The 276,330-nt window shown below is 45.6% G+C and overlaps 3 protein-coding genes across 5 annotated transcripts; 2 read left to right on the forward strand and 1 right to left on the reverse strand.

Annotated features, from left to right (window-relative positions):
* The first annotated feature begins 124,524 nt into the window (after window positions 1-124,524).
* Window positions 124,525-185,987, forward strand: DRD4 (dopamine receptor D4). The gene is made up of 4 exons (XM_073659545.1): window positions 124,525-125,411; window positions 128,512-128,624; window positions 132,380-132,954; window positions 185,175-185,987. Exons 1-4 carry the CDS (start codon window positions 125,166-125,168, stop codon window positions 185,375-185,377), a joined length of 1,137 nt encoding a protein of 378 aa, XP_073515646.1. The 5' UTR covers window positions 124,525-125,165; the 3' UTR covers window positions 185,378-185,987.
* Window positions 185,988-187,853: 1,866 nt separating this feature from the next.
* DEAF1 (DEAF1 transcription factor) lies at window positions 187,854-237,649 on the reverse strand. Of its 2 annotated transcripts, none has more exons than XM_073658664.1 (12): window positions 237,248-237,649; window positions 235,095-235,183; window positions 234,373-234,502; window positions 213,224-213,364; window positions 212,898-213,037; window positions 211,467-211,532; window positions 207,726-207,852; window positions 205,048-205,176; window positions 197,831-198,045; window positions 195,036-195,098; window positions 192,819-192,905; window positions 187,854-189,855 (listed from the first exon to the last, which is right to left on the reverse strand). In XM_073658664.1, the coding sequence occupies exons 1-12, from the start codon at window positions 237,399-237,401 to the stop codon at window positions 189,763-189,765; spliced, it is 1,434 nt and encodes a 477-aa protein (XP_073514765.1). In that variant the 5' UTR covers window positions 237,402-237,649; the 3' UTR covers window positions 187,854-189,762. The 2 variants fall into 2 exon arrangements, with proteins under 2 accessions (XP_073514765.1, XP_073514764.1); XM_073658663.1 differs by having other exon boundaries at window positions 192,819-192,908.
* A 9-nt stretch (window positions 237,650-237,658) lies between these two features.
* TMEM80 (transmembrane protein 80) lies at window positions 237,659-243,199 on the forward strand. Of its 2 annotated transcripts, XM_073658665.1 has the most exons (6): window positions 237,659-237,750; window positions 237,836-237,969; window positions 239,191-239,207; window positions 240,638-240,731; window positions 242,185-242,277; window positions 242,513-243,199. In XM_073658665.1, the coding sequence occupies exons 2-6, from the start codon at window positions 237,951-237,953 to the stop codon at window positions 242,716-242,718; spliced, it is 429 nt and encodes a 142-aa protein (XP_073514766.1). In that variant the 5' UTR covers window positions 237,659-237,750; window positions 237,836-237,950; the 3' UTR covers window positions 242,719-243,199. The 2 variants fall into 2 exon arrangements, with proteins under 2 accessions (XP_073514766.1, XP_073514767.1); XM_073658666.1 differs by lacking the exon at window positions 237,659-237,750 and having other exon boundaries at window positions 237,817-237,969.
* The last annotated feature ends 33,131 nt before the right edge of the window (window positions 243,200-276,330 follow it).

The raw sequence follows: 276,330 nt of genomic DNA on the forward strand, positions 1-276,330 counted from the left end.
CCAAACCCTCTACCTCATCACAGCTGGAAGGAGACCCAGGACAGTGACCCGGTTGTCAGCCTCATCAAAAGACTGATAACCCAAGAAGGTTCTCACCTGGAGAAGAATGCTCCCCCCACAAGCCAAACACCTGTGGAATGAGAGAAGCCGGCTGTTCATCTACAGAGAGAAGCTGTGCAGAAGGTATGTCAACCCCAAGACCCATGAAATGGTGTGGCAGATTGTTGTACCTAGGACAGATATCCAGATGGTGTTAGAGGCCTACCACGACCAAGCTGGTCACTTTGGCTGGAAGAAGCTGGAAACCCTGCTGAAGGACCAGTTCTATTGGGTTGGAATGCGGAGCTCCATAGAAAGGTAGTGCCGGAATTGTGGACCCTGTCGCCTCAGAAGGAAAGACTACGGCAGCCAGAAAGCACCCTTGCAGTCCATCAAAACAACCCAACCCCTGGAGATTGTCGCTCTGGATCACGTCAAACTGTCACCCAGCAGATCAGGCTACTCCTATGCCCTGACAATGGTGGATCACTATTCCCAGCTCCTGGTGGTAGCCCCTGTCAAGGACCTGACAGCAGAAACTGCAGCAAGAACGTTCCAAGCCTACTTCTGCAGACCCCATGGATATCCGGAAAAGGTGCTCACAGATCAAGGCCCTGCTTTCGAAGTTGAGCTATTCAAGGAATTCTGCCACCTGTATGGATGCAAGAAGATCCGGACTACGCCATATCATCCGCAAACCAAAGGTATGTGCGAGAAAATGAACAACATCGTTATAGACCTGTTGAAAACCCTACTCTTGGAAGAAAGGAACCAGTGGCCAGAAAAGCTACCTGACCTAGTGGACCTGTATAACCACATACCCATGAGTTCTACAAATTGTACCCCAGCATACCTCATGAGAGCAAGACCTGGAAAATTGCCCAAGGACCTGGAACTCGGAGTGGTAGAACCTGCTGCAGATACTTCCACTGAAGATTGAGACACAAGTCGGCAAGAGCAGTACAGGAAGGTAAAGGCCTGTGTCGAAGACAGTCTAAACAAGGTGAGGGAAAGACAGGAAGAGCAGTACAATAAACATGCACCAGCAGAACCCTTGGCACCTGGAGAGATAGTGCTAAAGCGGAAAAGAAGATGTCACAAGCTCGATGACCAGTGGGAAAGAGAGCCCTACACTGTGTTAAACTCTAGATTTTACAACAGTAAAACCTGCCTGATTAGTAAGGATGGAGGTAAGACAACCGCAACAGTTTCAAGAGACCACTTGAAAGTGTGCCCAGGTCTACTGAAGACAACGGAGGAAGAAGTACCTCCTATAGCACCGGAAGAACCCAAGGAAGATGTGCTTCACACAGTTCTAGAAGATTTCCCTGCGGACTGGCCTCAACTTGATGGAGCAGTTATTATACCAGTAATACACTTCTATCAACCACAAGAAGAACCTGTGAGCGCCCTAGAGGAACCTGCTCAGGAACAGGAAGAGTCCCCAGTCAGAGGAGGATCACCCGTTGAAGCAGAGCCTGAAGGCCCAGTAGTCAGTGCACTTGCCAGTCCCATAGAGAGATTGAGGCAGTTTTATAATCTACCAGCACGTACACCTGATAGGTTAACAGAAAGTGCATGCACAGACACCAGTATCACCCCAGTGCTACGAAGGTCCACACGCAGCACACAAGGACAAATCCCTGCCAGGTTTAGGGAATAGGCACAAAGTGCCTACATTATAAATAGTAACCCAGTTGGGTATTGCCTATTGTTTATTGTGTAAACTGAAATTAATGTGTGCATTTAGTTACCCATCAGGGTACAGAGACTTGTAGGCTGAGGACTGTGAGCAGCCAAAAACTGTTCTTGTAAATAGTTGCACTCATCAAAAGTGCCCCCCTTAATTTGATCACAGAACAAAAACCTGTTTGGCGTGGCCAAAGACGTGGTCTAGCACCTGGATCACTTATGCCCTGTAGCCACGCCCAGGGCCTACGTTGAGGGTTTTCAGGCGGGTCCCTCATGTTACCCTTGTTACACTTTCTTCGGTGAAATGAACACCAGGTTACAGAACTTACTGTAACATTATTATTATAATTGTTATTGTTATTATTGTTATTGTTGTAACCTGTTTTTTAAAAAAAATGCTTCAGTCCAGGAGTACTGAATTGTACTAGGGGGGAATGTGGCACCCTGCTGTTCACAGGTACCACAGGACCCAAAAGGGTGCATGGATGGACTTCTCCACAAGAGGCCCTCATTACATGCAGACACCTCCACCCTTCCACCTCATACCACCAGAGGGAGCCCTGATAGGGATAGATATATAGAGGGTGGAGCCAGGCAGTTCAGTCAGTACGTCAGAGAGAGTGTGCTGCCACTGAGAGCAGTGAAGACGCAGCACGTCTGCTGCTGTATTGAGGGCCTCGAGTGTGGCGGGAGGCAAGGAAGAGAGGAGAGAGGAGTTGAGGGGGCACATGAGCATCATAGGCTCACCCCAAGACACAAACTGGACACCGGGTCCGCGCCTACAGGGTCCTTTATACCCAGTAGGGATCACCGGCATACCAGGAGGACTACAAGTCCCTGGTCGACCTGAAGCTAAACCCTTGACAGGACTAGGAACCACGAAGGCCCCGGCGTCCAGGGATAGTGGTTGCCAGAAAAAGGTCCTACTACCAAGCGACAGGTGAAGGAACAGCACGACACAGAAGCTAGGCCCAGTTGCAGGCTGGCCAGGAGCTTAGAGAGAGGGAGACACGGACCAGGAGGCCTTATACCCGCTCACTGGGGAGAAGTCCTGAAGTGCACCCTTCTTACTGAGTACCCTGGACCGTACCTGACATCCACACCAGTAAAGGTACTGAAGTGAATCCCCTGTCTCTGTCAGTTACTCCTGCTGCGCCATCTCGCCTGCACTACAAGCCCCAGCATCACCACCATCTGCACCTACACTGCCCCGGGGGCCCGCTCCGACTGTGGGGAGCAGAAACATCCCAGATACCATCCCATCACCCCCCGGAGGTCTGCAGCAGCGCCGGTAACAGGTGGCGTCACGAAACAAACTGTACACTAAAACCCCTTTTTAAAGAGAGACCCAGAGTACGGGCCCGGGAGCCGACTGCCGTGACCTCCTAAACAAGGTAAAAGGCCTGGGTACTAAGTCCCCTATATTCCCCCTGGGTGACACAGTAACAAGGTACGACATGTTCCCATTAGAAAGGAGAGTGTCTGCTATACAGTTATAGGGTATGTGTGACACCCCAGGGGTCTGGTTGCCACAGTAATAGAGATATTATGTCTGAGAGCAAGTGGGAGGTTTCTCTGGTCAGGAGCCCTAAGCATGCAACACGGTCCACCCAGACCTGGGAGGGGAGGAATCTGCCCTTATAAACTGGGTCTGGGGTGGGATTAGGTGAGACAGAGCCTGCAGAACAAGCAGAGCAGTCAGAGCCTAGAGTGAAGCTGCAGACACAGGAAAAGATACATCAGGAGCTCTGTAGGAGCAGAGGCAGAAGGCCAGGGGCTGTGAGCAGAGATATAGCTCGCCCTGGATGAAGTTACTAAAACCGGACACAGGAGTCCGAGGCTGTGGGGACTGATATATACCCAGCAGCAGAAACCAACCGGCAGGGGATTCCAGGTCCTCTGGCCATAGAAGCCCGGAGGCTCAGTCACAAAGAAGGGACCAGCGCCGCCATCCAGGAGCGGAGGCTAACAGAAGGCCCCAAGTCACCAGCCATACGGGTGAGCACCACACGGTATACTCAGGGACGTGGGCTACTTGTAACCGCTGACAGCAAGGTAGCCAGGAAGAGTGCAGATAAACGGGGAGGCCTACAACTCCACCTGGCCAGGGGAACTCCTGCTTGCTCGCAGACTGACCAGGCCCCTTATACTAGCCAGTACACCCGGGAGGGTCTGCCTTGTACCATCAGTAAAGACCCTGAACTGCACCTCACGTCTCTGTGATTCCTTGCCGCACCAGCACCATTAGCACTAGGACCCTCACACCATCACTCCCATCATCTCTCACATTAGCTGCCCTGAGGCAATACTCCTCCCGTGGGGAGTTATCCCATACTCGGCTGCGCAAACAACATCAGCCTCAGCGGTCGGCAGCGCAGCGGCGGTCCCCACTGACCGCAATCCACGGGTGGCGTAGTCGGACATTTGCTATACATTAAGACTGCCACTGGTTTGACCTCCCTGGGTCACCGCCACACGGAGACTACAACCCCCAGCATTCTACAACAGGCCCGGTTCCGGGTTCCCCTGCACAACACAGGCCCAGGGGGCGCGTCATATGCAGTGAGTCCAACGGCTGACTAATTTTAGGAAAAACCCACTAAGAATTTAAAGACACACGGAGCAGGGCCACAGTAACAAGGTACGACATGTTCCCATTAGAAAGGAGAGGGTCTGCTATACAGTTATAGGGTATGCAGTGAATCCAATGGCTGACCAATTTTAGGAAAAACCCCACTAAGAATTTAAAGACACATAGAGCAGGGCCACAAATTCCCATTAGAAAGGAGAGAGTCTCCTATAGTGTTGGCCTATGCAGTGAATGCAAGGGCTGCCAAAAATTTGGAGGCACTTCAATGCCCCTTGGAAGAGATGTGGAGGAGGGCCTCATAAAAAAATGTTCCCATTAGAAAGGAGTGGGCTGTAACGGGTCTGGGAGGTGGAACCTCTGAGCTACTATACAAAGGGGCAGTCCTTGTAAGGAAGCGGGTGGCTCCCAGGGAAGGCGGGCAGGTAGTCACGGCAAGTGACAGGAACAGTCTCTGGGTAGAAGGGCAGGAGGTCACGGCAAGTGACGGGAACAGTCTCTTGACAGGCGGGTGGTCACGGCAAGTGACAGCAGGGTAAGAGTCTCTCGGCCGGCTGGCAGGTGGTCACGGCAAGTGACGGCAGAGCCTCCAGATAGGCTAGCTGGCGGGTAGCAGGTGAGCGCTCCCAGGTGAGCGGGTAAGAGTCTCTCGGCTGGCTGGCAGGTGGTCTCAGGCAGATATCAGGCAGGTATCAGACAGGTATCAGGCAGAAGTCAGGCAGGTATCAGGCAGGTATCAGGCCGGTATCAGGCAGGTATCAGGCAGGTGCTTCCTGATCCGCAGGCGGACTGGTCCATAGACAGACTAGCGGATGCAGGTAGACAGACTGTCGGACCGCAGGAATACAAGCAGGTAGACAGAGCTGGAAAGCAGACTGGCAACGGGACCTGAGGGCTGAAGCAGAGGTGAAAGGCTTTGCAACAACTTTGCTCGGGCACCTCCATTTTGGAGGAGGTGCCTTATATATGGGAGCTCCACTGGCAATTGGCCGGGGACTCTTAAGGATGGCGCGCGCGGCCCCTTTAAGAGAGAGGGAGTGCGCCCTAAGCACAGTGCCCGGGAAGCGGCGAGCGCGGGAAGAGGACGCCGAGGACGGAGCAGGGAGGTGAGAGGAGCGGCGTCTCTGCCTAGCAGGAGGCAGGGACGCCGACACTACAGTACCCCCCCCTTTAGGCCCCCCCTTTTTTAGGCCGGAGAGAAATTTATCAAGGATGAGCGGGGCATGGATGTTCTCCCGGGGCACCCACGTTCTCTCCTCAGGACCAAACCCCTTCCAATCCACTAGAAAAAAGGTCTTTCCTCTTACCCTTTTGGTGGCCAGAATGTTCTCTACCTCAAACTCGTCTTCAGCGGAAACCGGAGCAGGAGGCGTACCTGTAGACTTGGAAAAATAGTTAAGTACCACGGGTTTGAGGAGAGATACATGGAAGGAGTTGGGGATCCGCAAGTTGGCCGGGAGTTTCAATTTATAGGCCACCGGGTTGATTTGTTTGATAACTTCCAGTGTGCCGATGAACCGAGGCCCTAACTTGTAGGAAGGAATCTTGAGCCGGACATATTTGGGCGAGAGCCAGACTTTATCTCCAGGACGGAATTGGGGCAGATCCAGACGTCTTTTGTCAGCCTGTTTCTTCATCCGCTCGGAGGACTGAAGAAGTGTGGATCTGGTACTCTCCCAAATGGAGGAGAATTCGCTAACAAGAGATTCCGTGGCCGGATTATCTACCGAGGCGGAGACGGGAAACGGAATCCGAGGATGTTGACCGTAGACAATAAAAAATGGGGATTCGGAGGAAGACTCGCTCTCGTGATTATTATAGGAAAATTCTGCCCACGGTAAAAGATCCACCCAGTCGGAATGGTGGGCATTAACAAAGTGCCGGAGGTAACTGGTTAAAGTTTGGTTGATCCGCTCTACTTGACCATTGGACTGTGGGTGATAAGCAGAGGAGAAGTCCAAGGTGACCCCCAGCAGTTTACACATGGCTCTCCAGAAGCGAGAGGTGAACTGAACTCCTCGGTCGGATACGATGTGGAGAGGGAGACCATGAAGACGGAAAATATGATGGATAAAGTCTTTAGCCAATTCAGATGCAGACGGAAGGCCCGGCAGGGGGATGAAGTGAGCCATCTTAGAGAAGCGGTCAGCGACCACCCAAATGACCGTGCAACCAGCAGAGACAGGGAGATCCGTTATAAAGTCCATGGCTATATGCCGCCATGGGGCAGCAGGTATGGAAAGAGGCAGAAGGCGGCCGGCTGGCAGATGTCTAGGAACCTTGTTGCGGGCGCAGGACGCACAGGCTGAGACAAAGTCTATTACGTCCTTGTGCAGGGTAGGCCACCAGTAATGCCGGGTAATAAGCTGGAGGGTCTTTTTCTGGCCAGCATGGCCAGCTAGCTTAGATGAATGTCCCCAGTGTAGGACTTTCTCACGATCAGGTACTGTTACGAACGTCTTACCGGGTGGAAGACGATTTAGATCCACGGGAGCCACCAGCATTACCTTGGCGGGGTCGATGATGTGCTTTGGCTCCTCCTCTAGATCGGAGAACAAAAAGGATCGGGACAAGGCATCAGCTTTGATATTTTTGTCTGCCGGGCGAAAATGAAGAATGAAATCAAAGCGGGCGAAGAACAAGGACCACCGGGCTTGGCGCGTGTTAAGTCTTTGGGCACTCTGGAGATAAGCCAAGTTTTTGTGATCCGTGTAGATTATTACCGGGTGAAGAGCCCCCTCGAGCAGGTAACGCCACTCCTCCAGTGCCAACTTAATGGCTAACAATTCTCGGTCTCCTATAGAATAATTGCGCTCAGATGAGGAGAAGAGTTTGGAGAAGAAGCCGCAGGTTACCATTCTTCCGGATGACGACTTTTGGGTGAGCACCGCTCCGGCTCCGGAGGAGGAAGCATCTACATCTAAGAAGAATTGTTTGTTGCTGTCCGGACGGTACTGCACAGGAGCGGAGGAGAAAGCTTGTTTCAAAGACAGGAAGACCTCCTCTGCCTCGGGCGGCCATTCTTTGGGATTAGCGCCCTTACGGGTGAGCGCAGAGATAGGGGCAGTCCGGGAAGAGAAGTGCGGAATGAAGAGGCGGTAGTAGTTGGCGAAGCCCAGGAACCGCTGGATAGCCTTCAACCCCTCCGGTCGGGGCCACTTCTGGATGGCAGAAAGTCTCTCAGGATCCATTCGTAGACCGGTCTCAGAGATGATGTAGCCCAGAAATGGAAGTGAGGTCTGCTCAAAGAGGCACTTCTCAAATTTTGCGTAGAGGTGGTTTTGCCTGAGCCTGAACAGGACCTGACGAACGTCCCTCCGGTGTGTGGGGAGATCCGGAGAGAAGACCAAGATGTCGTCCAGGTATACCACCACGCAGGAGTAGAGAAGGTCACGGAAGATATCATTGGCCAACTCTTGAAAGACGGCGGGAGCATTACAGAGACCGAAGGGAATTACGAGGTATTCATAGTGGCCGTCCCGGGTGTTGAATGCCGTCTTCCATTCATCCCCCTGACGGATACGAACCAGGTTATAGGCCCCACGGAGATCCAGCTTGGTGAAGACTCTAGCACCCCTCAGACGGTCAAATAATTCAGGAATGAGCGGAAGGGGGTATTTATTCTTCACCGTGATCTGGTTAAGGCCTCTATAGTCTATGCAGGGACGGAGTGAGCCGTCCTTCTTTTTAACGAAGAAGAAGCCTGCTCCCGCCGGGGAGGTAGATTTCCGGATAAACCCCCAGGCCAGGTTCTCCTCGATATATTCAGACATGGACTGGGTCTCAGCAGCGGACAAAGGGTAGATACGCCCTCGGGGCGGAGTAGCGCCAGGTACCAAGTCGATAGGGCAATCGTATGGTCTATGAGGAGGTAATGTCTCTGCTTCCTTTTTATTAAAGACATCAGCATAAGACCAATAGGGTACCGGCAGGCCGGGTAGATTGGCTGGGGGAGGAGAAGGACGGGCAGGACGAACGGGAACTAAACAAGTCTTATGGCAGTCCTGTCCCCAGCGAAGGACTTCTCCGGTCTGCCAATCAAGCACGGGTGCATGTCTCTGGAGCCAAGGTAGGCCAAGCAAAAGGGCATGAGAGAGTCCAGGTAGAACATGAAAGAAGATGCTCTCAGAGTGCAGCATTCCCACCTACAGAGTTATGGGTTCGGTGATAAGTTGGATGGGATCCGGTAAGAGACCCCCATCCACGGAGGCGACAGATAAGGGTTCGACCAGAGGTTTGGTGAGAATGCGGTATTTCTCTACCAGGGACTGAGAAATGAGATTTCCGGCAGCTCCAGAATCAAGTTGAGCTAGTTCAAAGTAACGGTTCTCCCCGCAGATGATAGAGACCGACAGCATCAGAGATGGAGAGGGTTTATTCTTGTCTAGGACGACCTCTCTGAGCGATCCTAGACACAGGCGTTTCCCGACCTCGCCGGGCAGGAACGGATCCGGTGCTCCTTACTGCCACAGTAGAAGCAGCTCCCCTCGGCATGGCGTGACTCTTGACGGGTCTTGACCATCTTGGTCTGGTCGACCTGCATAGGCTCGGGTGAGTGCGCCTGGGGAGTAACAGAGGAAGTGACGGGATTCTGGAAGGTAAGAGCAAGGCGAGAAAACCTCCTCTCACGGGTGACCTCTTTGGTACGCTCCTGGAACTGGATGTCAATCCGGGTGGCAAGTGTTATTATGTCGTCGAGAGTGGTAGGAATGTCCCGACCGGCAAGTTCATCTTTAATCCGGCCGGTTAGACCCTCCCAGAAGACGGACACCAGGGCGTCATTATCCCAAGCAAGCTCAGAAGCAAGGGTACGGAACCGTATGGCATATTGGCCCACGGTGAGACTCCCTTGACGGAGGCGTAGCAGAGATGAGGCGGATGAGGTCTTTCATCCTGGTTCGTCGAAGACTTTCCGGAAGGCCGTGAGAAAGGCTGGCAGGTTGGACACCAGGGGGTCTCCTCTCTCCCATAGAGGATTTAGCCAAGCCAGCGCCTCCCCAGTGAGATGGGACATGATGAAGGCCACTTTGGCTCGGTCGGTGGAAAACTGGTGTGCCAAAATTTCGAAGTGCAGGGTGCACAGGTTAATGAAGCCCCGTGCCTGACCGGGATCTCCACCAAAACGAGGCGGGGCGGTAAGGCGGGGATCGGGAAGGGATGCCATGGTATTGATGGGCAGCGGCGCTGCCGGGGTAGTAGTTGTGCGAGTGGAAGCAGCTCCCGACGAGGCAGTCAGTGTGTCCAGGCGGGAGTGAACACTACGCAGGTGGACCAAGATGGAGTCCTGTTGGGACCTCTGACGGGAAAGTTCATGACATAGGTCCGAGAGAGAGGGAGCTTGGGTGCCACCGGGTTCCATGGCCTGAGCAAACTGGCAGGGCCACAGTAACGACAAATTCCCATTAGAAAGGAGAGAGTCTCCCATAGTGTTGGCCTATGCATTGAATGCAAGGGCTGCCAAAAATTTGGAGGCACTTCAATGCCCCTTGGAAGAAACGTGGAGGAGGGCCTCATAAAAAAATGTTCCCATTAGAAAGGAGTGGGCTGTAATGGGTCTGGGAGGTGGAACCTCTGAGCTACTATACAAAGGGGCAGTCCTTGTAAGGAAGCGGGTGGCTCCCAGGGAAGGCGGGCAGGTAGTCACGGCAAGTGACAGGAACAGTCTCTGGGTAGAAGGGCAGGAGGTTACGGCAAGTGACGGGAACAGTCTCTTGACAGGCGGGTGGTCACGGCAAGTGACAGCAGGGTAAGAGTCTCTAGACAGGCAGGTGGTCACGGCAAGTGACGGCAGAGCCTCCAGGTAGGCTAGCAGGCGGGTAGCAGGTGAGCGGGTAAGAGTCTCTCGGCCGGCTGGCAGGTGGTCACGGCAAGTGACGGCAGAGCCTCCAGGTAGGCTAGCTGGCGGGTAGCAGGTGAGCGCTCCCAGGTGAGCGGGTAAGAGTCTCTCGGCCGGCTGGCAGGTGGTCACGGCAAGTGACGGCAGAGCGTCCAGGTAGGCTAGCTGGCGGGTAGCAGGTGAGCGCTCCCAGGTGAGCGGGTAAGAGTCTCTCGGCTGGCTGGCAGGTGGTCTCAGGCAGGTATCAGGCAGGTATCAGACAGGTATCAGGCAGGAGTCAGGCAGGTATCAGGCAGGTATCAGGCCGGTATCAGGCAGGTGCTTCCTGATCCGCAGGCGGACTGGTCCATAGACAGACTGACGGGGGCAGGTAGACAGACTGTCGGACCGCAGGAATACAAGCAGGTAGACAGAGCTGGAAAGCAGACTGGCAACGGGACCTGAGGGCTGAAGCAGAGGTGAAAGGCTTTGCAATAACTTTGCTTGGGCACCTCCATTTTGGAGGAGGTGCCTTATATATGGGAGCTCCATCGGCAATTGGCCGGGGACTCCTAAGGATGGCGCGCGCGGCCCCTTTAAGAGAGAGGGAGCACGCGCGCGCCCTAAGCACAGTGCCCGGGAAGCGGCGAGCGCTGCCAGCAGCGCGGGAAGAGGACGCCGAGGACGGAGCAGGGAGGTGAGAGGAGCTGACAAACATTTACCCCTGGGGGGTATACATGAACATACTGTATCAAAAATTTTTTTTACGGGCATCATAAACACCCTTTAAAAAAATTAAGTGGGTGTTGCATCACGGACCACGGTCACCCTGGTGATATGGTGGTGGAGGATGAGGAGAAGGAGGAGGACAAGAGCAAATAGCCAAAATCAGGAAGCGTATACCCATGTGTGGGTGTGAAAAGGTGCATGGGAATACACCTCTCAAGAAAAGACACTGGATTGGAGTTTATGTTACGCTGCTATCATTCGGTGGTGTTGAGAAGTCTGGCCCAATCCAGCCCTTGTTCATTTTTATAAGAGTCAGCCTGTCAGCATTTTCAGTTGACAGGCGGATGCGCTTATCAGTTATAATTCCACCAGCGGCACTAAAAAACCGCTCTGATACAACGCTGGCGACAGGGCAGGCCAAGAACTCCAAGGCATGGAGAGCCAGTTCATTCCACATATCCAGCTTGGATACCCAATAATTATAAGGCACAGCGGAATCATGGAGGACGTTGGTACGGTCGGCAAGGTACTCCCTCAGCATCTTCCCAAACTTTGCACTCCTTGTGAGAGTACCCCACGCCTCAGGGCCTGTCTGATAGGAGGGTCTGAGAAAACTCTCCCAGAACTTTTTCAGTGTTCCCCTGCCTCTGCTGGATTGAAGTTGTGTCTCTCTCGCCTGTATGTAAGGTGCCTCAGCGAGGTAGTTGTGGGCGAGCTGTAGCCCCTCCTCGCTCAGGCACCCTACAGACAATACGTGTCCTCTCGCTGATGTGTGGCTGTCTATGTGGTGTTCTCCACTTACTTCAAACCATCAGATGTCTCCAGGCATTTCTCTTCTGGGACCAGGGCAGCAATAAATTCAGAGGACACGAGGTTCTTAACCATAACTTGGACTTTACTTGGGGAAGAGGAGTATGTACAATATTTACAGGCAGATATAATGGATAAGGCCCGACAGTTTATTATCTCCCTCACAGGCGCTGGCAACATCTCTGTGACTCTAATCTCTAGCCCAAGAGACTCTTCTGCAATACCAACAGTGTTCCAGATCCGATATCTCCCCCACATCTTAGCCTGGAGTCCTATTTATCTTCCTCAGCTACCTGCAGACTAGAAGTGCCCCGGGTCCTCAATACCTCCGTTGAGTTTCTCCGGCCGGCTAACAGGACTCTTGCGTAGGGAGACTTTTACACTGGTGATCCCACTGTCTGACGGTATGGAGCTCCCGTCTACCCTAGCAGCCACCATATAGTCAGGCTGCCCGTACGGTTCACTGTCCTAACTCTTACTACTCACCACTTCCTGCTTCTGGAAACTAAGCAGAGATTTTCCTAATGTGCCCACCCTCTGTGGGCTGTCATCACACAGCATTAACCCCATCACTGTCTGTAACACTGCTGGCAGACTCAACCTGACATCTGCACCTGGGACAGTGGCATCTTGTGGCTGGTTACAAGTACTGCAGCCCACAAGGAATTATGCCAGGAACAAGCTCTATAAACACTCAAGGCTTGATCAGGGCACTAAGTTCCCCCTCTACTGACTGGACCACTGAAGCTAACCCCTAAGCTTGGCCTTCCGACAGTCCAGAGAGGTTTAACTACGGGAACACTTTCTTTAACTACTTCAGTGCCAAAGGAAGGCTACGTCCTTCCCCACTATTACATGTACTCCTTGGTTGTCCAATGAAGTGTGCCCTCTGCCGCCAGCGTTTTCAGATGGGAATTTTTTTAATAGTTCCGCAACAAGGGCCTTCTGGTACAGCCTCATTTTTGTAGACCTGTCCGCCTCAGGAATAAGAGATATAAAGTTCTCCTTGTAGTGTGGGTCTAGAAGTGTCACCAACCAGTAATGGCTGTCACCCAAAATTTCGAGAACGCGAGGGTCATGGGAAAGGCAGCGTAACATAAACTCAGCCATGCGTGCCAGACTACTAACAGGCAAGACTTCCGTGTCCACACCAAGAGGATGACTGAACATGCTCTCCTCCTCCTCCTCCTCTCTGTCCTCTGGCCATCCACGCTGAACAGACGGTATGACAGCTGTGCAGGTAGTACCGTCTATAGTGCATGAAACTAGCTCCTGTCCTTCCTCCTCCTCTTCCTCATTGCCAACCAATCCACGTTGGGATGAGATGAGGCTTGGCTATGTGTAATCACCCTGTATGGTTCCTTGCTCCATCTCATCATGCTCCGCCTGCAATGCATCCTCTTTGATTGTGAGCAGAGAGCGTTTCAGAAGACAGAGAAGTGGGATGGTGATGCTAATTATGGCATCATCGCCGCTCACCATCTTGATGGAGTCCTCAAAGTTTTGGAGGATGGTACATATGTCTGACATCCATGTCCACTCCTGAGGTCTTATGTGTGGAGTCTGAACTGAATACCGACGGCCTTGTTGATGCTGGTACTCAACAACTGCCCTCTTCTGCTCACAAATCCTTCCCAACATCTGCAGTGTAGAGTTCCATTCCAATGCGTGGGGACATCACACACCAGTCTGTGAGCAGGAAGCAGCTGCTGAAACACTGCAAGGGCGGCAGAAGCTGTAGCTGACTTTCTAAAATGGGCACACAGGCGGCATACTTTAACAAGCAGATCCAGCAGCTCCGGGTTGGATTTGAGAAACCGCTGAACCACGAGGTTAAGCACATGGGCCAGGCATGGTACGTGTGTGAGCTCGCCTCGCCTCAGAGCCGCCACCAGGTTCCAGCCATTGTCACACACGACCATGCCTGGCTGTAGGTTCAGCGGTGTGAGCCACAGATCTGCCTGCTCTTTCAGAGCTGTCCACAACTCTTCAGCATTGTGCGGTTTTTCACCTAAGCATATTAGCTTCAGCACAGCCTGTTGCCGCTTGGCCGAGGCAGTGCTGCAGTGCTTCCAGCTTGTGACTGATGTGGTCATTTCGGAGATGGAGGCTGAAGAGGAGGAGGAGGCTGAGGAGGATGAGGTGCAGGAGCTGTAGACCGTGGGGGCAACCCTGATTGACCTAGGGCCCGCAATCCTTGGCGTCGGGAGGACGTGTTCTGTCCCAAGGTCCGACTGGGTACCGGCTTCCACTATGATAACCCAGTGTGCTGTCAGCGAGATGTACCGTCCCTGCCCATAAGCACTTGTCCACATGTCCGTGGTTAGGTGGACTTTACCGGTAACTGCGTTGTTGAGAGCATGGCTAATGTTTTGGGACATGTGCTTGTGTAATGCGGGGACGGCACACCGGGAGAAATAGTGGCGGCTGGGGACCGAGTACCGAGGGACGGCCGCCGCCATCAGGTTGCGGAATGCTTCCGTCTCCACCACCTCGTCTTCCACTTCCGCACCCTGGTCCTCCTCCTGACTTTCTGACAATTGTGTCTCATCATCGTCCACCTCTTGTGATGCTTTCCCACCGTCGTCTTCGTGTGACCGTGGCTGCTCAAATATTTGGGCATCGCTACACGCGATCTCCTCTTGCCCCGCTTCAAGTGGACCGGGCGTGAGGCCCGAATCTATAAATGGAAAAGTGAACAGCTCTTCAGAGTGTCCAAGTGTGGGATCAGTTGTCTCTGGGTACTCGGCATGGTGGGAGGAAGGAGGATCAGGGTGAGGAATATGCGGTCCAGACTCACGGCTACTGAGACTTGACCGTGTGGAAGAAAGGGTGGTGGTGGTGGTGGCTAAGTGACTGGAAGCATTATCCGCTATCCAACCAACAACGTTTTGACACTGCTCTGGGTTCAATAGTGGTGTACTGCGGTCCCCTAGAAATTGGGACAGGAAGGTCAGGCGAGAAGATGTGGGTGTTTGTTGTGGCACAATTTCGGCTTGCCCACGGCCTTGTCCTCGGCCTCTGCATGCACCATTACCATCACGTCCAGTTCCCCGTCCCTTGCCACGTGCTTTGCCCATTTTAAATGGAGGACAGTATCTTCCACGCTCACTACAAATGACTGAGTTTGGAGCGAACTTATATGTGAGCCGTTTGACGGAGAAAACACAGTTTTAAATACCTGCCCTGTAGGTAAGTAGTTTGATCAGCAAACCAGTGTCAAAAACTTTGCTGACACACTGAAAAAATGTTTTAATGGAGGCCAGAAATGGCAGTATTTTCTGAAAACGTATATGTGATCCGTGTGACGGAGAAAACACAGTTTTAAATACCTGACCTGTAGGTAACTGTTTTGAACAGCAAACCAGTGTCACAAACTTTGCTGACACACTGAAAGAAATGTTTAATGGAGGCCAGAAATGACAGTATTTTCTGACAACGTATATGTGGTCCGTGTGACGGAGAAAACACGGTTTTAAATACCTGGCCTGTAGGTAACTATTTTGAACAGCAATCTGGTGTCAATGGCTTCACTGACACACTGAAAACATTTTTTAATGGAGGCCAGAAATGGCAGTATTTTGTGAAAACGTATATGTAATCCGTGTGACGGAGAAAACACATTTTTATATACCTGGCCTGTAGGTAACTGTTTTGAATAGCAAACCAGTGTCAAAAACTTTGCTGACACACTGAAAATTTTTTTTAATGGAGGCCAGAAATGGCAGTATTTTCAGAAAACGTATATGTGATCCGTGTGACGGAGAAAACACTGTTTTACATAGCTGGATTTCTAGCGCTGTAATATGGAAAGGACCTGGCTGTATTCTGCAGTGCCAACAAGCAAATGGCGCATAAAAACAGTGTTCTCTGGATTGCTTTTTAAGCAAATTATGAGGATTAAGATGCAAAAAAAATTATTCCTGGCCCCTGAAACCTGGGCCTATTTCTAGAAATATAACAGCAGCAGAAGACAGAACTGGAATGGAGCCTCTTGTCCTATGTGCACTGCAGTCTGTTATATACCTTGCCTGCCTATATATGACGCGCCCCCTGGGCCGTGGGGTACTCGGTGCTGGGCCGGTCATTGCTAGGGGAGATGTCACAGTGGCGGTAAACCGGTCCGTGACCCAGGGCGGTCAGTAAAAAGGGGATTTTATAGTTTTTATGTACAAAGTTCGTGACGTCACCTGTGGTATGCGGCTAAAGGGAGCCGCCGCTGCGGAGCAGGTCCTCTGGAGCTGATGTTAGTGCAGCAAAGCTGGTGTGGCTCTCCATAGGTAGAGCTTAGCTCCAGGGCAGTGTAGATGTTATAGGTGATGCTGGGCGTTGTAGTGCAGGGGTGATGGCGCAGATAATAATCACAGAGTCAGTGGGGTGCAGTCTTCTGAGTTTACTCACAGTTGTTAAGTTCCTCAGGTTACAGGTTCTGGACTACAACCTCCCACGTCGTGCTGCGTTCACCAGGCAGGGGTTCAGCAATCCCTCAGGTAGTTCAAGAGTGCCTGACAGGACCCCGTTCTGTGTGCCTTCCTCAGTCGTCTTCCTGCGCTGGTTCTCACCCTCCTGCCCTGCGCCTGACAATCAGTGTCCCAATCCGGTAGCCTCGGGTCTCGTCGGGCGACGTGCAGTCCCCTGGACCCTCTGTGGCCACCTTTTCGGCGATATAATTGTGGTTGTGGCCACTGCACCTTGAAAGTACAGCAGCCTCCGGTTTCTAGCTGAGCCTTGTAGTTCTCCACTAGTTTAGGGGCCGGTCCCCTCTGCGGCTCGATCCCTCCACCGCCTGGCAGATTCGGACGTACGGGTGGCCTCCAGCACTTCCTGTACCCCTGGGATCCCTTCCGTTCCTGGAGCCTTTCTCCTGCTCCCTCTCCTCTCTCAATCCTGGGCCTCTTGGGCTAGGCCCGCCTCCCTAGCAGAGCTCCTGCAGATGTAAGGGGGATGGACGCCACCACCCCTTTAAGAAAGACTTTTCTCTGTTATTATTCCCACGTGCAGCAGTACTTGTCCCCGTGTGAGTGTAATGTCTAATGTAATGTTGATGCTTTTATGTGTTCTCCCTGTATTGTACAGTGCAGTAGTTGCCTAGTGACAGCAGCATGGCAGAGTTGGCCAGGGCGAGGAGCGTAGCAGGGAGGAGCGAAGCAGGGAGGAGCAGAGGCAGTGAGCTTAGAGACAGGAGACAGGAAGTCAAGGGGAGTGTCTGGACGGCCATGCCCAGGACAAGGTGTCAGAGAAGAGCTCCAGAGAAAGGGAGCTTGTGTGAAGACGGGGGTGTCCCCGCAAAGAAGGAGTCGAGGCAGTGGGGGCCGTAAGCCCACGAGTGAGGACCTGCTCGTGACAGGTCGGGACCGAGGACAGGTCAAAGCAGTGGGCCGTAAGCCCATGAGTAAGGACCGATGATGGTGTAAATGCACTCAGAGAAGAGGCCAGTACACGAGACATCAAGGGTCCATGTGAGCACCAGAGAGTCCGGCAGCCAGAGACCCGAGCCAGAGTTAGAAGGTGTGCGGATCCGAGGACAGAGACTAGGCACTAAGCAGAGTCCGGCAGACATAGACCCAGGCCAGGGTTAGAAGGTGCGCGGAGGAGAGAGAGAGTGCCGACAGCCCTCAAAAGGAGCTGAGGACCGAACAGAGGCTGTGGAAAAGGGATGTACATATATATATCTATATCCAAGTAGCACAGTGAGAGAGAACAGGGACTGTGGAAAACGGGATAGGAGCCTTATCCGAGTAGCATAGCTTCCCTAGGACAAGCGGCAACCAGGACAAGGGTGTGCTGAAGGTGAAACTCTGCCTGCTGTAATAAACTGAGTCGGAAGGTAGAGAAATGGCTTATTGTCCCTGCATAAGACCTGGACCTGAGAATATCTGCTGCACCTGCCTGTACACTGCAATCTGTCAGTAAAGTTGATTTTATTTAAAAGCACTGACTCTATCCGTGTATTCATGTGCGAGGTGCCGGGGTGCTTGCTGAAGGCTGCTCAGTAGACTAGCCCACGACTACCACCCCGTGCCACCTCGTTACACTTGGCATAGTCGGCAGGATCGTATCCAAACATCCTGTGCCCACCGGACTAGTGGGGAGGACCCCTGAGGCCTGTGAGACGGCGCCCGCATGGCACATTGCTGTGGCGACCACGCTGTGGTCCAAGATGGCGCCGAACACTGGCAAGAAGATGGCGGTCAGTGGCGCGAAATCCTGGGGAGGCAGAGAAAGTGCGCAAAGAAGTGGCCCGCCCTCCGAGAGCAAGTGTGTGCTGAGGGGACGCCTGAGAGAAGGAGGCGGTCCCCAGGATTGTATCTGCAGGCCGGCAGATGGAGGAAAAAGAGGAAGAAGGCCCGCCCCAAGCAGCATGATGGGGGTAGGCGGATCCTTGTGTGGAGCAGTGCAGGTGGCCTGTCGCCATTTGCAAGTAGGAGAGTGAATCTGAGTGGAAGACCGATGTTGCCGAGCCCTCCTGATACTTCCAGTGAGGCCCGTTGAGAGTTGAAGAGAATTTTTCTTTGCTGAAAAAGAGTGTTGCCCCGCAAGTTGAGGGCGTTGAAGCCGGTCAAACTGGACCGAAATGAAGTTGCGATGGCAGTTGTTTTCTTCCTTATACCAGTTGGAGCCTCGACATCAGTGGCCTGTTATGGACTTGGACTTTGATGACCTCAGCAATTGCTACTGGGGTCCGGATCGGTGCTGCCTTGCAGGAGCAGGCACACGTGTGTGTTACCCCTTTAAATGCTTTAGTACCGTTGGAGAAGGAATCGTGTCTCTGTTGCCACAGGGGGTGTAATGGACTGTGCCCGGATGCAGTTGGGCATGCAAAGGACACTTTGCAGCAATTTTTGCATTTCTTAAAGGGACAGTACCGATTTTTTGTCCCTTAAAGGGGAAGTGATTTTTTCGCGGGGTCTTTCTTTTGTTTTGTTGCCTCGTCAAGTGAGGCTGAATTTTTCATGTTTTGGACTTCTGTGCTTCACAGCAGTGGACTTGTTGCGACTCCGCCGGAGCAGAGTGTGTGTGTGGGCTACCCCTTTAAGATGCGCACGTGGGGACTGTGTTTATGCTGTGTTTCTTTACAGGGCCCTTGCATGTCTGAGGACGGCCATGTTTAAGAAGAGGGGGAGTGTAAGGGGGATGGACGCCACCACCCCTTTAAGAAGGACTTTTCTCTGTTATTATTCCCACGTGCAGCAGTAGTTGTCCCCGTGTGAGTGTAATGTCTAATGTAATGTTGATGCTTTCGTGTTCTCCCTGTATTGTACAATGCAGTAGTTGCCTAGTGACAGCAGCATGGCAGAGCTGGCCAGGGCGAGGAGCATAGCAGGGAGGAGGAGAGGCAGTGAGCTTAGAGACAGGAGACAGGAAGTCAAGGGGAGTGTCTGGGCGGCCATGCCCAGGACAAGGTGTCAGAGAAGAGCTCCAGAGAAAGGGAGCTTGTGTGAAGACGGGGGTGTCCCCGCAAAGAAGGAGTCAAGGCAGTGGGGGCCGTAAGCCCACGAGTGAGGACCTGCTCGTGACAGGTCGGGACTGAGGACAGGTCGAAGCAGTGGGCCGTAAGCTCATGAGTAAGGACCGGTGATGGTGTAAATGCACTCAAAGAAGAGGCCAGTACACGAGACATCAAGGGTCCATGTAAGCACCAGAGAGTCTGGCAACCAGAGACCCGAGCCAGGGTTAGAAGGTGTGCGGATCCGAGGACAGAGACTAGGCACTAAGCAGAGTCCGGCAGCCATAGACCCAGGCCAGGGTTAGAAGGTGCGCGGAGGAGAGAGAGAGTGCCGACAGCCCTCAACAGGAGCTGAGGACCGAACAGAGGCTGTGGAAAAGGGATGTACATATATATATCTATATCCGAGTAGCACAGCGAGAGAGAACAGGGACTGTGGAAAAAGGGATAGGAGCCTTATCCGAGTAGCATAGCTTCCCTAGGACAAGCGGCAACCAGGACAAGGGTGTGCTGAAGGTGAAACTCTGCCTGCTGTAATAAACTGAGTCGGAAGGTAGAGAAACGGCTTATTGTCCCTGCATAAGACCTGGACCTGAGAATATCTGCTGCACCTGCCTGTACACTGCAATCTGTCAGTAAAGTTGATTTTATATAAAAGCACTGGCTCTATCCGTGTATTCATGTGCGAGGTGCCGGGGTGCTGGCTGAAGGTTGCTCAGTAGACTCGCCCACAACTACCACCCTGTGCCACCTCGTTACACAGAGCTTCTGCTCCTTTCACTTCTCTTCCTCTGACTGAGCTCACTTTCCAAGATGGTTCCCCTTTTTATACAGCTTCCTTTCTTGCTCCCCTAATCTGCTTCCTCCACCCACACCCACTACATGGTTCCCCCTTACTTGGTTCCCCTCCACTCCAGCCAGGGACCCTCCCTTAGGAGCAATCTCGCCCTGCTCTACTGAAGTGGATGTGTTGGATGCAGGTGTTAGGGTCCCGGGCAGCACTCTATCCTTACCTGAGAGTGGGATACCACACCTCTGGGTGAGATGGAGTACCTTTGTGGCGACTGAACCCGCAGGGGCGCCACATATACACTGCCTGCCTGATACCTCTGCAGATGGATTAGTCATCAGAAGGATGTTTGTTAAGATGGATATGTGTAATGTACGTTTTTTCTCCCTACACTACCTAATACACGATTAAATCTCTCCCTGACACAGCAGCAGCTCTCCCTACACTGTCTGATCCGGAGTAACTGTGACGAGCATGGCGGCGCCAGGTCTGATATAGACCTGGTGACGCTGTGCGGCCAGCCAATCACTGTAATGCCCACAACCAACATGGCTACGGCATTACAGTGCATGGCAGGCAATCCCTGCATGTTCATTGGCTCTCTAAAGAGCGCCAAGCATGCAGGGAGGGGACCCGAGTTCCCGCCCGAGCATCCCGGAAATACTCGCCGAGCTTGTCGAGCACCATGATGCTCGGGCAAGTACCAAGTAGTGGCGAGCGCGTTCGCTCATCACTACTTAAAAACAATTAGTTAGAATGAGCCAGTTCAGTTTTTTTCTGATATGTTTATCTTTGAAATTCTGCAGCGTTTCGGAGAAAACATAGTTTAAAAAGTGGGTCAGGGGCTATAGGGAGAGACCTGATTGGTCCGATGACGTCCCCAATTTGCTTCTCCCTGCCCAGCTCCAGGTGACTGGTAGATCTCTCCTATGTATGAACATGGGAGAAACCTATCAATCACCTGGAGCGGTTCGCAGAGAAGCGGGTCAGGAGAGTAATAGGAAAAGTCAGGCCTGTCCCTATAGTCCTTGGCTGGCTTGGCTGGCTTTTCAAATTATGTTTTCTCTGAAACTCTACAGAAAAAAAAAACATAAAGAGGAACATCCTCTTGTGAATAGAATAGGTAAAAAAGATCAAAATCTTACAAGTTTAAAAAGGTTAGTTAGCGAAATAGCCCAAATATCAAAAAGTGGGTGTAAGTGGGGGAACAGAGTCCCCCCCAACACCCTCCTTATTTTAAAATAAGACACTATATTTCGTGTGGCACTAATAACGTCATCTATTATGCCATGTGCGATTGCCCTTTAGTCTATATTGGACTTACATCTAGGGAACTGAGAATACGTGTGCGTAAGCACGTGCGCGACATTGGTGCGGCCAGGACGGCGACTGATGTTAATGAACTCAAAAGCATTCCCAGGCACTTCAGGGCTGTCCATAATTGCGACCCTCGCTGTTTCAAAGTGCGGGGGATAGACGTGATACATTTGGGTGCGCGGGGTGGCAACGTCAGAAAGGTTTTGGCGCAAGTGGAAGCTAAGTGGATAGTGACACTTGGGACGTTGTCGCCCCGCGGACTAAATGAGTCCCTTTCCTTCTCCTCTTTCTTATGACATTAAGATATCTATTGCTGATCCTATATCATACAATGACCCCCTCCTCTCTACCCTCACTGTGCCCGAGGGACATATATGCTTAGTTTGGGGTTTATTTTTGTTTTTAAATAATTCTTTATTTTTAATCTGTTTATATTTTTTTCAGTTTTCTTCTAGATAATGTAATAACTTCTCTCTTTGCACTTTATTGGATCAACTCTTATCCATTCAAAATGACTGTGTGATGCAGATGTCCCATATGAAATGAAGGATGGGATGATAAAACGATGGGAAAAAGATAAAGAAAAGGACCACTGATGGATAAATTGTCATGGATATTGTACTATATATGTACTCCCCTGTTTACCCCTGTTTTGTTCTCTCCTCTCTTATACGCAAACTGTAGGCGAGTACTGCTGCCCCGTGACGTGGCGCGCATGCGCCGGCCCTCCTGTTGTTGGGTGCGCCCCCAGCTGTCTATACGACGTCCACGCACGGTCGGGCACTTCCGCATTCTGTGCGGCGTGCATGCGCGTGTGCGGTGGTTCCTGACGGCTTGGGGGTGTTGCCTGACACGGGACTCGGGCGCATGCGCCATCCTGGCGTCTCTGGGACACCTGTGCACGCCCCTATTACACGTGCGACCGGTCACGTGAGCGCTCACGTGACCGGCGCTAACAGTTTAAAAGGTCTCCTTTCCCCACCATTACTACTGCCCCTTGAGAAAGCGGCCCCAGCTGCCGCGAAACGCGTGTCGGGGGACGCACGTGGTTTTCTATCTGATAAGCCTACTGACAGCCTGTTACCTTTGGTAAGACAACTATCTCCCTTATGCTAATCTAAGTGATATACTTCCCCTGGCACTAAGCCTAAGAGTAAGAAGAGGTTATTTTGTTCTCTTCACTTTTTGGGGGGGATTGTGTGTAGATGTTCTCCTACCTGCAAAACTTTATACCAGTGTAAATATGCACGCTGCACCTTATTTGACAAGTCTGGTCTGGCTGCTTTTTAGCAGTGCACTATAGAGTGCGCCACCACATGGTTGGTTCAATAATAGCCTGTTAACCTTCACATCATGTTGTACCTTATTAAATTTTAGGTCTATTACCTATATTTTTATCATCTTTATTCTATTGGTCAAGAATTTGGGGTGCAGCGTTTTTCTACTTTCATGGTAAATTCTTTTCTATCTGTAAAGTTATGTCAATTTGACTGAGTATCTAGCACTGAGGCAGGCTTTGCTTGGCTAAATCGGATATTTCGTTGTCCACCTAGCTCCTCACTTTGTTTTTGGTTTATATTTTTAATCAATGTTTCAATAAAATATGTATTCCTTTTTAAACCATGATGACTCTGTTTCCCTCTTGTTAAAAAAAAGTTTAAAAAGGTTGTGCGGACTTAAACTACAAGTCTGTAGTCAGTCTATGTGACTGTAGACTGGCGAATGCCCACATCACACACACTGTGAGGATTCTCCATTGCCAGGAACGGCAAGCGCGTGACCGTAAGTATGTGATTTGCATACATGCGGTCACATGCCGACTAGATGGGCCCGACATCGGTCAATGCAAGTGCATTGAGCAAGGTAAATAGAGTCTAGTTGAAATGTGACCGGAAGTATGCATGCACCTGGCACCGGAGAATCCTCACAGCTCGTGGTGCGTGTGATGTGAGGATCTACAAGTCTGCAGTCACCTAGAGTGACTGCAGACTTGTAGCTTAAGACCAAACAACCCCTTTAAGGTGAGATAAGTCAGCCGGCAATGTCTGCTTTCATACAATCCATCACCTTTGACAACCGTGAAGGAGATAAAGAAGACTCATGGAGCTATAATTTTTTTCTGGCTCAAGACAAGGTGCCAAAATACCAGAGGAGAGGACAGATATGAGATTCAGGCTTGTCATGTGTTCATAGAAGCTTCTAGAGTTAGGGTTATAAGTTCCTCCATCCTACGTAAATTTGAAATTTTTCCAAAACCATGAGGTTCCATCAATTTACGACCTCTCGATATACAGTTGTGCTCAAAAGTTAATTTACTTCAGCAGAATTTTTCCTTTCTTGGCCTTGTTTCAGAGAATATGAATGATAACAAATAAACGTTTTCTCCACTCATGGTTATTGGTTGGGTGAAGCCATTTATTGTCAAACTACTGTGTTTCCTCTTTTTAAATCTTAATGACAACCAAAAACATCCAAATGACCCTGATCAAAAGTTCACATACCCTGGTGATTTTGGCCTGATAACATGTACAGAATTTGACACAAATGGATTTGAATGGCTACTAAAGGTAACATCCTCACCTGTGACCTGTTTGCTTGTAATCAGTGTGTGCATAAAAGCTGAGTGAGTTTCTGGGATCCAGACAGACTCTTGCATCTTTCATCCAGGCACTGACATTTCTAGATTGTGAGTCATGGGGAAAGCAAAAGAATTGTCAACGGATCTACGGGAAAAGGTAGTTGAACTCTATAACACAGGAAAGGGATACAAAAAAATATCCAAGGAATTGATAATGCCAGTCAGCAGCATTCAAACTGTGATTAACAAATGGAAAATCAGGGGGTCTGTAAAAACCAAACCACGGTCAGGTAGACCAACAAGGATTTCGGCCACAACTGCCAGGATGCAGTTTGGGATGCAAAGAAAAACTCACAAATAACATCAGCTGAAATTCAGGACTCTCTGAAAACTAGCAGTGTGGCTGTTTCAAGATGCCCAATAAGGAGGCACTTGAAGAAAAATGGGCTGCATGGTCGAGTCGCCAGAAGAAAGCCATTACTGTGCAAATGTCACAAAGTATCTCGCCTACAATACGCCAAACAGCACAGAGACAAGCCTCAAAACTTCTGTAACAAGGTCATTTGGAGTGATGAGACCAAAATTTAACTTTTTGACCACAACCATAAACGTTACATTTGGAGAGAGGTCAACAAGGCTTATGACGAAAGGAACACCATTCCTAGAGTAAAGCACGGAGGTGGATCGCTGATGTTTTGGGGATGTGTGAGCTACAAAGGCACAGGAAACTTGGTAAAACTTGAAGGAAAGATGAATGCAGCACATTATCAGCAAATACTGGAGGCAAATTTGCACTCATCAGCCCGGAAGCTGCGCATGGGACGTACTTGGAAGTTCCAACATGTCAACGATCCAAAACACAAGGCCAAGTCAACCTGTCATTGGCTACAGCAGAACAAAGTGAAGGTTCTGGAGTGGCCATCTCAGTCTCCTGACCTCAATATCATTGAACCACTCAGAGGAGATCTCAAGCGTGCAGTTCATGCTAGATAGCCCAGGAATTTACAGGAACTGGAGGCTTTTTGCCAAGAAGAATGGGCAGCTTTACCATCTGAGAAATTAAAGAACCTCATCCACAACTACCACAAAAGACTTCAAGCTGTCATTGATGTTAGAGGGGGCAACACACAGTATTAAGAACTGGGGTATGTGAACTTTTGATCAGGGTCATTTGGATGTTTTTGGTTGTCATTAAGATTTAAAAAGAGAAAACACAGGAGTTTGACAATAAATGGCTTCACCTAACCAATAACCATGAGTAGAGATAAAGTTTTTTTTGTTATCATTCATATTCTTTGAAACAAGACCAAGAAAGCAAAAATTCTGCCAGGGTATGTAAACTTTTGAGCACAACTGTACAACCATTATATTGCCTTGAAAGGAGGTGGCATAAAGAGAAAGTTTTATAATCTTACCATTTTTGCAAAACTCTTCAGGAGTATTAGAAGTTTTGGTGCCTGCAACTTCATAAATACCCCTTAGGACCATGGTCCAAAAACTGCAAAGGCGATTGCCAACTTTTTCAGATTATCAGGCCCAGGAACTGCTTTTCAGCGCTACTTGCCAAATAACCCTGCAGAAGTTTGTGTTCCTTTAAATAAGCCGTAAGCATAAGATGTAATAAAAACAGAAATGTTTCAGACAGATTGTACCTTGTAAATCATTAGTGACCCAAGTGTTTCCCATCTGCTGCTTTACTTCAATGACTAAAAATATGCTGGTGCTCGGGGTGTTAAAAGAAGAAATACTAACCTTTATTTCTACCCTGTACTCAGCCTGATGTATAACCTGCTGTGCCCTGAATGGACTTTAAATATGGAAAATTGCCAACATATATTAAAAATCGCATTATAAATGTAGAGATTTATAGATCAACAGGGGATTTTATTTTCAGTTTGCAAGCACCTGATGCCACTAAACTTATTAACTATGTAGGACAAAGGCAAGGTAGAGGCCAAAGGAGCCAAGTAACCCTTTATGGTAGGTTTCTATATTCAGTTTTTATGTAGTTTTTGAAGCCAAAGCCAGGAATGGATCACAAATGGAAGACATCTATAAAGAAAAGACTAAAATTTCTTTTTTTTTGAAAACTATGAAAAACCTGAACATAGAAACATATCTAGAGCAGAAGCTTAGAAAATATCCCATACCCATTGAAAAGGGGATAACTTGACACCTGAGATTCCCCAGGGATCTTGAGGTCGGAGAGAAACTCTGAAAACAGGGCTTTGTAGACCCATCCTGAATAGAGTGTAGGTGGTCATGTGTGGGATTCGGGTTCAGGCACTGGCCACACATGGACTAGGGGTTCGGGTTCAGGACCTTGCTGTCGCAGAGTGCATCTTCTTACAGTCACCACTGTACTTACGAGAGCTTCAATCAGCAAGATATCTTGAGTAAACAGTATTTACTTCATACTGGATAAACATTAGATACAATTCAGTGTCACACAGTCCGTGTGCTGCTGACATAACACATTCAGGAAAAGAAAAAAAACACAAGGAAGTAAAAAACAACCAACAATTGAGAGCTTTCCTCCCCACATTACAGCAAGCATATAACTTTACACACTATCGCCATCTGCTGTCTGGTTAGTATAAAGTCCTCCTTTCACTTATAATAAGTCCTAATCTGTTGCATATGCCAACACCCTTTCTCAACAGTAAGGACTTATTCAATCAAACCCAACTTTTTTATTAGTCTCTGGTGTTTATCAGCATTCATCGCCTTCGTGAAGATGTCTGCTGTCATTTCTTCAGTAGGACAATACTCTAACTTCAAGACTCCTTGTTCCTGATGATCTCTCAAGAAATTATATTTCACATCAATATGCTTGGTTCTTGGATTGACTCTTTCCATCTGAGCAAGAATAAGACATCCTTGATTGTCCTCTTTCAGTTTTGTTGGTTCCAACTGTGGTTGTCCTAATTCTGTCAACAATTGTCTTAACCACAGTACTTCTTGACTCACATGTGCTGCGGCAACATATTCTGCTTCTGTTGAAGACAGTGTCACAATTGACTGTTTCTTACTTGTCCAACTTATTGGTCCACCTGAGAGAAAAAAAATATATCCACTGGTAGATCTTCTGTCAGTTGGATCTCCAGCCCAATCTGCATCAACATATCCTGTTAAAATGCAATTATCACTTGTGGGTAATTTCAGCTTAACATTGCTAGTTCCTTTCAAATAACGCATTATTCTCTTCACGGCATTCCAATCAGCTTTATTTGGTTTTGATACCTTTCTACTCAGGATTCCTACTGCTGCTGCGATGTCTGGTCTTGTAATGATCACTAGATACAGTAGTTTTCCTATTGCTGTTCTGTATTCTTCATTATTTGGTAGCATATTTTTTTCACTGTTCATCTCTTTGAGATAATTAGTTTCCATTGGAGACTTTACTGTTGTTGCATCCTTTAATCCAAATTTTTCTGTCATGTCTTGAATCATGTGATTTTGATTCAGTAGGAAACTTCCGTCTTCTTCTCTTTCTACCTGTATTCCTAGGTACTGTTTTACATTTCCCAAGTCTTTGATTTTGAAATGTTGCTTCAGGATTTTTAGAATGTTTTCTTTATCCCTTTCTTGTTTAAAACAAATCAAAATGTCGTCTACATATATGAGTACATAAATCCATCTATTAATCAGCCTTTTTGTGTATAAGCATGGATCAGCTTTGCTTCTTTGAAATTTTTCATTTGTAAGTACTTCCGTGATTTTGTCATTCCACGCTTTAGCTGCTTGCTATAAACCTTATATGCTTTTCTGTAGTTTGCAAACTTTGTTTGGATTTCTTTCATCTTTGAATCCTGGAGGTTGTTCCATGTAAATGTCTTCTGTTAAATCTCCATTCAGAAAAGCTGTCTTTACATCCAGATGTCTCAGTTCCATCTGTTTCATTGCTGCAACTGTAAGTAAAGTTCTTATTGTAGTGTGTTTGACAACTGGAGCAAATGTCTCATCATAGTCTTCTCCATATTTTTGAGAATACCCTTTAGCTACGAGTCTTGCTCGGTATCTTTCAGCTGTGCCATCTGTTTGGTATTTTCCTTTAAAAATCCATTTACATCCTATGGCTTTTCTTCCTTCTGGTAAATCTGTTAGTGTCCATGTATTTGAATCATGCATGGATTTAATTTCTGTTTCTGTTGCTTCTATCCATTTATTAGCTTCTTCTTCAGGAAGTTTAGATATGTCTTCCCAAGAGGTAGGCTCATAGATTTTTCTTATGCTTGTCTTGTATGAGAGACGTTTTGGTGGTTTTCCTTTGTTCTCTCTCATTGAACGTCTTGGTTCTGTGTCTGTTTGTAGTTGTGATTCTTCACTTTCAGTATTTTGTTCTTCATTAATTTCTACTTCTTTCTCATCAGATATTTCTTCAGTTATGTCACTATTGTTTTTCTCATTTTTTGTTTCAACTGAAATCATAATGTCTTCATTTAAATCTTCAATGAATGTCACACTGTTACTCACCGTAACTCTGTCTGTTTTGGGATCTAGGATTCTATATCCTTTGCAATTTTCACTATATCCAACAAATATTCCTTCCATGGATCTGTTTTGAAGTTTGGAACGTTTTTCTGTTGGAATGAATATAAAAACTTTACATCCAAAAACTTTTAAATGATTGACACTTGGTTTCATACCTTGCCACAGTTCATATGGAGTTTTCGTCAGTTTTCTGGAAAAAAGGCGGTTCTGTAGATATGTAGCTGTCATTGCTGCCTCACCCCAATATTTCTCTGGTAGTTTGGAATCCGTCAGCATACATCTTATCATTTCTGTTAGAGTTCTGTTTTTCCTTTCTGCTACTCCATTTTGTTCAGGTGTGTATGTAACAGTATTCTGGTGTTCTATTCCATTTTGTCTTAAGTAGTCTTCTATTCTGTGACCTGTAAATTCACCTCCATTATCACTTCTGATGACAATTGGCTTCCTTTGAAATTTGTTACTTGATCTTGTTACATAGTCTACAAGTTTATCAAAAACTTCACTTTTGTTTTTAATTAAGTATGTGACTGTGTATCTTGAGTAGTCGTCTATAAAAGTCAACATGTATCTATTGCCTCCTGATGTAGTCACTTTCATGGGTCCACATACGTCAGTATGCACCAAATCAAGTGGTCTTTCGGTTTTCATCTCACTTTCTTTTGGAATAGATATCCTTGTGGCTTTGGATTTTATACAACATTCACATCTTACGGTAATTGAGCAATCTGATATCTTTAAATCTTTTGTCAATTCTTTTCTCTGTAGTTCCCTTATACTGTCAGAGTGTCTATGTCCTAGACGTCTATGCCACATGTGAATACAGTTTTTGTGATCATGTGTACATACCTTCATCTGTTCCTTTGGTGTGTCAAAATGATATAATTGTTCATCTGCCTTGACTTTGGTTATCACCTTGTTTCCTGCAATAATTGCACACTCATTGTGTTTGAATTTTACTGTAAGTCCTTTTGCTGTTAAACGTTTCACAGATAATAATCCGCCTTCCAATTTTGGAACATACAACACATCCTGTACAAGTATCTTTGAATCTTGTCCGGACTTGTTTGAACAATTTAGCATACCTTGTCCGATACCTTCTGCGGTTATTTTGCTTCCATCTGCAAGATAAATGGCTTCTTTCTTATCTAAATCAAGATCAGTAAAGAAATTCTTGTCACTTGTCATATGACTCGTTGCTCCTGAATCAATAAACCAACCAAGTGATGATTTCTTGTCTGTTACTTTAATTGTGCCATTCCAATTATTCTAACATGAATCGGAAATTGGGTTTTTTACTTTCTGTGTATGCTTTTTATGTTGTAATTTTTGTTGTTCTGCTTTCCATATGGTACAGTCTTTCTTTAAATGACCTTTTTTCTTACATCTGAAGCATTCTCTTGTCTCTTTATTATAGGGTTTTTTTAAATTCTGTAGCTTTAAGAGCGTTTTCACTGTCCTTTTCAGTAGAAGAATCATTTCTTTGTTCTTTTCTTCTCTGATATTCATCTATTAGTCTTGTTTTCACAAAATCTAATGTAATGTCAGTTTCTGGTCTCGTCTCAAGGGCATTTATCAAGGCTGTATACGAATCTGGTAAACTGCACAATAATATAGCTGCTACATGACTTTCTTTAATGTCTTCACCAATAGATCTTAGCTGTGATATCACTTCCATCATTGAGAATATGTGCTTCTGCATGTTGTCATTTGCACTCAATCTCATACTGTAAAGCTTTCTTAATAAAAATAACTTGTGATTCAAGCTAGGTCTTTCATACAGTTTTCTTAATGCTTCCCACATTCCTTTCGCTGTTTCTTCATTTCTTATATGTATTAATTGAGCATCATCCACTAATAAGCTAATGGTGGCTCTCGCTTGTCTATTCTTCTTATCCCATGTCTGATTATCTTGATCTGGTCTTTCTGTAACAATTACTTCCCATAAATCATCCTTAGATAACAACATCTCTACTTTGAATTTCCATAACTGATAATTTTCACTATTCAGTTTAGCTACTGTGAATTTCAATTCTGTGTTACTCATCATCTTTATATAGTCTTACTTGTTTAGAGAGTTGTACTGAAGATATTCTCCTGTTTTTTTCTTCTTGATAGTTCCTGTATGTCCTGCCTGTGTTGAATTCTCTGTAATTATATCTAGCTCCTGAGATCATGAATTCCTCTGTCACTCTGTATCTGGATTTATTTCCTTCTGTTTACAGAGCTTATCTGTGTGCTCCGTTATCTGGGGTTATAAACCGGGATCCTGCTGTCTGGGCTTGTAGTGCGGGCCTGTAGTGTCTGGGCCCATAACCTGTCGCAGAGGGCATCTTCTTACAGTAACCACTGTACTTACGAGAGCTTCAATCAGCAAGATATCTTGAGTAAACAGTATTTACTTCATACTGGATAAACATTAGATACAATTCAGTGTCACACAGTCCGTGTGCTGCTGACATAACACATTCAGGAAAAGAAAAAAAACACAAGGAAGTAAAAAACAAGCAACAATTGAGAGCTTCTCTCCCCACATTACAGCAAGCATATAACTTTACACACTATCGCCATCTGCTGTCTGGTTAGTATAAAGTCCTCCTTTCACTTATAATAAGTCCTAATCTGTTGCATATGCCAACACTAGCCACACAAGAACCAGGGGACCTAACAACTCACTAGTACTCCACTGTACTAACTAATGAATCCATGTTGCTTAGGCACCTCCCTATTGGGGAGGGTGCCTTTTCTACAAGATGCCTTTCAGCTATTGGCTGGGGCATCTTAGCAAGTGCACGCGCTGACCCTTTAAGAGCAGGGGAGCGCGCGCTGCCGGAGGTCAGTAAACAGTGAGATGTGATGGAGAGGTGATCGCTGGCGGTGAGTGTGTTGGCATCCCTGCATGGGGGGAGAAGGGGAACCATGCAGGGGCGCCGGCAAGTGTGTTACAGTATCAAACAACATTGGTCTTTCTTAGGCAGGTCTTATCCAGAAATTGTAGAATTTTCAGTTCCACCACTCATTTGAATTAAATAATCGTAAAAATTACCTTGGTTTGAGCCGACATTGGGTCCAATACCTCAAAAATATTACAACTCTTTACACCCAATGTAAGGGCACATTCTTGAGACTACACTGTCATCAATGTTCAATTATAACAAACGGAGAGGTCAAGGTCAGATATGAGGTTCACTTTTAGGGATTTTTTCATATGTGAGTGATTCCATGTTGTATACTTAAAGGGTTTGGCCACTACTTTTTTATTGATGGCTTATCCATGGGATAGGCCATCAATATCTGATTGATGGGGGTTCGACACCTGGCCACCTTGCCAATCAGCCGTTAACAGCACAGCCGGCAGCCGGAAGTTCTCAGGTGCTGCCTGATCCTAGTAGCTCTGTCATGTCTATATTGGCCGGGGCTGTGTATTTCAGGTACAACCAAATGAATAGTGCATTATAAGTTATATATTATTGTGATCATGGTGCATAGAAAATTTATGTATCAATTTGTATCTTCTTTTGAGGAAACCAACAAAAATTGTTCTAAGTCATTGCTAAAAAACGTCAGTATTTGTTCTACACTCACCAAAAGTGGAAAAAGTTGGTATAATCACTTTGGAGGCCATGTGATCTGTATAATTCTGGAAAATGTATTAAGTAGAAATTGGCACATTTCTTGGCTTTAATCTATGCCTGCCGATATCAGAAGTGGATTTTATTACCAGTCTTAGGAATAGCCGAGGATGTGCCAAATGTATTAAGTTTTGCGACCTACTAATTTATTTGGTGCCTTTTGCTCCAACAATGAACGGTTTATGACTGGCACAGGATACACCATAATTCATAAATCTGCTCTGTGGGCCTGATTCATCATTGTATGTCCGCCATTTTTTTTTTTTGCATGAATAACTCTCATTTAGTGACTTTTTGATTAACGACAACTTCATCAAGCGATTTGCACTTTTTTAAATTTTGACTTTTATGGCTTAGCTAGTTTTCTGATTTTTATGTCAATGTGGCTTTTCCAGATATTTTAGACAAATTCATAAAATTAGACTTTTTTAAAAAGTCGTAAAATTTGGAGCAATTCTACTTCAATCTGTCCCAAGAATTATTTTATATCCACAAGTTATTTTGGTGCATCTTTTGCAACATTTTGCAAGATGTGCGACTTTTCCTGCTAAAAAGTGGTAAAACTGGTAAAAGACAAAATAAAGCACAATTTTGAGCTTTGCGAAAACTTCATGAATTGTGTTTAGATTAATTTAACGCAAAAAAAAAGTAATCGAAAACCACAAGTCAAAAAAATAAAGTGACTTAAAAAAGCAAATGTTGAATCAGGCCCTGTGTCTTTATAAGCTGTGATGTCACAAAAGCACGTGATTATTTTTAAAGGGAATCTGTGAGTAGGCTTTTGCTATGTAATCTAAGGGCAGCATGAGGTAGGGGCTGAGACACTGATTTCAGTGATGTGTCACTTATTAGGCTGTGTGATGTTGTTTAAATACAATGAGTGTTTTATCAGCAGGAGATTATCACTGCCTGGACTGGTGCCAGTGTGCATCCTTGTCCAGCCACACCCCCAGCACTGATTAGAAGCTTTCTATGTCCATTGTTTATTGACAGTAAGCAGGTAATCAGGGATGTGGGGGTTAGCTTTCTGAGCTCTGCTACATGCTATATCTAAAAACTCTGATTGTGTCACAACTGCTGCACCCAGTAAACTAAGTGATACATTGCTGAAATCAGGGTCTTTTCCTACATTATGCTGCTCTCAGATGAGGTAGCAAAAAACTGGTGACAGATTCCCTTCAAAGACTAAGCTTTTGCTATGGTGCTTGTAAGCATTTATTCCCTGTACAGTATTCTTGTGATTTCTGAATACAAGTGCATGTATATTTTTTGGCTGCTAGTATTGACGTAGCATTCATATATTGTGTATGTTTATAGGCTGTGCTCTATTATGAGGATGCCACAACAGTGTGTGTATACAGATCAATATGACATATTCAGCTAAAGAAGGTGAAGGTCTATTTCACTCCTTGGCTTCTCCATCCTGAGTGATCCCAGGAGTCATCAATAATCGTATTAACAACCCATCTGGCCACTGGTAATCAGGTTATCATCTTGTAGGTGCGTCATTTTCTAGAAAGATAAATATGTCTTTCCGGAAATGTGTCTTTTGAGTTTCTATACAAACCAAAGGAGCTCAGGGGGTATAATTTTGATATACACGTGTGTATTGTGTGTGTTAAAGGGAATCTGTCAGTTGATACATGCTGCCCATACTGTGGATATAACAACACAGCATTTACTTTTAATTAAGCCAGACATATTTTTCAGTAGATCAGGAGACATAGACCATTGTTTATATGAGCCTGAATGTTGACTCTTGTATTGATCTTTAACCTTGGGAGACAGAGACGCAGGGTATCTGAACAATTGATGTTTGCTAAAATGTTGATTACCCATTGTATCAGTCCATGCAGATTGTTGACCTGCAGGCATTGATGGACAAACTATGCAAATTGAATACTCGAACAATGAGAGTTGACCTCATCCCACCTTCCTCTTGACCTATGGATGATGGCCTGAAGGACAGATGTGAGTATAAAAAGGGACCTCTGTCCTTCTGCAGAGAGACTTTACAGAGCAACAGCCAGGGAACCATGGCTCCTACATACAGATTTGACCCTCTACAGGATGCCAGCTTAAGGAACCAGGGCCCCAGCTCGAGGGAAATAGATCTGCTCCATTGACAAACACTTAACCCATGGAGATGTTTGGAAAAGCCAGGTTGGGACAATTAGGTCACCTGGCCCCATGGAGATGCTCAGAGAAGCCAGTTTGGGACCATCCAGTCACCTGACCCCATGGAGACATTCGGAGAAACTAGGTTGGGACTATCCGGTCATCTGGCACCATGGAGTTGTTTGGAATTTCCAGGTTTGGACAATTAGGTCACCTGGTCCCATGGAGACATTCGGAGAAGCCAGGTTGGGACCATCCAGTCACCTGACTCCATGGAGACATTCGGAGAAGACAGGTTGGGACTATCCGGTCATCTGGCACCATGGAGTTGTTTGGAGAAGTCAGGTTGGGACCAGCTGGACACCTGGTCCCATGGAGGCATTCGGAGAAGCCAAGTTGGGACAATCAGGTCACCTGGCCACGTACCTGAATGGACTGTCAGCTTCCTAAGCTTGAGGTTGCCTCCTCTCTGTGGGTGCCCACCAAAACCAGGGTGCCACTGGTGGGGGGTAGTCAGTGCTGGAAGCCCCGAAGTCGCAGCTGCTCTAATCCAGGCGAGCCAGCGGAAGGGTGAGACTCTGTATCTTGAACCATCTTGTGTATTTGCTGGGACTGTTCTATATGTTATTGTCTGTTTGGTGGTTCAATAAAGTATTGTCACACTGTATTACCCTCACCCTGTGTTGTCTGAGTAGTGTTCTGCCTACGGGAAAGGAGAGCGGGCGTTCAGTGGGATGAGCCCTGGTCCTACATTTCCCACAACTGCCTTCTTCTTCTTCTGCTCTCTCGTATTCATAACCGACAATCTAGTCTGTGATCTGCTATTGGCAACAGGGGCAGAGCTGACAGGAGAAGACATCTTAATGGCAATACATATTAATTTTATTAATTCATTATTAATGTTTATGAATCGTTTTATCAATAAATGTAATTCATTTCTGTCCCCATCGCCCTACATAAAGGTTTATAATCCTCCACAATGAATTATGTATGTGTTTTAGATATACCGTATTTCCCTTATATATGCTTTCCGAGCTTTTTGTTGCCAATAGCAACCAATCACAGAACAGCTTTAATTTCACGAGTGCTATTTAAAAAATGAAAGCTGAGTTCTGATTGGTTGCTGTGGGCAACAAAGACAGTTTTTCTTTTAGGGAGTACAGATTAAGGCCTAGTTGTATTTATATTGTGTTTATGGATAGAAGGTGCCATTATTACAAATAGGGACAGACATATTCCCTCTTTTACTAAAAAAAAACACATTAGTGGCTAGTACTTTAGTGCTGGCTGCGCTGCATCTTTCCCTCCACAATCAGAGAGGAGGATAGTTGTTGCACCTTTGACATCCGCAGGCGCATATTGCCCATGTCCACCTTGTGCAGTGAGGATGGCGCAGCCATGAATGCACTCCATGCATAGGATCTTATGACTAGGGGTGCTGTTTGTGACGCGCCCCTGGGCCTGTGTCGCGCAGCGTTGCGCACGCGGGAGCTTACCCAGAGCCGGATCTGTTGAGGGTTGTAGTCTCGTGGCGGTGATCCGGTCCGTGCCCAGGGAGTCAGACTAAGTGGCGCTGTATCAGCGGTAGATGTTGGACGACTACGCCACCCGTTGAGTACAGCTAAGGAGCTGCTGCTGCAGGGCAGACCGCTGAGGCCGGTGGTAGGATTGTGCAGCGTGATAGTATAACCCCCAACGGGAGGGGTATGGCCTCAGGGCAGCCGACGTGGATGATGGGGGTAGCAGGAACCACTCGGAGACGGTACGGTGTAGTTCAGGGTCTTTACTGGTGACAAAGATAGACCCTCCCGGAGTACTGGCTAGCGATTGGGGCCTGGTCAGTCCTTGAGCAGATGGGATCTCCCCTGGCCAGGCGGAGTTGTAGGCCTCCCAAACTAACGATACTCTTCTGGCTACCTTGCTAGAGGCGGGTATAAGTAGCCCACGTCCCTGAGTGTACCGTGTGGTGCTCACCCGTATGGCCGGTGACTCAGGGCCTTCTTAGTAGCTTCCGCTCCACGACGGCGGTGCTGGTCCCACGCGTGTGACCGTGCCTTCGGGTTTCTGGGCCAGAGGACCTGCAATCCCCTGCCGGTCGGTTTCTGCTGCTGGATAGGAGTTAGTCCCCACAGCCTCGGACTCCGGGTCCGGTGATAACTTCTCAGTCAGGGCGAGCTCTGCAGCTGCCAGCCCCTGACTCCTTGTAACACTGCTCCCACAGAGCTCCTGTTGTTTCTTCCTATGCTGCTTCTCTTCTCTACTTCTTCTCTACTCACTAACCCTGCCTCAGCCCTAGGTTTATATAGGGGAAGTTCTTCCCCTCCCAGGACTGGGCAGGAGGTGTGGCATGCATAGGATCCCTGACCAAGAGACCTCCCACCTGCTCTCAGACATAACATGGCTGTTACTGTGGAAACCAGACCCCTGGGGTGCCACATTCCCCCCTAGTGAAATTTAGTACTCCGGGACTAAACATATTTTTAGAAAAACATAACAAGGTATAAACAATAATAATACAATAAGAAAAACACATAAAGATGGTTACGGCGTGTCCGCAACCGGGTGCAGTTTTTTGAAGAAAAACAAGGTGTCCATTTCACCAAAACAGGGAGACGTAACCAGGTAGGGGTCTGTCCTGCCCCGAGGCCTTAACAGTCTTTAGTCCATTCCTAGGTTACGCTCCAACCATGTACAAGGGATTCCCGGTAATTCCACCAAGGACTCCTATAAATAACTAGAAACACATAATTATACTCAAGCAACAAGAAAAACAGGTAACCACAAATAAAACAATTTATACATTTCAAATCCTCCAACGTGCGGGTAACTGGCCTCTAGTGGCCCTAGTGGACCTACGGAGCTGACTGTCTAGCCCTGAACTACAGGGTGTAGGAGCTGTCACGGGTAAACTGGGCAGCTGTCTACCGGCTCTTTGGCTCACTAGGGGTACGGCAGGCTCACTATAAGCAGAGGGTTGATCCTCCTGTTCTGCTTGTGTGGAGTCTTCTGCCTCCTGGATCGGCTGTTCTTCCAGCTCTACCTGTTGCTCCGTAGGTGCTTGGGATGCTGGTTGGAGGAAGGTGAGTACGGGTACCACAACTGCGCCATTGACTTGAGTCCAAGACCGAGGGAAGTCTCCGAGCACAGTACTAACCATGTCTTCCCTTTCCTCTACGGGTCGAGGGTCTTCTTGTTCCTCTTCAGGGTTCCGTAGCTGTTCGGGACACTTCTTCAGGTGATCCCGGGATACAATGGTTGTAGTTTCCCCTCCGTCTTTACTGATGGTACAGACCTTTGGGTTGTCGTGGCTTGAGGGCAGTACGATGTACGGGTCCTTCTCCCACTGGTCGTCCAACTTGTGGAGCCGCCTTTTCCTCTTCAAGACCTGCTCTCCGGGTACCAGGGGAACAGCGGGAGCATACTGGTTGTAAGTTTTCTCTTGTCTTTCCCTAGCTTGACAGAGACTTCGCTCCACGCTCTCCTGTACTTTCCGGTACTGCTGCTGCCTCTCTGTGTCCCAGTCTGCTTCTGGTGAAGTGTCCTCGGGTGTCAGGACTCCCATCTCCAGGTCAACAGGTAGCTTACCAGGTCTTGCCCTCATCAGGTAAGCCGGGGTACAGTTGGTGGAACCTACCGGGATGTGGTTGTATAGGTCCACCAGATCGGGCAGCTTCTCAGGCCACAGACTGCGTTCTTCCAGGGGCAGCGTTTTCAGAAGATCCATTACCACCTGGTTCATTTTCTCACAAAGTCCATTAGTTTGCGGATGATAGGGTGTCGTCCTTATCTTCCGGCAGCCATACAGATTGCAGAATTCCTGGAAGACCTCCGCTTCAAAGGCAGGTCCCTGGTCCGTCAGCACTTGGTCCGGGTACCCGTGTGGACGGCAAAAGTGCTGCTGGAAGGCTCTAGCTGCTGTTCGAGCTGTTAAGTCCTTGACGGGGACGACAACCAAGAACCGGGAGTAGTGATCCACGATGGTTAGTGCGTAAACGTAGCCACTTCTGCTTGGGGTCAGTTTTACATGATCCAAGGCTACCAGTTCCAACGGCTGCCGGGTGACGATGGACTGCAGGGGAGTCTTCTGGCTGGCACGGTCCTTCCTTCTTAGGTTGCACGGGCCACAGTCTCTGCACCACCTCTCGATGGTTCCCCTCATGCCTACCCAGTGGAACCGCCCGCGCAGCAGGAACTCCAGATTCTTCCATCCGAAGTGTCCAGCCCCGTCGTGGTATGCCTCCATCACCATGGCTGCGTCTCTCCTTGGCACCACTACTTGCCAAATTAGTTCATGCGTCCGGGAGTTAACCATTCTGCGGCACAACTTCCCCTTGTAAAGGAACAGTCGACTCTTCTCAGCCCACAGTTGTTTGGCTTCCTCCGGAGCGTCCGGGTCAAGGCGAGCCTCTGGCCGAGTCAGCATCTCCTTCACCAGCCGGACGGCAGGGTCACTGTCTTGCGTTTCCTCCCAGTTGTAGTGAGGCAAGGGGTTAAACGTAGCGACTTGCTTACTCCTTACCCGATGGGAATACTGGATAGTCCCATGACGGTGGAACGCAGGGAGTTCGACTTCTTCCAGTCCCTCTGGATCTTCTCCTACGTCCGGTAGGTTTGGCATCCTGGACAGGGCGTCCGCGTTGGTATTGGAGCGTCCTGCCCGGTATTTGATTGTGAACTCGTAGTTGGACAGACGGGCCATCCATCTCTGCTCTAAGGCACCGAGTCTTGCCGTGTCCAGGTGTGTCAACGGGTTGTTATCCGTGTACACGGTGAACCGGGAAGAAGCGAGGTAGTGCTTAAAGCGTTCGGTGACTGCCCACACCACTGCCAGGAACTCTAGCTTAAATGAGCTGTAATTCTCAGGGTTTCTCTCGGTGGGTCGCAGTTTTCGGCTGGCGTAAGCGATTACTCGTTCTTTCCCCTGCTGGATCTGGGACAGCACGGCTCCTAGCCCGATGTTACTTGCGTCGGTGTAGAGGATAAAGGGCTGGCTGTAATCAGGGTACGCCAGGATTTCATCCCCCGTGAGGGCCATCTTCAGCTGGCGGAAGGACTCTTCTTCTAACTTCTCCCATCTGAAGGGTGGCTTCTGGTTCTTGGCCTTCCGGGACTGGCCTATCAGGAGGTCCTGCATAGGAGCTGCCTTTTTGGTGAAACCGGGGATGAATCTGCGGTAATAGCCTACCAACCCGAGGAACTGCCGCACTTCCTTTACACTGGAGGGACTTGGCCATTCCTTAATTGCGGTGATCTTATCAGGGTCGGGAGCCACTCCATCAGCGCTCACCACGTGTCCCAGGTACTGCACCTTTGGTTTCAGGAGGTGACACTTGGAGGGTTTCACCTTTAGGCCGTAGCTTGCCAGAGCTTCGAACACTTCCGCCAGGTGTTTCAGGTGGTCCTCATACGTCTTGGAATATACGATGACATCGTCCAGGTACAACAAGACCGTCTCGAAGTTTCTGTGGCCCAGACAGCACTCCATTAATCGTTGGAAGGTTCCTGGTGCGTTGCAGAGTCCGAACGGCATGCAGGTAAACTCGCTAAGTCCCATCGGGGTGGTGAATGCGGTCTTCTCCCGGTCCGCCTCTGCTACAGGAACCTGCCAGTACCCACTAGTGAGATCCAAGGTAGAGAAGAAGTTAGCAGATCTTAAAGCAGCCAAAGACTCCTCTATCCTTGGTAAGGGGTACGCATCCTTGTGTGTGATACGGTTGATTTTCCGGTAATCTACACACATCCTCATGGTGTTGTCTTTCTTTTTGACTAAGACTAGTGGAGCTGCCCATGGGCTACAGCTATCCCTGATCACCCCAGCCTCCTTCATGTCTCTAAGCATCCCCTTGGCATGTTGGTAGTGTGCAGGGGGTACGGGTCGATACCTCTCTTTTATGGGAGGATGGTCTCCCGTGGGGATGTGGTGTTCTACCCCCTTGACTCGCCCGAAGTCTAACGGGTGTTTACTAAACACTCTCTCGTACTCTTGAACCACCCGATAGACTCCCTGTTTCTGGTGTGAGGGAGTGGAGTCAGTACCCAAATGTAGTTGCTGACACCAGTCCTCCATTGTTTTCTTAGAGCCGTTACCTTCCTCCAGGGAAGATGGAGGCAAGGGTTCTACGGACTGTATGGAATCTTGATTGATGGTATACAATTTAGCTAGCGTGGCATACCGGGGCAGGTACACTTCCCTCTTCCCGATATTTATTATGCGAACGGGCACCCTCCCATGGCGTACATTGACCACCCCCCATGCTGTCAAAATGGTGGGCCTACTGTCTGAGTAAACTGGTTCTACCATTGCCTGGTAATCTCTACCTCTCAGACCGATAGCTGCCCGGCACCAAATCATCATTTCACTTTTCGGGGGCATGGCAATAGGGAAAGGGTCACACATTCGCACGCTACCAATCTCACCACCGGAGAGTTCTAGCTGTTGCCGTCGCATCAGTGCCCGGATCTCTTTCTGGAGCACTCGCTGCTGGCCGGAGCTGGCGTTCTTGGCAACCTGCTGTAAAAGGAAAATCACCTCTGCAAGACAATTTTCAATTACATTAGTTCCTAGAGTTATCTTTGGGTGACTCTCGTGTTTGTCAATGTCTACAATGATCAGTCCCTGTGCTGCCAATTCGACTCTACCGATTTTAATGGTCACCTCTTTAAATCCAATCTGTGGCACGGGCTGACCATTGCTGGCGATGATACTCAAGTCGTCGTCAGGGTAGCGGGTGATATCCGAGTCATTCCAGTACTGCTTGAAGAGCACGTACGGGATGGTGGTGACCTGTGACCCGGTGTCCAGTAGGGCACTCATAGGAATGCCATCCAGTACCACGGGTAAGACTGGACGTCCTCCCACATATTTGTCGCGCCAGTTCCATGGGCCTGGTGATCTTTTTCCTGGGGGTTGGCCCTCTACCCCAGGTTGTGCCAGTTTAAAGGACAGTACCTTGCCATATGTACGGGTTGATTGCAGCGGCGGCAGATGGGTCGTCCGTCCTCGTTGTATCGGTCGCTGGGTCTTCCTCTGGCCGGTGGGGTCCTCCTTGGTCGACGCCACGGGATGTCCTCCGGTCCGGATGCCAGCTGGATCTTCCCTGGAGTGGAAACCTGTAAAGACTGCACAGTTCGGGTTAGCGCAGCAACGCTTTTAGCTAGCTCTTGGACCTGATGGTGCAGGTCTGGAGCCGGATCATTGTTCAAAGCCTGCGCATCAGCTCCCACAGGCCCTGCCGACAAGGGCGCCGCCTCCTGGTGGTAAGTGGTAGTGGGGTGTCTGTGGGTCACAACGCCACCTGGTGCCGGTTCTCGGAGCACCCGGATGGCTCTGTCCTTGAACTGTGCAAATCCCAGATGAGGGTCCTGTAAGGCCATTGCCCGCAACTGGGTTCGGTGGGCATTGCAATATAAACCCTCTATAAATTGTTCAGTCAATAGCCTGTCCTCGTCTCCCACGCCGTCAGGGTCGGTCTGCTTAATGGCTCTCAGGGCCTCTTGTAGGTTCAGGGCATAGTCCCTTATACTCTCATGTGCCCGCTGTTTGCACCCGTAGAATCTAAGCTTGATCTCGGCTGAGGTGCGGGTATCAAAGGTGTCCCTCAGCCGGGTTAGTATCCCTGCGACAGTCCTCCCCCCAGGTGGCCAGGACTTTACCTCCCTTTGGGCTGCCCCGGTTAATTGGGCCACCAGGATGCTCACTTTTTGCTCCTCTGTGAGGGGGTACACCTGGAAGAGGCTATCCAGCTTTTCTCTAAAGTCATGCAGGGTATGTGACTCCCCTGAGTACTGGGGTAGCCAGGCTGCCCCCGGGATATAGGGCATGGTGAAAGGCATGATCGCAACAGCGGTGGCGCTGGTGGGGGTTGAAGCGGTGAAGCTCTCCTCCGTATCCGACATCCTTCTCCCCCCTAGTGGACCGTGGCCTACCTTGCGATGATCCTCTTCCGTAGGCCGCGGCTCCGCAGTGGATCGTCAGGGTTGAGGACCTTCCGTCGCGCTCCTGTGACGTCGGCGTCTGCTGGGCTCCTTCCAGGACCTTACGCAACGTCCGGACGTGAGGCGGGGCTTCAGTTCTCGCGCGCTTTCGGAGTCCACGCCCCTCTTCTTCCCGCGCGGCGTCCTCAAGATGGCGTCCAATGGCGGGAAAACTCCACGTGTGGCGGGAAGAAGGCTGAAGATGGCGCCGGATGGCGGGAAAACTCCACCGATGGCGGGAAGGAAGCGGAAGATGGCGCCGGATGGCGGGAATCTTCACCACAGGTAAGTTTGAACAGTCTTTTTCAGGCACGCAGTACCCGGTGGTTGCGGGCACGAAATCCTGCCGACTACGCCAAAAGTTGACGCGCCCCTGGGCCTGTGTCGCGCAGCGTTGCGCACGCGGGAGCTTACCCGGAGCCGGATCTGTTGAGGGTTGTAGTCTCGTGGCGGTGATCCGGTCCGTGCCCAGGGAGTCAGACTAAGTGGCGCTGTATCAGCGGTAGATGTTGGACGACTACGCCACCCGTTGAGTACAGCTAAGGAGCTGCTGCTGCAGGGCAGACCGCTGAGGCCGGTGGTAGGATTGTGCAGCGTGATAGTATAACCCCCAACGGGAGGGGTATGGCCTCAGGGCAGCCGACGTGGATGATGGGGGTAGCAGGAACCACTCGGAGACGGTACGGTGTAGTTCAGGGTCTTTACTGGTGACAAAGATAGACCCTCCCGGAGTACTGGCTAGCGATTGGGGCCTGGTCAGTCCTTGAGCAGATGGGATCTCCCCTGGCCAGGCGGAGTTGTAGGCCTCCCAAACTAACAATACTCTTCTGGCTACCTTGCTAGAGGCGGGTATAAGTAGCCCACGTCCCTGAGTGTACCGTGTGGTGCTCACCCGTATGGCCGGTGACTCAGGGCCTTCTTAGTAGCTTCCGCTCCACGACGGCGGTGCTGGTCCCACGCGTGTGACCGTGCCTTCGGGTTTCTGGGCCAGAGGACCTGCAATCCCCTGTCGGTCGGTTTCTGCTGCTGGATAGGAGTTAATCCCCACAGCCTCGGACTCCGGGTCCGGTGATAACTTCTCAGTCAGGGCGAGCTCTGCAGCTGCCAGCCCCTGACTCCTTGTAACACTGCTCCCACAGAGCTCCTGTTGTTTCTTCCTATGCTGCTTCTCTTCTCTACTTCTTCTCTACTCACTAACCCTGCCTCAGCCCTAAGTTTATATAGGGGAAGTTCTTCCCCTCCCAGGACTGGGCAGGAGGTGTGGCATGCATAGGATCCCTGACCAAGAGACCTCCCACCTGCTCTCAGACATAACATGGCTGTTACTGTGGAAACCAGACCCCTGGGGTGCCACATTTGCACCATAAACACGTCAGGTTTCTCTGAGGTTTCAAGTTTTACCATCATGTTTTAATTTTTCCTCAAATAAAGTTTTATAGTTTTTACATATATCCTGGTTGGAGGTGCCGGTTCCACTTTGTCTTTCCACATTGAGTTGTCATTAATATTAAGAAAATTATCCTTTAAGCTATCAAGGTAGATACAGTATGTCTTATAGTTCCTTCTCGTGGTAATTCCATATTTGCATAATTAATAGGACATAATTTAATCTAAATAATAATCGTGTGCTTCTGCTAGAAACTTTGCATTATATGATGCAGAAGTATGTACTAAAATTCAGCAATAGCTGCATGCTCTGCTGCTTTTGCTAAGAAGGGGTCATATATGCACAATTATAACCTGTGTGTGATTTCATTTTCAATCCCCGTTTAAAGAGGACCTTTCATGAAATTTTACATGTTGAACTTGACACACAATGTAAAAGTGGCTGCAGAGGGAAATAAACCTTCCGTTGTGGAGATATTAGCAATCGAAATATTGGGCACCTAATGAGTTAACTTTAGTTACGTCCAAGTGGGTGTTATCAGATAGTTTTCATTTGGGGCGTATACTTCTTCCTTCTGTATGATCCTATGTAAGACTAAATCAAATGCTGCGCCCTCCTCAATTGGTAAAGAAACCTACCAAGAATCAGGAGTGTATAGGCCAAGTAATCAAAAAATAAATCTTTACTTTTCAAATAACACACATAATTAAAAAACAGATAAAAGGAGAATGTAATACAGATAACTATTCCACAAAGGTAACCCAGATATGGCCTAAAGAAATAAGCTCTGTAACCAGAGTGATCGTTCAAAATAGTATGGTAAATAACACTTTAAGCAAGCTAGATTAAGTCACAAAGAGGGACAAATATCCATAAACTATTTATTTTATTATTTAACAGGCTTCAACTTGATCACGACTCGAGCCATGGCAGCTTGATGGATGAACGCTCTATAGGAAGATTGGAAGCCTAGATACAGTATGTCCACCAGGGTCTTCTCCACTTTTACCTTGATAGTATCAAGCCATCGAGTTGCTGGACTTCTTCTTCACCTTGTTCCTTCTATTCTTCTGACCATGACCGTTAGAAAATATAATAATGCCCAAGAACATAACTAGTGCTAGCCAATTCGATATTGTACATATAGTATCGTAGGGTATGTTAGACAATGTCCAATTGTTAGCTTCAAAGTGCGGTCTGACAAACTGATACTGCATATTTAAACAAATAAAAGCAAATCACTGCAAAGCCACATAGCAAGGGTAAACATGAAAGGTCAAAACCTGTGTGGAGATAGGAGGCACCCCAATGCGCGTTTCACATTTAGCTTTTTCTGGGGGGATGAGTTACATTGATGGCGGTATCTCTTGATATACTTATTTACCAGTAGTTAAGGTGGTTGCAAGCAGCACTCTCACTGGCTTCACAAGCCATGGTGAGGAAGCCATGGGGTCACCAGTCCCCACCCAACCATAGGAAAAAAATGAAGGTGGGAAGAGGCAAGGCCAAGGAGATGCGTAAACAACCACATGCTGAGTGGACAGGGCTAGTGCTCACTGCTAGCAGCAGTTGTGTAAGTTCAAAGACCATGTATCATGCCTAAACCTAAAAAAAGGAGCATGTGCTAAGTGGATAGATCACAAGGACTATATTGGAGATAATGAGGGGTAGTACACAAGTGTATGCAAAGTGAAGAAAAGAAATAGAGGGGAAAAAAGAAGAAGAATAGAGTGAGAATAATGAAGGAGAAAAGAAAATCAAAGCAGAAACTATCAGGTATGAAAAAAGACAGGATGAGAGTGAACAAGAACAGCCACCAAGTAATGTGCCAATATTCGGATATTGATGACAAGTTACAGTATTCAGATGATGAATGATTCCTTCAATGTAAGCCAGCGTGGTAAACAGTGAGAGTTGTGAAGAAACTAAGGAGAAATAGTGCATATTGGGTGATGCAAAGGGTGAATAAACAGGGGGTGTAAGCTCACCTTGTTTTGTTTGCTGTAGATAGACCATTAGGAATCGGATAGTAGAAGGAGATGGACAGCTTTCCTGCACTGCTATCAATATCCCACAAAGGATATCAACTTGGTTGTTTCCTGAGGATGAGGTTGGAGTACCTCGAAATGCGTAGATCCACACCACAGAATAAACAAATGCTTTTATCTTATTGATTCTCCGTTATCCTTTGTGGGATATTGACGGCAGCGCAGGAAAGACACCAATCTCTTTCTACTATCCAAACAGTGAGAATTGACATGTGCAAAAAAGTAAAAGTCATATGCAATATTGATTGAAAAGATAGAGAAAAGAAAAAAAGTGTGAAAAGACATTTGTTCATTAAAAGGTGTGTGGTGTAACAATATTTGTCAAAAGCAACACTATTGTGCATTATTATATTTTATAATTATTAAAAAACAGTGCCAGAAGAAATAAAAAATCTGAGGTCAATAAGAAACAAGTGCATGGGTTGTGTAGTATGTGAACATATAAAGAAATGGATAGTGTCATACACATGAAGCTGTAAGGAAAATATGCAAGAGTAAATAAGCAGGTAAGTGGTGGGACACAAAATTATACGAAAATTGGTGAATTACAAAATTGCACACAGACAAATAGTAAAATTAAAAACATTAATAGAATGTGAAAAGCGTATTGGTGCACATAAAACAGGCATACATGTGTTCGGAGCAAATTAGAAAGGCATATATAATGCTAAAAGGCAATCCTTATAGTAAGTTAAAGGAGAGTCATCAATCAGAGAAAGGGCCCAAGAACATAGCAAGGCAGATTGAAGAACAATAAACGTCATGCATACAACAAAGAAGAAAGGTAAGTAAATAGATTGTTTCAATTTATGAACGGCTGGCTATAACGACAAAGGAGAGGAAAAAAAAATATGATGTCATGATTACCAGCTAGGTAAGAGTATTTCCCTATGTGACGCTGCGTCACTTCTCACGGCCAAGCCATGAGACAGGATAGTCAAGCAGTCCGAGGTCAAAAGCCAGGAGGGTACGTCATAAACAGAAGGAAGAGACAAAGGCGTAGTCAAGTAACGTTTCCAAGGTCCGAATACAAGGAGGAAAGCAGATCAAAGCAGATGGGGTTAAACAGAAGGATAGTCAGAACGAGGTCCAAGGTCCGGCAATGAAAGATCTACAAACAGAACACAAGGCTCAGAGAGACAAACCACACAGTAGCTGAATGTAAGTCTGGCAGAGGTCTGAGAGTAACAGCCTAGTTAAGTAGCCTGGCAATCAATTGGGACAATGAACACCTGGAGACAGCCAGCGCCTTCCAGTCACAGATTGGATGGACGAGCTGTCAATCAACACACCGACTGTTCAGCACGCCCCTGCACCAGACTGGATGACTGAGCTGTCAATCAAAGTTCTGACTGCTTCAGCACGCCCCTGCACAAGATTGGACGGCTGAGCTGTCAGTAACTGCATCCCAAACACAATGAGGGGTGGAACCGTGACACCCTATACCTAAAAAAAAAAGGAAAGAAAAATGGAAAAAAATGTGAATAAAAATGCAAAACCAACAGACAACACCCTAAAACACTTTAATAATTACAGAAAGGGGGACAAACTAATGACCTAATTTATTCCTTTAGTTCAGACAGAATCCACTTTCGTAATCCACTTGTCTTCCAACTGTGCCAGTTTCTTTTTCCAGTTCCCACCATGTTTATCTATTTGGACGGAATTGATACCAATAACCTTCATGAGTCCTGAATCACAACCATGGGCACTTCTGAAATGTCTTGACAAACATTTCAATTGTGATGGTCTATAACGTCTGAGGCATTTCTCGGACAGGTTTTCTGACATAAGTAGAAGTTAGACCGACATAAATAAGTTTGCAATGGCGTGTTGCATAGTTAACAACATCCTCAGTGTTGCATGTGATGTGTTGCATGATCAAAAACTCCTTCAAGCCATCACTAGACTGAAAGTTGGGTACACGTAGGCGACACAATTCTTACATGGAAAAAATCCCCATTTGCATCATCTTGAGCCAAAGACATTTTCCACCTTTGTAGTGGCTGTCAATGAGTAAGTCTCTCAAATTACGTGTTCTTCTACATGTAATGGCATAATGCTCAAATGTATACTTAAATAATGTAAGATTTATTTTCAAAATTGGCCAAATTTTCTGTAGGGCATTCCTAATATCAGCCCATTTCTCATTAAATGTGGAAATGAATCTTACCTACTGACTGCATAGAGATTTTACTCTTGGTCTCAGAAGGTCTTCTCTCTTAGAACGTGATGCTCTTTTGAATCCTCTCTTAATACTTCTTTTAAGTAAACTACTTTCATCAAATCTGGTGGCCAGATCTTCTATGTATTTGAAGAAAGAGTGATCAGTGGAGAAAATCCTGTGAGTTCTAAGAAATTGCCCCACAGTAATCCCGTTGATCAGAGAGCGCGGATGGGAAGATGGCGCATGTAATAACAAATTGACTACTGTGTTTTACCTGAACACTTCAGTATGATTGGAACCATACACCCATTTACAAATCTGATTATCCAGGAAATCAATGGTCATTTGGCTATAATGACTAGTCAGTCAAATGTTAAGATGGTTATTATTTAGATGTTGAATAAACTAAATCAACTCCTGCTCAGTTCCCTGCCAGATGATCAAGATGTCATCGATGTACCAGGCCCAAAAAATAACTTTTTCTATAAAATGCACAGGATTGGTAAAGAAAATCATTTTCTTTCATAGCCCCCCAAAAAAGGTTTGTGTATGGGAGTGTGAAAGTGGCCCAAATAGGGATACCCTGGAGCTGTAGGTAGATGGTCTTCTCAAAGATGAAGAAATTGTGTGTGTGAGGGTAAAATTCAAATGAGTTAATAAAACTTGGATCAAACCACAGTTCAAACTCATCATGGATAAAAACATTCTCACTGTTTCTATTCCATCTTGATGTTGGATAGATGTAGACAGGGATTCCACATCAAGGGTCACAAGCCACATCCCTTCCGCCATAAATATGCTCATCCTTATTCAATAGGTCCCCAGTATCCTACAAATCAGATGGTTTTGTTTACACAAGGTTTAAGGTAGAATTCCAAGTACTTGCAGACAGATTCACACAAGCTATTGTTCCCAAATACAATGGAATGACCAGGTGGGTGGGACATGTTCTTATGTACCTTGAGGAGCAGGTAGAGACACGCGGTACAGGGAAATTATGGAACTAGGCCATATTTGACATTGTTAGATATGACTCCTCCTTGACAGGCATCATCAACAATTTATGGGAGCTGGTTTAAGAAAGCAGAAGTAGGGTTAAATGTCAACCTCTTATAGCAATTGCCATCTCCAAGTTGTTGAGAAGCCTCTTTCTCATATAAATTTGGCTATATTATCTCATCAAGGTATGTTTGACTCTAAAATTCTGCAGTGTTTCAGAGAAAAACATACCGTACTTTAAATGCCGCCAGCCAGTGACTACAGGTCACAGTCTATGTGCCATGTGTAGGCAGAGACTTGTCACTCCAGGGCAGCGGGCAGGGAGAAGCCGTCGAGGACCACCTGTCCAACTAGTTTACATCATGGTCTCAGTCCCTGGTGGCATTTAAAGTTTGTTTGTCTCTGAAACGCCACCTGCAGGATTTCAGAGTCAAACATTCCTTGCAGAAAAAAATATCAGATTTATTAGTAAAGAAATTCAAAAACAGTGACGTTTCGGTCTAAAGGGCCTTATTCAGAAAGATTGCATATGGTTCACTGCATGTAACAGCACTGTGGGAAATAAGGATTCAATGCCCATAGGATTTGTAATTGTAAGGGCTCATAGAAACATCCTTGCAACATGGTACAAGCACGGACTGCAGTGCAAGGACTGGCCAGGGACTATAAGAGAGCTGTCCCTGAGTAGTAGGGCTAAGAGAGCTGCTTTTGGGTAGTATGGCTAAGAGAACTGTCCCTGGCTAGTAGGGCTAAGAGCTGTGCCAGACCTCAGCATAGGGAACAGTCCATCTTGGACTTTAAGTCCTGGATGCGTCTGCTCTGATTCAAAGATGGAACCGTACAAAAGTGTTGGCTGGCTGACTGCATTCCCTTTTTGTGCTGGCTGGTTATCTGCATTCACTTTTGTGTTGGCCGGCTAACTGTATTCTCTGCATTCATTTTTTGAGCTGGCTAACAGCGTTCACTCGGTTTCAAAGATGGCACCCGCTGTATCGACGAAGAGCGTTGCCACTACTTAGCATAGGGGGTGATGCCAGCACGGGGGTTGGGTGGAATACCAGATCTTGACCTCCGGCGCACACTTCCACACTCTCCATATGGGGAAAGTGGAGAGCCGGTCCTTCTGTGTCCTGACCTCACGGGCCACATAAAATGATGTTGTGGGCCGGATTCGGCCTATGGGCCTTGAAGTTGACATGCCTGTCTAAGGTTAGGCCTCTAACCTCTCTATAGATCCTCTAGCTGTCCTACCCTGGCACTAGGAGAAAACAGACCATTTTGTTACGATGATCCTGACAAAACAAATATATTCTATCAGGATTCCTGCCTACTATATCCCTTTTCCCCCTAAGGCTATGTTTACACGTTGCAAAAATTTTCCATTGTAAATTTAATCACAAATTCCCAGACATAATCTGCATGTGTTATGGTATGTGCACACATCTTTTTCAGGCAGATTTCACCTAGAACCCACCTGAAAAAGCACAAAAAAGGACAAAAAGTATTAACATATGCACAGCAATGTCAAAACGACTTGCTGTGCATATCTTCCATCTTTTTTAACTTCTTTTAACCTCTTCAGGCGTTGAAAGACGTGAAACGACTAAAAGGAGTTACCAGTCCATTCTTCTGGCGGTAACTATGTTTTTATTTGAAATTTAAAAAGTAAAAAGCTGTCAGCAAAGCAGCCGCAAAAGATGCCCAAAGCGACATTAGACAAGACGCTACAGGAAAAACATGCCCGGTGAAGCATCTTACTATAGCAAAGACGCCATATACACAAACCTTTACTTGCATCTACTCTACTAGGATGAAATCTGCAATGAAAATCCACAACCTTTCAAATCTGCACTATATTTTCGTTTTTGTGCTGTTTTCTTTCCGCAATGTGTGAATGAGATTTTGAAAACCAATTTACTTGCATTGTACAGTAAAATGCAGAATCCACACCACAAATATGTGATAAATCCATGACTTGTGAACTTTGCTGTCCCCTAACTTCTAGCTGGGCTGCTTTCTTTGCAGTTAGGAAGCGCTGTAATTACTATCTCTCCGATTTCTTAGACCGGCACCCTTGCACTACCACCAGTGTAGTTCCCATTAATGTACTGATCGTTAATATACAGATATGTTTTAGATGTAGAGTTAAAATGGATCTGAAATCCAGTCACAATGACCTTGTTATTCTAAAACACCAGAAAAGTGCTCAAGAGATATTCTCGGAAGAGATCAGCACACAGAGTGCGCCTGTAGCTTAATAATGCTGTATTTCAATAGAAAACCACTTATCAAGTAGGAATCAGGTCAAGCTGACACTATCCGCTGACATTAGCATCACACAGCGCTAATAGTGGAGCATTAACACCTATGTACATTAATGGTAATCACACCATAAATGATGTTGATCCATGCAAACTGTACATGTTATACATGTTGGCCTACTCCAAGCTGTATAGGCTTGAGAGCCAACTACCAATTAAGTAAATCTGGTGATGTGCATCTCTGTAATGAGGAGGGGTGTTGACTAATGACATCAACACCCTATATAAGGTGTGCTTAATTATTAGGCAACTTGCTTTCCTTTGGCAAAATGGGTCAGAAGAGAGATTTGACGGGCTCTGAAAAGTCCAAAATTGTGAGATGTCTTGCAGAGGGATGCAGCAGTCTTGAAATTTCCAAGCTTTTGAAGCGTGATCACTGAACAATCAAGAGTTTCCTAGCAAATAGCCAACAGGGTCGCAAGAAGCGTGTTGGCCAAAAAAGGCGCAAAATAACTGCCCATGAATTGAGGAAAATCAAGCGTGAAGCTGCCAAGATGCCATTCGCCACCAGTTTTGCCATATTTCAGAGCTGCAATGTTACTGGAGTATCAAAAAGCACAAAGTGTGCGATACTCAGGGACATGGCCAAGGTAAGGAAGGCTGAAAAACGACCACCTTTGAACAAGAAGCATAAGATAAAACGTCAAGAATGGGACAAGAAATATCTTAAGACTGATTTTTCAAAGGTTTTATGGACTGATGAAATGAGCGTGACTCTTGATGGGCCAGATGGATGGGCCAGAGGCTGGATCTGTAAAGGGCAGAGAGCTCCACTTCGACTCAGATGCCAGCAAGGTGGAGGTGGGGTGCTGTTTTGGGCTGATATCATCAAAGATGAACTTGTGGGACCTTTTCGGGTTGAGGATGGAGTGAAGCTCAACTCCCAGACCTACTGCCAGTTTCTGGAAGACAACTTCTTCAAGCAGTGGTACAGGAAGAAGTCGGTATCGTTCAAGAAAAACATGATTTTCATGCAGGACAATGCTCCATCACATGCATCCAACTACTCCACAGCGTGGCTGGCCAGTAAAGGTCTAAAAGAAGAAAAAATAATGACATGGCCCCCTTGTTCACCTGATCTGAACCCCATAGAGAACCTGTGGTCCATCATAAAATGTGAGATCTACAGGGAGGGAAAACAGTACACCTCTCGGAACAGTGTCTGGGAGGCTGTGGTGGCTGCTGCATGCAATGTTGATCGAAAACAGATCAAGCAACTGACAGAATCTATGGATGGAAGGCTGTTGAGTGTCATCATAAAGAAATGTGGCTATATTGATCACTAATTTTTTTTGTTTTTGTTTTTGCATGTCAGAAATGTTTATTTCTAAATTTTGTGCACTGATATTGGTTTACCTGGTGAAAATAAACAAGTGAGATGGGATTATATTTGTTTTTTATTAAGTTGCCTAATAATTCTGCACAGTAATAGTTACCTGCACAAACAGATATCCTCCTAAGATAGCCAAATCGAAAAAAAGCCTACTCCAACTTCCAAAAATATTAAGCTTGGATATTTATGAGTCTTTTGGGTTGATTGAGAACATAGTTGATGATCAATAATAAAAATAATCCTCTAAAATACAACTTGCCTAATAATTCTGCACACAGTGTATATATGTATTTTTTATGTATATGTGTATGTATAAATATATGTTTTCAAGTCCGTCAAGTCTAGGCCTAGATATTGACCTACATACTAGCTGTTGGGATTTATAAATCATGGAGATGCCAAAAGAACACATAATAGTTTGCATTGCAAATATGCATATTCATAAGACTCCCACTGTTTCCTCCTGCTTGGAAATCATTTTAACAAGATCATATTGGAGACAGTGGGAGAGGTAGTCACAGCAGGATGCTATCTCGGATAATGTTCCTCCCTCATTGATATTTATTTAGAAATAGTGTTCCTGCCATCAGCCTACTTACCGAGCAACTCGCTAACTAGGAGTGCTGTATTTCAAAATTGCAAACATATATTTGTCTTGGCAAGTAATTATAGAAGGATTAATACCTGAGTGTCTAAAATGTAAAGTATAGATGAGCAAATCGATTTTGTGTCAAATTTTTAGGAATTCGCTAAACCCGGTGAATTCGACCAATTTGCGATTTGATTTTGGATTTTGCAGAAGATTGCATCAGCCATTCAGAAAGGACTATCATAGCCTGTATAAAAGCAAAGCCTGGGAATGCAGCAGCCATTTTAGGGTGAATCTGTATAGTGAAAGGATGTCAGAGCTCACAGTTTAGCAATAGAGATATGGAGAGAAAACCATAAAACGTTTTGGGATAATTCCCCAAAGCTGGCATATTTGAATTGCAATAGATCAGCCTCATCTTAATGTAGAGCCTATTTCTTTGTACATAAAGTTGATTAACTTGTACATCTTTATATGCATCTATTCCTGCAGCTAAGATGTTCCTCATCTTGACTGATGACACACTACCAGAGGCTAATCTAGGTTTTCCTGCACCCGGGGCAAAAATTCAGTTTGGCGCCCCCTTCTATACACAGCAGTTTGAGTTGTCATTAATGAGCATCATTAATTTCTTTACTTATCTTAGCTGATATCCCAATGCTTTAAAACATCGGGGTGATTCACATATGAATCTGCAAGAATATTTTAGAACCAATATCAATCAGCCCAACTGCCACCACCAATCATTTAAGCAGACCGGCTGGACACCCATTTCTGGCAACGTACGGCCTCGCAAGGTTTCAGGGATGCAGTTTATAGAGCAAGAGGAACAAAACTATTACATTTTATATATTTAATCCCAAAAGTAGGCAGTGTTTACGAAAATATACAAAAGATGTTACTAAAGGGGACAAAACAGTACAGTATATAGAATAACATAAAATAAAAGGGGATAACAAAAGAAAATGGTTAGACTTGATGTGGTACTGGATCTTTACAGAGGGAGCGCTCCTGTTGAAATATGAAACAATCCTACAGAAAGCTGTATCTCCCAGGCCTGAACAATGATTATAATTCAGTATCTGATATTATTAGATAAAAGTCACTCCCACATACCTCCCCTTGGTGACCTCAGATGGGGCTGGTCAATGGGATGTGGTTCCAGTCCCAAAAAATTACGAGATCCCCAACCTTTAGGATATCTGCCCCCCCTGGAGGTCCCAGGCAGGAGATATTAATGCCATATTTCTCATCATGATTTTAGCTTTCTATAAATAGGAGACATGACATATCCAACTTTATCTATCTGGTCTATATTAATTTGGGGCTGATGCGCAGACCGCACAGTGATGTAGGTAAATGTGTTATGTTCGCCAAAAAAACCCTAATATTTCTAACTGGACTTTGGCACCAGAGTTGTTTGATATAATTCCTTTGAAAACCAAAAAAATTTATCTCCAGAGGTCATAAATTTGTCTCCTCCCAGCCTCTGGTATACACTGAGTCTAAACTTCTTGTCTGCTCTCCAGGAGATAACCTACTTTAATTACCTGTTCTCAGCAGAAGGTCATAACTGAACAGAGGTCAGATGTTTAAAGTACTAGCTCTTTTTCCTGTCAGGTTGTGATGAAGCCATGCTTCAATCCTCAATATGAAGGTGACACATCCCCTCTCAAGAGATGGTTTTGATATTGGTCCCATTTTAACATTAGATCTATTACACAGAGTAAAATATGCCTAACTGCAATTGCACAACTGTTCTCTAACTCATGCTGGCCGTTATTAGGCCAACATGTATCTGATGACAAATTCTCTTTAATATTAACTTTGCCTTGCTGATCACTGTATATGTGACACCCCAGGGGTCTGGTTGCCACAGTGATAGAGATGTTATGTCTGAGAGCAGGTGGGAGGTCCTTTGGTCAGGGATCCTGTGCATGCCACAACTCCTGCCCAGTCTTGGGAGGGGAAGAACTTCCCCTATATAAACCCGGGGCTGAAGCAGGGTTAGGAGTCAAGGAGAGTAGAGACAAGAAACAGTCATAGGAAGAAACAGCAGGAGCTCAGTGGGAGCAATACTACTACGAGTCAGGGGTTGGCAGCTGCAGAGCTCGCCCTGACTGAGAAGCTTTCTTACCGGACCCGGCGTCCGAGGCTGTGGGGACTAACTCTTACCCAGCAGCAGAAGCCGACCGGCAGGGGATTTCAGGTCCTCAGGCCCAGAAACCCGAAGGCACGGTCACACGTGTGGGACCAGCACCGCCATCGTGGAGCGGAAGCCAATAGAAGGCCCCGAGTCACCGGCCATACGGGTGAGCACCACACGGTACACTCAGGGACGTGGGCTACTTATATCCGCTTCTAGCAAGGTAGCCAGAAGAGTACAGTCAGTTTGGGAGGCCTACAACTCCGCCTGGCCAGGGGAGATCCCATCTGCTCAAGGACTGACCAGGCCCCGTTCGCTAGCAAGTACTCCGGGAGGGTCTATCGTTGTTACCAGTAAAGACCCTGAATTACACCGCACCGTCTCTGAGTGGTTCCTGCTACCCCCATCTTCCACGTCGGCTGCCCTGAGGCCATACCCCTCCCGTTGGGGGTTATACTATCACGCTGCACAATTCTACACCGGCCTCAGCGGTCTGCCCTGCAGCGGCAGCTCCATAGCTGCAAATCAACGGGTGGCGTAGTCAACACTCAAATAACATCTATCAAGACTGCCACACACTGAGTCTGACTCCCTGGGCACGGACCGGGTCCCCGCCACTCGGAGACTACAACCCTCATCTGATCCGGTTCCGGGTAAGCCCCCGTGCGCGAGACGCTGCGCGACACAGCAGGCCCAGGGGCGTGTCAACTTTGGCGTAGTCGGCAGGATTTCGTGCCCGCAACCACCGGGTACTGCGTGCCTGAAAAGCAAAGACTGTTCAAACTTACCAGTGGTGAGGTTTCCCGCCATCCGGCGCCATCTTCTGCCTTCTTCCCGCCATCCGCGAAGTTTTCCCGCCATCCGGCGCCATCTTCAGCCTTCTTCCCGCCTTCCGTGGAGTTTTCCCGCCGTTGGACGCCATCTTGAAGACGTCGCGCGGGAAGAAGAGGGGCGTGGACTCCGAAAGCGCGCGAGAACTGAAGCCCCGCCTCACGTCCGGACGTTGCGTAAGGTCCTGGAAGGAGCCCAGCAGACGCCGACGTCACCGGAGCGCGACGGAAGGTCCTCAACCCTGACGATCTACTGCGGAGCCGCGGCCTACGGAACAGGATCATCGCAAGGTAGGCCACGGTCCACTAGGGGGGAGGAAGATGTCGGATACGGAGGAGAGCTTCACTGCCTCAACCCCCGCCAGCGCCACCGCTGCTGCAGTTATGCCCTTCACCATGCCCTATATCCCGGGAGCAGCTTGGCTACCCCAGTACTCAGGGGAGTCACATACCCTGCATGACTTTAGAGAAAAGCTGGATAGCCTCTTCCAGGTGTACCCCCTCACAGAAGAGCAAAAAGTGAGCATCCTGGTGGCCCAACTAACCGGGGCAGCTAAAAGGGAAGTAAAATCCTGGCCACCTGGGAGGAAGACTGTCGCAGGGATACTAACCCGGCTGAAGGATACCTTTGATACCCGCACCTCAGCCGAGATTAAGCTTAGATTCTACGGGTGCAAGCAGCGAGCGCAGGAGAGTATAAGGGACTATGCACTAAACCTACAAGAGGCCCTGAGGGCCATTAAGCAGACCGACCCTGATGGAGTGGGAAACGAGGACAGGCTGTTGACTGAACAATTTATAGAGGGACTGTATTGTAATGCCCACCGAACCCAGTTGCGGGCGATGGCCTTACAGGATCCCCATCTGGGCTTTGCACAGTTCAAGGACAGAGCCATCCGGGTGCTCCGAGAACCGGCACCGGGTGGCGTTATGACCCACAGGCGCCCAGCTATTACTTACCACCAGGAGGCGGCGCCCTTGTCGGCAGGGCCTGTGGGAGCTGATGCGCAGGCTTTGGGCAATGACCCGGCTCCAGACCTACACCATCAGGTCCAAGAGCTAGCTAAGAGCGTTGCTGCGCTAACCCGAACTGTGCAGTCTTTACAGGTTTCCACCCCAGGGAAGATCCAGCTGGCATCCGGACCGGAGGACATCCCCTGGCGTCGACCAAGGAGGACCCCACCGGCCAGAGGAAAACCCAGTGACCGATACAGCGAGGACGGACGACCCATCTGCCGCCGCTGCAATCAACCCGGACATATGGCAAGGTACTGTTCTTTAAACGGGCACAACCTGGGGTAGAGGGCCAACCCCCAGGAAAAAGATCACCAGGCCCATCGAACTGGCGCGACAGATATGTGGGAGGACGTCCAGTCTTGCCTGTGGTACTGGATGGCATTCCCATGAGTGCCCTACTGGACACCGGGTCGCAGGTCACCACCATCCCGTACGTGCTCTTTAAGCAGTACTGGAATGACTCGGATATTACCCGCTACCCTGACGACGACTTGAGTATCATCGCCAGCAATGGCCAGCCCGTGCCACAGATCGGATTTAAAGAGGTGACCATCAAAATCGGTAGAGTCGAACTGGCAGCACAGGGACTGATCATTGTAGATATTGACAAACATGAGAGTCACCCAAAAATAACTCTAGGAACTAATGTAATTGAAAATTGTCTTGCAGAGGTGATTTTCCTTTTACAGCAGGTTGCCAAGAACGCCAGCTCCGGCGAGCAGCGGGTGCTCCAGAAAGAGATCCGGGCACTGATGCGACGGCAACAGGTGGAACTCTCCGGCGGTGAGATTGGTAGCGTAAGAATGTGTGACCCTTTTCCTATTGCCATGCCCCCAAAAAGTGAAATGATGATTTGGTGCCGGGCAGCTATTGGTCTGAGAGGTAGGGATTACCAGGCAATGGTAGAACCAGTTTACTCAGACAGTAGGCCCACCATTTTGACAGCACGGGGGGTGGTTGATGTACGCCATGGGAGGGTGCCCGTTCGCATAATAAATATCGGGGAGAGGGAAGTGTACCTGCCCCGGTATGCCACGCTAGCCAAATTATATACCATTAACCAAAATTCTATACAATCTGTGGAACCCTTGCCTCCATCTCACCCGGAGGAAGGTAACGGCTCTAAGAAAAACATGGAGGACTGGTGTCAGCAACTACATCTGGGTACTGACTCCACTCCCTCACACCAGAAACAAGGAGTCTATCGGGTGGTTCAGGAGTACGAGAGAGTGTTCAGTAAACACCCGTTAGACTTCGGGCGAGTCAAGGGGGTAGAACACCACATCCCCACGGGAGACCATCCTCCTATAAAAGAGAGGTATCGACCCGTACCCCCTGCCCACTACCAACACGCCAAGGGGATGCTTAGAGACATGAAGGAGGCTGGGGTGATCAGGGATAGCTGTAGCCCCTGGGCAGCTCCACTAGTCTTAGTCAGAAAAAAAGACAACACCATGAGGATGTGTGTAGATTACCGAAAAATCAACCGTATCACACACAAGGATGCGTACCCCTTACCAAGGATAGAGGAGTCATTGGCTGCTTTAAGATCTGCTAACTTCTTCTCTACCTTGGATCTCACTAGCGGGTACTGGCAGGTTCCTGTAGCAGAGGCGGACCGGGAGAAGACCGCATTCACCACCCCGATGGGACTTAGCGAGTTCACCTGCATGCCATTCGGACTCTGCAACGCACCAGGAACCTTCCAACGACTAATGGAGTGTTGTCTGGGCCACAGAAACTTCGAGACGGTCCTGTTGTACCTGGACGATGTCATCGTATATTCCAAGACGTATGAGGACCACCTGAAACACCTGGCGGAAGTGTTCGAAGCTCTGGCGAGTTACGGCCTAAAGGTGAAACCCTCCAAGTGTCACCTCCTGAAACCAAAGGTGCAGTACCTGGGACACGTGGTGAGCGCTGACGGAGTGGCTCCCGACCCTGATAAGATCACCGCAATTAAGGAATGGCCAAGCCCCTCCAGCGTAAAAGAAGTGCGGCAGTTCCTCGGGTTGGTAGGCTACTACCGAAGGTTTATTCCCGGTTTCACCAAAAAGGCAGCACCTATGCAGGACCTCCTGATAGGCCAGTCCCGGAAGGCCAAGAACCAGAAGCCGCCCTTCAAATGGGAGGAGCTGGAAGAAGAGTCCTTCCGCCAGCTGAAGATGGCCCTCACGGGGTACGAAATCCTGGCGTACCCGGATTATAGCCAGCCCTTTATCCTCTACACCGACGCCAGTAACATCGGGCTAGGAGCCGTACTGTCCCAGATCCAGCAGGGGAAGGAACGAGTAATCGCCTACGCCAGCCGAAAACTGCGACCCACCGAAAGGAACCCCGAGAATTACAGCTCATTTAAGCTAGAGTTCCTGGCCGTAGTATGGGCAGTCACCGAGCGCTTTAAGCATTACCTCGCTTCTTCCCGGTTCACCGTGTACACGGATAACAACCCGTTGACACACCTGGACACGGCAAGACTCGGTGCCCTGGAGCAGAGGTGGATGGCCCGTCTGTCCAACTACGAGTTCACAATCAAATACCGGGCCGGACGCTCCAATACCAACGCGGATGCCCTGTCCAGGATGCCCAACCTGCCGGACGAAGGAGAAGATCCGGAGGGACTGGAAGAAGTTGAACTCCCTGCGTTCCACCGTCATGGGACTATCCAGTATTCCCACCGGGTAAGGAGTAAGCAGGCTGCTACGTTGAACCCCTTACCTCACTACAACTGGGCGGAAACGCAAGACAGCGACCCTGCCGTCCGACTGGTGAAGGAGATGCTGACTCACCCGGAGGCTTGCCTTGAACCAGACGCTCCGGAGGAAGCCAAACAACTATGGGCAGAGAAGAGTCGACTGTTCCTTTACAAGGGGAAGTTGTGCCGCAGAATGGTTAACTCCCGGACGCATGAACTACTCTGGCAAGTAGTGGTGCCACGAAGAGACGCAGCCATGGTGATGGAGGCATACCACGACGGAGCTGGACACTTCGGGTGGAAGAAGCTGGAGTTCCTGCTGCGCGAGCGATTCCACTGGGTAGGCATGAGGGGAACCATTGAGAAGTGGTGCAGAGACTGTGGCCCGTGCAACCTGAGAAGGAAGGACCGTGCCAGCCAGAAGACTCCCCTACAGTCCATCGTCACCCGGCAACCGTTGGAACTGGTAGCCTTGGATCATGTAAAACTGACCCCAAGCAGAAGTGGCTACGTCTACGCGTTAACCATCGTGGATCATTACTCCCGGTTCTTGGTTGTCGTCCCCGTCAAGGACTTAACGGCTCAAACAGCAGCTAGAGCCTTCCAGCAGCACTTTTGCCGTCCACACGGGTACCCGGACCAAGTGCTGATGGACCAGGGACCTGCCTTTGAAGCGGAGGTCTTCCAGGAATTCTGCAATCTGTATGGCTGCCGGAAGATAAGGACGACACCCTACCATCCGCAAACTAATGGACTTTGTGAGAAAATGAACCAGGTGGTAATGGATCTTTTAAAAACGTTGCCCCTGGAAGAACGCAGTCTGTGGCCTGAGAAGTTGCCCGATCTGGTGGACCTATACAACCACATCCCGGTAGGTTCCACCAACTGTACCCCGGCTTACCTAATGAGGGCAAGACCTGGTAAGTTACCTGTTGACCTGGAAATGGGAGTCCTGACACCCGAGGACACTTCACCAGAAACAGACTGGGACACAGAGAGGCAGCAGCAGTACCGGAGAATACAGGAGAGCGTGGAGCGAAGTCTCTGTCAGGCTAGGGAAAGACAAGAGAAAACTTACAACCAGTATGCTCCCGCTGTTCCCCTGGTACCCGGAGAGCAGGTCTTGAAGAGGAAGAGACGGCTCCACAAGTTGGACGACCAGTGGGAAAAGGACCCGTACACCGTACTGCCCTCAAGCCACGAGAACCCGAAGGTTTGTACCATCAGTAAAGACGGAGGGGAAACCACAGCTATTGTATCCCGGGACCACCTGAAGAAGTGTCCCGAACAACTGAGGAACCCTGAAGAGGAACAAGAAGACCATCGACCCGTAGAGGAAAGGGAAGATATGGTTAGTACTGTGCTCGGAGACTTCCCTCGGTCTTGGACTCAAGTCAATGGTGCAGTTGTGGTACCCGTACTCACCTTCCTCCAACCAGCATCCCAAGCACCTACGGAGCAACAGGTAGAGCTGGAAGAACAGCCGGTCCAGGAGGCAGAAGACCCCACACCCGCAGACCAGGAGGATCAACCCTCTGCTTGCAGTGAGCCTGCCATATCCCTAGTGAGCCAAAGAGCCGGTAGACAGCTGCCCAGTTTACCCTTGACAGCTCCTACACCCTGTAGTTCAGGGCTAGGCAGTCAGCTCCGTAGGTCCACTAGGGCCACTAGAGGCCAGTTACCCGCACGGTGGAGGATTTGAAGTGTATAAATTGTTTTATTTATGTTTACCTGTGTATTGTTGCTTGTGTATAATTTTGTGTTTCTAGTTATTTATAGGAGTCCTTGGCGGATTTACCGGGAATCCTTGTACATAGTTGGAGCGTAACCCAGGATGGACTAAAGACTGTTAAGGACTCGGGGTAGGACAAACCCCTACCTGGTTACGTCTCCCTGTTTTGGTGAAATGGACACCTTGCTTTTCTTCAAAGACTGCACCCGGTTACGGACATGCCGTAACCATCTTTATATGTTTTTCTTATTGTATTATTATTGTTTTTATCTTGTTATGTTTTTCTAAAATATGTTTAGTCCCGGAGTACTAAATTTCACTAGGGGGGAATGTGACACCCCAGGGGTCTGGTTGCCACAGTGATAGAGATGTTATGTCTGAGAGCAGGTGGGAGGTCCTTTGGTCAGGGATCCTGTGCATGCCACACCTCCTGCCCAGTCTTGGGAGGGGAAGAACTTCCCCTATATAAACCCGGGGCTGAAGCAGGGTTAGGAGTCAAGGAGAGTAGAGACAAGAAACAGTCATAGGAAGAAACAGCAGGAGCTCAGTGGGAGCAATACTACTACGAGTCAGGGGTTGGCAGCTGCAGAGCTCGCCCTGACTGAGAAGCTTTCTTACCGGACCCGGCGTCCGAGGCTGTGGGGACTAACTCTTACCCAGCAGCAGAAGCCGACCGGCAGGGGATTTCAGGTCCTCAGGCCCAGAAACCCGAAGGCACGGTCACACGTGTGGGACCAGCACCGCCATCGTGGAGCGGAAGCCAATAGAAGGCCCCGAGTCACCGGCCATACGGGTGAGCACCACACGGTACACTCAGGGACGTGGGCTACTTATATCCGCTTCTAGCAAGGTAGCCAGAAGAGTACAGTCAGTTTGGGAGGCCTACAACTCCGCCTGGCCAGGGGAGATCCCATCTGCTCAAGGACTGACCAGGCCCCGTTCGCTAGCAAGTACTCCGGGAGGGTCTATCGTTGTTACCAGTAAAGACCCTGAATTACACCGCACCGTCTCTGAGTGGTTCCTGCTACCCCCATCTTCCACGTCGGCTGCCCTGAGGCCATACCCCTCCCGTTGGGGGTTATACTATCACGCTGCACAATTCTACACCGGCCTCAGCGGTCTGCCCTGCAGCGGCAGCTCCATAGCTGCAAATCAACGGGTGGCGTAGTCAACACTCAAATAACATCTATCAAGATTGCCACACACTGAGTCTGACTCCCTGGGCACGGACCGGGTCCCCGCCACTCGGAGACTACAACCCTCATCTGATCCGGTTCCGGGTAAGCCCCCGTGCGCGAGACGCTGCGCGACACAGCAGGCCCAGGGGCGCGTCATATACACAGCACTGAATGAGTGCTGTGTATACAGTTTATGAAGCAGTGATAGTGTGTCCTGCTCCCATTCCTGGTGATCACATGATTGTCGGGTGCTAGAAGGGTGCAGGTGCTGCTGGGTCTTAGACCCAGATCAGCTCTTCGGTGCAGGCAGATGGTCAAAATTGCCCTGTATCTGGAGATTAATTGCCAGCCCCAGTTACATGGGAAAACAAAAATGTAGTTTACTGCTGAAATGTCTCGCAATGGTCTTTTATGACCCTATATGGGGTAAGTGGGGGTGGCACAATGAGTACAAAATAAGGACAAAGCAAAAAATAAAGAAATGGATTAGAAAGAAATAGGGAATATGTATTTCATGTATGTACCATATATTACAAGAAACGCCAGTAAATTGTAAGGGAGTGGGCTACATGGAGCAATTAAAGGAGTTTTCCAACACTTTTGAAAAAGGGGGTCATTATAAAATAAATGTTATCTTCCTCTTCAGTTCCCTGCCATTGTTTCTGGTGTCCCCAATGGAAGTGATGATGTCCAGTCATTCAATAACCTGACTGCTGAGGCCACCAATTGGTTGCAAATTAAGCTGATTGGCAGGACGTCATTACTTCTGGTCATGTGGAGATCATTAGAATACTGGTGCTGGAGTGGTGGGGGATTGGACAGAAGTAACAAAGTATTAAAAAAAGTGGTAGACAACCCCTGGAAATTATTTTCATTCATTATCACTTTGTGACCTTCATGGACCAAGGGTAAAATAACACATTTTGACCCCTAATTTTGGGCCCCTTTTACTTTTACATTCATGACTTATCCTTAGGATAGGTCATCAATGTGTGATCGGCGGGGGTCCAACACTCGGCACCCCTGCCAATCAGCTGTTATTGGTGTTGACGGCCGCCGGCCGGAAGTACTCACTTGCCGAGCTGCTCTGTCTACTTGTAGTGGCCAGGGCAGGGTACTGCACATCCACCTCCTAGTCAAATCAATAGGAGGTGGATGTGTAGTACCCTGCGGAGGCCACTACAAGTAGATGGAGCAGCTTGGCAAGTGAGTACTCCTGTCTGGGGGCCTCTGCCACAGACACCGAAAACAGCTGATTGGCGGGGGTACCGGGTGTTGGACACCGGCCGATCAGATATTGATGACCTATCCTACAGATGGGTCATCAATGTAAAATTAATGGACAACCTCTTTAATGGGATTTTTTGACACAATTTACTGAGGGTATGGTTGTAAACCTATAACAGAAATAAATAAGGAATAATTGCTACTAGAATCCCACGCCTCTTCAGAGCTGCTGCTCTAATGGTCTCTGCTGGGACCAGCAGTGATGACGTCCGACCACCAGTTACTTGATCACCAAAGGCCACTGACTTACTGCACTAGTCAAGTGACCAGTGATCAGTACTGAACTAGATTCTAGAAATAAGTGTTGCATTTTTCTTTCTTTTATAAGGGTCTATACAATCTGTAAACTTTTCAAAAGTAACGAGAAACCCCTTTAAATTTACCCACGGGTGAATAAAAAAAAGAAAATAAATAAAGAAACTGATGTTTTATTAATCTGCGATTATGTCTTTCTGCTGCTCTCACCAGGATTTGTAAAATATGTAAGCACATACAGCATGTAAGACATACCCTGCGCCCACTCATCATAGGTTACAATGATAATAAAACAATCACCACTAAACATTCACAGGAATTCTTTTGTGATTGTCATGATCAATGATCAGTGGCATGACATGCAATATTCTGCCCTGCATGGTGGAGTTCCAGGGCAACAATGTATTTCTTTGCTTATAGAATCCATCTTCTCTCTCCTGGAGTGAGCCATGACTGCAGCTTATCAATGTAACCATCATGTGGCTTCTATGACATGTCATCTATCAAAGTGCTAAAAGATAATCCCTTCATCCTGCAGTGTGAAGAAGATAAGTCTTGTCTACCACCACTTCTAGATCCCTTCTAGATTGCGATGCCTTTTTTTATGGTACTGAATTGAAACAATAGAACATTCAATCTTCCTGATCACTTTTATGGGAAGCGACTACCTCTCGACGCACATTTTTTGTTGAAATCTGAGTAACGTTTGAAAACTAGTTGTTGTTTTACAAATGCACAAAATAAAAACATCATAATAATTCTCAAGTTTGAAAGTTATGTTCCTGATCGCTGGGGATCCGGCCACTGGGACACTCACCGATCCCGAGAACCGGGGCTCCGAAGAGCTCTGTGTGAATGGAGCAGTAATCCTGTACCAGTCGGTAACTTGTACTGTTCATGATTATTGTACTTGTTTTTTTATTATGTATGCCTCTTTTCACATGTAAAGCGCCATGGAATAAATGGCTCTATAATAATAAATAATAATACCCTTTTAATCTTTACTTTCGATCATATTTTGCTTCATATTACAATTTAAACTGAGAAATATATAATGTAATGTTCTCTGTGTGTCCCAGGAGCTCAGTAATGAACTCCCTCCTCTTCCTCACCGTCATGTGTCTCTCTGTTAGGGTAGGTTCACACGGCGTATAAAAAATCGTTCAGAGTTTCATCCAGTAAAGTGGGACTATTTTTTTCTCACTCCTCATCCGTATACAATCTGTTTTTACAGCAGCAGCAATTAATCACTTACAGGATCATTTACAGCTTCCTGTAGCTCACAGAAGTGCAGTGTATCCGTAAAAATCAGGTGCTGTACAGTGGCTCCGTATGGCATCCGTTTTTTTTTTACGCACCCATAGACTTGAATGGATGACGCTCATCAGATTTAAAGAAGAAACTAGTGCATGCTGTGATTTTTTTATACACAGATTCGATCAGTGAAAAAAATTGCTCTGCTGCATTGCATCATCGAATAACAATGGTCCAAGTGCTGTCCGTTTTTTCCATGGACAGCACTCTGACCGAAAATACGGTCATATTAACAAGTCCTTTAGAGTAAGGTCTCATTCAGATGAAAGTCACTTTTTCATACGAGAAAATGGTCCAAGTTTCATCAGTGTTTGTGATCAGAGTTTCATCAAATTTTCAGCAGAGTTTAGTCAGAGTTTCATCAGTTTATTTTGGATGAAAAAAAAAAGTTTCTCCAGCTCTCTTATCAAACTGTAATATATGTGTTGGTTCCTGTTCCTTCTGCTCCTGCTTTGGCTGCTAGGCAGTATTGCACCTTTGCTGTGGGTGAGACGTGACAGAGTCTGTCCCATTGATTGGTTTCGATTTCTCCTTTCTGAGAGCCCTGGGTGAAGCTGCCTGCTATTTAAACTCCTGAGTCTCTGACTTCCGCTGCTAGTGAATGAGTCTGCTTACCTGGCTTGTGGCTCTTGTCCCTGCTCTTGTATTGTCTTCCTGACTTCCCGATTTCTCCAGTTTTCTGACTTGGCTTGAATTCTGACCATCTGCTTGTTTTCCGATTTTGTCCCTAAAGAGACCTCTTGGCATTGACCCTGCATGGCGACCCTTATTGCCTCTGGTTCGCTTCTCTGGACAGTAGCCCTTCCGTGGAAGCAATCCAGTGCCAGAAAAGAGTGGCTTTTGCAAGTCTGTCAGAGGTAGCCTTTTTGACAGATATGACACATGACACAAACAGTCCAAACAGACTGGCATCCGAGTTTTTTCGCAGACCCATAGACTTACATTGGGGAATATGATCCAACACTCAGACCAATATTGGACAAGTCTCCATGTTTTTGCACGGACCAGTATGAGGAAAAAAATCGAATATATGAACTACCCCATAGATTATGATACGTTCGAGTGCTATCCATGAAAAACATAAATAGCACTCGTACAAGAAAAACTGACGTCTATATGAGCCCTTAGGAAGGGGGGAATGTCTTCAAGCCTGCCAAATCTCACAATGTGTGATAGTTCTCACAAGAAATGTTCACAATTATGGTGTACTTATTCATTCTTTCACACTTATGGAGATATATTTATATGATGCTTCAGTATCTCTATTAGTTATTCACTGCATATGTGGCGCCCTGCTGCGCATTGGTGCCACAGATCCCAGAGGGGTGCATGGACGGACTTCTCCACAAGAGGCCCTCATAGCATTCACACACCTCCACCTTCCACCTCAGACCAGCAGAGGAAGCCCGTTAGGGATAGATAAAGGGAAGGTGGAGCCAGGCAGCTCAGTGAAGTCTGAGTCTCAGTGAAGTCTGAGTCTTAGTTTCAGTCAGAGTCTGTTGAGATGAGCTCCTGCAGAAGCTAGCCTGCAGTGGAGCTCAGTCAGTTCAGTCCAGACTCAGAGAGCTCGAGTTAGTGAGCCTAGGGCGTGCCGATGCCAAAAGAGCCGTGAAGAGTAGCGAGGCCTACTGCCCGTGTGAAGCCTAGAGAGGGCCCCGAGCGTGGCCGAAGGCGAGTGGAGTAAGCAAGCAACATAGGGGGCAGAGGAGCTTAACCAGTTCACCCCAAAACCATTTACCGGACACCGGGTCCACGTCTGCAGGGATTCCTTACATCCAGCAGAAACAACCGGAACCCCTGGCGAACTATATGTCCCAGGAACACCAAAAGCTGATTACGTACCAGGGTCAGGAGTCACGGAGGCCCAAGAGACCAGGGAGTGTGATCTCCAACAGAAGGCCCTACCATCAGGTCAGCAGGTGCAAGACAGAGACCAAGTTAGGCCTAGCTCCAGGCAGGTCAGAAACTTATCAAGGAAAGGCAAGGAACAGGAGGCCCCACACCCGCTCACTGGGGAGAGTCCTGATATGCACCCTTCACCCTGAAGTACCCTGGACCGTGCCAGAAACACCACCAGTAAAGGTGCTGAAGTGAACTCCGGTGTGCGTGCCTATTCTTCTATTCTTCCTCTGACCCGACTGGGTCCCCTCTGTCCTGCATCCCTACACTTACGCTGCCCTGAGGCCCCGCTCCACCTATGGGGAGCCGCACCAACTAAGCAGCCTGACCACCGGCAGGCAGGACTGTTTCAGCGCTGGTGATCCTCACCAGACACCACAGGTGCGTCACGAACATTCCCTATCCCATACAACTTTCCCCCTTCTTTTAAGAGTGACCCCAGGGTACAGGTATGGGAGCCGACCACCGCGACATCCCCCAAGGTCAGGCAACAACAAGGCCCGGGCGCCGAGACGTTCCCCATCCCCTGGGCGCGTCACATGCACACAGTTAGGGGTAGATTATGGGATTGGGTTTTCTACACATTTATATAGAAGACCATATAATAACTCATCTGGTCGTTTTGCACATTATTTATTTCATTATTGTTAAGTATTGGTGTCTTTTTTTCAATTTATAGCATGTAAATGTATTTTATTCTTTAGTTATTTAATTTATGCAGCATTTATAGTATTATACTGTTGCAATAATTCATGTAATAGTCTGCTGTAAATGTATACATATTATTTTTCTATCATCCAATATTTTATTGCATACATACCATGCTATTCAATGTACAGTAAAATGTACTGTTACTTGTATTCATGTTTATTTGTTGTGGAGATTCCGAAATACTTATCATTGAAGATTTCAACCAGGACCTAGTGTGAGGACGCACCACGCATGCGCTGTCTCGGCGCCATGGGGTAGTGCTGCTCCGGCAACACATCTCCCAGGCAATGACGCTGCACACTGTTGCCTTCACGTCATCATGGCGATGCTGCGCTCTACAATGCTGGGTCTCTGCGTTTTACATGGTGTGGTAGGACCTTGAATATTAATATGTGAGGTAATTCTTTATATCCATACGCCCCCTACCTGTTCATCTCCTAATAAGGGTAAATGTTAGATATACTGTAAAAAACTAACTACTTATCTCCTTAAAACACCTCCTGATGTAACCGCAAGGTAGCGGTGAAACGTGCGTCGAGGTTGTGTTTGCCCCCCACAGTATACAAGATGTCTCAAGGTATATATTTTGGTTGATCCACTTTGTTTTCACTGTTATAATCTGACATTATGGCATTGAAACCAGTAATGTGACAATCTGAATACTAGCCTGCTTTGCAGTGGTTCAGGTGTATTCCATTCCTCATCAGTGGGGCAGCACGGTTGCTCAGTGTTTTCTGCTGTAGTCTTGCAGCGCTGGGGTCCTGGGTTCAGATCCCTCCAATGATAACAAACATGTTCTCGTCGTGTTTTCGTGGGTTTCCTCCAGGTTCTCTGGTTTACTCGCACACTCCAAAGACATACTGATAGAGAATCTAGATAGTAAGACCCAATAAGGACAGTGCAAATAACACAGGTCTACAAAAACAATGTATTCAGGTGCCAAGGATTTTTGAATGGAATTAGGGTATATTGAGGATGCTGAATTAAAAAATCCCATTACTTTTGCTGAATTGGTTCTAGGTTTTGAGATAATTCATCCACCAAAATCATGCATTCCCCCAATGTGACTTGTGTGTGGTAACAAATGCAATAGCTTTTGGTCTTTTGGTCTATCTTTTGACTCTTTAGCAGTTTCTTGGGTCATAAAATATCTCATATAATTATTTTGTATTTCAATTTGTAGGCTCACAATGCTATCAAAGCGACTTTTTGAAGCCAGAATTGTACTGCAATTAATTAATTAAAGAGGTTGCCCACTACTTAGGGCATCAATGTCTGATCGGCCGGGGTCCGGTACCCGGCACCCCCGCCGACCAGCTGTTATCGGTGGCAGCTGCCAGCCGGAAGTTCTTACTTGCCAAGCTTGGCCATCCAGTTATAGTGACCGGGGCTGGGTACTTTACATCCGCCTCCTATTCAATTCAATAGGAGGCGGATGTGCAGTACCCCACGGCGGCCACTACACGTAGACGGCTAAGCTCAGCAAGTGAGTACTTACGGCTGGCAGCTGCCGCCGCTGCCACCAATGGCAGCTGATCGTCGATCTTTGTTTTTTGTCCTTTCTCCCATTCACCAAGGACAAAAAGATGATTGACCAGCATATACCTCCCTCAGCCATTCTGCAGCTCAAAATGAAGCAGATAAGCAAGAGAATAGCCCGTGTTCCCTTCAAGATTTCTAAAAGACTTATTGCTTCGGGAACATGCAGATATTTCTAGAAACTGAAAAAGAGTATGGGTAAGACAATATTCTGGGGGTGGGTTAAGTGATTCATGAAGAACAATATTAGCCCCATTTAATATATGCAGTCTGAATTTCATAGTTCTGAGAAAAGTAAAAGAAAAGCACAGTTTACTTTAGACAGAGGTGATTGATCTCTGTTGGCAGGCATTTATGCAGTGAATCACATTATCTCACTTCTTGTCAAACTACAAAAGACAACTTGGTCAAGTGGTGCCAATTCTGAATATGCAAGAGGTATGACCTAGCCTTTCTATTGTATTCTACAAATGTAAGATTTTCATAATTGGACATTACTTCTTTAAAGATAGAAATGCTCATAATTATGACATAACACTTGTGAAGTCTTTTTTGTATAATATGACAGTGGATAGGTAACAGATATAAGAGACGTCTTCAAAATCAATTGTATATACAGGTACTTCTCGAAATATACTTAAAGTTTTATTAGGTTATAAAGGGTCACTATTGACTTTTAGGATTGCTACTTCCTGTAGGTGGCACTAGAGTTTTGGTCCTCTTCCTCTCTGAAGAGACAATTTGCAGATTTCCCAGAGGAGCACTGTGGCTTTAAAAGTCTCCTCACCGTGACATGCTTAACATGTCACTCTCCGCAGGGAGAAATGTTAACCCCTAGATATTAGGTTACCTAGAAAGTTTTCTAAAAAAAATACAAAAGTGGAACCTGTAGCAGAAGCATATATACAAAGAAATTATATAATTACAGTCTTTAATATAATAGAATAAGTTATAATATACTTCGTGGACAAAGGTATTGGGACACCTACACATTCCATCTACAGGAGCTTTATGACTTTCCATTCTAAATCCATAAGAATTAATATGGAGTTGGTCTCCCATTTGTCAGTATCGCTACCCACTTGTCAGCAGTTTTCAGTAACCTTGCTACCTATCTGTGAAGGACCTCACCTACTTCCCTGCGATTTCCAGTATCACTACTTACCTGCCTGCGGCTTCCATTATCGCTATCTACCCGACTACAGTTTCCAGGATGTCTTCCTGGCTGTCTATGGCTTCCAGTTACAGTTACCCACCTGTCTGCGGTTTCCAGTATTGCTACCTACTTATCTCCGGTTTCTAGTATCAACCTGCCTGTGGTTTCCAGTATCAACCTGGGGTTTCCAGGACATCTTCCTGGCTTCCAAGGTATTAGACTTTGTCACTCCGGAGTTTGTCTGCTACCTGTCTCCGGTCTTCTAAGACCTCTTCTACGTGCCCGCCTGTGGTTTTCAGGATGTCATGATTATTTTTCTAGTTCTATTGATTTAAGGACTAAAAAATACAATGATGGTTATGACGCGCCCCCTGGGACATATTCCTTTTTGAGGGGAATACCCGGCACCGGATCAGATGGGGGGTTGTAGTCTCCGAGCGGCTGTGACCCGGCCCGTGCCCAGGGCGTCAAGCTCAGTGTTATGTGGCAGTCCTACAGATGTTATTAAGAGTTCTTTTGTGTCGACTACGCCACCCGTTGTGATGCGGTCACTGTGGCCGCCGCTGCAGCAGGGTCCGCTGAGGCTGATGGTGCAGGTGCAGCTTGAGATGGTATAACCCCCAACGGGTGGGGTATAGCCTCAGGGGGGACAGGTGCAGAGGATGGGGGTTGTGGTGGTGCAGTGCAGACGGCAGTGAAGACAGAGTCGGGTTGTGCAGTTAAGGGTGTTTACTTACTGCAGATGTTGTACTGGTCACTCCAGCTTCGAGTGACCACCCGAGCCGTGCTGCGTCCACCGGGTCCTGGATCCAGCCAACCCCCAAACAAGTCCGGAGCGTGGCCCTGAGCTCTCCTTCTGTCCCGTTCTCTGGCCGTCCCCACCAGTGATCCACCTAGGTCCAGCTCCCTCGGGCCTTCTGTTGGGACACCCTTGGCCTTGGGTTCCCTGACCCTTCATGTGGTGTGCCTTCGGGGTGGATGTGGTGGGTGACCGTGGCAAACGCTGCCCACGGTCTCCGGTCTCTGGCTGGGGAATGTTTTTACCCCCACCAGCTTGGGTTCCGGTACCCTGATGCCGACTCTTCACCCGGGGTTTTAATTTGGGATCTTAGAGTCCTTTTCTTCTGTGCCTCTGGGTCTCTCTCTCTCCTCTCTCACTCTGGGTCTTTCCTTCTCCTCTGCTCGCTGACTTGTTCTCTGCATCTGACCCTGTTCTTAGTTGGTGCCCACCTTATATACACCCTCTATGTGTGAGCTCAGGTGACCAGCACCCAATGAGCTCCTATCTTTACCCAGGCTGCTCCCCCTATCTGCCCTTACACTACTTGGGATGTACCACCCCCCTCCCACTCCAGCCAGGAACAGACTCGGTCGTACCTGCACATTTCTAAGTGGGAGTACCGTCGGTCTGCTCCTCGGAAATGGGATGTGTGTAGTGCATGCAGCCTACCGAGCTCAGTTCCACACTCCATCCTTACCCGGGAGTGGAATATCACACCTCTGGGTTGAGGTGCAATACCCCTGTAGCAGCCGAATCCTCAGGGTGCTACATTCCCCCCTGGTAAATCACAGCACGTCCTCGGGCTGTAAGACAAAACACCAAAACATACAAATTTTTATAAACATATAAAACATTATATAAATAACATATCTTAGTAGATAAAACTTTCTCGTCGTCTCAGGCTCCTGGTTCCTCCTCCTCCGGACACTGTGCAACGTGTGTCCGGGAAAAGTGCGACAGTCTCTTAGAAAAACTGGTTTTCCTATAAAACCGGTAGGGGGCGCTTTAGGACGCGCAACTATTTACAAGGGATATGGCCGCTCTCAGTCCTCGGCCAGGTAAAGGGAAGGGAATGGCTGCTCACAGTCCTCAGCCTGTGGGATTAAGGGTAAACGGGTAAACAGTTCACTCAGCTGGTCCCAACGGGGACTATATATATGTAGCAACAGTTTCTTTGGTACCCGATCGGGTAACTTATTTACAGCTTCTGCTTCGCTGTCCTCAACGACGGCGTCCTCCTGCTCTTGCTTTGGGGATCTCAGCTTCAGACCCGTCCGGATCTTCTTGCTCTTCCTCCTCACATCGCAGCTCCTCCTCTGTCAGGCGATGCACATGGAGGGCGTAAGGTCCTTTGGCACACTTGTGCCGGGTAAAGGTGACCTCGTCCCCGATATAAAGGTCACGACCTCTGTGCCCCTCCGGCAGATGGGACTCAACGTCTCTGCGCGTTACAAAAACGTCGCCGGGGGTGTTGTGGTCTCTGATGAAGCCCCACCCATGCTGCAGGTTAAACTTTATTACAGTCCCGGTGGTACGGGGACTGTGCGCTGCACGGGGGTCCCTCCTGGTTCGGCTCTTCTGCTCGGCGCTCCTTATTTGGGCCTGTTGCTCCCGGACCCGCCTCTCTCTCCGCTCCCTCGCAAACTCTTCGAGCTGCTGTCGGCAACACTCAGCACGCTCTGCTGCAGCTGCCCTGGTTTCCTGAGTGAACCCCATTAGGTCTTCTCCGGTGGGGTCCCACTCAAATTGGGCTTCTTCCAGAGGAGGCGAGATCCTTATCACGGGCTTCGGAGCCGGAATCAGGGGTGCACACATGGCCCCAACTCTCCTCTGGTGCTCCAGTTCATAATATTTCTGGGGCCAGATGAAAGGCTGCCCGTCTGGCCACGTGTGCTGGGCAAACAAGTCCTCTCCCAGACGCGGCACCCTTGGTTTTACGGGTGCGGGCGCGGTGGTGGTGGCGCCCGGATTGCCCAGGCCTTGCGGCCAGGCCTGGGGCACCTGGAAGGTGAAGGGCACCGTTAGGACGGCGGCACCCTGGGCTACCTGGCCTTGCGGCCAGGCCGGAGGCTCCGCGGAGGTAGGGGGCGCTGTTGGTATTGCGGCGCCCGGGGGTACTAGGCCTTGCGACCAGGCTGGTGGTACTTCCTGCTTGGTCACGCTCGGGGTCGAGGCGTGTGACGTCACAGGGGTCGCGGCGGCGGCTTCCGGTTGGGGCCTAGTCTGCGTCGGTGACATGGCGTTTTCGGGCACAGCAGGGGGACTTTCGGGCTCTGCGACGGGGAGCTGGGGCAGGTGGGCGGTTTCCCGGCTTGGGGTGTAGACGTCCCCTTTACCTGCCTCCATGCGTTCGGCTCCCTTCTCGGCGCCGTCTCCGGCCTTTGGTCCTCCCACGCCATCCTCAGAGGCGGTCTGTCTCCTCATCTTGGCTGGCGTGCTCCGGGTCTTGGTTTCAGCTTGCTGGGCCATCTCCCGGCTCCATTCCGCCAATATCTCGCGCTGTACCCGGGCCATCCTCCGTGCGAGGCCCTCCAGGGCAGTCTGTGCACACTCCCGGTCTCGGGGGAGCTGTGCAAGGACCTCCACTAGGCCTAGTGGGGTCGTGGTGTCTAGCAGGCTCCTGACCAACGGGTCGGTGCTGCTCTGCTCTTCTTCCAGCAGGCTCCTGGCCAGCGGGCCGGTGCTGCTCTGCTCTCTGGACATCTCCGGGTGAGCTTCTCTGCTACTCCTCTCCAGGCTTCTTGCCTCCGGGTGCGCTCGCTCCAGACTGCTCCAGGCGGCACCCATCTTCGTTCTTTTCTCTCGTCTCCTCCCACTTCGAGGGCGGTCCCGGGGCAACTCGGTGACTGTCAGCTCCAGGGGTAGTTCTTTCACGCTGACAGACACCTCCAGCATCACAGTCTCTGTTGGTGGGGGCGGTTTCCACTTTTGGCGCCATTTTCTGTCCCGGCCCACGATGGGAGGCGGCCTCTTGCCCTCCTTTGGCACGCCCATAATGGCGTCCGCTGCTCTTCCAAGGCGGGAAATCTTCGGATTTGGCGGGAAGCGTCGCCCAGTGGCGGGAAACTCTGCAGATGGCGGGAACAAGCTGGAAATGGCGGACAATCGGCGGGAAACGACCTGTGATGGGGTCCGATGGCGTGGACCCTCCGGAACCGGCGGGAGACTTCTTTCTGAGGTAAACTTGCACTTTTCTTCAGGCACGCAGTACCCGGTTGTTGTGGGCACGTAATCCTGCCGACTACGCCAAAGTTGACGCGCCCCCTGGGACATATTCCTTTTTGAGGGGAATACCCGGCACCGGATCAGATGGGGGGTTGTAGTCTCCGAGCGGCTGTGACCCGGCCCGTGCCCAGGGCGTCAAGCTCAGTGTTATGTGGCAGTCCTACAGATGTTATTAAGAGTTCTTTTGTGTCGACTACGCCACCCGTTGTGATGCGGTCACTGTGGCCGCCGCTGCAGCAGGGTCCGCTGAGGCTGATGGTGCAGGTGCAGCTTGAGATGGTATAACCCCCAACGGGTGGGGTATAGCCTCAGGGGGGACAGGTGCAGAGGATGGGGGTTGTGGTGGTGCAGTGCAGACGGCAGTGAAGACAGAGTCGGGTTGTGCAGTTAAGGGTGTTTACTTACTGCAGATGTTGTACTGGTCACTCCAGCTTCGAGTGACCACCCGAGCCGTGCTGCGTCCACCGGGTCCTGGATCCAGCCAACCCCCAAACAAGTCCGGAGCGTGGCCCTGAGCTCTCCTTCTGTCCCGTTCTCTGGCCGTCCCCACCAGTGATCCACCTAGGTCCAGCTCCCTCGGGCCTTCTGTTGGGACACCCTTGGCCTTGGGTTCCCTGACCCTTCATGTGGTGTGCCTTCGGGGTGGATGTGGTGGGTGACCGTGGCAAACGCTGCCCACGGTCTCCGGTCTCTGGCTGGGGAATGTTTTTACCCCCACCAGCTTGGGTTCCGGTACCCTGATGCCGACTCTTCACCCGGGGTTTTAATTTGGGATCTTAGAGTCCTTTTCTTCTGTGCCTCTGGGTCTCTCTCTCTCCTCTCTCACTCTGGGTCTTTCCTTCTCCTCTGCTCGCTGACTTGTTCTCTGCATCTGACCCTGTTCTTAGTTGGTGCCCACCTTATATACACCCTCTATGTGTGAGCTCAGGTGACCAGCACCCAATGAGCTCCTATCTTTACCCAGGCTGCTCCCCCTATCTGCCCCTACACTACTTGGGATGTACCACCCCCCTCCCACTCCAGCCAGGAACAGACTCGGTCGTACCTGCACATTTCTAAGTGGGAGTACCGTCGGTCTGCTCCTCGGAAATGGGATGTGTGTAGTGCATGCAGCCTACCGAGCTCAGTTCCACACTCCATCCTTACCCGGGAGTGGAATATCACACCTCTGGGTTGAGGTGCAATACCCCTGTAGCAGCCGAATCCTCAGGGTGCTACAGTTACTCTTGAATAGGTACAGAAAATCTGCAACATCAAAAACTCACCAAAATCTCATTGTGAGAACACTGCCTTATGGCTCTGGATCTGGGATCAGTCTTAGTCATAATAACACAAGTACATCACTAATGGAACTTTACCCATCATTTTCCCTTTCACCGGTGCTCTTCCAGTAGCTGTAGATACTATGCAGCTTAACACAGCAGTGTAAGAAAAACATAACATTTCACAGGCTAAACCCAGCTAATCCTTCTGTTCTCAACCAGTCATATCTCAGCAGGACGCAAAGACATTGTCACAAGATACCGGGCTGCTCAGAACCACACAAACATACAATTGTCTCTGAACCTGATCCACCCTGCGCCATGCTACATCTATGGGGTGGTAACCTGCTATTCATAATCATCATCATCATCATCATCCTAACCCTTAGTTATGTCATACATACACCTAGCATAAATCTCCATAAATCTTTAATATGATTTGTCCAAGAATGAGTGGGCGCATGAAAAATAGGTAAAACCTAAAGAAGGGATTAGGTCAAAGCCACACTTCTGGCCTCATTCTGTGAGGTGACAGTGATCTGTATCAGCTGATATTTGACTTAACCTCTTAATACTATAAACCTACTGTGCCTATACAATAAAATCAAACCATGTTGTGTATCTTCATTATTGTAAAACACCAGGTAAAAGAAAATTGCTTCAAATAATAAGGTTGTGCTCACATGCAGCGGTCACGCTGCACCATAAAACTACAACAGCCCTGTACCGCTGCGGTCTTTCCACTTATTGGGCTCATGCAGACGACCGTAAAAATGGCGAGTTATCCATCATTTTGACGGATAGCAGTTGTCCCCATGTTATTCTAGGAGGAATTACACATGTCCAATTTTTTTTCCTTGGACTGAGTCGGTCGGAGGAAAATATTGCAGCATGCATGAGTTGCATCCGATAATCGGATGGCAATTGGCCATTCGTGTCTATGGGTCCGTGGAAAACATCAGATCATAGTTCGATGACAACCAAGTGTGGTTCGATTTTCACAGACAGACTGAATGATGAACGCGGAGAAACATTTTTTTTTCTTTTTCTTCCACTGGAAAGACTGTGGCAAAACAGGGCTGTTGGGGTTTTCCTCCACCATGCTGCATGGGAATGCAACTTAAAGGACCTTTAACAAGGGTGGATAAATTGCCTGTAACAATTGACTCCCAATAGATGATATTCCCCAAATTCATGTCTATTCTATAGTCTCTCATCTCTGGGTCACTGGTTAGGCATTTACCAGTTTTAAGTCTAATCTAGAACATATTAATGGGTCATCTCTAATTGGTTTCTTAAAGACGATGTTCAGGACTAAATAATTGAAGACTTATCTCTAGGATATTATATCAGAGGCGGTTTGATACCCGGTCAATACTTTACTTATATCTGCCAATGTAGATTTCAGCTGATTATTGGGAGTGCTGGGTGTTGGACCCCCACCGATCTCATGTTGATGGTATATACAACAATATCAGACACCCCCTTTAATGGTAACTTGCTAGAAACTACCCTCCTTGATCATTTGATGATTATTGAGCCCTGTAAAAGATAAGTCAGTTAATCCTCTTATGACCTCCAAGCGCTGCTGTAGCAATGAGAAATCTCAGTTTCAAGTTTAGTGCACATGTGCCTGGAAGTGCATTGGGGCTTGACAATGCACTTTCAGCTTCTCAGCCACCCAGTATTCCTTGCCTGGCGCCACTCTCATTTGGTTGATTGACAGGTCGTTTGTTCAGGTACACAGCCAACAACTTGTGACTCCACCAGAGGAAGTTGGCGGTTAGGCAGGGAATACAGGCAGCTGAAGAGCTGGAAGTGTGTCGTCACGCAACAATGCACTCTGAAAAATGCATACTGAACTTCAAAACACCATTTTACAGCTCCTGCAGCAGCACTCTGGGGTTATAAAGGGCTTAACTTTTAAGGGCTGTAGAATTTTCTAAATGGTTTGGGAAGGTTGAAGTTTCTGACAGGTTCCTTTTAAGTCCAGTAGGTCAATACAAGTCTCCAGTTTTCAGCAATTTAATGTCCCCGCTTGTTGTCCAGTGGATTTGATTTTTTCCTCCTTAGTCCTGTATAAGTGTAAGACTGTGCAGTTAATCCTTTGCTTCGCACATAGCGCATTGTGAGTGTTTCTTCTAACTGATTAATATGTGCTAATTTGTAAAAGACTTTAATGGCCGAGTTTAATCCACAAAATGGATTAGAATAGGACCTGCCCTGAGTCATATTTTTAAAACTGAGTAATAACTGTAATACTTCTATGCCTCATACTGAGTAGTAACTGTAATACTTCTATGCCTCATACTGAGTAGTAACTGTAATACTTCTATGCCTCATACTGAGTAGTAACTGTAATACTTCTATGCCTCATGCTGAGTAGTAACTGTAATACTTCTATGCCTCATGCTGAGTAGTAACTGTAATACTTCTATGTCTCATACTGAGTAGTAACTGTAACACTTCTATGCCTCATGCTGAGTAGTAACTGTAATAATTCTATGCCTCATACTGAGTAGTAACTGTAATGCTTCTGTGCCTCATGCTGAGTAGTAACTGTAATAATTCTATGCCTCATACTGAGTAGTAACTGTAATGCTTCTGTGCCTCATACTGAGTAGTAACTGTAATGCTTCTGTGCCTCATGCTGAGTAGTAACTGTAATGCTTCTATGCCTCATACTGAGTAGTAACTGTAATGCTTCTGTGCCTCATGCTGAGTAGTAACTGTAATAATTCTATGCCTCATACTGAGTAGTAACTGTAATGCTTCTGACTCACCCCCTGGGCCGTGGGGCACCCGGAACCGGGCTTCAGTGCAATGTTCAGGGTAGTAGTGGCAACCCGATCCCGTGGCTCAGGGTGGTCAGACCAAATGCTGTGGCAGTCTATTTGTAGAGCTATGAATGTCCGACTACGCCACCCGTGGATTGCGGTCAGGGATGGCCGCCGCAGCAAGGCAGACCGCTGAGCCTGGTGTTGGTGTGCAGCACAGGGATAGGATAACTCCCCACGGGAAGAGTGTAGCCTCAGGGCAATGTAGGTGGATGCTGGGGGTGATGGTGTAGGCCGCAGTAATAAGAGTTCAGTGTCCGCTTCAAACAGTCCAGGGTCTTTATTGTAGGTTTTACTACTGACCCAACAGGAGTACCAGGCAGGAATGGGCCTGGGTGTCTGAGGGCATTCAGGCGAGCCCCACTGGTCAGGGTAAGTGGGTAGGCCTAACGTTTTCTCTCTGCCCTTGCTGACTATCCCCCTTTTCGTGGTGTGATAGCCCACGTCCCTGAGCTGGCCGTGTACTTCGCCTGTATGGCTTGCGACTCGGGCCTTAGGTACCTTTTGCTTTTCCGTGCTGTACAGGTCCCTCTGTGTGGCGGAGCCTCCAGGCTTCTTAGGCCAAGGGACCTGAAATCCCTTGCGCGTTGGTTATCTGCTGCAGGGCTCGCAACCCTGACAGCCTCGGACCCCAATGTCCGGTGGTGATTCTCTCAGCCAGGACCGGCTCTCGTCGCCTCTGTCCCTGGCTCGCAGCTTCTCCTCTGCCTCACGGACTCCTTGGCTACAGCTCAACTGTCCCTCCTTCTCTGGGACTAGTCTCAGTCCTGAGCTAGGTCGTCCAGTTCTCCCTAACCCTGCCCTCAGTTCCAGCTTTTATAGGGGCAGCCTGCTCCCCCTACTGGCCTGGGACAGGAGGTGCTGTATGCTAACTGTCCCTGACCAGGGAACCTCCCTCCTCCTCTCAGACACAGCCTTTAATATTTGTGGCATCCAGGCCTGGGGTGACACACTTCTATGCCTCATACTGAGTAGTAACTGTAATACTTTTATGCCTCATACTGAGTAGTAACTGTAATGCTTCTGTGCCTCATACTGAGTAGTAAGTGTAATGCTTCTGTGCCTCATACTGAGTAGTAACTGTAATGCTTCTATGCCTCATACTGAGTAGTAACTGTAATACTTCTATGCCTCATGCTGAGTAGTAACTGTAATGCTACTATGCCTCATACTGAGTAGTAACTGTAATGCTTCTATGCCTCATACTGAGTAGTAACTGTAACACTTCTATGCCTCATGCTGAGTAGTAACTGTAATACTTTTATGCCTCATACTGAGTAGTAACTGTAATGCTTCTGTGCCTCATACTGAGTAGTAAGTGTAATGCTTCTATGCCTCATACTGAGTAGTAACTGTAACACTTCTATGCCTCATGCTGAGTAGTAACTGTAATACTTTTATGCCTTATACTGAGTAGTAACTGTAATGCTTCTGTGCCTCATACTGAGTAGTAAGTGTAATGCTTCTATGCCTCATACTGAGTAGTAACTGTAACACTTCTATGCCTCATACTGAGTAGTAACTGTAATACTTTTATGCCTCATACTGAGTAGTAACTGTAATGCTTCTATGCCTCATACTGAGTAGTAACTGTAACACTTCTATGCCTCATGCTGAGTAGTAACTGTAATACTTTTATGCCTCATACTGAGTAGTAACTGTAATGCTTCTATGCCTCATACTGAGTAGTAACTGTAACACTTCTATGCCTCATGCTGAGTAGTAACTGTAATACTTTTATGCCTCATACTGAGTAGTAACTGTAATGCTTCTATGCCTCATACTGAGTAGTAACTGTAACACTTCTATGCCTCATGCTGAGTAGTAACTGTAATACTTTTATGCCTCATACTGAGTAGTAACTGTAATGCTTCTGTGCCTCATACTGAGTATTAACTGTAATGCTTCTATGCCTCATACTGAGTAGTAACTGTAATGCTTCTGTGCCTCATACTGAGTATTAACTGTAATGCTTCTATGCCTCATACTGAGTAGTAACTGTAATGCTTCTGTGCCTCATACTGAGTAGTAACTGTAATGCTTCTGTGCCTCATGCTGAGTAGTAACTGTAATGCTTCTATGCCTCATACTGAGTAGTACTTGTAATGCTTCTATGCCTCATACTGAGTAGTAGCTGTAACACTTCTATGCCTCATGGTGAGTAGTAACTGTAATGATTCTGTGCCTCATACTAAGTAGTAACTGTAATGCTTCTATGCTTCATACTGAGTAGTAACTGTAATGCTTCTGTGCCTCATACTGAGTAGTAACTGTAATACTTCTATGTCTCATACTGAGTAGTAACTGTAACACTTCTATGCCTCATGCTGAGTAGTAACTGTAATGCTTCTGTGCCTCATACTGAGTAGTAACTGTAATACTTCTATGTCTCATACTGAGTAGTAACTGTAACACTTCTATGCCTCATGCTGAGTAGTAACTGTAATTCTTCTGTGCCTCATACTGAGTAGTAACTGTAATACTTCTGTGCCTCATACTGAGTAGTAACAGTAATGCTTCTATGCCTCATACTGAGTAGTAACTGTAATACTTCTGTGCCTCATACTGAGTAGTAACAGTAATGCTTCTATGCCTCATACTGAGTAGTAACTGTAATACTTCTGTGCCTCATACTGAGTAGTAACAGTAATGCTTCTATGCCTCATACTGAGTAGTAACTGTAATACTTCTATGCCTCATACTGAGTAGTACTTGTAATACTTCTATACCTCATACTGAGTAGTAACTGTAATACTTTTATGCCTCATACTGAGTAGTAACTGTAATGATTCTGTGCCTCATACTGAGTACTAACTGTAATGCTTCTGTGCCTCATACTGAGTAACAACTGTAATGCTTCTATGCCTCATACTAAGTAGTAACTGTAATGCTTCTATGCCTCATACTGAGTAATAACTGTAATACTTCTGTGCCTCATGCTGAGTAGTAACTGTAATGCTTCTGTGCCTCATACTGAGTAATAACTGTAATACTTCTGTGCCTCATGCTGAGTAGTAACTGTAATAGGTCTATGCCTCATGCTGAGTAGTAACTGTAATGCTTCTATGCCTCATACTGAGTAGTAACTGTAATACTTCTATGCCTCATACTGAGTAGTAACTGTAATACTTCTATGCCTCATACTGAGTAGTATTGTAATACTTCTTTCTATGCCTCATACTGAGTAGTAACTGTAATGCTTCTGTGCCTCATACTGAGTAGTAACTGTAATGCTTCTGTGCTTCATACTGAGTAGTAACTGTAATACTTCTGTGCCTCATACTGAGTAGTAACTGTAATACTTCTATGTCTCCTACTGAGTAGTAACTGTAACACTTCTATGCCTCATGCTGAGTAGTAACTGTAATGCTTCTGTGCCTCATACTGAGTAGTAACTGTAATACTTCTGTGCCTCATACTGAGTAGTAACTGTAATGCTTCTGTGCCTCATACTGAGTAGTAACTGTAATGCTTCTGTGCCTCATAATGAGTAATAACTGTAATACTTCTGTGCCTCATACTGAGTAGCAACTGTAATACTTCTATGCCTCATGCTGAGTAGTAACTGTAATGCTTCTATGCCTCATACTGAGTAGTAACTGTAATAATTCTGTGCCTCATACTGAGTAGTAACTCTAATGCTTCTGTGCCTCATACTGAGTAGTAACTGTAATGCTTCTGTGCCTCATACTGAGTAGTAACTGTAATACTTCTATGCCTCATACTAAGTAGTAACTGTAATGCTTCTGTGCCTCATAATGAGTAATAACTGTAATACTTCTGTGCCTCATACTGAGTAGCAACTGTAATACTTCTATGCCTCATGCTGAGTAGTAACTGTAATACTTCTATGCCTCATACTGAGTAGTAACTGTAATGCTTCTATGCCTCATACTGAGTAGTAACTGTAATACTTCTATGCCTCATGCTGAGTAGTAACTGTAATGCTTCTATGCCTCATACTGAGTAGTAACTGTAATACTTTTATGCCTCATGCTGAGTAGTAACTGTAATGCTTCTGTGCCTCATACTGAGTTGTAACTGTAATGCTTATATGCCTCATACTGAGTAGTAATTGTAATGCTTCTATGCCTCATACTGAGTAGTAACTGTAATGCTTCTGTGCCTCATACTGAGTAGTAACTGTAATACTTCTATGCCTCATATTGAGTAGTAACTGTAATGCTTCTATGCCTCATACTGAGTAGTAACTATAATGCTTCTGTGCCTCATGCTGAGTAGTAACTGTAATACTTCGATGCCTCATACTGAGTAGTAACTGTAATACTTCTATGCTTCATTCTGAGTAGTAACTGTAATACTTCTGTGCCTCATACTGAGTAGTAACTGTAATACTTCTGTGCCTCATACTGAGTAGTAACTGTAATACTTCTGTGCCTCATACTGAGTAGTAACTGTAATGCTTCTGTGCCTCATACTGAGTAGTAACTGTAATGCTTCTATGCCTCATACTAAGTAGTAACTGTAATACTTTTATGCCTCATGCTGAGTAGTAACTGTAATGCTTCTGTGCCTCATACTGAGTAGTAACTGTAATACTTCTGTGCCTCATACTGAGTAGTAACTGTAATGATTCTGTGCCTCATACTGAGTAGTAACTCTAATACTTCTGTGCCTCATACTGAGTAGTAACTGTAATGCTTCTATGCCTCATACTAAGTAGTAACTGTAATACTTTTATGCCTCATGCTGAGTAGTAACTGTAATGCTTCTGTGCTTCATACTGAGTAGTAACTGTAATGCTTCTGTGCCTCATACTGAGTAGTAACTGTAATACTTCTATGTCTCATACTGAGTAGTAACTGTAACACTTCTATGCCTCATGCTGAGTAGTAACTGTAATGCTTCTGTGCCTCATACTGAGTAGTAACTGTAATACTTCTGTGCCTCATACTGAGTAGTAACAGTAATGCTTCTATGCCTCATACTGAGTAGTAACTGTAATGCTTCTGTGCCTCATACTGAGTAGTAACTGTAATGCTTCTGTGCTTCATACTGAGTAGTAACTGTAATGCTTCTGTGCCTCATACTGAGTAGTAACTGTAATACTTCTATGTCTCATACTGAGTAGTAACTGTAACACTTCTATGCCTCATGCTGAGTAGTAACTGTAATGCTTCTGTGCCTCATACTGAGTAGTAACTGTAATACTTCTGTGCATCATACTGAGTAGTAACTGTAATGCTTCTGTGCCTCATACTGAGTAGTAACTGTAATGCGTCTGTGCCTCATACTGAGTAGTAACTGTAATGCTTCTATGCCTCATACTAAGTAGTAACTGTAATGCGTCTGTGCCTCATACTGAGTAGTAACTGTAATACTTCTGTGCCTCATACTGAGTAGTAACAGTAATGCTTCTATGCCTCATACTGAGTAGTAACTGCAATGCTTCTGTGCCTCATATTGAGTAATAACTGTAATACTTCTGTGCCTCATACTGAGTAGCAACTGTAATACTTCTATGCCTCATGCTGAGTAGTAACTGTAATGCTTCTATGCCTCATACTGAGTAGTAACTGTAATACTTCTATGCATCATACTGAGTAGTACTTGTAATACTTCTATGCCTCATACTGAGTAGTAACTGTAATGCTTCTGTGCCTCACACTGAGTAGTAACTGTAATGCTTCTGTGCTTCATACTGAGTAGTACGTGTAATGCTTCTGTGCCTCATACTGAGTAGTAACTGTAATACTTCTATGCCTGATACTGAGTACTAACTGCAATACTTCTGTGCCTCATATTGAGTAATAACTGTAATACTTCTGTGCCTCATACTGAGTAGCAACTGTAATACTTCTATGCCTCATGCTGAGTAGTAACTGTAATGCTTCTATGCCTCATACTGAGTAGTAACTGTAATACTTCTATGCCTCATACTGAGTAGTAACTGTAATACTTCTATGCCTCATACTGAGTAGTACTTGTAATACTTTTATGCCTCATACTGAGTAGTAACTGTAATGCTTCTGTGCCTCATACTGAGTAGTAACTATAATGCTTCTGTGCTTCATACTGAGTAGTAACTGTAATGCTTCTGTGCCTCATACTGAGTAGTAACTGTAATACTTCTATGTCTCATACTGAGTAGTAACTGTAACACTTCTATACCTCATGCTGAGTAGTAACTGTAATGCTTCTGTGCCTCATACTGAGTAGTAACTGTAATACTTCTGTGCCTCATACTGAGTAGTAACAGTAATGCTTCTATGCCTCATACTGAGTAGTAACTGTAATGCTTCTGTGCCTCATACTGAGTAGTAACTGTAATGCTTCTGTGCCTCATAATGAGTAATAACAGTAATACTTCTGTGCCTCATACTGAGTAGCAACTGTAATACTTCTATGCCTCATGCTGAGTAGTAACTGTAATGCTTCTATGCCTCATACTGAGTAGTAACTGTAATACTTCTGTGCATCATACTGAGTAGAAACTGTAATGCTTCTGTGCCTCATACTGAGTAGTAACTGTAATGCGTCTGTGCCTCATACTGAGTAGTAACTGTAATGCTTCTATGCCTCATACTAAATAGTAACTGTAATGCGTCTGTGCCTCATACTGAGTAGTAACTGTAATACTTCTGTACCTCATATTGAGAAGTAACAGTAATGCTTCTATGCCTCATACTGAGTAGTAACTGCAATGCTTCTGTGCCTCATATTGAGTAATAACTGTAATACTTCTGTGCCTCATACTGAGTAGCAACTGTAATACTTCTATGCCTCATGCTGAGTAGTAACTGTAATGCTTCTATGCCTCATACTGAGTAGTAACTCTAATGCTTCTATGCCTCATACTGAGTAGTAACTGTAATACTTCTGTGCCTCATACTGAGTAGTAACTGTAATGCTTCTGTGCCTCATACTGAGTAGTAACTGTAATACTTCTATGCCTCATGCTGAGTAGTAACTGTAATGCTTCTATGCCTCATACTGAGTAGTAACTCTAATGCTTCTATGCCTCATACTGAGTAGTAACTGTAATACTTCTGTGCCTCATACTGAGTAGTAACTGTAATACTTCTGTTCCTCATACTGAGTAGTAACTGTAATACTTCTGTGCCTCATACTGAGTAGTAACTGTAATGCTTTTGTGCCTCATACTGAGTAGTAACTGTAATGCTTCTATGCCTCATACTAAGTAGTAACTGTAATACTTTTATGCCTCATGCTGAGTAGTAACTGTAATGCTTCTGTGCCTCATACTGAGTAGTAACTGTAATACTTCTATGCTTCATACTGAGTAGTAACTGTAATGATTCTGTGCCTCATACTGAGTAGTAACTGTAATGCTTCTATGCCTCATACTAAGTAGTAACTGTAATACTTTTATGCCTCATGCTGAGTAGTAACTGTAATACTTCTGTGCCTCATGCTAAGTAGTAACTGTAATATATCTATGCCTCATGCTGAGTAGTAACTGTAATGCTTCTGTGCCTCATATTGAGTAATAACTGTAATGCTTCTGTGCCTCATACTGAGTAGTAACTGCAATGCTTCTGTGCCTCATATTGAGTAATAACTGTAATGCTTCTGTGCCTCATATTGAGTAATAACTGTAATGCTTCTGTGCCTCATACTGAGTAGTAACTGCAATGCTTCTGTGCCTCATATTGAGTAATAACTGTAATGCTTCTGTGCCTCATACTGAGTAATAACTGTAATACTTCTGTGCCTCATGCTGAGTAGTAACTGTAATATATCTATGCCTCATGCTGAGTAGTAACTGTAATGCTTCTATGCCTCATACTGAGTAGTAACTGTAATACTTCTATGCCTCATACTGAGTAGTACTTGTAATACTTCTATGCCTCATACTGAGTAGTAACTGTAATACTTCTATGCCTCATACTGAGTAGTAACTGTAATACTTCTATGCCTCATACTGAGTAGTACTTGTAATACTTCTATGCCTCATACTGAGTAGTAACTGTAATGCTTCTGTGCCTCATACTGAGTAGTAACTGTAATGCTTCTGTGCTTCATACTGAGTAGTACGTGTAATGCTTCTGTGCCTCATACTGAGTAGTAACTGTAATACTTCTATGCCTCATACTGAGTACTAACTGCAATACTTCTGTGCCTCATATTGAGTAATAACTGTAATACTTCTGTGCCTCATACTGAGTAGCAACTGTAATACTTCTATGCCTCATGCTGAGTAGTAACTGTAATGCTTCTATGCCTCATACTGAGTAGTAACTGTAATACTTCTATGCCTCATACTGAGTAGTAACTGTAATACTTCTATGCCTCATACTGAGTAGTACTTGTAATACTTCTATGCCTCATACTGAGTAGTAACTGTAATGCTTCTGTGCCTCATACTGAGTAGTAACTATAATGCTTCTGTGCTTCATACTGAGTAGTAACTGTAATGCTTCTGTGCCTCATACTAAGTAGTAACTGTAATACTTCTATGTCTCATACTGAGTAGTAACTGTAACACTTCTATACCTCATGCTGAGTAGTAACTGTAATGCTTCTGTGCCTCATACTGAGTAGTAACTGTAATACTTCTGTGCCTCATACTGAGTAGTAACAGTAATGCTTCTATGCCTCATACTGAGTAGTAACTGTAATGCTTCTGTGCCTCATACTGAGTAGTAACTGTAATGCTTCTGTGCCTCATAACGAGTAATAACAGTAATACTTCTGTGCCTCATACTGAGTAGCAACTGTAATACTTCTATGCCTCATGCTGAGTAGTAACTGTAATGCTTCTATGCCTCATACTGAGTAGTAACTGTAATACTTCTGTGCATCATACTGAGTAGAAACTGTAATGCTTCTGTGCCTCATACTGAGTAGTAACTGTAATGCGTCTGTGCCTCATACTGAGTAGTAACTGTAATGCTTCTATGCCTCATACTAAATAGTAACTGTAATGCGTCTGTGCCTCATACTGAGTAGTAACTGTAATACTTCTGTACCTCATATTGAGAAGTAACAGTAATGCTTCTATGCCTCATACTGAGTAGTAACTGCAATGCTTCTGTGCCTCATATTGAGTAATAACTGTAATACTTCTGAGCCTCATACTGAGTAGCAACTGTAATACTTCTATGCCTCATGCTGAGTATTAACTGTAATGCTTCTATGCCTCATACTGAGTAGTAACTCTAATGCTTCTATGCCTCATACTGAGTAGTAACTGTAATACTTCTGTGCCTCATACTGAGTAGTAACTGTAATGCTTCTGTGCCTCATACTGAGTAGTAACTGTAATACTTCTATGCCTCATGCTGAGTAGTAACTGTAATGCTTCTATGCCTCATACTGAGTAGTAACTCTAATGCTTCTATGCCTCATACTGAGTAGTAACTGTAATACTTCTGTGCCTCATACTGAGTAGTAACTGTAATACTTCTGTTCCTCATACTGAGTAGTAACTGTAATACTTCTGTGCCTCATACTGAGTAGTAACTGTAATGCTTTTGTGCCTCATACTGAGTAGTAACTGTAATGCTTCTATGCCTCATACTAAGTAGTAACTGTAATACTTTTATGCCTCATGCTGAGTAGTAACTGTAATGCTTCTGTGCCTCATACTGAGTAGTAACTGTAATACTTCTATGCTTCATACTGAGTAGTAACTGTAACACTTCTGTGCCTCATACTGAGTAGTAACTGTAATGATTCTGTGCCTCATACTGAGTAGTAACTGTAATGCTTCTGTGCCTCATACTGAGTAGTAACTGTAATGCTTCTATGCCTCATACTAAGTAGTAACTGTAATACTTTTATGCCTCATGCTGAGTAGTAACTGTAATACTTCTGTGCCTCATGCTAAGTAGTAACTGTAATATATCTATGCCTCATGCTGAGTAGTAACTGTAATGCTTCTGTGCCTCATATTGAGTAATAACTGTAATGCTTCTGTGCCTCATACTGAGTAGTAACTGCAATGCTTCTGTGCCTCATATTGAGTAATAACTGTAATGCTTCTGTGCCTCATATTGAGTAATAACTGTAATGCTTCTGTGCCTCATACTGAGTAGTAACTGCAATGCTTCTGTGCCTCATGTTGAGTAATAACTGTAATGCTTCTGTGCCTCATACTGAGTAATAACTGTAATACTTCTGTGCCTCATGCTGAGTAGTAACTGTAATATATCTATGCCTCATGCTGAGTAGTAACTGTAATGCTTCTATGCCTCATACTGAGTAGTAACTGTAATACTTCTATGCCTCATACTGAGTAGTACTTGTAATACTTCTATGCCTCATACTGAGTAGTAACTGTAATACTTCTATGCCTCATGCTGAGTAGTAACTGTAATACTTCTATGCCTCATACTGAGTAGTACTTGTAATACTTCTATGCCTCATACTGAGTAGTAACTGTAATGCTTCTGTGCCTCATACTGAGTAGTAACTGTAATGCTTCTGTGCTTCATACTGAGTAGTAACTGTAATGCTTCTGTGCCTCATACTGAGTAGTAACTGTAATACTTCTATGTCTCATACTGAGTAGTAACTGTAACACTTCTATACCTCATGCTGAGTAGTAACTGTAATGCTTCTGTGCCTCATACTGAGTAGTAACTGTAATACTTCTGTGCCTCATACCGAGTAGTAACAGTAATGCTTCTATGCCTCATACTGAGTAGTGACTGTAATGCTTCTGTGCCTCATACTGAGTAGTAACTGTAATGCTTCTGTGCCTCATAATGAGTAATAACAGTAATAATTCTGTGCCTCATACTGAGTAGCAACTGTAATACTTCTATGCCTCATGCTGAGTAGTAACTGTAATGCTTCTATGCCTCATACTGAGTAGTAACTGTAATACTTCTGTGCATCATACTGAGTAGAAACTGTAATGCTTCTGTGCCTCATACTGAGTAGTAACTGTAATGCGTCTGTGCCTCATACTGTGTAGTAACTGTAATGCTTCTATGCCTCATACTAAATAGTAACTGTAATGCGTCTGTGCCTCATACTGAGTAGTAACTGTAATGCTTCTGTGCTTCATACTGAGTAGTACGTGTAATGCTTCTGTGCCTCATACTGAGTAGTAACTGTAATACTTCTATGCCTCATACTGAGTACTAACTGCAATACTTCTGTGCCTCATATTGAGTAATAACTGTAATACTTCTGTGCCTCATACTGAGTAGCAACTGTAATACTTCTATGCCTCATGCTGAGTAGTAACTGTAATGCTTCTATGCCTCATACTGAGTAGTAACTTTAATACTTCTATGCCTCATACTGAGTAGTAACTGTAATACTTCTATGCCTCATACTGAGTAGTACTTGTAATACTTCTATGCCTCATACTGAGTAGTAACTGTAATGCTTCTGTGCCTCATACTGAGTAGTAACTATAATGCTTCTGTGCTTCATACTGAGTAGTAACTGTAATGCTTCTGTGCCTCATACTGAGTAGTAACTGTAATACTTCTATGTCTCATACTGAGTAGTAACTGTAACACTTCTATACCTCATGCTGAGTAGTAACTGTAATGCTTCTGTGCCTCATACTGAGTAGTAACTGTAATACTTCTGTGCCTCATACTGAGTAGTAACAGTAATGCTTCTATGCCTCATACTGAGTAGTAACTGTAATGCTTCTGTGCCTCATACTGAGTAGTAACTGTAATGCTTCTGTGCCTCATAATGAGTAATAACAGTAATACTTCTGTGCCTCATACTGAGTAGCAACTGTAATACTTCTATGCCTCATGCTGAGTAGTAACTGTAATGCTTCTATGCCTCATACTGAGTAGTAACTGTAATACTTCTGTGCATCATACTGAGTAGAAACTGTAATGCTTCTGTGCCTCATACTGAGTAGTAACTGTAATGCTTCTGTGCCTCATACTGAGTAGTAACTGTAATACTTCTATGCCTCATACTGAGTAGTAACTGTAATACTTCTGTGCCTCATACTGAGTAGTAACTGTAATGATTCTGTGCCTCATACTGAGTAGTAACTGTAATGCTTCTGTGCCTCATACTGAGTAGTAATTGTAATGCTTCTATGCCTCATACTGAGTAATAACTGTAATACTTCTGTGCCTCATGCTAAGTAGTAACTGTAATATGTCTATGCGTCATGCTGAGTAGTAACTGTAATGCTTCTATGCCTCATACTGAGTAGTAACTGTAATACTTCTATGCCTCATACTGAGTAGTACTTGTAATACTTCTATGCCTCATACTGAGTAGTAACTGTAATACTTCTATGCCTCATACTGAGTAGTAACTGTAATACTTCTATGCCTCATACTGAGTAGTACTTGTAACACTTCTATGCCTCATACTGAGTAGTAACTGTAATGCTTCTGTACCTCATACTGAGTAGTAACTGTAATGCTTCTGTGCTTCATACTGAGTAGTAACTGTAATACTTCTATGTCTCATACTGAGTAGTAACTGTAACACTTCTATGCCTCATGCTGAGTAGTAACTGTAATACTTCTGTTCCTCATACTGAGTAGTAACAGTAATGGTTCTATGCCTCATACTGAGTAGTAACTGTAATGCTTCTGTGCCTCATACTGAGTAATAACTGTAATGCTTCTGTGCCTCATAATGAGTAAGAACAGTAATACTTCTGTGCCTCATACTGAGTAGCAACTGTAATACTTCTATGCCTCATGCTGAGTAGTAACTGTAATGCTTCTATGCCTCATACTGAGTAGTAACTGTAATACTTCTGTGAATCATACTGAGTAGTAACTGTAATGCTTCTGTGCCTCATACTGAGTAGTAACTGTAATACTTCTGTGCTTCATACTGAGTAGTAACTGTAATGCTTCTGTGCCTCATACTGAGTAATAACTGTAATACTTCTATGTCTCATACTGAGTAGTAACTGTAACACTTCTATGCCTCATGCTGAGTAGTAACTGTAATACTTCTGTGCCTCATACTGAGTAGTAACAGTAATACTTCTATGCCTCATACTGAGTAGTAACTGTAATGCTTCTGTGCCTCATACTGAGTAGTAACTGTAATACTTCTGTGCCTCATACTGAGTAGTAACAGTAAAGCTTCTGTGCCTCATACTGAGTAGTAACTGTAATACGTCTGTGCCTCATACTGAGTAGTAACAGTAATGGTTCTATGCCTCATACTGAGTAGTAACTGTAATGCTTCTGTGCCTCATACTGAGTAATAACTTTAATGCTTCTGTGCCTCATAATGAGTAATAACAGTAATACTTCTGTGCCTCATACTGAGTAGCAACTGTAATGCTTCTATGCCTCATGCTGAGTAGTAACTGTAATGCTTCTATGCCTCATACTGAGTAGTACTTGTAATACTTCTATGCCTCATACTGAGTAGTAACTGTAATGCTTCTGTACCTCATACTGAGTAGTAACTGTAATGCGTCTGTGCCTCATACTGAGTAGTAACTGTAATACTTCTGTGCCTCATACTGAGTAGTAACTGTAATGCTTCTGTGCCTCATACTGAGTAGTAACTGTAATGCTTCTGTGCCTCATACTGAGTAGTAACTGTAATGCTTCTATGCCTCAAACTAAGTAGTAACTGTAATACTTCTATGCCTCATACTGAGTAGTAACTGTAATGCTTCTATGCCTCATACTGAGTAGTAACTCTAATGCTTCTGTGCCTCATGCTGAGTAGTAACTGTAATACTTCTATGCCTCATACTGAGTAGTAACTGTAATACTTCTGTGCCTCATACTGAGTAGTAACTGTAATACTTCTGTGCCTCATACTGAGTAGTAACAGTAATGCTTCTATGCCTCATACTGAGTAGTAACTGCAATGCTTCTGTGCCTCATATTGAGTAATAACTGTAATACTTCTGTGCCTCATACTGAGTATCAACTGTAATACTTCTATGCCTCATGCTGAGTAGTAACTGTAATGCTTCTATGCCTCATACTGAGTAGTAACTGTAATACTTCTGTGCCTCATACTGAGTAGTAACTGTAATGCTTCTGTGCCTCATACTGAGTAGTAACTGTAATGCTTCTGTGCCTCATACTGAGTAGTAACTGTAATGCTTCTATGCCTCAAACTAAGTAGTAACTGTAATACTTCTATGCCTCATACTGAGTAGTAACTGTAATGCTTCTATGCCTCATACTGAGTAGTAACTGTAATGCTTCTGTGCCTCATGCTGAGTAGTAACTGTAATACTTCTATGCCTCATACTGAGTAGTAACTGTAATACTTCTGTGCCTCATACTGAGTAGTAACTGTAATACTTCTGTGCCTCATACTGAGTAGTAACTGTAATACTTCTGTGCCTCATACTGAGTAGTAACTGTAATGCTTCTGTGCCTCATACTGAGTATTAACTGTAATACTTCTATGCCTCATACTGAGTAGTAACTGTAATGCTTCTATGCCTCATACTGAGTAGTAACTGTAATGCTTCTGTGCCTCATGCTGAGTAGTAACTGTAATACTTATATGCCTCATACTGAGTAGTCACTGTAATACTTCTGTGCCTCATGCTGAGTAGTAACTGTAATGCTTCTGTGCCTCATACTGAGTAGTAACTGTAATACTTCTGTGCCTCATACTGAGTAGTAACTGTAATACTTCTGTGCCTCATACTGAGTAGTAACTGTAACGCTTCTGTGCCTCATACTGAGTAGTAACTGCAATACTTCTATGCCTCATACTGAGTAGTAACTGAAATGCTTCTATACCTCATACTGAGTAGTAACTGTAATGCTTCTGTGCCTCATACTGAGTAGTAACTGTAATACTTCTATGCCTCATACTGAGTAGTAACTGTAATACTTCTGTGCCTCATACTGAGTAGTAACTGTAATGATTCTGTGCCTCATACTGAGTAGTAACTGTAATGCTTCTGTGCCTCATACTGAGTAGTAATTGTAATGCTTCTATGCCTCATACTGAGTAATAACTGTAATACTTCTGTGCCTCATGCTAAGTAGTAACTGTAATATGTCTATGCCTCATGCTGAGTAGTAACTGTAATGCTTCTATGCCTCATACTGAGTAGTAACTGTAATACTTCTATGCCTCATACTGAGTAGTACTTGTAATACTTCTATGCCTCATACTGAGTAGTAACTGTAATACTTCTATGCCTCATACTGAGTAGTAACTGTAATACTTCTATGCCTCATACTGAGTAGTCCTTGTAATACTTCTATGCCTCATACTGAGTAGTAACTGTAATGCTTCTGTACCTCATACTGAGTAGTAACTGTAATGCTTCTGTGCTTCATACTGAGTAGTAACTGTAATACTTCTATGTCTCATACTGAGTAGTAACTGTAACACTTCTATGCCTCATGCTGAGTAGTAACTGTAATACTTCTGTTCCTCATACTGAGTAGTAACAGTAATGGTTCTATGCCTCATACTGAGTAGTAACTGTAATGCTTCTGTGCCTCATACTGAGTAATAACTGTAATGCTTCTGTGCCTCATAATGAGTAAGAACAGTAATACTTCTGTGCCTCATACTGAGTAGCAACTGTAATACTTCTATGCCTCATGCTGAGTAGTAACTGTAATGCTTCTATGCCTCATACTGAGTAGTAACTGTAATACTTCTGTGAATCATACTGAGTAGTAACTGTAATGCTTCTGTGCCTCATACTGAGTAGTAACTGTAATGCGTCTGTGCCTCATACTGAGTAGTAACTGTAATACTTCTGTGCCTCATACTGAGTAGTAACTGTAATGCTTCTATGCCTCAAACTAAGTAGTAACTGTAATACTTATATGCCTCATACTGAGTAGTAACTGTAATACTTCTGTGCCTCATGCTGAGTAGTAACTGTAATGCTTCTGTGCCTCATACTGAGTAGTAACTGTAATACTTTTGTGTCTCATACTGAGTAGTAACTGTAATACTTCTGTGCCTCATACTGAGTAGTAACTGTAACGCTTCTGTGCCTCATACTGAGTAGTAAATGTAATACTTCTATGCCTCATACTGAGTAGTAACTGAAATGCTTCTATGCCTCATACTGAGTAGTAACTGTAATGCTTCTGTGCCTCATACTGAGTAGTAACTGTAATACTTCTATGCCTCATACTGAGTAGTAACTGTAATACTTCTGTGCCTCATACTGAGTAGTAACTGTAATGATTCTGTGCCTCATACTGAGTAGTAATTGTAATGCTTTTGTGCCTCATACTGAGTAGTAATTGTAATGCTTCTATGCCTCATACTGAGTAATAACTGTAATACTTCTGTGCCTCATGCTGAGTAGTAACTGTAATATGTCTATGCCTCATGCTGAGTAGTAACTGTAATGCTTCTATGCCTCATACTGAGTAGTAACTGTAATACTTCTATGCCTCATACTGAGTAGTACTTGTAATACTTCTATGCCTCATACTGAGTAGTAACTGTAATACTTCTATGCCTCATACTGAGTAGTAACTGTAATACTTCTATGCCTCATACTGAGTAGTACTTGTAATACTTCTATGCCTCATACTGAGTAGTAACTGTAATGCTTCTGTACCTCATACTGAGTAGTAACTATAATGCTTCTGTGCTTCATACTGAGTAGTAACTGTAATGCTTCTGTGCCTCATACTGAGTAGTAACTGTAATACTTCTATGTCTCATACTGAGTAGTAACTGTAACACTTCTATGCCTCATGCTGAGTAGTAACTGTAATAATTCTGTTCCTCATACTGAGTAGTAACAGTAATGCTTCTGTGCTTCATACTGAGTAGTAACTGTAATGCTTCTGTGCCTCATACTGAGTAGTAACTGTAATGCTTCTGTGCCTCATACTGAGTAGTAACAGTAATGCTTCTATGCCTCATACTGAGTAGTAACTGTAACACTTCTATGCCTCATACTGAGTAGTAACTGTAATGCTTCTGTACCTCATACTGAGTAGTAACTGTAATGCTTCTGTGCTTCATACTGAGTAGTAACTGTAATGCTTCTGTGCCTCATACTGAGTAGTAACTGTAATACTTCTATGTCTCATACTGAGTAGTAACTGTAACACTTCTATGCCTCATGCTGAGTAGTAACTGTAATACTTCTATGTCTCATACTGAATAGTAACTGTAATACTTCTATGCCTCATGCTGAGTAGTAACTGTAATACTTCTATGTCTCATACTGAATAGTAACTGTAATACTTCTATGCCTCATACTGAGTAGTAACTGTAATGCTTCTGTGCCTCATACTGAGTAGTAACTGTAATACTTCTGTGCCTCATACTGAGTAGTAACTGTAATACTTCTGTGCCTCATACTGAGTAGTAACTGTAATGCTTCTGTGCCTCATACTGAGTATTAACTGTAATACTTCTATGCCTCATACTGAGTAGTAACTGTAATGCTTCTATGCCTCATACTGAGTAGTAACTGTAATGCTTCTGTGCCTCATGCTGAGTAGTAACTGTAATACTTATATGCCTCATACTGAGTAGTCACTGTAATACTTCTGTGCCTCATGCTGAGTAGTAACTGTAATGCTTCTGTGCCTCATACTGAGTAGTAACTGTAATACTTCTGTGCCTCATACTGAGTAGTAACTGTAATACTTCTGTGCCTCATACTGAGTAGTAACTGTAATGCTTCTGTGCCTCATACTGAGAATTAACTGTAATACTTCTATGCCTCATACTGAGTAGTAACTGTAATGCTTCTATGCCTCATACTGAGTAGTAACTGTAATGCTTCTGTGCCTCATGCTGAGTAGTAACTGTAATACTTATATGCCTCATACTGAGTAGTCACTGTAATACTTCTGTGCCTCATGCTGAGTAGTAACTGTAATGCTTCTGTGCCTCATACTGAGTAGTAACTGTAATACTTCTGTGCCTCATACTGAGTAGTAACTGTAATACTTCTGTGCCTCATACTGAGTAGTAACTGTAACGCTTCTGTGCCTCATACTGAGTAGTAACTGCAATACTTCTATGCCTCATACTGAGTAGTAACTGAAATGCTTCTATACCTCATACTGAGTAGTAACTGTAATGCTTCTGTGCCTCATACTGAGTAGTAACTGTAATACTTCTATGCCTCATACTGAGTAGTAACTGTAATACTTCTGTGCCTCATACTGAGTAGTAACTGTAATGATTCTGTGCCTCATACTGAGTAGTAACTGTAATGCTTCTGTGCCTCATACTGAGTAGTAATTGTAATGCTTCTATGCCTCATACTGAGTAATAACTGTAATACTTCTGTGCCTCATGCTAAGTAGTAACTGTAATATGTCTATGCCTCATGCTGAGTAGTAACTGTAATGCTTCTATGCCTCATACTGAGTAGTAACTGTAATACTTCTATGCCTCATACTGAGTAGTACTTGTAATACTTCTATGCCTCATACTGAGTAGTAACTGTAATACTTCTATGCCTCATACTGAGTAGTAACTGTAATACTTCTATGCCTCATACTGAGTAGTCCTTGTAATACTTCTATGCCTCATACTGAGTAGTAACTGTAATGCTTCTGTACCTCATACTGAGTAGTAACTGTAATGCTTCTGTGCTTCATACTGAGTAGTAACTGTAATACTTCTATGTCTCATACTGAGTAGTAACTGTAACACTTCTATGCCTCATGCTGAGTAGTAACTGTAATACTTCTGTTCCTCATACTGAGTAGTAACAGTAATGGTTCTATGCCTCATACTGAGTAGTAACTGTAATGCTTCTGTGCCTCATACTGAGTAATAACTGTAATGCTTCTGTGCCTCATAATGAGTAAGAACAGTAATACTTCTGTGCCTCATACTGAGTAGCAACTGTAATACTTCTATGCCTCATGCTGAGTAGTAACTGTAATGCTTCTATGCCTCATACTGAGTAGTAACTGTAATACTTCTGTGAATCATACTGAGTAGTAACTGTAATGCTTCTGTGCCTCATACTGAGTAGTAACTGTAATGCGTCTGTGCCTCATACTGAGTAGTAACTGTAATACTTCTGTGCCTCATACTGAGTAGTAACTGTAATGCTTCTATGCCTCAAACTAAGTAGTAACTGTAATACTTATATGCCTCATACTGAGTAGTAACTGTAATACTTCTGTGCCTCATGCTGAGTAGTAACTGTAATGCTTCTGTGCCTCATACTGAGTAGTAACTGTAATACTTTTGTGTCTCATACTGAGTAGTAACTGTAATACTTCTGTGCCTCATACTGAGTAGTAACTGTAACGCTTCTGTGCCTCATACTGAGTAGTAAATGTAATACTTCTATGCGTCCTACTGAGTAGTAACTGAAATGCTTCTATGCCTCATACTGAGTAGTAACTGTAATGCTTCTGTGCCTCATACTGAGTAGTAACTGTAATACTTCTATGCCTCATACTGAGTAGTAACTGTAATACTTCTGTGCCTCATACTGAGTAGTAACTGTAATGATTCTGTGCCTCATACTGAGTAGTAATTGTAATGCTTTTGTGCCTCATACTGAGTAGTAATTGTAATGCTTCTATGCCTCATACTGAGTAATAACTGTAATACTTCTGTGCCTCATGCTGAGTAGTAACTGTAATATGTCTATGCCTCATGCTGAGTAGTAACTGTAATGCTTCTATGCCTCATACTGAGTAGTAACTGTAATACTTCTATGCCTCATACTGAGTAGTACTTGTAATACTTCTATGCCTCATACTGAGTAGTAACTGTAATACTTCTATGCCTCATACTGAGTAGTAACTGTAATACTTCTATGCCTCATACTGAGTAGTACTTGTAATACTTCTATGCCTCATACTGAGTAGTAACTGTAATGCTTCTGTACCTCATACTGAGTAGTAACTATAATGCTTCTGTGCTTCATACTGAGTAGTAACTGTAATGCTTCTGTGCCTCATACTGAGTAGTAACTGTAATACTTCTATGTCTCATACTGAGTAGTAACTGTAACACTTCTATGCCTCATGCTGAGTAGTAACTGTAATAATTCTGTTCCTCATACTGAGTAGTAACAGTAATGCTTCTGTGCTTCATACTGAGTAGTAACTGTAATGCTTCTGTGCCTCATACTGAGTAGTAACTGTAATGCTTCTGTGCCTCATACTGAGTAGTAACAGTAATGCTTCTATGCCTCATACTGAGTAGTAACTGTAACACTTCTATGCCTCATACTGAGTAGTAACTGTAATGCTTCTGTACCTCATACTGAGTAGTAACTGTAATGCTTCTGTGCTTCATACTGAGTAGTAACTGTAATGCTTCTGTGCCTCATACTGAGTAGTAACTGTAATACTTCTATGTCTCATACTGAGTAGTAACTGTAACACTTCTATGCCTCATGCTGAGTAGTAACTGTAATACTTCTATGTCTCATACTGAATAGTAACTGTAATACTTCTATGCCTCATGCTGAGTAGTAACTGTAATACTTCTATGTCTCATACTGAATAGTAACTGTAATACTTCTATGCCTCATACTGAGTAGTAACTGTAATGCTTCTGTGCCTCATACTGAGTAGTAACTGTAATACTTCTGTGACTCATACTGAGTAGTAACAGTAATGCTTCTGTGCCTCATACTGAGTAGTAACTGTAATACTTCTGTGCCTCATACTGAGTAGTAACAGTAATGCTTCTATGCCTCATACTGAGTAGTAACTGTAATGCTTCTGTGCCTCATACTGAGTAATAACTGTAATGCTTCTGTGCCTCATAATGAGTAATAACAGTAATACTTCTGTGCCTCATACTGAGTAGCAACTGTAATACTTCTATGCCTCATGCTGAGTAGTAACTGTAATGCTTCTATGCCTCATACTGAGTAGTAACTGTAATGCTTCTATGCCTCAAACTAAGTAGTAACTGTAATACTTCTATGCCTCATACTGAGTAGTAACTGTAATGCTTCTATGCCTCATACTAAGTAGTAACTGTAATACTTCTATGCCTCATACTAAGTAGTAACTGTATTGCTTCTGTGCCTCATACTGAGTAGTAACTGTAATACTTCTATGTCTCATACTGAGTAGTAACTGTAATGCTTCTATGCCTCATACTGAGTAGTAACTGTAATGCTTCTGGGCCTCATACTGAGTAGTAACTGTAATACTTCTATGCCTCATACTGAGTAGTAACTGTAATACTTCTGTGCCTCATACTGAGTAGTAACTGTAATGATTCTGTGCCTCATACTGAGTAGTAACTGTAATGCTTCTGTGCCTCATACTGAGTAGTAATTGTAATGCTTCTATGCCTCATACTAAGTAGTAACTGTAATACTTTTATGCCTCATGCTGAGTAGTAACTGTAATGCTTCTGTGCCTCATACTGAGTAATAACTGTAATACTTCTGTGCCTCATACTGAGTAGTAACTGTAATGATTCTGTGCCTCATACTGAGTAGTAACTGTAATGCTTCTGTGCCTCATACTGAGTAGTAATTGTAATGCTTCTATGCCTCATACTAAGTAGTAACTGTAATACTTTTATGCCTCATGCTGAGTAGTAACTGTAATGCTTCTATGCCTCATACTGAGTAGTAACTGTAATACTTCTGTGCCTCATACTGAGTAGTAACTGTAATGATTCTGTGCCTCATACTGAGTAGTAACTGTAATGCTTCTGTGCCTCATACTGAGTAGTAATTGTAATGCTTCTATGCCTCATACTAAGTAGTAACTGTAATACTTTTATGCCTCATGCTGAGTAGTAACTGTAATGCTTCTGTGCCTCATACTGAGTAGTAACTGTAATGCTTCTATGCCTCATGCTGAGTAGTAACTGTAATGCTTCTATGCCTCATACTGAGTAGTAACTGTAATACTTCTATGCCTCATACTGAGTAGTACTTGTAATACTTCTATGCCTCATACTGAGTAGTAACTGTAATACTTCTATGCCTCATACTGAGTAGTACTTGTAATACTTCTATGCCTCATACTGAGTAGTAACTGTAATGCTTCTGTACCTCATACTGAGTAGTAACTGTAATGCTTCTGTGCTTCATACTGAGTAGTAACTGTAATGCTTCTGTGCCTCATACTGAGTAGTAACTGTAATACTTCTATGTCTCATACTGAGTAGTAACTGTAACACTTCTATGCCTCATGCTGAGTAGTAACTGTAATACTTCTGTTCCTCATACTGAGTAGTAACAGTAATACTTCTATGCCTCATACTGAGTAGTAACTGTAATGCTTCTGTGCCTCATACTGAGTAGTAACTGTAATACTTCTGTGCCTCATACTGAGTAGTAACAGTAATGCTTCTGTGCCTCATACTGAGTAGTAACTGTAATACTTCTGTGCCTCATACTGAATAGTAACAGTATTGCTTCTATGCCTCATACTGAGTAGTAACTGTAATGCTTCTGTGCCTCATACTGAGTAATAACTGTAATGCTTCTGTGCCTCATAATGAGTAATAACAGTAATACTTCTGTGCCTCATACTGAGTAGCAACTGTAATACTTCTATGCCTCATGCTGAGTAGTAACTGTAATGCTTCTATGCCTCATACTGAGTAGTAACTGTAATACTTCTGTGCCTCATACTGAGTAGTAACTGTAATGCTTCTGTGCCTCATACTGAGTAGTAACTGTAATGCTTCTATGCCTCAAACTAAGTAGTAACTGTAATACTTCTATGCCTCATACTGAGTAGTAACTGTAATGCTTCTATGCCTCATACTGAGTAGTAACTGTAATGCTTCTGTGCCTCATGCTGAGTAGTAACTGTAATACTTCTATGCCTCATACTGAGTAGTAACTGTAATACTTCTATGCCTCATACTGAGTAGTAACTGTAATACTTCTGTGCCTCATACTGAGTAGTAACTGTAATACTTCTGTGCCTCATACTGAGTAGTAACTGTAATACTTCTGTGCCTCATACTGAGTAGTAACTGTAATGCTTCTGTGCCTCATACTGAGTAGTAACTGTAATACTTCTATGCCTCATACTGAGTAGTAACTGTAATGCTTCTATGCCTCATACTGAGTAGTAACTGTAATGCTTCTGTGCCTCATGCTGAGTAGTAACTGTAATACTTATATGCCTCATACTGAGTAGTAACTGTAATACTTTTGTGCCTCATGCTGAGTAGTAACTGTAATGCTTCTGTGCCTCATACTGAGTAGTAACTGTAATACTTCTGTGCCTCATACTGAGTAGTAACTGTAATACTTCTGTGCCTCATACTGAGTAGTAACTGTAATGCTTCTGTGCCTCATACTGAGTAGTAACTGTAATACTTCTATGCCTCATACTGAGTAGTAACTGTAATGCTTCTATGCCTCATACTGAGTAGTAACTGTAATGCTTCTGTGCCTCATGCTGAGTAGTAACTGTAATACTTATATGCCTCATACTGAGTAGTAACTGTAATACTTCTGTGCCTCATGCTGAGTAGTAACTGTAATGCTTCTGTGCCTCATACTGAGTAGTAACTGTAATGCTTCTGTGCCTCATACTGAGTAGTAACTGTAATACTTCTGTGCCTCATACTGAGTAGTAACTGTAAAACTTCTATGCCTCATACTGAGTAGTAACTGTAATACTTCTATGCCTCATACTGAGTAGTAACTGTAATGCTTCTATGCCTCATACTGAGTAGTAACTGTAATGCTTCTGTGCCTCATACTGAGTAGTAACTGTAATACTTCTATGCCTCATACTGAGTAGTAACTGTAATGCTTCTATGCCTCATACTGAGTAGTAACTGTAATACTTCTATGCTTCATACTGAGTAGTAACTGTAATACTTCTATGCCTCATACTGAGTAGTAACTGTAATACTTCTATGCCTCATACTGAGTAGTAACTGTAATGCTTCTGTGCCTCATACTGAGTAGTAACTGTAATACTTCTATGCTTCATACTGAGTAGTAACTGCAATACTTCTATGCCTCATACTGAGTAGTAACTGTAATGCTTCTGTGCCTCCTACTGAGTAGTAACTGTAATGCTTCTATGCCTCATGCTGAGTAGTAACTGTAATACTTCTATGCCTCATGCTGAGTAGTAACTGTAATACTTCTATGCCTCATACTGAGTAGTAACTGTAATACTTCTATGCCTCATACTGAGTAGTAACTGTAATGCTTCTGTGCCTCATACTGAGTAGTAACTGTAATGATTCTGTGCCTCATACTGAGTAGTAACTGTAATGCTTCTATGCCTCATACTGAGTAGTAACTGTAATACTTCTATGCTTCATACTGAGTAGTAACTGTAATACTTCTATGCCTCATACTGAGTAGTAACTGTAATACTTCTATGCCTCATACTGAGTAGTAACTGTAATGCTTCTGTGCCTCATACTGAGTAGTAACTGTAATACTTCTATGCTTCATACTGAGTAGTAACTGCAATACTTCTATGCCTCATACTGAGTAGTAACTGTAATGCTTCTGTGCCTCCTACTGAGTAGTAACTGTAATGCTTCTATGCCTCATGCTGAGTAGTAACTGTAATACTTCTATGCCTCATGCTGAGTAGTAACTGTAATACTTCTATGCCTCATACTGAGTAGTAACTGTAATACTTCTATGCCTCATACTGAGTAGTAACTGTAATGCTTCTGTGCCTCATACTGAGTAGTAACTGTAATGATTCTGTGCCTCATACTGAGTAGTAACTGTAATGCTTCTGTGCCTCATAATGAGTAAAAAGAAAAAAAGAGTTTGGTACCGTGTTAGCCAGTTGAAAAAAGATTGCTCTCAGTGGGAAAAACAAGATAATCTTGTAGTTATGATACCTTTTAATTGCTAACAAAAATAAAATAAATGATGTTACAAAGCAAGCTTTTGAGACTTCTTAGGTCTCTTCCTCAGGCATGGTATAACAAAATATCTGAAGAAACACAAATATATGCACAAGGAAAGACAGAAGAATGGCATAATAAATGGACAGTTTGGACATTTAAATAAACAAACATACTGAGTTTAGAGAGTGAATCCTTAATTGGATTAGATTAGTGGTGTGAAAATTTTATGGTCCCAATATGGATGTAAGATCAGAGGCCTGGTGCCCTCACTGTCTCTGGAGCAGATTCCTTAGATTTTGTAGTAAGTCATAAATCCTCCTGACAGATAGAGTCCTTTGTGGAGGGAATGAAAGACTCTAATAAGTTTGTGTTCCCAAAACTTTCAATGTTTTGTGATTTAAAGTTGCTGTCACAGGTGTTTCATGTGTGACAGACAGTCGTTCTGAATCCGGCTGTAGAAGGAAAGACTAGAAGCAATGGGATGAAACTAAATGGGAGTAAACACAGATTAGATATTAGAAAAAACTTTTTGACAGTTAGGGTGATTAATGAGTGGAACGGGCTGCCACGAGAGGTGGTGAGTTCCCCTTCAATGGACGTCTTCAAACAGAGGCTGGACAGACATCTGTCTGAGATGATCTAGTGAATCCTGCTTTGAGCAGGGGGTTGGACCAGATGACCCAGGAGGTCCCTTCCAACTCTACCATTCTATGATTCTATGATTCTATGATTCTATGATTAAGGTCACTGCGCTTAGCATTGCAGATGCTTACTTGATCCTCTCATCTCTGTAGTGTAGTGATATCATACTCCCTTTAGGACCCAGCAGTGACCACCACCTCCTGCTGCTAATTCACACACCCTTGCTTCCTAGTTAAAAACTCTCAATGTCTCCAGAGAGTCGTCGGTGATAGTTCTATGTTCCTCTGTCCATGCCTGGAGTACTAGTAGTCGGGTAGCTTCTTCTTGGACTTTCTTGGAGGACAGTAAGTGTTATCTCTCTGGTGTCTTCTCAAGCTAAGTGTATCCCCTTTGTTTGTTTACCTTGTTGTCTTTAGTTACAGTGGGGCCTGACTACTGCTCACCCAGTCTCCTCCCTACCTAGGGCCTAGCTCTAGGGACATTCAGGGATTAGATTACCTGCTCGGCGATAGGTGCGAAACCTATATAGGGACGATAGGGTAGTCAGGGGGATATTAGATCTGCCTAGGGGTTTTCACTTCCTCTTTCCCTACTTGTTGGGCTCCGTTCCCCCTCTTCCCGTCGTGGTAAACTTGTTCCTTCCCTCACCTTGCATGACAGTTGCCTTTTAATATGACAACTTTAATATTGCTGGTGTACTTAATTTTGTGCACTATATGTGCTGTTGGGGGACTCTATGTGGGAGAAACAGGAGAGAAACTGAGAGAAAAGATGAAGTCTCATCGCTATATGATTACAAATAAAAAAAAACATGTACCGGTGGCCAAACATTTCTGTGGTCCAGGACACATCAACAATATGAAAGTTGTCATATTAAAAGGCAACTTTAAATCACAAAAACATCAAAGGGTTTGGGAATACAAACTTATTAGAGTCTTTGATTGCCTCCACACATGGATAAATCTGTTAGGAGGATTGATGACTCACTACAAAATCTGAGGAAACTGCTCCAGAGACAGTGAGGGCACCTAGTCTTAAAGAATCCAAAGTACTAGTGACATGATCAATTAATGCTTTTTTGTATGCCAAAATAAAGCAGTAATTGATCATTTTGACGGTGTATTGGACTCTTGCAGTTTTGAAAAAAAAGCAGACTAATCATACAATGTAGTCTGAAAGTGCAATTACACTAGCTGAGGGTCCCTGGGAACACTCATTCAATGATTATTGGCAGTGTAAACAGGCTGCCATTCAACCACTGAACAAGCTAAACGCTTGTTCATTATGTGAAATTATTTTCGAGCTTGCTTTAAAATCATTGTTCTCTGCAGCGCATTGTGCTGTCGAGAGCAAGGACAGTTTATGCACACAGAATGATCTATAACAGATCTATTACCCATTGTTCTGTGCATATTGGAAGTGATTTCAGTCTGTCTAAACAGGATATTAAACAACTGTTGATAGGGTTAAAAGTAGTCTATCAGTAGTTATTTAATAGCTGCCATTGGTCAGTGTGAACAAGCTCTGAGAAGGGTGCATGCTGATGGTGACAGGATGGCTGAATTGGACTGCTTACTGTAATAACATGCTGATGTTGCTGTAAATTTCACCATGAATTGACCTCTCTGCAGAGAAGTGGGTAAGTGGGTGCAATCTTCAATGCAAATCCTCGAAAAGAATTGACATGGTGCTACATTGACATGGTGCTATATTAAAATCAACATAATCCATCAACTTCAGTATGAGAAATCCCTGCCACAAATAGCTGAGATTTGTTAGATTCTCATCTACTTTGCTTGTAGTGTAAATAAGTATGTTAACATGGACAAAATACACATCAGAAAAATACTCTGTATTTGTGACGAAATCTGCAGCATAAATCCAATGCAGAAGCTTAGCTTTGCAGTTTGTCCATACACAGATTACCCTTATTCAATGTTTTTTTGGAGAGAATTCAAAGAATTCATCATATTATAATATTATATAGCACTGTGTACTAACAATTGCTCCTTTTGCCCTTTTGCCCAGCTAATTCTTCACTTTTCTCTGCTCTATGTAGAAACAGGAAGTCTCTTGTCCCTGCATTTATCATTCCCCTCGTTAACTCCTGACTAGTGTTGAGTAGTGTTGAGCGATACCTTCCGATATCAGGAAATATCGTATCGGATTGGATCGGACCGATACCCAAAAAGTATCGGATATCGCCGATTCCGATACCGGAAACCAATGCAAGTCAATGGGACACAAATATCAGAATGAAAATAAACCCTTTCTTTCCTTGTAGGTTAATTTTACATGAAGTAAAACAACTAAGAATAATGTAGAATGTATTACGCGAAAAGCCGGCAATTCATCAGCGGCATACACCGGTACCCGACAATTTACAACAGAAAGAATAGAGCTTCACACATAGATTAGATAGATAGAAACATGTCAGTCACATATATATGAAGTACAGTGACAGTGTTGCTTACTGTACTTGTCATTTAGTGTAAAGGATTTATTTAAAAAAATAATAGTGTTTTCATGCACTGTCTCTTTAAAAAAGCCGGCCGGCAATTCAGCATCTGTACCCGACAATTTAGAATAGAAGAAATAGAGAATCACACATAGATTAGATAGATAGAAACATGTCAGTCACATATATATGAAGTACAGTGACAGTGTTGATTACTGTACTTGTCATTTAGTGTTAAAATAAAGGATTTATTTAAAAAAAAATTGGCGTGGGGTTCCCCTTAATTTTAGGCTCTAGCGGAGGTTAAGCAGACAGCTGGGGCAGATGTTTGAAGCCTGGGAAGGGGGTAATACCCACGGAGCTTCCCAGGCTACTAATATTAGCCCCCAGCTGAATACCTAGCCTTTACTAGCTATTAAAATGGGGGACCCCCCAAAAAAATGACGTGGGGTCCCCCCTAATTTAATAGCTAGCAAAGGCTAGGCAGACAGCTGGGGGCTGATTTTAATAGCCCAGGAAGGGTGCCATGAATATTGGCCCCCTCCCAGGCTAGAAACACCAGCCGTCAGCCGCCCCAGAAATGGCGCATCCATAGGATGTGCCAATTCTGGCACTTAGCCTCGCTCTTCCCACTGCCGTGTAGCGGTGGCAGTGGGGTAATAGGGCTGGGGTTGATGTCAGCTTATAATGCCAGCTGACATCAAGCCCAGGTTAGTAATGGAGAGGCGTCTCTAAGACACCCCCATTACTAACCCCATAGTCAAAGTTAGAAAAAACACAAACACCCAGAATAAAGTCCTTTAATTGAAATAAACACACAATTCTTTATTGTTCTAAATTAAACCATACTTACCGTCACGCCCATTCCAGCTGAAGCCAACGATCTCCTGCAATAAAAGTCAAATAATAAACCGACATCATCCTTACCTTTCCATGGTTCCCAGGACAGCTCCAGCTCTGCTACATCGAGATGACAGGCTGGACCGAAGCAGAAAGCTGCCATCCAGCCTGTCATCCCGCGGATACTGAGAAGCGCAGGCATGCTTGCGCTCCTCAGTGTCTGGCTGTGACGGCATCCAGATGAGCCGAGTTCATGTCCAATGAACTCAGCTCACCTCATGCACGTCACTGACAGCGTGGGAAAATTCTCACGCTGAAGCGCTGAGTACAGGAGAATTTTCCCACGCTGTCAGTGACGTACATGAGGTGAGGTCATGTCGAATGATCTCAGCTCACCTCATGCACGTCACTGACAGCGTGGGAGAATTCTCCTGCACTCAGCGCTTCAGCGTGAGAATTTTCCCACGCTGTCAGTGACGTGCATGAGGTGAGCTGAGTTCATTGGACTTGACCTCACCTCATGTACGTCACTGACAGCGTGGGAGAATTCTCACGCTGAAGCGCTGAGTGCAGGAGAATTTTCCCACGCTGTCAGTGACGTGCATGAGGTGAGCCGAGTTCATTGGACATGACCTCGGCTCATCTTTATGCCGTCACAGAGAGACACTGAGGAGCGCAAGCATGCCTGCGCTTCTCAGTGTCCGTGGGATGACAAGCTGGATGGCAGCGTTCTGCTGCGGTCCAGCCTGTCATCTCGATGTAGCAGAGCTGAAGCTGTCCTGGGAACCATGGAAAGGTAAGGATGATGTTGCTTTATTATTTTACTTTTATTGCAGGAGATCGTTGGCTTCAGCTGGAATGGGCGTACTGGTAAGTATGGTTTAATTTAGAACAATAAAGAATTGTGTCTTTATTTCAATTAAAGGACTTTTTTCTGGGTGTTGTGTTTTTTTTAAATACTTTACTAGAAATTCATGGTGGTCATGTCTAATATTGGCGTGACCCCATGAATTTCGGGCTTAGGGCCAGCTGATAATGCCAAGCTGGCCCTAACCCCTTTATTACCCAGTGAGCCACCGCACCAGGGCCCTGGATGAGTTGGGTACAGCGCCAGAAGATGGCGCTTCTATGAACGCGCCATTTTCCGGGGCGGCTGCGGACTGCAATTTGCAGCGGGGGTGGCCCCAGAAAGCTTGGGCCTCCCTGCGCTGCGGATTCCAGCCCCCAGCTGCCTAGTTGTACCTGGCTGGACACAAAAATAGGGCGAAGCCCCACGTATTTTTTTTTTTAAATTATTTCATGAAATTCATGAAATAATTAAGAAAAAAAGGGCTTCCCTATATTGTTGTGTCCAACCAGGTACAAATAGGCAGCTGGTGGTTGGGGGCAGCCCGTTCCTGCCTGCTGTACCTGGCTGGACACAAATATGGTGCAAAGCCCCACGTCAATTTTTTTTAAATTATTTCATGAAACAATTTAAAAAAAAAATACGTTGGGCTTCTCCTTATTTGTGTGTCCAGCCAGGTACAACTAGGCAGCTGGGGAATGGAATCTGCAGCGCAGGGAGGCCCAAGCTTTCTGCCCCCCCCCCCCCCCACCCCCCCGGCGCAAATTGCAGTCCGCAGCCACCCCGGAAAATGGCGCGTTCATAGAAGCTGGATGCTGTACCTGGCTGGCATACAAAAATATGGCAAAGCCCACGTCAACATTTTTGGGAAAAATGTATTAAAAAATAAATAATAATTTAGGGACTGCATCTTTATTAACTCCTCAAATGTCATTTAGTGTTAAAATAAAGGATTTATTTAAAAAAAAATTGGCGTGGGATCCCCTATAATTTTAGGCTCTAGCGGAGGTTAAGCAGACGGCTGGGGCAGATGTTTGAAGCCTGGGATGTGGGTAATACCCACGGAGCTTCCCAGACTACTAATATCAGCCCCCAGCTGAATACCTAGCCTTTACTAGCTATTAAAATGGGGGACCCCCCCAAAAAATGACGTGGGGTCCTCCCTATTTTAATAGCTAGCAAAGGCTAGGCAGACAGCTGGGGGCTGATATTAATAGCCCAGGAAGGGTGCCATGAATATTGGCCCCCTCCCAGGCTAGAAACACCAGCCGTCAGCCGCCCCAGAAATGGCGCATCCATAGGATGTGCCAATTCTGGCACTTAGCCTCGCTCTTCCACGCTGCCCTGGTGCGGTGGCAGGGGGTAATAGGGCTGGGGTTCATGTCAGCGCCAGCTGCCATGAAGCCCAGGTTAGTAATGATGGGCGTCTATAAGACACCCCCATTACTAACCTACAAAGTGTTAAAAAGAAAAAACACACTACACCCAGAAAAAAATAATTTTTTTGAAATAAAACACACAATTTTATTTAATTCTTAGTTTACTAAAAAAAAATAGTTACCTGTTCACGTTCCTGCGCTGATCTCCCATGCACAGCTGTCACATCTGGAGATGGTGACTGCTGTGCATGGCTGCTGTAAGCTCACGCTGCCGGGAACACGTCCGCTCCCGGCAGCGGGAGCCACTGACTGAGGTCACCGGAGTGCATTTAGTCAGCGCAGCTCCGGAGACCTCCTTTACGGCACTGCTGTACCGTGGGGATTTCTCACGGTACAGCGGGGCCGTAAAGCAGCTAACCGGAGCAGCGCTGCCTGAACTCCGGCGAACCCGCTTATGCAATGACGGGGCTGCTTTACGGCCCCGTCATTCTAGCGGCGGCAGCTGTTCAGAGCGGTCACATTCTAGGTGGCAATCGGCGGGACAGGTAATGTATGAAATAATTTATTTTAGGTAACCACTGGCCACCAATGACATGTATTTAAAATGTATTGGGGACACAGTAGGGCAATTTATATAGCAGGATCAGGCTGATGGGAACTACTGCTCCCATCGAGCTGATCCTGCTGGCACGAGTGAACGGGGGACAGACATAGGCCGATGGGAGTAGTAGTGTCACATCGGCCTATGTCTGCCTGCACGCACACATCCCGCAGACATCGCACAGACACCGCACACACTCGCAGACATCGCACAGACACCGCACACACCCGCAGACATCGCACAGACACCGCGCACACCCGCAGACATCGCACAGACACCGCACACACCAGCAGACATCGCACACACCCGCAGACATCGCACAGACACCCCGCACACACCAATCATGACGGGCTGATGGTCTGGGAGGTGAGGCTGACCTGTGCGGCCGTGGGAAAGTTCATGTGAGTTCATGCAATGCAGTTAAGCATGAACTCACATGAACCCTCTGAGGGCACCGCGGCTACTTCAAATGAACAGCTGATCAGCATCACCTGATACCTCAGCTGTTCATTTGAAATAACCGGCGGGAAAGCGCAGCACAGAACGGGAAAGCCGGCGGTGAAGTCTTTTCACTGCCGGCTTCCCCGCCCGGGTCCTTCGCTCCCCGCTCCTTGGTGCTGCGCTCCCCGCCCGGTCCTAACTTACGATGGGGATGGGAGGTGGCGAAGGGAGCGGAGGATCGGGGTGGGAGGCTGCGGGGAAGCAGTATGGGGCTGTGTGATTGTTTAAAAGCCGGCGGCTTTTTACCGCCCGCCGGCTTTTAAACGATCAGGAGAATTCTCCCACGCTGGGATGGCATTCTGATGACAGGCTGGATCGCAGCTGAGCGCTGTCATCCAGCTTGTCATCCTTCAGAGACACTGCAGAGCGCAGGAATTATGGGAACTTCCGATTCCGGTATTCGATATTGTAAAAGTATCGGAATTAAGTATCGGAACTCCGATACCTCGAATATCGGCCGATACCCGATATTTCAGTATCGGAATGCTCAACACATCCAGCCTGTCATCAGAATGCCATCCCAGCGTGAGAGAATTCTCCTGATTATTTAAAAGCCGGCGGGCGGAAAAAAGCCGGCGGGCGGTAAAAAGCCGCCGGCTTTTAAACAATCACACAGCCCCATACTGCTTCTCCGCAGCCTCCCACCCCGATTCCGCTCCCCTCGCCACCTCCCATCCCGATCGTAAGTTAGGACCGGGCGGGGAGCACAGCACCAAGGAGCGGGGAGCGAAGGACTCGGGCGGGGAAGCCGGCAGTGAAAAGACTTCACCGCCAGCTTTCCCGTTCTGTGCTGCGCTCTCCCGCCGGTTATTTCAAATGAACAGCTGAGGTATCAGGTGATGCTGATCAGCTGTTCATTTGAAGTCGCCGCGGTGCCCTCAGAGGGTTCATGTGAGTTCATGCTTGACTGCATTGCATGAACTCACATGAACTTTCCCACGGCCGCACAGGTCAGACTCACCTCCCAGACAGGTCATGATTGGTGTGTGCGGGTGTCTGTGCGATGTCTGTGAGTGTGTGCGCGGTGTCTGTGCGATGTGTGCGCGGTGTCTGTGCGATGTCTGCAGGTGTGTGCGATGTGTGTGCGGGTGTGCGCGGTGTCTGTGCGGTGTCTGTGCGATGTCTGCGGGTGTGTGCGTGCAGGCAGACATAGGCCGATGTGACACTACTACTCCCATCGGCCTATGTCTGTCCCCCGTCCACTCGTGCCAGCAGGATCAGCTCGATGGGAGCAGTAGTTCCCATCAGCCTGATCCTGCTATATAAATTGCCCTACTGTGTCCCCAATAAATTTTAAATACATGTCATTGGTGGCCAGTGGTTACCTAAAATAAATTAGTTCATACATTACCTGTCCCCACCGATCGCCACCTAAAATAAAATAAAAAATAAAAAACTACACCTATACTCACCTAGACACCTAATTCCCCGAAGCCATCGATCTCCTGTAATAAAATATAAAATAATAAACCACAACCTTATCCTTACCCCTCCGTAGTAGTCCACGAGTGTCCCACGATGATCTCCAGTTTAGAGCAGCCACATAGAATGTGACCGCTCTGAACCGCTGCCGCCGCTAGAATGATGGGGCCGTAAAGCAGCCCCGTCATTGCATAAGCGGGTTCGCCGGAGTTCAGGCAGCGCTGCTCCGGTTAGCTGCTTTACGGCCCCGCTGTATCGTGAGAAATTCCCACGGTACAGCAGTGCCGTAAAGGAGGTCTCCGGAGCAGCGCTGACTGAATGCACTCCGGTGACCTCAGTCAGGGGCTCCCGCTGCCGGGAGCAGACGTGTTCCCGGCAGCGTGAGCTTACAGCAGCCATGCACAGCTGTCACCATCTCCAGATGTGACAGCTGTGCATGGGAGATCAGCGCAGGAACGTGGACAGGTAACTATTTTTTTTTAGTAAACTAAGAATTAAATAAAATGTTGTGTGTTATTTCAAATAAATTATTTTTTTCTGGGTGTAGTGTGTTTTTTCTTTTTAACACTTTGTAGGTTAGTAATGGGGGTGTCTTATAGACGCCCATCATTACTAATCTGGGCTTCATGGCAGCTGGCGCTGACATGAACCCCACCACTATTACCCCCTGCCACAGCACCAGGGCAGCGTGGAAGAGCGAGGCTAAGTGCCAGAATTGGCGCATCCTATGGATGCGCCATTTCTGGGGCGGCTGACGGCTGGTGTTTCTAGCCTAGGAGGGGGCCAATATTCATGGCACCCTTCCTGGGCTATTAATATCAGCCCCCAGCTGTCTGCCTAGCCTTTGCTAGCTATTAAAATAGGGGGGACCCCACGTCATTTTTTGGGGGGGGTCCCCCATTTTAATAGCTAGTAAAGGCTAGGTATTCAGCTGGAGGCTGATATTAGTAGTCTGGGAAGCTCCGTGGGTATTACCCCCTTCCCAGGCTTCAAACATCTGCCCCAGCCGTCTGCTTAACCTCCGCTAGAGACTAAAATTCTGGGGGATCTCACGCCAATTTTTTTTAAAATAAATCCTTTATTTTAACACTAAATGACATTTGAGGAGCTAATAAAGATGAAGTCCCTAAATTATTATTTATTTTTTAATTAATTTTTCCCAAAAATTTTGACATGGGCTTTGCCATATTTTTGCATGCCAGCCAGGTACATTATCCAGCCTCTATGAAAGCGCCATTTTCCGGGGTGGCTGCGGACTGCAATTTGCAGTGGGGGGGGGGGGACCCAGAAAGCTTGGGCCTCCCTGCGCTGCGGATTCCAGCCCCCAGCTGCCTAGTTGTACCTGGCTGGACACAAAAATAGGGAGAAGCCCCACGTATTTTTTTTTAAATTATTTCATGAAATTCATGAAATAATTAAGAAAAAAAGGGCTTCCCTATATTGTTGTGTCCGGACAGGTACAAATAGGCAGCTGGTGGTTGGGGGCAGCCCGTTCCTGCCTGCTGTACCTGGCTGGACACAAATATAGTGCGAAGCCCCACATAATTTTTTTTTTAATTATTTCAGGAAATTCATGAAATAAAAAAAAATTGACGTGGGGCTTCGCCCTATATTTGTGTCCAGCCAGGTACAGCAGGCAGGAACGGGCTGCCCCCAACCACCAGCTGCCTATTTGTACCTGGCCGGACACAACAATATAGGGAAGCCCTTTTTTTTTAAATTATTTCATGAAATAATAAAAAAAAAATTGACATTGGACTTCGCCCTATATTTGTGTCCAGCCAGGTACAGCAGGCAGGAACGGGGTGCCCCCAACCACCAGCTGCCTATTTGTACCTGGCCGGACACAACAATGTAGGGAAGCCCTTTTTTTCTTAATTATTTCGTGAATTTCATGAAATAATTTAAAAAAAAAAATACGTGGGGCTTCGCCCTATTTTTGTGTCCAGCCAGGTACAACTAGGCAGCTGGGGGCTGGAATCCGCAGCGCAGGGAGGCCCAAGCTTTCTGGGGCCCCCCCCCCCCGCTGCAAATTGCAGTCCGCAGCCACCCCGGAAAATAGAGCGTTCATAGAAGTGCCATCTTCTGGCGCTGTACCCAACTCATCCAGGGCCCTGGTGCGGTGGCTCACTGGGTAATAAAGGGGTTAGGGCCAGCTTGGTATTATCAGCTGGCCCTAAGCCCGAAATTCATGGGGTCACGCCAATATTAGACATGACCACCATGAATTTCTAGTAAAGTATTTAAAAAAAAAACACAACACCCAGAATAAAGTCCTTTAATTGAAATAAACACACAATTCTTTATTGTTCTAAATTAAACCATACTTACCGTCACGCCCATTCCAGCTGAAGCCAACGATCTCCTGCAATAAATGAAAAATAATAAACCAACCTCATCCTTACCTTTCCATGGTTCCCAGGACGGCTCCAGCTCTGCTACATCGAGATGACGGCTGGACCGCTGCAGAACGCTGCCATCCAGCCTGTCATCCCCCGGACACTGAGAAGCGCAGGCATGCTTGCGCTCCTCAGTGTCAGGCTGTGACAGCATCCCGATGAGCCGAGTCTCTCATGCTCACCGCATGCGCATGAGAATTCTCCCACGCTGTCAGTGACGTGCATGAGGTGAGCTGAGTTCATTGTCGGCTCATCTGGATGCCGTCACAGCCAGACACTGAGGAGCGCAAGCATGCCTGCGCTTCTCAGTGTCCGCGGGATGACAGGCTGGATGGCAGCGTTCTGCAGCAATCCAGCCTGTCATCTCGATGTAGCAGAGCTGAAGCTGTCCTGGGAACCATGGAAAGGTAAGGATGATGTTGCTTTATTATTTTACTTTTATTGCAGGAAATCGTTGGCTTCAGCTGGAATGGGCGTGATGGTAAGTATGGTTTAATTTAGAACAATAAAGAATTGTGTGTTTATTTCAATTAAAGGATTTTATTCTGGGTGTTTGTGTTTTTTTTAACTTTGACTATGGGGTTAGTAATGGGGGTGTCTTATAGACGCCTCTCCATTACTAACCTGGGCTTGATGTCAGCTGGCATTATAAGCTGACATCAACCCCAGCCCTATTACCCCACTGCCACCGCTACAGGGCAGTGGGAAGAGCGAGGCTAAGTGCCAGAATTGGCGCATCCTATGGATGCACCATTTCAGGGGCGGCTGACGGCTGGTGTTTCTAGCCTGGGAGGGGGCCAATATTCATGGCACCCTTCCTGGGCTATTAATATCAGCCCCCAGCTGTCTGCCTAGCCTTTGCTAGCTATTAAAATAGGGGGGACCCCACGTCATTTTTTGGGGGGTCCCCCATTTTAATAGCTAGTAAAGGCTAGGTATTCAGCTGGGGGCTGATATTAGTAGCCTGGGAAGCTCCGTGGGTATTACCCTCTTCCCAGGCTTCAAACATCTGCCCCAGCCGTCTGCTTAACCTCCGCTAGAGACTAAAATTACGGGGAACCCCACGCCAATTTTTTCCTTTATTTTAACACTAAATGACAAGTACAGTAAGCAACACTATCACTGTACTTCTTATATATGTGACTGACATGTTTCTATCTATCTAATCTATGTGTGATTCTCTATTCCTTCTATTCTAAATTGTCGGGTACCACTGCTGAATTGCCGGCCGGCTTTTTTAAAGAGACGGTGCATGAAAACACTAATATTTTTTTTAATAAATCCTTTACACTAAATGACAAGTACAGTATGCAATACTGTCACTGTACTTCATATATATGTGACTGACATGTTTCTATCTATCTAATCTATGTGTGATTCTCTATTCTTTCTATTCTAAATTGTCAGGTACAGACGCTGAATTGCCGGCCGGCTTTTTTAAAGAGACGGTGCATGAAAACACTAATATTTTGTTTAAATAAATCCTTTACACTAAATGAGAAGTACAGTAATCAACACTGTCACTGTACTTCATATATATGTGACTGACATGTTTCTATCTATCTAATCTATGTGTGATTCTCTATTCTTTCTGTTATAAATTGTCGGGTACAGATGCTGAATTGCCGGCCGGCTTTTTTAAAGAGACGGTGCATGAAAACACTAATATTTTTTTTATTAAATCCTTTACACTAAATGACAAGTACAGTAATCAACACTGTCACTGTACTTCATATATATGTGACTGACATATTTCTATCTATCTAATCTATGTGTGAAGCTCTATTCTTTCTGTTATAAATTGTCGGGTTCCGGTGTATGCCGCTGCTGAATTGCCGGCTTTTCATGTTTCACTGTGAGCACTGTTCCCATCGATTTGGGCAACCACCTCCCCCAATACATTCTACATTATTGTTAGTTGTTTTCCTTCATGTAGAATTAACCTACAAGGAAAGAAAGGGTTTATTTTCATTCCGATATTTGTGTCCCATTGACTTGCATTGGTTTCCTGTATCGGAATCGGCGATATCCGATACTTTTTGGGTATCGGCCCGATCCAATCCGATCCGATATTTCCTGATATCGGAAGGTATCGCTCAACACTACTCCTGACTAGTGTTGAGCATTCCGATACTGAAATATCGGGTATCGGCCGATATTCGCGGTATCGGAATTCCGATACTTAATTCCGATACTTTTTGAATATCGAATACCGGAATCGGAAGTTTCCAAAATGCCTGCACTCTGCAGTATCTCTGAAGGATGACAAGCTGGATGGCAGCGCTCAGCTGCGATCCAGCCTGTCATCAGAATGCCATCCCAGCGTGAGAGAATTCTCCTGATTGTTTAAAAGCCGGCGGGCGGTAAAAAGCCGCCGGCTTTTAAACAATCACAGAGCCCCATACTGCTTCCCCGCAGCCTCCCACCCCGATCCTCCGCTCCCCTCGCCACCTCCCATCCAGATCGGAAATTAGGACCAGGCGGGGAGCGCAGCACCAAGGAGCGGGGAGCGAAGGACCCGGGCGGGGAAGCCGGCAGTGAAAAGACTTCACCGCCGGCTTTCCCGTTCTGTGCTGCGCTTTCCCGCCGGTTATTTCAAATGAACAGTTGAGGTATCAGCTGATGCAGATCAGCTGTTCATTTGAAGTAGCCGCGGAGCCCTCAGAGGGTTCATGTGAGTTCATGCTTGACTGCATGAACTCACATGAACTTTCCCACAGCCGCACAGGTTAGCCTCACCTCCCAGACCGGTCATGATTGGTGTGTGTGGGTGTCTGTGTGATGTGTGCGGGTGTGCGCGGTGTCTGTGCGATGTGTGCGGTGTCTGCGGGTGTGCGCGATGTCTGCGGGTGTGTGCGTGCAGGCAGACATAGGCCGATGTGACACTACTACTCCCATCGGCCTATGTCTGTCCCCCGTCCACTCGTGCCAGCAGGATCAGCTTGATGGGAGCAGTAGTTCCCATCAGCCTGATCCTGCTATTTAAATTGCCCTACTGTGTCCCCAATAAATGTTAAATACATGTCATTGGTGGCCAGTGGTTACCTAAAATAAATTAGTTCATACATTACCTGTCCCCGCCGATCGCCACCTAAAATAAAGTAAAAAATAAAAAACTACACCTATACTCACCTAGACACCTAATTCCCCGAAGCCATCGATCTCCTGTAATAAAATAATAAACCACAACCTTATCCTTACCCCTCCGTAGTAGTCCACGAGTGTTCCACGATGATCTCCAGTTTAGAGCAGCCACATAGAATGTGACCGCTCTGAACCGCTGCCGCCGCTAGAATGACGGGGCGTAAAGCAGCCCCATCATTGCATAAGCGGGTTCGCCGGAGTTCAGGCAGCGCTGCTCCGGTTAGCTGCTTTACGGCCCCGCTGTACCGTGAGAAATTCCCACGGTACAGCAGTGCCGTAAAGGAGGTCTCCGGAACTGCGCTGACTGAATGCACTCCGGTGACCTCAGTCAGTGGCTCCCGCTGCCGGGAGCGGACGTGTTCCCGGCAGTGTGAGCTTACAGCAGCCATGCACAGCTGTCACCATCTCCAGATGTGACAGCTGTGCATGGGAGATCAGCGCAGGAACGTGGACAGGTAACTATTTTTTTTTTTTTGTAAACTAAGAATTAAATAAAATGGTGTGTTTTATTTCAAATAAATTATTTTTTTTCTGGGTGTAGTGTGTGTTTTTTATTTTTAACACTTTGTAGGTTAGTAATGGGGGTGTCTTATAGACGCCCATTATTACTAACCTGGGCTTCATGGCAGCTGGCGCTGACATGAACCTCAACCCTATTACCCCCTGCCACCGCACCAGGGCAGCGTGGAAGAGCGAGGCTAAGTGCCAGAATTGGCGCATCATATGGATGCGCCATTTCTGGGGCGGCTGACGGCTGGTGTTTCTAGCCTGGGAGGGGGCCAATATTCATGGCACCCTTCCTGGGTTATTAATATCAGCCCCCAGCTGTCTGCCTAGCCTTTGCTAGCTATTAAAATAGGGGGGACCCCACGTCATTTTTTTGGGGGGTCTCCCATTTTAATAGCTAGTAAAGGCTGGGTATTCAGCTGGGGGCTGATATTAGTAGCCTGGGAAGCTCCGTGGGTATTACCCCCTTCCCAGGCTTCAAACATCTGCCCCAGCTGTCTGCTTAACCTCCGCTAGAGACTAAAATTATGGGGGATCCCACGCCAATTTTATTTTTAATAAATCCTTTATTTTAACACTAAATGACACTTGAGGGGTTAATAAAGATGCAGTCCCTAAATTATTATTTATTTTTAATTAATTTTTCCCAAAAATTTTGACGTGGGCTTTGCCATATTTTTGTATGCCAGCCAGGTACAGCATCCAGGAACGGGCTGCCCCCAACTCCCAGCTGCCTATTTGTACCTGGCCGGACACAACAATATAGGGAAGCCCTTTTTTTTTAAATTATTTCATGAAATAATTAAAAAAAAATTGACATGGGGCTTCGCCCTGTTTTTGTGTCCAGCCAGGTACAACTAGGCAGCTGGGGGCTGGAATCCGCAGCGCTGGGAGGCCCAAGCTTTCTGGGCCACCCCCGCTGCAAATTGCAGTCCGCAGCCACCCCGGAAAATGGCGCGTTCATAGAATCGCCATCTTCTGGCGCTGTACCCAACTCATCCAGGGCCCTGGTGCGGTGGCTCACTGGGTAATAAAGGGGTTAGGGCCAGCTTGGCATTATCAGCTGGCCCTAAGCCCGAAATTCATGGGGTCACGCCAATATTAGACATGACCACCATGAATTTCTAGTAAAGTATTTAAAAAAAACACAACACCCAGAAAAAAGTCCTTTAATTGAAATAAAGACACAATTCTTTATTGTTCTAAATTAAACCATACTTACAATCACGCCCATTCCAGCTGAAGCCAACGATCTCCTGCAATGAAAGAAAAATAATAAAGCAACATCATCCTTACTTTTCCATGGTTCCCACGACAGCTCCAGCTCTGCTACATCGAGATGACAGGCTGGACCGCAGCAGAAGGCTGCCATCCAGCCTGTCATCCCGCAGACACTGAGAAGCGCAGGCTTGCTTGTGCTCCTCAGTGTCTCGCTGGGACGGCATAAAGATGAGCCGAGGTCATGTCCAATGAACTCGGCTCACCTCATGCACGTCACTGACAGCGTGGGAAAATTCTCCTGCACTCAGCGCTTCAGCGTGAGAATTTTCCCACGCTGTCAGTGACGTGCATGAGGTGAGCTGAGTTCATTGTCGGCTCATCTGGATGCCGTCACAGCCAGACACTGAGGAGCGCAAGCATGCCTGCGCTTCTCAGTGTCTGCGGGATGACAGGCTGGATGGCAGCTTTCTTCTGCGGTCCAGCCTGTCATCTCGATGTAGCAGAGCTGGAGCTGTCCTGGGAACCATGGAAAGGTAAGGATGATGTTGCTTTATTATTTTTCTTTTATTGCAGGAGATCGTTGGCTTCAGCTGGAATGGGCGTGATGGTAAGTATGGTTTAATTTAGAACAATAAAGAATTGTGTCTTTATTTCAATTAAAGGATTTTATTCTGGGTGTTTGTGTTTTTTTTTAACTTTGACTATTGGGTTAGTAATGGGGGTGTCTTATAGACGCCTCTCCATTACTAACCTGGGCTTGATGTCAGCTGGCATTATAAGCTGACATCAACCCCAGCCCTATTATCCCACTGCCACCGCTACAGGGCAGTGGGAAGAGCGAGGCTGTGCCAGAATTGGCGCATCCTATGGATGCGCCATTTCTGGGGCGGCTGACGGCTGGTGTTTCTAGCCTGGGAGGGGGCCAATATTCATGGCACCCTTCCTGGGCTATTAAAATCAGCCCCCAGCTGTCTGCCTAGCCTTTGCTAGCTATTAAATTAGGGGGGACCCCACGTCATTTTTTTGGGGGGTCCCCCATTTTAATAGCTAGTAAAGGCTAGGTATTCAGCTGGGGGCTGATATTAGTAGCCTGAGAAGCTCCGTGGGTATTACCCCCTTCCCAGGCTTCAAACATCTGCCCCAGCTGTCTGCTTAACCTCCGCTAGAGACTAAAATTACGGGGAACCCCACGCCAATTTTTTTTTAAATAAATCCTTTATTTTAACAATAAATGACAAGTACAGTAAGCAACACTGTCACTGCACTTCATATATATGTGACTGACATGTTTCTATCTATCTAATCTATGTGTGATTCTCTATTTCTTCTATTCTAAATTGTCGGGTACAGATGCTGAATTGCCCGCCGGCTTTTTTAAAGAGACGGTGCATGAAAACACTAATATTTTTTTTAATAAATCCTTTACACTAAATGACAAGTACAGTAAGCAACACTATCACTGTACTTCATATATATGTGACTGACATGTTTCTATCTATCTAATCTATGTGTGATGCTCTATTCTTTCTGTTGTAAATTGTCGGGTACCGGTGTATGCCGCTGCTGAGTTGCTGGCTTTTCGTATGATACATTCTACATTATTCTTAGTTGTTTTACTTCATGTAGACTTAACCTACAAGGAAAGAAAGGGTTTATTTTCATTCCGATATTTGTGTCCCATTGACTTGCATTGGTTTCCGGTATCGGAATCGGCGATATCCGATACTTTTTGGGTATCAGTCCGATCCAATCCGATACTATATTTCCTGATATCGGAAGGTATCGCTCAGCACTACTCCTGACCCATCTGCCTTACTCCTCTCCCTGCCAGGGACTGTTGCAGTGATTGATGAGTCATAAAGGGAAAATTGACCTCCTGTTTCTACATAGAGCTTAAGGATTCAGATAGTCAGTTTTTAATCATTTAATGTCATAGACCTAATGAAAAAAAATTAGCTGGGTAGAAAGGCAAAATGAGCAATTGTAACTACACAGTGCTATTGTGATGCTAGTCACAACTCACGGACAGACCGGGAGGCAGAGATCAGACGTTCCGGGGTTAGTACCAAGAGAGCACATACAAAACCAAGGGAAAAGACAAAGGCGTAGTCAGGTCACAGTCTGGGGTCAAAATACCAGGAGAAAGCGTATCAAAGCAAAAGGATAAGAGGACAAGACACAGGGATAGTCAGAACATGGTACAAGGGTCAGGGAGTGGAAGATGAGAACTCAGTCAGAACAACAGAATTAGACAAACACTCACCAGGAAGTACAAATTACATCTGGCAGGGATTAGAGGCAAACAGCTCAGTTAAATAGGTTGGGCAATCTGCAGAACAGAGAACACCTGAAGAAAGTCCCGCACCTCCCAGTCACAGATTGGAAAGTCGAGCTGTCAATCAAAGCACAGAAAGCTCAGCACGCACATAACAAGATTGGACAGCAGAGCTGTCAATCAAAACACTGACAACTCAGCATGACCCAGTTTTCATATTACAGCAAAACAATCACTCACTTAGCGGAGGAATCGTGACAGGCATATAATATGATGACTGTATTAAGAGGATAACGTTTTTGATGGCAGGAGGGCTTCTTTAACTAAAAATCTGTCAGTGAGCTCCTTCGGGCAGGGAGTTTGTAGCTCCTTTTATCTGTTGTTGACGGAGCTCCTATCAGCTGATTCATGATAATATGAAAGTTCAACTCTTCTTTATGCAGTTTGTGCTTATAAATTGGTTTATTGGAGCTTAATAAGAGAGATAAAAAAATGTATAAAATCCCTCAGAACTAGCTCGCTTACTGATTCTTCCTTAATATGATTCACCAGCCACCAATGAACAGGGTAACAAATAGCCTTAGATTGAATTCACACATATATGTGAGGCCTAGTATTTTACCCATATGGTTTCTGTGACGCTAGCCACTACTCATGGACAAGCTGTGAGGCAGGGTAGTTAAACATTCTGGGGTCAGATACCAAGAGAGAACGTCGTAAACTAAGGGGAAAGACAAAGGCATAGTCAGGTCACGGTTTGAGATCAGAATACCGGCAAGACAGCAAATCAGAGCAAAGGGGCTAGGCAAATGGATGGTCAGAACGAGGTCCAAGGTCAGGCAGCAGTAGATCAATGAACAAAGCACAGGAATACAAGGCAAACTGGCACCGGCGAGCAAATGCTACGACTGACAGAGATCTGGGATTGACAGCCTAGTTAAGTAGCTGGGTAATCATTTAGAACAGGGAACACCTGAAGGAAGCTGAGCACCTCCCAGTCTCAGATTGGACGGCTGAGCTGACTATCAAAATACCAACAGCTCAGCATGCCCCTGCACTAGATTGGATGACTGAGCTGTCACTCGCCAAACTGACAGCTCAGCATGACCCTGATTCCATAGGTCAGCAAAACGGTAATTCACTGCGCCCAAGACACACTGAGCAGAGGAATTGTGACAGTTTCATTGAGCCATACACACATTCATTTTAAAATTGGATCTATGTGTCTAATCCACTAGACTCTGAGCATGTCCTATTCTCATTCGTTTTGCAGATCAGACTTGCCCATTAAAGTCTATGTGTATCTGATAAAGCTGATAAAACCGGATGAAAAACAAAAGACATCCTTTTAACATTTCACCTGTTTTAACTGACCCATTTACCCATTTGAGTTTACTGATTCAGTGATTAAAAATGAATGACAAATAAATAGATGTAACAAATATGCAAAAGGGATCACTCATGAGTAGAGATGAGCGAACCTGAATTTATAAGGACACATCCGGTGCAAAACGCCGAACACAGATTTCTCCTGGAACTCTGTTTTAATATTCGGAGTTCCAGAGATAGTCTGTTCGAGAGAGAGTGAGAATTTTCCAGATCCAAAGTTCGTCATGTGAGCCCCAGGAATGCAAGTGCCGACACTGCTGGAATGGCATGTTTTTATTTTAACAGGGACAATTATTTAGATTGAGAAAGGGTTGTCCTAGCAGTGGACAACCCCTTTAAAAGCCAAATAGTGGAAAATATTTAGTGAAACACAATTGCAAAAATTATTCTTAGTCCAAAAAATATGCATTTAATGGTTTGTTCTAATGAGGGCAGCACGGTATCTTGGTGATTTACACTGTTGCATTGCAGCACTGGGGTCCTGGGTTCAAATCCCATCAAGGACAACATCTAGAAGGAGTTTGTATGTTCTCCCTGTGTTTGCGTGAGTTTCCTCTCACACGCTAGATAGTGAGCCCCAATGGGGACAGTGATGATGATGATGTCTGTAAAGTGCTGCAGAATATAACGGTGCTATATAAGTAAGCAAAATAAACAATGTTCCCTCTTTAGGAAATCACTGGCTTCTTCTGAACAATGACAGTTTGGACCAGTACATGGTCGTGCCGCTGGTCACACTGCTGTTAGTGGAGGCAGTTTTGCTGGTTGGATCCAGTGACCTGGCCAGCTTCTGAACAGCACAAGTAAGATCTAAATCATAGAGCCTGCAAGCAACGCATGCTTCTTACCTAGCTAACCGGCCACTTTGAGACTGCCGGGTGGTCGGTAACCTAGGCAATGGTACAGTATAAAATTAAAATTTCCTCCATTTTTGTGAATGGAAAGAATTTTTAATAGGAGGTAAATTGAAATTGGGCTTGTTTTAACAATCACTTAGCAATTTTAACCATTTAAAAACTTGAAACAACCCGCTCAAGTAAAAAAAGAAAATGTACATATCTTTTAAAATGCAACTTTTCAAAATCCACATCTAACCCCCCTTGTGCATGCTACAGCAAATAGTTAATCACCACCCCCTTGCTCTTCAGCCCACACCTCTCACTATCATCCCATTCATACACAGATATCATCATCAATCCTTTCCGCATCATGATTAACCCCTTATGACTCCTTGGATGGTCCTAGTTTGCAAGATTAACCCCATATGCTAAAAAAAAAGAGTTTGTTTCCTTAGTAGCAGACTAGTTCCTTATGTTTATTTCTGTTTCTATAAATTGTAGCTTTGAGTCTTTCCATTCTGCATAAGAATCTGTTTCTGCTCTGTGTTCAGGAGGTGTTAATGATGTGTGCATGCTATATATGCAGTATGTGTGACAGCCCAGGTGACTGTGCCCATAGACACACATCAGGCTTCCTCCCTGTGCTGTCACATTCACAGCTAAACTAAGCTGAGCTTTGTGTTGAGATGTGAGCAGTTCCCAGATCACTGTGCTGATTGGAGCAGCTCCTGCACAAACCCTCTCCACCTTAATCGGCTTTCTTCTCCTGGACGCGACCCACTTGCAAATTAATCACCTTGGGATCACTCAGTTCTTCAGAAGGAAGGAAAGAATTCCCCTACTGCCAACATCAAAATCGGGATGGAGACCACTAATGACAAGCACTCCCACCCTCCAATTACTCTTCATTATGCTTGACATGTGGACATGTGTCTCCTGCAAAGTCAACACTGTACATCACTACATGGTCCCATAAGTCAACCAGCAAGGAGTAGGACGCCTTCAAGTACTCCATGTAAGCATTAGTATGTGTGCGTTTTGAGGAGCAGGACACCTTGGAAACAATCAATAAGAAGGAATGGAAGACCACGAGAACCCTACCAAGCTCTGAATTCAAGGACAAGATACTTATGACTTCACCCATGAGAACATCTACAAAAGTGAGAAGATTACATGACTTTCCCATGGGAAAAACTGCTCTTTCTAGAAAAGAAAGGAAGAAGAAGAAGACTGTCCAAGTTCCTGTCTGGTGCACACTCTTCTGTATTGATGGGTCAGTGAGTACAGCACTGCTGGGAAGCCATGCTCCAGAACATCTCCAACCAGACTTCTGAGCCCTCAGAGTCAGAAGACACTCATTATAACTTTCTGGCTTTGATCTTTGGGCTCCTATTGATTGTGTTTATAATCTGTGGAAATGTATTGGTGTGTCTTAGTGTCTGTACAGAGAAAGCTTTGAAGACGACCACCAACTATTTCATAGTCAGCTTGGCTGTGGCTGATCTTCTCCTAGCTGTATTAGTGCTGCCACTATATGTATACACAGAGGTAAGTCTGCTGCAAGGAGTATACAGCACTCAAGTGACACTAGGTCCTGGAGCAGATAAAGCTTTATACTGTCATAGCGTAGAGTTTGTGGGGATAGCAATTTGCAGGTATCACAAGTCATCATGGGTCATGGGGAGAGGAACTTTGTTGTGGTAGGACTTGTATCTCTGTGGCACATTATCTTGGGGTATGTATTTTAGAACTGTATTTCGTGAAACAAGATAGACTTCTACAGCCACATGAAGGGTCAATATACTAAGGAATACAAGGAGATATAATCCTACAAATTAGGTTATTACTTGGTCATAGTAAGGAGACAAAATGTATAAAATACCTGAGACGAAACTGTATCAAAACACTTTTGTTGCAAATCTTCTGGAAATATTTTATTTATATTTGTTTAATATTAGAACTAGTTTAATTGATGTATCCGTAAACTAGTAACAATTATCAGCCATAACATTTAGGCTAAGTTCCCAAGAAGAGTATTTGGTGCTTCTTTGATGCAGCATTTCTACACCTAGATGCAGCATATCTACACCAAGATGCAGCATATCTACACCAAGATGCAGCATTTCTACACCAAGATGCAGCATTTCTACACCTAGATGCAGCATTTCTACACCAAGATGCAGCATTTCTACACCAAGATGCAGCATTTCTACACCTAGATGCAGCATATCTACACCAAGATGCAGCATATCTACACCAAGATGCAGCATTTCTACACCTAGATGCAGCATTTCTACACCTAGATGCAGCATTTCTACACCAAGATGCAGCATTTCTACACCTAGATGCAGCATATCTACACCAAGATGCAGCATATCTACACCAAGATGCAGCATTTCTACACCAAGATGCAGCATTTCTACACCTAGATGCAGCATTTCTACACCAAGATGCAGCATTTCTACACCTAGATGCAGCATATCTACACCAAGATGCAGCATATCTACACCAAGATGCAGCATTTCTACACCAAGATGCAGCATTTCTACACCTAGATGCAGCATTTCTACACCAAGATGCAGCATTTCTACAGCAAGATGCAGCATTTCTACACCTAGATGCAGCATATCTACACCAAGATGCAGCATATCTACACCAAGATGCAGCATTTCTACATCAAGATGCAGCATTTCTACACCTAGATGCAGCATTTCTACACCTAGATGCAGCATTTCTACACCAAGATGCAGCATTTCTACACCTAGATGCAGCATTTCTACACCTAGATGCAGCATATCTACACCAAGATGCAGCATTTCTACACCAAGATGCAGCATTTCTACACCTAGATGCAGCATTTCTACACCAAGATGCAGCATTTCTACAGCAAGATGCAGCATTTCTACACCAAGATGCAGCATTTCTACACCTAGAAGCAGCATATCTTCACCAAGATGCAGCATTTCTACACCTAGATGCAGCATATCTTCACCAAGATGCAGCATTTCTACACCAAGATGCAGCATTTCTACAGCAAGATGCAGCATTTCTACACCAAGATGCAGCATTTCTACACCTAGATGCAGCATATCTTCACCAAGATGCAGCATTTCTACACCTAGATGCAGCATATCTTCACCAAGATGCAGCATTTCTACACCAAGATGCAGCATTTCTACACCAATTATTTTACTTAGATTTCTTGCATTTTGAGTGCAGGTTTTACCTCTTACTGGTACATCAATTTACTGTAAGAGAAATTGACATGTTGTGGATTTCAGAATTGCAGCACAGGTCAATGGGCATGACATTTCTATAAATCCCATTCACTTTACTGGAACTGTAAAATTATGTGCGTATGGAAAATACACAGCATTAAAAACGCACCAAATACTCATTGTAGGAACTCAGCTTTAAAATGCTGCCTGCATGTTTTTACAAAGCATTTCAGCTGAAATGGTGTTAATTTCATGCAGTTTTTGAAGCCAGAATTAGGGCTCGTGCACACGACCGATTTTCTTGGGTGAGTGCTATCTGTGGTTTTTACTGATAACGCTTGTATCTATGATATTTTATGGGGCTGAGCACACTTCTGATTTTTTTCCTCAGACCGATTGGTCCGCAGAAAAGTTCAGAAACATATTTGATTTTGATCTAAAATCAACAATGCAAGTCTATGGGTCCGGGGAAAAAATCAGACCGCACTTGGATGACATCAAAGTGCAGTCGGATTTTCATGGACTGACAGAATTGAGAAGGTGGAGAAACCTTTTTTTTTCTTTTTTCTTTCTCTCCACATACAAGAAAAATTGATGAAATAATCAGATCAGATCAGAATAATCAGACCGCTTTTCTCGGATGTGGAGAAAACGATTGTGTGACCCTACTCTAGGGGGTAGACTATAATGTAAGGAAGAGCCTACTCTGTTTACCTAGATTTAGTGCGAACGCACCTTCACAACTCAAACATTGACTATCCCATTACAATGGCGCCTCTCCAGGAGATAGATATATTAGATAGTTCTTGACTTTGATGTGTTGGAAGCAAGAAAAATGGCCAAGTGTAATGGTCCATTTGCATGGGCCAATTTTGGTCCATTAACAAGCACCTAGACAGGTTGATGAATTATTGATGGGAAAATAATTATTTCTAATACAATTGTTCTGTCCCCCCCGTGCAGGATCATGTTATCTCATTGTCACGTGCCAATGTGCTGCCAATTCCAATTATTGTAATACCCACATAAGCGATCCACTCATCCACGAATGAGCACTTTGTACATTAATCGGGTGACCACTTTCTTGTTTACGTAGGCTGATAATTGGGAATGAGAGTTCTTTCCTACGAGCGCTCGTTCACCGATTGTCGGCTTGTTTATTGAGTGACTATTGTGATTATTAGATAACCCTTGTAAAGCTAAACCAAAGCAGCAAGTCTTCTTTCTGGACCTCAGAGGTTAGTACGGCACCTACCAAAAATGGTGCAAGAAAGGACAACCAGCAATAGGGTCATCGGCGCCCTGTGCCCAACGATATCCGTCAGGAGTGAAGGAACTGGTAGATAGAAATATCTCATATCATTACCTGTCATCTACGTTATTGGTTTCTTTTTACTGTGTGTTTGCTAATCATTTTAATTCCATTGCAGTTTCTAGGCGGGGTGTGGACCCTTAGTCTTGTCCTATGTGATATCCTCATGACCATGGACGTCATGTTGTGCACTGCCTCCATTTTCAACCTCTGTGCAATCAGTGTGGACAGGTAGGTGATCAAAAAATGTGTAAAATGGACATATTTTATTAAGGTGACAAGTTTAATGCCTTTAACATTAGTATTATTACTTTCCATTACATATGGTAGAGGAAACAGCTATGAGAGTTGATTCATCATCAGACCATTTAGGACCAATAACAATATAATAGGAAGTGTTTACTGTACTACTACTACTACTACTACTACTACTACTGCTACTACTACTACTAGTACTACTACTACTACTACTACCTTTAGTGAGTTGTTATAAAAAGACTTTTGAGGTTCTGTGCTGCATGATGTCATCAGTAAGGTGGATTTTCCTTCTTATGCCCCAGTGATGTCACCAGTTAAGAGACACTAGTGGTAACTTGAAAAGGTCCTGTCTGCTCTTCCGACATCTTTACACAATCTCATACAGTTGAACAGTGTCAGAGTCTGTAGAGAATCATCCCGTTCACAGTGGGAATGGTGATACCCAACTGTACCTTTATTTAGACATTTCAGGAGGAATAGTAGGGGAACTGCATGACTCAAAGTTTTAATATAAGATGTAGCAGAATTATTATTTTTTGGAAAATTCAAGTATTTACTGAAATAGACATGTCTGGAGAGTACACAAAGCCTCTTAAGGGTGTGTTTTAATGAGATCTTTTTTCTGCAGACCTCCCACAGCAAAAAAAAATCTGCAGCAAAATCTACAGTAGCAAAGTGGCATTGATATTCGCAGCACATATTGACATGCCTCTGATTTCAAATCAACAGTGCTGGTCAATTTCCGGAAATCTCATCCACAGTGCTGGAATTATAATACGCAGACTTTCTGCATGGTCAAAAATTACAGAATAATGAGGGAATCTGTGAGCAGGTTTTTGCTATTTAATCTGAGGGCAGCATGAGGTAGGGTCTGAGACCCTGATTCCAGCGATGTGTCATTTATTAGGCTGTGTGCTGTTGTCTCAATACAATGAGTGTTTTATCAGCAGGAGATTATCACTGCCTGACTAGGTTGCACATGCCTCCTGGTCCAACTCCGCCCCCCTGCACTGATAAGCAGCTTACTGTCAATAGACAATGTACACAGAGAGCCTTTTTTTTCTTTCTTCAGGTTGACTTCCCCCTGTGAAGTATAAAAATATACTGGAGAGTCCCTTTAACGTCTTTTAGATGTCCTCTACTGTTCAGTTGTTACCAAGATTTTCCTGACCGAGTAATAAATCTGCCTCGTTATTTAGGACATGGAGAGAGGACAATCCTCGATGTAGAATTAGTCACTTGATTGACTTTCATCCAGAATTTAAATGAAAATCCACAGCTCCCACAAAACTATTATTTCTTTTCTAAATGATTGTCAGTTCATTTTATGGGACATTTGTACAAATCTTGTTCCCGTTGTAATGGAAATAAATTGAAGATAAAATATTAGAGAGATAAAAGTGCAGAGAATCGAAACATTCTACCATCAGCCAAGTTCTCAGTAGAGAACCCATTAGATTCTCGCCTCATACTTAAGATTTCTTATTGCACAATACTTATTTCATGTGCCTTTTTCCTTGATTTCTGGTCTGTGTCCTGACCATTCAATCTTCCCTGTGTCTTTAATCTCTTTTGATCTTTTAGTAACTATGAAAAGGATTTATAAAAAGAGGACAATCCAGCTGATGTACTTACAGTACCTTCTTAAATAGAATGAGCACTGATATCTTTCTGAAAATTAGATTATGCTATTAAGTTATCAGAGGATTTCCCCCCCACACCGTATTGAGGAATCCAACAGTGGCTCACAGTTATATCTTAAGGAAGAAAGTATAGGTAGAGCCAGCTATGAGAAGTAATAAAAACTCATACAAGGCAACAGTCATCCTGATTACATGCTGGGACTTTTCACTTCTTTTTGATTCTTCATATAAAAGCTTAGTCTAACAAAGTACAATTTTGCGAGATCCATACGACAGATGAGAAAGGAAGATTTAGTGGTAGCAGGTACAAGTTTATTCTAAAGGAAAGTTAGAATGAGATATTCAAAAATAAGGAGACAAAAGGAATATAGCTGTGGTATCCTGAGTATGAAAATATCTTGTTTAAAGGGGTTTTTCCCACAAACAAAAGTTAATTTTAATCAATAGATATTAGAATAATAATAACTTCCACAATTGGATGTGTTTAAATAAAATGTTCCTGTGCTGAGATAATCTTATAAATGTGCCCGTGCTGTGTACTGTGTAATGGCTGTGTCTGACCGTACTGGAACATGGTCTGATCATACCACATCCAATTGTGTAAATTATTGTTATTCTAAGATCACTTGATTAAAATGAACTTTTGTTCGTGGGAAAACCCCTTTAAGGCCCACATACACATTAGACTAAAGTCACCTGAACCCACTGATATTGGTGGGATCAGTCACCAGTCTAATGTGTATGGAAGCCTTCGACTCTTCCCCGACAGATGACATTAATCAATTTGAATTTTAACTTTCGACCCTTTTGTTCTTCAGGAGATAAGCGGTACCTGGAGCTATCTGGCTCCACTGTTCCCTTTGAAAGCACATGGACGCTCATCCTAGCTGACCATTCGTGTACATGGGGGTGTCAGGAGAGATAGCTGGTGGGCTAATGAGCCTTCAGTCTTCAGCTATTGTATGTGCATGGCCAACTTTAGACTTCCCGGTGAAAACCAGTGGTGAAGTGCCAATCTTGTCCATAGACTTTTTCTGGCGCAGTGGTGCTGTTTCAGTAAAAAAAGAGAATTAAAAAAGTTGACCTTTTTTCTAATGTCATGCATCTACTTTATCAGAAATATTTTAAAGAGGAAATCTGTGACTTTGTAAAATAAGAAAAAATGTGCCTTAGCACTAATAGGCAGGTAGTTGCTAACTCGGTGCTCGGTGCCATTTTTCACCGGCACAGACCGCACCTACCAGAAATTCAGCTGCTCCTTCTGACGTCACGTCAACAGAGTAGTGGCTTCTATTCCACTCTGTTGTGTTGAAAGGGTATCACTGCTGACATCATTCTGATTGACAGCCGGATCCTGCTCCCTAACTGGGGGAGCCGGCTGTCAATCAGAATTACGTCCGCGGTCACGGCCCATCGACAGAGCAGCCTGGAAAAAGCACTGCTCTGTTGATGTGGAGCAACTAAATCACTGGCAGGAACGGTCACTGACCACTCTGTGACGGTGTCGGGTGCAACATTCAGATAGCTGCCTGCCTGTTAGTTTTTTGACACATAGTAAAAAAAGAAAAAAGTCCCGAACCACCCCTTTAATTCTCTTTAGAGAACATAAAAAAGATTCTCTAATACAGTGTTGCAGAACACTACTCTTTCTAAGCAAGAAGCTACGTACTTCAAAAGGATTTGGTAAATTTTAGGTTCCTTGTATATGTCCAAAGGTGAACAAATGTTTTAAGCTGGCAAGAGCCAGTTATTAAACTTAATGATGTAATAACTCAGCTGTCAAATTTGTAAGATCCATCCGTCTAGCATAGAGCCATGATTATTACTGATGCTTCCTCCTCCAAAACAGGGTTTTTGACCTTTGCATTAGGTTGTTGTTCCGTCCTTCACCGTGGGCGCACATGCTCGCTTTATAAATATACATCATATTAAGTGTACAGCATATGATTTTGCTAATCTCCTTTAAGTACAATTTAATACACAGTAGCGATCAGCTGAGTAATGTAATGACGACAAGAAAACAATCACTTCTAAACATTCTCCTGATACATAATCCAGCGTGTGATATTCTTCTTCATTACGCAGGTTCATTGCTGTGTCTATCCCGCTGAATTACAACAGGCGGCAAGTGGATAATCGGCAGCTGTTCCTGATTTCAACCACTTGGATTTTTGCCTTTGCTGTGGCTTCTCCAGTCATTTTTGGACTTAATAATGTCAAAAATCGGGATCCCACCGAGTGCAAACTTGAAGACAACAATTATGTGGTTTATTCCTCTGTTTGTTCCTTTTTCATCCCATGTCCTATAATGTTAGTTCTTTATTGCGCCATGTTTCATGGACTCCGGAAATGGGAAGAAACCAGAAAATCCAAGTTACGGAATCACATGTCTCCAAGACCTAAGCCACCAAGCCAAACTCTAATATTTGATAGGATAGATAGGATTGATCGAAGCCCTACTGACAGCAAGCTGGATGAACTCCATTTATATGATGAGACAGACTGTCCGTATTCCAAAGCTTACGTGGACAATGGCCATGGGATACAGGCTGTTGCTTATCCCCACCTCAAATATTCATCAAGCATGGAGCCAGAAAGGAAGCATAGCAAGATCAATGGGCGAGAGAGAAAAGCCATGAGGGTGCTCCCAGTTGTGGTCGGTAAGTTAAGATTTAACGCATTTTAACTGTTGAGCAGTCAAAGTAGCTAGATTCATTCTAGAGTCATTCTTATCTATAGTATGTAGAGTCGGTTGTACCGTCATCACATGAAAGTCTGTTGAGTGTATAGAGAACATTTATTGAGGCTACGGCAACTGGCTCCACTCGCCCTAGCTTTCACTCACATGTCATTTTTCGATAATCAGACGCCCTAAAATGAATGAAGAATCTAATTGGTTTCTATTGCATAGTTGCCAACTCTCCCAAAATGTCCAGAAGGTTAATGGTGGGAAAAGCTCCGATGTGCTTCTTGGGCAAAAGCCTCCTGAAACCTCAAGGAAACTACCTATTTTAGAAGGTTTATTGTGTTCCATTGTCTAATCACATATACATACCTCCCAACCTTAAAAAATAAGAAAGAGGGGTTCAGATGTAACTAACATTGGGATGTATCCCTGATCTCCTGAGACAACGGGCTAGCTCTCAAAGTTTGTGACAGTCCTAGTGGATCCAGAACTATGGAACTATGCATGTCTGTAGGGAATTTGTAACCATTGGTTATTAAGGGGAAGGGGAACTGTCATGGCCACTAAAAGTGTCATGGCTAGGGATAAACATTTTTTTACATGTCACAAAGCATCAATCTCCCAGAATAAAGTTAGCAACAGGACAGCTGTGAGCTATGCATATCTGTAAGGAGATGGTGTCCATTGGGCATTAAGGAGTTATCAGGGACTATTGTTTTTTTTTTTACTATGGGCCGAAGAACTAACAGGAAGGAAGTTACTGCCTACCTGCCTGTTGTTCTAGGTGCCGATCTCTGTAAGCACAAAGTGGTCCCGCTGGTGATTCAGCATCTTCCGCTAACGTCATACTTCTCTTCCACTCTGCTCTGTTGACAGGGCATGACATCCGGATCCCCGCTGCCTAACTGCGGGAAGTCGGCTGTCAATCAGCATGACGTCGACAGAGCAGCCCTTAAGAGGAAGAGCTGCTCTGTTGACCTGGAGCAGCTGAATCGCTGGCAGGAGCAGTCCGTGACCACTCTGAACTGGCACCGGGTAAAACAGGTAAGTAGTTCAAAATATCTACCTGATAGTTTTTAGGACCATAGTAAAAAAAACTAGTCGTCGATACAACTTTTAAAAGGGAAGGGTAACCAGTCATGGCCAATAAAAAGTGGGCATGCTACAGGTAAAAATTTTCACATACCACAAAGCATCAATCCCCCAGAATAAAGACTGGAAAGTTGTCAAGTGTGTTATCATGACTACTCCAACACTTTTACTTTACACCAGTTTTGATAAATCCCGCTCATTGTGTCTACACCATGGTAGCAGAATAAAGATAAATTATGCCCAGTCTCATTCGAGAAATGTGCCTGGAAATTCACACAATCAAGCAATATCTGGGAAATAAGAAAAGTCTTAAAAGGTGAACCCCATAATTTTCATAGTCTAATTCTCTTATCCAGAAAACCTGGTCCTGAGTGTCCGGAGGCCACTAGTAGAAGTGGGGGTACTGTCACGGGTGTGTCAGGTGTAATAGACAGTCGCTCTGGATCTAGCTGTAGAAGGTCACTGCGCTTGGCATTACAGACGCCTTCTTAATCCTTATTCCTTTTGGACCCAGCGGCGACCTCCCTCCTGCTGCTGATTAACACTCCCCCTCTTCTCTTCATGTTGCACTTAGTCTTTCCCACACCCTGCGTGACAGTAATTGAGCAGCTCTTTTTGACCAGTTAATGCATGGCACAAGTGTAAATCTATCCTTACATGGACCCATGTTATATAACAGACCCAGATCTGGAGCTTAAGGTTTCCCTGCCATATAAAAAATAGCACTTGGTAGGTGAGAACCACGATACAGATTTTACAAAGTGCTCAGGAACCTGAATCTGAGGAACATCTGGTCAATACTCCTGATTCTTTTTTTCAGACTTATTTGACCTAGAGATCTGAACTATATCAATTTACTCTTTCAAGGTTACATTAGGGAGTCTAATAAATTCTCTCTATATAAAGATATACAAATATATTTGCAATGATGAATAAAATGAAGGCATCTAGTTGGGCTTCTTATGATGGAAATCCCAGCTGTGAGGGCTGTATTTAAGACTCTCCATCACAACAAGGTCTTTGTCTAAAGGGATTGTCCTCTGTGATCACATGATGCTCATATTTGACCCTAAAGTGAACTTCTAGGCAGGGTTTATCCTACTGCCATATTTCAGCGTCGACAGAGACAAACAAGCTGAGAAGGCGGTGGTTATAATTACTCTTTAATAAAAATGCTGACAGGCATTTTCTTACTCCAGATAAGCCTCACGCACATGGCCGAAATACTTCTCTGTAGTGCGGACCTATACTACAGCACCCATGGGATTGTTTGGGGCTACTCTGCACCTCTATGCTTCCAATATCATATGGGGATGTACTTTTTTCCATCCATATATCCATATGAGGATTTTTTTTTTGGGGGGGGGGTTGACTGACACCATTGATTTTACTTATAAACTTCTTGTAAAACGGGAAAAAAATTCCAAGTGAATTGTGCTGTTAAATTTACCTGACAGTATTATTCTTCAGGTCAGTACAATTGCGTATTTTTTTTACTGGATCAAAAACAGTTAGAACTTTATATAAGAAAAAATAGTTTTGAGTCGCCATTTTCTGAGACCCAAAACTTTTTAATTTTTCATCAATGGAGTTATATGAGGATTTGTTTTTATTTTTTGCTTCAAAAGCTGTAGTTTATGTTTTTACAATTTCATGATACATATGATGTTTTCATGGCTTTTTATTGCATTTTTTGGTGGAGGTGTGGTGACCAAAAAAAAGCAATTCTGGCATTTCAATTTCTTCTTTTCTTTATATGGTTTACCGTTTTGGTTTTAATTTTAGATTTCTATAGTATAGACTTTTATAGACGATACCAAATATGTTTTTTTTTTTTAATTAGGAAAAGGAGGTGTGACTTAAACGTTTATAATTTTTCAATTTCCTAATTTTTTAAAAAAACATTTATTAACTCATTTTCAGTTTAATGTTTAGTCCCACTAGGGGGACTATGATCATTAAGTATACAGTAAAATTGACAGTCTCTTCATAGGAGGACCAGAATGACGGGGACCTTCATTAGGCCTTCAGCTTCTGGGCCTGCTCCATAAACACCATTGATGGTGTCGTACATGTACTTCAGGGTGCACAAAAGTGTTAACTAGAACGATTAGGGGGAAAAGTAGCAAAATTTTACTGATTTGTAAAGTCTCCGGGTCTATATCAGCACACACACCACACAATATACACATATACACAGATTTAGTAAAAAAATAAAAGTTCATGGGAGGGCTTCTTTAACTGTGTAAAAGTAGTCCTGGGACCACTAAGGCGGTATGGTCACCATATCCGTTATCTTCTGACACATTCTGTGTTCTGAACATTTTGCCTATTTCTTACCCTTTTGAAGCACAAAAATATTCTATACTCAGACCAAATTTTGGGGAAAAAAATAAAACGTATTCAAATATTTGGAGTTGATGGAAAATGTGCACTAGAAACAGTACAAACCCCAGCGCTATCATTTCCATGTATTTGCACACACGTGTCTTTTACTGTCATAGTTTACACTTTAGGAGACAAGGAGTTAATTTTGTGGTGTTCACCAATAGCCAGCTGTGTGGATGAGCACCTGCTTAACACAGAGTGCATTTTGGGAAACAGATGCTCTTCCAGATGGCAGTGAAGGGTGAAACACCAGACCTTATTAAAGCCAATGATGCTTTGCAGATTGCTGTGTAAAATGGATTAGTGTGACCCTTTGCTTACTGCAGTGGGCAGTGGATACACTGTACATATAGAGTAGTGTTGTGCGTGAAGTCTAGATTTTTTACTTTCTTTTAGATTGAATCAACGATATTATTTCCATTGCTCCCATTTTTTTCAGCTCAGAAACTTCATAGGTTAAAAAAAGTATATATGCTGCTCACCTCAGTGCAGGAGTAAAAGTGCCGATGTTCTTCAGAGCCAGAGTGCCATTTTATCTTGATACTTTTCCTTGTCCACCTTTACGATCAATATGTATTTCTTACTTATATACTTTTTTTTTTTTAATTAAAAATCACTTTTGTAATTGAGTGTCATTGAAAATTGTTGTCTGCATAAAGGGTTAAAGCCAATTCTAAGTGACTGCAGACTTGTGAATTCTCATATCGCACTGCGCGCTGTGAGGATTCTCCAGTGCCGGCTCCAGGAGCAGGTGGTCATGTGATTTGCATACTTGAAGCCACATTCCAACTAGACGTGTCCGGCCTTGCTCAATACACTTGCATTGAGTGAGAATGCGCATGTCTAGTCGGCATGTGACTACATGTATGCAAATCACATACTTGCAGTCACGCACCTGCCAGCACCGGAGAACACTCACAAAGCACATCGCGCGCGATATGAGGATTCACAAGTCTACAGTCACATAGAGTGACTGCAGACTTGTACCCTAAGGCCGGACAACCCCTTTACCTGAGAATCCGTCAGTGAACTCATTTTGATGATCCGTTGTGAGAGTTTCTAACTCTTTAATCTTGAATAAGGAAAAATATGGATATCCCGCTCTGCTGATCGATGATGGTAAGGCAAATCATCCTGTACGTTTTTTTATTGTCGATCGAAGAAACCTACTTCTTACTCAGGACAAGAAACCATATTCTAACTCTTTAATCTGTCATTTTTTGAGCTCCTCTCGGCTGATTTATGACCACCAGCCACATTAAAGTTGAATGTACAGGGAAACAAAGAGCCCGGAAAAACCAAATGGGGCAACATTTTTAATAAAACTGAATTGCAAAAAGAATTTACAACTCCAAATACATTAAATTAAGTAACAATTAAGTAACAAAAAAAATAATACCCATTGATGAACAACTCTTTTAATCAATTGACCCAATATTCCCTATTTTTACTACCCATACATATGGGTTACTGCCGGGCATAGTGGCTTAATCTGGGACTTATACAGTGAGCAGAGCATAAAATGACTGATTTGGAAATGTATTTGTGACGATACAGCTTAAAATCTTAATTAGCCAGACGATTAGATTTGTTAAGTCAAGAGAAATACACAATTGTGTTGTGTTGACTTATCAACATATTTGTATTTCTCTTGCTGTTCAAAAAAGGTCATACTATTTGTATAACCCTGAATGTTGACCTTTATTCCTTTAGAAACAATGTTTACTATTCTAATGACATATTGTACTCAAAGTCTGCTAGAGGTTTATTTACAAGAGCCCCCTACTATACCAACTATGTAAATAGGTTAGCTCAAACAATGAGAGATGAGACATGTGAGTAATGCCCTCCCTAACTCCGACCTGTCACTGATGACCTTACACAGATGTAAATATAAACAGGGATGTCTGTAGTGCTGCAAACACAGAATTAAGGAGAAGCAAGAGGACACACAGATTCTAAGACTATCAGCTTGGAAGCACGGATACACAGATTTGGATTCTACATGATTCCAGCCTAATGGTATCGGCCCTGAGTGGAAAGATACGGATCTACTCGATTAACCATCAGAGAGACCATGGATACATTTGGGGGAGACCAGGTTGAGACGAAGAAGTCACCTGGCCCCATGGATATGTTGTTTGGGGTTGCCAGGAGGGACCCACTGGTCGCCTGGAACCCATGGAGACATTCAGAGAAGCCAGATTGGGACCCACCAGTCATCTGGCCCCATGGAAACTCTCGGAGAGGCCAGGGTGGAACTATCGGGTCTCCTGGCCTTGTACCTCAATGGAATGCTAGCTTCCTAAGCTTGCCGCTACCTTCTCTCTGTGGGGGTCCACCAGAAGCGGTGGGCCACTAGTTGAGGTAGTCGATGTCACAAAGTATTAAATGATTTGTGACGGCTCTGTCATTTTTGCTGTTTAAATGCTGTTTTTTTTCCCTTTGGGCATTCTGGGGTTAACGTCAGTATTCCTGGCCTAGCTTGATGTGTTGATTGTTCAGCTGATGGGGGTGGGACCTCTTGCTCCACCTTATAAATAGTCTCATGCCTCTTCAGCTGAGGTTGGTGTTCAGTTCATTCTGCCTAACCTGGAGTAAGGAGAAGGAGTCTGTTGTCTGGAGTAGTTGGAGGTTTATCTTGGGATTGCTGCTTGCTGTTTGGCTGAGTGTTTTCCTACCCTCTATCCCATTTAGTTTTCCTACCTACTCTTTCCCTGTGTTTTCCTTTGTGGCTTCAAGTGTATTTTTTGGTGAGCTTGCTATTTCTGTTTACCCTGCATGTTTACCATACCTAGTTGCAGTATCAGTCTATTTGTCTATTTGTACTGCCTCCTCCCTGGGGGAGAGGGGGTCACTGGCAAGGCCTGTGCAGGAGATAGGGAGACACTGGCGGTTCAGGCCTCCTCACCATCAGAGGTACCCCTGAGATAAGGGAAAGTCAGGCCCCCCCTAGTCTGGCAGAGACAGGTCCTGGTCCCAACTCTTAGCTATTTCACGTTTTCGCCATTTACGGCGTGACAGTCAGCCATGGAAGTCTCCAAAGTCACAGCTGTTCTATCCCAGGAGGAGCGAGAAGGAAGGGTGAGACTGTGTAATGTTGTACCATCTTTGGTATTTCCTGGGACTGTTCTATGTGTTTATTGTCCGCTTTGTGGTTCAATAAAGTATTGCGACGCTGTTTTACGCTCACCCTGTGTTGTCTGAGTAGCGTTATGCCCACAGAAGACCCTTCGCAGTATTTTTCATATTTTATGGGATTTTTTTACTAATGTTTAAAACAAATATGGCAAACGCCACACCATAAATCACTGCTTCCATTCCCTTCCTATAGAATTGATCATGCCCAGTATAATGAATGAATCTGTAATGTCCATCGTTACTTGTAGCCATGTTTCGTGCTAGATAGTGTCAATTGGATAGGAAACGTGTGGGGTGTCCCTCTAGGTTTCCGCGTGTGATACTGTGTGTGCTTCACATTACCGAGTCGTCCTTGTAGCCTCTAGCATTGATATCGTAGTTACCACTAATGGCCGTCACACAATATTTCATTCATGCTGTTGGCATCATTCTTCGTGGTAAAGTCATGCATTCATTCTTGATAATTAAAACTCATTTATCTGAATTCTCCCTTTATAAATCAGACTCGGCCTGTCAGTATTATGAGGCCGGAGTGTGACGTTTCATCATTCTTACAGTTTATTACAATTTAATTAATTTGCTGCGAATCCTTCAATGTGGGATAATTCATATCTACAAAATTGTTATCCCTGATGAATGATTTAATTTTTGTTTTAAGATATTACAGACTGTAAGGTGTGAAGAGGCCCCTTTGGTTTCATTGGGTTTGTCAGTGCAAAGTTAAAGGGAACCTACCAAGTAGTTCATGCTACCCGGAGTAACAGGCAGCATCAGGGAGAGCCAAATGTTATCATTAATACTAAAGAGGGGGGAGAGGGGGAGACCAATAGAGAGGGGAAAAGGGGTGAAGGTACAAAAAAACCATAACAGAAAATTAATATTAAAATGACTGGGCCTGTGCCCCCGTGTGTCCCCCTAGCTAAGTGCTTTGAGGCCCGCACCACTGTTGCTTTGAGGCCCGCACCACTGTTGCTATGAGGCCCGCACCACTGTTGCTATGAGGCCCGCACCACTGTTGCTTTGAGGCCCGCACCACTGTTGCTATGAGGCCCGTACCACTGTTGCTATGAGGCCCGCACCACTGTTGCTATGAGGCCCACACCACTGTTGCTTTGAGGCCCGCACCATAGTTGCTATGAGGCCCGCACCACTGTTTCTATGGGCCCACACCACTGTTGCTCTGCGGTCTACACCAGAGTTGCTATGAGGCCCGCACCACTGTTGCTATGAGGCCCACACCACTGTTGCTATGAGGCCCGCACCACTGTTGCTATGAGGCCCGAACTACTGTTGCTATGAGGCCCGCACCACTGTTTCCTTGAGGCCCGCACCACTGTTTCCTTGAGGCCCGCTCCACTATTGCTATGAAGCTTGTGAATCTGTAACGTTCAAGTCGCTCTGCCTCTCAAGTAAGGCACTATTTCTTTTGTGGTTGTCAAGTAAAATAAATTTTAAAATTAAACCTGCTACAGTATGTTGGCCTTATGTGAACTAAATCCCATTGAATAAGACTAATCCTTGTGGAGATCCGCGGCAGATCAACTTCACATCTCCTGCAAAAAATCCCAGTGTCATCTTAGATTTCTGCCACCGATCGTTTTGTAAATACGCATCACTTTTGCCATAGGCAAATCTGTGACAAGTGTTTAAATTTTATTCATTATATGATTCTATGGCACTTCTTACAGGGAATCTGTCAACAGATTTTGCTACCCCATCTGAGGGCAGCATGATGCAGGGGCAGAGACCCTGATTCCAGTGATGTGTCACTTTGCTGGTTGCTGCAGTTTTGATAAACTGTTTCTCTACTGCAGGTCTAGCCTCTCTCTGAATGCAGTTCTGCGTATACTCAGCATAGGCAAAAAGCTACCAATCGGTGGTGGAGGATGGGTTGGACTATTTGGCAGCATGTCAAGCAGTCCTCTAGTGATAAGCTCTTGCTGATGAAACAATGATTTTTTATAAAAACTACAGCAAGCATCCTAGTAAGTGACACGTCGCTGGAATCAGGGTCTCGGTCTCTACATTATGCTGCTCTCAGATTAGGTAGAAAAAAACAGATGACAGATTCAGGTGGTGCTATTCAAGCACTGCAATACCCGAGAAAGGACTCTTTACAGTGAACAGAGCCGTGCCCTTTTAAATCTGTATATTGTTTACATCCGGCCAAACTGCTGATCGGTGCGGTGCCGCGTGTCAGATGCCCACTTATCAGATATTGATGACCAATTCGAAGTGTAGGTAATTGCTGTTGTAAGCTTGGAAAACACCTTTAACTTTGGTTATATTTGTAGAAGATACTAAACTTTTCTGGTTCCCTTTATATATTAATCTAATGTTACTGTTATCTATATGAAGAATTACTGAAGTGCTGCTTATTAGGATTGTGCTCTGAGAATCCAATTCCCTTGGACATTTATTGTGTATCCATTGGATATACCTACTTTAGATAGTATTCACCCTCCCCAGGTCCCGCTCATTGCTGCTGCTCCTGTCTCTGTACTTTAGCTGGAGCAGTCAAGTATGTCAACAACTACCAGCAAAAGCACCGCAGCAGCCAATCACTGAGCTCTGCTGTTCTGCTGAAGCAGACGGCACAAGACTCTAAACTCAGTGATTGGCTGCAGCGGTGACGTTTGTTGCAGTCGTGATATCACTGCCACATGCAATACACAGAAAACAGAGCAGTGGCGGGTAGCTGGCTTAAGGACCCAGGAGGTGTAGTTTTTTACACCATTAACCTATGATTAAAGGAAAGATTAAATCCTCCTATGGTTACCCCTGATGAAGCCCCGCATGCAGAGATGGGGACATATTTTCCCTGCTATGTCACGGGATTGAGAGATTTTCTGGTGTTGCACTGTGTAATCCTTTTACCACTGCTACAACCTTGTTGTTGAAACAGCTTATTATTTAGGACATATTCACTGTATCTCACCACTGCTGGATATTTGGAGACATTGAGCCCTGGAACGCATGTATTGGAATGACCTTCTGTGTTTTTGACCACCTGGACTTGAACCCGGCTATGCCCTGACTATGCTAATGTATATAATTTTGTCATTGTCCCTGTCTCTAAGGTTCTGACCTTGCTGGTTGACATCTCTTACCTCGCTCCACCAGCCAGCAGCTACTCCATGGATGCAACCCAGATTCATATATAGAATGAAAGGGTGAACAGTACACCAAGGAGCCCTTGCAACCCAGTTCCAAGATTGTCTTTGCCCTTTTTGAGTTGATGGATACAGAACAATATGAAGTTACTAAATATATAGAACAACAATCTGTCCTACTGATGATCCCTGCGGCTGACTATTGCTGCCATGTAAATAGGTTCTGTTCTGAGGTTCTTCTAGACACTGCATAATATAAAGAATAGATTATGGAGTATGGAACGCTTACTGCCCGCATGATAAAAAGTTGTGCTAATTTATAACTACATTAAATGTGTTTTCCAGTATTTTTCAAAACTTGTAATAGAATAGGGCATGTTTTAAAGCAGGGATCTCCAAACCGTGGCCCACAGGCTACAAGCAGCCGAGGGTGGCTGTGAGTGCAGCCTAACACAAAACCCCCAAAAAAGGGCTGTGGAAGGGCCTGGGCTGGCCATCTGCCTGACACGGCCCATTCATTTTTTGCAAATCAGCACTGTGCACGCACACAGCGTTCAGTACTGAACATCCCTGTGACGTACACAAGGCCGGATTAAGTCTGATGCTAGCCAGTGACAGTATTAGTACGTTCTTTGTAGTCACAGTAAGCGTTCTCTGCTCATCTGTCCCGCTCCCACCATTGTAGCTCCACAGCCATAGTCAAAGTAAGCTGAATCAACCCCTGTGGCCACCGGGCGGATTGCAGACTGTAAGTTTCCCCTATTTCCTGAGTCTAGGTGAGTCTCAGTGTATCCTGTGTGATGTATATACAGCAGTCTCAGTGTGTCCTATGTGATGTACAGTGGCTTTCGAAAGTATTCACCCCCCACCTCCCACTCCCCTTGGCATTTTTCGTGTTTTGCTACCTCACAACCTGGAATTTAACTGTTTTTTTTTTTTTTTAGGGTTTGCATCAGTTCATGTAAAGAACATGCCTATAATTGTGAACATTAGGTTTTCTTTTTATTGTGAAGCAAACAGCAAATAGGACAAAATAACTGAAAACTTAAGTGTGTATAACTATTCACCCCTCTAAAGTCAGTACTTTGTAGACCCTCCTTTTGTGGCAATTACAGCTGCAAGTGGCTTTAGATAAGTCTCTATGAGCTTTCCACATCTTGCCACTTGGATTTTTGCCCATTCCTCTAGGCAAAACTGCTCAACTCCTTTAAGTTAGATGGTTTCCTCTAGTGATCAGCAATCTTCAAGTGTGACCACAGATTCTCAATTGAATTAAGGTCTGGGCTTTGACTAGGCCACGCCAAAACATTTATACGTTTCCCCTTAAACCACTTGAGTGTTGCTTTGGGTCATTGTCTTTTTGTAAGGTGAAACTCCATCCCAGTCTCAAATCACTGACCTACTGAAACAGGTTTTGCTCAAAAATATCCCTGTATTTCACACCATCCATCTTCCCCTCAACTCAGACCATTCTTACTGTCCCTGCTGCCGAAAAACTTCTCCACAGCGTGATACTGCCACCACCATGTTTCACTATGGGGATGGTGTTCTTCAGGTGATGAGCTGTATTGGTTTGGCGCCAGACATAGCGTTTACCTTGGTGGAGAAAAAGTTCAATTTTGGTCTCATCTGACCATAGCACCTTACTCCATACATTTGGGGAGTCTCCCACATGTCTTTTGCCAAACTCAAAACAAGCCTTAAAATTTGTGTGTGTAAGTAAAGGTATTTTTCTGCCCACTCTTCCATAAAGGCCACCTCTATGGAGTGTACGGCTTATTGTGGTCGTATGGACTGATACTCCAGTCTCTGCTTGGGAACTCTGCAGCTCATTTAGGGTTACCTTAGGTCTCTGTGCTGCCTGTCTGATTAATGCCCTCCTTGCCCAGGCTGAGTGTTTTGGTGGGCAGCCCTCTCTTGGCAGGTTTGTTGTGGTACCATGTTCTTTCCATTTGATGATAATGGATTTGATGGTGCTCCTGGGGATCATCAGAGATTGGGATATTTTTTATAACCCAACCCTGACTTGTACTTCTCAACAACTTTGTCCCTGACTTGTTTGGAGATCTCCTTGGTCTTCATGGTGTTTGGTTAGTGGAGCCTCTTGCTTAATGGTGTTGCAGCCTCTGTGGCCTTTCAGAGCAGGTAAAGTGTATATACTGACATACATGTGACACTGAGATTGCACACAAGTAGACTTCCTTTCACTAAGCATGTGACTTATGAAGGTAATTGCTTGCACCAGAAATTTTTAGGGGCTTCATAGCAAAATGGGTGAATACATATGCACATGCCAATTTTTAGCTATTCAATCCCATACATTTAATTTATGCCTGTATTTTTCTCACTTGACTAACTTAGAATATTTAGTGCTAATGCATCACACACAAATTGGATTACAAAAATATTTAAATACAGGTTGTTGTGTAACAAAATAGGTAAAAATCCAAGGGGGTGAATACTTTTGCAAGCCACTGTATACTGCAGAGTGTCAGTGTATCCTATGTGATTTATACAAAGCAGTATCAGTGTATCCTGTGTGATGTATGCAGCAGTATTAGTGTTCCCTATGTGATGTATATCGAGCAGTCTCAATGTGTCCTATGTGATGAATACAGCGGTCTCAAGGTGTCCTATGTGATGTATACAACAGTCTCAGTGTATTATTTGTGATGTATATAAAGCAGTTTCAGTGTATCCTATGTGATGTATACATCAGTATCAGTGTTCCCTATGTGATGTATATAGAGCAGTCTCAGTGTGTCCTATGTGATGTACACAACAGTCTAAATTTGTCTTATGTGATGTATACCGCAGTTTCAAGGTGTCCTATGTGATGTATACCGCAGTCTCAGTGCATCATTTGTGATGTACATACAGCAGTCTCAGTGTATCCTATGTAATGTACACAGCATTCTCCGTGTCTCCTATGTGATGTATTCAGTGGTCTCAGTGTCTCCTATGTGATGCATGTACAGCAGTCTCAGTGTATTGTATGTGAGATATATATAGCTGCCTAAATTATCATTTAACAATATAGTTTTTACATTTTCTTTAGAAATCCTTTTTTACTGAATTCTTGAAACGCAACGATATAGACTTCAGGAGATGTGATAAAAGGTCACTTAGTTTTTCTGAATTCTAAGAAAGCTGAGTGACAACCCTTGAGGGTGGTGTCAGTATAGTCATTGATGGCTCAAGAATTGCCCTTCATCTTTTCCACTGAAGTCCTACACATGTCGCGTACCACTCTCCCTGTTGTGTGCAATGACGTCTACCAAATACTGCACATGCAACACATCCATGTGCCGTACAGAAGAGAGATGACAATGCTCAACCTATCAAGTTAAGTCCAAGGAAGAGATGAGGGGCATGGTTTACTGAGTAGAGCTATTGGACACTTATTTATATTTGCTAATAAGAAATTCTCTTCAGTTAAATATTTCTGAAAACACCAAAAGTATGTTTTCACATGTTAAAGTCTACTACCTGGTAGAAGAGAGCATTCACATTCCCTTTAAAGAGGACATGTCACTGGGACAAAAGTATTCCATGTTTTCTTTAAATCAGCCATATGGCTCCAGAGATATGGGCCTTTTTATTTAGTGCTATTTTTTATGGTCTTACAGAGGGGCGTGGCTAGAGGCTAATAATATAGAGCAGCCTACAGACACGCCCCAGAGGATCCTGTAAGTCGTACCCATTTCTACTTTAAAAATTAGCACTAAATAAAAAGTCCCATATCTCTAAAAAATGAAAAGAACAACGGAATACTCAGGGAAGCAGTGGCAATAAAATAAGAGTGGAAACTGGCTACCCTTGACCTGGTGACAGGTCCTCTATTACAGAAAATTATGTTTCTCTTTATTGTCATCTGTCTAAATGAGGTCAGATAAAACTTTGTTAATTTATCCCCTTAGTGACCGCACCAATTTTTTAAAATCTGACCAGTGTCACTTTATGTAGTAATAACTCTGAAAAGCTTCAACATATCCCATTGATTTTAAGACTGTTTTTTGTGACACATTGTACTATGATAGTGGTAAATTTAGGTCGCTATGTTTTGCGTTTATTTATAAAAATATTAGAATTTTGACAAAAAATGTTTTAAAAATTGCAATTTTCAAACTTTTTCATGACGATCCCTTTAATCCCAATAGTCATACCACACAAAAACATTAATAAATAACATTTCCCTTATGTCTGCTTTACATCAGCTCCATTTGTAAAGTGTTCTTCCATTTTGTTAGCATTTTAGAAGGTATAAAAATTCATTTTTCATTTTTTCAAGGAAATTTACAAAACTTATTTTTATAGGGACCTGTTCAGTTTTGAAGTGACTTTGGGGGTCCTATATGTTGGAAACCACACAAAAGTGATACCATTTTAAAAAAAGCACCCCACAACGTATTTAAAATTGCTTTCATGTAGTTCATTAACCCTTCAGATTCTTTTCAGGAAGTAATGGAAAGTGGCATGACAAGAATGAAAAAGTTTATTTTTACCACCGAAATTTTGATAACTTCTGAACAGGCCTCTATAGCCGGAAGACTCTAAGGCCGTTATTTGGCCATGAACTACCAGAGCAAATATCAGGACCACACAATCAAGATCTCAGGATGCCGATGGGGTTAGAGAGGGAGCCCCCACACTCTTGTTAACTATTTAGTTTCTGTAGTCACTATTGACAGCAGAATCTAAGGGGTTAAACGTGCATGGTCGGTGCCAACACGGATCCTGGCTGATGCGGAAAGTTGTCAGCTATAGGATTGTCACCTTTCGGGGAATGCTAGCCTCTTATATCGCAGGTCAGTAAAAAGACGTCTATTGGTCACTAAGGGGTTAAAAACAAAAATATGTTTACAAATTAAGTTTTCGGGCAAAAAAGGGTAGGCTGCAGTTAGAGAAACTGGACCACTCACTTTAAATTGCCTGAACTACAATTCCATTCACATCCCTAGGATAAACATGGTGCTCCTTCAGGAAACAGAGCTCCACAAGTTCTGTGGAAAAGTGAAGGTCTTATGTACAGTACAGACCAAAAGTTTGGACACACCTTCTCATTTAAAGATTTTTCTGTATTTTCCTGACTATGAAAATTGTACATTCACGCTGAAGGCATCAAAACTATGAATTAACACATGTGGAATTATATACCGTATATTCTGGCGTATAAGACGACCTGGTGTATAAGACGACCCCCCTACTTTCCTGTTAAAATATAGAGTTTAGGATATATTCACCGTATAAGACTACCCCTTTTCAAACGCATACCAAACACCGGTAAAAATTTAAAAAAAACAGATTTGAATTTAACATGGTCCTTTTTTAATTTAAATTCTTATGACATGCAGGTATATAGCAGGAAAACTGTCACTCATAAACATAAGGCATACAACAACAACATTACTATCATCCATTTTCATCAGCGGCATACACCGGTACCCGACAATTTACAACAGAAAGAATAGAGCTTCACACATAGATTAGATAGATAGAAACATGTCAGTCACATATATAAGAAGTACAGTGACAGTGTTGCTTACTGCACTTGTCATTTAGTGTAAAGGATTTATTTAAAAAAATAACAGTGTTTTCATGCACCGTCTCTTTAAAAAAGCCGGCCGGCAATTCAGCATCTGTACCCGACAATTTAGAATAGAAAGAATAGAGAATCACACATAGATTAGATAGATAGAAACATGTCAGTCACATATATATGAAGTACAGTGACAGTGTTGATTACTGTACTTGTCATTTAGTGTTAAAATAAAGGATTTATTTAAAAAAAAATTGGCGTGGGGTTCCTCTTAATTTTAGTCTCTAGCGGAGGTTAAGCAGACGGCTGGGGCAGATGTTTGAAGCCTGGGAAGGGGGTAATACCCACGGAGCTTCCCAGGCTAATAATATCAGCCCCCAGCTGAATACCTAGCCTTTACTAGCTATTAAAATGGGGGACCCCCCCAAAAAAATGACGTGGGGTCCCCCCTATTTTAATAGCTAGCAAAGGCTAGGCAGACAGCTGGGGGCTGATATTAATAGCCCAGGAAGGGTGCCATGAATATTGGCCCCCTCCCAGGCTAGAAACACCAGCCGTCAGCCGCCCCGGAAATGGCGCATCCATAGGATGCGCCAACTCTGGCACTTAGCCTCGCTCTTCCACACTGCCCTGGTGCGGTGGCAGGGGGTAATAGGGTTGGGGTTCATGTCAGCGCCAGCTGCCATGAAGCCCAGGTTAGTAATGATGGGCGTCTATAAGACACCCCCATTACTAACCTACAAAGTGTTAAAAAGAAAAAACACACTACACCAAGAAAAAAATAATTTATTTGAAATAAAACACAACATTTTATTTAATTCTTAGTTTACTAAAAAAAAAATAGTTACCTGTCCACGTTCCTGCGCAGATCTCCCATGCACAGCTGTCACATCTGGAGATGGTGACAGCTGTGCATGGCTGCTGTAAGCTCACGCTGCCGGGAACACGTGCGCTCCCGGCAGCGGGAGCCACTGACTGAGGTCACCGGAGTGCACTCAGGCACCGCAGCTCCGGAGACCTCCTTTACGGCACTGTTGCACCGTGGGAATTTCTCATGATACAGCAGGGCCGTAAAGCAGCTAACCGGAGCAGCGCTGCCTGAACTCCGGAAAACACGCTTATGCAATGACGGGGCTGCTTTACGGCCCCGTCATTCTAGCGGCGGCAGCGGTTCAGAGCGGTCACATTCTATGTGGCTGCTCTGAACTGGAGATCTTCGTGGGACACTCGTGGACTACTACGGAGGGGTAAGGATAAGGTTGTGGTTTATTATTTTATATTTTATTACAGGAGATCGATGGCTTCGGGGAATTAGGTGTCTAGGTGAGTATAGGTGTAGTTTTTTATTTTTTACTTTATTTTAGGTGGCGATCGGTGGGGACAGGTAATGTATGAACTAATTTATTGTAGGTAACCACTGGCCACCAATGACATGTATTTAACATTTATTGGGGACACAGTAGGGCAATTTAAATAGCAGGATCAGGCTGATGGGAACTACTGCTCCCATCGAGCTGATCCTGCTGGCAGGAGTGGACGGGGGACAGACATAGGCCGATGGGAGTAGTAGTGTCACATCGGCCTATGTCTGCCTGCACGCACACATCCCGCACACATCCCGCACACATCGCACAGACACCCCGCACACATCGCACAGACACCTCGCACACATCGCACAGACACCCCGCACACATCGCACAGACACCGCGCACACCCGCAGACATCGCACAGACATCACACAGACACCGCGCACACTCGCAGACATCGCACAGACACATCGCACAGACACCGCGCACACCCGCAGACATCGCACAGACACCGCACACATCGCACAGACACCGCACACACCCCCAGACATCGCACAGACACCGCGCACACCCGCACACACTCGCAAACATCGCACAGACACATTGCACAGACACCGCGCACACCCGCACACACTCGCAGACATCTCACAGACACCGCACACACTCGCAGACATCGCACAGACACCCCACACACACTCGCAGACACACGCACAGACACCCGCACACACCAATCATGACGGGTCTGGGAGGTGAGGCTGACCTGTGAGACCGTGGGAAAGTTCATGTGAGTTCATGCAATGCAGTCAAGCATGAACTCACATGAACCCTCTGAGGACACCGCGGCGACTTCAAATGAACAGCTTATCAGTATCACCTGATACCTCAGCTGTTCATTTGAAATAACCGGCGGGAAAGCGCAGCACAGAACGGGAAAGCCGGCGGTGAAGTCTTTTCACTGCCGGCTTCCCCGCCCGGGTCCTTCGCTCCCCGCTCCTTGGTGCTGCGCTCCCCGCCCGGTCCTAACTTACGATCGGGATGGGAGGTGGCGAGGGGAGCGGAGGATCGGGGTGGGAGGCTGCGGGGAAGCAGTATGGGGCTGTGTGATTGTTTAAAACTTCCCAGCTCCGGACACAGCGCAGCGCTTCGGTGACAAGTGAAAGCTATCGGCACAGAAGCCCTGCGCTGTGTCCGGAGCTGGGAAGACACTGCGATGTGTCAGAAAAGTTCGCTAGGTTCTGTCTGTCTCCGCTGCTGGGAATACGCTGCGCTGTGTCCCAGGCCTGAGAAGACACAGCGCAGCGATGTGTCAGTTTCAGCACAGAAGCGCTGACTGTCTGGACCTACCGCCGCCGTATTTTAACTCCCTCCACCTTATATTAACTCCCACATGGCAGGGATACGGCCACGGCAGCTTATTAACACCCCCAGAGTATCCCCGCATGTCAATTTCTGAAAGTTCAAAAACATTACCGGCGTATAAGACGACCCCAGACTAGACAGAAGATTTTTCAGTCTTCAAAAGTCGTCTTATACGCCGGAATATACGGTTTGCGTTTAGTTGGACCACCATTTATTTTTCAACAGGACAATGACCCCAAACACACCTCCAGGCTGTGTAAGGGCTATTTGACCAAGTAGGAGAGTGATGGGGTGCTATGCCAGATGACCTGGCCTCCACAGTCACCAGACCTGAACCGAATCGAGATGGTTTGGGGTGAGCTGGACCGCAGAGTGAAGGCAAAAGGGCCAACAAGTGCTAAGCATCTCTGGGAACTCCTTCAAGATTGTTGGAAGACCATTTCCGGTGACTACCTCTTGAAGCTCATCAAGAGAATGCCAAGAGTGTGCAAAGCAGTCATCAAAGCAAAAGGTGGCTACTTTGAAGAACCTAGCATATAAGACATATTTTCAGTTGTTTCACACTTTTTTGTTAAGTATATAATTCCACATGTGTTAATTCCTAGTTTTGATGCCTTCAGTGTGAATATACAATTTTCCAGAAAAATCTTTAAATGATCAGGTGTGTCCAAACTTTTGCTCTGCACTGTATATATGATCATTCAAAATAAAATAGATAAAAAGTAACTACAATGATGTAACCAAACTTCAGTGGTAATTAGTGTTGAGTGATACCTTCCGATATCGGGAAATATCGGATCGGATTGGATCGGACCGATACCCAAAAAATATCAGATATCGCCGATTCCGATACCGGAAGCCAATGCAAGTCAATGGGACACAAATATCGGAATAAAAATAAACCCTTTCTTTCCTTGTAGGTTAATTCTACATGAAGGAAAACAACTAAGAATAATGTAGAATGTATTACATGAAAAGCCGGCAATTCAGCAGCGGCATACACCGGTACCCGACAATTTAGAACAGAAAGAATAGAACATCACACATAGATTAGATAGATAGAAACATGTCAGTCACATATATAAGAAGTACAGTGACAGTGTTGCTTACTGTACTTGTCATTTAGTGTTAAAGGATTTATTAAAAAAATAATAGTGTTTTCATGCACCGTCTCTTTAAAAAAGCCGGCCGGCAATTCAGCATCTGTACCCGACAATTTAGAATAGAAAGAATAGAGAATCACACATAGATTAGATAGATAGAAACATGTCAGTCACATATATATGAAGTACAGTGACAGTGTTGATTACTGTACTTGTCATTTAGTGTTAAAATAAAGGATTTATTTAAAAAAAAATTGGCGTGGGGTTCCCCGTCATTTTAGTCTCTAGCGGAGGTTAAGCAGACGGCTGGGGCAGATGTTTGAAGCCTGGGAAGGGGGTAATACCCACGGAGCTTCCCAGGCTACTAATATCAGCCCCCAGCTGAATACCTAGCCTTTACTAGCTATTAAAATGGGGGACCCCCCCAAAAAAATGACGTGGGGTCCCCCCTATTTTAATAGCTAGCAAAGGCTAGGCAGACAGCTGGGGGCTGATATTAATAGCCCAGGAAGGGTGCCATGAATATTGGCCCCCTCCCAGGCTAGAAACACCAGCCGTCAGCCGCCCCGGAAATGGCGCATCCATAGGATGCGCCAATTCTGGCACTTAGCCTCGCTCTTCCACACTGCCCTGGTGCGGTGGCAGGGGGTAATAGGGTTGGGGTTCATGTCAGCGCCAGCTGCCATGAAGCCCAGGTTAGTAATGATGGGCGTCTATAAGACACCCCCATTACTAACCTACAAAGTGTTAAAAAGAAAAAACACACTACACCAAGAAAAAAATAATTTATTTGAAATAAAACACAACATTTTATTTAATTCTTAGTTTACTAAAAAAAAAATAGTTACCTGTCCACGTTCCTGCGCAGATCTCCCATGCACAGCTGTCACATCTGGAGATGGTGACAGCTGTGCATGGCTGCTGTAAGCTCACGCTGCCGGGAACACGTCAGCTCCCGGCAGCGGGAGCCACTGACTGAGGTCACCGGAGTGCATTCAGGCAGCGCAGCTCCGGAGAACTCCTTTACGGCACTGCTGTACCGTGGGAATTTCTCACGATACAGCAGGGCCGTAAAGCAGCTAACCGGAGCAGCGCTGCCTGAACTCCGGAAAACACGCTTATGCAATGACGGGGCTGCTTTACGGCCCCGTCATTCTAGCGGCGGCAGCGGTTCAGAGCGGTCACATTCTATGTGGCTGCTCTGAACTGGAGATCTTCGTGGGACACTCGTGGACTACTACGGAGGGGTAAGGATAAGGTTGTGGTTTATTATTTTATATTTTATTACAGGAGATCGATGGCTTCAGGGAATTAGGTGTCTAGGTGAGTATAGGTGTAGTTTTTTATTTTTTACTTTATTTTAGGTGGAGATCGGTGGGGACAGGTAATGTATGAACTAATTTATTGTAGGTAACCACTGGCCACCAATGACATGTATTTAACATTTATTGGGGACACAGTAGGGCAATTTAAATAGCAGGATCAGGCTGATGGGAACTACTGCTCCCATCGAGCTGATCCTGCTGGCAGGAGTGGACGGGGGACAGACATAGGCCTATGGGAGTAGTAGTGTCACATCGGCCTATGTCTGCCTGCACGCACACATCCCGCACACATCGCACAGACACCCCGCACACATCGCACAGACACCCCGCACACATCGCACAGACACCCCGCACACCCGCAGACATCGCACAGACATCGCACAGACACCGCGCACACTCGCAGACATCGCACAGACACATCGCACAGACACCGCGCACAGACACCGCACACACCCCCAGACATCGCACAGACACCGCGCACACCCGCACACACTCGCAGACATCGCACAGACACATTGCACAGACACCGCGCACACCCGCACACACTCGCAGACACCGCACACACTCGCAGACATCGCACAGACACCCCACACACACTCGCAGACACATGCACAGACACCCGCACACACCAATCATGACGAGTCTGGGAGGTGAGGCTGACCTGTGAGACCGTGGGAAAGTTCATGTGAGTTCATGCAATGCAGTCAAGCATGAACTCACATGAACCCTCTGAGGGCACCGCGGCGACTTCAAATGAACAGCTGATCAGTATCACCTGATACCTCAGCTGTTCATTTGAAATAACCGGCAGGAAAGCGCAGCACAGAACGGGAAAGCCGGCGGTGAAGTCTTTTCACTGCCGGCTTCCCCGCCCGGGTCCTTCGCTCCCCGCTCCTTGGTGCTGCGCTCCCCGCCCGGTCCTAACTTACGATCGGGATGGGAGGTGGCGAGGGGAGCGGAGGATCGGGGTGGGAGGCTGCGGGGAAGCAGTATGGGGCTGTGTGATTGTTTAAAACTTCCAAGCTCCGGACACAGCGCAGCGCTTCTGTGACAAGTGAAAGCTGTCGGCACAGAAGCCCTGCGCTGTGTCCGGAGCTGGGAAGACACTGCGATGTGTCAGAAAAGTTCACTAGGTTCTGTCTGTCTCCGCTGCTGGGAATACGCTGCGCTGTGTCCCAGGCCTGAGAAGACACAGCGCAGCGATGTGTCAGTTTCAGCACAGAAGCGCTGACTGTCTGGACCTACCGCCGCCGTATTTTAACTCCCTCCACCTTATATTAACTCCCACATGGCAGGGATACGGCCACGGCAGCTTATTAACACCCCCAGAGTATCCCCACATGTCAATTTCTGAAAGTTCAAAAACATTACCGGCGTATAAGACGACCCCAGACTAGACAGAAGATTTTTCAGTCTTCAAAAGTCGTCTTATACGCCGGAATATACGGTTTGCGTTTAGTTGGACCACCATTTATTTTTCAACAGGACAATGACCCCAAACACACCTCCAGGCTGTTTAAGGGCTATTTGACCAAAAAGGAGAGTGATGGGGTGCTACGCCAGATGACCTGGCCTCCACAGTCACCAGACCTGAACCCAATCGAGATGGTTTGGGGTGAGCTGGACCGCATAGTGAAGGCAAAAGGGCCAACAAGTGCTAAGCATCTCTGGGAACTCCTTCAAGATTGTTGGAAGACCATTTCCGGTGACTACCTCTTGAAGCTCATCAAGAGAATGCCAAGAGTGTGCAAAGCAGTCATCAAAGCAAAAGGTGGCTACTTTGAAGAACCTAGCATATAAGACATATTTTCAGTTGTTTCACACTTTTTTGTTAAGTATATAATTCCACATGTGTTAATTCCTAGTTTTGATGCCTTCAGTGTGAATATACAATTTTCCAGAAAAATCTTTAAATGATCAGGTGTGTCCAAACTTTTGCTCTGCACTGTATATATGATCATTCAAAATAAAATAGATAAAAAGTAACTACAATGATGTAACCAAACTTCAGTGGTAATTAGTGTTGAGTGATACCTTCCGATATCGGGAAATATCGGATCGGATTGGATCGGACCGATACCCAAAAAATATCAGATATCGCCGATTCCGATACCGGAAGCCAATGCAAGTCAATGGGACACAAATATCGGAATAAAAATAAACCCTTTCTTTCCTTGTAGGTTAATTCTACATGAAGGAAAACAACTAAGAATAATGTAGAATGTATTACATGAAAAGCCGGCAATTCAGCAGCGGCATACACCGGTACCCGACAATTTAGAATAGAAAGAATAGAGCATCACACATAGATTAGATAGATAGAAACATGTCAGTTACATATATAATAAATACAGTGACAGTGTTGCTTACTGTACTTGTCATTTAGTGTTAAAGGATTTATTAAAAAAGATAACAACAGTGTTTTCATGCACTGTCTCTTTAAAAAAGCCAGCCGGCAATTCAGCAGCGGCATACACCGGTACCCGACAATTTAGAATAGAAAGAATAGAGCATCACACATAGATTAGATAGATAGAAACATGTCAGTCACATATATAATAAGTACAGTGACAGTGTTGCTTACTGTACTTGTCATTTAGTGTTAAAGGATTTATTTAAAAAAATAACAACAGTGTTTTCATGCACCGTCTCTTTAAAAAAGCCAGCCGGCAATTCAGCAGCGGCATACACCGGTACCCGACAATTTAGAATAGAAAGAATAGAGAATCACACATAGATTAGATAGATAGAAACATGTCAGTCACATATATAAGAAGTACAGTGATAGTGTTGATTACTGTACTTGTCATTTAGTGTTAAAATAAAGGATTTATTAAAAAAAAAAATTGGCGTGGGGTTCCCCGTCATTTTAGTCTCTAGCGGAGGTTAAGCAGACGGCTGGGGCAGATGTTTGAAGCCTGGGAAGGGGGTAATACCCACGGAGCTTCCCAGGCTACTAATATCAGCCCCCAGCTGAATACCTAGCCTTTACTAGCTATTAAAATGGGGGACCCCCAAAAAATGACGTGGGGTCCCCCCTATTTTAATAGCTAGCAAAGGCTAGGCAGACAGCTGGGGGCTGATATTAAGAGCCCAGGAAGGGTGCCATGAATATTGGCCCCCTCCCAGGCTAGAAACACCAGCCGTCAGCCGCCCCAGAAATGGCGCATCCATAGGATGCGCCAATTCTGGCACTTAGCCTCGCTCTTCCCACTGCCCTGTAGCGGTGGCAGTGGGGTAATAGGGCTGGGGTTGATGTCAGCTTATAATGCCAGCTGACATCAAGCCCAGGTTAGTAATGAAGAGGCGTCTATAAGACGCCCCCATTACTAACCCCATAGTCAAAGTTAAAAAAAACCACAAACACCCAGAATAAAGTCCTTTAATTGAAATAAAGACACAATTCTTTATTGTTCTAAATTAAACCATACTTACCATCACGCCCATTCCAGCTGAAACCAACGATCTCCTGCAATAAAAGTAAAATAATAAAGCAACCTCATCCTTACCTTTCCATGGTTCCCACGACGGCTCCAGCTCTGCTACATTCACATGACAGGCTGGATCGCAGCCGAAAGCTGCCATCCAGCTTGCCATGCCGCAGACACTGAGAAGTGCAGGCTTGTTTGCGCTCCTCAGTGTCTCACTGTGATGGCATCCAGATGAGCCGAGGTCATGTCCAATGAACTCGGCTCACCTCATGCACGTCACTGACAGCGTGGGAAAATTCTCCTGCGCTTGCAGTGAGTGCAGGAGAATTTTCCCACGCTGTCAGTGACGTGCATGAGGTGAGCTCATGTCCAATGAACTCAGCTCACCTCATGCACGTCACTGACAGCGTGGGAGAATTGCCTGCACTCTGCAGTGTTTATGAAGGATGTCATGCTGGATGGCAGCGCTCATTTTAACACTAAATGACAAGTACAGTAATCAACACTATCACTGTACTTCTTATATATGTGACTGACATGTTTCTGTCTATCTAATCTATGTGTGATGCTCTATTCTTTCTATTCTAAATTGTCGGGTACCGATGCTGAATTGCCGGCCAGCTTTTTTAAAGAGACGGTGCATGAAAACACTATTATTTTTTTTTAATAAATCCTTTAACACTAAATGACAAGTACAGTAAGCAACACTGTCACTGTACTTCTTATAGATGTGACTGACATGTTTCTATCTAATCTATGTGTGATGCTCTATTCTTTCTCTTCTAAATTGTCGGGTACCGGTGTATGGCGCTGCATGCCGCTGCTGAATTGCCGGCCGGCTTTTTTAAAGAGACGGTGCATGAAAACACTATTATTTTTTTTTATAAATCCTTTAACACTAAATGACAAGTACAGTAAACAACACTGTCACTGTACTTCTTATATATGTGACTGACATGTTTCTATCTATCTAATCTATGTGTGATGCTCTATTCTTTCTGTTGTAAATTGTCGGGTACCGGTGTATGCCGCTGCTGAATTGCCGGCCGGCTTTTTTAAAGAGACAGTGCATGAAAACAGTATTATTTTTTTAAATAAATCCTTTAACACTAAATGACAAGTACAGTAATCAACACTATCACTGTACTTATTATATATGTGACTGACATGTTTCTATGTATCTAATCTATGTGTGATGCTCTATTCTTTCTATTCTAAATTGTCGGGTACCGATGCTGAATTGCCGGCCGGCTTTTTTAAAGAGACGGTGCATGAAAACACTATTATTTTTTTTAATAAATCCTTTAACACTAAATGACAAGTACAGTAAGCAACACTGTCACTGTACTTCTTATAGATGTGACTGACATGTTTCTATCTAATCTATGTGTGATGCTCTATTCTTTCTCTTCTAAATTGTCGGGTACCGGTGTATGGCGCTGCATGCCGCTGCTGAATTGCCGGCCGGCTTTTTTAAAGAGACGGTGCATGAAAACACTATTATTTTTTTTTATAAGTCCTTTAACACTAAATGACAAGTACAGTAAGCTGAGCGCTGCCATCCTTCAGAGACACTGCAGAGCGCAGGCATTATGGGAACTTCCGATTCCGGTATTCGATATTCTAAAAGTATCGGAACTCAGTATCGGAATGCTCAACACTAGTGGTAATGAATATTTTTGTCAGCTCTCAAACTTTCATATAATTGTAAACACCAAAAAAAACTATGATGATATAAAGCAGCCCTAAAATTTGTCAGTCTATCAAATTCTATATATTTTTATCATAAATAGCAAATGTATACTAAGTACTGATTGATTAGATTGTCTACAGATGTCTGACAACTTAAAATTGGATTTTGGAGGAAGGTGAATTAATGCTACAGTGATTTTATATGTAGGTTTTCAATGCTACAAAGAAATGAACGAATGGTATTCAAAACTACAAAACATTACAAAAAAAAAGAGAACGCACCTGCCTTACATCACCTAGTAAAAAATAATATACAAAACAAGGGATACAACAAAAAGACTTTTGAAAACATCTAAAAATGTAAGGCCACGGCCCCACTATCAGTATTCGGTCAGTATTTTTTGTAAGCCAAAACCAGGAGTGGGTGATAAAAGCAGAAGTGCTGATAGGGAATTTAGATTGTGAGCCCCAATGGGGACAGTGCCGATATTGTCTGTGAAGAGCTGTGGAATTAATGGTGCTATATAAGTGAGTAAAATGAATAAAAATAAATTTTAAAAATTGGTGAGATATTTCTATTATACTTCTCCTCTGATTGTTCCTCTCCTGGTTTTGGCTTACAAATACTGATGCAAAATACTGATCAAATACTGAACGTGTGAACGTGGCCTAAACAAGTGAGTTACAATGACACCAGGTCAAAAAGTTTAAAAATAAGCATAGTATCAAGCCAAGTATAGAAAACTAAATGGGATGCAAAGATTCACCCACCAACACACACATAACTTGCGTTTCGCCAACGGCTTCATCTGGGGTACATGTAAACAGTACGTAGCAGAGATGCTGCTGCTGGATACTGAACGTCTGGTAGTTATCCTGCCTGTGTGTTTCATTAGAATAGGACAAGGCACAATAATCTGCACCCATGGTACAATTCCAACATACTCTACTGCCCTATGTGCAAGAGCATCTCACTTAGCCAGATGGTCAGAACTAGTATTGAGCGAATTTGTTCTGCATTTCAAATTCGGGTTCGTGTTCGGGGTTCCGGCTTGTTCACGCCAAAAAATCGGACAAGTAAGAGATGAAAACTGTACCCTTTAAATGCTATGGGAGGTATTACTGTTGTAGCAAAGTTCATAAATTGTGTCTTAATTTGTGTCGTATTTGCTTTTTATTAATTATTATTATATTATTATTTTACATTTTAAAAAACTGGTCACAAAGATAAAATCAGGATTACATTTTAGATTAAAATAAACTATACCCCAGATCCTTTCTTAGATCCATTTTAAAGGAAAAAAAAAAAAAGAATGGCTATGTCCTTTAGGTCACATCATGTGAACTCAGCCTACATGCTATCAGTTACCCATGCCTTTAAGTCAACATGCACTTTAGGTTTTCTGGCCCTTTAAATGTTGTTAAAAAAAATCCGATAATTAAGTAGATAATTAGCTAAGCTGAAGTTATCAGAGTGTGAAAAGCAGAAAGAGAACATTATCTCATTGGGAAAGGAACAGGGCTGGCAGATCTGCTGTGGCAGTCAGATCTCAGGCTTCCCTTGCCTTCTGCTGATGATTAGCCAGAGCTGCTGACATCATTCAGCTTCTAAATCACTCCTAGTGCGCTTCATTCAATCCCAGTTTAGTTAAGCCTTCTTTATAAATAGATAATGGTCACTAAGGTTGCCTGCAACATTGGAGTATTGAAGATCCATGCAGCTGTCTGCAATACTTCAACTTTGGGATATAGTAATCATTCATTATCCAGAAGATTAGAAGTTTTATATACAGTTGCAATCAAAATTATTCAACCCCCAATGCAAATTCTGTTTATTAGCAAAATTTCAAACTTTCTGTTGTTTGCAATAAACCAAACATGAACAATTTAAATAGATCAACACAACTAAGTTTCTCTAAATTTAACACAAAACCCTCATTCATCAAACAGTTTTCACTAAAATCCTGGCGTATAACTGCTTGAAATGTCTTAAATTGTTTGCATAAGTCAAAGTTGCTCAAAAAAGTAGTGTTTTTGCGGCCAGCTCTAACATTTTTTTTTTTTTTAACTTGAATTCATCATAATTTACACCACAAAAGTGATGAAAATTACAACTGAAATGTATTAAAGAGGCGCACACCTCTTAATTAATTCAGGGCATCTTACTCTAGTGCTCCCTTCATTAAGGCTACGTTCACACATGTTGGGTTTTTAAGCGTCACAAATCTGCTGCAAAACCTAATCTCTAGCAGGAAATCAGGTGCGTCAAAAACGCAAGTTTTGCTGAGTTTTTTGATGCGTTTTTGTGCATTTTTTCAGCATTTTTTTCACCGTCCTTCCGTCTCCATTTATGCATGCACATAAAGTTCTGTGAAAAAAAAGAACCCCATTCTATTTTGCCATCAAAAACGCTGAAAAAACTCTGATGCAAATTTTGCTGCGTTTTTTTCACCACCCATTACTTCCTAAGGGTGAAAAAACGCTGAAAGAAGTGACATGCTCTATTTTCCAAAAACCCAACCAAGGCACAGAATATGCAACAAAAAAACCATGATGTGTGAACAGAGAATTCTGGTTTCTCATAGACTTTGCTGGTACTGCAAAACGCAGCTGAAAATTTGCATAAAAATCTGCAGCAAAAAACGCTGAAAAACCCAACATGTGTGAACATAGGCTAAGACTGACATACAAAACAGCGGTTTTAAGGGCAGAATGCTGCTTTTAATGACTAATGCAGTCTTGGAATTTTTCACCCCTTCATGACAAGTGTCTTTAGCACTTAGCAGAGCCCCCTTTGGCTGTTATGACCTGCTGCAAAAGTAATGCATACTCAAACACCTGCTTCTATTAGTGTTCCTGAGGAATCTTAGCCCATTCCTCATGGGCAATGACCTCCAGTTCACGAATATTCGTGGGTTGTAAAAAAAAAGGTTAAGAGAGGTGATCATTGCCTTAAAATCAATAAAAAGGATAGAAAAAGAAAGGAAAATCATTGAAAGTTTCTTGAGATACAGTTGGAGTTCACAAGTTCAAGTTATAGGAACACTGACTCCACTACCTGGATGGGACAGAAAGAGGAAACATACTGGTTGCCTCCAGGTTCCTTAAGAAGCAGGTGGTCAAAAACCTTTAAGTGACTGCAAAAGTCATACCGCAAGATTTGTTTTTGAGCATATTGGAGTCGACTTTTCTTCTGCAGCAGTCACTGAGGCTTTAGTTTGCACAGTAAGGAGCATAATAAATGCTGAAGATGTCCATGCCTGAGCTCCAAGACATACGCAAAAGAAAAAGTTGCCACAAATTTGCTCAAAACCAAATAAATAATCTGTAGACATTTCAGGATTCTATTCTGTGAAGAGATTAAACAAAACCGGAACTTTTCGGGACAGCAGTATATATGAAGTAGTAAGAGTGAAGCATAGACTGAAAAGAACACCCTACCTATAGTAAAGCATGGTGGTAGCTTGCGGATGCGTAAAAAGAAGCATGGTGGTGGCTCTATGATGCTTACAATGAAGCATGGTGGTGGCTTAATAATGTCTACAGTGAAGTGTGACAGTGGCTCAATGATGCCCACAGGGAAGCATGGTGGTGGTTCGTTGATGCCTTTAGTAAAGTATGGCAGTGGCTCTGTGATACCTACAGTGAAACATGGCAGCGACTAATTGATGAGGAAGCTAAAGCTTGGATGTCATTGGACCTTCCAACAGGACAATGATCCCAAGTGACCTCAAAATCCACCAAGATTTAGTCCTAGGATTTAGAAGAAGTCCTGGGAGATTCTGGAGTGACAGTCGCCTGTCTTGTACCCCACAGAAAATCTTTTAGGGGGTTTGAAGAAGGTGGTTCATGACGCAAATCCTGTGCTATCAATGAACTGGAGGCCACAGCCTATGAGGTATTGTATAAGATTCCTCAGGAACGCTGCCAAAAGCCGGTGTCTGGTTATGCATCATGTTTGCAGCAGGTCACAACAGTCAAAGGTTCTCTACTAAGTACAAAAGACGCTTGTCATGAAGGGGTGAATAATTTCTGATACTGTAGTAGTCATTAAATGCGGCATTATGTGCTAGATTTGGAGAAACCTTTTGTTATATTAGTTGTTTAGCAATTTAAATTGTTCTTGTTTTATTGGTTTATTGCAAACAGCAAAGTTTGTAAATGTTGCTAATAAACCTAATTTTCAATGGGGGGGGGTGAATAATTTTGATATGGTGTCCGTTGGAGAATGAGATTCATTCAATATCCGACAGAAAAAAAAACATGCATGCAGAATAAGAGGCATTCGGGCCCCGTAAAAGTTTATGAGTGCCACATTACAGCTCTGAACAACTTGGATGTTGTAACGCTCATTAGTGGTCCACCAAGACTGGAAGAAAGGACAACTGCCAAGGACACCATATGCTTCATTAGCCCCTCATGGTAGTAATAACAGATTAGATTACTTTCCTGTCTTTGCTCTGATGAGACAACTTCTAGAGTCACAATGAGGAAAGCACAAAAAATTAGCATTGGATGGAGTCATTTTGTTCTGATAAATAGAAACGGAGATCAGAGGCACAACCATCCATTCATTTCCACCATAAGTCACCAGTATTGAGTAGACTGCCATTTTTCATAGCATAATGTGACAGCGTCTGGTGATAGAGCAGATGATGTAACGTGCTTCTGTTCACAAAATGACTATTCTGGTAAGGAATGACATTAGGACAGTCTAATATAAGTAGTTAATCTTAACTAGTGCCATCTGCACTTAGCAGTCCACATGCAAGAAGCAGTATACAGATGTGACATTACTTAGTGTCATAAATGTAATAGCAAAATAGAACCAATGCCTCTTAGACCATATGGAACGTGTCACCCTCATATTGTGCATTGAAGCATGGCTTCATCATAAACTATAAAGGGAAAAAGAGCTAACACTTCATTCCCTTTGTGCCACGATTCCCCGCTGCTAGGGAGCCACCTCCTGTGGAGTGGTCAGTGTGGACTGTGTACATAGAGTAAATATCAGACTTGTATAGTGATATTTGCCACCACGGTGTGAATAAAGGCCCCGTCACACTGTACAGAAGAAAGAGGACCCCACTGACCATAAGAGCTTACACTCTACAGTAGAGAGAGAGGACCCTGCTGACCATAAGAGCTTACACTGTACAGTAAAGAGAGAGGACCCCACTGATCATAAGAGCTTACACTACAGGAAAAAGAAAGTGAACAGCAAATTTTAGAAAATTCAACACTTGACCTGAATTGTTCCACTCAACTATGGCACTTATACATCAAAAGTAAATTTCATATTAGTGAGTTGAATAAAGAAACTCACGAGGAAATTAGTGACCTGATTGTTTAATTTTATACCTGCTAACATTCAATCAATCAAAAAGTTATCAAATGTTTAACAGGCCTATGATGAACTTTTGGTGAGTTTTTGATGTTGCAAATTTTCTGCAGAATTTCTGCACCCATTAGGTAAAAAAAAATTTCATTGTGCTGTTGAGTACGTTTTTTATTTGCTTTATTAGCGCGTTTTTGTTGCTGCAATATTTGTCTCTTGTTGGTGTGTCTTGTTTTAAATAAAACTGCTTTGTTTTTTTATACTTTCTGGTATTTGGCTTTGACAACACTTCATTTATGGATTACATGCGTTCTTTACCTGCGGATTTTCCGCACCTAATGCAAATCTATGGGTAAAATCCGCACATAAAACTCAGTGTACCCCCAAGAGAAACTGATTTTATGGCGAGGTGCACGCAGAAGTGTATGCCACTTGTCTGATGATCTTTATTCATGAAGGGTGTACACCTCTTCATGAATCAGGAGTTTCTGACTCCAGCACATCTCCTTATCAAGACCAGTGTGAACAATGCCGGTGTTAATGAATTGGACCCGAAGGGCCCCGTCACACTAAGCGATGCAGCAGCGATCCCGACAACGATACGACCTGTCAGGGATCGTTGCTGCATCGCTAATACATCGCTGGTGAGCTGTCAAACAGGCAGGCTCACCAGCGATCAGGGGAGCAACGATATCGTGGAAAGAATCGTTCCACGATGTCCTGCTCCCGTTACCAGCCTGCTGCAAGCAGGAGCAGGCTGGTAACTATGGTAAACATCGGGTTACTAAGTGCGCGTGTGCCCCTAGTAACCCGCTGTTTACCATGGATACCACTCTGCTACCGTGCGCTGGAGCCTCCGCTCACAGTAGCAGAGTGGTATCTATGGTAAACAGCGGGTTACTAAGTGCGCGCGTGCCCCTAGTAACCCGATGTTTACCATGGTTACCAGCCAGATCGTTGGTCCCGCTGGTCACACACAGCGATGTGTGCTGGCCAGCGGGAGGCCAACGACCAAAAAATGGTCCAGGACACTTTGCAACGATCAGCGACCTCACAGCAGGGGCCTGATCGTTGCAAAGTGTCACACATAGCGACATCGCTGGTGAGGTCGCTGGTGAGTCACCAAAACCGTGACACAGCAGCGATCTCGCTAGCGATATCGCTTAGTGTGACGGGGCCTTTAGTCTCCCTGCCTTCAAAATATCTACAAGCAGAGTCTTTGGAGCCGGATACCAGTTATGAATATTGTTTTTTTTGTGACAGCCGTAGGTCTTGTAGTTATGAAAGACATTTTCGGCATCGTGACATAGTGGCGGACACAATGCATTTACTTGCATCACCGTGCGGTCTGCTGATCAGCCCCGAATTAATATTGGCCAGATGGACAAAGTTAGATATGCCATGTATCCTATCTAAAGGAATTTAAAATCATGACAGGAAATATAACATTAATATCTCCCGCCTGGGACCTCCAGGGGGGCAGATATTCTTAAAGGGAATCTTTCAGGTGATTTCTGTATACCCTACTAATAGTATCCTCAAATAGGGCTTAGGAAGCCATTTCTGGATATGTAATTTTATTTCTGTACGATGCTCCATTGTGTTGCTGTAAGCCCCAGACAAATTTATTGTTTCGTGGTGGCAAGTCAAGCATATGTAAATTGCAGATTAATATTCACCCCTTACCCCGTCCGAGTATTGCGATGTGATCCTTGGTCATATGGCAGTCTGACTCAATCAGTGACGCCAGTGCAGAGGGGTGGGCAGGATTATGGTCGGGGGAATGGGTGCATATTCATTTGCAATTTACATATGCTTGATTTGCCAGCGAAACAATGAATTTGTCCAGGGCTTGCAGGAACACAATGGGGCCACATAAAGAAATAAAAGTTACATTTCCAGAAAGGGTTGCCCAAACCCTATTTCAAGATACTATTAGTGTACTACACAAAAATGACCTGACAGATTCCCTTTAAGATCGGGGATCTCATAATTTTTGGTACCTGAGCAGCATACCATATACCAGCCCCCATTTGAGGTCAGTAAGGGGAGTGGCCTGTACCTGCTAAAAGAAAATTCTGAATTATTGTCATTGTTCAGTGCTGGGAGATCCAGCTGGCTATAGAACTGCACCATTTTCCAATGGGAGTGCTGCCCTCCGCTAAGATCTGCACCATTCTGGTGATATCAGGTCTGGTAATTTTCTTTTGTTTATCCTTTTTATTTTTATGTGATTGTATATACCGTATTGTCTTGTCCCCTTTGTAATGTCTTTTGTATATTTTTACTAAACAATGCCTATTTTTTTGGATTAAATATAAAAAATTCAATAGCTTTATTCCTTTTATTCTATAAACTGCATCTCTGAAGCCTCGTGAGGCCATATGTTACCAGAAAAGAGTGTCCAATCGGCCTGTATAAATGATTGGTGGTGACAGCTGGATTTTTCATTGGTTATTGCAGAGCTTGGTGGTGATTGTACCGAGGTATACAGTATATATATCCCATGTGTTGGAATCAGATGCGTATATACTATAAGTTAACTGTAAAGTGCCCAGTCTGCCTAGTAGCGAAAGCATCTGTGACCTCGTTCATCAATTGTCAGTCAATTTCATAATACTGCCTCCCTTTTGGATTAAATATAAAATGTAATAGTCTTGTTTCTTTTGCTCTGTAATTGTTCCCTCCCCCGAAGCCATATACCCTACCAGAAAGCAGGAGTCCAACCAGGCCTGTATTATATTTCAGATCTGGCCGGTGGTGGCAGCAAATAATAATAATTTGGCTATCGTGAAGCTGGCAGTAACCGTACGGGGGCGCATACACATATTCCATGCGTTGGAATCCGGAGGTATGACGCCATATGCTTTCTGCTCACCAATAGCTACGTAGTGAGTAGTCGGGATTGTGTGTGCACGGATCCCTGACAAAATCCTGACAAATTGGTGGCAAGCGGTGGGATATTACAGAACATCAGTGACTGGATTGAGCAATCATTCCTGTCACTGAAAACTTGCATGGTTCTTGCGAGAATTCTGTGTAGAGTTTTAAGAAATCAGACTCAGTGTTTTAATATTTTTTCTATCTGGGACATTACTGTACGTATAGCAGTTGCATCCCCTCCCCTTCTCTTGTTTTTCTGTCCTATCTTTTATTTGGCAATGATGGCTACACGTGGAGAGCCCTGGTATCACCATCAGGCGAAGGCCACTATCACTGCCCTCTGTGAGCTGAGGCAGATTGACCCCATGGGCAAAACCAAGGCCCAAATGATTTCTGAACTGTTGCAAGGGGCCACAGAGCCAGTCCGACAGCAGAGCCCTGATGATGGGGCGGCCAGCCAAGGCCCGGATGGTGCTGCTACAGGGGTCCCACCTGTGATTGCTAGTCAAACCCGCAGCCAGGGTAGTGTGGACCCCCACCTGCAGATGGCCTTGCAGCAGCTCGCCGCAGATGATTGTGACGGACGACTGCAGCTGATCCTGAAATTCCAGGAGCGAGCAGAGCAACAGGCCAAAGCTGACCGAGAGGCTGCTGAGCGACAGTCCCAAGCTGACCGACAGGAGCGAGCAGAGCAACGAGAGGCTGCCGAGCGGGAGCGACTGTACCGGCTGGAGCTAGCCCGGATTCAGAGGGAGCCATCCACCCTGTAGATCCGTGAGTCCAACAGTGCCAACAGCTTTAAACCCCGTCCGGAGCTCTTTCCTGTACTTGTAAAGGACGGGGACTTGGACACATTTCTGCGAGGATTTCAAAAGGCCTGCAGACAGTGCCAACTGCCCGCGGACCAGTGGGCCAGGTACTTAACTCCAGGGCTCAGAGGAAAAGCTCTGGAGGTGTTTACTTCTCTCTCTCGAGAACAAGATGTAGACTATGAGGCTGTCAAGCAGGCCCTGATAAAAAAAGTACCAGTTGACTCCAGAGGTTTACCGGAAAAAGTTCAGAGCCCTCCAACGTGGACAACATGATAGCTACAGTGATGTGGTGGATGGGCTGAGGACCAACTTTGAACAGTGGGTCCAGGAACTGTCCGTCACCACCTTTGAGGGCCTGAAGGATCTGATGGTGAAGGACAAGTTTCTTCATCTTTGCCCAGTGGAAGTGCGACAATTTGTGCTTGACTGGGAGCCAAAGGAAGTCGCCAAAGCAGCCCAGATCGCGGATGCGTATAAGGCCAACCGCACACCAGAGGTGCGGAAGTCAGCCGCCGCCAGCTGGAGAGAGGGTAAGCCTACAACCACCCCCCGTGCTCCAGCCAACTGTTATGTTCTGCTACCAGAGCTAAGGAAAGAGAGGAGATCTGTCCCTACGATAGAACTCAGCTTAATCCCTACGATGTAACAGGGAACCTGATCCTGCGATCAGACCTGCTAAAGTCCTAAGCTAGTCTGTACGGAGACCTATAGATGTGGGGAAGGAATCCCTACAAGTACTAAGGACTGGGAGGAATATGGGACACCTCCTAACAGAAATAGTAGCAGACAGACGAACAAACAAAATATATAGAACATAGAGGTCAGTAGACCAAGCAAACTAACAGAGCAAGACACAGAGCACAGGCTAGCTAGAAAGTAGATATACAATGAAGTCCAGCAAAGCCAGAAGGGCGGAGCAGGATTAAATAGGCCAACAAGGTCATGTGACCAGCAAAGGAAGAAAAACCTAAGAGCAAGGTTCTAACAGTACCCCCCCTTCTAAGAGGATCCTCCGGATCCCCTAGGACCAGGCTTATCAGGAAATCTCCTGTGAAACGCTCTGATAAGTCTGGACGCGGAAACATCATCCGACCTCACCCAAGAGTTATCCTCGGGACCGAAACCTTTCCAGGCCACAAGATACTGCAAACTACCTCTATACCGTCTAGAGTTAAGGATGCGAGAAATTTCATATTCCTCGTCCTCCACCACCGGAGGAACAGAGGCAGAGGCGTCACAATCCGATACAACAGCTTTTTTCAACAGAGAGACATGAAATACCGGATTAATTCTCCAGGAGGTAGGAACCTCCAACCTAACAGCAGATTGGTTGACAACCTGAAGCACCTTAAAGGGCCCTACAAACTTGGGACCCAATTTCTTTGAAGGAATCCTCAACCGCAGATTCCTAGAGGACAACCAAACCATGTCACCAACAGCGAACAAAACCTCCTGTCGTTTCCTATCAAAGTAGTCTTTAGATTTTCTGTTGGCCTCCTGAAGATTACCACGCACATCCGTCCAAACTCTCTCCAAATCACCGGAAAAATTCTCCTCCTCAGGCACGGCAGATCCCAACTTGGAGAACGACCCAAACGACGGATGTCTCCCAGAACAACAAAAAAAAGGCGAACAACCAGCAGAAGAAGATGTATGATTGTTCAGAGCAAATTCAGCAAGTGGCAGAAACTCAGACCACCCCTCTTGATTGTCTGCCACAAAACAACGCAAGAACTGCTCAACATCCTGGTTTTTCCTTTCTGTCTGGCCATTAGATTCAGGATGATATCCGGACGAGAACGACAAATGAACTCCCAACCTATCACAAAAGGCACGCCAAAAACGAGCCACGAACTGAGGACCCCTATCAGAAACAATGTCAGTAGGAACGCCATGAAGTCTGACAATTTCCTTGACAAAGGCCTTAGCGAGAGTTTTAGCGCAGGGCAGTTTGACGAAAGGAACCAAGTGACACATATTCTCATAACCAGAAACTGACATAGCAGAGGATTTGCTCTCATTAACCCTTGCACGCAGTCTTCTATCCACCCGTATAGCTAATTGCATAGCCTGTTGCAAATCTTCAGGTGTAGGATAAGCAATTAGCAGGTCTTTAACCCTTTCACTGAGCCCAGCAAGAAATAGACTTTTCAGAGCAGAATCGTTCCACCCTGTTTGAGTAGACCAACGACGGAAATGAGTACAATATTTTTCCACATTACCTGATCCTTGTTTTAAACGTCTCAACTCAGTCTCAGCTGATGCGACACGGTCAGGATCATCATATAATAGTCCCAAAGCAGAAAAAAAACTATCCACTGATCTGAAGCATGTATCACTAGGTTGCAAAGAAAAGGCCCACTCCTGAGGCTCTTTGCGCAAAAGTGACATTATGAACCCTACGCGCTGGGATTCATCCCCAGAGGACTTAGGTCTCAAACGAAAATACAATAAGCAAGCATTTTTGAATGAAAAAAATTCTCGGTGTTCACCAAAAAATAAATCCGGCAAACACACCTTAGGCTCCAAGAAATGTGCTCCAGGACAGTTACTCACGTGCTGACGGAGCTCGGCCACCTCCAGAGAGAGTCCCTGCAGGCGATGAACCAAATCCTGAACCGACACCATGATGGAACAGAAAAATCTTTCCTTAGAGAATTTGCTGGCTGGACTTACTGTTATGTTCTGCTACCAGAGCTAAGGAAAGAGAGGAGATCTGTCCCTACGATAGAACTCAGCTTAATCCCTACGATGTAACAGGGAACCTGATCCTGCGATCAGACCTGCTAAAGTCCTAAGCTAGTCTGTACGGAGACCTATAGATGTGGGGAAGGAATCCCTACAAGTACTAAGGACTGGGAGGAATATGGGACACCTCCTAACAGAAATAGTAGCAGACAGACGAACAAACAAAATATATAGAACATAGAGGTCAGTAGACCAAGCAAACTAACAGAGCAAGACACAGAGCACAGGCTAGCTAGAAAGTAGATATACAATGAAGTCCAGCAAAGCCAGAAGGGCGGAGCAGGATTAAATAGGCCAACAAGGTCATGTGACCAGCAAAGGAAGAAAAACCTAAGAGCAAGGTTCTAACACCAACCAGCTCTCAGCGGATCCTGGCTCATCTTCCAGCACCCGGCCTGCATTTGACTCCCGTGTTATATTTGTGACTAAATGGGTCACATCAGTCTTGTCTGCCCGGAGAGGCAGAAGATGAACCGCACACCTGAGGCCCCAGGGCCTACTGCAGCCATTCTTTTTGTGGGTGGGGCGGTGGCCGGGCCCGTGAGAACTTACAACCGGTTACTGTGGGCAACACCGTTACTGTTGGCCTTAAGGACACTGGTTCAGAACGTATCCTCATCCGCCCTGAGTTTGTGTTACCAGAAGAACTCATTCCTGGGAAGACCCTGACTGTCACCGGGCTTGGGAGTGTTCGCCGTCCCATACCGATGGCCCAAGTTTTCCTGGACTGGGATGCGGGGAGGGGGTTAAGGGAAGTGGGGGTGTCAGAGAACCTGCCCACTAATGGGCTATTAGGAACTGATCTGGGATGGTTGGTTGCCAGATACCTTCCTGACAACCCTCCCAGATCTGATATGTCAGGTAATGCCACTGTCAATGTCATGCATAATAAAAATGTGTGTTGTGGTAGAGGGGAACCCAGCCACCTCACCCCGTGGGGTGATAGTGCTGAGGATCCCCTAAAACGAGCCAGCATAAGTGCTATGGGCATGGGGAGCAGGCATGGACACCAGGAAGCAGGTCGTCCCGTGCAGGTGACCAGTGTCACGCCAGATGGTGACATGGTCGGTCATAGCTGCCCCATAACCAGCACGGCTCCAGAAGTAATGAGCAAGGATGGGGAGAAACACGGGGATCATAGGGAAAGTGGTCCCGTGCCGCCGACCAGTGTCACGACGGACTGTGACATGGCCGGTCGTAGCTGCCCCATAACTAGCACGGCTCTCAAGGTAACAATGAAAGGTGGAGAGGTAGACCCCACAACCGGGCAAGGTAAAAGAAAGGTGTTTCCCCCTGTCTGTCAAGAGTATGGGAGGAAAGTACCCATAGCCTGTCAGAGGTGTGGGGAAAATGTATCCCAAACTGGTCAGGGTGATCGGAAAGCTGGATCCCCAGTCGGTCAGGGTGGTGGGCTAGTTGGGTCCACGGCTTGTCGGATCAGAAGGGAGGGTGGGCCGCGAGGTAGGCTTAAGGGGCAATCAGTAAATCGGCCCTTACGCTACTTCAAAGAGGGGGGGGGGTGTCATGAAATATTGAAAATATTCTTTCTCCCTCTGAAATCCCTCTTCATCCCCCCTCCCCTAAAGTATTGGTCAGAGGAGAAGAGCTGACAATCCACTGTCTGTCTGTATGCAAATTAACACACACATGAGAAGTGCCTTGTAAGCAAATGCTAGCACAAAGGGTGCTGCCAACCCAATTAAAATGCGAGGGTAGTTTCCACTGGTGCATGCCTATGATAATTTACACCTGGGTGAGGAGGAAAGCTTGTTTAGGCTTCAAACACACTCACAATTCCCAGCTGCAAACTACAGTCTGGCCGGCATCGACACGAAATATGAATATCTCAAGTTCCATAAGTCCGACAATAACGGGACCTATATTTTTAGTGGCAGGGTCAGCCAAGGAACAATTTGCTCATTTTTCCATAGCTGTGAGCCCCTCCGGGGAGCGGTAGTGCAGGAGTACCAGAATAACGGACTGCAGCTATGCCATGTGTAGTCTCTATGGAAAGGTAAATTCATAATAAAAAATACAGCATCACTTTCGAGCTTCTGCAATCCACCAGCGATACATTATCCCAGAAGCTAGCGATTTTAATAAAAATGTGAAGGTTGGAGCCCAGCCCACATGATGTCAGCACAAGGAGGGTGTGGGCCGGCCTCCCACTTCGGCATAAAAGACCCCACTGAGGATAGATCAGTATTCATTGTCTGGGGGGTATAGAGACTATAAGCAAATGATCACGGTCAAATTGGGGAGCGCCTTCTCCAGCTGTACTGATTAGTCTCTGCGAACTGTATAGTAAGTTTCTTTTTTAATCCTGTTTATTTTGTGTAACTGTCTATTCTGTACTGTAAATGTTCCCTTTGTAAAATTCTTGTATATTTTTCATAACACTGCCTCTCTTTTGGATTAAATATAAAATGTAATAGTCTTGTTTCTTTTGCTCTGTAATCAGGTGTCCGACCAGGCCTGTATTATATTTCAAATCTGGCCGGTGGTGGCAGCGAATAATAATTGGGCTATCGTGAAGCTGACAGTAACCGTACAGGGGCGTATACACATATTCCATGCGTTGGAATCCGGAGGTGTGACGCCATACGCTTTCTGCTCGCTTGCCGATAGCTACGTAGAGTAGTCGGGATCGTGTGTGCACGGATCCCTGACGAAATCCTGACATAAGGTTTGATAAAACATTCTCAACATTTTGTTAATAGTGACCGGCAACCTGTAGTATTTTCAGGGAAAAAAAAAGAAATAAAGCTTAGTAGTCAGCAATAATAAAATGTATAAATATAAATGTTGGGTTCCTCATGAATGTCTAGAAAAAACAGAGACTAAGCATAACAATAATATCATTCTGCGTGAACTATATTCATACTGGAAGGCATCAATCGAAAACCACTGTTATGTCTCCAAAGTCAGTAATTGATGGAGAGCCATAAGTAATCAGGAATAGTGTTGAGCCACCCCCGTAGTGTTCGAGTTCGGTTCGTCGAACACCCGTGTGTTCGCCGAACTGTTCGTCGAACTGTTCGTCGAACACCTTCGAACACCGTTAAAACCAATGGCAGGCAAACAAAAACACATAGAAACACATAGAAAACACCTTCAAAGGTGTCCAAAAGCTGACAAACTGCTCAGAAGACATAACTAACACATGGAAAAGTGACAAGTACATATAGTCATGCGAAAATAAAAGAGGTGGAGGAGTAAAAGGAGGGGGAGACACAGATATAGGCATGTCATGCCCTTCTAAAATCCAAAAAGTGAGAAGCCGACACGGCCAGTCCGCTCCTGCCCGTGCCACCTCCGTGTCGCCGGGTTTGTGCCAGAGCCGCGGTGAACCCTGACGGCCAGCCCCCCTCTCCCAATACTGGTGCCTGTCCGCTGGTGGGTCGAGCGACCCCCCCTGTGGTGGAGGCAGCTCTAAGCTTTTTAATTTAAATTGTCTCTCTAATTTGAATGAATACACTTTAAATCCATTTACAAGGATCTATTGGAGGGCAAGTCTCATGCCAGCAGCCACGGTAATTCCAGCTCCAGTAGCGTCCACTAAAGCTGCTGCAGTTAAAAAGCTTTTATAAGGATCGAGCTCGGCTGTCCACCGCAAGGCATCCTACTGCCAGTCCCAGCCCCTATGCCTTGGGGTGCCTCCTGATGCTCTTCACTAAGTATCCCATGGTCCCGAAGCATTTCCTTTGAAAAAATTAAGTGTCTAAACTACAGGTGGTGCAGCTTGCTTAACAACCGGGATAATCCGCTTACTAGCAGACACTGCTACTAGGCACAAAGTATTTCCTGGGCTAGATGCAGTTAAAAATTTGTAATTAGATACTCTCGTTGGATGCTGAGAAAGCATTCCATAGAGTCTCCTGGCACGCCATATATGATTCTCTTAAAAAGCTTGGGGTAGGGGTCTAGGGGACCCTTTTATAGCCAAAATCACGGCCCTGTATCGCAATACGTCACCTAGGCTGAAGATAAATGGAACTGTAGCACCCTGAGGGCTCGGTTGCTAAAGACGTATTGCACCTCACCCAGAGGTGTGATATCTCACTCTCAGGTAAGGATGGAGTGTGGATCAGGACCCGACACCTGCATGCATTACACCACATTGCCGTGGGGCAGGGCGACCAATATGCCCCTGAGATGGGCACGACAGTCCCTGTCCCTGGCTGGAGTGGGGGGAGGGAACACTGAGGAAGGGGAACCCTGTAGTGCAGGAGCAGGGAGGAAGCAGTTCCTGGGTGCATTGAGAAGGGAGTATAAAAGGTGGGCACCATCTTAGTTCAGTGCAGAGAAGTCTGAGCAGAAGTGGCAGGGAGCAGGGGCTCTGCATGAGCTCTGCTCCGGAGGCGGGCCTAGTAACAGAGGCCCAGGCCTGGAAGAGGGAGAAGGAAGGAAGAGGAGCGGAGAAGGCTCCAGGAACGAGGAATGAAGGGATCCCAGGGGTGCGGACGGGCGAGTCGCCACCGCACGCCCGAATCCACCTGCGTGGAGGGGTCAGACCAAAGGGGGAGACCGGTCCCCGAACTAGTGGAGGCAGGAAACGACCCTCAGCTAGAAACCGGAGGCTCTGACATTTTATGTGGCGCAGCCCCTCGCTACACCCGCTAGGAAGGCACCACATAGGGTCAGGGAAACTGGCGCCAAGTTTACCAAGAGGAGGCCCGAGGCAGCCGGACACAAGTGTTGGTAAGAAAGGCCAGACAAAGGACACACAAAGGGGGTCCTGTGAAGTGCTCCAAAGTTATCTGGGAGTTGTCTGAGCCCCTCACCTGGTGAGCACAGTACGACGTGGGCAGCCGTTACCTGCAGACGTGGTCTGGATAATAAGAACTGTGAGTAAAGGCCCTGAACTGCATCACTGACTCCGTGTCGTTACTGCTGCTGCCCTGCACCATCACCCCCATCCTCCGCATACACTGCCCTGAGGCTATACTCCTCCCGTGGGGAGTTATGCTACGCTCTGCTGCACCCACAACACCAGCCTCAGTGGTCTGCCCTGTAGCGGCGGTTCACTCTGACCGCAATCCACGGGTGGCGTAGTCGGACATTTAAACATGAAAACCACATAAATAGTTCCGCCACTGGTTTGACCGCCCTGAGCCACGGAACTGGGTCGCCGCCACGAAGACTACAACCACCAGCATCCACCAAAAAGGGTCCGGCTCCGGGTGTCCCAAGGCCCAGGGGGTGCGTCAGAACATTTTCATCACCTTTCACAATCACCAATGGGACAAGGCAGTGATGTCCTCTGTCCCCTCTCTTATACATCCTAGTGACGGAGCACCTGCTCTCATCAATTCGCCATAACCCCAATATTAGGTGGATTGAGGTGGGAGGCACCGAGTACAAGTGCTCTCTATTTGCTGATGATGTCCTAGTATATATCACTCAATCACATATATCCATCCATGCTGTTATGGCTGAAATAGATCACTTTGTTACATGGTAAAATTTTAAAATCAATGCAGCGAAGTCTGAGGCCCTCGATGTCTCCCTCCCCAAATCCATATAGGATTCCATCCAGTCCAACTTTCCCTTTGCCTGGCCCTCACAGGGTATCAAATACTTAGGAATTCCTATTCATAGAGACCTCTCCCATCTATGTTATCTTAATTTTGGGCCCTTTATTGAACAACTCCATACAGACCACGGTTGGCAAGTTAGAACTGTAAGATTCACTACGTGAACCACTGGTGTTTTGTGGAAAAGCACATGTACACTGCGTTCCAAATTATTATACAAAAAGTGTTTAGGAGTGATAAGGGAAGAATTTGTTTGTTTGTCAGTTAAACTCATTGATGGTGATGTGTGTCAGGGCTCTTTATATCACTGTAAGCAATTGCAGACACCTGTGCTAATTAGTTTGGCAGGTGTGTCCAATGAAAGGCAAGACTACTTAAGAAGGCTCTCTCACATTATTAAGCAGCCTACATTTTCTGCCAAAATGGGAAAGAAAAAGGATGTGTCGGCTGCTGAGAAGCAACAAATTGTGGAGTGTTTAGGTCAAGGCATGACTACAATCAACATTGTGCGATGATCAGGATGAAGTGTCCTGGCAATCAAGAAGTATGTAGCTGATTCACAGTACACACGTGTGCGTGCTGATAAGGGCAAATTGAGGACTCTTTCCTACAGGCAATTACGTCAGGTTGAAAGAGCAGCGGCAAAAAAGCCTTGTCATAGCAGCAGACAAGTTTTTGAAGCTGCTTGTGCCTCCAACGTCCCCCGAACAACAAGATGCAGGGTCCTTCAGAGGTTTGCAGCTGTGCATGCGCCATCCTGTCGACCTCCTCTATCCACTTCACACAAGCAGAAACGGCTCCAGTGGGCCAAACATTACATGAAGACTGATTTCAAAACTGTTTTGTTCACGGATGAGTGCCGTGCAGCGCTCGATGGTCCAGATGGATGGAGTGGAGGATGGCTGGTTGATGGACACCCCACGCAAACACGGCTACAGCGCCAACAAGGAGGAGGTGGAGTAATGTTTTGGGCTGGAATCATGGGGAGAGAGATTGTCGGCCCCTTTAGGATCCCTGAAGGCGCTAAAGATGAACTCCATAATGTATGTGGATTTTCTCAAACAGCACTTCCTGCCATGGTTCAAGAAGAAGAACCGTGTATTTCACAGCAAGATCATTTTTCTGCATGATAATGCACCATCTCATGCTGCACATAAAACATCTGCATCTCTGGCTGATATGGGCATAAAAGGGGACAAACTTATGGTGTGACCCCCATGCTCCCCTGACCTCTACCCCATTCAGAACCTTTGGAGCATCATTAAAAGGAGTGTCTATGATGGCGGGAGGCAGTTCACATCTAAGCAACAGCTCTGGGAGGGTATTCTGTCCTCATGCAAAACAATTGAAGCAGAAACCATCCAAAACCTGACAAATTCAATGGACGAGAGAGTTCAGAAGCTCCTTTCGAACAAGGGGTCCTATGTGAAAATGTAACATCACCTAGAATAAAGTTTTGAGTTGAAAACTGTTTGATTTCAGTTTCTAACAACCTGCTAATGCTTATAATTTCAAAAATGACAATTTTTTTGGTCTTTATTAAAATGAAAAGGTTGATCGAAAAGTTTGGGGGATCTAAGAGTGTGGCAACCCAGTAGTCATGATTACTTCGAATTCTGACAATATGAGGGTCATGCTGCAGGTAGTGCAGCAAGAAGGCACTTATGTGCCTTGCGCATCTCGGAGCCCCAAAATTATTTTCCGGGCTAGATGCAGCTAAAAATTATTTTTAATTTTAAATCTGGTGAAGCTTTAGTATAGATGGCCTAATAGGATCAGTGCTGCACACTGCTACAAAGCCCAAATTATTTTCCAGTCAAGATACAGATAAACATGATTAGTAATTTGAAAGCTTAAAACGGTTGGTAGGGTGATTTTAACCAATCATCAAGCTTTTACTCTCCCCAGGATGACACAGGGGTAGAAAAGTCTTTTCGGATCCATGATTTGTTCATCTTTATGAACGTGAGTCTGTCTACATTATCAGTGGAGAGCCGCGTGCGCTTATCTGTCAGCACACCACCAGCAGCGCTGAACACACGTTCAGACAGAACGCTGGCTGCGGGGCATGACAAGATCTCCAAGGCGTAAGTGGCTAGCTCCGGCCATTTATCCAGATTGGAAGCCCAAAAAGAGCAAGGGTCCAGTGACACAGTCGTGGCTTCAATGTTTACTTGGAGATACTCCTGTACCATCGTCTCTAGGCGTTGACTATGTGTCAGACTTCTTGTCTCCTGTGGCCTTGCAAAGGATGGGCTAAAAAAGTGGTGAAATGATTCCGCAAAATTGATGTTACCAGCAGATACTGTGGTTCTGTCACGGTTTGAGTGCTGAACACTTGACGGTCCCACGGTTGGCAAGTTGGAACTGTGAGATTCACTACGTGCACCACTGGTATTTTGTGGAAAAGCACATGTAAGATTCTGCAACAGTCTCTGCTGATACTCCTGCATGCGTGCATCCCTTTCTATGGCAGGAATAATTTCTGCAAATTTACTTTTGTACCGGGGATCTAACAGTGTGGCAACCCAGTAGTCAGGATTATTTCTAATTCTCACAATTCGAGGGTCATGTTGCAGGTAGTGCAGCAAGAAGGCACTCATGTGTGTTGCGCATCCAGGAGCACCAAGTCCCTGTTGTGTTGGTGGCGAGGTAACAATCATGCTTCCTTCCTCTGTCCTCTCCCCCCAACCTCGCACAACAGAAATGTGATCAAGGTCTCCCTCATCTGATGAGTCTTCCATCAGTTCGTCCTCCACTTCTTCCTGGGCTCCTGCACCTTCCTCACTAGTTTGGCTGCTACCATGCGCCCTGGTAAAACCATCTCCCCCACCCTCATATGCCTGCCGCCTTGGTGCTGCCGACCGTCTGGACCTTGCAGATGTTAGCCCTTCCGCATACAACTCCTCCTCCTCTACTTCCTCCACCTCCTCTTGTGCCACCACCTGACTCCGAATTCTGTTTAACATGTGCTCCAGCATGTAAATCACCGGAATAGTCATGCTGATAATGGCATCGTCAGCACTAAACATCTTCGTCGCCATTTCAAAACTGTGCAGAAGGGTGCATAGGTCCCTGATCTGAGACCACTCCTCCAGCGTGATTTGCCCCACCTCTGAATCTCGTTGGCCCAGGCTATACGTCAGAACGTATTGCACCAGGGCTTGTCGGTGCTGCCACAGTCGCTGCAACATGTGCAGAGTTGAATTCCACCGGGTAGGCACATCGCATTTTAGCCGGTGAAGTGGCAGGCCCAACGACTTCTGTAGAGATGTAAGTCGCTGAGCTGCGGGATGCGAACGGCGGAAGTGAGCACACAGCGACCGTGCCCTCTGCAGAAGGCCATCTAGTCTGGGATAGTGGGCTAAAAATTGCTGGACAACCAGGTTCAACACGTGAGCCATACAAGGCACGTGTGTGACATTGCCCCGGCGAAGGGCCGCACCCAGGTTTGCAGCATTGTCGCACACGGCCTTCCCTGGTTTCAGGTCCAGTGGAGACAACCATTCATGAAATTGGTTCTCCAGAGCTGACCACAACTCCTCAGCTGTGTGACTCACATTTCCCAGACATTTCAATGTAAAAACCGCCTGATGACGTTGAGCCCTACTGCCAGCATAGTAAGGAGGTGTGCAGGATCCCTTCTGCGCAGTTAGAAAGCTTGTGGCATGACCAGACAGGCTTTGGGTGCAGGTGGAAGACCGAGAGGAGGTTGAGGAGGCAGAAGCAGTGGAGGAACTTTGACATAAAGAGGATTGACGCACAACTCGTGGGGACGGCAAGACTTGGACAGCAGCCCCTTGTCCTGCTGTCACCATAGTTAACCAGTGCCCAGTCAGCGACATGTAACGCCCCTGTCCATGCCTACTCGTCCAAGTGTCTGTGGTGAAATGCACCCTGTCACACACAGAGTTTCTCAAAGAAGCGGTGATGTTGTGTGCGACATGCTGGTGGAGCGCAGGCACACCTTTCTTTGAGAAGTAGTGCCGACTGGGCATCTGGTACTGGGGCACTGCGACGGACATAAGGTCTCGAAAATCCTCTGTGTCCACCAGGCGGAAAGGCAGCATTTCTGTAGCCAAGAGCTTGCAGATGGTGAAATTCAACCTCTTAGCTTTCTCATGGCTAGGAGGAAATGGTCTTTTACTTGTCCACATCTGAGGGACCGAGGGCTGGCTATTGTGCTTAGACGGGGTTGATAAGGGTGTCCCCGGCAAACTGCCGGTCTGTGAGGAAGATGCAGGCGGACATGTTAGGTTGCCTTGATCCAAAGGTGGTGCTATCGATGTCGGACAGCGCTCAACACCAGCTGGTGTTACCACCTCCAAAGAAAATGATGACCTGCCAATCACGCTGGCTGTTGCGGGTAAAGAGGTGGCAGGTCTGCGCCCCAAAACAGGTGTGACTGCTGTCCCCCCAGTCACAGAGGATGAAGAGGCCGCGGATGCACAAGATATGGCAGACGGTGATTGGCCCGGCCGGCTAGGCCGCATTGTAGCACACTGAGCTTCCCACTGCAACTTATGCTTCATGTCCATGTGCCGGTTCATGCATGAAGTACTCAAACTATGTATTTTTTGGCCTCTACTTAGCTTTTGCTGACAAATGTTACAGATAACACGAGTTGGGTCATCTTTATCGATCTGAAAAAATGCCCAGGCTATGCAAGGCTTAGCACCCATGCGACCTGAAGAGCCACCACGACTTGTGGTGAGAGGCAGAGTTGTGTTTGAGGATGCAGTTGTTGACGTGCTTCCAGTACTACGTCTCTGTCCAGGAAGGCGCAACCTGACCTCGTCGTCACTAGCATCTTCCTCCACCTCCTCTGCTGACCTCATCTCTTGGCTGACTGTGGGTTGACAGTAAGTGGGATCTCCGACCTCATCATCATCACCCTGTGCGTTATCACACCCGTCGTCCTCAGAGCCAACCTGTTCCTGCCCTGACAAAAAACTAAAGTTGTCGCTCCAATCAGGTATTTGAGTCTTATCATCATCTTCTTCATTGTCTCCACCAACAGGAGTTACAGTTTGGGAATGAGGGTCTACATTATGGTCAGAACCTTCTGCGTCTGGTCCTGGATCCGACTCATAAAGATTCTGGGCATCAGTGCAGATCATTTCCTCATCTGGATTCACAGAAGCGCTGGAGTCGACCTCTGATTCCCAGGCTATAGTATGAGTAAACAGCTCTGCAGACTCAACCATCTGTTCTACCTCACACTCAGACGGGCAGCTGGAGATTTGGGAGCTGTGAGGAAGCAAGTGCGATTTGGGTGACACCTTTGAGGACTGGAGTATTTGTGATGTTGAAGTTGATGTGGAGGAGAGCCCACTTAAAGGAGCACTTGATATCCGTTGAAGCACCTGCTGTTTTTGTGCCTCATCTGGAATTTGTAGCGATTGGCGTGGCCGTAAGAAAGGGATCTTATCACATTGTCCGCTAAAAGAAGTAGACATTTTAGTTTGGCTGGAAGATGGTCTTTCTTCTGCACCTACCCCACGGACACAACCTTTTTTCCCCTTCCCAACACGCCTATTCCCCTTTCCACCAGCAGCAGGCCTTTTTCCACTCATTTTGGTGGTTAACTAATTCACAACTCTGGAGTTGTTTGCACAAAAAAACAATGGATGGTAACCGAGCAGAGCTGAGTGGCCAAACTGTGGTATTAGGCCAAAACTATTGGCTGGGTTAGATGCAGAAAAAAATTATTTTTAATTTGCAACCTGATGGAGGTCAGTATAGATGGACTAATAGAACAAGTCCCACACGCTGCTAGAAGCCCAAATATTTTTTCAGAGATAAATGAAGAAAAAAATTATTTTTAATTTGCAACCTGATGGAGGTCAGTATAGATGGACTAATAGACCAAGTCCCACACACTGCTAGAAGCCCAAATATTTTTTCAGAGCTAGATGCAGAAAAAAATTATTTTTAATTTGCAACCTGATGGAGGTCAGTATAGATGGACTAATAGACCAAGTCCCACACACCGCTAGAAGCCCAAATATTTTTTCAGAGCTAGATGCAGAAATTTTTTTTATTCAATTTGCAACCTGATGGAGGTCAGTATAGATGGACTAATAGACCAAGTCCCACACACTGCTAGAAGCCCAAATATTTTTTCAGAGCTAGATGCAGAAAAAAATTATTTTTAATTTGCAACCTGATGGAGGTCAGTATAGATGGACTAATAGACCAAGTCCCACACACTGCTAGAAGCCCAAATATTTTTTCAGAGCTAGATGCAGAAAAAAATTATTTTTAATTTGCAACCTGATGGAGGTCAGTATAGATGGACTAATAGACCAAGTCCCACACACCGCTAGAAGCCCAAATATTTTTTCAGAGCTAGATGCAGAAAAAAATTATTTTTAATTTGCAACCTGATGTAGGTCAGTATAGATGGACTAATAGACCAAGTCCCACACACCGCTAGAAGCCCAAATATTTTTTCAGAGCTAGATGCAGAAAAAAATTATTTTTAATTTGCAACCTGATGTAGGTCAGTATAGATGGACTAATAGACCAAGTCCCACACACTGCTAGAAGCCCAAATATTTTTTCAGAGCTAGATGCAGAAAAAAATTATTTTTAATTTGCAACCTGATGGAGGTCAGTATAGATGGACTAATAGACCAAGTCCCACACACTGCTAGAAGCCCAAATATTTTTTCAGAGCTAGATGCAGAAAAAAATTATTTTTAATTTGCAACCTGATGGAGGTCAGTATAGATGGACTAATAGACCAAGTCCCACACACCGCTAGAAGCCCAAATATTTTTTCAGAGCTAGATGCAGAAAAAAATTATTTTTAATTTGCAACCTGATGTAGGTCAGTATAGATGGACTAATAGACCAAGTCCCACACACCGCTAGAAGCCCAAATATTTTTTCAGAGCTAGATGCAGAAAAAAATTATTTTTAATTTGCAACCTGATGGAGGTCAGTATAGATGGACTAATAGACCAAGTCCCACACACTGCTAGAAGCCCAAATATTTTTTCAGAGCTAGATGCAGAAAAAAATTATTTTTAATTTGCAACCTGATGGAGGTCAGTATAGATGGACTAATAGACCAAGTCCCACACACCGCTAGAAGCCCAAATATTTTTTCAGAGCTAGATGCAGAAAAAAATTATTTTTAATTTGCAACCTGATGGAGGTCAGTATAGATGGACTAATAGACCAAGTCCCACACACCGCTAGAAGCCCAAATATTTTTTCAGAGCTAGATGCAGAAAAAAATTATTTTTAATTTGCAACCTGATGTAGGTCAGTATAGATGGACTAATAGACCAAGTCCCACACACTGCTAGAAGGCCAAATATTTTTTCAGAGCTAGATGCAGAAAAAAATTATATTCAGTTTGCAACCTGATGGAGGTCAGTATAGATGGACTAATAGAATGATGCTATGCCCAAAAGATTTTACTTCACTAGGTGCAGTAAAAAAATTGGTATTCTATACACAGGTGTTATATCTTGCAACACAGATAGGCTACTCCACTGACTAACACACTCTGCAATAGGCCAAAAAGGATTAGCTTTGCTAGATTCAGCCAAATGCTGTGAAAAAAACTTGCACAGCACTGGCACAGACCTGCCTGGCAAAAACTGATAGGAACTCATGTAACCTAGTCCTGAAAAGGACTCCAATTACAATTAGTCTTTACTCCCACAATCTATCTATTTAAGAGCACAGACCTGCCTGATAAAAGTCGTAGGAAATGCTGTAACCTAGTCCTTAAAAGGACTGCAATCACAACTATTCCCTACTCCCAAGCTATCTGTATATTTGTGCGAAAATTGGCTTGAAATTAACAAGGTATAGCACACACATCAACAGCGGTGCCGTCTAACACGCAGCTGCAGCAGTGAGAAAATGGTGGCGACGGGGAAAATGGCTTGGTCTTATAGGGCAAGGACATGTGACATACACTGCCAATCACACATGCCCTTGCTTGTGTGAAAAAAAGCACTTCGCTCCGTGTGTGCGCTGCTGATAGGCTGACAGATTGCACCTCCCCACTGCAAATGCGGGAAAGAGAAAAAAAAATGGAGATCTTCATTGTTCCTGCAGAGATCCATCCCCTGCCCCTCCCCCCACCCCGCTGTACACTCAAACTGCGTATTAACATTAATTTTCATCATTACTGAGAAAAAATCCAGTTATGATTTTGGTGCACGAACAGTTATCGAACATAACCTCGAACAGCCGAATTTTTCTCAAATTGTTCGTGTTCGCCGACCGGCTCGAACACCGCCCAAAACAGCTCGAATTTGAGATTGGCGAACAGTTCGAGTAGAACAACGCTCATCTCTAATCAGGAAGGTTATCACGTGGCCCTGCCCTGATTTCTAACCTCTAGTGGGCCTCAACCACCATTGTAATATTTTTCAAACCTAACCAAAAAACTGTGCTGTATGAAGTAGACTCTATAGATTAGTAATTCCAGGAAAACTTTTGTTGGGGGGAATGTCTCTACAATTGGTACTCCTAAGCGTCATAATCACGGCAGATCTATGTGCACAGAGGCTGTCTACAGCACTCCCTGTCCTATCATATGGTGATCTATAGGGTGTTGTATTTTCAGATAGTCTGATCGAGCGTAGCTTTATTTAGTTTGTTTGTTTTCATCTGAATCTCCAAACCTCTAATGGGGTCCTAGACTTTCCTGTCGTTGTCTCTCACTTCAGACGGGCATAAAAATGTAGTAGATTGCGTTCTACTGCCCATCTGAAAAGTTGGATACTGTCAAGGAAAAATGCACATACGATGTTTACTCTATGGCACCACCGAGGGTTTCTTCTCAATCCTGGACATACTGCATAAACTCAGTGTAAAATGAGTAGGCTTCCATGGGCATCAAATGACCGATCCATCGAATATTTTTGCAGGTCTTCACAAGTCGTGTGCATCCTCCTCATGGCAGACGCGATCTCTAGAAACCCCATGAAATTCATTATCCTCCCACATGGCACCCAATTTGTTGTGTTCAATGCTAAAATAAAAAATGTAAGATCCGTTTAACCATTTTTTAGTACTGCCAATATGTCTTTCTAGAAGTCATATGACATTCTGAAATATTAGGTGGATCTCACCATACCGTCACATTCATACAGTCAGTATTTTACCTCAGTATTTGTAAGCTAAAATCAGGAGTGGGAAAATCAGAGGAAAAGTATAATAGGAACACGTCACCACTTCTGTATTTATCACCCACTCCTGGTCTTAGCTTACAAATACTAATGCAAAATACTGACCAAATACTGAACGTGTGAACGTGGTCTACTGCTTAGTATCCCCTAATTTGTACATAAGTCAATTGCTCTTCCGTCTTCCTCCTTTCCATTAATTCTGTTGGTATTTTCCCCTCTTTCTAGGCACATTTCTCTTCTGTTGGACACCGTTCTTTGTGGTGCACATCACCCGAGCTTTGTGCGAGTCTTGTTACATGCCAGCGCCCCTCTTCAGCACCGTCACGTGGTTGGGATATGTCAACAGCGCCCTGAACCCGGTCATCTATACCATATTCAACACAGAGTTTAGGAACTATTTTCGCAAAGTCCTTCGACTGTGTTGCTGATCCATGGAGATGTTAGTACAAAGTGCAACGTGTCCTCCTTGCTAAAGGAACTACTTGCTTTGAACTTTACCGTGTGGACTATAAGACATGGTTCTTTTCAAGCTTTCCAATCAATTACGTTGGGCTGATACAAATGGACATGACAGGATATGGAAATAAGTCAATATTCTCTCACTGATTTAGTCATTCCGGATCTGGAGATGTTCTTGGTTGATGTAAGATGAGAGGGAACCGAAAATTTGCAATATGGCGTTCAGTAGTAGAGATGCTGGAGAAGCACCAGGCAAACAGTAGAATCATGTCATGAGGATCAATTCTCTCTGGATCTTATGTGATGGGTAAAACAATCCAAGTTTTAAAATAAGCTTTCCTTACGGGAAACTAAGGACTAAATTGCTTTCTCTACAGACGTAGCCCCTTTCTGCTGTGCAGAACCAGGGAGAAGACCCGTTTTTCCACAACTTGATTAATCAGTTGATGGGGGTCCTGGAAAATTTTAACTGTTTTGATTTATGGTGAAACTAAGAAATGTAAGGTTGTAAACCAAGGTCCAGTAACCCGGGAGAAGACCGATTTTCTATAGATCAATAAACAGATTATTTTATATAAAGATGACTGTTTCATATATGAAAATAATAACATGCAATGTGTCAGCCGGTCATAGAACAGCCATCATGATCTCCAGTGTGATTTATAGACGAGTGCGAAGATGGCCACTGCCCTTCTCACTAATGTATGGAAAATTCTATTGCTTCTGGTTAATGATCCATATAATTGTCTTTTTTCTTGGGCAATCTATGGTATATACATTTTTCTTGCATCTATCATACATTATATAGGAAGTATATACCATCTAGGTGGCCAACACTAAAAGCACGTTTATCCAGTTTGGCACCAATAATACCCAACATGCACAATAAAAAAATAAAGAAATATCTATGAATCAGAAACTTTACATGAGTGGTTATGGTCATTATTATTAAAAAAAAATTACAATTAATAAACAAAAAAAAATTAAAATGATTAATTATTTTCAAAAAAGTAGAAGAAAGAGTTTCAGCAAATGTATCCTACTGTTTTAATTAAGTTTTTGTGCAAATGTTTTTTATTTAAAATTCTGCATAATAAAAAAAAAATATATATTTTTTTTCATAATAACGAATGAAAATGTTCATACTGGTCAATGGGGCTATTTTAAACTCATACTTCCTGTACTTTACAAAAGATTTTGCACAAGTCTCATTATCATTACAGACAGGATTACAATGACAGGCAACACCTCTGATAACTCAGGTTCCACCAATCAGAATAGGTGAGGTCACAGCTCACCTCCTCCCCCTCCCTTCACAATGACCTTTGCACATGCTCATTAGATGCTAGGGTCAGTCTATTGCTGCTAATGTACTTGTATATTTCCTCAAACAATAGACAGCGTGAGTGTAGAATAGCCACCGTGTCCATTCTGAAAATTGCAAGATTTGTATTTTTTTTATTACAGATTATGATATGAAAAAAAAAAAAAAACATTGGCAAAAATTTGCCAATTATGCATTTAAATAGAATTTGTCATCAGGTTTTTGCTATGTAATCTGAGAGCAACATGATGTAGTGAAAGAGGCCCTGATTCCAGCAATGTGTCACTTACTAGGCTGCGTTGCTGTTGATTCAATAAAATTAGTGTTTTATCAGCAGGAGATTATCACTACAGGACTAAGTGTCTCGTGCCTCTTATTCAACTGCTGTGTATAACCCCGCCCCTACCACTGATTGGCAGATTTTTGCTTATGCACTCTGTACACAAAGCTGCCAATCAGTGATGTGGGGGCAGGGTTATACAGGGCTCAGCATTCTGAGCACTGCTACATCTGTAGCAGAGAAAACAGTGATTGTATCACAACTGCTGCACAAAGTAAACTAAGTGATACATCGCCGGAATCAGAGTCTCTACCCCTAAATCATGATGCTGACAGATAAGGTAACAGATTCCCTTTAACATAGAAACCTGTTTTAAACAGGTAATTTTCTCTATATTCTCATGGCACAATCCCTTTAAGGAGAGTAATAAACTAATTACAGTATTTCACTAGGGGGGTGAAACATATTTGTGAACATGGATATGGAACAAGGTCTAATTTCATAGGAAAATAAGTTTTAGCAGTCATGCAAATTAACACTAAAGGAATCAGTGGGTGGGTATGTCCATGACAAGTGCTCAGGTTCTCCTTTTTTTTTTCAAATTATCTTTATTGTTTTTTTTTAATGAGGGTAATACAATACACACGATGGGATTAAAAACAAAAAAGTAACAAGGTCAGTAGGTTCTCCTTCTTAAACCGTTCCGTGCCTCTCCCCCTTTGACTTGATTGACAGCTCCGGCGCAGTGAAGGAGAGTGCAGGAGAGGGTAACGTCAGAGGAAACTGGCTGTTATTAATGAACAAAGTAACAAAATGTGGAAAGAAACAAACAATGTAGACGTGATGCAGAACGAAGGTTTATTGAAATTCTATAAAATACCTGCTCTCTGCAAATTCAGAAGAATACAATCGGAAATGTAACACTTTTGTAAAGCACATTGACACACTCTGACTGACCCACGCGATCATCATGTAAACCAGAAAGACGACTCCGTCCATATAGTCCACAGTGCATTATGAATGGAGCCACAGTCGGGCGTTCCACCTTGTAACGGGAATAAAAGTTCCCCAATCTGCTGATTGGTCATGCAAGTTATCACCTATTCCATGGATAGGTGATAACTTGTTTAAAGTGGACAACCCCTTGAGGTTATTTGCATGTTCATTAATAATTAAAATTGCAAAGTGCTTGTAAAAACAGACATCTTTACAATTTACTTTATGGCTCGTTACCTAAGTGATCACCAATCGCTGCCGTCTAGCGGTGTTGGCCAAGCATGCAAAGTGCTTACAAGTCATTTTTCTATCAATTGTTGGATCACTGGAGTGCACAGATAGCTCCCGATCCAACGAACATCAACTCTGCCACGCTCCTCCAATGCTGCGGAGGCAAAGCAGCACCGGAGAGCACACAGCCGCTGGTCCAAACTGTCAATCAAGCAGGAGTCCGTCCCCTCGCCTAGGAAGCAAATAGCCTTCAGAGATACAGTATTCACTCATACGCACTTATACATGTGCATCTCTCGCTTTTGGCACATAACTGGCTCATTATAAGAGTGTGCCGGCATAGATTCCTCGCCTAACATAAACCTTTGAACCTAGCTTGAATGATAAATGCACATGACACAAGTAGCTTCAATGAAGATATTTTGTTCAAATGTCTTTAAGAAGAACCTGTCAGCAAAAAAAAAAAAGACATAGCGGTAATCTGCAGGTAAATACCATTAGAAACATGTGCAGCAGTGTAATAGGAAGTGTGGCTACAGGGAGAAAATGAAGCTTTATTCCCCCTGCAGCTGCCCGCTTCTAGTCATCAGGGCAGTGCAGGGAGCAGACACAGTCACTGTACAGTGAGCGCGCTGTCATCACATTAATTGACAGTCAGCTCTACATATAAGCTGCACATACACGCTGCAGAGCAGACTGTCAACCAATGTGCCGAGGAGTAATTACAGCACGCTCACTGTGTATTAGGTGGGGACTTTATCTGCTGTCAGCACTGATTACTGGAAGCAAGTGGCTGCAGGGAGAATATAATTTAATTTTCTCCCTTTAGTTGTTCTTCAATTTAAACTTCCACATTAGTTTCAACAGGTAAATTCCTGCAGATTACTGCTTTGTACCATTTTCTTTGCTGAAATGTTCCAATAGAACCATAAATAACTAAATCCATCCAGATTCTCCTTCAGTCCGACAAGTAGATCATCTCAGACATTTTATATGTGTACAGCCCTTACAAGCACTTTCCATTACAAAGTGTTTAAGAAGAAAGTGATGACATCATCAGAACCCGGCATACGGGGGAGATCAGACCAGCACACGGGAGAGATCAGACCGGCATACGGGAGAGATCAGACCGGCATTCGGGAGAGATCAGACTGGCATATGGAGGAGATCAGACTGGCACACGGGAGAAATCAGACCAGCGTATGGGGGAGATCAGACTGGTGTACGGGGGAGATCAGACCGGCGTACGGGGGGAGATCAGACCGGCGTACGGGGGGAGATCAGACCGGCATACGGGGGAGATCAGACCAGCACATGGGAGAGATCAGACCGGCATACGGGAGAGATCAGACCGGCATTCGGGAGAGATCAGACTGGCATATGGAGGAGATCAGACTGGCACACGGGAGAAATCAGACCAGCGTATGGGGGAGATCAGACTGGCGTACAGGGGAGATCAGACCGGCGTACGGGGGGAGATCAGACCGGCATACGGGGGAGATCAGACCGGTGTACGGGGGAGATCAGACCGGCTCCTTCTCCGTAACGTGAACTTCATCAGCATGGACTGTTATTGTGGAGGCCTGGCCACAGAGGTGCTGGTGATCCTTCCAGTCCTATCAAAGAGCAAATCAATCAAGTAAATGGAAAAATCAGGTGTAATATTATCATCTATAGGATGGCAGGAAAACTACAAATCTATTAATGACAAAATGTATCCTGCAGTGTACGAGAACATGAATGAGGGATATGCAAGATCTGAACTGTGCAAATTATACAACAGCTGATGACAGCACCTGTATTATAGCAAAGTAAGAAAGATATCCCCTAGGGTGGAAAATATCACACTAAATAATTTGCTTTTACAGTAGCAGAAATTCAAATTAACACTTCAATGAAGACTAGAAAAACGTTGCTACCATACAATGTTCCGATGTCCAGTTTCCACTAGAAGCAGTTGGATGTAGGAGTAGAGGACTTACCAGACTGTTCAATATTCAAGAAGACCTGTCACCAGGTAAAAAGTGGCCCCTTTCTGCTGTTATTGTATTCCTCTGCTACCATAAGCATTCCGATTTTTTTGTTTGTTTTTTTTAAATCCATCTTACAGTTCCAGAGATATGGACTTTTTTATTTAGTGCTAATTTTTATGGTCTTTACAAGGGGGTATGGCTCACAGGATCCTCTGGGGTGTGTCTTTAGGGGCGTGACTCACTAAGTAATAATGCAAAGCAGACTAAAGATCATAATAATGAGCAATAAATAAAAAGATGGAACCATTAGACGGGTTAAAAAAAAATGCATTACTTGGAGTCATGGCGGTAACGCGCATGCCTCCTCAGCGCCGCCCTACTCACCGTGGTTACAGTGTGGCTTCTCCTCGTGTCAGACCATCTCGCTGAGTTTGCCTCTTGCAGTAGTCCTCAGCACTGCTGCATCTGCATGTGGCTTCCATTTGGCTTTAGAGGGGCATGGCCAGTCTCTGCAGGAATTTAACCCTGCTGTGTCCTGTAGAGATTAGGTTCCATGCAATCAGGGTCTATATTAGGCAACTTCTGACACTACTCGTTGCCCGAACGTTGGTTACTAGCCTTCTAGTACCTTGTTTATACAGATCTCCTTAATCTGTCTCCCATTATTGACCCAGCCTGTTTACCCACTCTGTTTGACTTCTCCATCCCTGACTCCGGCTTTGTGCTGTGAACTCCTGCTGCCTACCTTGACCTCGGACCGTCTTAACTACGCTTCTGTCTCGCCCTCCTGTACCTCATACCTGCGCCTCTGACCCTCCGGTCAGCTGCTGCAGACAGAGGACTGCCCTGGAGTGGTACCTGGTGTCTATCAGTAGCGCAGCCTATCCTCACCATCAGAGGTCCTAGTGAAGACCCGGTAGACACTTAGTCATGCCCCTCCATGGTTCCATGCCCACCAGCGTTACACTTGGTGGAGTAGCGGGAATAAAATCAGAGCAAAACCTGACCATCATCTAGTGACGACCCGATGATAAATTCAGGAAAGTAACTTTTCTGGCCGCAAATGTTTATAGTATAATGTAAAAATTCACAACAAAAGCAAGTTTAACATTTTTTTACAGAAATTATTATTCTCAGGACTTGATCATTATAATAAATACTTGTATGCTTCATCAAGTAACAATCTTGGAACTTTTTTTTTCTAAAACTCACCATTTTACCATTCATCTTATCTGGATCCAAGGAGTAATGTTTCTCCTTGCGGAGAATGACATGTCAAGCCTGACATGCCAAGGTGAGGAGACTTTTAAGGCGCAATGCTCCTCTGGGAAATATGCAAATTGTCTCTTCAGAGAGGAAGAGGATGGACTAGAACTCTAGTGCCACCTATAGGAAGTAGCAATCCTAAAAGTCAATATTGACCCTTTAACGAGCCTTGTCACATGACTTAGGATAAAAGCCAGAACCAGAATCTCAATTTGCAGACACTGTGTTTTGGGATACTGCCCCTCGTCAGTGCAAAGTGTAAGATCTGGTTTGGCAGACAACTCTCACCCAGCCCAACCAGATCTCACACTTGCACTGACGAGGGGCAGTATCCCGAAACACAGTGTCTACAAATTGAGATTCTGGTTCTGGCTATTACTCTAAGTCATGTGACAAGGCTCATTAAAGGGTCAATATTGACTTTTAGGATTGCACCATTCCTCTTACAAATGTAAAGAAAGTATTATAATTCCCCTTGTCAATGTCCTTACAGAGTGTGATGCTGTCTGCAGTGTTTGGGCAATGTCAGAATATGTAGGGTCACAGCCCCAACTGGTGACAATAAGTTGTTAACCGATTCATGTCTCAAGGAAGAACAACGGAGGAATAGTATAACACGGAGACAGAAAAAAAGATGTTCCAGGATTCTTATATTAGAGGAAAAACTATTGGTTACTATAACAGACGTGTTACAGGCGATCACACGTCTTTTTTAAGACTTTTTTTTACTATTATAGAAAAGCATCATATTGTACAAAAATTAAAATAAAAAGTGCCTTTTTATTTAGTGCTAATATTTATAGTCGTTACAAAGGGGGCGTGGCTCACAGGGTGATTATGTAGAACAGCCTAAAGACACGCCCCTGAGGATCCTGTGAGCCACACCCTCTTGGGAAATACCAAATAAAAAGGCCCATATCTCTGGAACCATATGGCGGATGTAACAGAAAGAAAAAACGTAACACTTTGTAGAGCAGCAGGGATAGAATAGGAGCAAAAACTGGCCACTTTTGACCTGGTGACATGTCCCCTTTAAAATAGCTGATGAGTATGGGGCCAAGGGATGGATCCACGCCAATCCAATACTGATCTTCTAGCTATCTTCCATCCATTTTAAAGAACTGAAAAATCTCATTAGTCTGCAGGTGTCCCATATGTCCTTGCCTCATGATGGGGGCATGACGACACCTTGTTCTTGTTCGGCTGTACACCATTAGCACATTATTCACTTTTCTCATCAGTTGGGCTTTTATGGGACTGTTCAGATGCGGTCTGGGTAAAACATATCTCAGCTGGTCCAGTAACGAGGCTCTTACAGACATACTTGAGAAACTTCCTACCTTACGCTGGCAGAAGATGGAGCAGTAATTGACTTTGTGGCAGCCGGTGCATTCGTTAAGAGCTTCTCTGCCGCAATTTACACAGGACTGCTGAACACAGAGCAGAGTAGTGTTAGATACTTAATGTCACCTTCTTAGAAGAATGAATTCAGCACCATTGTAAGAGCAGGACATAAAATATACAGGACATGTAATATAATGGAATACAAGTGTCATCCAGGCAATAAAGTCAGTGACCATAAAGTCCAGTGCATTAGGAATCACTAAAACCTACCCTGCCTTCCCATATGGTTCTTCTCTAACAATAGATGAGAGCCTAAAGCTCGCCATACACATTATAGGAAAGTTAGCCAAACACTCCGATCCTGGCAGGACCGGATGACCATCTAATAAGGTGTATGGGGGCCTCCCGACTCTCCCTAAACAGCAGATGTTGGGGAAGATAACGATCAGGCAGATGGTTTTCAACTGCCCCATCCTTTTGTTTATAGAGAGATAAGCTGTCAACAGAGGTGCTGTCATTGTCAAACTCTTGTCCTCTTACTGAAAACATGCAAGCTCGACAGTGCTGAGCGTGTATGTACGTGGGGTCGTCATGGGAGATGGTGATTGGCAGAATGAATGTTTGGCTCAAATGTTTGTATCAAATTTGAGAGCAAAAAAATATAGGACTTGGCATGCTCCAGAAGAAGAAACATTACCCTTTACACCTGCCCCTGTCAGAGGCCACTCACCCACCCAAATCAGTTTTCCTGCATTGCACTGATGAGGGGTAAACACCCTGAAACACGTTTTGGCAAATGGAGTTTCTGGCTTGGTTTCTTATCCTAAGCCACGTGGCACGGCCCTTTAGAGGGCCGGCATTGACTTCTAGGATTCCTACTTCCAATATTGGCTTTTGCTGGTGGAGTTTTGTGTTGTGTTTTGTATTAACGTACTCTACAAAGTGCTATTACCCCTCCTAAAGAGCACTTCTAATGAGATACTAGGCTTCATACCCTGGTAAAGCTACCCCTGTGGAGGTGCAGTGGGCTTAAAAAAAATTAAGCGATAAGGAAGATCTTTATTTTTTTTTAGTGAGTCTCCCTGTCTCGAACCCACAACCTGAACATTACAGGCAGGAGCCTAAGCTACTGAGCCACAAGGTCTAGCTAAAAGGAAGATCTTTTAACCCGACACTAAGACTTTGTCCCAACATGTTTCATCCGTGTTTTTCACAGAATACAAACCCTACTAGGGCAGTTCACATGTCATGCATTTTTTGGAGGGGGGGTTCAAACTTTCTCTCATTCAAATCAATGGGTCTGGGGGAAAAAAACAGCATGCTGATACCATCCATGTGTCATTAAGTATTGTCCATATTTAACTGTTTAATGGGTAGGAGCAGCTTGGAAAACTTTATATTTTTTTGCATATGAGAAAAAGGAATGCTGCACTGATGGCAAAAATGGACGAAAATTGTATCCACCACACGTATGAAATTTTTTTTTTTAATACTATTGGAAAAAGTGCGGTATACTATACTGAGTGCTGACGACGGTTTTCTAGTTATCTCATTATTTTCGTTCTTTGTTATTTATCCACGAATCAACGCCATTCGGGTGCGGAAGAGAACCAATTAAGCAACAGGAAAGAAATATCCAAGAAGATGATAATTATCCTCGAAAGACGAGAATATCACCTCCGCTTGCCATGAAAAAGACGCAATTAGAAAACCAAGAAGAAGAAATACAACAAGATGCATTCACTGCAAAGAATACCGCAGCATGAAGTCATTGAGGACCGTGAGGGGATGAGCAGACACGTAACATCAGGGTGGAGGAGAGAGTGTGAAGGGAAGGAAATAAAACTCCTTAAAATAGTGGGAGGTAATGAGATGCAGAGAGAGGAGAGGAGGGAGGTGCGACTCTCCATGACGGCACATTCATAAATCTGTCACACTTCCAGTGCTTTGTGCTGCGTGAACATACATTATATATATATATATATATATATATATATATATATATATATATATAGGACACATGAACTCTAAAGATAGACCCGAGCATTAATATTCAAAAATGTGCGTAATTCTTCAGGAGCGGCACAATTATCACATGTATAGATCAGGCAGATATGACAGTATGGAACCCGAGGGTCCTGTGAAAAATCACACGTCAGACTGTAACAGTGCACTGCAGAAAAGACTCCAAACCTAAGGGCGCGAGGGCTTACCCGGAGCAAAATCTCATGTTTGCCATCCATGTCCTCTGCCTGTTGGAAAAGATGACTGGAGAACTGTCGGAAAAGAAGAGCAAAAGAGAAGGTTCATAAGACAAAGCTGATGACGCCAAGGTTTAACCCCTTCCCAACGGTTTCCTTTTTTTCGCCTCAGTCTTTTTTTCATTAACAATGTTTGTTTGTTTTTTTTGTTTTTTTTTTTTTATTCAGGACAAGTTGTAGTTTTGGATGACACCATTAATTTATCATCTACTGACAGCGAAAAAAAAATGTGGAATAAAAATAAATAAATCTGGAGGCTGAGCTTTATTTTTTACAGCTCCAATGTGTAGTAATAAAATCACCTGGAAGCTTCATTCTGCGGGTCAGTATGATACCAAATTCACATCGACACAGCAGCGGCTTCTCTTCTACCCTGCTGTTGACGGGGCGTGACTGCTAACGTCATGCTGATTGACAGCCAGCTCCCTGCTACCTAACTGCGGGGAGCCGGCTGTCAAACAGCATGACATCAGCAGTCATACCCTGTCGACAGAGCAGCCCGGAAGAGGAAGAGCTGCTCTATTTTTTAAGTTGTCTTTCTTTTTTAAGTCTTTTCTTTTTATACTTTACTCCAAATGTTATAGACAAGAGGCATGAGAGCGACTTTTACCAAATGTCTAAAAAAAATTTAAGAACATCTTACTCCAGTCCCTACCTGGAGTAAGATTTCTGGAACAGTTTTTCAATTTGGAACATTTCTGTGACTTTACAAAACACTTGAGAAAAGTCACAAAAAAAAACTGTTAAAGACAAAAAAAAGAGCATTTTTTGATCTTGTGACAACTTCATGAGCCGCGTCAGCCATTTTGAAAAATTTTGAAAAAAACGTCAGTGAATACCAAAAGACAAAAAACAGAAAAAGTGACTTCAATAAATCACAAATGATGAATCGGGCTCTATGAGCTTGTCTTAGGCTGTATTCACACATCCGTGTATGGTGGGCAGTGGCATTGGCACTAGATGGGCAGCCAGCAAACTACATAATATCAGACACCTAATACTGGCTAAGTGAGGGAATCTCGGGTCCTGGAAGACGACTGTATGGGAAACAATCTGTTCAACCATGAAGGATTTAAAGCAGGTTTCAGCCGCAAAGGGACCTGTCTGTCCCATAAGAAGATTACGGATTTAATAACAGATCATCTCGCTGACCTGTGTCATAGGCATGGAGAGGGCTGGCATGTAATGTCACCGTGCACACTCTTCTGGATAAGGGGGTTACAACCTCAGACTCTTGCTGACATTTAGAGAAAAAAAACTATAAGGAAAACTTTAAAATACTCCAAAATAGTCCAAGTTTTACTTTTCTATCTTTTTCATTCATTCTTTTTGCCAGCTGATGGTGTATTCTTGTTTCAGAAAAAAAAAGTTTTTTTTTGCTTTTTCAAAAGTTTTGCTATCTGTATCAGTTTCTCAGATGTCGGATTGCTGTCATTGAATAGAACCTTTATTATTAACTTCCGATAGATCAGTGCCGATCATGTGATGTTCCCACAGGTATCTTCACTGTACTGCAACAAGTTGTATCCATCACATTACTGAAGTCATTAAAGAATTATAGCATCCAAAGCAGTAATATACAAATATAGAAAGTTTATTGAAAAATCATATAACTGTTCATTACAGAAAAAACAGGATTTACATGCTAAAACCAGAATAAAAATTTAAAGAGGCTCTGTGACTAGGTCAAAAGTGACCAGTGCTTGCTCTTATTTTTTTCCCGCTACTCCCCTGTTTATTTATTTTTTTTAAATCCACCATACAGTTCCAGAGATATTGGCCTTTTTATTGAGTGCTAATATTTAGTCTTTACAAGGGGGTGTAGCTCACAAGATCATTGGGGGTGTGTCTTTAAGCTGCTCTGCATAGTTATTCTGTGAGCCACGCCCTCTTGGTAAAGACCATAAATATAAGCACTGAATAAAGAGGCCCATATCTCTGGACCCATATGGCGGATTAAAAAACAAGCCATGAAATACTCAGGGGAGCAGCAGGAATAAAATAATTGCCGAAACTGGATACTTTTAACTTACTTAGTGACAGTTCAAGAGCAGCAAGGAAGGATGACTATTCTAAATAATAAGTGCTCTGGAGGAGAGTTTACACAGTTGTTTCAGTAACCGGACCACCGAGGTTATCCAACTCTGTATAATTTTTTTTTTTTAACAAACAGCTGCCAATAGTCTAAAACAATAAAAGTAATTATACCTTACCAATCCCAAGCCTCTTCTGCATTGACTTCTCCGATCGCCGATCTCACCCAGCTAATGTAATGCATCATGGGACCACCGTAATCGTAACCTTATCGGATTGAAAGCACCATTGCTACAGTCAGTGATTGGCTTCTGGGGTCACATGTCATTGTTGGGAGTCCAGTAAACAGGGATTGGCGACCAGGGAATCAGAAAGAATGTAAGGGACTGGTGAGTATTACTCCTCTTGTTACACCCTTGTAAGCTATTTTTACATGTCAGCAGCCAGTGGATGTAAAAAAAACAAATAAAATGAAGCCACTTTACAATAGCCCTGATTGAAAATCTTCTGTTATTTTGCATCTATATCTCCTATGAAGACTTGTGTCTCCATGGTTACAGACTACAAACAATGTGTGTAGTCAGGTCACTCCCCTGCCAATCCGATCTACTCCCACTTCATTCACCACAAAACTCTCTTCACAGGTGACAAAAAAGTTTAGCTCACGTAACATTGGGGTTGTCTTCACATGGAAATCCTAAATCCTGTCCTACCTCTTTCCTCTCCGCGTTGGCGACGGCCTCATTTTTCCCCTGCTCCACATAGGCTTTTAGCTGCTGTGCGGTACTGATCAAAGAATTCACCATCTCTTCCAGATACAGCCAAGGCCTCTGTTGCTCCGACACTTCCAACCCGTTCACCACGCTGGATGAAGCCTCTTTTGTGGGAGTGCTGGGTGCTAGCGCCAATGCGGGGAGTGAGGACAACACTGTAGGTAAACGACAGATAATGAGCACAATGTGGTTTAATATGGCAGTATGCCATCAATACTGATCCCAGCATTGCAAAAATTTTGATGCAAGATATGGTTTTCGTTGCCAGCTATGTTATTGCCTAGGTAGCTATTGTTTCTACAAACCTTCTACAAACCCACTCACCTAGGCCCTTTAGCCCAGGTCAGGTGGCAACACTCCATCTGAAAATTAAAGAGGTAATCCACTACCCTAACTCAGTTACTATTTTTGCCATAAATGATTAAGGATAATGCTTCTAAAGACCCCTATATACCTTTTCTGCCAGTTTCACGTTATTTTACGCCTTTCTGCTTTACTTCCTGTTCCCTAGCACCAGCTCTGCTGTCACAGCCATCACTTCCTCTTCAGGATCCTCTGCTCACTTCTTACTACATTTCCCATCACTCCTTGTGCTGGGCTGCAAGCCAGCAGTGAGAACAGCCCCTGTAACTCCGCCTACACCCCTCCCACTCCAGAGTCAGACACAGCTTCAGCATAACTTCCTGTCTAAGATACTGTTGCAGGCAAGTCACTGACACAGGGAAAAGAAGTAACACAAAGCACCAGAACACCAGCTCTAGCAATACAGATTTTTCCCCTACTGCCCCTCACTGACTAATGGATGTGTAAGTGGATAGGGAAAGAAATATGAATGTATTAATAATATAGAGGGTGTATATACATTACACAGGGTACAGAGCAGTGTATATATATATATATACAGATAAAAGGGAGAGCTGTGTCTGCTGGAACATGCATAGGAGCAGAGTGAGCTCTGCTGAATGGTGCCCCGCCCACCCGCACGGCAAGCCACACCCACTCATTAGTTTCCAGAATCAGGATTTGAGGAAGATATTGAGGTGACATCACAGGAAGTCAGAAAATTTTCAGCCAGAGATCATCTGACTAGTGGGGCAGCTCAGATTACAGAAGGATTGGAAAAAGAAAAGTATTTAGTAAAGTGGTTATCTATGGCAGTTAGTTCACATGAAAGGGACTTGCAAAGTAGTGGCCAACCCCTTTAAGGCTGTTGGTGTCCATTAATCTTTCTGCTGATCATTGCTCCATTTCGCTTATCTTCTGTCTCCTGACACACTCAGCTCTTCAATACTGCCATAAAGTGCCTTCTTATATACCCAGCTCTGCTACAATGCTGGACTCTTCTTCACAGCCAGTGTGTGTCTCCTAACATACCCAACTCTGTTACATAACTGGACTCTGACGACCTCTGCTAAATAATAGCAATGAATGTGACCACAGGTGAACATGCACCCAGCTCTGCTCCTTTGCTAGGTTAGCTACATTGTCACTGTGTGCCTCCTGACATACCCAACTCTGCTACATCATTGGGCTCTACTACATTTCTACAGTGTGCCTCGTGACATACTCAATTTAACTACTTTACTGGACTGTGCTTCAGCACTTATGTGACCCTCCTTATCTACTCGGCTCTGCCACTGCTGCTCTACTTATCCAGTTGCCCATCAGCCTCTACAGCCTCCATTGTTCCAACTGGACCTCCCTGCTGTATCACCCATCATCAGTTCGCGCTGCATTAAAACTGCTCTTCTGGACAAAAGGTTTAGAAGATTCACCTTACCAGGGTGAATCAAAACAGAATGCAAACGATAATGTGAAATGCCAGTTCAGCCAATCAGAGATCTCAGCAGTTTTATCCCATACTTCTGGCATCACCGCTGACAGCATGGTAACAATTAATGGGGGTGCTGATCCGAATCCAACCAGCGAGTACTGTTTATTTAGTTATTGTCTGCTCCTTCTCGTCTAACGTGTGGACAACCCTTCCAATAGCATTCTTGCCGTCTCCACCATCTGTAGTGAACACCAGCAGGGAGGAAGTAAAGGACTGCACTAATTAAAGTCTCTGACTTTATCATGTATAAAATGAATGGAGTGTGCAGCCTGACTATGAATGAAGGCAATAAGTCACATAGAGAACATTTATTAAATTCTATATTAGAATCTTGAATTTCCATCACTGCTTTAAATGGTTCCGATTATATTATGTGTAACATAGATGGTGCCATCCAATTAGCTGGGGAAAAAACGACAGATATTGAAGACTTGTACATTAAAAATCAAAAATCTCTGGTGTCGCTTTGGGGATTGTTTTCTTCACGCCCAAGTTATATAGCTAACATGAAGCCGTTGTATTATGTTCGTTAGCAGCATACGCTCACAACACTGCATAAATAAGCAACCTTTTTTTAGATACACGATCTTCATTTTACTTTTTTGAATTCCCGAAGTATAAAAACAGAGTTTGATCTACAAAAAAATAAAAAGGTAACCACCTTGAGAGGTTAGGAAATGATTATTCTCAGTCACCGATACCTTTTGTATACTTAAAGGGGTTTTCCCACGAACAAAGTTCATTTTAATCAATAGATCTTGGAATAATAATAATTTCCACAATTGGATGTGTTTAAATAACATGTTCCTGTGCTGAGATAATCTTATAAATGTGCCCCTGCTGTGTACTGTGTAATGGCTGTGTCTGACCGTGCAGGAACATGGTCTGATCATACCACAGATCCTGGACAGGGGAGGACACAAAAGAGTATACAGACAGTACAGCAGGGGATCACAGCTGATTCTTTTTGCAAGGTAAAACATTTCACTGCTCGTTTTTTAATCAATGTTTTACCTCAAAGAAAAAATCAACTGCGATCTTCTGTTGTCCTGTCTGTATACTCTTTTGCTTCCTCCCCTGCCCAGGAGATGTGGTATGACCAGACCATGTTCCTGCACGGTCAGACACAGCCATTACACAGTACACAGCACGGGCACATTTATAAGATTATCTCAGCACAGGAACATTTTATTTAAACACATCCAATTGTGGAACTTATTATCATTCCAAGATCTATTGATTAAAATGTTGATAACAAATTAACTTTGTTCGTGGGAAAACCCCTTTAAGAATAAAAAAAAAAAAGTCGCTGAAGAAAAAGCAAGATCAGCCGAGGTGACGGAGAAGAAAACTTTTTTCTAGTTGTGTCTCTCCTCCGATATGTTTGATGCCAATTTGCACCTCTGGATCGTACAGCTCTGAGCGCTGCAGAGTGTATATATAGTACCGTGAAGTCTCACATCCAAGGTTATGTGCTGCCACAGGCTTTTCATTTCATGGAAATAGAAGAAAATGGAGACAATATACAACAAGAAAACATCAGAAGCAAGACAGATATGTCATATGGCTGCTGTTTTTCCCCTCCAGAGATGAGCAGATTGATTTGCGGACTGTGGTCCTGGTCAGTGGCACCTGACGGCTAGACGGGAGGCCCGCGCATCTCTTTTCTTCCGGTGGCCCGACAACATGATGCACAGATGATGTCGGCCAGCACTGGCTAATCAAAAGCCGCACCGGGGACACCAAAAGGTAAAAGATTTGCGGCCTCCTGTCTAGCCGCCAGGTACCACTTGACCAGGATCGGAGTCCCGCGAATCGATCTGCTCCTCTCTAGTTGAGACCTTATTGTAACATCTCCAATTCCGAGGTGGCATTGAACCAGGGCACAATAATGCCTGCATTTTACCACTTTATGACAAGCCATAAGGAAGGAGGATACTGAACCTTACCCATTATTCATGAAGAACAACGCTAATAATTTTGCATGGTGGCAGGAACCTGCCTGGGGTTGTGGCTGAACCCAGGCCAGTGAGCCCATGTCGGGCATTCAGCCAGTGCACAAATTGCCTGTATCAACCTTGCTTATCGTCAGTATTAAATACGACTTGTGCTTTGGATCAAGCGCTGACCCCAAATCTTTGTATTAATCGCTTTTGGGTTAAGTTCTGTGCTGCAGATTAATACCACAGAGGCCGCGTCCTACTTTAGCAAATGACCTTGGTTTTCCCCTGCCTGATTCTCCGTGTCAGAAGAAATGTCAATTAATTAAATCAATGAAACATGGATCACAATATCTGCCTGGCCACGATGCCACACTGAGCAGTGTGCAAGCTGAAGACAATAATGACGTTTAGGGTTGTGTTCACACTTTTTGAAGAGTTTTTTGTGACGGATCCTCACTAAAATCTTCCTCAAAAACTTTTGGAAAACTCTTCCAATTTAATTGTAAGGGAAATCCACTTTATTGTTCTGCCTCTTCCAAAAACTCCCCAAAACAACATTTCCTGAAGCGGTTTTTGCTTGAAAAACTCATGAGTTTTTGAACACGAAAACTCGGTGTGAATATAAGTTTTCAAAGGTCAAGCAGCTTCAGGAAAAAGACGGCGGTCTTTTTTCTCGCTGGTGGTTATCGCAATGGCTCTGTCAGCGGTGTTTTTTCCCTACACCTTCATGTATATAAAGCGGGTGGCCTCCAAACGAAGCAGCCTGAAAAATGAATGTTAGTTCTTTTAACTGCTTCAAGGTTTCTGAACCCTGAAGAGTTAAAAAGAAGTGATTATTAGACTTAAGATGTGCACAGCAACGTCGTTTTGTCATCGCTGTGCATTATGTTCATTTTTTTGCACTGCTTTTATGGCACTTTTTCAGGCAGAATATGCCTGAAAAAGATATTGTGTGCACATGCCCTTAGGGTGTGTTCTCACTGAGCATTTTTGCTGAGTTTGTGAAGCCGTAACTCAACGTTTTTGAAGAGTATTTTTTTTTTTTACTCACTTATATAGCGCCATTAATTCCACAGCGCTTTACAGACATTATCATCGCTGTCCCCATTGGGGCTCACAATCTAGATTCCCTATCAGTATAGCCCCCGTCTCACATAGCGAGATTGCTGCTGAGTCAAGGTTTTGGTGATGCAACAGCGACCTCACCAGCGATGTCGCTATGTGTGACACTTTGCAGCGATCAGGCCCCTGCTGTGAGGTCGCTGATCGCTGCAGAATGTCCTGGACCATTTTTTGGTTTTTGCCCTCCCTCCCGCTGGTCAGCACACATCGCTTAGTAACCCGCTGTTTATCATGGTTACCACTCTGCTACGGTGAGAGGTAACCTCCCGCTCACCGTAGCAGGCTCGTAACCATGATAAACAGCGGGTTACTAGGTGAGCGTGTGCCCCTAGTAACCCGCTGTTTATCATGGTTACCAGCCTGCTCCTGCTGAAGCAGGAGCAGGCTGGTAACCAGGAGCAGGACATCGTGGAAAGATTCTTTCCACGATATCGCTGCTCCCCTGATCGCTGGTGAGCCTGCCTGTTTGACAGCTCACCAGCGATCACATAGCGACGCAGCAACGATCCCTGACAGGTCGTATCGTTGTCAGGATCACTGTAGCTTCGCTATGTGTGACGGGGCCTTTAGTTTTTGGAGTGTGGGAGGAAACCGGAGAACCCGCAGGAAACCCACGCAAACACGGGGAGAACATACAACCTCCTTGCAGATGTTGTCCTTGGTGGGATTTGAACCCAGGACCCCAGCGCTGCAAGGCTGCAGTACTAACCACTGAGCCACTGTGCTGCCCTATTTTGAACAGTTTCTGCTCCAAACACTCAGCAAAAATAATTTTTTATGAGGCAGTCAAACGTTTTCAAGTGGAAACTGCTTCAGGAAGCTCATTTTTTGTTTTTGGAGGAGTTGTTTGTTTCTCTTAAGTGGTATTATAGCGTTTTTGAACAATTTTGGGAGAGTTTTTTTTCTTCTGAAGCATTACTTGAAACCTTTTGACTGGTAAAAGACAACTTTGGAGCTGATTCCATCAGGAGACGCTTCAAAGGAGTAACTTGCACTTTCTTTTCCCCGGCATTTTGGGAAAAAAACGCAAAACCAACTGAACATATGAACAGCAAAGTGGTTTAAAAACACTAGAACTGCGAAAGGGGTCATAATGACCCCTTGCCTATTTTTCTTTAATAATTTATTCAGTTTTTCACTATTTTCCTCCAAGTCACTTTTATTTATTTTTTGTTGTCTTAACAATAGGTATGGCAATCTACAAAAGATATTTTTTTTCGTTCTATAAAAAAGAATTCTAACGGTTCTAAAAAATTATATTATTAGCGGTTCTAGTGTTAACAACAGAAATTAAAAGGAAGTCTTTGCTCACTAATGAGCTGCATCTTATGATGTAAATGAAATAAGTCACAAGTTGCAGACACAAAAGTTGGCCATACACACTAGACCACACATATATCTAATGTTACTGGCGGCCGTTGGACAACTGTTTGTTCATTAATTTTCCATTTAACCCCTTAATGACCGCCAATATGACTTAAAACTGATCTGCGATATAAGAGACTAGCATACTAGCAGAGACTAGCATACTAGCAGAGACTAGCATCCTTTTTAAAATGGTATCACTTTTGGATGGTTTCCAATATATAGGACCCCCAAAGTCCTTTCAAAATTGAATAGTTCCCTAAAAAAAATAAGTTTTGTAAATGTCCTTGAAAAAAAAAATGAAAAATTACTGCTATATTTTTAAACCTTCTAAAATGTTAACAAAATAAAACAACATTTTATAAATGGTGCAGATGTAAAGCAGACAGGAGGGAAATGTGATTTATTAATATTTTTGTGTGGTATGACTGTCTGGATTAAAGGGATAGTCATTCAAAGTTTGAAAATTGCTAATTTTTTAAAATTTTTGTCACAATTCTGATATTTTTATAAATAAACACAAAACATATCAAACTATGTTTACCACTATCATAAACTATAATGTGTCATGAAATAACAATCTCAAGATCAATGGGATATGTCGAAGCATTCCAGAGTTACTACAGCATAAAGTGACACATGTCACATTTAAAAAATTTGGCTTTGTAATTAAAGGGGTTATCCCAGTCATACAATATTGATAACCTAACATGTGGGTAGATCAGAGTGGTGGGGGGTCCGACAACTTGCACCCCCCCCCCCGATCAGTTGTTAGGTCCAGGGGCGGCTGGATGTAAACACTGAATGGAGGTGCACTGTGCAGCGCCCGTCACTGTGCAGAGGCCACTGGTAGGAGTGCCGGGTGTCGGACCCTGGTGTAACGTGCTCCTCACCTGCTGCTCCGCTGTAGTCATCCCCCTGTGGAGGACTGTCGGTCAGTATAGTAGTCGCCTCAGCAGTGACCTCCCTCTCAAACGTCAGTGCATCTGTGGCCGTGATCTGTCCGGACGAGGAGACGGTAACTGCAAACAGAAAGGATCGGCGATGTGACAGGAATAGTTGTAAAAGGCCGGACTAGATATTGACAGGACAATTAGGTGAGGAGATAAGGGAGCTAACTGCACACACAGAGATGGTCGGGAAACGTGTGGATTCAAACGTTGGTTTTTTTAGCCACATTTTTCAACATTGGAGCAAAAATTATACAATTCTGCCGGGGTTGTGGCGAAAAAAAAGCAAAGTGCTGCAATGTGTGTACGGAGCCTTAAAGCATACACTATATGGATAAAAGTAATGGATACACATCTTCTCATTGAATTCAGGTGTTTTGTACAGCCCCATTGCCTCCAGTGTATAACATCCAGCCCCTTACCCCCCCCCCCCCCTCCCAGTATATAACTTCCGGCCCCTCGCCCCCCGGGGTATAACATCCAGCCCTCTCTTCACAGTGTATTATATCCGACCTCTCGCCCCCCAGTGTATAACATCTGGCCCCTCACCCCCTCTCCGGTGTATAACATCCGGCCCCTCGCCCCCCAGTTGTTATGTTCTGCTACCAGAGCTAAGGAAAGAGAGGAGATCTGTCCCTACGATAGAACTCAGCTGAATCCCTACGATGTAACAGGGAACCTGATCCTGCGATCAGACCTGCTAAAGTCCTAAGCTAGTCTGTACGGAGACCTATAGATGTGGGGAAGGAATCCCTACAAGTACTAAGGACTGGGAGGAAAATGAGACACCTCCTAACAGAAATAGTAGCAGACAGACGAACAAACAAAATATATAGAACATAGAGGTCAGTAGACCAAGCAAACTAACAGAGTTAGATACTGAGCACAGGCTAGCTAGAAAGTAGTTATACAATGAAGTCCAGCAAAGCCAGAAGGGCGGAGCAGGATTAAATAGGCCAACAAGGTCATGTGACCAGCAAAGGAAAAAACCTAAGAGCAAGGTTCTAACACCAGTGTATATTATTCACCCCCCCTCAGTGTATAATATCCAGCCCCTCGCCCCCGGTGTATAACATCCAGCCCTCTTTCCCCAGTGTATAACCTCCGGCCCCTCAATCCCCGGCCCTGGTGTATAACATCCAGCCCTCGCCCCCCAGTGTATGACCTCTGGCCCCTCGCTCCCCAGTGTAAGACCTCTAGCCCCTCGCCCCCCCCAGTGTATAACCTCCAGCCCCCCAGTGTATGACCTCTAGCCCCTCGCCCCCCAGTGTATAACCTCCGGCCCCTCGCCCCTCAGTGTATGACCTCTAGCCCCTCGCCCCCCAGTGTATAACCTCCGGCCCCCCAGTGTATGACCTAAGGCCCCTCGCCACCCAGTGTATAACCTCCAGCCCCTCGCCCCCCAGTGTATAACCTCCGGCCCCTCGCCCCCTAGTGTATAACCTCCGGCCCCTCGCGCCCCAGTGTATAACCTCCGGCCCCTCGCTCCCCAGTGTATGACCTCTAGCCCCTCGCCCCCCAGTGTATGACCTCTAGCCCCTCGCCCCCCAGTGTATAACCTCCAGCCCCTCAACCCCCAGCCCTGGTGTTTAACATCCAGCCCCTTGCCCCCGGTTTATAACATACAGCCCCTCGCCCCCAGTGTATAACATCCAGCCCTCGCCCCCCAGTGTATGACCTCCGGCCCCTCGCTCCCCAGTGTATGACCTCTAGCCCCTCGCCCCCAGTGTACAACCTTCGGCCCCCCAGTGTATGACCTCTAGCCCCTTGCCCCCCCAGTGTATAATATCCAGCCCCTCAACCCCCAGCCCTGGTGTATAACATCCAGCCCCTTGCCCCCGGTTTATAACATACAGCCCCTCGCCCCCAGTGTTTAACATCCAGCCCTCGCCCCCCAGTGTATGACCTCCGGCCCCTCGCTCCCCAGTGTATGACCTCTAGCCCCTCGCCCCCAGTGTACAACCTTCGGCCCCCCAGTGTATGACCTCTGGCCCCTCGCCCCCCAGTGTAAGACCTCAAGCCCCTCGCCCCCGCAGTGTATAACCTCCAGCCCCCCAGTGTATGACCTCTGGCCCCTCGCCCCCCAGTGTATAACCTCCAGCCCCTCGCCCCCCAGTGTATAACCTTCGGCCTCTCGCCCCCCAGTGTATAACCTCCAGCCCCTCGCGCCCCAGTGCATAACCTCCGGCCCCTCGCGCCCCGGAGAATAATATACAGCCCCTCACCCCCCCGGTCCATGTATTGTGAGTCATGAGCAGTGGGTCTGGTAACATTCGTTTTGTTAGATGTCACATTCACATGGAATTAATAGAAAAAGAGTGTTTACAGCTCAGAGTTAGTGAGCGGGAAAGGTCTATGTAGAGAAATGCCCTGCACCCTGTGGATCTCCAGCTATTGTGGGACTACAAATCCCAGAAAAGAAGAAAACCTGTAAAACCAGAGACTGACATGTAGTAGGGCCTTGTACCAAAGGGAGTGATGATGTATTGAATCCCGGGAGAATAGTAATAAAGGCTGCAGCGTTACAAACAAGCACTGAGCGGATTCTCTACATTCTTGTTCCTCTCCTGATGCCCCAAGGTTAAGAGCTTTCCCCACCCGAGTCTTTCTTTGGTCCTTACAGGTGGTTTCTGCTGTCGCTGGGAGGAGGCTGATGTTTTTGCTTTGGTCTTTTTTGCCGGAGCCGACTGACATCTCTCCTTCCTTTTTCCGGCGCTTGTAAGGAATGAACAGACGGACGGGGCCACTCTGTAAGTGCGGAAGTGACACAGCGGAGGTTACTTTATCATGCAAAATGGTGACGTTCTCATGGTTGTCAAATTCTATAAGAGGTGGTCCGAATGGATTACTGATGAGCACAAGCTCGTTACTTGAGTTTTCCGAGGGTACTCGGGTACGCAGAGTATCGCGGGTGCTCAAGTGACATGTTCGAGTCCCCGCAGCCGCATGTTTCAACAGCCACAAAACATGTGGGGATTGCCCGTGTTTGTCAGGCAATCCCTGCATGTTTTATGGCTGTCGAAACATGAGGCTGCGGGGACTCGAAAATGTCACTCGAGCACCCATGATACTCTGTGCATACCGAGCACCCTCGGCAAACTCGAGTATCGAACACTTGCGCTCATCACGGACAACTTCCTCTTGCCTCCGCGATTCTTTATCTTATTAACCGGCCTGGGGCGACGTCACATGTGTGACACGCCGCAATGATGACAAGCCAGGACGGCTAATCAAAAGAAGAGCCACAGAGGTAACAGGCGGGTCTCGAGGCTCCCGTCCAGCGGTCACAGACTACTTGGCTGATGGACCAACTCTTTTAAGTCAACTTTCATGAAAAAAATTTTTAACAGTTCATAGAGACATATCCGAAATTTTGATCAGTGGGTATCTGGGAACTGCATCCAAAACTGATAGAGGAAGGACCGCTCTTCCAAGATCCCTCTCTCCTCATTGGCTGAAGATGGGCTCCTGGACGTCCTGTTGAGCCGGTCTTCAGTCCGGAGAGAAGTCATCGGCTCAGTCCTGCTGCCCCTCCATGTAAGCGATCAGTTGTGAACTCCGCACCCGTATGCCACTGATCAAAGTAGATGACATAATTAACGTTTTTGCTAAAATAAACATTTTTATTGTTTTATTTCTTTTTTACAACAGGTCTAAAATTCTGTGATTTTTATGGTCTTAAAGGGGTTTTCCAGGTTTACATTTTTTTATAGCATAGGCATCCTGAGAGTAAAAATATCAAAATCAGCTTTACTTTTCCCCTTCTCCTTCAGCACTATCTCTCCATTGCTGCCCAAAGTCCTTATTGGCAGCCAATCACTGGACTAGACGTCTTGTCTAGATCGGCATGGCTGCCAAGTCCAGTGACTTTCTGCAGTGGTCATGAGCTGTAGCTGTGATGTCACCAGAATAACAAAATCAGCTTTACTTTCCCCCTGCCACCCCAGCTCTGACATTGCAATGGCTGTGATATCACAAACACAGATCGTGAAAGCTGCAGCCAATCATTAGTCTTGGGGTCTTGTCTAAATCGGCATGGTCGCTGAGCTTGGTAATTGGCTGCAGCAGTCATGAGCTGTAATGTCACCAGAAAACAAAATCAGCTATCTTCCCACCTGACGCTCCAGCGCTGCCTCTCTGATGCTGCCCGCAGTCCTTATTGATATTGCAGTAGCCATGGCATCACGAGTACAGCTCTTGACCGCTGCAGCCAGTCACTGGACTCAAGAAATCGTCTACATGGGCATGGCCGCTAAGCCCGGTGACTTGCTGCAGCAGTCATGAGAAGTCGTTGTGATGTCAAAGAAGACCTGGGTCAGCAGTGGACAGGCAGCGCTGGAGCGACTGGGGTAAGTGATGGCGATTTTGGTATTTTGACACTCTGGATGCCTTTGCCATAAATAATGTGTAAAATATAGGTAGTGAGCGATACACGGGAAAGCAGAGAATAAAAGAAATCAAGTAACATCCACAATGGAGTACTAGGCAGTGTTTTGCAGGCTGCGCTCTCTTTTTCTGCCATCATTTTTTGCAGGTGACAGCTCACAAAACATAGAATTATAAATGCCAGAGGACATTGGAAACTAGAATTCTCCTTCACCAACTTGCATCGCTAATTAGGAGTATGAGACGACAAGACGAGGTGGCCGAATCAGCAATACTCCTAATGCCTCCGAGATCTGGAGGAGAGACTGACATTGCTTGTGAAGGAAAAGCACCGAGACAAATGCTACGGACCTCTCCGGCGAGGCACGGAAAGAAAACCTGACAAATCAGCAAAACGCCATCCCCCCGAGAGCGCAGGAGAGTTCACGCACTTCACACTGCGAAAATATCACACTCCGATGATCTTGGATTATTCCACTTCGGACAATCAGAAGTACAATTTTTTAGTGCACATTGTAGAAATTAAAGGGGTATTCCTCCTCGTAAAGTCATGGCGCATTACTAAGATATTCCATCACTTTCTGATTGGTGACGGTTCGACTTCTGGAACCCCCATCAATCCTGAGAATGAGTCAATTCAGCGACGCCGTCCTCAGTTTTTCTTGCACAGAGGTTCCTTGAATGAACCTGTGCGACAGTTCCCTTGCGCAACAGTTCTGTTGCTCAACAGTTCCCCCTGCGCAACAGTTCCCCCTGCGCAACAGTTCCCCCTGCGCAACAGTTCCCCCTGCGCAACAGTTCCCCCTGCGCAACAGTTCCCCCTGGACGGCATGCAGCACCTCTGCGCAAGAAAAACTGTGAAGACACCGCATCCCTAAATTAGCCCACCAACTCCTATAGTCTCAGAGGTGACCCCCCAAGGAACAGAAAATGATTGCACACCCTAGCAATACATCATCACTTTACGAGAGAAAAGTGCTGAATTCAAGGGGAATGCCCAAAATGGCTAACCATAAAGCTTCATTCACACATCAGTATTTGTATGCCAAAACCAGGAGTGTCTCCAAAACACAGAACAGGTGTCAGTCTTTCAATTATAGTTTTTCTCTACAAGTTTCACTCCTGGTTTTGGCATATATACACTGATGCAACATACTAAAGTGTGAACAAGGTCTTAAGGACACATGGACATCAGGGAATAAGGGCCCTACTCTAATAGCCAAAGAAAAGAGTCTCTATAAAAAGTTTCTCCACTCTGGTGGACTTAAAGGGGTTTTCCAGTTTTGTAAAAAACTCTAATCCCTCAACTGATTTTTGTTTAGAAGAAAAAAAAAGATCTTTACTCCCCCAACCCAGGTCCACCACAGAGTCTCTATTGTTGTTTTGGTGTCTTTTATTATCTGCAGTGCTGATGTCACATCAGCCAATAACTGAGCTCAGCGACTGCCTGAATCGACGGCACATACCACTCAAGAATCGCTTATCTCACTGATTGGCTGCAGCGCTGTTGAGACTCAGCGCTGGAGCTGGGGAGGGTGAGTAAAGAATAGTTTGTTTTGTTTTTTTGACACTGGAATACCGGGGTTTTCTCAAAATGGAAACCTTCTTATAGCTTTCCTTAGTGAACACAACTGATCACCAAACACTTTGCCAGCCGGACTCGCGGTCTGTACCTTTCCTGCTGCTATTCTGTGCGGTAAGAAGGATTGGGAAGCTATGATGATGCCCACCAGGACATTGTGAGACCCCACAGATCTGTAAATGGTCGCCTGCAGCAGGATGAGTGAAATCATCTTCAGTGAAGGACCAGCACATTTTGGGAATGGGAAGTGGAGCCTAATGGAAGTGTGAAATGAGGACAAGGGCGAGTACCAGGAGTAATAAACTCCAACAATTACATATTCATATAATTTAGGGGCAAATAAAAAGAAAAAGCAGACTCCCTGCTGTCACGTTACAATCTGACCCATCCTTACCAGGCTGAGGTCATCACAGCAGGCGGCACAGGTGCAGGACGCAGCGTGAGGGGTGAGCAGGCCGTCCTGGAAATACAAGAGGATGAGCCCTCAGTTACAGTCATCATGTCGTAAATCACTTCCCTAAAATAAAAATCCTTCTGGTAAAGTCCTAGAAAGCAGATAGACAATGCCGGACCATGCGGGGGGCCGAATGTGAAGCATAAATATGTTGCGCTCAAACGATGATCATGGAGCGATCTGTAAGTGTGCAATGGATGCCATCGTTCTTTCCAGCACCAGTGCTGTTTACACAGGATGGCGCCGCCGAGAACGATGACTACGGAGAAATCTGTAATAGATCTGTAATTGATCGCTAAGTGTGCATTGGCAGCCATAAGTGTGCAATGGCTGCCATCGTTCTCTCCAGCACCAGTGCTGTTTACACAGGATGGCGCGCCGCCGAGAATGATGACTATGGAGCAATCTGTAATAGATCTGTAATCGATCGCTCAGTGTGCATTGGCTGCCATAAGTGTGCAATGGCTGCCATCGTTCTCTCCAGCACCAGTGCTATTTACACAGGATGGCGCCCCGCCGAGAACGATGACCACAGAGAGATCTGTAATCAATTGCTAAGTGTGCAATGGTTGCCATTGTTCTCGCCAGCAAGAGTGCTGTTTACACAGGTCGGCAGGTCGCTGAGAAGGATGACCATGGAGAGATCTGTAATTGATTGCTAAGTGTGCAATGGTTGCCATTGTTCTCGCCAGCAAGAGTGCTGTTTACACAGGTCGGCACGTCGCTGAGAACGGTGACCACGGAGTGATCTGTAATCGATTGCTCAGTGCTGATTGGCTGCCATTGTTCTTGCCAGCGCAAGTGCTGTTTACACAGGTCAACGCGCCGCTGAGAACGATGATATTTTGCGCTGCGCAAAAGATTATTTCACCCGAGTACTTTGCTCGCTCGTCATAGAGCTGTTCATGCTGGTAACATGGATGACTTCGTTGCTCTGATTAGAAATTAGTGGGTGCCGGACCTGATGGTGATTGCAGCTGACAGAGAGAAAAACGAGGGGAGTTGACGGCACAACCGACTGGATAAAAATATAAGTTTATCGAATCAAGTTAAAAGTCCATTAAAAGTTTTTTGACTTTTAATGGACTTTTAACTTGATTCGATAAACTTATATTTTGTATCCAGTCGGTTGTGCAAGAAATTAAGGTGCTGTACTATAAATACAAGTCAGCGGCCTCAGGATAATGGATAACTTGCTGAGACCCCACTGGTCCTGTGAGTGGGGCTCTGCAGCCCCATGTTTGTATTAAACAGGTGTGAACGCGTATCGTCAGGTACATGGGGCTGTAACGTCATCAGCGTTTGCCTCCATAGCAGAAGTGACAGCCCCTTTAAACACTACATCGGATAAGGTTCGGTGATAATGGTTACCTGGATCAGACACTGCAGGGGTCTTCCTGCATAGCGGATGCTTCTCTTCCAGTCCTTGCTGCTCGCTCTGCCCGCGATGGCCTCAAACTCCGTCGGCGTGTACCAGCCATCCGAGTGCTTCACGCAGCGGCCTCTGCCCCCTGTCAGGTCACACACATACATTGCAGGGGGACACTGTCCTGAGCCCATGAGGACCCCCACAGCTGGCCAACAACTCTCATCAGGACCAAGTCTTAGCGCCACCGTCTTAACCCTTTAATATTCAACTATAGAAAAAAAATAAGATAGAACCGGACTGAACTCTGGAGTCCTGTAACCCAACGTACCGGATCCCAAGCGGTTCTTGTACAGGATGCCGCTGATATTACGACACCTCACAGGTACCTCGTTGTCATAGGCGGAGGGGTCCCAGCTGTACCTGGTGCCATCTTTGTCTGATCCAGGGGACGGCGAGGAGGGCGACTCATCTGAGGAAAAGGCGGAAAGAGGAAGAGGAAGATCTGTGATCTAATGTATCTGCTGACTGTCTTTCTATTTTCTACCATTGTTAGCTCTGCTGAATACTATATGCCTGAGGTAGTCTACAATCCGCCTCATTACAGGCTGCTCTGTCTCACCATGGGCAGCAGCGTGGCTCAGTGGTTAGCACTAGTGTTGAGCGAGCATGCTCGACACTGCTCAGTACTCGCCCGGGCATCACGCTACTCGGGATGTTCGGCGAGCACTGAGCATTTCCGGGTTACTCGGGCGGGAGCTCGGGTCTCCGCCCTGCATGTTTGGCGCTCTTTATAGAGCCAATGAACATGCAGGGATTGCCAGCCAGTCACTGTAATGCCGCAGCCATGTTGGTTGTGGGCATTACATTGATTGGCTGGCCGCACAGCGTCACCTCGAGTATTTAAAACCGGGCGCCACCATCTTGGACACAGACGGCTGGGATCAGACAGTGTAGGGACAGCGCTGCTGAATTAGGGAGAGATATATACTGCGAAATAGTTAGTGTAGGGTCTGTAAAGGCTGCCAGATCAAACAAACAGTCCTTCTCAGGACTAATATCCATCCCAGATATCAGGCAGGCAGGCAGGCTGTATAGGAGACGCAGTGGTTACACCAGCAAACGCTGCATTACAGTCCTCTGTGCTCCTGTTGCTGAAATTGCTGGACTTAGCTCCAGGTCTCGGGGGCCAGGAAAAATCCTTTTTTTTTTCCTCCTTCACGCTGGACAAATACCCGTCTTATTAACCTTTTGGTGTCCCCCTCCCCCCCCCAAAAAAAAACTGATTTTTCAGTCACAAATATATCTGTTGAAAATAGTCTGGTGTAGGCCAGAGAAACATAAGTGTGGTTTTGCAGTTCCACGGGTCAAACCTCTGTATTATCCTGCTTTTGGGCCATTTGTATCTAAAAAAAAACAGTTTGAGTGTGTCGCTCACTGTTCATATATATATTTAAAAAAGTCTGGTATACACCAGTAAATTATAACTGTGGTTTTGCTGTTCCACGGTAAAAAATCTCTATTATCCTGCTTTTGGCATTTTTTGCCGTAAAAAAAAACTAATAGTGTCTCCCTGATTTTTCAGACACAAATATATCTGTTGAAAATAGTCTGGTGTAGGCCCGAGAAATAGAAGTGTGGTTTTGCAGTTCCACGGGTCAAATCTCTGTATTATCCTGCTTTTGGCATTTTATGCCGTAAAAAAAAAACTAATAGTGTCTCCTGATTGTTCAGAAACAAATATATCTGTTGAAAATAGTCTGGTGTAGGCCCGAGAAATAGAAGTGTGGTTTTGCAGTTCCACGGGTCAAATCTCTGTATTATCCTGCTTTTGGCATTTTTTGCCGTAAAGAAAAACTAATAGTGTCTCCCTGATTTTTCAGACACAAATATATCTGTTGAAAATAGTCCGGTGTAGGCCCGAGAAATAGAAGTGTGGTTTTGCAGTTCCACGGGTCAAATCTCTGTATTATCCTACTTTTGGCATTTTTTGCCGTAAAGAAAAACTAATAGTGTCTCCCTGATTTTTCAGACACAAATATATCTGTTGAAAATAGTCTGGTGTAGGCCAGAGAAACAGAAGTGTGGTTTTGCAGTTCCACGGTTCAAACCTCTGTATTATCCACTTTTGGGCCATTTGTATCTAAAAAAAAACAGTTTGCGTGTCTCGCTCACTGTTCAGCCGCAAATATAGCTATTTAAAATTGTCTGGTATACCCCAGTAAACAATAACTGTGGTTTTGCCATTCCACGGTAAAAAATCTCTATTATTCTCCCTGATTGTTCAGATTGTTTAAAAGAGTCGGGTGTAGGCCAGAGAAATAGAACTGTGGTTTTCCTCTTCCACGCTTCTAATCTACTTTCTATTACCCTTTTTCCATTGATAGTGCGAGTGTAAGCTATTTTACTTCCTTTACAATGGGCAAGGCGCGGGGCAAGGGACGTGGAACTGGACATTCTGGTGATGGTGCGTGCAGAGGACGGGGCCGTGGCCAAGGTGAAAATGTGCCACAACCAACAGCCACATCTTCTCACTCCCACTTCTTGACCGAACAACACCAGTATTGCGAACTGATCAGTGTGAACAGGTTATTAATTGGATAGCAGATAATACTTCCAGTTACCTGGGCACCACCACCTCCAGTCTGTCTTCCACACGGTCAACTCTTAGTAGCCGTGAGTCTCGACCGCATACTCCTCCTCACCCTGATGCTCCTTCCTCCCACCATGCCGAGTGTCGTCAGACAGCAACTGATCCCACACTTGGACACTCTGAAGAGCTGTTCACTGGTCCATTTCCAGATTTGTGCCCCTCACCTGCTCCGCTTGAAGTGGTGGAAGAGGAGATCCCATGTAGCGATGCCCAAATATTTGAACAGCCAAGGCCACAGGAAGACGACGCTGGCAATTTGTCACAAGAGGTGGACGATGACGAGACAAAATTGCCAGGAAGTGAGGAGGAGGATCGTGGTGTGCAAGTGGAAGAGGAGGAGGTGGTGGATGATCTAGTAACTGACCCAGCGTGGCAGGAGGACATGCAGAGTGAGGCCAGCAGCACACAGGGGGAGGGAGGCAGAGTACCCCAACAGGCAGGAAGAAGCAGCGTGGTGGCCGCACACAGAAGGCAGGCAACAGTTCCCCGTAACACCAACACGAGGACGTTGCCAGTACAACCTGTAGGTCTTCCAGAGTCTGGAATTTTTTTAAAGACTCTGCTGATAACCACAAAAAGGCCGTTTGTACCACCTGCCATGCTAGCATCAGCAGGGTTGACAAAACTACCAGCCTGACCACCACCAGCATGATCAGGCACATGGCAGCAAAGCACCCAACTTTGTGGAGTGAACCCCAGGGTCCACGACCAGTGTCAGCAGGTGTGACCAGGGTCAGCGGGTGTCACCACTGCTTCTTCCGCTGTTGTGCGTGCAATAGAACCCCCCTGTTGTGTGTGCAAGGCAATCCCCTGTCCATACTGCATGCAAAGATGCCCCCTCCTCTCAGTCTTCACTTGTTATGGCAGTTTCTCAAGAAACAGCATCAACGTCCACATCCCACCGCAGCGTTCAATTGTCCATATCCCAGACCTTTGAACGAAAGCGGAAATTCGCAGCCAACGCCCCACAGGCCACAGTCCTAAATTCGCACATTTCACGACTGCTTGCGTTGGAAATGCTGCCTTTTAGGCTGGTGGAGACGGAATCCTTCCGCAACCTTAATGGCGGTGGCCGTCCCTCGGTACTCGGTCCCCAGCCGACACTATTTTGTCCGGTGTGCCATCCCCGCACTACACAAGCACGTGTCCCAAAACATCTGCCGCGCCCTCAACAACGCAGTTACTGGGAGATTCCACCTGACAACGGACACGTGGACAAGTGCTTGTGGCCAGGGATGGTACATCTCCCTGACGGCACACTGGGTAAACATAGTGGAAGCCGGGACCCAGTCGGACCTTGGGAGGGAACACATCCTCCCCACACCGAGGATTAAGGGCCCTGTCATTCAGAGTTGCCCCCACAGTGTACAGCTCCTGCGCATCTTCCTCCTCCTCCTGTTCAGCCTCAATCTCAGATATCACATCAGTTACAAGCTGGAAGCACTGCAGTACTGCCTCCGCCAAGCGGCAACAGGCTGTGCTGAAACTCATAAGCTTAGGTGAGGAACCTCACACTGCTTGTGAGTTGTGGACAGCTGTGAAAGAGCAGGCAGATCTGTGGCTGAGACCGCTGAACCTACATCCAGGCATGGTCATGTGTGACCACGGCCGTAACCTGGTGGCGGCTCTGAGGCGAGGCGAGATCACACACGTACCATGCCTGGCTCATGTGCTTAACCTCGTGGTTCAGCGGTTTCTTAAATCGTACCCCGAGTTGCCAGATCTGATCGTCAAAGTACGCCGCCTGTCAGCTCATTTTCGCAAGTCGGCTACAGCTTCCGCCGCCCTTGCTGTGTTGCAGCAGCGTTTGCAGCTTCCGTCACACCGACTGGTGTGTGATGTCCCCACACGTTGGAACTCTACCCTCCACATGTTGCAAAGGATTTGTGAGCAGAAGAGAGCAGTTGTGGAGTACCAGCTGCAACAAGGCAGTCGATATTCAGGTCAGACTCCACACATAAGACCTCAGGAGTGGACCTGGATGTCTGACATATGTACCATCTTGACAAACTTTGACGAGTCCACCAAGATGGTGAGTGGCGATGACGCCATCATTAGAATCAGCATTCCACTTGTCTGTCTTTTACAACGCTCTCTGCAGAGAATTAAAGAGGAGGCATTGCAGCTAGAGTATGATGAGATGGATCAAGAAGCCGTAGCGGTCGATTATACACAGCCCAGCCTCATCTCATCCCAACGTGCATTGGTGGACAATGAGGGAGAGGAGGAGGAAGAACAGGAGCTGGTATCATGCGCTGTAGACGGTAGTACCTATACAACTGTCATACCGTCAGTTCAGCGTGTGTGGCCTGAGGACAGGGGGGGGGGGGGAGGAGGAGGAGGGGAGCATGGTCAGTTGTCATCTTGGTGAGGACACGGAAGACTTGCCCGTTACCAGTCTGGCACGCATGGCTGACTTTATGTTACGCTGCCTTAACCGTGACCCTCGCGTTGTCAAAATATTGGGTGACAGTCATTACTGGTTGGTGACACTTTTAGACCCCCGCTACAAGGAGAACTTTCACTCTCTTATTCCTGAGGTGGAGAGGTCTACAAAAATGGGGCAGTACCAGAAGGCCCTTGCTGCAGAACTGTTAAAAAAATTCCCATCTGAACACGCTAGCGGCAGAGGTCAAAGTTCGTTGCCCAACCAAGGAGTACATGCGAGAGAGACGCAACTACAATCCAGCAGAGGCAGGGGAACACTGTCAACGTTCTGGGACAGTTTTCTCAGACCCTCCCTTCGGACAGACCCTGAGGGGTACTCTCACAAGGATTGGAAAGTTTCAAAAGATGGTGAGGGAGTACCTTGCCGACCGTACCAGCGTCCTCCGTGATTCCTCTGTGCCTTTTAATTATTGGGTATCCAAGCTGGACACTTGGAATGAACTCGCTCTGTACGCCGTGTGTTTTTAGTGCCGCTGGGGGAATTATAACTGATAAGCGCACTCACCTGTCAACTGACAATGCTGACAAGCTGACCCTTATCAAAATGAAAAAGGGCTGGATTGGGCCGGACTTCTCATCACCACCAAATGACAGCAGAGTAACATAAAGTCAAATCCACTGTGTTATTTCGGGAGGTGTATTCACATGCACAGCTTCACACCCACACATGGGTATACGCTTCCTCATTTCGGCTGTTTTATGTTCTTCTCCTTATCCTTAGCCTCCACCACCACTATACCACCAGGGTGACTGTGGTCCGTGTTGCCATTATTGAAAGTTCTTCCGTCCTTATTTATGTCAGCTTTTGCTTGGAAGGAATAAGCAAAGACTGTGGGAGACCCACTCCCCAATAATGGTAATAATATTTTTAAGATGCTGTACTGTATGGCTCTTGTAAGGGGCATTAAAACCGTCTTGTTAAGCTACTGGGACCTCCACGTCTCTTCCAAGGAGCATTCAAACCGTCTTGTTAAGCTACTGCGACCTCCACCACTTTTCCAAGGGGCATTCAAACCGTCTTGTTAAGTTACTGTGACCTCCACCACTTTTCCACGGGGCATTAAAACCGTCTTGTTAAGCTACTGGGACCTCCACGTCTCTTCTGAGGGGCATTAAAAGTGTCTTGTTAAGCTACTGTGACCTCCACAACTTTTCCAAGGGGCATTAAAACCGTCTTGTTAAGCTACTGGGACCTCCACGTCTCTTCTGAGGGGCATTAAAAGCATCTTGTTAAGCTACTGCGACCTCCACCACTTTTCCGAGGGGCATTAAAACAGTCTTGTTAAGCTACTGGGACCTCCACGTCTCTTCCAAGGGGCATTCAAACCATCTTGTTAAGCTACTGGGACCTCCACGTCTCTTCCAAGGGGCATTCAAACCGTCTTGTTAAGCTACTGTGACCTCCACCACTTTTCCAAGGGGCATTAAAACCGTCTTGTTAAGCTACTGGGACCTCCACGTCTCTTCTGAGGGGCATTAAAAGCGTCTAGTTAAGCTACTGAGACCTCCACCACTTTTCCAAGGGGCATTAAAACCGTCTTGTTAAGCTACTGGGACCTCCACGTCTCTTCTGAGGGGCATTAAAACCGTCCTGTTAAGCTACTGGGACCTCCACATCTCTTCTGAGGGGCATTAAAAGCATCTTGTTAAGCTACTGAGACCTCCACCACTTTTCCAAGGGGCATTAAAACCATCTTGTTAAGCTACTGGGACCTCCACGTCTCTTCTGAGGGGCATTAAAAGCGTCTTGTTAAGCTACTGTGACCTTCACCACTTTTCCAAGGGGCATTAAAACCGTCTTGTTAAGCTACTGGGACCTCCACGTCTCTTCTGATGGGCATTAAAAGCGTCTTGTTAAGCTACTGTGACCTCCACCACTTTTCCAAGGGGCATTCAAACCGTCTTGTTAAGCTACTGTGACCTCCACCACTTTTCCAAGGGGCATTAAAACCATCTTGTTAAGCTACTGGGCCCTCCACGTCTCTTCTAAGGGGCATTAAAAGCGTCTTGTTAAGCTACTGTGACCTCCACCACTTTTCCAAGGGGCATTAAAACGGTCTTGTTAAGCTACTGGGACCTCCACGTCTCTTCTGAGGGGCATTAAAACCGTCTTGTTAAGCTACTGGGACCTCCACGTCTCTTCCAAGGGGCATTCAAACCGTCTTGTTAAGCTACTGGGACCTCCACGTCTCTTCCAAGGGGCATTCAAACCGTCTTGTTAAGCTACTGTGACCTCCACCACTTTTCCAAGGGGCATTAAAACCGTCTTGTTAAGCTACTGGGACCTCCACGTCTCTTCTGAGGGGCATTAAAAGCGTCCTGTTAAGCTACTGGGACCTCCACGTCTCTTCCAAGGGGCATTCAAACCGTCTTGTTAAGCTACTGGGACCTCCACGTCTCTTCCAAGGGGCATTCAAACCGTCTTCTTAAGCTACTGGGACCTTCACGTCTCTTCTGAGGGGCATTAAAAGCGTCTTGTTAAGCTACTGTGATCTCCACCACTTTTACAAGGGGCATTAAAACCGTCTTGTTAAGCTACTGTGACCTCCACGTCTCTTCTGAGGGGCATTAAAAGCATCTTGTTAAGCTACTGTGACCTCCACCACTCTTCCAAGGGGCATTAATACCGTCTTGTTAAGCTACTGGGACCTCCACGTCTCTTCTGAGGGGCATTAAAAGCGTCTTGTTAAGCTACTGTGACCTCCACCACTTTTCCAAGAGGCATTAAAACAGTCTTGTTAAGCTACTGGGACCTCCACGTCTCTTCTGAGGGGCATTCAAACCGTCTTGTTAAGCTACTGTGACCTCCACCACTTTTCCAAGGGGCATTAAAACCGTCTTGTTAAGCTACTGGGACCTCCACGTCTCTTCTGAGGGGCATTAAAAGCGTCTTGTTAAGCTACTGCGACATCCACCACTTTTCCGAGGGGCATTAAAACCGTCTTGTTAAGCTACTGGGATCTCCACGTCTCTTCTGAGGGGCATTAAAAGCGTCTTGTTAAACCACTCTGAACTCCACAGCTCTTCCAATGGCCATTGAAATGTTGTTTTTAATTAACTCTAACCTCCACGACTCTTCGAACGGGCATTGCATTTCCTCCTAATTTTTGGCAGCTTTTGCTTGGAAGGCATAAGCAAAGACTATGGGAGACCCACTCCCCACTAATGGGAATAATATTTTTAAGATGCTATACTCTATGGCTCTTGTAAGGGGCATTAAAAGCGTCTTGTTAAGCTACTTTGACCACCACTTTTCCAAGGGGCATTAAAACCGTCTTTTTAAGCTACTGGGACCTCCACGTCTCTTCTGAGGGGCATTAAAAGCGTCTTGTTAAGCTACTGCGACCTCCACCACTTTTCCGAGGGGCATTAAAACCGTCTTGTTAAGCTACTGGGATCTCCACGTCTCTTCTGAGGGGCATTAAAAGCGTCTTGTTAAGCTACTGTGACCTCCACCACTTTTCCAAGGGGCATTAAAAGCGTCTTGTTAAGCTACTGGGACCTCCACGTCTCTTCTGAGGGGCATTAAAAGTGTCTTGTTAAACCACTCTGAACTCCACAGCTCTTCCAATGGCCATTGAAATGTTGTTTTTAATTAACTCTAACCTCCACGACTCTTCGAACGGGCATTGCATTTCCTCCTAATTTTTGGCAGCTTTTGCTTGGAAGGCATAAGCAAAGACTATGGGAGACCCACTCCCCAATATTGGGAATAATGTTTGCAATATGCTGTACTGCATGGCTCTTGTAAGGGGCATTGCAAGTTCCTCCGTCCTAATTTTTAGCAGCTTTTGCTTGGAAGGCATAAGCAAAGACTATGGGAGACCCACTATCCAATAATGGGAATAATGTTTGTAATATGCTGTACTGCATGGCTCTTGTAAGGGGCATTGCAAGTTCCTCCGTCCTAATTTTTGGCAGCTTTTGCTTGGAAAGCATAAGCAAAGACTATGGGAGACCCACTCCCCAATAATGGAAATAATGTTTGTAATATGCTGTACTACATGGCTCTTGTAAGGGGCATTGCAAGTTCCTCCGTCCTAATTTTTGGCAGCTTTTGCTTGGAAGGCATAAGCAAAGACTATGGGAGACCCACTCCCCAATAATGGGAATAATATTTTTAAGATGCTATACTCTATGGCTCTTGTAAGGGGCATTAAAAGCGTCTTGTTAAGCTACTTTGACCACCACTTTTCCAAGGGGCATTAAAACCGTCTTTTTAAGCTACTGGGACCTCCACGTCTCTTCTGAGGGGCATTAAAAGCGTCTTGTTAAGCTACTGCGACCTCCACCACTATTCCGAGGGGCATTAAAACCGTCTTGTTAAGCTACTGGGACCTCCATGTCTCTTCGAAGGGGCATTCAAACCGTCTTGTTAAGCTACTGCGACCTCCACCACTTTTCCAAGGGGTATTCAAACAGTCTTGTTAAGCTACTGTGACCTCCACCACTTTTCCAAGGGGCATTAAAACCGTCTTGTTAAGCTACTGGGACCTCCAAGTCTCTCCCCAGGGGCATTAAAACCGTCTTGTTAAGCTACTGTGACCTCCACGTCTCTTCAAAGGGGCATTAAAAGCGTTTTCTTAAGCCACTCTGAACTCCACAGCTCTTCCAAGGGGCATTGCATTTCCTCCTAATTATAGTCAGCTTTTTCTTTTCAATGCAAAGGCGAAAACTAAGGGAGATCCACTCCCCAATAATGGGTAGGTTTTTAGTACGCTGTAATCCACGTCTGTTTCAAGGGGCATTGCAGTTCCTCATAATTTTTGGAAAGCCTTCCATTCACTGCTTAGGCCAACAGTGTACAGGAGACTCAGTTGCTATAAATGGAAAAAACGGTTTAGTTAAGGCCCTCTGACCTCCATGTCATTTCCAAGGGGCATTGGAGTGCCTCGAAATTTTTGGTAGGCATTGCACTCACTGTATGCCCTATAACTGTGTAGCCGAACCGCTCCTTTTGGTACAGAAACATATCCTACAAGACATATGTGGTTGACTGGCCTGATATTGATGTGAATGGTCCCTGTTCCTCCTGCTCGTTCTCCTTTGCCACCACCTCATCCATCATTTATCACCTGAAGCTTTGTTTTAACGGGAGTCATAGAACTGGGATAGTAGCAGGAAAACATCCAGCAATCCTCGGAGGAGGTAGGATATGCACCAAAACGCTGACCACCTCAGGCCTAGCCGCTACTACATACATGCGCTTGCATTCCAAGAAAACAAAGCAGATGCTAACTTCAATCATCATCATCATGCTCCTCACCTTGTGTGATGAAAGCCGGCCGGTGGGTGCAGCTCTCTGGCGCCCCCTTACCTCTCAGGTCAGTCAAGGTACTGCACCTAGAGAAAGTAGTGCCAGGAAGCTGCAACCAGCGCAGGGAACACGGTAGTGTGTTATCCCTTCAACGTCACTAAACCGTAACGTCACTACACAGCACAACTCGCTAGCGCCCTCTTAGCCTCAGGTCAGTCAAGGAACTGCACCTAGGATAAGCGGTCGCCAGGGAGACTGTCCTGTAACCTACTGGGTATCGGGGCCCTCTGTAGTGAGGGCGGTATATATATCTTCCTTGGCCGCGCCAGGAATATATATATCTGAACCTCCGACCGTCACTACCAGCCTTCCCCAATCCCCAGTTGGTATGCTGCCACCAGTCCCTATTTTAGATATACGCCCAGTCCGTGAATGGGCCTATATCGGGTCAGGAACCAACCCTGGGTAGCGTTTTTGGCTTGAGCCGAGCTCACACGGACGTGCGTTCGTTATGCAGAATAAAAGGCAGGCCCACAATTACTTGAGGTAATTGATTATAATAATACACTAGATACACGATATACAACTAAATATACACAGGTATAAGGTCAGGCTAAACTATACAACAATGGAATACAACACACAGAATCACCACAGCATATCAGTTACCGGTTTCTTGATTTTCTTGTGACGCAGGGAGAGGATTCTGCGGTCGCAGGCACGGTTCTTTGTTACAGGCTGAGGCCTACCACCGCATGGTCAAACTGCTCCTCCCCTTGGTGGCCTCAGCTGGTGCTCAGATGTTCAGCACCCCACTCTTGGGTCAAAACTGACTTATCTCTTGTCTGTCCTGCTATCTTACCTGCCCCGTCCCGCCCACTGCTGGTGAGGTCAGCTGGCTCAGTCTCCACCCTCAGGTCTAACTTCGATCAGAAGCCCAAATTCTATGGAACCCAATAACTTCTTCTGGGATGGTCTCAGGATACCCCCAGGGGTTCCCATGGATTCGGGCCGCCGTAACCGACCTTTTGATATCAATTATGATACCATACGGTCCTCAGGAATGGCTCAGCGCTATATCTTGGCTTCCAGAGCACGTACAAACGTCTACCGCGGAGGCTTGTGTGCGCAATGGCTCCGGGACGCCGTGATATTTTTTTATTGGCCCATCCCACGCAACATGCGTGTACTTTTCATGTTTCTATATCTTATGCCTCCATGCTTGTGACAGACAAAGAAACTAGTCCTATGGGACAAATGGTCAGGTACAGATAGACGAAGCACCCCCCCCTGCTGGCTGTGTTTCCTCTCGAAGTCTTTGAAGCTCCTAGCATTCAAGTGTTAAGTAGGCCCCGGGGCTTCTTATCTTACAGGAGCCTGGATGGGGGGAAACTATCTAGTTGACGTTTTAACAGAAGGTCCCAAGGGTGGGGGCTGCTGAAGTGTGGCCATCCCTGGATATGATTTATCATTACCAAGATGGCGGCTACAGGTTCATCACACCTCCCCCTATACGAGGGCGCGAGGGGGTAGCACATTCCTGTGTTCCCCCGTGCGTCCTTCTGCACCCTCCCCTTGCCGGGATAACCCGTCAGCGTTACCGTGGTCACGGCCTCTTCTGTGGCGAATGGAGAAGTGGTACTGCTGGAGAGCGAGGCTCCAGCGTAGCAACCTGCCATTCGACCCAGAGACCGTGTGTAACCAGCTGAGGGGGTTGTGGTCCGTCTCCACGGTGAAATGGCTCCCGTACAAGTAGGGCTGCAGACGCTGCAGGGCCCATACAATTGCCAGGCATTCTTTTTCCACCGTGGAGTAAGCCACCTCCCGGGGCAGTAGCTTCCTGCTCAGGTACAAGACAGGATGTTCCTGGCCTGTCGTGTTGACCTGACTTAGCACAGCACCGAGGCCAAAGTCACTGGCGTCGGTCTGTACCACAAACGGCCGGTCGAAGTCGGCAGCTTGCAGTACAGGGGAGCTACTTAGGGCGGCCTTGAGTGCCCCGAAAGCTGTCTCGCAGGCGACTGTCCAGTCGACTGCGACGGGCAGCTTCTTCTTGGTGAGGTCCGTCAGGGGCTTGGCCAGGGTGCTATAGTGTGGGACGAACCTCCTATAGTACCCGGCGGTCCCCAAGAAGGACATCACCTGCTTTTTGGTCCTAGGAGTGGGCCAGGATGCGATGGCATCCACTTTCCCCGGTTCTGGCTTCAGAACCCCCCCGCCTACCTGGTGACCCAGGTAGAGGACCTCACTCATGCCCAGCTGGCACTTTTCCGGCTTGATGGTCAAGCCTGCCCGGTGGATCCGACCGAGCACCTGCCGCAGGTGCTCTAGGTGATCCTCCCAAGTGGGACTGAAGACTGCAATATCGTCCAAGTACGCAGCCGCGTACCCTTCAAGTCCCTCAAGCAGCGTATTGACCATCCGCTGAAAAGTGGCAGGGGCATTCTTCATGCCGAATGGCATCACTGTGGACTCGTACAGTCCAAAAGGGGTGATAAAGGCAGAGCGTTCCCTTGCCGCGGGGGTCAGAGGAATCTGCCAGTACCCCCGGCTCAGATCCATGATGGTCAGGTACTTAGCCCCGGCCATCCGATCGAGCAGGTCATCGATGCGTGGTATGGGGAACGCATCGGTGGCCGTTACAGCGTTGAGCCCCCGGTAGTCCACGCAGAACCGTGTAGTTCGGTCCTTCTTTGGTACGAGGACTACAGGCGAGGCCCACGCGCTGCTGGATGCCTGGATCACCCCCAGCTTCAGCATCTCGTCTATCTCTTGGCGCATGTTTCCCTGCACCTCGAAAGAGACCCGATATGCTGAACGCCGGATCGGCGGGTGATCGCCAGTGTCCACGTCGTGGACAGCCATCTCAGTCCTTCCGGGCAGGCTGCTGAACAGCCCCCGGAAGGGGTGCAGGGTGGTCCCCAGCTGGGACCGTTGGTCCTCCGTGAGCTGGTGGCCAACCCCCACATCCTCGATGGACCCACCCGCCTTGGCTTGGGTGAGCAGATCCAGGAGGGTTTCTACCTCTCCTTCCTCGGGAAGGTTGCACACTGGGTGGGCAGTCGCTTCCCGCTCATGATGAGCCTTCATCATGTTCACGTGGAAGGCCTTCCTCCTTCCACGGGCGTGATCCAGGGTGACCAGATAGGTGACGGCATTGAGTTTCTGGTGCACGAAGTAGGGACCTTCCCAGGCTGCCTGAAGCTTGTTCTGTGGTACGGGGACCAGTACCCACACCTTTTGACCCACCTGGTAGGTCCTCTCACAAGCATTCTGGTCGTACCACCGCTTCTGGTCGGCCTGGGCCTGGGCCATATTGTCCTGCACCAGCTTTGCCAAGGCCATCATCCTGTCCCGGTGGCGCACGACATACTCGATGACCGACACCTCGGGGGTGGCCAAATCCCCTTCCCATGCTTCCTTCACCAGAGCCAGGGGGCCCCGTACCCGTCGCCCGTACAGGAGCTCAAAGGGGGAGAACCCCGTTGAGGCCTGCGGAACTTCCCGGTAAGCAAATAGGAGGTGTGGGAGGTAACGCTCCCAGTCTCTCCCGTGGGAGTCGACCAACATCTTAAGCATCTGCTTTAAGGTGCCATTGAACCGCTCACACAGGCCATTAGTCTGTGGGTGATACGGGCTGGCCACCAGATGTTGCACCTGCATTTGCTTACAGAGGGACTCCATCAGCCGCGACATGAACTGGGTCCCTCGGTCGGTGAGCATTTCTTGGGGGAAACCCACTCTGGAGAAGATCTCCAGTAAGGCGGTAGCCACCTTGTCGGCCCGAATGGACGACAAAGCTACCGCTTCCGGGTACCGGGTGGCATAGTCCACTACCGTGAGTATGAAGCATTTCCCGGAGTGGCTGGGAGTGGACAGAGGTCCAATAAGATCCACAGCAACCCTCGAGAAAGGCTCTTCGATGATTGGCAGAGTTACCAGTGGGGCTTTGGGGCGCGGCCCCGCCTTCCCCACCCTCTGACAGGTGTCACACGAACGGCAGTAGGCACCCACCGCGGCTCCCATCCCAGGCCAGTAGAAATGCTGAGCTATCCTGGCCTTGGTTTTAGCGATCCCTAGGTGTCCGGCCATCGGAATCTCGTGTGCGATCCGCAACAATTCCGCCCTGAACGGATAGGGTACCACTAACTGTCGGTCCCTGGGCCACGCCTCCGGTGAACCCTGCTGGACCGTTACCCGGTACAGCCGTCCCTGGTCCCAGACCACACGCTCGCAGTCCGACTCCATGGGAGGCTGTGCCGCCTGTTCCTTGAGAGCTTTCAGGCTGTCGTCTGCTTCCAACGCAGCCTGAAATTCCTGACTTGATGTGGCCAGAATCGACGAAACTGCCACATCCTCTGTCAGCCCCTCCGGGCATGTCACCTGGCCGCCGTCTGAACCGGCAGACACTTGGTCAGAAGTGGGGAAGCCGTCGGACCTCTGCAAGGCTCCTTGGGCTCCGGCGCTCCCACTCCTGGTGACAGCGGCTATGACCGCTGTGACCGTGGGTAGTGCCTGCTTCCCCTCTGTTTCTGACCAAGCCGCCCGATCAGGCAGGCTTCCTAGGCCTTTGGACATCTCGGATGTGGGGAACTCCTGCCCTGGGGTCTTACCTGGCGGCTCCTCTCTTGGGACACCCCCACCTCCCATGGCCTGTTCCTCCCCCTGCAGTGGGCCTATACTCAGCAGCCTGGATACCCCTGGGAGCCCTACACTGCCGGTAGCTGCCCCCCTCTCCATCCCTGAGCTTCCCTCTACAGAATCCTGCCCGCCCCCTCCCTCACCGGAGGACAAGAGGTCACGGCACGCCGGCTGAGCACCTCTGCGGGCATCCCCACACTCCCCACCTGCTTTCACTAACCCTGTTTGTGTTGTGTCTGTGCAGGTGTTACCCTCAGGTTTCACTCCCTCCTCCTCAGCAGGACACACACTACATACAACATGGTTGGCATTAGCAGCAGACAAATCAATACACTCTTGGGGGGCCGAACTTGGGGGTTCAGAGGGTACATACTGCGATACTAGACGCCCCAAGTCGGTCCCTAATAAAACATTTGCGGGAATATTTGGCGTTACTCCCACCTCCCGCATCCCCCTTCCGGCACCCCAGTCCAAATACACCATGGCAACGGGAAGTGCCGGCTCCACGCCTCCAACCCCGGAGACGGAAAGAGTCTTTCCTGGTACCAAGTCCTGGGGGGACACCACCTCAGGCCGTACCAGTGTTCGTTCAGCGCCCGTGTCCCGCAGTCCCATGACCGCAGAACGGCCTATGGTGACGGGTTGGATGTTGTCCAGGGACCTACCACCACCCCCTCCCACACACAAAACATTGGGCGCTCTCTGGGACTGGGATGGGGTCTTTTGGCGCTGGGGACACTCAGCCCTAAAGTGTCCTGGTTTGTTGCATAGATGACAACGTCTTACGTCTGGTCCTTGCCTGGAGAGGGCAACAGGGGGATACACCCCTTGTGTTCTAGGGGCCGGGGAAACAGGGGCATGACTGGGCTTACCCCCTCTCCAGGTGCTGCTGGCAGACTTCTTCAGCTCAGGCGCCCTGTTATTGGCATACTCGTCTGCCAGGGCGGCTGTAGCAGAAGCCCCTGTTGGTTTTCGGTCACGGAGGAACTGTCGGAGGTCCTCTGGGCAGTTCCACAAGAACTGCTCCGTGACGAACAGTTCCTGGACCTCCTGGCGGGTAGTAAGCGCTAGACCCGAGGTCCAGTGCTCTGCGGCTCTCAACAGCGCCCGCATATGATCGGTCCAGGTGTCCTTGGGGCCACGCAGCAGGCTCCGGAACTTCTGGCGGTACGACTCGGGAGTGAGGTTGTACTGCCGGATCAGGGCCCGCTTGATGCAGTCGTAGTTCTGTACCTCCCCGGCAGGTAAGTCCCCCAAGGCATCCAGGGACTTACCCCTCAAACGGGGGGTCAGGTATCTGGCCCACTGATCCCGGGCCAGATGGTGCTGAAGACAGGTCCGTTCAAATGCCACCAGAAAGGAGTCCAGGTCCCCATCCTTCTCCAGTAGAGGGAAGTCCTCAGCTCGGACTTTGGACGACTTGGTCTCCTGATGGGTTGGTTGCTCTAGCGGAAGCCCCCGCTGGGCCAGGTCCAGTTGGTGCTGGCGCTCCGCAGCTCGCTCTGCACGCTCCGCAGCCTCCCGGCGCTCTGCACGCTCCGCAGCCTCCCGGCGCTCCGCAGCTTCGCGCTCCTCCTCCGCTGCCTTCTCTGATGCTGCCAGGAGGGTTTTGTAGACGGCATCGCCATGAGACTGGAGACTTGCCATAGCCGCTTGTAAAAGGGCTTGTGATCTGGACAGGCTGGGCTGGGTAGGTGGTGGGCAGCCCACTGCGGGACCGTATACTGGGGACTGGCTCCCTGAGGTGCCCGGGCTGGACTCCTCCTCGCCATGAGTAGCAATGTCCTCCCCTCCTGCCACACGGACCGTAGCATTAGCCTCCTGCAGGGTCTTGCTCCTGGTGCCGTCTGCCATCTTGGTAACCGACACCGCTGCAACCCTGAGTTTGCACACACCTTGTTATACTTTTAGCCTGACCGTCTAATGTTGGGCTGACCTTAAGACTCCAGCAGTGGAAGTTACCACTGGCAGTCTTTAGTGCCTGGGAGTAGGGGTCCCACAACACTATTATTCTGCAATCCCACCTCTCTGCCACCAATGTTATGAAAGCCGGCCGGTGGGTGCAGCTCTCTGGCGCCCCCTTACCTCTCAGGTCAGTCAAGGTACTGCACCTAGAGAAAGTAGTGCCAGGAAGCTGCAACCAGCGCAGGGAACACGGTAGTGTGTTATCCCTTCAACGTCACTAAACCGTAACGTCACTACACAGCACAACTCGCTAGCGCCCTCTTAGCCTCAGGTCAGTCAAGGAACTGCACCTAGGATAAGCGGTCGCCAGGGAGACTGTCCTGTAACCTACTGGGTATCGGGGCCCTCTGTAGTGAGGGCGGTATATATATCTTCCTTGGCCGCGCCAGGAATATATATATCTGAACCTCCGACCGTCACTACCAGCCTTCCCCAATCCCCAGTTGGTATGCTGCCACCAGTCCCTATTTTAGATATACGCCCAGTCCGTGAATGGGCCTATATCGGGTCAGGAACCAACCCTGGGTAGCGTTTTTGGCTTGAGCCGAGCTCACACGGACGTGCGTTCGTTATGCAGAATAAAAGGCAGGCCCACAATTACTTGAGGTAATTGATTATAATAATACACTAGATACACGATATACAACTAAATATACACAGGTATAAGGTCAGGCTAAACTATACAACAATGGAATACAACACACAGAATCACCACAGCATATCAGTTACCGGTTTCTTGATTTTCTTGTGACGCAGGGAGAGGATTCTGCGGTCGCAGGCACGGTTCTTTGTTACAGGCTGAGGCCTACCACCGCATGGTCAAACTGCTCCTCCCCTTGGTGGCCTCAGCTGGTGCTCAGATGTTCAGCACCCCACTCTTGGGTCAAAACTGACTTATCTCTTGTCTGTCCTGCTATCTTACCTGCCCCGTCCCGCCCACTGCTGGTGAGGTCAGCTGGCTCAGTCTCCACCCTCAGGTCTAACTTCGATCAGAAGCCCAAATTCTATGGAACCCAATAACTTCTTCTGGGATGGTCTCAGGATACCCCCAGGGGTTCCCATGGATTCGGGCCGCCGTAACCGACCTTTTGATATCAATTATGATACCATACGGTCCTCAGGAATGGCTCAGCGCTATATCTTGGCTTCCAGAGCACGTACAAACGTCTACCGCGGAGGCTTGTGTGCGCAATGGCTCCGGGACGCCGTGATATTTTTTTATTGGCCCATCCCACGCAACATGCGTGTACTTTTCATGTTTCTATATCTTATGCCTCCATGCTTGTGACAGACAAAGAAACTAGTCCTATGGGACAAATGGTCAGGTACAGATAGACGAAGCACCCCCCCCTGCTGGCTGTGTTTCCTCTCGAAGTCTTTGAAGCTCCTAGCATTCAAGTGTTAAGTAGGCCCCGGGGCTTCTTATCTTACAGGAGCCTGGATGGGGGGAAACTATCTAGTTGACGTTTTAACAGAAGGTCCCAAGGGTGGGGGCTGCTGAAGTGTGGCCATCCCTGGATATGATTTATCATTACCAAGATGGCGGCTACAGGTTCATCACACCTTGGCACTCTCAACTCCCCTGATGGAGAAGCCAGGGCCCACCGGAGGAGTCTGGTTCTCTGGTGGGCTCGTCCAATGCTGCCCTAAAGCAGGCCGGGCTAAGAAAAGTGTGTGGGGGGAAGTTGACAGGAGAAATAGGGGTGGCTGGGGACCGTTTATGGACACCCGGCCGCCCCTAGGTGGCTGGGGACCGTGTGTGGACACCCGGCCGCGGAAAGGCTGGGGACCGAGTATGGACAACTCGCTGCTGAAGCAGCCATGAGGTAGTGGCCAGCTACGGCCTCCTCCAAACTAAAAGGCCCCATTTCAAGTGCAAGCTAGCAGTATGGTATTGCAGCCTGGGGGTAGGTGGGTGGCAGGTTGCACACTTACGCTTGCATTCCAAGAAAACAAAGCAGATGCTAACTTCTATCATCATCATCATGCTCCTCACCTTGGCACTCTCAACTCCCCTGATGGAGAAGCCAGGGCCTACCGGAGGAGTCTGGTTCTCTGGTGGGCTCGTCCAATGCTGCCCTAAAGCAGGCCAGGCTAAGAAAGGTGTGTGGGAAGGTGACAGGAGAAATAGGGGCGGCTGGGGACAGTTTATGGACACCCGGCCACCCCCAGGCGGCTGGGGACCGAGTGTGGACACCCGGCCGCCGGGCGGCTGGGGACTGAGTATGGATACCAGGTCGCCAACGCAGCCATGACGTGGTGGCCAGATTCCGCCTCCACATGCCTAAAAGGCCCAATTTCAAGTGCAAGCAAGCTAGCAGTATGGTATTGCAGCCTGGGGGTGGGTGGCAGGCTGAATACTTGCGCTTGCATTGCAAGGAATGGGGGAAGTACAATTGAACACTGCCCTGGGACAGGGACTTGCACGGGGATAGTTGCAAGTCTGCATCTTCTGATGCGGCAAGGATCACTTCTGATGGGCACACTTTTAGGCAGTGACCTGGGTGTCAGAGATGCTTCCAGGGGTCTTCTCCATGCTGTTCCCATGTCTTTTCAGCACTGTATGCATGTGTCACACAGCACATCGCCAGATAAGGTTGTAAAATGTTAAAATGACATTTCCCGGTGAATGCATTTGTCACGGTTGAAAGCAATACAAAAGTGCAAAAACGCATAAAAACTGCTACTTGTGAACATAGCCCAAGGTGTGAAGGAGTATTTTTGTTTTTGCTTATTTATTTTACCTTATACACAAGTCTTTACCCTGGAAAGTAACTTCCTTAACATATTTCACAGGACAGCAGTTTCACTTTCGTTTTTGAACGTTTTATTGTGAGCCCTTAAAAGTGGCTTAATACCTCTGACCACGTTGTTGACAGCAGTGACCTGGGGGTCAGAAATGCTTCCGGGGGCAATCTCCATGCTGTCCCCATGTCATTTGAGCACTGTCACTATGGTTTTGGGCACTTGTTAGGCTTTTAAAAGACTGCCGGGGGTGCCGCCGCAAAAATGCTCGAGTCTCCCATAGACTAACATTGGGCTCGTTGCTCGGGTCGAGCACCTGAGTATCACGGTGAGCTCAGCCCGAGCTTTGGGCACCCGAGCATTTTAGTGCTCGCTCAACACTAGTTAGCACTGTATGGTGGGCAGCACGATGTCTCAGTGGTTAGCACTGTTATGGTGGGCAGCACGATGTCTCAGTGGTTAGCACTGTTATGGTGGGCAGCACGGTGGCTCAGTGGTTAGCACTATATGGTGGGCAGCAGGGTGGCTCAGTGGTTAGCACTGTATGGTGGGCAGCACGGTGGCTCAGTGGTTAGCACTGTATGGTGGGCAGCACGGTGGCTCAGTGGTTAGCACTGTTATGGTGGGCAGCACGGTGGCTCAGTGGTTAGCACTGTTATGGTGGGCAGCACGGTGGCTCAGTGGTTAGCACTGTTATGGTGGGCAGCACGGTGGCTCAGTGGTTAGCACTATATGGTGGGCAGCACGGTGGCTCAGTGGTTAGCACTATATGGTGGGCAGCAGGGTGGCTCAGTGGTTAGCACTGTATGGTGGGCAGCAGGGTGGCTCAGTGGTTAGCACTGTATGGTGGGCAGCACAGTGGCTCAGTGGTTAGCACTTATGGTGGGCAGCAGGGTGGCTCAGTGGTTAGCAGCGCTAGGGTCCTGGGTTCAAATCCCACCAAGGACAACATCTGCAAGGAGTTTGTATGTTCTTCCCGTGTTTACGTGGGTTTCCTCCGGGTTCCCCAGTTTCCTCACACAATCCAAGGACTTATAGGGAATGTAGATTGTGAGCCCCAATGGGGACAGTGATGATGTAAAGCGCTGCGGAATATGATGGCGCTATACAAGTGAGTAAAATACATACTTAAAAAATTTCAATAATGAGTTGAATCTGACATTAACATTTCATTACATAGATATAGGACATTCTACGTCTTTGACCAAGAACCTTACATGTTAGTAATTTTGTATTTTGAGTGACGGAGATATTTATTTATATAGCGCCAATAGATACTGCGGCGCTGTATAAATACTGAAGAAGCCGGTGCAAACACAAGGAGAACATAGAAACTTCCGGCAGATATTGCTCTCGGTCGGATACTAATCTACTTATAGGACGGTTCATAGACACTAAAAACTTCACATGTGAGGATCTCGGCACAGAGCGTTTAATCAGCTCCTGCATAGAGTAAATGAGATTACAGGAAAAGAGCGCCACCTGCTGGAAATCCAAAGAAAAAACAAGCAATTAAATATCAGACTTTATGAGTAATGAAGACTAATACGACGGCTCTCTGTAATAAATGGAAGCTTCTTAGCGTAAAATGTGCAACTCAACAGTGATCCTATTTTTTTTTGCCATAAAAATCCCCAATAAAAAACTCAGGTCAGGTCCGTGCATCACGGTCCTTACTCGGACATGTGTGAATGAGGCCTTAGTTCAGCGACATTAGTGCATGGATAAGATCTGCATCGGACATTGACGTGTGTGTGATCCCTCCGCTCACCTGGCGTCATGGAGGCTGTCGGCACCTTAATATGCTGGGCGTCCATGATGCTGCCATCAGTGTGCACCACGATCAGCGTGGCCTTCTCAGTGCTCAGGCCGTCTCCAATCTGAAGAGACGCCCTCTCCGCCTGCAATATATATGTAAAGACAACAGTATGGCTGGTGTCACACGTCCCACAATCAGCGTGTGACACCAGGGCTCCTGACCTGAAGTCATCAGCATCGTATATGGCTAAGAGACTGTTGAGTTCAGGGAAGGAGACCCCCGAGCTCTCCGGACATCGTGGTCCCTACTCGACACAAAAGCCGCCCTCTATGCAGCCTTATAAGAAAACATGGTCCAGACCTGCCATACTATAGCAGTGACTATGAAAGACACCATCAAGAATGATGACAGATACTCTATAAAGTGGATCTGTCAGCAGATTTCATGCATATAATGTTAAATAGATCATTTAGACCTGATGAGACTGGTGTACTTCCATTGAAGAGCCATGTTAGAATGGTTGTACAATCCTGATACTCAGATGGGTCCAGGTACAGAATGAAATAGCTCATGATCCAAGTGTATTCAGTCTCTACCCACCCAGAATGACTGATGGCTGCAGCTTGTACTGAGCAGCGCGAGATCTCAGCAGGGAGGAGGGACAGTGAGGAGCTGTCAATCAGCTTTGTTTCCTGTCATTTGATTATTACTCATTTATTAAAGTGAATACTCACCAGTACGTGATCCGAAAGAGAGGCGGTGCTGGCCACTGATGTGGTGAAGACATTCTCCCCGGGAGCGCCGACGCTAGACACCGTGACCTCTGGAACAAGGAAAAGGACACAGGATACATTATAGAATTCACCTATAAGACAGAAAGCGATCGACAACTACCCTGTACAAATAAGTAGGCGAGGCGGCCTGCTGGGGCTGAACATTATGTAATGGACACATATACTGATGAGCGACCCATAGCATAGGCCAGCAATATCAGATCGGCGGGGGTCCGACACCTGGCACCACCACCGATCAGCTGTCATCTGCTCCAGCAGCACCTGGATATGAGCAGTGTACAGAGAGGAGCACCACAGCGCCATACCCTGTGTAGTGGCCACTGCCAGGTACTGCACTTGTGACTAATGCTTATAGATAAAGCTCCAACCTCTGCACATTTCCTGGGAACGGAGGTTGCACAATTACAAAACTAAGATAATCTGGCGGTTTAGGAGTCTGGAGGGCGGGGCTTACAATGATTGACAGCCATGTCTGTCAATCACTAGAGCTAAAATAACGTGGTTGCATAAATCCGCACACCCTTAAACTACTACTTTGCTGAAGTATCCTTTGAATATATGACAAAATTCAGTCTCTTTGGGTCGGAGTCTATCAACACTACACATCTAGTAATCTTTGCCCACTCTTCCAAATCTGCCAGATTGTGAGGGCATCACCTGCGTATGGCGCCCTCTTCAGGTTACCCATAGTTTATCATTTGGGTTCAGGTCTGGGCCATTCCAAAACTTTCATATTTTGGTGATGCCATTCAGTTGATTTGGAGGTTGCTTAGGATTGCTGTGGAGCTGAAAGGTGAAATTTATCTTCATCTTTTTAGCAGAGGCTCGAAGGTTTTATTGCAAAAAATTGACATATATTTGGAACTGTTCATAATTCCCTTCACATTGACTAAAGCCCCAGTTCCAGCTGACAAAAAAAAACAGGCCAAAGCATAACGGTGCCTCCACCATGCCTCACTGGGTGTATGGTGTTCTTCTGGTGATGGCTTTGTGCCAAACATGCCTTTTGGAATTAAGGTCAAAAAGTTCCACCTTGGTCTCATCACACCATAAAACGTTTTCCCACATGATTTTGGCAGACTTGTAGGTTTTGGTAAAATATAGCTGGGCGTGGATCTTGCCACCCTATCACACAGGCGGGATATATGAAGAATAAGGGAGATTGTTATTACACACAGTACACAACCAGTACTTGTCAAATATTCCTACAGCTCCTTCAATGTGGCTTTCGGCCTCTTGGCAGCTACCAATTTTCTTCTTGTCTTTTCATACATTTTTGAGGGATGTCCAATTCTAGGTAATGTCACTGTTCTACCAAATTCAAGTCACTTCTTGATGACATCTTCAGTGTCCATGCTATATCTAATGCCTTGGAGATTTTTTCTACCTTTCTCCTGATAACTTTTAATAATGAGATCCCTGTGCTGTGTTGTCAGCTGTTTATGGCTTTAGCTTTAATTATGAGATCCCTGTGCTGTGTTGTCAGCTGTTTATGGCTTTAGCTTTAATTATGAGATGTTTACGGGTTTAGCTGCAATATGTAACTAAGAAAATGTCAGGAAAATCCAACTAGAAGAGCTAAACTTGATAAGGGGTTAATCGGGATCACTATAAATGACGGAAGCTGTGTACTGACTACTATGTAACATGAGATTGGCAGATTCTGAACATAATCACATCCCCAATTATAAGAGGGTGTTCACAGTTATGCAGCCACATTATTTTAGTTTTGTTATTTTTATTTTCCTCCTCATAATTATTTCAGTTTCTCAATGGATTTGTAAAGATGACATTAAAGATGGAAAAAGTTTGGAAATGATTATTCTTGGTATGATTTTTTTTTTTTACATGAAAAGAACCTGGCATTTTAACAGGGGTGTGTAGACTTTTTATACCCCCTGCACATATTGTCAGCCCAGACCTGAGCTGCTCGGTTGGACACATAACGTGAGTGTGTACATAGTTCTGTATGGTAGATAGAACTTAGCGCCATCTGGTGGTACGGCGCTATATTACAAGGTGAACCCTATTGAGAAGAGTAAAGTTCACAGCGCCAGCTGGTGGTCGGTTAGCAGTACAGCACGAGAACTTACCGGTATACCCGTTCCCAGTTGCACTTCTCCCATCAGGCCCAGTCATGACAGTGACCGAAGTTACCTCGGGGCCATCCCGCACTGCAGCAGCTACAGCAGCCACCGCCGCCGCTGCTTCTGATAAACCAAGTCGGGATGCTTGAGTTTCATCCATGCATCCGGAAACAACCGAACCCAATTCCGGAAAGAAACGAAAGTGGACCTCGGCAAACACCCGAACACCCTTTCCGGAAGGCGAAGGAAAATTGATACACCGAAAAAACCCGATGGTCTCCGGAAATACCCGAGCACTCCTCGAGACGAGAGTGAGCTTCGCTCACGGAAACCACCGAGTATATCCGATCAACGCCGAAAATGGCGACTGAGCGAAGAAACGCCCCCCCGCGCGGGACTTCTACTACGCATGTCTTGAAAAAACGCTACGGGGCGTTCCCATGACGTCAGTTCCAGGGAGGAAGCCATTTTGGATGTGGGCGTATTGAATTCCTGAATTCTTCGTATGGGTTTGTAATTTCTTCTTACCTTAGTATATCATTAAACTAAACTGACATGAATTACCTGTATTATATTCTTGTCCTTTCTGTAAAGGTTGTGCCCCATATTTTCTTAACGAAGTAGGTTTGCCCTTAACAAACATGGAAGAATTTTAATATAGTCGTATACGTGGCGGAGAAAGCCGAGAGTTTCCGAAGCTGTGAGGAACATGGCGCTCACCAGAAGAGGTAAGGCCGAGACGCGTTGCCATAGTAACATGCCAGCTTACCCTCAAACGAGGCCTAGAGACCCCTTTTCTTTGTCTTGCCTAGGGAAATATTACAATTCTGTTATACAGGCTGAGAATATAAATCCTTCCTCCATGTTGTTGTCACCACCTGCACCTCCAGGCTGCCTTTTGTTTTAGAACATGTTCACACTGTGTCTTTTTTCGCTGTTTTTTTTTTTTTGCATTTTTTTTTCAGTTTTTCTGCATAAAAAGCTACTGTTTTCATCATTGCTTTATGGATCTCAAAACTGTCTGGAAAAAAAAGGAAGGTGGGAGAAAAAAAGTCTGGAAAAAACGGTCCGGAAACAACAAAAAAAAAAAACATGATTCAGGTCTTCAAAACTTAAAGGAGATTTTGCTGAAGCGTCTTCTGTTTGAAAAAACGCAGTGTGAATATTCCCTTAGACATAAGTCTGTTCATGTGCATTTCGGAGCAGAATCTGCTTCAAAATCCACATAAAAAACTCTGGGTTTCCTCACACTGAGTTTTTTTTATGTGGATTTTGAATCAGATCCTTTTCAAAATCGACATCAAAATCCTCTTGAGGAATGTTCAGACTGAGTTTTAAGGGGTTTTTTTTATGTTGCTTTTGGTAGTTTTAGATTCAAAAACCACTTCAAATTTGCTTCCCATTCATTTGAGTTGGAAAACGTATTTTTGGTGCTTTTTTTCTTATATGTTTTTTTAATGCATGTTAAAAATGTCATTAATTCTTTGGGAAGTTTTGCCACAGGTTTTCTACGCTTTATTTTATGCGATTTTGAAGCTTTTTTTCCCCTTTAAATGTGACATCAAGCACTCCCTATTGCTACCACCTATATTCTAATTAAAATACATCAAAAAAACAGATAGAGGAAAACCACTTCAAAATACTGTCAAAATGACACGTGTGCTTACAAAAATCACGCCAGTTTATTATTTTTTTTAAGTGGTTTTTAGACTTTGATTTTTTTAGCCAGAAAATATAATTTCTACAAGACTTCTGTATGGGGTCTGCACCCTGCGGCTGCTGTGAAGTTATAAGATCCCCCCTCATCTCTGGAGTCTCACATTGTAGACTGAGGCTATGAACATTAGTAATATCCTAAGCTGAAAGCAGACGTGATTAGTTGCTTTATGTCATTTATTATGGACTATAATGATATTACTTTTAATTATATTTGTGTTTTTTTTCCCCAGGGAGGAGCTCGCTGGTTGTATCCTTTGGATGAAGTGTAATCCTCTCTCCGTACATTAGGAGGCTGACATGAATGTGAACATGATTCTTACAAACTGACCCATTAGAATTAATATAAAAAGGAGAAGTTTAGTGTTTGTATGAAATTTAAAGGGAACCTGATCTGCGCAGGCACAGTACACTCCTGATGATGCTGCGAGATCCGGACTGTTGATCTGCGCATGCACAGTAGGCTCCTGATGATGCTGCGAGATCCGGACTGTTGATCTGCGCATGCACAGTACGCTCCTGATGATGCTGCGAGATCCGGACTGTTGATCTGTGCATGCACAGTACGCTCCTGATGATGCTGCGAGATCCAGACTGTTGATCTGTGCATGCACAGTACGCTCCTGATGATGCTGCGAGATCCAGACTGTTGATCTGTGCATGCACAGTACGCTCCTGATGATGCTGCGAGATCCGGACTGTTGATCTGCGCATGCACAGTAAGCTCCTGATGATGCTGTGAGATCCATACTGTTGATCTGTGCATGCACAATACGATCCTGATGATTCTGCGAGATCTGGACTGTCGATCTGCACACCAGAACAATGACGATTGCTGCGCAAAATCTCAGGGAAGGCAGGTCAGAGAGAAGAGTGACCTGTCTGTCAGTGACCGGAGGCAGGTGGAGAAATAGGGAAAGAGGCAGAAGAGCTGGAAGTGCAATGTCCACCACCTGCACTTACAATTAAAACTTCAAGTCTAATTTTCTCTACAATTTCCTTAAAAAAGACTACAAGCAAGGTAAGGATCTTATAGGCATTAAAGGACCTTTACACACATGCCTTTAGTTAAGGGTCTAATATCCTGATGACAGGTTCCCTTTAAAGTTATCCCCTATCCAAAGGATACTGGAGCCCTTGTTGATCCCGGTAACCGGATCACCTAAACAGGATATTAAAGCACCGCCGATTAGCAGCATGTAGCCATTCGGCAGGCATGTAGTGATTCTAGTTGGATGCAAAATCTGATGCATATGTTCGAGAGGAGTCTTTCTCCATGCGGTGATCTGCACAAAATCACCACAGCTAGAGCCCAAATATCCCCATGATCCAAGCGCCAGTAAATATGTGGGAAAAAAGAGGACAAATTCCCTTTGTTTGGGAAAAGCGAGATGGAAATATGACAGTGGCTGTCTGTGTCCTTCCTTTCTTCCTCCATTGCAGATTTCCTTCTGCTGTACAGAGACAAATAATCAGGGAATAAAATATTTAATGCTGTGCCCCAAAGACCACACCTAAATATTGAGCCTGGTACCATATGCAATCTAAGACTCTGGGCTTCAGTCCCAAGATCTAAGTCCTCATCTCTGGTCCTTATATTCTCGCTGCCGCAATCTATTGTGTTTCTCTCTTTGTTTTTCCAGTCTCTTAAAGCCATTTTTCTCAGCTGCATAATACCAGCGCTCATCGGTCCCACTGCAAATCCTCCTGTACATCAATGTGCTGTACTATGTTTTCTATTTTTTGGCAACGCTGATTATGATCATTTATAAAAGTAAGTACCTGACATATATAATATACCATCGTAATCACAAGACCTGTGCATTGCCAATTATCCTCCAGTTCAGGCAGTTCCTGGGTTATGAGCTGGATAAGATCTGTAGGTTTGTTCGTTATCGAAATGTGAAAGTTGGAACAGGACCTGAAAGAAAAAAAAACAACTAATACCACATCGCTGACGTCTCCGGCTGCTCGATGACCTCTTCTTTTCGCCATAGACTTGCAGTCACATCCAGACCTCGGAAGTCACTGCGCTTCATAAGGTTGTGGTGCACGTCTTGACGTCGCGACCTTACAAAAACATGCAGTGATGTCTGAGACCTGAATGTGCGGCCGGAAGTCTTGGCCTATAGTGAAGAGGCAGGAGATGGTGGAAAGAAGAGGACTGGACATTGCACAGTGGGGCGCCCAGGAAGATCAGCGATTAGGTGAGAATTAGTCAGGTTTTTATTTAACATCTTATGTTCCTAACTAGGAGACCCCCCATGTAATTGAATTTTCTTAAGTCGGGGACTGCCTGTAGTCTCATCCAGACAACTCCAGCCCAGGAGTGCAGGGGAAATAACCCTTAGGATTACATGCCGGATATGCAGTTTAATAGTGGTCATATAGGTGGGCTGTGTCCAGAAGAGCGAGAACTGGTAGAGCTGCATCAAGCAATGATCCTCACCAGCAGGGTTGGACTGGCCCACCAGAGAACCAGAGAATCCTCCGGTGGGCCCTGGCTTCTGCTTCAGGGGCATCCATAGAGGCAGACTTTGCAGCCTCTATGGGGCCCTTGATTCGGGAAGAACCCAGCGCCACCATCTGGATTTAAACACTATCTCAGCAATTACGTGATAACCAATCGAATCAGCAACCAGAGCCGAATCCTAACATTGTGTATCTTATGGCTATACCGTAATACACAGTGCCTGACGAAAATTAGCCTTCGTCTGAAAAATATTTTAATGTAATGAATTAGTTTTGTATAGATGAAAGGTGGGCCCTCAGAATAAAGTCCTCTGGTGGGCCTGATACTGCCCACCAGACACAGCACCGGCGGCCTCATCTTTGCATTTTGGTATCACAGTTTAGATCCGGCTCTGCTCCATGTACCTGGATGGGATACTTTTTCTAAAAAAGAAGATTTAACTGAGAAAAATATTAAAGTAAATCAAACTTCACCTGCTATTTCTACTGACTGATCATCGAATGATCATCCGACTACCAGGGGACAGTTGTCGTGTCCTGGTAGTATGTGTTAGGGTACAGAAGGATAGAGCATGTTGAGTTCATCATGCCCGATCATTTGTTTTCACTTGAGATAATCTGTCAGTAGAGGTGTCTGTTACCGGCTTATTCTTCTCCCCCCCATTGTGAACAACACTACAGCATGAGCGTTGTGTGCCATCCTCCACATTTCCTTCTGCCGTTCACCTTTTTAACATTTTCCATCTTTCTCACAGGTCAGGTCTTCAGTTATCCTGATTCTAATTTAGCATTAGACCTCGGCCTACTCTTCTTAATGGCGATTCTGGAATCTGTGCGGCTTTACTTGGGTAAGAAACATCATATATTATATAAAGGCACAAAGAGTCTTAGAGACTTACTCCATGTTTATCATTCAGTTGCTACATTTTATGAGTTTATAACAAAACCGAAGAAACTTTGATCATAGAGTGACTTATAAGGGAATTTTCTAGATCACATTGTTAATGAGTTTCTTGCTGGAATAAGAAATCTATGGATTTATAGCACAACCTCACTGTAAACTGATGATACATTTTATTACAGGATCAATGGGAAACTTGAAAGAAGAAGAGCTCCCACTAGGATCCAGTCTGTTCTTCACCGCTGGCAATATCATGCTGTCTGTATATTTTCTTATATGGGAGACATATATCCTGAGAGCCGATGTAATTATCAACGCGATCCTATTGGTTTTATATGGGCTGGAAGCTATCCTACAGCTGTTCACCATTGCAACATTCTTCAGTTAAAGGGAATTGCTTTTTGGGATATTGGTGTTTTATATGTGACTTTGTTTCTAAAAGGGCAAGAAAGTTGTGCAAAATTCCTCAGAAATCAGGGATCCACCAATAACAATAGAAAAGACTGGAAGACTTTGCAGTAAAATATATTGTATAGATAGATGTGTATGTTGGTTTATATACTTTTCTGTGCAAAAGGTCTAGGCAGGAGTGGAAAGAATGCTGCAAAGTAAGAAGTCTGTATAAAAAACAGGTTTAATAGTTTATTTTTATTAATTAAAATTCAACTTGGATGAACAAAAGTGTGATCTGCATCTAATCAATATTTGGTGTGACCGCCCTTTGCCTTTAAAACAGCATCAATTCTTCTAAGCATACTTGCACAAAGTCCAGGATTTTGTGGGATTATAGTCAGGTGTAAGACTAACCAATTATACCATACATAACTGGTTTACATTTTATATATATATATATATATATATATATATATATATATATATATATATATATATATATACAGTTATATGAAAAAGTTTGGGCACCCCTATTAATCTTAAGCTTAATGTTTTATAAAAATTGGTGTTTTTGCAACAGCTATTTCAGTTTGATATATGTAATAACTGTTGGACACAGTAATGTTTCTGCCTTGAAATGAGGTTTATTGTACTAACAGAAAATGTGCAATCTGCATTCAAACAAAATTTGACAGGTGCATAAGTATGGGCACCTCACCAGAAAAGTGACATTAATATTTAGTAGATCCTCCTTTTGCAAAAATAACAGCCTCTAGTCGCTTCCTGTAGCTTTTAATGATTTCCTGGATCCTGGATGAAGGTATTTTTGACCATTCCTCTTTACAAAACAATTCCAGTTCAGTTAAGTTTGATGGTCGCCGAGCATGGACAGCCCTCTTCAAATGATCCCACAGATGTTCAATGATATTCAGGTCTGGGGGCTGGGATGGCCATTCCAGAACATTGTAATTGTTCCTCTGCATGAATGCCTGAGTAGATTTGGAGCGGTGTTTTGGATCATTGTGTTGCTGAAAGATCCATCCCCTGCGTAACTTCAACTTTATCACTGATTCTTGAACATTATTGTCAAGAATCTGCTGATACTGAGTGGAATCCATGCGTCCCTCAACTTCACCAAGATTCCCGGTGCTGGCATTGGCCACACAGCCCCAAAGCATGATGGAACCTCCACCAAATATTACTGTGGGTAGCTAGTGTTTTTCTTGGAATGCTGTGTTTTTTTGCCGCCATGCATAATGCCTTTTTGTATGACCAAACAACTCAATCTTGGTTTCATCAGTCCACAGGACCTTCTTCCAAAAAGAAATTGGCTTCTCCAAATGTGCTTTTGCATACCTCAGCCGACTCTGTTTGTGGCGTGCTTGCAGAAACGGCTTCTTTCGCATCACTCTCCCATACAGCTTCTCCTTGTGCAAAGTGCGTTGTATAGTTGACCGATGCACAGTGACACCATCTGCAGCAAATTGATGCTGCAGCTCTCTGGAGGTGGTCTGACGATTGTCCTTGACTGATCTCACCATTCTTCTTCTCTGCCTTTCTGATGTTTTTCTTGGCCTGCCACTTCTGGCCTTAACAAGAACTATCCCTGTGTTCTTCCATTTCCTTACTATGTTCCTCACAGTGGAAACTGACAGGTTAAATCTCTGAGACAGCTTTTTGTATCCTTCCCCTGAACAACTATGTCGAATAATCTTTGTTTTCAGATCATTTGACAGTTGTTTTGAGGAGCCCATGATGCCACTCTTCAGAGGAGATTCAAACAGGAGAACAACTTGCAAGTGGCCACTTTAAGTAGCTTTTCTCATGATTGCATACACCTGGCTATGAAGTTCAAAGCTCAATAAGGTTACAAAACCAAAAAAAGTGCTTTAGTAAGTCAGTAAAAAGTAGGTAGGAGTATTTAAAACAAGAAAATGATAAGGGTGCCCTTACTTATGCACCTGTCAAATTTTGTTTGAATGCAGATTGCACATTTTCTGTTAGTACAATAAACCTCATTTCAAGGCAGAAACATTACTGTGTCCAACAGTTATTACATATATCAAACTGAAATAGCTGTTGCAAGAACACCAATTTTTCTAAAACATTAAGCTTAAGATTAATAGGGGTGCCCAAACTTTTTCATATAACTGTATATATATATATATATATATATATATAATTGAGACGGTCACTGGTAAAATACCAGAGGAGAGATATGTGTCACTGAGGATGTTAGCCTCAGTGATATGAACCTGGAAAAATGCTCCAGCGCACTATGTGTTGAGAGGCGTTAATCGGCCATGTTAAGGGCTGGGTTTTTGTGAACAGTTGAAGAGTGTGTGGGAGACTGTTCAGCATTGAATGAGTCCAAAGGCTTCATCTTTAGCCTCTGAACTATACCCTGGGGTGGAGATATGGTGAACAGCCTTTCACCCACACTTCACCTGTCCACAAAAAAACAGCCCTTAACATGGCCGATTAACCCCTTTCAGCACATAGTGTGCTGGAGCATTTTACCAGTTTCATATCTCTGAATCTAATATCCTCAGTGATACATATCTCCCCTCCAGTGACCTTCTCACAAATATATATATATTTGTGACCTTCTCACAAATATATATATACATACATATTGCAAATGCATGATGAATCTGCAGAAATTTCGCAATGACGTCCACATGTGTTTAAGTGTTCCGTGCAGATTCACAATGAATGGGTTAAACCAACTATGACTAATCTGTCACATTATGTGGATTCATAAATATCAATTTCCACACAGAATTTTTACACTACACATGGATGAGGTTTTCAAAATCTCAGTGATCTATAGTTTTGCATCTTTTTTTTAATCATGGTTCATATATGTGAACTCAGTTTTATATACTTTTTCACAGAAATGTTTCTATTAAATGAATAATTTATTTTACTACTCTGAAATTCATTAAACATTTACGCCTTTGTAAAAAGTCTGCATTTGATTATTTACGGAAGGAGCGTGTCACCATTAAATATCATATTTATTGTACAGAGCATAAAAGTGAACTACATGTACATTTTACATTATCCAGTGTTGAGTTTCACTCAGGGCTCATTCACACTTCAGTTTTTTTTCACCTACAAGACTGACTGTTTCATCAGTGATTTTTATCAGTATAATCCGAGCCGATATCGACAGGCTCAGCCAACACTTTAATGTGTAGCGAGGCCCCAGACAATTGATTGTCAGGGGAGTTAAGGGTCCGGCGTGTCCATTTTTAGACTGCCTATCATTTCGTTCTCCCAGACGCTGATGACGACTCTCTCATAGAGAACACAGGAGCGCTCGGCCGAACGAGCGCTCCTGTGTATGAGAGAGACGCCCGAACAATGGCGCACCATCTAAGTCTATTTCTGAAGTCAAAGTGACAGCTGCCAGAGGGGGAAGGAGATTGATCAAAGATCGCCCTATAGCACAGATTAGAACGGCATCAACAGGGACATGAAAGCAAAAAATGGTGAAAGATATATCTTTTTATGGTAGAAAATGACTATTTACAGCTTTTTAAGAACTCCTTAACTGCCTCCTACAACTGGTTATACAAAGAAAAAGAACATTTCGGTCCTATATATTTAATTAAGGAGTGTAAATCTGTCATATTCTCTGTCCTGATGTTCTTTACATTAGAATAATTTGCTTTACAAATGAGACCTAATAAGAACAGGCCGGGCTCAGAGGAATTTCAAGTTCTTCAATGCATTACCAATCCCATCAATTCTGCTAATTTGTGTGTGTTCACATGAGTCAGTAGGAAAAACTGTGCCAACGAATCGCTTAACAAAAAATTATCATAATTTTGCAGTTCACAATGAATTCGGCGTATGTTTTCATATCTGAATTACGGGCTGCGTATATGTAAAATGACTTAGTATGATTTTCAACTATATCTGTGAATAAGTTCACTGTCCTTGATTTTTTTAATAAATTGTCCAGAAAAAAAATAAAAAAAATCCTAGATGGAAACCCTGTTTTTTTTTTATTCATTTATTTATTTCATTTTTTTTTAATTTTGAAAGAAGACACCAGTCCCTCAAGTTTAACCTAAACTTAAAAAATTGATCTAGAGGAAAGAAATGAGGTAGATGTTAATTGCTCCATATCAAGGGAAAAATTCCCTCTGAACTCAAGATTTGGCAATCAGGCTGGTTTCTTGGATCAACATCCCATCAGCTGTTGTATATTTTTCAAGAAAGGAATCCAGGCCCTTCTTGAACTTTTGCAGTGAGTTCCATAATCTCGCTGCTTTTACAGTAAAGAATCGCCATCTGTGATGATGATTAAACCTACTTTCCTCCAGTTGTAGACATTGCCTCCTTGTCGTTGTTGTTGCAGGCCTAGTTGTGAAAAGATCATTAGAAATACCTTTGTACTGTGCATTCATATATCTGAATATTGTAATTAGATCACCCCTAAAACCATAGTTTTTCCAATCTGGTCGCCACACCATTTTTTTTTTAATAACCCTCTAAAATAAGGAATAACACCATCTCTGGCCATTACATGACTTGTATCCTGCATTTTCCCTAATTTTCCCATTTTCAGGCTCTATCTCCAATTTTCAGTTCTCTCTGAGCTAGTGGTTGGAGACTAGCTGCTATGATGTCTCATATAAACAGTACACACAGAGAAAGGGATTCCTGTTCTTCTACCTGTTTTATAATGTGTTCAGAAGGAGCGACAGCATGGAGGAGATCACTGAGCTGTGCGGCTGCCTCTGCTTGTTTTCTCACTCTGCCCATCACTCCTCTCTTCATAATCTTCAATATACTGTGTAACCTAACACCTCACTATGCTGACAGTCAGGCTTGGACTGGCCCACAGGAGAACACGAGAATCCTCCGGTGGGCCACCACCCTCTTATATGAGCAGCACTTCTTACAATATCCTGGAATCACTATGTACAGACCTAGGCAGCATCTTATTCATGTAACAATCTACCCAGTTCATTGTTATATACATTTGTGATTGAGGATAATGTCACATTTGCATGTAGTTGAAAAGTGGGGCCCTGGAGTTGGTTACTGGTGGGCCTTGGTATCCCAGTCCGACACTGCTGGCAGTTCTTCTTGCTTTCACCAAAATAGATTTGAGATTTTTTTTACAGTTGATGGAGACATACAATTCTCTTTTAAGATATGTGACAAAGCTTCTTACATCCTCCTGTACTATAGATTTTTAAAAAGTTTGTACTATTTAAACTTTGCCATTTTTTGTTGCAAGTCTCCAGCTTCTCTAAACCCCTCTGTAGTATTGAATTATCCTCCTTTGTGTTGATTACCTTGGAGACCTTTATATCATCTGAAAATATTGAAATTCTACTTTTTATGCCCTGTACAATGTCATTAATAAATATATTAAAGAGAAAAGGGCGATTTGCTGACCTCTGTGGTATGCTGCTATTAACTTTAACCCTTTTAGAGTGTATTCCATTAAAGGGTTTGTTTAAGGCTATGTGCCCACGTTGCGGACCTGAAGCATATTTTTTACGCTTCTCCCTGGCGGGAAAATCGCATGCGGATATTACATGCGGTTTTCCCGCCAGGTAGAAGCGTTTGTGAGGCGTCTTTGCATGCATTTCCGCATGCGAGTTATCAAGCACTTCTCCAAGCATCACTTGGAAAAGTGCTTGACAACTTGTTCAGAATGGTAAAAAATAAAAAAATAAACTTTATACTCACCTTCCGATGCATTCTCTGCCCTGTCCGGAGTCTTGAGCGGCTCACGCTGTTGTGTGCAGGACCTGCGGTGACGTCATTGAGTCATGTGGTGGGTCACATGACTCAATGACGTGGCAGGTCCTTCAGACAACAGCGCGACGGAGGGAAAACATCAGAAGATAAGTATAAACTTTATTTTATTCTTTTTTTTACAGGTTCTTTGGTACCCAGGTCTGGATGAGAGTGTCCTCTCATCCAGACTTGGGTACCATCCGCACATTGATTCCGCTGCGCTTCCGCAAAATTAATGAACATGCTGCGGATTTTTGACCGCAGCATATACGCTGCGGAAAAATCCGCAGCATGGGCATTGACATTGCGGAATGCCATTGGGGACCATGGGGTGCGGATATACATGCGTTTTTCAAGCGTTTACGCTGCGGAAATTCCGCAGCATATACGCTTGAAAAACGCTACGTGGGCACACAGCCTTAGCTTGTTTCTGCTGGAGCACACTGCTCCTCTGCCTCCCAGCTTCCTGATTGTCGGGCAGTGGCTCACTCCTGAAGATTGACAATTCAGACCACCAGGATGTTTGCCTCAACAGCACCGAGGGACATTGAGGTTGACCTGAGCCAGCTTCAGAGCAGCGCTTACAAGCTGTATAGCAAAAAGTTTTCAAGTATGCGCTACATGCCTAGGAAACCGGCCACTTCTGACTTACAGCAGCAGTAGCCGGTAACCTAGGCAATGAACAGTAAACTAAACAATTAAAAATCCATCCATTCTTGAGAATTGAGAGGATTTTTATTAAGGAGTAAATTGCAAATTTGCTTGTTTTTAAAAGAACTTTGCAATTTTACCCATTTAAGAAGTGGAGAATAACACTTTTTCCCATCACTGAGCCAGTTTATTTATTACGCTTTCTTATATAGCGCCAACATATTCTGCAGCACTCTAGAGACATTGTCATCGCTGATCAACATGGTGGCTTCCATATATTAGTAGTAATACTGTATCAGCTAAATATAAAAGCATACCCACTTCAAATACCATGGGCAGCACGGTGGCTCAGTGGTTAGCACTGCAGCTTTGCAGCACTGGGGTCCTGGGTTAAAATCCCACCAAGGACAACATCTGCAAGGAGTTTGTATGTTCTCCCCGTGTTTGTGTGGGTTTCCTCCAGGTTCTTCGATTTCTTCCCATACTCCAAAGACATACTGATAGGGAATGTAGATTGTGAGCCCCAATGGGGGCAGTGGCAATGATGTTTGTAAAGCGCTGTGGAATTATTGGTGTTATATAAATTAGTAAAAAGTAAAAAACATTACAAATGGTGTACACTGATACTGGCATATATTGTAGACTTTTATTTAGTCGGAGGTATCCTGCACCATACAATTAAAATTCTATTTGCTTTACTTAAATTGCACTAAAAGTAGTAAACAAGCATCTTTTCTTAAGCCTTTAACAAATATATATTGTATATCACAATTGTGTTAACCTTTACATGGCAATACTGTAGTTGGCCACTAGATGGCAGCACTAACTATTACCCATCATACTATTTCTATTTTTCTCATTACTTTATTAGTTTAAAAGTATATTTCCTATAATACCAATGATTGAATAATTCTACAGACATTTTATATGATGAACATTTCACATTTATGATAGATTCAATGTGAGCTGTAACTAAATACCCTGCTCAAAAAAAATAAAGGGAACACTCAAATAACACATCCTAGATCTGAATGAATGAAATATTCTCATTGAATACTTTGTTCTGTACAAAGTTGAATGTGCTGACAACAAAATCACACAAAAATCAACAATGGAAATCAAATTTATTAACCAATGGAGGCCTGGATTTGGAGTCACCCCCAAAATTAAAGTGGAAAAACACACTACAGACTGATCCAACTATGATGTAATGTCCTTAAAACAAGTCAAAATGAGGCTCAGTATTGTGTGTGGCCTCCACGTGCCTGTATGACCTCCCATCAATGCCTGGGCATGCTCCTGATGAGGTTGCGGATGGTCTCCTGTGGGATCTCCTCCCAGACCTGGACCAAAGCATCCACCAACTCCTGGACAGCCTGTGGTGCAATGTGACGTTGGTGGATGGAGCAAGACATGATGTCCCAGATGTGCTCAATCGGATTCAGGTCTGGGGAACAGGCGGGCCAGCCCATAGCTTCAATGCCTTCAGCTTGCAAGAACGGCTGACACACTCCAGCCACATGAGGTCTGGCATTGTCTTGCATTAGGAGGAACCCAGGGCCAACCTCACCAGCATATGGTCTCACAAGGGATCTGAGGATCTCATCTCGGTACCTAATGGCAGTCAGGCTACCTCTGGCGAGCACATGGAGGGCTGTGCTGCCCTCCAAAGAAATGCCACCCCACACCATTACTGACCCACTGCCAAACCGGTCATGCTGAAGGATGTTGCAGGCGGCAGATCGCTCTCCACGGCCTCTCCAGACTCTGTCACGTCTGTCACACGTGCTCAGTGTGAACCTGCTTTCATCTGTGAAGAGCACAGGGCGCCAGTGGCGACTTTGCCAATCCTGGTGTTATGTGGCAAATGCCAAGGTTCCTGCACGGTGTTGGGCTGTGAGCACAACCCCGATTTGTGGACGATGGGCCCTCATACCACCCCCATGAAGTCGGTTTCTAACCGTTTGTGCAGACATATGCGCATTTGTGGACTGCTGGAGGTCATTTTGCAGGGCTCTGGCAGTGCTCCTCCTGTTCCTCCTTGCACAAAGGCAGAGGTAGCGGTCCTGCTGCTGGGTTGTTGCCCTCCTACGGCCCCCTCCATGTCTCCTGGTGTACTGGTCTGTCTCCTGGTAGCGCCTCCAGCCAGTGGACACTACGCTGACAGACACAGAAAACCTTCTTGCCACAGCTCGCATTGATATGCCATCCTGGATGAGCTGCACTACCTGAGTAACTTCTGTGGGTTGTAGAGTCCGTCTCATGCTACCACGAGTGTGAAAGCACAACCAACATTCAAAAGTGACCAAAACACCAGCCAGAAAGTATTGGTACTGAGATGTGGTCTGTGGTCCCCACCTGCAGAACCACTCCTTTATTGAGGGTGTCTTGATAATTGCCAATAATTTCCATCTATTGTCTATTCCATTTGCACAGCAGCATGTGAAATTGATTGTCAATCAGTGTTGCTTCCTAAGTGGACAGTTTGATTTCACAGAAGTTTGATTTACTTGGAGTTATATTCTGTTGTTTAAGTGTTCCCTTTATTTTTTTGAGCAGTGTATGAGATTTGTGTCATCATAAAAAGCATGCTGTATACTCTTCATTGTTTTTAGGATAATTTATAAAATCATAAAATAATTGACAACTATAAAGCTATAGGTGTCAGTTTTTGTAGGCCAATATAGCATTGAGGGTCCTGTTGGGGGGCTACAGCTACAATGCAATGGGAGTAATGTCATAGCTCCCAACCGTTCTGTATTCAGCGGGACTGCCCCGGATTCAGTGGAACTGTTCCGGTTTGAGGTCTCAGTCCCACGGTCCCGGAACGTCAGGGCTTTGTCCCGGCTTTTAATAAAGCAACAGTTGTCAGTTTTGTAGGCCAACATAACACTGAGGGTCCTGTTGGGGGGCTACAGCTACAATGCAATGGGAGTAATGTTGATGAGATCCAGCTCGTGGTGCAGAATTTACAGTAGGAATCTGTCAGTAAGGTTTTACACTGTATAGACTCGGGACACACCTCTGAAAAGGCATGTCTGGTCATATCATATTAATGACCTATCATCGGTATAGATTATTAATATCAGATGAGTGGGATCAGTCACCCGGTACCGCCACCGATCAGCTGCGGCAGGATCTAAACATTAAAGTGAATAGCACAGCTCCATTCAGAGTGTAGTGGCCACTGCCGGATACTGCAGATCAGCCGCTATACACAGAATGGAGCCGTATGGGTCATCTATATCACATGACCGAATAACCCCTTTAACAAATGAATTTAGGTTTTTTTATGCAGTCCCATTGCCACAGGTGTATAAAATCCAGCCTCTTGCTGTGCAGTCTGCTGTTACTAACATTTGTGATGGCATGGCTCTTGGGAAAGAGCTCACTGAATGCAAATGTGATACTGTAATAGAATGCCACTGTTGTGATTGGCTGCAGCCATCACATTACGTTTTAACAAGAAGAAATTGTTCAGATGGAATTTAAAGATTGTAGCCGATCAGGGATTGTCTGCAGCGGTCACGTAACACCGACCCTTTGGCTATGTGTCCACGATCAGGATATAGCAGCGTTTTGGAAGCAGCGTATTTATATGTGTTCATTGAACCATGCGGATTTACCGCATGTAATGAATGGCTACGGGTGAAACTACGCAGTGGAGACTTGACCGTGTACGGCCAACCCGGGTTCCACCGTTCTGTATGCCCCCTCCCATCTTACTGCCTCACGTACCTTAGCAAATAAAAACACTGCACCTGTAATTTTCTTTGGATAAATTTGGCCACAGCGGCCATTTTATTAACAAACAACATTAACATATAAACATTATTATAAATAAATAAGAAGGGAGGGGTTCTTGGAGTTAAAAATAGATCTGGCATAACTAAACCGAAATCGAACCACCATGTTACCCTCAGCCGTCCATCACCAGCTCAAGGGCACCAAAAGCTCCCAGGGTAAAACCCCATCCAGAGCCCCAAAAAATAAATGCCAGATCACCCCGCTTAATCAAACCACTGCCTGTAAATTTCCAATAACTTTCCACCGACACTTCTGTGCCAACTCCAAGAACCCCACCCCCGTCACAAACGAACAGCCCTGACCACCTCAGGCTTGTGAGCGCCCCAACACTGCCAAAGCCCTCTCAATCCCCTCCTGTATAGATAATGCCCATAAATCAATTCCAATATCGTTCAGATGCACACCATCCTTTGCCCAAAAATCTCCAACCCCTGCCTCAAGATCAAGATGCCGAACACTTACTCCCCCGTTCCTACCAACAAAAGGTGCTATGGCTCTATTCAACTTTACTCGTGCCCTATTAATGCCCTTCACTGATCTGGCCTCCCTCCATTTTTTTCTCGGCACAATGTCAGACCAAACCGTCAACATCCCAGGAAAAGATGTCCATAACCTTAAAAGATCAATTTGAATATCCCTCATCAATTCCCTAACCGGCCGAGCCACCAAATCATTCCCCCCCCATATGCACCACCAAAATATCCGGCGCCCGGTCCAAACGAGCCGCCTTATGGAATTCAGGCAGCACCCTTCTCCATACCATCCCTCGAAAACCCAGCCACCGGACCACCACTTGCTCTCTGCTAAAACCCAATTGCCTACCGTTTGGCCTCACATCCGCCCGCAGCGCCCCCCAATGAACGAAACAGTGTCCAAGAATCCAGACTAATAATGGGACGCCACCTGCAACAAGACAATCAAAAAGGTATTCACTTCTGGACAAGATAAAAACCATAAGCCCGCACACCGTACATAGGACAGATAACGATCAGAACTCCACCTCGCGATGCGTTTTATCACGTCCTTGCCTAAACCCAAACCATCCGCTTCTGACGCCGCACCGATTCTGAAAGAATGCGACCCATACACCTCAGGGCTAAGGCCCAACTCCAGGATCCCTTTCTTAAACACTGCAATGAATTGAAAACGTGACAAAAACTCTCCATTTTCATGACACAATAATGGGCCCTTACGTCCCGACCAAACCTGCCAATAAGCCATTAAACATCTCCTAGGACAAATAAAACATCCATTAACCTCACCCAATACCACTCGCTTGCCTCTGCCCAATTGATCCGTCTTCCCCCTCCTAATCCAAAATTCAATGCCCCTATCCCGACTGCTCACGTCCTCGGTAAACAAACCCCCAACCTTATTCCTACTTGGTGCCACCAACTCACCTAATCTTAGCGCGCCAAAAAACGCCAATGAAAAAGCCAATCTAAACAGTGTGGCTTCAAAAACTGAACAACAAATCTTATCCAACACAAAACCCAACCGCTCTAAAATACTAAAAGTCACCGGTCTTCGTTTATCCAACACTTTACCTCCTCTCCTAAAGCCCCTAAGTGCTTGCTTCACTAAAAAGGACTTTGTAACATCTTTTATCCCCTGCAATTTAAAATCGAATGCCAATCCTGTGACAAATTTACTAACTTTTGAAACAGACCATCCAATCTCCGCTGCCCTTCCCACAAGAAACCACACTGCCATATCTCTATCTCCCTCACTTTCCACCACACCCCACTGCAGAATCCAACTTTGCCATACTCGCCACAATGCCTTGTATGATGCCCAGGTCTGCCTCATAATGGACTCCCGTATTAACCGTCCCGCTCCTCCATAACCAGCTGCCACAAATGCGAAGGGCATTCCTGTCCCACGTCCTCTGCCTCTGGTGCTAGCGCCCGAAAACGGTCCCACTGAAAACGAGACAAGGCATCTGCTATGGAATTTTGTACACCTGGAACATGTACCGCTGTAATCCAAGCGTTCAAATTGAGACAACAAAGAACTAGTTCCCTGAGCAGCCTAATCACGGGCGGAGACGAGGCCGACAAGCTGTTGATAACAGATACCACTCCCATGTTATCGCAATGAAACCAAATTCTCCTGTTGGCAAAACACTCACCCCAAATAGTAACCGCAACAACAATAGGGAACAATTCCAAAAATGCCAGGTTCCTCGTAAGACCCCTCTCCGTCCACCCAATCGGCCATGCTTCAACACTCCACCGACCTTTCCAGTGGGCCCCATAACCAGCACTTCCTGCTGCATCCGTAAATATCTCACAATCAAAACTGCTTAAAAACTCCTGCTGGATTAACGACCTGCCGTTATAACTTTCCAAAAACAACTTTCAAACCTTCAGATCCTCCTTGTGTTCCTTATTTAAGCGAATGAAATGATGGGGCGCCCGCACTCCTGCTGTCGCGTCTGACGACCTGCGACAAAATATTCTGCCCATTGGCATAACCCTGCATGCAAAATTCAAGCGCCCTAACAGCGATTGTAGCTCCCTCAGGGTCACCTTGCGCAACCTCCCGACTCTATCGACCTCCTGCTTGAGCAAACTCAATTTATCTTCAGGTAATCGACACTCCATCCTTTCTGTATCAATTACAATGCCCAAGAAACTTAGAATTGTGCAAGGGCCTTCCGTCTTTTCTTCTGCCAATGGTACGCCAAAATGCTCTGCTACCCACACCATAGTACCTAATAAATTCCTACACAACAACGATTGCGGAGGGCCTATAAACAAAAAATCATCCAAATAATGAATGACTGACTTGACTGATGCCAGGTCCTTCACCACCCATTCCAAAAAGGTACTAAACGTTTCAAACAAAGAACACAAAATTGCACAACCCATTGGCAAACACCTATCCATGTAATATGCCCCATTCCAAAAACAACCTAACAATGGGATGCTATCCGGGTGAACTGGCAGCAACCGAAAAGCAGACTCTATATCAGTCTTAGCTAGCAACGATCCTGACCCTTATCGCCGTACCCATTGCACTGCCGCATCAAATGATGTATATTCAACTGAACACAATTCCTGTGCAATGCCATCATTCACCGAGAGCCCCTTCGGGTACGACAAATGCTGAATCAAACGAAACTTATTCAGCTCTTTCTTGGGCGCAACCCCCAACGGCGAAATAATCACCTTGCTGCTAGGTAATTCCCGAAACGGTCCAGCCATCCTGCCCAATTCCACCTCCTTAGCCAATTTCACACTAACCACTTCCAGATGAAGGGAAGCCGACGTCAAATTTTTTACTGAAAAGGGGACCTCGTGCTCAGGAGGAAGGATTCTAAAACCTTCCAAAAACCCATCTGAAATGACCTTAGCCTTCAACTGATCCGGATACCTACTTAGAAAGGGGGCCATCGCGTGCACCCTCACCGGAGTCACCCCCTTGACCGTAACCCACTGTCGGCTTTCCCTTACCCTTCTTAAAGCATTTTGATGCTCCGTGTGAGCTTCCATTACAATGGGAGCACACGTGTTTGAATTTACAGGAGCTCCCGTACTTGCATTGGCCATCGTTAAATTGCCAGCAAGTTCCCACTTCCTTCTTAGTGCTTTGTGCGCTCTGGCTACTTCCCCCGTGTCCTGCTGATTGGTTCCCACTACTGCTGCTCCTGTGAAAGGACTGCCCATACCTCACTGGGGCCATAACCTTCAGCCACAATCCAATGTCCTTTTGATCCCATCTAATCTCCGGGCGGACTGCCTTCCTCTGCCGAAATTGCTCGTCATATCGTAACCACGCCTGACCCCCGTAAGTCCTATGAGCCTCCCCAATAGCATCAAGGTAGCAAAACAAACCCGAGCAATTATCAAGAGCTTTTTCCACAATAACGCTAGCCATTATTGCAAAAGCTTGTAACCAATTGACAAACGTCTGTGGAATCAACCTCCACCTACGCTTCTCTTCCTCCTCTTTTTTACTGTCGTCCTTTTTTCCCTTATCCAGGTTAAACTTTTCCAACGGAAGAAGTGAAAAAATTTCAACATACTCATCCTGCCAAATTTTTTCTTTAACCTCTTTTTCTAAGTGTGCCCCCAACAGCCCCTCAAAGCAAACATATACCTCCCCTCAAAGCAAACATATATCATCCAGTTTTACAGTATCCGCTTTTTCCTTTTCTGTCTGCACACAAACCAATACCCCAGAAGGTGTCCCAGCTGCATACACCGCCGACCTGGCCGACTCGCTCCCCACCTGCGACAACACCGGTTGACTAGGTAGCCAAGCCCCCGCCGGTGACAACCCTCCTTGATTGGCTCCGCCGCCGTCTATTCTAGCCAAAATGCGCGACATGCTAACCAACATATCCCTAAGCCTGCATACGTCCGACACACTACCTCCCCTAACATTTTCCCCGCTGGGCCCAGCCAACTGCCTATCCCCCACCCCATCCGCTAATGACCCCGCGGGCGACAAACCATACATAGATGCATACTCACCAAGCTGCGCAGGTGCTGTGTCCCCGCCAGCCGTATGCCCCGAGTCCTGATGATTCCTTAATTCGCCTTGATCTTCTCCATAGTCCAATCCGACCGACTCCTGCTGCTCAAGGCCCGCGCCCCTGGCCTCCTCGTCACCAGGGGGGACCCGAGCCCGTGCCGATATCCCTGCCGTTCGTCCTCCGCTCGTCCCTGCTCCGGTCCTCACCGCCATCCGTGTAACTCCGCGATTTTCAGACCCGGACTCCCTAGCCCAATCCGTGCTGGTCCATGGATAACTGCTAGGCCACCCCGTGCCGCTGTCTGTCGCTCCATCACTCTGCATGGTATGACTTGGGCCAGGCAGCAGGTCCTGGAATTGCTGCTGCCTGCCCGTGTACCTCCGCTGCTGTCTTCCCCCGCTGGTCTGTCTGGCAGGCACCCCGACAGGTACATCGCCAGGTGTGCCTGCCGCGCTGGTGGTCCCTCCGTTCCCCGCATCAGAATTGGCGCTCTTTTTCCTTTTAAATATCCGGCGCTTTGAATCGCCGTCAGATCTTTCTGTACCCTTTGGAGCCAGTGGTCAGTGATGATGAATATTAAGGTCTGCATCGATCCAATATTTATGGGAGATATATTTTTGGCGTCAAAGCAAAGGGACATACAGTACAGACCAAAAGTTTGGACACACCTTCTCATTTAAAGATTTTTCTGTATTTTCATGACTATGAAAATTGTACATTCACATTGAAGGCATCAAAACTATGAATTAACACATGTGGAATTATATACTTAACAAAAAAGTGTGAAATAACTGAAAATATGTCTTATATTCTAGGTTCTTCAAAGTGGCCACCTTTTGCTTTGATGACTGCTTTGCACACTCTTGGCATTCTCTTGATGAGCTTCAAAAGGTAGTCACCGGAAATGGTTTTCACTTCACAGGTGTGCCCTGTCAGGTTTAATAAGTGGGATTTCTTGCCTTATAAATGGGGTTGGGACCATCAGTTGTGTTGTACAAAACTCTGGTGGATACACAGCTGATAGTCCTACTGAATAGGCTGTTAAAATTTGTATTATGGCAAGAAAAAAGCAGTTAAGTAAAGAAAAACGAGTGGCCATCATTACTTTAAAAAATGAAGGTCAGTCAGTCCGAAAAATTGGGAAAACTTTGAAAGTGTCCCTAAGTGCAGTTGCAAAAACCATCAATCGCTACAAAGAAACTGGCACACATGAGGACCGCCCCAGGAAAGGAAGACCAAGAGTCACCTTTGCTTCTGAGGATAAGATTATCCGAGTCACCAGCCTCAGAAATTGCAGGTTAACAGCAGCTCAGATTAGAGACCAGGTCAATGCCACACAGAGTTCTAGCAGCAGACACATCTCTTCAACAACTGTTAAGAGGAGATTTTGTGCAGCAGGCCTTCATGGTAAAATAGCTGCTAGGAAACCACTGCTAAGGACAGGCAACAAGCAGAAGAGACTTGTTTGGGCTAAAGAACACAAGAAATGGACATTAGACCAGTGGAAATCTGTGTTTTGGTCTGATGAGTCCAAATTTGAGATCTTTGGTTCCAACCACCGTGTCTTTGTGCGACGCAGAAAAGGTGAACGGATGGACTCTACATGCCTGGTTCCCACTGTGAAGCATGGAGGAGAAGGTGTGATGGTGTGGGGGTGCTTTGCTGGTGACACTGTTGGGGATTTATTCAAAATTGAAGGCATACTGAATCAGCATGGCTACCACAGCATCTTGCAGCGGCATGCTATTCCATCCGGTTTGCGTTTAGTTGGACCATCATTTATATTTCAACAGGACAATGACCCCAAACATACCTCCAGGCTGTGTAAGGGCTATTTGACCAAGAGGGAGAGTGATGGGGTGCTACGCCAGATGACCTGGCCTCCAGTCACCAGACCTGAACCCAATCGAGATGGTTTGGGGTGAGCTGGACCGCAGAGTGTAGACAAAAGGGCCAACAAGTGCTAAGCATCTCTGGGAACTCCTTCAAGATTGCTGGAAGACCATTTCCGGTGACTACCTCTTGAAGCTCATCAAGAGAATGCCAAGAGTGTGCAAAGCCGTCATCAAAGCAAAAGGTGGCTACTTTGAAGAACCTAGAATATAAGACATATTTTCAGTTGTGTTTTACACTTTTTTGTTAAGTATATAATTCCACATGTGTTAATTCATAGTTTTGATGCCTTCAGTGTGAATGTACAATTTTCATAGTCATGAAAATACAGAAAAATCTTTAAATGAGAAGGTGTGTCCAAACTTTTGGTCTGTACTGTATATAACACATTTACTCACATCACTGTACGGCTGGCAGAACCCCTCCAACTTACCAACTTAATATTGGTCCGATGGAAGGTTGTATCCATGCCATGTTTCATCTTTATAGACAGATAAAATTGCGATAAGAAACATGACAACAATATCTACCACCTGGGACCTCCAGAGGTTTAGAGATACTGAAAGTTAGGGATCTCATAAAATTCTAACAGACCTAGCACATCCCACAACCAGACCCATACGAAGGGGAGGTATGAGGGCATAACCTTGATCTAATAAAAATCTGAGTTTGGGTGTTTGTCATTTGTCATTCTGGAAGACACAGTTCACTGTGAGAGTGTTCCATTTTCCCAATCAAAGTGCTTTCCTCCATAAAGATAAGAGCCATTCATGCAACATCAGGTTTAGTAATTCTCTTTCATTATTCCTTTTTATTTTATGTATTGTATTATCGTATTGTTTTGTTCCCATTTTGTAACATCTTTGTATATTTTTTATAAACACTGCCTTCCTTTCTGGATTAAATATATAAAATGTAATAGCTCTGTACCTCTTTCTCTATAAACTGCACCCCTGATGCCATACGCAACTTGTAACGGGTGTCCAATCCGCCTGTATAAACGATTGGTGGTGATAGCTAGTGGTTCTTTTTGTTATTGTAGAGTTTTCAGTTACCGTACCTGGGTGTATATATATATATATATATTTCATGCGTTGGAATCGGAGGTGTATATACCATACACTCACTGCGAGTTCCCCAATAACCGGCTTAGTAGTGGAAACAGCCGCTGCCTAGTCCATCACTCGTCAGCCAATTGCAGAATTGTCCTGACGATTGCAGACAGTGGAGTTAAGTTCCCTTGACAAACTGGTGACAGCGAGTGGTTCACTGATGGATTTTCAGTTAACTCATTCTGCAGCCAGCAATTAGCAGGGCGACACAAACTATAAATGGCAAACAATGCAATTTTTTTTAAAATGAAACACAATTTCAAAAGTGATTTGTAGCCAACGCTACATGCATAAAACACCCTCCCTCCTTCAAAGGCTATAGAAGTCTCTATAAAAGACAATTGGCAACATGAAGAAATGTAGGGGTGCCCAATGTTTGGTGGTTAATAAATATGAATATGCCCAATGTTTGAGTGGATATGTATAGTTTATATGATTAATGCATCACTGCATAGCAACATTAAAACTGAGAATATACTGTATGCCCATAAGGTGCAGTCAGCTCCCATTATCTGACTGACTGGCCTAGCCTCTAGCTGAAAAGGACATTTGGGAGGACTGGATAAGCAAAGGCCCACTAGTAACATTTATTCTTGGGGCTCACTGTTCAGCTGCAAGCAAAAATAACCTGACCCTAGTACACAAATTTACTTTTGCATCTATATAATATTAACTTGGCTAGCTTGTTTAATGAATGATTAGGTTATACCTTTTTCTACAAATTGTGAATCAAGTGTAATAGCACTGCTCATTAGTACTCCTTCACAGGGGCGGCCTACCAGAGGACTCTCCTGTGCTCCCGAGGGCCAGTCCGAGCCTGGGAGGAAGGATTCATAATCCATTTTTCCTTTTTTATCTGTCCTAGACATAGTTTACAGCTCCCAAACTCTTCTTGTATAATTAAAGCTCCAGCAGTTTTATCTTTAGAGACAGTGACACGTCCAAATCGCGGACCCACCTTGTTTTACTGTGTAATGGTTAAATATTGAATGTGTTTAATAACTGATGACCTGGCTAATGGCTTGTAGATGGTATTTATTACACCCCAGAAGGGAGGTAACTATAATAAACAGAAATATGAGCGCTGTCAGCCAAAACTGTGTCAAAACAAGAATGTTGTTTGTGCAGCGAGTATCAGGACACCATTTCTTCCCACGCAATGTATCAAAGATAAGCAAGGATTTTGTGCAGAACAGACCAGAGCTGTTGTATCACCGGGGGTGCAGGACCATACGGATATAACAGCTTGAATAATATCCTAATGCAGATACATGTACATAGAGGTCACCGATCACAGGTGACAATAAGGTCCTCTGCAGGTGCTGTTACTTGCTCTGGTGCTGACATCACCCAGGACGTCCCGCTTCCTCCATCCTATTTTTGTAACTGTAGTACATAAATCATTTTCTTGTTTGTAAACAACACATCTCTATGACAGATTCTTTTTGTTTTTCTTTTTTTTACATAATTACATGTAAAATCATTTTTGCAATTCAATTTTGCAACATTCGTTAAAAATGTTGCACCATTTGGCTTTTACAGGCTCTTAGGAGGCGAATCATCAAAGCTTTTAAATAAGAAAATTGTTGTAAAAACTTTGAAAAGTTACAAGATTTCTACGCAGCAGGGAGCTGCACAAAGTTGTGACTTTTGGCTTTCTTTCGCAAGTTTGACTCAGCTACGCTAAAATGGGCGCAGCTGGGAAGGGACAGGGGTTTGGTCAAGCCGGCTCCCCGCCCGTCAGATTAATTAAAAGTGTACGACCGAAATGTTACTCCAGTCTCTGACTAAAGAAGCATTTCTGGCCCAGCACACGGAGGCGAACACCGTTTAGAAGAGGCGCCAAAGTCACTACGTAGCGTTCTTTCCCCAGAAGTCCGTTGCACGTTTCGGAGTTCCGGGGAAAGAAAGAGAGAGAGAAAGAGAGCGGAGTTCCGGGGGAAGAAAGAAAGAGATATGACGTTCGGGTACGAGTTATGGTTGAGGTTCGGGTATAGCTCTGGTCCTCGAACTTTGGAATAAAGTTCAGGGTGGGCACCAGAACCCGAACTTCCACAGGTCCGCTCATCCCTACTCCTGAAGTGACTTTTATAGTTCTTCATAGAACTTTATGAGAACCAACCATCTTTTCCTATCTCAGAAATGGGAAATCTGTATTCACTGAAAACAGGTTTACCTGTAAATTGAGAAAAAATTATCCGTCCAGGAGGAGAAAGAAGCAGCTTTCTCTAACTAGACATATTACAAATTTTCTTATTTTCAAACATACTAATCATTTATGAAAAAGAAAACGACAATGATGGTTACTCTTTAACTTGAAAGTGTTTAGTGGTCATAAATAAGCTGAGAGAAGCTCTGAAAAAGATATATCAGAGTTACAAACTCCCCGTCAGACCTTTAGAATGAACTCACTGAAGGATTTTCAGTTAATTCAGTCTGCAGCCAGCAACGGTCAAAGCAACACAGATGGTGTAGAAGGCAAACGGCATAACATTTCTATTGTAATCAAATTGAAAATTTCAAAAAAAATTGATTTTTAGCCACAATTACATGCATTTGAATAAAAAAAAAATTGTCCCCAATTTTAGACAACCAATTTAAAATAATAATGAGACTCTCTTGGAATGGAGCTCCTCTCTCCAAGGGACACAGTGCCTGTCTTACGGAATGTACGCACTTTTGCATTGATTACAGGATAGCCACAGTCTACTGCCCTGAGGCTGGGGTCACACATAGCGCTCGGTGTACGGGCAGCACGCGTCCGAGCAAGGTGCGTCTGCTAAAAAGCAGAGTTCTGACAATAGGCCGCCTATTAATTCATTTCCAGTGATGCAGTGGAACGCCATTGCCACATTTAGGTAGTCAGATTCATGATCCCGTCTAGATTGAAGTTCTCTGATAGACAGTTTTAGTTATTTAGAAAAACTGGAGGAAACATGAGTATGACGGCATAAAAGACACAATTTTATTCAATAGAAAATATTACATATAAGTACATAAATAATTAATTACAATACATCAGACAGGGTGCAAGGTGCCAGGTTCTGTAATGACACATAGAGAGAAGGTTAAACATATAGCTGTTTATAGATAGTAGTGGTGAGTATGTGGAATATACATATCAAATTTGCCATTTCAAATATGTTAGATTAGCTCAGAAGCCATAATAGGCTGTAGTACACACATGGGCATATTTAAGAAGGTCCTTCTGGCACTTGTTAGATGCGCCTCTTGAAAAAGACCGGGGAAACGCGCGTCGAGGTGTGTTTCAACCACCGCTGTACCCCTGTGATGTCCATAGCTGTTTGAAGGCCTTTTGTCTTTTGGAGAGTTCCTTGTGTGGATAGGAACATAGGGACGTCCCAATACTACAGCCTATTATGGCTTCTGAGCAAATCAAGCATATCTGAAATGGCAAATTTGATATATATATTCCACATACTCACCACTACTATCTATAAACATGTATATGTTTATCCTCCTCTCTATGTGTCATTGCAGAACCTTGCACCTTACACCCTGTCTGATGTATTGTAATTAATTATTTATGTACTTATATGTACTATTTTCTATTGAATAAAATTCTATGCCGTCATACTCACGTTTCCTCCAGTTTTTCTACGTATCCTTTGAGTAGGCATTATTCAGGCTATGGTCTGGCGATTGTGACCAGGTACCACTGCCTGATTAGTAATATGAGGTGGGCCTTTGTTCAGTTTTAGTTATTTGCTTATTGATGGGTAAAATTAAATGAAAATATAAATTAGGGTACCACTCACCTGCTTAATGAGCAAAACATGCTTTGTAGTCTGATAAAATAATTTTTAGGCTGGCTTAAAAAATACAGCTCTTGGCAGCACATCGTCCTGTGTCAATAAGACATGTGCTGCAGAGAACAATGACAATCTATATGTGTGGCACCCCAGAGGGTCTGGTTGCCACAGTGGTGTTGCTTCCCTTAAAAGAGGTAATACCAAGTCTGGAGGCAGGTGGGGGTTTCCTGGTCAGGAACCTAATACATGCAACACATCCTGGCTCCAGACCAGAAAGGGGAGGATCCTGCCCTATATAACTGGATCTGGAGGCGGGGTTAGAAGAGTTCAGTGTGAGGAGTCGAGTTGTGGACACGAAGGAGCAAGGAGCCAGGGACTGGAGCTGGAGATAGCTCGTCCTGGCCAGTATACACAGAGTACCGGACACCGGAGTCCGAGGCTGTGGGGATTGCAAACCCAGCAGCAGATACCGCAGGGCAGGAGATTGCAGGTGTCCTGGCCCCATCAGAAGCCCGGAGGCTCAGCAGCATAAAGGGACCAGTACCGCCACAGAGGAGCGAGGAATCCACAAGGCCCGAGTTGCCAGCCATACGGGTGAGCACATCACGTTACACTCAGGGACGTGGGCTACAACACAGCTATAAGCAGGATAGCCAAAGAGAATAGTGAGCACGGCAGGCCTACAACTCCACCTGGCCAGGGGGACTCTATGCTTGCTCCCAGAATGACCGGACCCTTATTACTAGCCAGTACTCCCGTTGGGGCCTGTATAATTGCCACGAGTAAAGACCCTGGGACTGCACTATTTAACTCCGTGTTATTACTGACTACCTGTACCATAACCACCATCATCTACACCCGCTGCCCTGGAGCTACACTCTTCCTGTGGGGAGTTACACTACCTTAGCTGCTATACCACCAGCTTCAGAGAACTGTTCCGCAGCGGCGGTTCCTATTGACCGCACTCCACAGGTTGCGTAGTCGGACATTATAAACCTATACATAAATTACCCTTGGTTTTACTGCCCTGGGTCACGGACCGGGTCGCCGCCACGGTGACTACAACCCCCAGCGTCTACAGGCCCGGATTCGGCTACCCCACGGCCCAGGGGGCGCGTCAACTTTTGGCGTAGTCGGCAGGATTTCGTGCCCGCTACCACCGGGTACTGTGCGCCTTCACGAACTGTGTTGCATACCGTGGTGAAGTTTTCCCGCCAATTACCGCTGTTTCCCGCCATTGGCCGCCATTTCCGGCTCGCCGCACGGGAAGATGAGGGGCGTAACTGCAGGAAGCGCGCGAAGCCCAAGCTCCGCCTCATGCACTGACGCAGTGCCAGGTCCTGGAAGGAGCCCCGGCGAGCGCTGATGTCAGAAGCAAGCGACGCCAGGTCCTCAAAGGAGACCATCGCCTGCGGAACTGCGGCCTACGGAGACAAAGTGAAAGAAGGTAGGCCACGGTTCACTAGGGGGGAGGAAGACGCCCAATATGGAGGGAACTTCAGCCGCAAGCGCGACCGCTGCCGCGGTAATGCCATTCTCCATGCCATATATACAGGGGGCGGTCTGGTTGCCCCAGTACTCAGGAGAGTCACACACCCTGAGTGACTTTAAAGAAAGACTGAGCAGCTTGTTTAAAGTGTATCCCCTGTCCGAGGAGCAGAAAGTGAGTATCCTCATAGGCCAGTTGATTGGTGCAGCCCAAAGAGAAGTAAAGTCCTGGTCAACCAGGGACAAAGGGACTGTGAAAGAGATACTGGCCCACCTAAAGGACACTTTTGACACCCGCACTACGGCTGAGATAAAAATGAAGTTTTATGGGTGCAAACAACGGGCGCAGGACAGTGTACGGGACTATGCTTTAAACTTGCAGGAGGCGCTGAAGGCCATCAAACAGGTAGACCCCGACAGTGTGCATGATGAGAACAGACTGTTAACTGAGCAGTTTATTGAGGGTCTACTGTCCAGCTACGCATAATGGCTCTGCAAAATCCTGATCTGGACTTTGCATAATTTAAAGACAGAGCCATCCGGGTGCTGCGAGAACCAACACCAGGTGGCGCTACATCTGACCGGCGCCCAGCTATCACCTACCACCAGGAGGTGGGACCCTTTTCCCCAGAGCCTGTGGGAGCTGATGCACAGACTCTGGACAATGATCCGTCTACAGACCTGCACCTTCAGGTCCAAGAGCTGAGTAAAAGTGTAGCTGCACTAAAACTGTGCAGTCCTTGCAGGTGTCCCCCAAAGAGAAGATCCAGCTGGCTTCCAGTCCGGAGGATGTCCCGTGGCGACAACAGAGGAGGATTCCACCAACCAGAGGGAGGAACAGTGACCGCTATGACAAGGATGGACAACCCATCTGCCGCCGCTGTAACCAGCCAGGACATTATGCAAGGTACTGTAATTTAAACGAGCAAAACCTGGGGCAGAGGGCCAACCCCCAGGCGTAAGACCACCAGGCCCACACAGCTGGCGAGACAAGTATGTGGGGGGACGACCGGTCCTACCTGTCGTGCTTGATGGCATCCCAATGAGCGCGTTGCTGGACACTGGATCCCAGGTGACCACTATCCCCTACAGTCTTTACAAACGATACTGGACTGATTCGGACATTACCCGCCGTCCAGATGAACATTTAAGCATCTATGCCAGCAAAGTGAAATGCTGATATGGTGCCGGGCAGCAATCGGTCTCCGGGGTAGAGATTACCAGGCCCTGGTAGAGCCCGTATACTCTGACAGTAGGCCCACCATCTTGACAGCCAGGGGGGTGGTTGATGTTCGCCATGGGAGGGTGCCCGTCCGCATCCTGAATATTGGGGAAAAAGAAGTCCATTTGCCCCGGTATGCTACCCTGGCCAAACTATTCACCGTCAGCCACAATTCTATAAAGACAGTGGAACCCTTGCCTCCATCCAAACAGGCGGAGGATAATGGCTCCAAGGGACAGATGGAGGACTGGTGTCAGAAGCTGCATGTGGGCACTGACTCCACCCCTCAACACCAAAAACATGGAGTATACCGGGTGGTCCAGGAGTATGAAAGTGTCTTCAGCAAACACCCGCTCGACTTCGGGCAGGTGAAAGGGGTTCAACACCATATCCCCACGGGAGACCATCCACCCATTAAAGAGCGGTACCGGCCTGTACCCCCTGCACACTACCAAAATGCCAAAGGGATGTTTACGAGAGATGAAGGGGGCTGGGGTGATAAGAGACAGTTGTAGCCCCTGGGCAGCTCCATTAGTTCTTGTAAAGAAAAAGGATGGCGCAATGAGAATGTGTGTAGACTACAGGCAAATTAACCGCATCACACACAAAGATGCATACCCATTACCCAGGATTGAAGAGTCACTAGCTGCATTAAGATCTGCTAATTATTTCTCTACTTTGGATCTCACTAATGGGTATTGGCAGGTTCCTGTGGCAGAGGCGGATAAAGAAAAGACCGCATTTACAACCCCGATGGGCCTCAGCGAGTTCAACTGCATGCCATTCGGGCTCTGCAACGCCCCAGGAACCTTCCAGCGGTTGATGGAGTGCTGTCTAGGACATAAGAACTTCGAGACAGTCCTGCTGTACCTGGATGACGTCATAGTATACTCCAAGTCCTAGAAAGATCACCTGAAGCACCTGGCAGAGGTGTTTGAAGCCCTAGCTGGTTTTGGCCTAAAGGTGAAGCCGTCAAAATGCCACCTGTTGAAGCCCAAGGTACAGTACCTAGGTCATGTGGTAAGCGCTGAAGGTGTGGCACCAGACCCTGACAAGGTCACAGTAATCAAGGACTGGCCAAGACCCTCCACTATTAAGGAAGTGCGGCAGTTCCTCGGGTTGGTGGGCTACTACCAAAGATTTATCCAAGGCTTCACCAAGATGGCGGCACCCATGCAGGACCTCCTAGTAGGCCAGTCCAGGAAGGCCAAAAACCCGAAGCCTCCATTCAAATGGGATAAGCTGGAAGACGAATCCTTCAGCAGGCTGAAAATGGCTCTCACGGGAGATGAGATCCTGGCCTACCCTGACTATGGCCAACCCTTCATACTCCATACAGACGCAAGTAACGTGGGGCTAGGAGCGGTGCTGTCCCAGATACAGCAAGGCAGAGAAAGAGTGATTGCCTATGCCAGCAGGAAGCTCCAGCCCACAGAAAGGAACCCCGAAAACTACAGCTCCTTCAAGTTGGAGTTCCTCACCGTAGTTTGGGCTGTGACAGAGCGCTTCAAGCAGGGGCGGAACTACCGCCCGTGCAGCCGGTTCATTGAACGGGGGCCCCGAGGGAGAGGGGGCCCCTCCAGCCTCCAGCAGGGCCGCCATCAGGGCATGTCTGCCCTGACTCCAGTGTGGGGCCCAGCCGGTAGGGGCCCCCTTGGAGCCCCATTGGGGGCCCCCTCTTGTGAGTCTCTCTCCTCATGGGGCAGGGCCGGCGTCAGCACCCGGCGTACCCGGGCAAGTGCCGGGGCCCTGGAAAATCAGAGGGGCCCAGCCGCCCACTCACTGTCGGGGCCCTGGCCCACACACCCACCCGCCCACTCACTGTCGGGGCCGGGCCCACACACTGTCGGGGCCGGGCCCACACACCCACCCGCCCACTCACTGTCGGGGCAGGGCCCACACACCCACCCGCCCACTCACTGTCGGGGCCCTGGCCGCTTCCTCGGCACCTGTTCAGGGACGCAGGCGCTGCTTGATTGCCGGCACTCCCCCAGACATGGCCGCGCGCTGTCTGGCTGTGTCTGCTAGTAATGACACGGCAGGGTCGACGGCACTGCACCTTTAATTGTGCTTGTGTGTCGCTCCTGCCGCGTCATTACTAGCAGACACAGCCGCACAGCGCGCGGCCATGTCTGGGGGAGTGCCGGCAATCAAACACCGTCGGAGCGGAGGTCCTGCACAGATGGGCGGGAGGGGCCCGGACCCGACCGCAAGTGGGCCCCTCTGATGTTCCAGGGCCATGAAGTCTGTGACACGCCGGGGGCCCTGCACTGCCCCATACCCGAGGAGCTGCTGGACAGGACACTGGACCGGGGACAGGTGAGTGAGGCTTCCCCAATCCCCATATTAAAAATATTAGTAATGGGTCTGTGTGAGTGCATGTATGTGAATGTCAGTGTATATGACTGTGTATATATATTTATCTGTTTTATCTATGTGTATGTCTGTATGTGTACATATGTCTGCGTACCGTGTGTGCGCGCGCATATGTCTGTGTACCGTGTGTGCGCGCGCATGTCTGCGTACCGTGTGTGCGCACGCATATGTCTGCGTACCGTGTGTGCGTGTGCATATGTCTGCGTACCGTGTGTGCGCGCGCATATGTCTGCGTATGTGAAGGATGAGGGGGCAGGCTGGGCCATGTGTAATAAATATATATATATATTTCTCCGCCGTATCTGTGCATCATGAATCGTGTATGTGTTAAAAGGGCCCACTGAGACTCTTTCGCCCGGGGCCCAGAAAAACCTGGAGCCGGCCCTGTCATGGGGCCCCCGGCCCCATGCTAAGCGCCGGGTCCGGGACATCTCAGCGCTGCGCTGCGCTCCTGCGGCAGCGCCTTCATGATTCCCCTGATTTCCGGTCATGTGACGGCGCCGTCACATGGCCGGAAGTCAGGAGAACCTAGTGTCAGCGATTTGGACAAGCGCCAGGATTCTGCAGGGATCGCATGGGGGTAAGTATAACAAGTTTTGTTTTTTTCAAAATACAATTTACTAGGAGTGGGGGGAATGGGAGGTGTGTGTGTGTGTGTGTGTGAGATAAGAGATGCACATGGGGGGGGGGAGATGATAAAAGATGCACATGGGGTGGGGGGAGATGATAAAAGATGCACATGGGGTGGGGGGGATGAGAGAGGTGCACATGTGGGGGGAGGGGGATGAGAGAGGTGCACGTGGGGGGAGGGGGATGAGAGAGGTGCACGTGGGGGGGGGATGATAAAAGATGCACATGGGGTGGGGGGGATGAGAGAGGTGCACATGGGGGGGATAAGAGATGCACATGGGGGGGAGATAAGAGATGCACATGGGGGGGATGAGAGAGGTGCACATGTGGGGGAGGGGGATGAGAGATGCACATGGGGGGGTGAGAGATGCACATGGGGGGATGAGAGATGCACATGGGGGGGATGAGAGAGGGGCACATGTGGGGGAGGGGGATGAGAGAGGGGCACATGTGGGGGAGGGGCATGAGAGAGGGGCACATGTGGGGGAGGGGGATGAGAGAGGGGCACATGTGGGGGAGGGGGATGAGAGAGGGGCACATGTGGGGGAGGGGGATGAGAGAGGGGCACATGTGGGGGAGGGGGATGAGAGATGTGCACATGGGGGGGATGAGAGAGGGGCACATGTGGGGGAGGGGGATGAGAGAGGGGCACATGAGGGGGATGAGAGATGTGCACATGGGGGGGTGGTGAGAGCTGCTCATGGGGGGGTGAGAGCTGCACATGGGGGAATTGGGAGAAAATGAGCTGCACATGGGGGAATTAGGAGTAGGGGGATAATGAGCTGCACATAATGAATGTGGGGTGGGGGAGAGTAAATGATAAATGACGATGGGGTGGGGAGAGCACGGACATGATATAATGAATTGGGGCAGGGAGTGCATGTAAATAATGAATGCGGGGAGCAGGAAGTATAGAGTAGAGGTTCTAATTAAATTATATATTAAGTGCCTATTTACAGTTAATGGGGGCACCGTGGTGGATTACAATTTATATTTGGAATGGTAGGTTGCATAATAACTAACCATATATTGATGGTGGATGCACGTCTGTATTCAGCTGCGTAATGTAGAAGTTGGGGAATGTGCTGTAGATAACTATGTTATTTTATGCAGAGACGAGTCCTGGCTGGAAGACGTGATGGCGGTCTGTGCTGGATGAAGGAGAAAAGCGTAGCTGAAGGACTTCACCTAGAGACGTCACCAGTGAGTCAGTGCATTACATGTACACTTACACTATATACTATGTACCGGGCTCCTGTGTATAATGTCACTGGTGATCACTGTATTACCTGTACACTATATACAGAGCTCCTGTGTATAATGTCACTGGTGATCACTGTATTACCTGTACACTGACACTATATACAGAGCTCCTGTGTATAATGTCACTGGTGATCACTGTATTACCTGTACACTGACAATATATACAGAGCTCCTGTGTATAATGTCACTGGTGATCCCTGTATTACCTGTACACTATATACAGAGCTCCTGTGTATAATGTCACTGGTGATCCCTGTATTACCTGTACACTATATACAGAGCTCCTGTGTATAATGTCACTGGTGATCACTGTATTACCTGTACACTGACACTATATACAGAGCTCCTGTGTATAATGTCACTGGTGATCACTGTATTACCTGTACACTGACAATATATACAGAGCTCCTGTGTATAATGTCACTGGTGATCCCTGTATTACCTGTACACTATATACAGAGCTCCTGTGTATGATGTCACTGGTGATCCCTGTATTACCTGTACACTATATACAGAGCTCCTGTGTATAATGTCACTGGTGATCACTGTATTACCTGTACACTGACACTATATACAGAGCTCCTGTGTATAATGTCACTGGTGATCACTAGATTACCTGGACACTTACATTATACATACCATGTATAGAGCTCCCGTGTATAATGACACTTATGGTAATATTAGTAATGTGGTGGTAATATTAGTAATGTGGTGGTAATATGTGGTCTGGTCATGGTGTGGCAGTTTTTCTCCCTTCTGTGTGGTATTATTCGGTCACTATGTTGTGGTAATATGTGGTCTGGTGATGGTGTGGCGGTATTCCCTGTATGTGGTATTATTGGTCATTTAAAAAAAAAATGTATATGACACATTCCCTTAAAGAAAACTAAATAAAAATATATCTAAAAAGAGTATTGGATATTTTAAGAAAATTTTAAAAGGTTAGAGTAGGGCCCGGCCAGAAGAGTCTACCTTATCGTGGTGGCGGCTTTAAAAATCTTTTGGCCAAAACAAAAGCTGTTGGCTGTGTATGTGGCACCGTCACATGGCCGAACGTCAGGAGAGCCTGGTGGCAGCGACGTGGACGAGTGCCAGGATTCTGCAGGGATCGCATGGGGGTAAGTATAACAAGTTTTATTTTTCTTAAATACAATTAATTAACTAGGAGTGGGGGGGATGAGAGATGCACATGGGGGGATGAGAGATGCACATGGGGGGGGATGAGAGATGCACATGGGGGGGTGAGAGATGCACATGGGGGGGATGAGAGATGCACATGGGGGGGATGAGAGATGCACATGGGGGGGATGAGAGATGCACATGGGGGGGATGAGAGATGCACATGGGGGGGATGAAAGATGCACATGGGGGGGTGAGAGATGCACATGGGGGGGATGAGAGATGCACATGGGGGGGATGAGAGATGCACATGGGGGGATGAGAGATGCACATGGGGGGGATGAGAGATGCACATGGGGGAGATGAGAGATGCACATGGGGGGGTGAGAGATGCACATGGGGGGGTGAGAGATGCACATGGGGGGGTGAGAGATGCACATGGGGGGGTGAGAGATGCACGGGGGGGGATGAGAGATGCACGGGGGGGATGAGAGATGCATCGGGGGGGTGAGCTACACATGGGGGGGGTCAGAGCTGCACATGGGGGGGTTATGTTTACATAACTTTGTTGCCTTATGAAGCGCGGGGGGGGGGCCCCCAAAAATTTCTTGCACAGGGGCCCACTACAGTCTGTGTCCGCCCCTGGCTTCAAGCATTATCTCGCCTCCTCCAAATTCACCGTCTTCACAGACAACAACCCGCTGACACACCTGGAGACTGCAAAGCTTTGTGCCCTGGAGCAAAGATGGATGGCCCGGTTGTCTAATTACGAGTTCACCATCAAGCATCGGGCTGGGCACAAGAATGCAAATGCAGATGCGCTGTCCAGGATGCCTAACTTGCCAGATGGGGGAGAAGACCCAGAAGAGCTGGATGAGATAGAGATCCCCGCTTTCCACCGTCATGGAGTAACCCAGTGCTCCCATTGTGTGAAGAACAGGTGCTACGCCAACAGAGAGGCCACGTTTAATCCATTGCCCCACCATGGATGGGCAGAAACACAAGACAGTGACCCGGCTGTCCGCCTAGTCAAAGAGTTGCTGACACGAGCTGACGCAGACCCTGATCCAGATGCTCCTGAGGAGACCAAGCAGCTGTGGAAAGAAAAAGGCAAGCTGTTCATCTATGAAGGGAAGCTGTGTCGAAGGGCCATCAACTCCCGGACACATGAGCTGGTCTGGCAGGTGGTAGTCCCGAGGCAGGATGCGTCAATGATCTTGGAAGCGTACCACGATGGAGCAGGACACTTTGGCTGGAAGAAGTTGGAAGTCCTGCTACGTGAACGGTTCTACTGGGCTGGCATGAGGAAAGCAATCGAGAGGTGGTGTCGAGAATGCGGACCATGCAACCTGAGGCGAAAAGACCGTGACAGCCAGAGGGCTCCCCTGCAGCCCATCATCACCAAACAGCCACTTGAACTGATAGCCTTGGACCACGTGAAGCTAGCCCCAAGCAGGTCAGGCTATGTCTACGCTCTCACCATTGTAGACCACTACTCCCGGTTACTGGTAGTAGTGCGAGTAAAGTACCAGACGGCTCAGACAGCAGCCAAAGCCTTTCCAGCAGCACTTCTGCCGCCTGCATGGTTACCCTGACCGTGTGCTTACTGACCAAGGTCCAGCCTTCGAAGCGGAGGTGTTCCAGGAATTCTGCAACCTGTACAGCTACAAGAAAATCAGGACAACGCTGTACCACCCCCAAACCAACGGGTTGTGCGAGAAGGTGAACCAGGTGGTGATAGACCTGTTGAAGACGTTGCCCCTGGAAGAATGCAGCCTGTGGCCAGAAAAGTTGCCAGATCTGGTGGACCTATACAACTATATCCCAGTGAACTCTACCAACTGCACACCTGCTTACCTGATGAGAGCAAGACCTGGTAAGCTACCCATCGACCTGGACATGGGAGTCCTAACGCCAGAGACAGCCTCACCAGATGCAGATTGGGATACTGAGCGGCAGCAACAATACCGCAAAGTGCAAGAGAGTGTTGAAAGAAGTCTGTCCCAAGCCAGACAAAGACAAGAGAAGACTTATAATCAACATGCACCTGCTGTCCCCATGTCACCTGGAAAACAGGTCCTTAAGCGAAAGAGGCGACTCCACAAATTGGATAACCAGTGGGAGGAACGCCGTACACCATCCTACCCTTGACTCATGATAACACCAAGGTGTGCCTCATTAGTAAGGATGGAGGAGAAACATCAGCAACAGTTTCCAGAGACCACTTGAAGAAAGCTGCAATACCCTAAAGAAGACCAAGATAGCCCTCAACCCGCAGAGGAAGTGGAAGAAATAGTCAAAACAGTACTCGGAGAATTTCCCCGGTCATGGACACAAGTGAATAATGCAATTGTTGTGCCAGTCCTCACCTTTCTCCAACCAGCCCCTCAGGAAGCTGCAGAAGTCCCAGAAGAGTTGGAAGCAGAGTTGGCCCCGGAGGCAGAAGTTTCCTCATCAGCAGACCAGGAGAATCAACCCTCTGCTAATAGTGAACCTGTCGTACCCGCGGTAAGCCAAAGAATCCGTAGGAAGTTGCCCAACCTACCAGTGTCACCTCAAAATACTAGTGATGCAGTTCACACTGAACCCACCACACCAGAGGTAGACACAAGGGACCAGGGTAGAGCAGTGACAGATAGTGTACTCCGTAGATCTACCAGAGTTACAAAAGGTCAGCCCCCTGCTCGTTGGAGAATTTAAACTGCAGAAATTTAAAGTATAAACGTATTTAAATGTTTTATATGTGTGCATTTAACCTGTTTTTTCCCGGTTACCCGAAAAGGGCCCAAAGACTTTTAGGTTATGGACAGTGAATAACCAAAAACTTTGCCTGTGGATAGTTGCACCTGTAAAAGTGCCCCTTTGTGCCAGACCACAGAACAAAAACCCGTGGAGGTGGCTGAAGACGTGGTCCAACATCCGGATCATCAATGCCCTGCAGCCACCCCAGAGCCTCTGTGGAGGGTTTGAGACGGGTCCCTCAAGAAGTACACCTTGTTTCAGTGGAATGGACACCGGGTTGCAGACTATACTGTGACCTGATAACAACAGTAATACTTGTAAAAATTCCTAATGTACCTTTATTGCCATTGTTATTGCTACCTGTTGTATTCCTTGTTAAATATGCTCAGTCCCGGAGTATTGAGATTAACTAGGGGGGAGTGTGGCACCCCAGAGGGTCTGGTTGCCACAGTGGTGTTGCTTCCCTTAAAAGAGGTAATACCATGTCTGGAGGCAAGTCGGGGGTTTCCTGGTCAGGAACCTAATACATGCAACACATCCTGGCTCCAGACCAGAAAGGGGAGGATCCTGCCCTATATAACTGGATCTGGAGGCGGGGTTAGAAGAGTTCAGTGTGAGGAGTCGAGTTGTGGACACGAAGGAGCAAGGAGCCAGGGACTGGAACTGGAGATAGCTCGTCCTGGCCAGTATACACAGAGTATCAGACACCGGAGTCCGGGGCTGTGGGGATTGCAAACCCAGCAGCAGATACCGCAGGGCAGGAGATTGCAGGTGTCCTGGCCCCATCAGAAGCCCGGAGGCTCAGCAGCATAAAGGGACCAGTACCGCCACAGAGGAGCGAGGAATCCACAAGGCCCGAGCTGCCAGCCATACGGGTGAGCACATCACGTTACACTCAGGGACGTGGGCTACAACACAGCTATAAGCAGGATAGCCAAAGAGAATAGTGAGCACGGCAGGCCTACAACTCCACCTGGCCAGGGGGACTCTATGCTTGCTCCCAGACCGACCGGACCCTTATTACTAGCCAGTACTCCCGTTGGGGCCTGTATAATTGCCACGAGTAAAGACCCTGGGACTGCACTATTTGACTCCATGTTATTACTGACTACCTGCACCATAACCACCATCATCTACACCCGCTGTCCTGGAGCTACACTCTTCCTGTGGGAAGTTACACTACCTTAGCTGCTATACCACCAGCTTCAGAGGACTGTTCCGCAGCGGCAGTTCCTATTGACCGCACTCCACAGGTGGCGTAGTCGGACATTAAAAACCT

Source organism: Phyllobates terribilis, unplaced genomic scaffold (genome assembly GCF_046119375.1).
Source record: "Phyllobates terribilis strain yellow unplaced genomic scaffold, ASM4611937v1 Scaffold_13__5_contigs__length_258822181, whole genome shotgun sequence".
Classification (NCBI taxonomy): Eukaryota; Metazoa; Chordata; class Amphibia; order Anura; family Dendrobatidae; genus Phyllobates; species Phyllobates terribilis.

Excerpts from the sequence above, each read along its gene's own strand:
- TMEM80 (XM_073658665.1), top strand. Across the intron at positions 240,732-242,184 it reads GATTATGATCATTTATAAAA|GTCAGGTCTTCAGTTATCCT; the intron begins GTAAGTACCTGA and ends TCTTTCTCACAG. Across the intron at positions 242,278-242,512 it reads ATCTGTGCGGCTTTACTTGG|GATCAATGGGAAACTTGAAA; the intron begins GTAAGAAACATC and ends ATTTTATTACAG.
- DEAF1 (XM_073658663.1), bottom strand. The coding sequence starts at position 237,401 with ATGGATGAAACTCAAGCATCCCGACTTGGTTTATCAGAAGCAGCGGCG. Across the intron at positions 213,365-234,372 it reads GACAGCCTCCATGACGCCAG|ATGAGTCGCCCTCCTCGCCG; the intron begins GTGAGCGGAGGG and ends CCTTTTCCTCAG. Across the intron at positions 195,099-197,830 it reads CCAACGCGGAGAGGAAAGAG|TTCTCCAGTCATCTTTTCCA; the intron begins GTAGGACAGGAT and ends CTTTTCCGACAG.
- DRD4 (XM_073659545.1), top strand. The coding sequence starts at position 125,166 with ATGCTCCAGAACATCTCCAACCAGACTTCTGAGCCCTCAGAGTCAGAA. Across the intron at positions 128,625-132,379 it reads TGTGCAATCAGTGTGGACAG|GTTCATTGCTGTGTCTATCC; the intron begins GTAGGTGATCAA and ends TTCATTACGCAG. Across the intron at positions 132,955-185,174 it reads GGTGCTCCCAGTTGTGGTCG|GCACATTTCTCTTCTGTTGG; the intron begins GTAAGTTAAGAT and ends CCCTCTTTCTAG.